Source organism: Amborella trichopoda, chromosome 5 (genome assembly GCF_054954075.1).
Source record: "Amborella trichopoda isolate Santa Cruz 75 chromosome 5, AtrichopodaSantaCruz75HAP2 v2.0, whole genome shotgun sequence".
In the NCBI taxonomy this organism is placed as follows: Eukaryota; Viridiplantae; Streptophyta; class Magnoliopsida; order Amborellales; family Amborellaceae; genus Amborella; species Amborella trichopoda.
In genome coordinates, this window is record NC_142340.1 from 18,415,340 (window position 1) to 18,703,697 (window position 288,358).

Here is a 288,358-nt window from a genome sequence, read left to right on the forward strand (position 1 = left end):
CTTGGATATAACTGGCTTACAACCTTTTAAAACAAAAGGTGCACCCGCACCATATGCGCTCCATTCCGTGAAAAGCTCATGGGTATCCAAGTGTAAAGAAGGGTTGAGAACCCATAGCGCATGTTCTCCAAACCGTGCTGCTCATCGTAGAAAGATACTGTGCTGGAACGCAATGTGTCGTAGACTTCAAGAAACGGTCTATGTTACTAAGTCGAGGAGTCTCCACAAGTGGCTTCCGAGAATCACCTAAATCTAGCTACTGTTCACCCAAAAACATCAAACTCGCTGGATTCCAGCCACTCTTCTGCTGCTTTCTTTTAGACGTAGATTTATAGATTCGGTTTGTTCCAAACATTTGTACAGAGTGAGAGTGAGAATGAGAGCGTCACTAAATTAGGGCTCATGAAAAAAGCAACCCTAATTTTGTCCTCTGATAAAGTTCAAAATCTCTAAGAAAGGGAGATCAATGATCAGAGAAGAAAAAGTAGCGCAGATTCTTTAAAATTCAGAGAATTGTCTCAATGAAAAGAAGAAAACTGGGGCGAAATGGAGATGATACAAGAGAGGCAAAGAGAGAAAGATAGTTCTAAAAAGAGAAAATTGGATTACAGATCCTCATGAATCCATATCTACTTGCATATGTATCTTCACTTGTAATGGGGGTATATTTTTGGGATTCCATGAGATAAGCGTATATCTCCAAATTATTGGAGAAATTTTCCTTGGAACCCAAAGTGAGGAGGCTTAGTGGCTAGGGACTTGATGGTAGACGTACCACCTATTCATGGCCCATGCATGCAGTCTCATATAGTGTGACTATGAACTTTATTATACAAATCGAAAGGTTGGGGGGTTATTTCTGTAAACCCAGATATACTCGCTTGAGGTGCAATCAGTTGAGACTTATGCTTGAGACAGAGTCATAACAATGCTCCATATCTGTTCTACCCAGTACTTGGTAGAATATAAATAAAAGACCTTGCAAGGCACCAAGTCTGGAAGATTGTTAGAGGGATGGGATTGAGGCCAAATGTATAATGCCACATGTCGATGGGAACTCTATCTAGGATAAGGAGATCCCAAGCCCAAGGTTCAAAGGGAAAAACAAGTCGCTCATGTGATGTTTGATGGATGTGGGTACCACAAAATATTATTTTACATAAATTTATAATGTTTCTGCCCCTTCCTTGGCTATGTGGTACAAGTTACTGAAATGAATCGAGTGGTTGAGCTTCGCTCTTAGTGACTCCATTTGCCTAGATGATATAAGGCCTATGCTTGGATATTGCACTGAAGGACATCTTCCATGAATTCACCTATATGAGTGTGAAAGCAGAGGCCCTTTCCTTAATTCGGCATTCCTTAGGACGCTCATGAAAACTAAGTAGGGTACAGGCCCTTAAATGCACAAGCTTTTTAGAAAATCACAACTTTTGAAAAGAAATATGTTGTATATGGGAAGGTTATCTATAACGAATATAGTTCAAGGTTGTTTCCAGTTTATCTATATTATAGGTTAAGACAATCTTTTAAGGAAATAGAACTCTTAGAGAGAGTTTTGGATAGAGAGGTACTTAAATGTTGAAAAAGTTCTCTCTTTTCTTTTCCCCTTTCTATTTGAAAAATATTGAGAAGTTATGTATGTCCTTCCTACCTTTGATCCTCTCTCTCTCTCTCTCTCTCTCTCTCTCTCTCTCTAGGGCAAGAAGCTATCTCAAATTTTTTAGAGGGACTATAAAAAATTTTAAGTTCTAGAAAAAGAATGCATCTTAAATTTTTAGAGAAAGAGAGAATCTACATCAATTTTTACAGAGATTATATGAAATATATTTGAGATAAACTATCTCAAATTTTCTAGAGAGATAAACTATCTCAAATTATAAGTTCTAGAGAGGGAAAGTATATTAAAATTTTAGAGAAAAAATATGTCAACACTTAAAGAGAGAAACTGCCAAACTTTTAGAAAGAAACTATCTCAAAATTTTTGGAGAGATTGTCTCAAAATTTTTAAAGAAAGAGATTTATAATTTCACTAAAGGAAATAATATTGGATAATGAAGGAGAGAGATGAGTTTGATTTAGGGTTTGGATGGGAAAAGATGAATAATTTAAAGATATAATATAGGAAGAGATGATCTTGGCGGTTGAGAGAGAGAGATGAATTTGACAAGTTGGAGGAGATAGATATTCAAACTTATTTTAGAATAGAAAGAGAAAAGATTACATTCTCATGCATATTCAAACCTATTCTAGAATGCATACTCACTCTCTCTTCCCTTAAAGGTGGGAGGCTTGCATGCTCTTTTTCTCTCTATACATCTCTCACGAATTTCTCTCTCTTCTATCTCCTCCCCAAACAATAAAAAATCACTTACCAAAAAACATAAGCTAGGTAAGAACATACCATGCAGTTGAGATAAGGAAATAGGTCAAGATAGGATAGATCTAAATCTTGATTGTTTTTCGAAATTGGAAGGTTCAAAATTTAAGTGATTCATATGTCATAAGAAAATGGGTCAAGACAAGAGAGATCTAAGTCTTAGTTGCTTATCCAAATTGGAAGGTTCAAAATTTAGGAAGTGAATTAAATTGTAATCTCATGTATATTCAGAACTATTATACAATGCGTACTCTCTCTCTCAAACCTATGCTAGAATATAAAAAAAATTACAATCTCATGCATACATTCTCTCTCCTCCCTTAAAGGTGGGATGCACACATACTCTCTCTTCCTTTAAAAGTAGAATGCTAATCTCTTCCCTTAAAGGTAAATTCTCTTAAAAGTGAAAATGTCTTTAACAATCTCCATAGTTCAAGGTAAATTCTCTTAAAAGTGAAAATGTCTTTTACAATCTCCATAATTCGACATGTGTCTACCCCTTAAGTTTAATAACATAATAACCTCACTATCTCCTCTCTACCCTCTCCGACCTCATAAACATTGAGATACCACTTACTTGTGGTAGAGAGATAACTAAGTATTGAACTCTCTCCCACCTCATAAATTCATAAATTCATAAATATTGAGATACCACAACATAAATTCATAAATATTGAGATACCACATACTTGTGGTAAAAAGATAACTAAGTATTGAATTCTCTCCCACCTCATAAATATTGAGATACCACGTACTTGCGGTAAAGAGATAACTAAGTATTGAACTAAACATCCTTTAAAGGTGGAATGCTTCTCACTTTTCCCTTATACGAGGTGAATTACCTTAAAATTGAAAATGTCTTTTACAATCTCTATAAAATTAAAGTCTCTTTTTATTTCACGATATGTGTCTACCCCTTAACGCTGGCTTAATAATGTAAATATAGAAGCACAGTAGAGAGAGATAAATAGAGAGATTTATAATTTTATGAAAGGAAATAATATAGGATAATGAAAGAGAAATGAGTTTGATTTGGGGTTTGGATGGGAAAAGTTTATAATTTAAAAAAATAATATAGAAAGAGATGATCCTGGCGGTTGAGAGAAAGGGATAGAGATGAATTTGGCAAGTAGGAGGAGAGGCATATTCAAACTTAATCTAAAATAAAAAAAGATAGAGATTCCAATCTCATGCGTATTCAACCTATTCTAGAATATGTACTCTCTCTCTTTTCTTAAAGACAAGATGCTTGCATGCTCTCTCCTCACATCTCTCGCGAATTTCTCTCTCTAGTTTCTATCTCCTCCCAAAACAATCAAAAATCACTTTCCAAAACAATACTTGAGATAAGAAAATGGGTCAAGATAGGATATATCTAAATCTTGGTTGCTCATCAAAATTGAAATTGGAAGGTTCAAAAATTAGGAGGTGATTCATATATCATAAGAAAGCCATCTAAAAAACATGGAAAAGAAAAAATCTTTCAATGGCCTAAATCTAACTCTCTTATCAAAATGTTTAGCTTTGGAAAGTTAATTTCTTCATGCTCACAAACATTTTCAATTTTTTATATTTCTTTTTTAAAATCGACACATCCCTCAAAAGGGAATAGAATTGAAGAAACCAAGAAATAACTGATCTTGCAAACATTTGGCCATTAAGAAAAGGCACTCAACCTATCATTTGTTGGCTTAAGAGTAATTTCAGAATTATCAGCCACCCCATACAAGCCAGAGCCCCCCTTTACATGGATCCAATTGCCTCACCCAATGATTGCCCCTCTCTCTCTCTCCATGCCTTGTAATTCTCATTTGTGGGGTGGCAACGGGTCGAGCCGGACCCAAAATATAATGTGGGACTGGGACCCGGACCCGGACCTAGACCCTAAAAATATCACCGGATCCATATCCGTACCCGGACCCAAATAATGTTCGAATCCAAGATTTGGATCCATACCCAGACCCAGTTCAGGTCTACCCCACAAGTCCTTGGTCGGATCTAGGTCCATTGCCACCCCTCAGTACATTTGCTTTCTAGATTTCAATTTTGCATCTCTCTTTCCATGTCTAGTAATTTACAAGGCATTTATTTCAAAGATGAGAACAAAAAAATTCAGAAAAAACAAAGAAAACAAATTCAGAGAGAGAGAGTCAAATAATTCAGAAAACACAAACCAAAAAAAAACTGAGAGAGAGAGCACAAAACGAACGTAGAGAAAACAATAAAATAATAAAAAAGAAAGCTTGCACCATTTCCATGTAATAGGAAGTACTTTTCTAAAGGGATATACAAGCCACCCAACCACTTTAAGCTCATGAGTAGCTACAAACCTGCAAAATGAAAGCTCACTACAAATCTGAGAAACACGGTAACCATGACTTTGAAGTCTCTGCTTGCAATACCAAACCTGCAGCGTAAGATGATACCTTTTTTGGGCAAATTTGCACTATTAAGATTATTGCATATCTAATTAAAAGACCACCAACCGCCTGGGTTCATTTTATAACATCTCGCCTGCTTCCGGCTGTATACACATGGGAAATGCACCCAACCTGTAAAAATATTGTATATACAGCTGCATAAAAATAATGAAGATCCTTAGGAGCAGAGATACCTGAACCTGCAAAAACTCAATGGAAAAGCGTAAGCACAAAAGATTTTCAAAATTCACAAAAAGCAGATAGGTAGTGATGCCTAGTGGAAGTTGAGTTCCCCGAGTACTTCTATGTAATCCCCATATAATTGGGAAGATGAAACATCAAAGGAAATGGAGAAAACTCATCCAAAGCCCTATTTTGTTTGGGGACGAGGCCAGATTCAACCAGTTCTTATGGTCATGGGAAAAACTCCAACGAAACCCTGATTCTTTAAGGAACAATGTCAAATTCCACGGACAAGCTCCAAATGCCATGGTAAATACGATTAGTCCAAGGTGAGGAGCTCAAATAATACATAGACATGTAAAATCCTAACAAATGAGACCATGCTTGATGTACCATGGCTCTTTATGGCCACGGCTAAAAGGGTTATGGCAAGTCCAAGATGGGAAATCAGATGATACACATGCATGAAACACATGACATACTGATCAATGGATTAATTATGATTAGTACAAGGTGATACATACACATGCATGACCATGAAAGGAGTATGATTAGCCCACAATGGGGAAATCAGATTGTACATCCATGCATGACCATAAAAACGCACGACATACATGATCAATGGATTATCTATGGTTAGTCCAAGGTGGTGAACTCAAATGACACACACATGCATGACCATAGAAACATGAATGAGCTGTGTATGGCCATAGAAATGGCCAAAGAAAAAAGGTTTAGTCTATGGCTAAAATGCTTAGTACAAGGTGGGCAGCTCAAAAGATACACACATGCATAACATTTGAAATATGAGACATCCCTGATCAAACGTAGAGAAAACAATAAAAGAACAAATAAGAAGGCTTGCACCATTTCCATTTAACAGAAATACCTTTCTAAAGAGATACAAGCCACTCAACCACTCTTATATGAAGTTCATGTGTAGCTACAAATCTGCAAAATGAAAGCTCTTATGCACCCTACAAATCTGAGAAACACAGTAACCATGACTTTGAAGTCTCTTCTTGCTACACCAAACCTGCAGTATAAGATGATACCTTTTTCAGGGAAATTTGCACTATTAAGATTATTGCATACGTAATCAAAAGACTGCCAACCGCCCGAGTTCATTTTACAACCTCTCTCCTGCTTCGGGCCATATACGCATGGGCAATGAATGCACCCAACCTGTAAAAAGATTGCATATACAGCTGCATAAAAATAATGTCGATCCTTAGCAGCAGGGATACCTAAACCTGCAAAAACTCAATGAAAAAGAGTAAGCACAAAAGATTTTCAAAATTCACAAAAACCAGATAGGTAGTGATGCCTAGTGAAAGTGCAGAGTTCCCCGAGTACTTCTATGTAAATGTCCCCATATAACTGGGAGGATGACACATCAAAGACAATGGAGAAAACTCATCCAAAGCCCTAAATTTTGACGAGGCCAGATTCAACCAGTTCTTATGGCCATGGGAAAAACTCTAACGAAACCTGATTCTTAAGGAACAAAACGGAATTCAACAGATAAGCTCCTATTGTCATGGTAAATATGGTTGGTCCAAGGTAAGGACCTCAAATAATACACAGATATGCATAATCCTAAAAGACGAGATCATGCTTGATGAACAACGGCTCTTTATGGCCACGGCTAAAAGGATTATGGCTACTCCAAGATGGGAAAATCAGATGATACACAAATACATGAAACACATGACATACTTGATCAATGGATTATTTATGGTTAGTCCAAGGTGATACATACACATGCATGACCATGAAAGGAGTATGATTAGCCCACGATGAGGAAATCAGATTGTACATACATGCATGACCATAAAAACGCATGACATACCTGATCAATGGATTATCTATGGTTAGTCCAACTCAAATGACACACATATGCATGGCCACACACATGCAAGGCCATAGAAACATCAATGTGCTGTGTATGGCTATAGCAAAAAGGTTTGGCCTATGGCTAAAATGCTTAGTACAAGGTGGGCAGCTCAAACGACACACACATGCATGACAATAGAAATACGAGACATCCTTGATCAACGAGCCACCTAACACATGCATAGACCATGGAATGCCTAAAAACGTGGTCAGTGATCCGTTCCTGTGTCGACAAAGTGAGGGCAAAAGATGAAAACGCATAGGAAGAAACAAAAGAATGGGTTTGATGAACAAAAAATCAGAAACCCAATGGAAAATATCACATTTGATATCACAGAACAGAGGGACCTGCAGACCACCTGCACAGTGGAAAATGGGCAGTAAGACCTAAACAAGATGCTTGCAAATGCAGCCAACCCATGATGCAAGGCATCGGATGGAGAGAAGAGCAAAAAAATAAGCAAACCTAAAAAAATTAAAAAGAAATCAAAAGAAAATTCAGTTCAAGAGTAGAGGGGAAAAACCTGATGTTTTGCCATTTCTACTGATCATCTCCATTTTGAAAAGGGTCTACGAATTGAGGGCAAAAGATGAAAAAGCATAGGAAGAAACAAAAGAATGGGTTTGATGAACAAAAAATCAGAAATCCAATGGAAAAAATCACATTTGATCTCACAGAAACAGACGGACCTACAGACCACGTGCACAGTGGAAAATAAGCAGTACGACCTGAACAAGATTCTTGCAAATACAACCAACCCATGACGCAAGGCATCGGATGAAAAGAAGTGCAAAAAAGAAGAAGCAAACCTAAAAATTAAAAAAGACAGCAAAACAAATTCAGTTCAAGAGTAGAGGGGAAAAACCAAGTTAGTGGTTGTTTTGCCATTTCTACTGATCATCTCCATTTTGAAAAGGGGCGACGACGTGAGGGAAAAAGATGCAAAAGCATAGGAAGAAACAAAAGAATGGTTTTGATGAACAAAAAATCAGAAACCAATGGAAAAAACCTCACAGAACAGAAAGACGGGCAGTAAGACCTAAACAAGATTCTTGCAAATGCAACCAACCCATGATGCAAGGCATTGGATGGAGAGAGCAAAGAAAGAAGCAAACCTAAAAATTTAAAAAGAAAGAAAAAGAAAATTTAGTTCAAGAGAAGAGGGGAAAAACCAATTTAGTGGTTGTTTTGCCATTTCTACTGATCATCAAGAGGGTTACCATTGTCAGTGCTCTTCCGCTCTCTCTCTAGGTTCCATTGCTCAATATTGGCTCTCCTCCCAGCACTTCCCTCTCTAATAGGGCTCATGTTCCTCCTCAGACCAGGGCTCTTGCTTCTTCCTCTTTGACAACCAGGGATTTGGCTCCTCGGCCTCCTTTCATGGTGGAAATCTCTGTCGTTCATATCTCCTTCCACGGCCCCGACCACCATGAGGGCGTTCGTCATGGATCCGGCCCCTATAGGGGCTGGGGCTCCAGCTTCCGCCCATGCCTTCACCTGTACCTCCCGAATAGCTGCCTCCTCAACCCTCTGTCCAATTATAAGAGCAAATGCACACACTCCTTTAGGAACCAAATTTCATTAGTTTGGGGTTAGCAAAGCAGCTTCCATTTGATTTGAGGTTATAATTTGCATTATTACAAAACTACCCAATAGTTTATGTTATTACCTGTAGGACCATTTTTTCATGGCATAATGAATTTTTTTTAAAAAAAATACAATTTTACCCGATTGTTGAACAACCGCATTCAATAGATTTTCAGTTGTCCAACAACCGAAATCAAATCAAACCAATTTTTGGTTGTTGAAGCGAAATTTTTTTCCTCCGTATTCTCTTTATATCGACTAATCGAATTTTTTTAAATTCAAATTTTAAACAACCAAATTCTCGCCATTTACTCATTTTTTTCCTTTAAACTATTTTTTATGTTTAACAACTGAAAATGTTGAACAATTGAAAATGTCATATTTTCGGTTGTTGAACAACCGAAAATAAGATTGTGAAAATAAATATGCAAATTCCAAGTTTTTGTCCTATTTTCGGTTGTTCAACAACAGAAACTAAAGATGCAAATTACAAGCTTCTGTCCTATTTTCAGTTGTTCAAGAACTAAAAAAAGGTAAAAAAGTTTTTTTTTTTTCATTATGAAGTGAAAAAAAACAATCATTCTAGTAATAACATAAACTATTTAGTATTTTGGTAATAACTGAAACTATAACGGATATATACATAATTTTTCTTTTTTTTTACATAATACTTAATTATAGTACTTTAAGTATCATAAAAACTATCCCATGTTAAACCCACCCATATTAAAAACTAACCTATGTTAAACCCACCCATGTTAAAAACTAACTCATGTTAAACCCACCCATGTTATACGATAAGTACCGTAAAAAGTATACGGCACTCCAAATTCTTTTTATGTTTATCTCTTCTTTCTCTCTCTAATTAATTTTAATATTTATCTCTTTTTTCTCTCTCATTCTTTTTTATCTCTTCTGTCTCTCTCTAAATCTATTCTCTCTCTAACTCTCTTTCTTTGTCAAAGGAGATTTGTATAATAACCTTTACATACCTTACGGTCCCCTATAAAAACTCCCTTCAACCGTATCTCTTATGAAAATTAGACAGAATCAGATTTGTATCACGAATTTGTATCATGTTGGAATCGCATTTGTTGAGTTGATAAAGTAAGAGTGATAGAGAGAAACAAGAGATATACAAAATGAGAGAGAGAAACAAGAGCTAAATATTAAAAAGAATTAAAAGGAGAAAGAAGAGATAAACATACAAAGAATTAGATAGATGATGAAAGAGATAAATATTAAAAACAATTAGAGAAAGAAAGAAGACATAAACATAAAAAGAATTAGAGAAATGAAAAAGATAAATATAAAGAAGAGAAAAGGGTTTACAACATTTCAAGGGCTGTATAACAAGTGTGGCTTTCTACTGTACTTCAAATATTGTATAACATGGGTTAGTTTTTAAGTACTGTAATTGTGCTTCATGGTAATATGTTGTTGAAGTAAGAGTGAAAGAGAAAAAGAAGAGATAAACAAAATTAGAGAGAGAAAGAAGAGATAAATATTAAAAAGAATTACAGGGAGAAAGGAGAGATAAACATACAAATAATTAAAGAGATGATAAAGGAGATAAATATTAAAAACACTTAGAGAAACAAAGAAGAGATAAACACAAAAAGAATTAGAGAAATGAAAGAGATAAATATAAAGAGGAGAAAAGGGTTTACAACATTTCAAGGGCCGTATAACATGTATGGGTTTCTACCGTACTTAAAGTACTGTATAACATGGGTTAGTTTTAAGTACCGTAATTGTGCTTCACAGTAATACGTCTGCTGTGAAGGTGTTATTTTAGTCACAAAAAAAACCCAAAATTCAATAAAAATGGAGTGGGCTAGCTTTATGAGAGTTGGGGCTTTTTTTTCTAAATAGATGAAAATTAAGGTATATTTGTGATAATTTCCAAAAAACACTATATATATATATATATATATATATATATATTTGTTTCATGCACACTATACCTAATTTCTACATATGCAGTCCACAAAGTATAAAGCATCTATATCACACCCCAAGAATTTACAATATTGATATTCTTGAGATGTAACAGTCAAAACATATATATACATCTCTTTTTAGGACAAATTTACAATGACGAATTTTTAAAAAGTAACAAAAGAAAGTTTAAGCACAACTACAATATCTTCCCAAAGTTGATCCTGACGAGCACTCAAATGAAACCGCAGTTATCCTGAAAAATGTTTACCATAGTTTGATGAGTTTGGCTACTCAGTAAGTGATCACCATAATCCTAAAAATAATCATGGTTGAAAGATATCAATATTTCCAAAAAGGAGATCTATTAACAGAAGTGCATTAACAGTTTCACTTCAAAAAATGCATAATTAAGTATAAGCCGAATAATTGAAATGCATATAACATTTTAACGGCAGTGCATAATTCAAAGGATTTCACAAAATACCCTACTGGCGTCCCAAGTAAGTCACTTATATACCCCATCAGCGTCCTGATGGGTCCACTTAGTCCCTATCGGCGTCTCAGATAGGTCCACTTAATCCCTGCAGGTCTACTTATACCTCACCGGCGTACCGGATGAGTCCACTTAATCCCTACCGGCGTCCCGGATAGGTCCACTTATACCTCACCGGCGAACCGGATGAGTCCACTTGTATACTTAAATTATTTCTAAATCTCTTTCAACATTCGAAGGCAGCAAATATCATGTACTCAACATATCACTGAAATCATTAATATGAATTTCACTGAAACCATTAATAATAGTCACTTTCAATAACATTTCAAAAATAACCAATCAAATATTTTGGGCTCAAATTCAGAAAGGTAGCAGTTTGTAAAGACATTCTAGCATAATTGCCAATTTAATATGTATAAAAAAAAAAACTCCTATGGAAATTCAAGAGTACGGAATTATCACAATTTATGGGATATCGATTTACAAATAAACATTTCACAACAATGCTATAATCAATTGCAAAAATATCAATTTTTAAGTAATAAGGCAGTCATTTACACATGAAATTTACAATGTCTAAATATTCAAAAACAGTAGAAAGAAATCTCACAATTTTAGTAAAAGCAGAACTATCACATTTATTTCTAATAATTTTATTTCTAAAATTTTATAACAATAGACAAGAAAAATAAATAAATAAATTTATTTCTAACAATTTTTTACAACATTTAAAATTTCTAATATCATAATTTTATTAAAAAGATTATTTTTCAAAATAATGAGGTCGCTTGCGCATAAAATTTATCGTGCCTAAAATTCATGATAATAAACAGAAATAATTATTTCATTTTATTTTTTAAAAAAAAGGATTATTTTTCAAGATAATGAAGTCACTTACACACAAAACTTATAAAATAAAGATCCTGGACGGAAATATCACTATTTATTAAAAATAGATTATTTTTCAGAAAGACGATGTCACTTACATATAAAATATTTGAGAGGGACCTTCCGATAAAAATTCGGTTAGAGAGAAAAGTTCACTGTGTTTTGACCGGAGAGAGAAAAATCTCAAAAGTTTTCTAAGGTAGGAGTCCTCACTACTCTGAATTTAATTTCTACTAACATATTATTTTATTCTTTTATTTCGTTACATGTGTGAGCGTTAGCTTACGTTTTAAACGCTTAAAGCCCACGTCCTTTAGTGGACGTGGCAAGAGCAAGAAGCAACAAAGCTTTTAAACGAAAAGCTTTTAAAAGTAGCGATGGTCCCAAAGGACCATCATGTTCAAACGAATCATCATGTATTAAAAGTTTCTTTTCTTCTTTTTGTTTTTTTTTTTTTTTTGAAAGTTTAAGATTGTTACAATCTATCTTAAAGATGGATGCAAGTAGGTGTTCCATCTAAAACCAATGGAAATTAACGGTTGAAATGTTTTCTTACTAGAATCATTACTTTTAGTTCTTAAAATTTATTTATCTTTTCATATTCATGATCTCAATGTTAGAGATTACACGTCTTTAAAAATCAAGTCTTAAAATCCATCTCCAAAAATAAGTTTATTATGAGGCCCGCATTTCTACATATGTGGGTTTATACATATATAGCAAAATGATATCATGTCACCATGTCATTGTATAATATAATGAAGTCAAACATCTATAAAACCCTGTTTGTGGTATTTGTATGACCCAAATTTTTGTACGCCACTCTCTTCATCTCAATAATCAATATCAAAAAACAAAAATTTAATTTGCGCCCTATATATGGCCAAAATGAGTCCCTCCAACAATGAATCTAGACTGTCCGTTTGGTGAATGTCAAGATTTGGTGAATTTCAAAATATAGGCCTTTATGAATTCAAAATCATTGTTTTTTTTTAACATTGTTAATCTAATGATAATAAAGTTTATCTAAAAAATTTTAAAAGAAAAAGGATCCTTCAAAGGCCTAGATCTAAGCATCTCACTAAAATGATCGGTCTATATATATTGGGTAAAAAAACACTTTCTAGGTTGTATTTTCAAATTTTTATTTTTTTATTGTTTATTATAATGAACATAGTATATATATTAACATTTGGGTCAAACAAATGGCCCTAATATGGTTTTTGAAAATTGTTTCATTATAATAGTTGCATGAAATCACTCCATATATATATATATATATATATATATATATATATATATATATATATATATATATATATATATTATAACCTACAAGAACAGTATTTTTTTCTTAATCAAGTAAAAACCCACAACATTTTCTGAATTATCCATCATTTCTTTGAATAAGCAAGAAACCCGAGATTATGGCTTACAGTCAAACGGAGAGGCACGTCTTTTTCTTCAAGTGGGTGAAAATTCATTTCTTTTGACAAGTGAAAATCCATATTTTATATGATACATAAACATCATGATCGTTTGGGTAAGTATGGTGCATATTGAGTCCATAATTACTTGTTTCATTTAGTTCAGTAAGAAACTACAATTTTTAAGGTAACAACAATTCTTGCGCGGGTTAGCCACAAAACCACACAGGTACTAAAGAAGTCGGTTTGATCTTGAAATAAATAAACCCATTTTTTATTAAAGAAAGTGTGAATAATTAATATGACCATAATAAGTAAGCTACAAAACAAACCTATAAGTACTACAATAGCTGGTTCAATCTTATGAGTTGGTTTCTACGAAGGAACCTAACAAATTAGACTGACTGACCTACTTATCTTCTTCAGATGCATGAAGTTACAATAGTCGCCTCGGTTGCAGGTGTTCTCCTTGTACTGCCTGCAGGAAGCATCATGAAAATTGGTGATAGGAGAGAAGTCCACAATAATGGGATGCCCTGTAAATAGAAAGCACAAAGGAAGCACTTGTTAAGACATGATTCACTATCAATAATCACAAGAAATGAAAGCATCGTATTACCAGAGATAGACCAACTTACATAGAAAAGTAGAAGAAGATGAGAGAAAAAACTTTACCTGGATAGAATCTATTGGACAAAGCCTACAGTGCATTTGCTGCATGTCCCCTCTGAACTGAACATAGATGTTACCCACCTGCCCATAAAGTTGACCTTTATCACCATAATAACCATTGATATAAAATTTTCAAGAGAATGCGAAGTTTCAAAAAATTAAGCTACCGTAAAGTTTAAAACAAAGGATTGCAAAAAAGAAATATGTGTTACCATATGGTCAGCTAAATTGTCGGAAATATTAAGGTTTTCAATCTCTCCATACTTGCTTAGTTCCTGAAAAAGATCCTCATAGAAGTCCTACAATTATAGTTAGTATCTTAGGATTTAGTAATCATGCCACATTATAGTGGATTAAACTCTCGAGACCCTTAATGCCCACCATATTCATATTGAGATACTTAGATAAGTAAATCCCTAACAAGGAAACAAAGAATAATTAAACATAAAAATGAGAGAAAAGTAAAAAGACAATAAAAGGAGAAGAAAGTTAAAAAATAAAAAGAAGTGAGCAGCAAAGAAGTGAAGGAAAATGAAAGGATTGCCTCATTGAAAATAAAGGTCAAAAAAAAAAGACGAACTAAGGCAGTTGAAACTAATAAGCATCCACAATTTAAAACCTTCTAAACCTCAACCAAACCATAGTTATCCATCGGACCTCGTGATTCCAGTTCCGAAACCCGTTTCCGTCAAGAAATCTTCACGGAAACTGTTTTTGGAACCAACGAAACTCGATTCCTTTATTTTGGAATCTCGATTTCGTGCATATGGGGAAACCGTTTTTTGCAACATAGGAAACTGGATTCCTTAATTTCGGAATCTCGATGCCTCATATATGTAAAAAGCAAGGAAACTCGATTCCTTAATTTCAGAATCTCGATTCAAAACTTCTTTAGTAAATATTTTTTGAAAACAAGGAAACACAATTCCTTAATTTCGAAATTTCTATCCAGCTGATCTAGAGAAACTTGAACCCTCTAATAGTGGGTAGACGCTCCCAAATAAATTGAATCTGGCTTCCAACAAGGTTTAAGTCTCGATTCCATGTCAATTGACACACAATTCTATATGTAATTAATCTCGTTTCGTTAGGGTTTTGAATCAAGCTTCTACACCGTATAGAACATCGGTTACTTGTTAATAATGTAATGTTTTATTTTCTAGTGGATATCATTAGGTGGCATGTGCACTAGAAGGAGGTATTGCTATTTATAAGGCAAGTATTTTAGAATGAATATATTGAAATTGTGTTGATTTTTTAGATATCTTTAATATGTTTTTTATATTTGCGTTGATGTAAACTACTATAGTTTCTTTACCTTGCTCATAGTTATGTGAGTTGTTTAAGTGAACTTGCACCACGTCTAGCCTTGCAACATTGCTTAGTACTAAATTACTGATTGCAAAGTGGTTATTATTAATGTTATTTTTTATTTTTTTTGCTTGATTTAAATGCCTATAAAATGATGTTTCTTATATTTGCGGTGATGTAAACTGCCTTGGTTTCTTAATCTTGCTCACATGTTATGTGAAAAAAGACAGCTTAAGTGATCTTACACCATGTGTAGCCTCGCAACATTGGTTAGTATTGACATACTGAATGTAAAGTGGTTATTAATAATGTTAATTTTATTTATTCACCTCTAATTTAAATGCTTATAAAATAATGAAGTCATTTAACATATAAAGCAACATACGTGGACTGATAATTGAAAGTCTAGAATTTATGTATTGCGTAATAAAAAAAATTTACAATACTTCAAAATAGATAGATAGATAGAGAGAGAGAGAGAGAGAGAGAGAGGAAGGGGTGGGGGAGGAGAGGGTGATGACTTTTTCCTTCTTCCACTCTTTCGAGTTGCTGCAATGAGCTTTTGTGTAACGGTAGAAGATGTTGAAGGAATGTAAACTGTAGCAAACGATGGAGACGCTCTTGCGGTTAAGATGATGGATGCACTCTTGGGGTGGTGCTTGGTGAAAGTTTGACTGAGTACACGCTCGATGGTACCTTCAATTGCCAATTCATCGGGGTGGCTTGGAGTACTAAATGGCTCTCTTGAAATACCCGATGGAGTGACTGATGCTAAAGGCAGTGCGGACACAACTTTATCATCTTCAACATCGAGGCATACATTTAACGATTTGAGAACCTCAATGTCATCCTCGAGGTGATCGTCTTCAGGATGAGAGTCCCAATTCTTAAATTTCCCCTTTGTAATCTGCCCACAATCTACTCAACAGTCTGTCATTATAATGAATATACACCAATGATTCGAAACGATCCGCATTTAGCTGATTTCATTTAACATTATGTATGTAGCTATAGGTGCTCCAACATCTCTTTGTACATGAAGAATTAACACTTTGTGACAAAACCTTCACCGCAATTGCATGTAATTATAGAGCAACACCACCACACGTGTCCCACCATGACATTGCCTCCATAGAACCCCTTTAACGATAGTTGGGGAGAGGGCGAAAACCCCTTTATTCCCTAGAAAATCACCAACTTGTTGTCGCACCATTCCTTGTTTCATATCATTTGAAATAAGTACATCAAGGGTTGTGTGGTAACATGCAGAAACTAATGGGTCCTGGTGGGGCTTCATCCTCCTTTCACCCCCAAGTGTTGGTGTAGCCAACCACTCTCGTGAAGAAGTTATTCCAAACAATGCAACAGAAGATTTGACTTATCCCAACGAGCCACGACTAAATTCTTCTCCATTTGAAATAACATAGGATTGTCATATAGGGCCACCATAATTTCCCCCAACATAGTATCCATACGCTCGGAGGCATCTCCCACGACAGCCTTGTCGCTATCAGCAAACTTTATCATCTTCCATATTGGCCTTGTAAAAGACAATATCAATTTATGCATCTTCTAGAAATCATTGTCCATGATAGTATCACAGACAATAGCATGTTGATTATCGGAGGTATCTCGTTTCAAACATTCCCAATCACTACCCAATACTAAAGACGTGAAAGCAACTCTCACTGTTATACATGATTTTTGACGTACTTACATCCTTGAAACAAATTAGGAGAGAGGCAATGGCGACCTGATCCTACTGATACTCAGTATACCACCAGACCAAGGGAGTATTGTACAATAAGCCTAACACTAGGCAACCTTGGGAAAAGTACTGTCATGCTAAAAGGAGACCTTACAACTACAACCCTATGCTAGGGCCTTCAAAACAATACCATACTATCGCCATTACATTTAAAACGTCGAAAAACCCCTAGGGACCAAATTTAGGCTCAATTGGACCTATCAGGAACATTTTGGGCCCAAATTACCCCAAACAGGTAGGTCATACACTATTGCGGTGTGGCCTCACCGAACCAGTCCCCATTCATAGAGGCTGCGTTCTCCACATCTCGAGATCGTGTTACAAAAATGCCTACAGATCATTCGATTGAAATCAGAACAAGCTCAAATTCTGACACAAGCTAGGTCTCAACGGTCCGATCTTTTTAACATATGGCATGCATCGTGATGTGACCCAAAGCCAAAGCTTTTTTAGAAAGAAGATGAGCTCGAAATCATGGAAATCAAGGTTTTTGAAGAAAAGACATCTCAGACTTCGTGAAGTATAACTTAAGATCTGTGCATTGGATCATTACAAAAACAGGTCCTATGAGACCATATCACGAAGGGCTACAAGCTGGTATAATTTTTACACTCAATCTATGGTCGAATAAATCACAGATTCCAATTGAAGAAAGTAAGATCGATCGGTCACCGGAATCCTTTTTTCTGGTGATCTCTTGAAATCGAAAAAGTACTTCAAGCAAGAACCAAAACGGACAAAAATTAGTGACGTCTCCTCATTAATTTGTAATCAAAATAAAGACTTGAGACACCACGGATCGCACTACACCAAAGGCCAAAGTTTATAATCTAGCCAGATTTCTACATCTCGGGAAAAAGTCCATCTCAAGGAGATCAAAAGACATCAAACTCTTCAAAATCATTAAAACATCAAGATTACAATGATGGATCGTCTGAATCATCGTCTCAATCGTCTACAAAAGCTTCCAAGATCTGGCACTGGTGAGAGGCCCCTCAAAGAGGGATGGTCTTGTCATTAGCACAAAAGGTTTAAGGGCTATTTTGGTCACTGTTCTTTAATTCGAGATTTTATTATAATTTTTTTTAATTGTAATTAGGCTTAGTTTTGAGCATTCACCCCTGTTTTGTAGATCCTCTATAAATACAAACTTAGGTCAATTGTAAAAAGGCCGGATCATTCATCAACGAAATAAAGGCATTAAGCTTGTTTTCACTTGCCATTTGCTTCTAACCCTTGATCCCACACCGAGAAGAGAGAAAACTTTTTAGAGAGAGAAACTACCCATGGCCCATCCTAATCACACGGCCCCGTTCTCTCTCTCTTCTTTTCTTCTTCTCTCTGTCTCTTCACTCTTGCTTGCCCCGCGCAGTGACCCGTGCCCGTGGCCAACTCACAGTCACGTCTCATTATCCCTTGCGTCTCGAGCGTAAACGCAGTAAACCTACAGTTGCCCGTAGCATCCCACTAACTAACATATGCTTGAATTCAATATCTTTCAAGGTCAACCTAAGAGTTCCAACCCTTGGACCATTGATCTATCTTCCTCTCCGTACAGTCGAGTTGAGTCGTGCGAGATGCATACGCTCTCTCCCTCAATCACTCAAGAGGAGTCATCCTGAGCCGATAGTCAAGTGGGTTTTAACCCTTCGGTCGTCCCTATTGCCCGAGCGCACAAAATCTGTGCGGATAGGGAGATTCTCGCCACCCTCTTTCCCTTATCCTTTCTTTTGGCCAGCCAGCCCTCATTCGAGTGAGTCATCATAGAGGAGTACAATTGAATCCATATTGCAGTTTTCAACACGAGAAAGTGAAGCGATGTGTCAAAATCCTAAGGAGAGTTCGTGTTCAAATCGCGTTAGCAGATAGCTGAAGGACTTCGTAGCTATTCTAAGAGGGCAAAACTGACCGGGCATGTCCCTGAACCCCAAACGACTAGGTAAGTGCCTAAACGCACCCACGTTGTAAAAACTCTCTTTTGTTGGTTCATATCCGGGCTTAGAAGAGCAAGCGTGCGCATACCCTTTGACGTGCAGCGCGCACGGACCCTCTGTGATTGTTTGAGAGTGCATCTTTTCAACCTGACTCGTAGGAAGACCGCACGAACAAGTTTGAGGATATGGTGCGCACGATGATGGAAAACATTGATCATATAGACGCCGCACATCAATCAGCTAATCATAAGGTCAATTCCCATCACTCTGGTGGTGCACCTCTAAGGCAGCCCCTTCCTTTTGCCTCACATGATAATTCTGTCCTACACCCCGTCTCACAGGCAGACATCGATGCTACGGTGACCCATAGCTTAAAGAACAGGCAAATTCCAGGGATACAGGGCGCAATGCCTTATCAAAGGCCATACCCTTCATATATTGACCAGGTGCCCCCAAGACCCACGTTTATCTCAACCATTATGCCTTCTGATGAAAAGAAGGAATACACTGAGTTTCTGAAGGCCAAACGAGATGTATTTTCCTGGAATTACGAAGAAATTTCGGGTCTCGATCCGCGCATAACAGTCTACAAATTAGGAATTGATTCATCCTTCAAACCCGTCAAGCAAAAGTCAAGGCGATTCAGAGCAAATTTAGAAATCCAGAGCAAAGTAGCAGTGAACAAGCTTAAAATGAAAGGTTTTATCTGAGAGATCAAATATCCAAAATGGCTGGCTAATGTTGTACCAGTCAAGAAGAAAAATGGACAAATCAGGATTTGTATTGACTTCGGCAATTTAAATTCGACTTGTCCCAAAGATGATTTCCCACTCCCCTTCACAGAGTTGCTGATTGACTCAACCCCCAATTGCCATGCATTCTCTTTAATTGACAACTATTCTGACTATATAACCAAATAAGTATGGCTCTAGAAGACGAAGATTCCACTGCTTTCCTAACTTCAAAAGGTGGGTCTTTGTTTACACGGTGATACCCTTCGATCTCAAAAATGCCGGAGCCACCTATCAAAGGGCTATGACCACTGTCTTTGAAGACATGCTCCACGAGGAAGTGGAATGCTACATGGATGACCTCGTGGTCAAGTTTGATAGAAGAACCGATCACATAAAAATCTGGGAGAAGTCTTTGAGAGACTTCACCTCCATCAGCTCAAAATGAACCCCTTAAAATGCGTCGTCGGCGTATGATCTGAAAATTTCTTGGGATTCATTGTCAGGTATAGAGATTTGAGAATCAAACCTATACAGATTAAAACCTTTTAAGAAATGCCACTGCCAAGAAACCTACGAGAGATCAGATCTACATACAGAGGTTCATCTCTAACCTGTCAGGATGATGTCAGCCCTTTTCCCATCTCTTAAAGAAGAACACGCTCTTCGAATGGGATGAGGCGTGACAAAAAGCCTTTGATGATATTAAAAGTTATCTGCTAAAACCCTCGGTTCTTTCTGTACCAATTCCGGGGAGGCCCCTCATTCTATATGTAGATGCGCTGGATGAGTCACTTGAAGCTCTGCTAGCCCAAAACAGTGACGAGGAGAAAGAAACGGCTTTATACTACTGGAGTCGGAGAATGCAAGGAGCTGGGGGGAATTACTCGCCAATAGAAAAGATGTGCTTAGCCCTCATCTTCACGGTATAGAAACTACGACACTACTTGCTTGCACACCCCGTTCAGCTCATTTCCTGAGCAGATCCTATAAAATTCCTCTTATCGCACCCTGCCCATCAAGCTGACTTGCAAAATGGTCACTACTTCTCATGGAGTTTGACATCACATAAGGCCAAGCCCTCGTAGACTTCCTAGCTGTGCAACCTCTACCATTTAGTACACCCTTGATCGATGATTTTCCAGATGAAGAGGTCTTCCACACCGAAGTCTCGTGCAGATGGAAGATGCATTTTGACAGAGCATTTCAATCCGAGAAAGATGGTGTGGGAGTGGTGTTCTCTACCTCCCGCGACGGCCTCATTCCTTTGTTTTTCTCTCTCCCAGGGATAGAGTCACATATTGAAGCCAAATATCAAGCACTCATCATAGGCTTGGAGATTACCACCCACATGGACTTAAAGTATCTAGACGTCTGCGAGGACTCAAAGTTGGTGATTATACAACTCAAAGGGGTATATGATGTACGGAAAAAAAATATCAAACCTTCCTTCAATGTTGCTAAATCATTAATGGCCGAATTCAAGTGGGTTACTCTTGAGCACGTGCCAGAAGGCTCAATGCACAAGCTAACGCACTCGCCAAATTAAGGGCAACTGTCGAAATGTCGCTAAAAGGGGCCCCATCAATATGGGTAGCAAAATGGAGATGCGTCAAGTTTGTTAAAAAACCCAAAGAAGAAGATGAGGAGAAATTATCCGAACAAATCCCTCCTCACCCACTTGAGGTAGACATGGATGATGAGGGCACAAGCCTCTTGTCGTTCACCAAAGTCCCCCATGATTGAAGAGGAAGAAGAAAATGAAGAAGAGTCAAGACTGCCAGAGCACACATGCACGGAAGAAGAGCCAGTAACTGCTTGGCGGGCCTCCATCAAAGATTATCAACAGCATAATCGTCCTCTTGAAGATCCTGTTGAGCGAAATAGGATCCGAAGGTTAGCCACACGATATGTGTGTCGTGATAGTACCTTTTTCCGAATTTCCTACAATGACATGCTGCTCAGGTGTATCGATCAGGAAGAAGCAAATCGCATGCTCAAAGAAGTCCATTCTGGAGTTTGCGGAATGCATCAGTCTAGTCCCAAGTTGTATAACAGGATCATCAAGATTGGCTACTATTAGCCTACTATGAATGTTGACTCTCTGATGTTTGCAAAAGGCTGTCAAGGATGTCAAATTCATTCAAGTTTCTTTCACCAAGCTCCTGAACCTCTTTACCCAACGATGGCGTCTTGGCCCTTTGCTTAGTGGGGCATGGACATTATAGGACCCATTGATCCACCTACTTCCTCGAGGCATGTATTCATACTCTCCGCCACAGATTACTTCTCCAAATGGGCTAAGATAGTCCCTCTCATAAAAGTCCCTGGGCTCGCAGTGGCCAACTTCCTGCGCCACCATATCATATACAAATTTGACGTCCTTGACCGGATCATTTCTGATAATGGCCCCCAATTTCGAAGTAATCAAATTGACAGACTAGTTGATCAGTTTGGGTTTACATGGAAATACTCGACCATGTACCATCCGAGAGCTAATGGTCTGGTCGAAGCTTTTATTAAAACCCTTTGCGATGCCCTAAGGAAATCCATCTCCAATACTAAAAGAGATCGGCATGAAAAGCTCTTTGAAATTCTATGGGCATACCGCATTACAGCCCGAGGCCCGACCCCCTACTCTCTGGTACATGGGGATGAAGATGTGTTGCCTCTAGAAATTCAATTGCCTTCCCTTTTGATAACCCTCCACTATAGAATGACAGATGAAGAACGGGCTGCCCTTCGCTATCAAGAACTACATACGCTTGACGAAAAAAGATTGCAAGCACAACAGTCTTGAGATTCACAAGAATCGTATGCAGTGAGCCTTCGAAAAATCGGTCAAAATAAGATCATTTGTGAAAAGAGAACTGGTCCTAGCAGTAAGAAGACTTATTGTCACTCATGGCCAAACTAAGGGGAAATTCGAGCCAAAATGGGAAGGCCCGTTTGTGATAAAAAGGGCCTTTCCCAATGGAGCCTACGTACTAGTCAATTCTGAAAGGGGAAGAAGCTATGCCCCTAATCAATGGTAGATATTTGAAAAATTATTATCCTTATGCTAGGGTCCAAGCTACATGACCGCTAAATTGTTAGCACATGTCCTGGCTGTATGACGCTAACCTACGTTGCACACGGTCTTGAAGGCATGACCTTAAAATTGCCTCCTCAAAGAAAAAAAAAAAAAAAAAAAAAGGAGAGTGATGGAAAGAAACAATCTCTTTCCATGGCAAAGAGAGAGGTTACAAGAGCCTATAGCCCTAAAAAGATGCAAAAGGAAGCAGAAGTATTCTTCCCAAAGCTGAGCTAAGCCTCAGAAAAAATCTTTTCAGATCTTGGGAAGGATGAGAAGTTATCGATTGTTACAGCCTTCGGCAAAATAGCTGCCGCTGGGGCCTAACGATTGATAAGTCTTCTTATTTCAGCCATACGATCTTCAAGGTCTCTCAAAGCTACAAGGTTGTCCAAGTACTACTGATGACACTCATTCAGCTCGGCCCACTTCTCACTATATTCAAGAAATAAAGCATCTATGACCGACATTAAGGTCATTAGTTTAGAGACACAAGGTGAGAGTTCCACTGAAATACTTCGCCATTTACACGAGCATAATTGGCTTCCAAGGCCTTTAGTTGCACAGATCTTTCCTCATCAGGAAATTGCACGACGTCTTCTTGCTCTTGTGACATGAATGAAAAAAAAATGGGGATAAAGAGTTAGCTCCAAGAAAAAAGCACGACAAAAAAGAAGAAAAGAAGACCAAGTCGAGGACCCTACCGTGAATAGGGGCCGAACTGGTGCTCTCCATTGGTGTTGATGAACAACACGAGGGTAACAGATTCTACTCGAGACTGCAGTGAAAAAGGATCATGGAGAAAAGATTAGGGTTTTTACTTCAGAAAAAAATCTCTGGTAAAAACGAAAACTACCCATGCGCGCCTTTTTTATAGCTAAATAGGGTTAGCATATTGCGCAAGCCAATGAAAAGACACGTGGCCCAGTCTTGAGGAAGTAACATAGGCATGTGAATGAAGCATCGCACGTTTTCTATTCCACGGAAGCACAAGCGGCATGCGAGCAAAACGTCGTACCACTTCACCACGTGGAAGCAAAGCCGACAAAAAAAGTGAAAAGCCACACCTCCTGACACAAGAAAAACACAAAAACTGTGCGGACCCATTCTCTAGCGCAAAACCACGCCATCCTACCAGCCGACGCACACACCCTTGTCTTCCCAACAATATGCGCACCTTCGACAAAAGACCGCTTATCTTTGGTACGCCCCTACCCAAAAGGCCCACACAAACCTCTGGGCTTAGCACACTCTCGTACACTACTACACCAAACAAACAAGCGAACTATGTTCCTTGTGCTATTTGCACACACGAGACCCATAGCGGTCATGTGTTCAAAAACAATATCAGCGTTCTTGCGAAACCATAAATGGCGCACACCTTAAGGGTTTGGATGAAACCCAAGAGGGCATCCAAACCAGACAGACAGCAGCCCTTCGGGGCAAAACAGGTCTCTCAGCCCATTTAAGAACTCAGCGTAGAAAAGAAAAAAAAGGTGAACAAACCACGGAAAGAGAAAAGACACAAGCCACAAAGAAGAAGGATTCAAGATAAAGAAAGATTTATTTCATGAACAAAAAGGATTACAAAAGTTATGGTTACAATATCGTGTAGCTATAAAGAGATAGATCCGTTCTGAAATGAATCTCCCATCTAGAGATACAACCCTCCAAATCCGCCGCCGCCTTCTAAAGTGGTAGTGTCTTCCAAGACAAAGGGTCATTCTTTTCTAAAAAAGGGAGCACCAAAAGAATGAAAATAACGTCTTGCTCCTTTTCACCCCCGAGTGAAGGCAAAGAACTAGGAGGTAGTTACGAAGGTAGCAAAGAGCGAAAATCCTCTTCTCGACATAACGACGATTCACCCAAGTGCTGAACATCCAAGCTGACCAGATCATTCATCTGGTCAACCATCACGAAGAAGATGATGGGTAAGCGAAGACCATCACAATCTGTCATCATGCTTGGATGGATGAGATTGGGTACGTTAGAGGATCCTCAGCATCTTATGCACAACCTCGGACCATGCTCTTGGAATCTCAAGCAAACAATAGGGATTTGAAGGCACAAGCCTGCTATCCAGCCCAAGTCCATCAACACTCGCGGAGTCGAACATCTTCACCCAGGACGGTGACAATCAGACGCACTCCAAGACCTGAGGCCCAAACGCCGGCATCATCAAAAGGCATGCCTCCTAGACAAACGACGCAAGAAAAGAGAGATCTCTTCTCCCCCTTTTTCCAAAGAAAAACAGAATAAGGAAGGTTCTAGAAGGGAAGGAGTTGCTTTCCCCCTCTCTCAGCCTAGCCTTTTTATAAAATTGCAGGCCCGTCATAAAAGCACTCTGCTTCCTCAGAAGCGTTTCGTCTGACCAAATGGATGCGTGTCACTATGGCAAAAGCCTTGACTGACTCCCAGTCAAAGTCTTCTGTCGTTTCGCCTCCCAGGCATCATTTTCAATGGATCACGTCAAATCTTTTTCTGCCTCAACCTCCGAAGCGTCACTTTTGACGGATTACGAGAAAGTCTTCTACCTTCCTAGCGATGATTTCCTAATAACACATGGGACCATCATCAAGATGACCCACCTTCCCAGGTAATATCTTGCCTCCTCGTGAATGCACTTCGGCTCATCAGTCCCATTTCGACAATCAATGGCTCATGGAAAAAAGTGCTCCACGCACCCAAGCATGATGCGACTATGTCACACTCCTTCCTACTTGACGGTAGCTCATCAACGATATTTATTACCCCATAGAGCCCTATCCAGGCATGACCCCTCCAAGAGGAGTCCCTCCAAAAAACGAAAAAAAAAAATAAAAGAGAAAAAAATAAAAAAAAAGAAATAGGCATGGTGAAAACCCACTTAGGCACTATGAGTAAAAATGGTAAGCGGACATGGCCATGAAGCCATGAGTAAAACTATCCTGAAAACAAGAAAACATGACATGGTGAAATCCCGCAAGGGTGCCATGAGTAAACGTGGAAATTAAAGCGGCGGGAGTGACCTTCAAGTCATGAGTAAAAATGCCTCAAAAGAAGAGAGTTGGTGAAAACCACCTTTTGTGGCACCACTCTTACCCAGTTTAGGTGAAAACCCAAAAAAAGCGCTTGGACTAAATGAACAGGTTGACAGGCCTCCCTAAACAAGGACAATTTCAGCCATCTACAAAGAAGAAAATAAAAAATTCCAGCCCCAGACCCAATCAAAAAATTCCGGCCCTAACACCAACTAAAAAATTCCGGCCCTAGCGCCAATCAAAAATCCCAGCACTAGAGTAAAAAATCAAAATCCCTGGCCCCAGCGCCAATCAAAATCAAAATTTCGGCCCCAACACCACTCAAACATTATGGCCCCAGTGTCAAAACAAGAAAAACAACTCCTTGCCCTAGGGTCAAAAATCAAAATCCAAGGCCTTAGAGCCAAAAATCAAAATCCCCAGCCCCATAGCCAAAAATCAAAATTCTTGACCTACAGCCAAAAATCCCCCACCAACTAGATTGGGGCAAAGCCCACCAAGGGAACCCACTAGCCGGTCCAATAAGGAGGCAACGTTGGCAAGGAATGGTAAGCCCTTCACAAGGCAGCCTATCAGAGCCCTGTCTTAGAAAAAAAAAGGATTCCAATGGCATTGGGAAGGAAGCCCTTAAGCAAGGCCCCCAATCGCTAGAGTCCACTTTGGTCGCCCCTCTTCAGAAGGAAGCTGAACATGATCTCCCCCTCAAGGATTGTGCAGACGCCGGTGATCTTGAAGAAAAAAGTATATTTTTTGAGAGGCAATAAACACGTCTTAGTAAGGATTCAAAAACAAAGATGAACTTCGATGACAAAATCTCATTCCGAATGTTGCACTTCTCGCTTCTATCAAAGCGCAACAGTCGTCGGGGCAAGTTGTTGTGCATCATTTTTGACGTACTTACATCCTTGGAGATAATAAGGAGAGAGCTAGTGACGACCTGATCCAATTGGTACTCAAGACACCACCAGACTAAAGAAACACTGTACAATAAACCTAACACTAGAAAACCTTGGGAAACGTACTATCATGCCAAAAGGATGCCTTATAACTACAACCCTAAGCCAGGGGCTTCAAAACATCCAGACCACCGCCATTGCATCCAGAACGCCAAAAAACCCCTAGAGACCAAAGTTAGGCTCAATCAGATCTACCAAAAACATTTTGGGCCCAAATTACCCCAAACAAGTAGGTCGTACACTATTACAGTGTGGCCTCACCAAACCAGTCCCCATTCATGGAGGCTGCATTCTCCACATCTCGAAATCGTGTTGCAAAAACACTTACAGATTGCTCGATTGAAATAGGAACAAGCTCAAATTCTGACACAAGCTAGGTCTCGACAACCTGGTCATTTTGACATATGGCACGCATTGTGATGTGACCCATAGCCAAAGATTTCTAAAAAGAATATGAACTCGAAATCATAGAAATCAGAGTTTTTGAAGAAAAGACATCTCGGACTTCGTGAAGCATAACTAGAGATCTGTGCATTGGATCATCACAAAAACAGGTCCAATGAGATCGTATCACGAAGGGCTACAAGCTGGTATAACTTTTACAATCAATATACGGTCGAATAAATCACAGATTTCAAGGTTGAAGAAAGCAAAATCGTCTGGTCGTCGAGATCCTTTTTCAGTGATCTCTTGAAATCGGAAGAGTACTTCAAGCAAGAACCAAAATGGACAAAAATTAGTGCAAAACAATCGCGGCAGTCTCCTCTTTAATTTGCAATCAAAATAAAGACTTGGAACACCATGGATTGCACTACACCAAAGGCTAAAGTTCATAATCTAGCCAGATTTCTACCTCTCGGGAAAAAGTCAGTCTCAAGGTGATCAAAAGACATCAAACTCTTAAGAATCAAGCAAACATCAAGATTACAATGATGGATCATCTGAATCACCGTCGCAATCATCTATAAAAGCTTCCGAGATCTAGCAACGAAGAGAAGCCCCTCAAAGAGGGATGGTCTTGTCATTACACAAAAGTTCTAAGGGGTATTTTGGTCATTGTTATTTAATTTGAGATTTTATTTTAATTTCTTTGAATTATAATTATGCTTAGTTTTGAGCATCCACCCCTGGTTTTTGGATCATCTTTTAATACAAAACCTAGTTCAAGTGTAAAAGGGCCGGATCGTTCATCAATGAAATAGAGGCATTAAACTTGTTTTCACTTGTCTTTTGCTTCTAACCATAGATCCCATACCGAGGAGAGAGAAAATGTTTTAGAGAGAGAAACTGCCCTGGCCCATCCTAATCTTGTGGCCACGTTCCCTCTCTCTTCTTTTCTTCTTTTCTTCTTTTCTCTCTCTATTCACTCTTGCTTGCCCAACGCAGTGACCCATTTCCGTGGCCAAAGCACGATCATGTCTCTTTATCCCTGCGTCTCAAGTGTAAATGCAATAGACCTGCAGTCCCGCGTAGCATCCCGTTATCTGAAATGCGCTCAAACTCAATACCTTTCAAGGTCAGCCCAAGAGTTCCAACCCTTGGATCATCGCTCTAACTTCATCTCTATACAGTCAAGTTGAGTCGTGAGAGACATATACGCTCTTTCCTTCAGTCACTTGGGAGGAGTCATCCAGAGCCAACCCTTTAGTCGTCCTGATCGTGCGAATAGTGTGATTCTTGCCACCCTCTTTCCCTTATCCTTTCTTTTGGCCAGCCTGCCCTCATTTGAGTGAGTCATCGTAGAGGAGTACAATCGAATCCACGTTGCAGTTTTCAACATGAGAAAGTGAAGGGACGTGTAAAATCCTTAGGAGAGTTCATGTTCAAACCACGCTGGCAGACAGTCGGAGGGCTTCGTAGTTATTCTAAGAGGGCAAAACCGCTCGGGCATGTCCCCAAACCCCAAACGATGAGGTAAATGCCTGAACGCACCTGCGTCGTAAGAACTCTCTTTGTTGGTTCCTATCCGCGCTTAGGAGAGCATGCGTGCGCACACCCTTTGATATGCAGCGCACGCAGACCCTTCACGATTGTTTGAGAGAGGATCTTTTGCCACCGTCCGCACGAGGAAAAATCAAGCCCCGATCACTCACTTCCATCAGTCTCCTCAACATGATATAGTGGTACCCAAAACTCGTCTTTTGGGCCTTAAAAAGTTCTAAGTTAGAATAGGTACGAAATTGTACATGCATCTTATATGATTACGAATGTCATTCACCACTGCTTTTACCTGCTTGCATTGCTTGCGAACAAAAGCAAAAGATAGATTGTTCTTTTTTTTGTCAACAATATTGTTCATTAAGAGACTGAAATTCGTCGCATTGTCAGTTATGACTTGAACCACATTATATGGTCCAATTGACTCTATGGTTTTCAAAAGAATCTCAGCAATCACTTGGTTAGTCTTTTCAACTGATGAACAATCAATACAATTAATGAACATAGCCTTCCTAATTGATACGGCCTTGACATTAATCAAAAACTCGTTCTTAATGTTACTCCAACCATCAAATACAATAGAAATATCATAACTTTCTCACTCACTCCTAACTCTACCCAATGCCTAATTGATCATACTCCTCTTTTGGTCAAGCAATGTTGATCGGATCCTTTCGTACTTAGGTGCCGCATAGCCTTTTGGGCCATTATTAATAGCATAAATCATTTCATGAAACCTTGATCCCTTCGCAAAATAGAAAGAAATGTCGTGGGCATAAAAGAAACGAGCCACCGTGATGTCCACATCATCTTTTGCCTAAACATTAAATAAATGTGGGATCTTGGCCTGAGTCTTAACCATTCTTTTTTTATCAGTATTTTCAGTTTGCACTAATGAAGGGACAACAATGTAACCACTGAACATCCAACATCATTTCTATTTTGGCCTTTTCTCACATATAATCTTTGGGATTCATCCTCCTCAATTTTAATGCCTCCCACTCTTTCCTAAATAAATTTGGGCAACTTGATATCCCCTTAGACCCCTTAACAAGTGATGCCCGCAATAGATGCTCCCGCACATGTACATATGACCCAGAAAAAAGGATTTCTCTACAATTGTAATTACATGTCCACTTTTTCATTATACTGCTACCACTGCCATAATTACCAACGACTGTCACATGCATCCACAATGGAGTGGAAGTAGGCCCTTCGATTTTTTCATCTTCCAACACCACAGTCGCATTATTTGACCTAAAAAAATCAGCAGATCCAACTTCCTCCTCCGTACCAACACCCAAATACAAAATTACCTCTTAAAACAAGTTTAGAAGTAGAATTAGTTTTAAATATGACACTTTCTAAAAATCAACAAAAAAAAAAGAAGTAATTTTCCTTCTTTTATCCTTGCACAACCCCAATCACAATCTAATCTCAGTCCAATCCATTTTAAAAAACTACCGGTAGAAATTCGAGAACGAACTGTTCAAAATATCACAAAAGAATAAAAAATACGATTAGAATCCATTTTAATCTCTAGAAATCATATAAAAATAATAATGAGTAAAACACTATTGAGTCTAAATTACCTAGTTTTTTCCCGTAATTAAGGAAACTCAATGCCCCAACACATAATTTGCTTATATTGCATTAACGAATAGGCGTATCTTGTCATTTTATGCATTTATTTGAAGTTGCTAAAAATAGCATGGACCTCACCTCTCTTCCGTGAGCCCCAATTTGAATCACCTCTCTCCCCCACTTCTCTCTATCTCTCTCTCTCTCATCTACCCTCTTCCCTCTTCTCATTTCCCAGTTCCCTGACCCCAATTTGGATCTCTCTCTCGTCCAGACCAAATTTGGATCTCCTCTCTCTCTCTCTCTCTCTCTCTCTCTATATATATATATATATATACACGGGGAGTTCAAATCATCCACAAAGATAAGAAAATGTAAAGAATTAAATCAATGAGTGTGAAATATCACCGTACAAGAAAGTAATCTATATTAACTGATGATATTATCATATAAAAAAATTGATGACATTACTTCGCAATTCAAGCCACGAGTAAAGTATGTCATTCACATGCAAAGCATAGGAAACAGTGTGAGATAGATAGAGAGAGAGAGGGTGAAAAGATCCAATGTCTATCGAGCCTAAAAAGCCCATGCACCATATAGAACTCTTCCAAAGCTCAAAAACTGCACAAATGAGGAGGCCAAGGGGTGTCACATAAGCCCCATAGTTCATGAATGATACTTCAAAGTACTCAAAATACCCAAGTCATAGGTCAAATGTCCAAGAGAGCTAAAGTCATACATAAGGCCATAAATACCTAAAAGTCAACCTAAGGCCCTAAAATAAGACATGAACCAAACACCCATGTTGTGCGCTACCCACCCAAAAAACAAGGCCCAAAAAAAAGACAGAGACAAGCACAACCCATTCAAAAAACGCCATTCAGCATTGAAAGCCTAAGATAAATGTGGGCAACATGGCAAAAAAGAAAGTAGCCAGTAGGTACGACCTACTGATCCTCGTCCATAAAACTATGAACAGCCTCGCTTGTTTCTCCTTGCCCACTAAGGAGCCGTTTGGGATAACGGGTATTGTATTCGCGTGATCAAAAGCGTGAAGCCATATAAACCTGGGCCTTGCTAGTAGCCCAAAATGAAGACGTGAGCTACTCTAGCTGCGAGGATATAGGCTTTAGCATGGATATAGGCTTCTTTTATGGCAGATTGCTCTAGCGTCTTCAACGAAAAACACTGGCCACCACTAAAGCTGCGCCCTCAGACCACTATCGAAGCCCTAAATATGCAACATTGGGGGTCCCAAATATTTCTACACTATAGACTGGGAGAGAGGAGTCCTCCTCATTTTGAGTTTCTTCTTGTAACAAATTTTTGAATGATATAGTGTCCAAATTGATTGGAATTAGGTGGGGTTGGCATGGAGAGCCTGACTGGCAGTGAGGATGTGATGGTTCAATCAACAAGGCCACATTCCATAGATTTTTCATATGTGCCTACAAAAAAAGAGGCAAAAAACAATAAGGCTTCTATGTAATAAATAGCTGAAAAATGACAAATACCATGTAATATATGCATATGCATGCGAATAACTCGGGGGCTACCTCAAGCAGGCTCTGAGATACTTGCAATTGCAATTAAATTGCACATAGAACAACGTACAATACACCGTGCATGAAACTCAATAGCATAGTGCATAGGCATGCATGAAACCCAATAACACTAACAAACCAACAATATATACAATACTAACAAACCCACAACACAAAAAACATTAACAAACCCACAACACAAAAAAAATTATCAACACATAAAATACTAACAACCTAACAAGACATGAAATACTAATAAACCAACATATCAAAGCTAGAATTATAAATCAATGTCTCACACAAGAAACAGTAATAAGCAGAGCACATTAAGAAAACAATCCTATTCCTCAAGAGAAAATTTAGGACGACATAGTTAAAAGGAGCTGCGAAAACCCTAGTATTGGTAAATAGAGGAGTGGAGCTCCTCAACTGAATCCTCTAGAACCTCGACACCACATACAACATTCTATACTTCTACCTCGTTCTTATCAAGCCTCACACTAATTGCATTTAGATGCCGATTGAGGCGCACATAATCCTTGCAACACGACTATTAAGGCACTCAAAATCTTCCTAGAGGCGCATGAGATCAGCCAAGTAAAACCTCAAGACATAGACCTCAATCTTCTGAATGAGGTCTTGAACCTTTTCACCCATGAAGGATGTCCATCATTTGCGGGAATTTCCATATTCTAGTATTACATAAAAGTCAGAAAACATCATAAGGCAGAGAATAACATGAAACCAAAAAACAAGAGATCTGTTGCCTATGGTTCTTCATCATAAGGGAATGACACTTGCAAACGAGCATTTTTCAAATTATTTCATTAGTACTTATTTCGAAAATATCTATTGTAATATCATGCTCTCTCTCGCTCTATCTACAAAGATTGTTAACCAATACCAAAAAGCAATAGACACATGAAATGAGAAAAAAAAAAAAAGAAGAAGCAAGAGACCCAAGAAATGTTAACCCAAACAAGCCATAATCATCCAATCTAAGAGATCCAAGGAAAAAAAACCTATACCACAAAGCCATTATGGATTTTTTTTTCTCTCACCAAGACCTTTCACTCTCAGCTCTCACACATTGCACATGATATTGTTTACCCCTATCACAGTTTTTTTTTAAAGAAACCATAGCACAGAGCCATTAAGGATTTTTCTCTCAATCTAAAAAACACAATACACATGATATTGTTTACCTATATCACAAATATTTATTTATTTTTTTTCAAGTAATCCATACCAGAGACCCATTAAGGATTTTCCTCACTCTAAAAAACAACATATGATATTGTTTACCCATATCACAAAGTATTTTTTTTAAAAAAAAAAAAAAACACCATACCACAGACCCACTAAGGATTTTTCTCTCCCTCTAAAAACACAAATATACATGAACATTTCACTCTAGCTCTCACAAAATAAATATTGTTTACATATATCACAAATTTGTTTTTTTTATTTAAAAAAAACAGACCACAGAGCCATTAAGGACTTTTTCAAAATTTAAATAACAAAATATACATGATATTGTTTCCCAATATCACAAAGTTTCTTTTTTAAAAAAAGAAAACCATACCACATAACCATTAAGGATTTTCCTCTCACTCTAAAAACACAATTGTACAGAAACATTTTACTCTCATTCTCGCAAAATACATGTGATATTGTTTACCCATATCACAAAGTATTTTTTTAAAAAATATCCATACCTCATAGCCATTAAGGATTTCTCGCACTCTAAGAACACAAATGTAAAGGAACATTTCACACTATTGGAGTATTGGACTATGACACTATATAAAAGGGTTGAGTAGAATAATAAAACTACACAACACAACTCATCATTAGACTTTTAATGAGTGAATCGCATAAAATTTTATCTGATCTCACAATCCCCTGAAAATCTTACACCCATCACATCAAACCCATTAAATCTCTCCGAATCCATCCCCCTCTCTCCCTCATTTTATCTCTCTCTTACCCAAAATTTATCTTTTTGCTATTTTCTCTCCTTAAAACCCCCAAATTCTCCAGGGAAACACAACGGGAAGAGAAACTCTTCTCTCTCTCTCTCTCTGAGACCCCCCGGTGCATACAACACTTCTCTTCGTTGTCTGCCGTCCTTGCTTTGGGTTTCGATCAGGTCTAAAGTGAGAAGAGTGGCTTTTCGAGCTGCAAAATCTTGGAGTAGTTGAGGGTTTTTGACCGCCAATGTGGCTCGCCCACCACCATGAATAGGAACTACTTAAATCCCTCTACAATATATCTTTCTCTTTCTCTCTCTCTCTTCTATCTCTCTTACTTTTCTAAAATATTTGTTAGCGAAATAGCTTCCTATATCATTTCTCCATCACCTCTCTCTCTTCTATCTCTCTTATTTCTCTAAAATATTTTTTAGCGAAATAGCTTCCTATATCATTTCTCCATCACTTCTCTCTTGGTATCTCTTTCACCCAGGGTTAAAAAATCGTCCAGTCGAGCCGGAATCGCCCTGTTCAACTCGAGAATCGCTGATACCGAGCCGGTTCCACGAATAAACCGAGAATCGCCCGTGTCTAGAGAGAACCGGGCGATTCCCAATAGTGAATCGTGAGTCCGACCGAGTCACCCGTAAGAACATGGGCTGCACAGTGTTCTTCACCAGATTTCAATTTTTTTTATCATTTTGTTATTGATTTTCAACTTTTTCAGCCTTATGAATGAATCTTGCAGGCTTTAATTCAAATTTCTCATCCATTTTAGTCAATAAAACGAATTAAAAAGCACTGTTTTTTATCAAACAAATTTGGATTGAAGAGTGAGTTTTAGGGTTTCTGCCATTTCACTGATTTCAAGCGAAAGAACGCATCATTTTTTGGAAAATTTCAGGGTGAGTGATCATAAGAGTCTTGGTCAGAAGTTTTTGTTTATAATTTGTGATTATTTTGGAGGAATACATATCAATTTTGAGTTTGAAGGCACAGGTGCACGAAGAACAGGTAAGAACTGTGTTTTTTTTTTTTTTTTCCGCCATGTAATCAAATTCAGTCAATATTTTGCAAATCATGTAATAAATTTATAGGGTTTTGATTCGTTGTAGTGTTGTTTATCATCACATGTATTCAATTTGATTATATTTATTCAATTTGAGTTGGATTTTTGAGAAGAAAAGACTGATGTCTATTAAAAAAAAATGGACTCAAATTTTTTTTTTTTTTTTTCCACCATTCTCTAAATTTCAGTAAATATTTTGCAAATAATGTGTTGAATTTATTGGGTTTTGATGCGTTATAGTGTTGTTTATCATCACATATATTCAATTCTATCTTATTTATTCAATTTGAGCTTGATTTTTTAGATTGAATGACTGATGTTTGAGAAGAACTGCGTTTTTTTTTTTTTTCCTCAATTCAATCAATTTTATTTAATATTTTGATAATAATGTGTTAATATTATAGGCCTCTGATTCTTTATAGTGTTGTTTATCAAAACATGTATTCAATTTGATGTAATTTATTCGATTTGAGGCGGATTTTTGAGTTGGAATGACTGATGTTAGGTTGGTCTGTGAATAACTGGGTTTTGATCAATTTTTTTGAGAAATCGTGATTTTTTCGAAAAGCTGTTTTTGATTATCATGAGGAATTAAAAAATATTTTTAATTTTTATTGTTAAATTTCTAGTTCAAAAAATTGCATGTTGATAGATTATTTATACAAAAAAATACATGCTATTATATTTTTAATGCAAAACTGTATGTTTTAATTTGTTGTTAATACAAAAAAATGCATTAACAAATACATGTTGTTAAACTGTATTATATTTTTAATGTAATTTTTCATTAAAAAAATATTTTTAATTTTAAAATTTTTAATGCAAAAAATACATGTTGTTAAACTGTATTATCATGAGGAATTAAAGTGAATATCATTGTAAAAAAATCGTGGCATGTTATTATATTTTTAATGTAAAACTGTATTTTTTAATTTGTTGTTAATGCAAAAAAATACATTAACAAATACATATTGTTAAACTGTATTATATTTTTAATGCAGTTTTGTATAAAAAATGTATTTTAAAATTTTTAAATTTTTAATGCAAAAATACATGTTGTTAAACTGTATTATCATGAGGAATTAAAGCAAATATCATTGTAAAAAAATCGTGGCATGTTATTATATTTTTAATGTAAAACTGTATTTTTTAATTTGTTGTTAATGCAAAAAAATACGTTAAAAAATACATGTTGTTAAACTGTATTATATTTTTAATGCAATTTTGCATTAAAACTGTAATTTTAATTTTTAAAATTTTTAATGCAAAAAATACATGTTGTTAAGATATATTATCATGAGGAATTAAAGTGAATATCATTATAAAAAAATCGTGGCATGTATGATAATTATATTATCTTGCAATTTTCAATTTTATTATTAAATTTTTAATACAAAAAATGTATGTTCTTGATAATTGAGTTGTAGCCATGTTTGGAGCTTGCATTTTTATTATATTATCTTGCATATTTGTAATTGAGATGTACGACTATTTGTGATCATTTCAATCGAGTTGGGATTGTGCCAACTATGTCATTGTAAATTTTATTTGTGGCATTATGAATGACTATATCATTGTAAATGTTTTTTGTGTCAAATATACGTATAGTGGCATTATGGATGGCTATATTAATGTAATTTTTTTCTTGATTCTATGTGTGACTTATACAGACTTTTTTTTATCTATCATGTTGCAAAAATATTTTTTTTTTCTCAGTAAGAACTAATTCATGTTTGTCAAAATGAAGATTTGTGACAAGTCCATGTGTACTGGCATTGTGAATTACTATACCATTGTAAATATATTTTTTATTGATACTATATTAATGTAAATTTATTGTTCTATATGTAGTAGCTGATATAGGCTATTTTTATCTATAATGTTGCATAAATAAATTATTTTTTTCAGTAGCAATTAAAATATTTTTGTCAATAGAAATATTTTGCATTAACAACAAATATAACTTCATGAACTACCCCTACATATTATCACGACACATGGTGATTATTTTTCATGTTGAACTGTCAGGTTAATTTTTAACCTTTTATATTTTAAAGTTGAACCATGGCAAGATCTGCAGAAGACCCTGCATGGCAACATGGGGTCAGACTTGATCCCAACAAAAAAGACAATTATTTGTAATTACTGCCAGAGAGTGATAAGTAGTGGGGTACATAGGTTCAAGCAACACTTGGCAGGGGTTAAGGGAGATGTGTCTACGTGCAATAGTATCTCTAATAATGTAAGAAAGCAGATAGTGGCATTTCTCAAGGATACCAAAGGTAAAAAAAATTGCAAAGCAGATGATGGATGAGGAGATAGCTAGTTTATATACACCATCAAGCAGAAATGATCCAGAAGAGAAATATAATAATGACTTGGAGATGGCCACAAGAATGAGTTTACATGAAACATACCAGAAAGAACGCGGGTTTAGAATGCCTGGTGGTTATGACATGGGCATGCATGGTGGGCCTAGCTCAGACATGCATGAGCTCGAGCATGTATGGCGAGTCCAACTCAAATATGTATAGAGAGGTTGGTGGAAATATGTATCAAGAGGAATCAGACATTGAAGAAATTGTTTCTAGCTTATCTAAGAGTACCAGTATTGCAGGTCATGGTCGTATAGACCCATTTCTTTCAAAACCTAAGTCATAACAGATGACCCTCAAAGGCATGGTGAAAGGTACGAGAAACATGTTGGGCAGATATATAGGAAAATGGTTCTACGATAAAGGGATCCCTTTTGATGCAGTCAATAGCCCATATTTTCCACCTATGGTTAACGCAATCTAGAGAGCCGAGCCCGGGGTAAAACCCCCGACGGCATATGAGCTCAGTGGGCCAATATTGGATGAAAAGGTGGAAGAAGTTAGAAAGTAGATTAAAAAATATAAACAGAGTTGTCTCATGAGTGATGGTTGGTTTAATAAAGTTAACAAAAAGGAGTTTGTAAACTTCTTGGCCTATTCCCCAAAGGTACAGCTTTTTTGTCCAGCAAAGACGTACAGGGACGAAGAATGATGCAAACTTCTACGTATGACTAAATGATCAGACAGTGGAGGAGGTGGGAGATAAGCATGTAGTCCAGTTTATTACGGACAATGCACGTGCATATGTTTCTGTGGGCAGCAAGTTGATGGATCAGAGGAAGCATCTAGTATGGACCCCGTGTGTTACACACATCATCGATCTGATGTTAGAGGAGATCGGTGAGATCAAAATTGTGAAGGAGACTTTACAGGAAGCGAGGTTGGTGTCAAGATTTATATATAACCATTCTAAAATTTTATTTTTGTTCAGAGAATAGTCTAAGAAAAAAGAGATAATCAGGCCTACCATAACCCGGTTTGCGACAAATTACTTGGCTGTGGACTCCATTCGGGATTCTGAATGTGCAATAAAGATATTTTTTACCAGTGAAGAGTGGTTATATGACTGTCTCTCGAAGTCTAGTACCGGGCTAAAAGTGGACGGCATAGTCTCAAATAGGAGGTTCTGATCTCGATGTTCTGGTATCATAGAGACCACTGCCCCTTTGGTCACGGTGTTAAGAATGGTGGATGCTGACAAGAAAGCTACCATGGGCATCCTTTATGAAGGTATCGAGACGGCCAAATCAGCTATTGCGGAGAAGTTTAGTTTTGCTAGTAAAGTCATCGATATTATAGAAAGAAGGTAGAGCACCAAATTTGGACGTCCAATTCATTAAGCAGGTAAATATATATTTATATCATTAGAATGTTTCATTGTAAATTATTTTTTTATGAAATTTTAAATGACATTTCTCTATCTATATATTTTCCAGGTTACTACTTCAACCCAAAAATTTTCTACTTAACACCTGAACATCCCCACAAGATTATGGAAGGGGTCAGATACATTATTGCCAAGTTGGAGAGAAGTCACCGAAACCAGGTAGCAGCAATACAAGAGGTATTATTTAATATTTCGGTAAGAACTTGATTGAGTTGTTATATTTGTGAGGGATAATGCATTAAAACGAAATATTTTGTTTTAGCTTGCTATGTATAGGGATGCTATAGGATCCTTTGCAACTAGACTTTCCAAGAATTCTCGAACTAAGATGGATCTAGGTTATCCCCTAACTAATATTTTGTTCATTTATAGATTTATTCTTATGAATTGTTCTTGCCCTTATACTACTTTTTGCATTTTAATCCAGCTGAATGGTGGGAGATATATGGTAGTGATGCACCTCACCTAAAGAGGAAAACAATCAAGGTGCTCTCCCAGACATGTTCTGATACTGTGAGCGAAACTTGAGTACGTTCCAATGGTTGCACACTACTAGAAGGAATCAACTCGCTTTGGAGAAGCTTCATAAACTAGTCTACGTTCATTACAATTTAAACCTCCGAGAGCGACAAATAAAAAGGAAGCTTGAAGACTATGGGTCGATAGACTTGGACATAATATTTGTCACATGCACAGCAGAACAATGGGTAGTAGAAGAAGATGAGCCAGTGTTGTACAAGAGAGCGTTCTTTAAAGCTATCGGTGGGGAAGATCTTAAAGAAGGTGATGAACAGCGTGAAAGAGGAAGCAGCCCGCCAACATATCCACAATTCGTCAGAGATGTCGGTGATATTACACCTAATGAGGGAGAGTGGGAAGAGGGTCTAAGGGAAAATGAAAGAGATGATGATTCTGAAGCCACCCAATCCCAGCCAAATTATTTACATATCGAGTTCCAACAACAAGAAGGTAGGGATGAGCATGATAGTGTAGGTGAGCATGAAGGATGGACAAGCTTCGGGGATTTTGGATTAGGACCACAACAAAACACTAACACTCAGGGATTTGGGTATAGTCAGGTGCCCACTAATTTGGATGATTCGTTTTTAGATTGAGTCAATGAATTGTCACGTGAATTCAATCAATGGCACCAGCGTGACCTAGATGAAAAACAACGTCGTCTGTCATTTTATTTTTAGATCGTATGTTAAATGCTTTATTGTAGTTCATGTATGATGATATACTTAATCCATGATAATTCTATGTTTATCCTTTTATGTGATGTACATTAAATAGTAAATAGTAGTTCATGCAGGGAAAGAACATATCAATATTCGCATATTCATGCAAGGAAATTAAAATTCTTAATGGAGTACCCTCATTTCATATTGAACTCCTAAAAAACAACATTTATAATGAATTTTAATAATTTTTTCAGATTTTTTTTAAGGTTTAATCTGACCGATTCAGACGATTTTCGATCCGGATCGCCGATTCGCCAATCCAGATGGGTGTTTGAGATGCCCGATCGGGGTCACCGATCCCCTTTTTAAACCACTGCTTTCACCCATGATTTGTATAAAACAACTCTCTCTGTGTAACGGCTATGTTTACAATGGCGTCATTACCAAAAGCATTAGGATTAAAAAGTAAAGAGGGGAAATAAAGAACTTGGTCCAAAGGCTTGGCATACCCAATTCAAAATTCAAATGAGTTTTTCTCTCTAAATTGTTTTGGTTCTCTCTAGACTGTTTTGTTTTAATCCAATTTTCTCTCTCTTAACAACAGAGTAATTCAAGGAATCTCTTGTTTTGATCCTACTTTATCTCTCTTAAACGTTAAAAATATAGTTTAATGAAATCCAAGGTAAAAAACTCACCTACTCTCTTGTTTTAAATTGGTTTTCTCTCTCTTATTTTGATTCAATTTCTCTCTCTAAAAATAGGTGGGCATTCACTGACATTTTTCTCTATAAAACACAACCCGCCATCCACAATGGCGATGGATAGATTATGGAAACGGACACCACCCGCCATCCACCATGGTGATGGATAGATTATGGAAAGGGGGTAAGGGAGATGATACCCATCCATGTGCTATATATTTTTTAGGTTATATAATATACTCATTTTTGCTATGTATGATACCCATCCATACCCTCTTTCTCTTGTGAAGCACTGAGTAAGACCTGCAATCACAATATCTGTGTCCATATGGGTAAACACTTAGGCCCCATTTGGACATCCCCTTCTTAAGCCGTAGAATTAAAATTGTTTTTATTTTTGCACGGCTTGGCACACTATTAATCAAGGCAGATGGACCGTGCTTATCCTTTCAAGGAAGACAATATGCTTTGTTTCGCTATAACGATAAAACAAAAGGGGATGATCATGCGTCTTTTCAATACATTTTGTTACTGTGACGTTTGGAACCGTCCATCTTAAATTTAATCACATCTAATAAATTTTACAATTGATTGACTTTAATATTTTTTACTATGATTAATCTTTTACTTTCTTCCCCTTCTCTCTTCTCTGTGGATGATCCATTTCTCTTCCCAAACTAGAGAGAGAGCGAATACTACTATGATGGTGGTTTTCTTCAAAACCATCCCAAACTAGAGAGAGTAGAGTGTGTGTTGGCTGCTGGTTAAAACAAAGGTAAAAGAGATTTGAAAGAGGATGGAATGGGTGCCGCGCTAGAGAGAGGCATGGAATGGGTGCCCACAGTAGGCAAAGACGCAAAGGAATCTGCGGCCCTGTGCACTGTGAATTTTTTTTTTTGTGGAAGGATGAGAAAGAAGGAGCTCTGAATTAAGAATCTAAGAAGATTCTATTTCGAAAATTTCAGAAAATAAACTGTCACTCTTTTTTGTGGAAGGAGGAGAAAGAAGAAGTTCTCGATTATCGTGAGAAGATTTAAGGATTTTTTAAAAAAATTTAAAATGGATATTTTTATAAAGAGTAACGATTTATGGGAACCTCTTCCAAACATGTATGGAGGATATTAAAGGATCACCATTAAATTTGGTATGGATCTCTAAAAAAATTATCACATGAGTATGAAACTTGACTTTTTTAGAGATCCGTACCAAATTTAATGGTAATCATTTGGAGTACTACACACATACGTGGGAGAGAGTCCTATAGGATCATTTCTCTAAAATTATATACAATTTGTAAACTAAAAATTAAAAATTTAATAATAAATAAATTTGTTACAAATGAAAAATTAAAAAATATAATATACTTACTGACATTGAAATATTCAAAGTTTGAACGAAATATTCAAGAGTTTCAAACCTTCATTCAACATTTTGTAATCCCAACTCATACCCATCCAAACTTCTTTTATACAACAAATAGTCAAAAAACAATATGTGCATCATTAAAATTAGAGCAATTATTTCATGCAATCGTTGTATAATAATATGATGCAACAACCTTAAAAAACCATCTTATGACCATTTGTTTGATCCAAGTTTTGAAATATATAAGTCATTTTATTCTAATGAACAATTGCCAAAAAAAAGAAAATTTGAAAACACAACGTAGAAAGTATTTTTTTAGCCCAATTAACATAGCCCGTTCATTTTGGTGAGATGCTTAGATCTAGCCTTAGAAGGATTTTTTTCATTTCCAGTTTTTTTGGATGGCTTTATTATCATTAGATGAACAATGTTAAAAAAGAAAAAAATGATTTTAAGTTTATAAAGGCTATGATCTTGAAATTCACAAAATGAATGGTCTAGATTTGTTTTTAGAAGGGACTCATTTTGACCATATCTAGGGTTCAAATTGAAATTTTTTTTTTTTTTTGGGTTTGATTATTGATATGAAGAGAGTGTGTGTGCAAATTTGGGGTCATACAAATACCACTAACATGATTTTCTAGAAGTGTCATTGCATTATACTATGATACAACCGTTGCATTAGATCATTGCTATTATCGTGTACAAAGTCCTATGACCAAAGTTTATCTTTTAATTGACACATATCTATATTATACATCTTTTCTACCGAAACACGCAAAATTTCGGGCGTAAAGTGAAAAATCATGGGGTCATGTAAACATGCTTTGCTTCTTTTGGGTCGAGGGCGAACCAAATTTAACAACAATGCCTTCAGCTTCAAATGGTCTGACACCCTAGTTATAAGATAAAACGACATTTGTTACCTGCAAAAGACAGTGCAAGCATACACGTTAAGTACTGCAAAAGACATTGCAGTCATACATGTTAAGTACTTCAAAACTATAAAAATTTGAATTTGAAGTACTTCAAAACTAAAAATATTTGAATTTGAAAGTTCATGAGTTGCAAGTACTCATTGAGAACAAAAATTAACTAAATAAATGAAATATAATAGTTTTAAGCTATAAAAAAAAGAAAAAGAAGTCAAAGTACATAATGTCCAATGCCTATGATGGTTCATGATTGTGCACTTCTAGACGCTCCGAAAAGATGCATTGCAGTATGAAAAAGGGGTATTCGATGTTTTAAAAAAGACAATATAATTTAAAACTCCAATTAAATACTTTATCAGAGGACAACACATTCGGGGCCAAATTCGCCCATGCATCACATATTATGAAAGCATGTGTTTTTATGTTATATATTGGTAACAGAATAGGTCTAAGCGTTTAATCTCCTGTTACAATTTATATTGACCAAATAATGCGATAAAAATCAAATAAGGCCAACTACTCTTGATTATAGCCTTAAGGCCTATATATACGTATCTAACAAAATAATACGTACAAACATATAAAAAGAGAGAACATCGGATGGGATATCAACCCATATACTGAATCTATAGCAGGGATGCTAATCCTACATCCATGTCCCTTTCAGAAAACGGGTTTCAAGCAGGTATATCAAAGCACGGAATCGATTTCTTTCTTGTTTCTCTCTCTTTTCTCTCTCTTCTCTCACTCTATCTCAGTACTTGATCAACCTATGAGATATGTCCTCTCAAAGAGTACCTATATCCTGGAAAAATATGCGAACGCCATTCCCAACGCCCCACCCTGATTTTATAACCTTTTCCAGATGATAACCTTTGATCTCTCTTTGATAGCCACCAAATATCATCTCCATCGTTGATCTCTTGATGATGCTTATCATCTTCCTCACCTACACACTGAATCTTCACTTTGTCCTTATCTTCTACGTGAATTCAAATTTGTGAATTGATCTTCTAGTTCAAACGAACGGATTTCATGGATTTGAATTTGTACTCAAGGCTTCACATGAATTAAAACCATGGGTAAATCTGATAACCCCAATCTCAATCACGCATAAAGTTTGGATTTGTTCTTATCCTCTACAGTCAACCATTAACCATATGCAAATTCAAATTCACATCCATGTGATGTGGCTAACCATCTCTCTTTTGAATTTTAAATATGCAATCTTGCGAATCAGTCAAGTTGGCTGATGAGAAAGACTAGGGCATATCTTCTTTTTATTAATCGTTGGTTTACTTTTCTGTTCATCATGTTGAATATACTTTCTTTTTCTTGCATACAACATTTTCTCACCTTTTAAGGGTGATCAAATCAAGGATGCAATGGTCCTAATTTCTTGAGAAATTACTCACATTAAGGGAGAAATTACAATATCAATAGTCGAATGTCGTTATGTCTGAAAAGCACGAGACATAGAGCTTTCAAGCTCTAACTGTCAAGCTGCCAATTAAGGTATATCCGAACTGACGATGGATACGGATATGGGTTAAGCAAGGTCCAAATATCATCTAAGCCACCCTTGGACCTTAAGGCACATAAGGCCTTAATATAATACATACATCTATATATATAGGAATTCATCTCAATATATTATGACGAGGTTTCCTTTAAGCTCCATCAGTCAAAACCCCATTATTTCAACATATGATGGATCTTTTTAAAAAGCCATATCACATCTCTCTCATAACTCCTCCAATATCCAATAGAGAGCCATTTTTGTGCTAGGGAATATATGCATTCTGGAGTTTCGTCTCAAATAAAAACGTCTTCATGATCTCCTAGCATTGATCATAAATTATGGCATATGTGCATAACCAACAGTGGATGCCAATATTAAGTCGTATATATTCCTCCACAAATCACATGGATAGGCGTATAAAGAGCCATAGGAGTATATGTATCCTAGAACATGTCTCAAAAGGAGATGGCTTCCCCATTTATATCAACCTTGACTATGTTTAGCTGATGGGTTTCTGGTATTATCAGTCGTGAGTTAAGTCCTTTTTGAGGACTAACCGACGAGTCAAGATTCCTTTAAGCATATCAAGCCTTTCATATAATGGATCTTGGTCAATTTGCATCACATGGGGTATTTCCTTAAGCCTTGTGTGAAGCTTGGTTATTATATCAGTATCAAAATGCTTCTGGTCCTTGTATGTGACTGACAGCACACCCAACAAAACTGTCACGTATGTTCGTGTGCATGGGAAATGTCCCTAGAGCACGTAACGACTGGTGGTTTGGGTGGCCTTACCATCATTACTCTTCCTTACGCATGCCTTGAAATTTCCTCGAACCTTCTTTATCAAAATGCGGATGGCCATTCGAATCATGATTTCCTCATATTCCTAAGAAACAACCCTTCGGATCCCTCATGAAAGGCCTATAAATCTGAGATAGAAAGGGGGTATGTCGCATCTCATATCTTTAACCATGGCATCCCCTAAGTTCCCTTGTCACTTGGAGACCCGTCTTAGCCCTCACCTCACTACCCCATTCTTGGGTAGTGAAGAGCGTTCCGTTAACATTCCTCCCCCAATTGATGCTCACGGGGAAAGCAACCGCAAAAGTCTGGCAAACTTAAAGTCCATGAGCATCTCCTCTGAGGACGAGGAAGATGTCCCCGAGGCAGCATTGGAGGTAGGCCTCATGAAGGACGTCAATTCCCAGGAGATTGCTCATCTTCGAGAGGTGGAGTCTCCGCTACGCCGGGAGGTGGAGCATTACCGGAGTATGTCAGACATCTAAGGAGAAGCTGAGCATGCGAAGGAGGCCCTGGGCTCAATGACAGGAAAGCTCTCCAGGGTCATGGAACTACTTCGCTTCAGGGAACTAGCCCTGACTTGAGCGAAATTAGTCGGCTCCTCTCTTTCCCCTTTTGTTCCCTTTTTTCTTTCTTTTTCTTTTTTTTTTTTTTTCTGAACAATTGTAAGGGCTCAATCTCTTAAACTTCCATCAATGAAGCTCTTATTTCTCATCATTGTGTTCACATTTTGCGTCTTCAATTTCCTATGGCATTTTTGCATCATTTTGCATTCATGGAACCCATACCATTAGTTCGTGTTCCAAATTTCAAACTCAATCTCGATATCCCTATCTTTTTGAGAAATATCAAGGGTAAATGAGTAAAATCCCTAAGTCATAACGTCCTTCATTATTTAAGCAGGGGCAGTTTGGTAAAACTATGAGAAACCATCATTATCCTACCATCTTTTTAGCACGAATCAAGGTATAAGACCCAAGCGTCACAGTTTCCCCAAACACTCTCTCTTTCATCTTCTCAAACCCTTTCACTCATTATCATCTTATAGGAAAACCTTCCTTCCTTCTGGTATCCCCTTTAAGTATTCCAACAAGACTCTTCACAAGGGCCCCTTCTTGTTCTTCATTTTCCCCCTTTTTCCTTTCTTCTTCCTGGTCGTAAACTGATTCCTGAGTATTTGCTCACGACAGAGAGATTGGTCCAGCGATTTTCTGGGGTTTATACCTCCTTTTTTGTCTCGGTTGATGCTTCTGGCTATTGCCCCAACTTCAACTTGGCACATGGGATTTTTGAGGATTTAATTTCCATGGGGAGGTTATGTCCAAATTTCTGGAAATCTATTACAAATTTCTTGAGATTTCGGTGAATCTTCTTGTTATTAAGGAAATTTGGGACTTCTTTTCATTAAGCCCTCATCGATTTTTCTCTTATAACATTAGTTGTGAGTTGAATACTTCAATTGAGTCATGACCTTTGGAAAGACATTGGTCGGGGTTTGGGATATTGAGTTAAGGGATCAAACCCTTTGGTCTAAACCCTCACAAGTTTTGACCGTTAGTAAAAAATCACAGTTTTATAGGACCTAAGGATCAAACCGTAGACTTAAGCCTTGTAGTCATGTGTCGTAGCTTGGAACCATGAACCTATAGGTATTGAGTCTAAGGATTGAACCTTTGACTTGAGCCACGAAGGCATTGGTTGTAAGTTGGGAACCATAGACCTGTAATCATTGAGTTCTAAGGATCAAACCTTTGACCTGAGCCACGAAGGCATTGGTCATAGGTTGGGAGCCATAGACTTGTAATCATCGAGTCTAATGATCGAACATTTGACCAAAGCCACAAAGGCATTGGTCGTAGGTTGGGAACCATAGACCTGTAAACATTGAGTCTAAAGGATCGAACCTAGGACCTAAGCCATGAAGGAATTGGTCATACGTTGGGAACCATAGACTTGTAATTATCGAGTCTAAGGATCGAACCTTTGACCTAAGACACAAAGGCATTGGTCGTAGGTTGGGAACCATAGACTTGTAAACATTGAGTTTAGGATCGAATCTTTAACCTAAGCCACAAAGGCATTGGTCGTAGGTTGGGAACCATAGACCTGTAAATATCAAGTCTAAGATCGAACCTTTGACCTGAACCACAAAGGCATTGGTCGTAGGTTGGGACCATAGACTTATAATCATCGTTTATAAGGATCGAACCTTTGACCTAAGCCACTAAGGTATTGGTCTTAGGTTGGGAACCATAGGCCTTTAAATATCAAGTTTAAGGATCGAACCTTTGACCTGAGCCACAAAGACATTGGTCGTGAGTTGGGAACCATAGGCTTGTAATCATCAAGTCTAAGGATATTAGCCTTTGAGCTGAGCCACAAAAGCATTGGTCGTAGGTTGGGAATCCCAAACTCATGGTTTTTATTTCTAAGAGCATCCTTTTAAAATTGGATTGCCTCCTTAGGTATCATGAGATCAGAAGGCCTTCCTTAACAGTGAGGAAAATTGGAGAGGCCAATGTTGGGGTGTCGAGTTTCCTCGTCATGACCCCGTAAGTGAAGACAATGGAAAATACCCAACGGAGCTTCAATGGTCTGTTTCTATCAACTTCTCGGTAGACTCCACAGAATGCGGAGAAATTACACATCGATCCCATCATAGTTCAGATCAAAAACCTCTACTTCTTCACTTTGCACATAAGAATGTATCTGGTTCAGAGTCCTTCCCTATTCTAGGCTACTTGATTTATGACTAGAAAGTGAAATGGCATGAAGAGGGATTTTGATGTGAATGCGAGACTAGTTTCATTCGGGGCTACTATAGCTGAACACGAGAAGTGTGTGCCCACTACAGAGAGACCCTCCTTGTGGTAGGGCTCATAGGCACCTGTAAATATTCTGCCTATCCTTATGATAGGTGTGGGAATGTAGTTTTAGCATATCTAAAAACTTGGTGTTCAGAGACCAACTATAACTTTTTCAATCGAGGGGAAGCAGGGATGTCCCTTTTGAATCTTCATTTCATTGGCGATCTCTCTATTTTAAGAGACCGCTATTAGGAGTTTTCTCCTGAGAACAAGATCATTTTTGGAGGTAAAAGCTACCGAAGTCTGCGAAGACTAGAGTGCTTGTAAGGGCTCTCTGAAAAGTTTGCGAAGTTGGTTGCGGTCATCAAGAACAAAAATAAGAACGTTTACTTCCAAGTCTAGATCAACCACTTTTTTGACATGTGGAAGGCCGCAAATGAACCAACCAACCCTAGTTAGAATGCAAATAACAAACCCTGGGCTTTACTGGCTGATGTGCCTCCAGGCCCCGTAAAGCTAAACAATATTCTTTACTTGGCAACCTATTTGGCCTTATTCCTTTGCCACTTTGTTCTTCCGGGGTCAAGGGGATATGTAATTAGGCCTGAGTGCCTTTATGCGGTGTGTAATATGGATGAAGGCTATAGATACGCCCTGGCTCAATCCATTTTGTGCAGCATTTATCACGAGTTACGAGTAGGGAGCAATCTTTAAAAGATGTTGGGGAACATGCGCACTCCTTTCACTAGCCATTATGTATATGGCTGGATAGGTGCTTACTTCCCATGCACCTACAAATCCCGAAGTGGGAGTAACGCCGATGTTTTTCCATATCTACTTCTTCTTATGGGCCGTCAGGCAGTATTTCATTCAGACCATGACGCAAGGAAGCTATTTCATGGCGAAAGACATTTTTTAAAGAAGTCATTCCTGATAGGGGGTCCGGAGCATCATTTTTATGCTGACGAACAACCATATCGGGCTGGCTTGGATCCTCCCACACAAAGAGGCATGATGTACCTACAGAGTGTTCGAGGAGGCCTTCTTCCTTTAAGGATCGGGGTTCACAGGTATATCGAGCTGTATAATCCCCATTGACTTTCCAGACAACATAGGATAGATTAAGGTTGTCATGTAGTTTATGAGTTCACCAGACGACACAATTGGCTCGGTCCTTGCATTAAGATCATGTGGGATTCTTGCATGCCTTTGGGTCTGGGACGTTAAGTCATCATCTCCCATTACAACAAAGAGGTGTATAAGACATACTCCTATTGCCTTTGGTAAGATAACTATCAAACGGGATTTTCATAAAACCCTTTTAATTGAAATTTCATCAAATGAGGGTGGATGGAGCATACTATACTTATTACAAGTTCAAGATCACCAATGTGGATATAGGGTGGGCCACCGGGACTCAGTTTCTTGATAAATGAAACAATGTCAGTATTGAACGTTCAATGGGTCCTTTGGTTGAAGAGGATGTTTCGGGGAAGACAAATGCATCTTTTATCATTATCTGGAGAAATTACTAGAGATTGATCCGCGAGTCTCAAAGGGACCTGCGGGCCCTTTTATTCGAGATCTCAACGAATTGGTTGAAGTTGAGGCAACCGACCCAGCTCCTACTCCCGTCGAAAAATCCAAAGGCAAGAGGGAAGCCATGAATCCTCCTGCTACAAGGGGAAGATTGGCGCGTGATCCTTCAAGCAAAAAGAAAAGGCAAGAGAGGAGGGCATCTCCTCCACAAGATGAATTTGCGTGTGAGCCCTTGACAAAGAGGAAGAGTCCTTCCCCTTCAGGAGATCAAACAACAAAAGACCCAACTCCCCAAAATTCGAAGAAGAAGGTTGCTCCTTATGTGGGAGAGGAGTCGACAGTAGATCATCCAGCTCAGAAGAAAAGGAAGAACCAGACATACATGGTACCCCCGACTGTAGCTATACTGGAGGGATCAATTGCACCGGGTGGTGATATGGCGATGGGCTGATCATCCACTGATTAAGGTGAGGAGAGGACTAAGGTTCCAACTTTCCCACCCATATAGGAGGCGCTGACTAAAGATTCGAACAAGAAAAAGATGGGATTAAAGGAGGGAACCCCCACCTAGGCATGAGTTTCCACGAGATCATCCCAGACATGCAGAGAGTCGCACCTTCAGGACAACTCTTCTGAACCATTGAAAGCCCAGTCTTCTAAAATTGAGCCGCCTTCTGTTAGGGCTTCCAAAGCGGCAGCCCCCACTCCCGACCTCTGACAGAAGAAAATGGGATCTCGGAAGAAACTTGGGTGTTGAATGAAGTAGATATACCTTCCCCTCCATCTCTTGTTCTTGCTGCCCTTGAGGTTGAATCATCAAGTGAGGAGTCCTTCGCCTCGGAAAAGCATGTGGAGGCAAAATCTGCCTCCGATCACGAGGAGGGAAAGATATATGCTTTAAGGGGTATCCCCATCCCCCCAAGGCGAGATGAGGCTTTGTCTTCTTCGGCCCCTCCTCTTGCTGGTTAAATGTCTCGATCTCGCCCTCCAGATCTGGATGATCGAGCGGCACACGTCTCGAGTTTTGGGGAGTCCTGGGACTTTGAGATCGCTCTCTTTAAAAACTAGTTTGAGAACAAGGGCAAGTATTATCAATCGATGAGAGAGGAATTTAAGGTGAATTCGGGACTTACTCGGGCTGGCTGGCGTGGGCGCCCTCTTAGATCACAAAGAAAGCCCCCCAGTAGTGAAACTGGTTCGGAATCGCCTTCCTTGACATGTATTCTCCAGTTTTTTGCAATCACACAAATATGGAAAATGTTATAAGATAGGTGGGTCAAATACCTCACCTTGCCTTCTTGATGAATACATACGGGGCAGGGCATACACATTCAAAGAAGAAGAAAATAATGAGAGAAGAAAGATGGGGGAGAGAAGAATTGGACTGAAGAGGGAGATCAACACAGTGACTAAGCTGGTAAATAATTGACCTGGCGTGGCAGTAAAACGGGATCGGTAACTCAGACCGGCTCAACAGAATTACTACTAGATGACAGCATCAATACTGAGTTAGCTAGACACGATGGTTAATCTATCATTGCAGTAAAGAGGGCACAGTAACTATGAGTGGCAAAACAACATTACGGCTAAACAACAGACGTTACCACGGAAGGCTAATCTCGACCCATCTTAACCAAACGAAGTAATAGTAGAAAATATAAAAATCATAAAGGGAGAATAAAAAGTAAAATAAGAGGAGAAAAGAATAGAAAGAATAGGGATGAGAGAAGGAAGGGAGAAGAGAGCGTGAGAGAGTATGGAAAGAAAGGGCAAAGACAAATATAGACGGCAATGGGAGAAGGAGGAAGAAACACAGTCGGTAATAGTCATCGTTGGTTGTGGCCTGAAGAGAGAAAAGAAAAGAGAGAGAGAGAGAGAGAGAGAGAGAGAGAGATAGAGCACATGCAGCAGTGTGACAGAAGGGAGAGAGAGGACACAGTCGGCATTATGCTTTGTCGGTTGTGTTGGAAGAAGAGGGGGAAGGAAGGACACAGTCGGCGCTAAGCATCGCCGGCTGGGTTAGAAGAAGAGCAGAGAAAGAAGGACACAGTCAACGCTAGGCATCGCCAGTTGTGTTAGGAGAAGAGGAGAAGAAGAAAGATACAGTCGATGCTAGTCATCACCGGCTGAGTAAGAAGAAGAGAAGAGAAAGGACACAGTCGGCGCTAGTCATCGCCGACTGAGTTAGAAGATGAAAGATACAGTCGACACTAGTCATCGGCGGTTGTGTTTGAGGAAAAAGGAGAGAGAAGGACACAAGCGTCGCTAGGCATCACTGGATGTGCTTAAGAAGAGAGGAGAGAGTAAGACACAGGGGACGTTAGGCATCGCCGATTGTGTTTAAGCAGAGAGGAGAGAGACAAAGAGATAAAGATGAGAAGAGAAAGAAGGGGAGATAGATATCAGAAGAAGAGAGAGAAAGAGAGATAAAGATGAGAAAAAGAGAGAAAAAGGGAGATAAAGATGAGAAAAGAGGAGAGGAGAGGGAAAGAGGAAGAAGAGAGAGAAAGAGGAAGAAGAGAGAGAAAGAGGGGAGGACATTGAACAGAGAAAATTACCTTATTGAAGGGTACCGGCCCTTTCTTTCTCTCTTCTCTCTCTCTTCAAGACACCCACGAGCTCAGAATTGAAACTTTATTGATGGTTGCGTGAAATGAGCCGAAGGTCCTTTACAATTTGGCTTTGCATGCTTATATAGAATTGGGCTAAAATATGGGTGTACATCCAACAATTACCTAGAATTGAAGATAATTACAATTTAATTGAATTAAAAAAATTCTAAAAATGGGTACAAAAAGACTGTTTTGCCGCTGCCTAACAAAGTGTTAAGTTTTAGAATAGTCCATGCTCCATGACTGATCTAGGGTCATCCTGATGCACCTTTGATCGAAAGATGATTATTTTCTTGTAGTGCTCGTCATGGCGATCGACTTGATACCAATTTCGAGCCATGAATCATGTTTTTAAGCCATGATCATAAAACTTGAAATTTGCTTGAATCTTGAAAACTTTGGATCAATTGTGTGCTCGTTTCTTGATGTTTTCTTCATTTTCTTCGATGAATCACATTGAGCATGCCATCACGATCACGTTGCAACAAACACAGCTCAATTTTGTGTCAAGATGAAGATTTTGTCATCTTGAGCTTTTGGCCGGAATCTTGAAATTCGACGGTCAAATTTTATAGTAGATTTGATGCCTTCGTGTGTGAAATCCAACCGTTCATCGTACGTGGGGTTCGGACCAGAGATAGCTTCGGACCTTACACACATAATGCCATTAGTTTCATGTCGATCGGGTATGCGAGAGTCGTGATTTGGCCACCGGAGTGAAGCGTGCTACTGCTAAATTTTCTGCAATCTTCCTCACAGATCAACAACTTCTCTCTAGTTTTTCTCCCTGCTCGGTTATCGTCACGGGGCGTACCACATATCAAAATGCTCGTCTTGACAAGATGAACACGTTCACAAAATTTGAGCACGATCTGACTTGGAACGAGTGAGATTTGGGCCTCGAAAGTCACTGTCCATGACTGTGAAAACAGTCACCTTTATTGGTGTTTTGGTGCAAAGTGGCCACACGGGAATAATATGCAGCCTACTTGTTTTTGGTATTTTACCCGTAACTTTGTCCTTGAGTACCCAATTAGGCCGAAACTTGACCCATAGAGGTTTCGACCGTACCAGATCCAATGGTGGTAGTCCCACAGCTGTTTGACGCACCAAAAATATAGTTTTAGTCATGGGGTCCATTTCAGGGTGTTAGAGACCTATTCTTCTGAAATTGTTTCTTTGTGTTCACTGCCTTAGACATCTCTAATCGCGATGAAACTTGGCAGGTGGCCTTCTGAAATGATGAAGAAGAACTTGACTAACTCCAGAGCAATTCTGAGACTGTCGAATTTTCCACAATTTTGTAGGCTTTATTACCATCCTTCCTCTTTATTCCACATCAGGGACCAAGGTGCTGAAAAATGTGTTCAAACAGCTTGCCCCGTCGAATGTTGTACTTCTAAAGAAGCGAGAAGGACAAGATTCAAAAAATTTCCTTCAGCTTTATTACTTTTTTCTTTCTAGTCATAGGACCACGTGAACGCCGAGGAGATTCACGCAATAGTGCAACTAAGATGCTCAGAAGTAGGGATGCATTGTTCGCGGGTCCGTCCGTGGAGACTGCAGGGGGAGAAGAGACTTTTTTGTGGGATCTTATCGAAGTCCTCACCCTCATGCGGACTGTTTGTAATTCTGAAGTTGAGGATTTTGTATGGACCTCGTCAGTCAGAATCAGGCCTGTCTGGCAATTGAGTGTCGTGTTAAAGGGCATTGTTCCCATTTGGTATGAGTTTCGTTGTCTTTGATAGACAACAAAAGAGCCTTTGGTCGGCACTCATCTGCATAGTGCACCAATTGTTCCTTGGTGGGTAGGGTACCTCAGTTTATCGATGTGACCAACTTTGAGTATAACCCCTACCCACTACTGTGCAGGTCGTTACATAGCAAATCCAAAGTCATGGCTGAGTTAGCCTTCTTGGGGTGTCTTTTGGCTTGTCAAAATGATTTCCTTATTTGTTTGTTTGCTGAAGAACCTTTGGTCAGTGTTGTTTGCTGCTACACCAGGTTTTCTTTTGACAATCAGAGTACCATTGTAGGTCCCATCTGCCGGGTCCAGTCGAGGGTAGTTTCGTTAGCCGGTCCCGAAAGTCTAGGCCTATTGGCGAGGCTGGCTGACATCTCTAGCAGGTTTGTCCTGGCTTTATTAGTTTCTTTCCTTCGTAGTGATCTTTAGCATTTTCAGAGGGTATTTGTGACCTCGTGGGAATAATGTTATTCCTCATGAGACTTTTCTTGCTTTCATGACGATTCTTCGGTCCTACGAGTCCTTTTTGTGAGTGGACTCATGCTGTTAGAATCTTTTCCCTGAAGCTCATATTTTGGGTCCTGGTATTGTGACACCAGAGATTTTGTTGGTTTTTTTTTAGTGTGGGCTGAACACACCTATTGAGGCGAGTGTTGCATCTGTTTATTGGTCCAAGTGTCCTTTACAGATTTTCACTTGGACCTAGGAGGCGGTGTCGTAAAGACTGATTTCACCAACTTCCTCTTCATTCGAGGCTCTTTTACCCATGACTTTTTGGTCATGTCCACCCTTATCGTTCCATTTTTACTCATGATGCCCTTTTGGGTTTTCACTGTGCCCATTTTTTTTATTCACGGAACTATTTTACTCATGGTTTCGTGACCACGTCTGTTCGTCATTTTTACTCATGGCATTCCCTTATCAAGGTATACACCATGCCCTTTATTTTTCATGAAGGCATGTTTAGGGTCATCCTTTCAGGACCAGTGCGAACCCTTTTAACATCATGCAGCCAGGACATATACTATGGTTTAAAGTCATATAGCTGGACAGTGATATAAATGGATAGTAGTCTGTGGAGGCCATAGAAGGAGTATGGTAATGGTTTAAGTCACTTGGGGAGATGGCACGAGGCTACCTAAGAAAGATGGATGATGTATAAAAGGAGGGTGAAAAGTGGTGACCCACTAGCTTACGACAAGTAAAGGTGACGGGATGGTTCGCCGTTTTGTGAGAGCGGGTGAAACTCACTGAGGAATGATGGAGGATGATGAAACGAATGGACTCACTATGGAGGTAGTAATGATGGTGCACGGACATGAACTGGTCGGTTAAGGAAGATGTGTGTGAGAATGCACATAAAAGGTGTGCGCGCGTATGTGGAGGCATCTTTTAAGGTCATGCCTCAAGGACCTGTGCAATGCAGTTTATCGTCATGCAGCCAGGACGCGCACTATGGTTTAGGGTCCTATAGCTTGGACTGTGGTTATGCAGTTTTAAAGTCATACAACTAGGACCATTCAGTTTAAGGTCGTTCAATTAGACCTCCGCTACAGTTTATGGTCGTATAGTTCGGACCGTGGTTATGTAATTTAAAGCCATACAACTAGGATCATGCAGTTTAAGGTCGTGCAACTGGCCCACCGCTACAGTTTATGGTCACATAGTTTGGACAATGCAGTTTAGGGTCGTGCAACTAGACCTAAGCCAAGGTGTTGGTGTCGCATAGAAGCCTTCTCGAACGTGCTTCTCTGCTAGCAGCAGTCCAGTGTTCGGGCAACTACTACGACTGTCAAGGTACTACTTGAGACATGAAGTCATGTCAGCAATACCTAGCTTCTTGGGCATGGGGAAGCAGGGATCTCTTACTTAGATCTTCATTTATTGGGGGCCTTCCACTGATCGGGGCCATGTATGATGAGTTCGTGCCCCAGAACTCGACCATCTTTGGTGGTGCTAGCTTGGGGGATGAAGAGCCGCCTGCCAATCTTCAAAGGATTTTCAAAGGTTACCAATTGCTCCATGCTAAATCTAGCAATGGTCGAGTAACCTTCACCGAATGGGTGAAATTCTTTTGTGCAAACTATCCTGAAGGCAGTCGGGATACTTCAAGAGGCGAAGGAAGTCCATCGTGAAGAGGACGCCTCCCGTGTACGAATCCAAGACCATTGATGATTGTGTCCTCTTAGCCTTATTTTTATGCAAATTTGTGATCCCTGGAGGGCCGGATGACATTCGTCCAGGCACTCTCTATGTAGCCTATGACATGGCACGAGGGCATGAGTATCCCCTTGCTCAACCTGTTTTATGTAATATTTACCATGGCTTAGGGGCCATCTCCCGTGGAAAGGCCTTCAAAGGCAAAGACGGAGGGAAGGGCATTGTAGGAGGAAAGGCATTTCCCAGGGATTTAATACTCCAGTCCCCATCCACTACGTGTATGGGTGGCCAGAGGCCTATTTCCCTAACACCTATGTTAGGAACCAAGGCTCGTGGGGTAAACTGTGGCTCTTCTTGATGAGGATTGCTGACCAAAAGGTTATCTTCCATACCTCAACGGAGGCTCGGAGTTTATTTGGGAATGACTCCTTAAACATGCGACGAGTCCCATTTCTGGTCGAGAGCTTCACCGATCATGCTTCTATTGATGAATCGGGGAAGGAGCTAGATGGCGCTCCAACAACCATTAGGGAGCTCATGTTCATCTTGAGCATCAGAGGAGGAATTCTTCCTTATTAAACTCCACACAGTGTCAGAATAGAAGGGTATGTCCCTCACCGATTCGCTCGTCAGCATGGGCTTGATCAGAGCTACCCCTTTTTCTTGTTTTTCGAAAAACATCGACGCAAGGTGAACACGGGGAAAACAGAAAAGCTTGGGACTCTCAGGGAGTGCTGGTTGCCAAAACACATACGGACAGTTTGGTCCACATGTCTAGAAATGATAGAGATCAGCAAGTATGTGTTACCTCACTTTGACAGGCGGGTCTAAATAACTGAGGCTTATGCAAACTGATGGAGGATTAACAGCAAAGGATATTGGGATGATGATCACCCCTAGAAAGGGGAGAATGGTAATTGGCACCAGGATATCAGGCAGAGAAGACTGGCGGATACCCATGCTCTTGGCGAAGTTTTTGTCTTGAAATATCCTTCTAACTGGCATGCTTTTGGGTTTCCACACAAGATAGCGGCTGACAACACCTCATCGAAATTTCTTGCGATGAAGGAGAGAATTAGGAGTATTTTTTATAATCTTCGTTCCGTCTTCAAGTGGAATGAGAGCCGAAGGGTCCCAGGTCATGAGGGGCGACGTATTCAGGACTTGAACGTGCTGATCGAGAGTGGTCCCCACACTAAACTGGTTGAGAGACCTTCTCAAGGAGGGGATTCTAAAGCGGCCACCCCTTCTTCAGCAAGGGGAAAGAAAAGAAAATGCTCCACCACTGGCAACACTTAGTGGGCGTACTCGGAGGCGCAGAGGTGCCAACCTTCTTGTGAACTCAGAACCAGGAGGTAGCTCTTCTTCCTCTGATCTTTTAGCAAGTCCTCCAGTATCACCTTCTGCGCTTTCCCCACCATCTTCTGTCTCTCCTGAATTGTTTTCTTCCTCTTCAAAGACTGAAGTCGACGACTCCGGCCCTTCTGAACCCATTATAATTGTTTATTATCGGGAAATGATTCCGGACCTTGGGGAGGTGCCTCTCAGTCCAAGGGTGGTTCCTAAGTCAGAGCCAGCTTCGATAGAGATTGACGAGGTTGAAGGCCCAGAAACAACAACTCTGGGAAGGGAATCTGATGCTGATGTGGCCTCGGTACTTCAGGGGTTTAATGACCCGACTGAGGCAAGGGTTATGATTCAATAAGAGGGGCATGTGGTTGATGATGTCTCTGAGTACCAATAGGTTGCTGCCCCCACGGGCACAAATCGTGAAGATGAAGGAGTTGAGCTTTTTGTGGCCGAGGTTCTGGCTATTGAGGGTGCAGGCCAGATAGAAGAAACCACGGCTGGGGCGGAATCGACTAGCAAAAGCCACAAAGAAGAGGTAGCTCTTGACCTTACTGATACTGACGTAATAGCTTATGAGGGTGAGGAGCAAGGGCAGCAAGTTTCTTCAGAGTCTGCTGGGACAGAAGTGGAGGTCCCCATAAGCTAGGGTCAAGGCGATGAGACTGGTGTTGAAGAATCGAGGCAGGTTGAGGTTGGGGCTACCTCTTGGTCTGAGGTGCAAGAAGCTCTAGATTTTGCCATTGTTTTAGAGGAGCCGTGGCTCAGATGGTTATCACTTCAACCAGCCCGACCCTCAAGGCCAAAGTCTCTTCAGTAGTAGTGATCCCAGCAGCATCATCTAAGCTCATCTTTAGCAGGGTTTCTATTATGATTGCAGGAATGCTTCGAGCAGGGCTTAAGGGAGCTGCCTTTCAACGAGTTGGACGAGGCTTTGGTCAAACTGAGGGAATTTGTTGCAACCACTGTGGTTGGGAGTGCATTAGAGGTCCTTTCCCATTTTGATGCGATCTTAAATGAGTTGGATAGCTGGCGGTTAGGAATGCTGTAACGTGAGGCGGAAATCAGCAGGATGGCCTCCTTGGAGGAGTCAATCTTGCGTCATCGCGAGAAAATAGATTCATGTGCTGAGAAGAAAACTACTATGACTGGCCGTCAGCTGGATCTCAAGAGCGAGGTGAGAGGTTGCTACAAGAGAATGGTCGAGATATGAGAAGAGATGCGAGCATTAAGGCAGAAATTTGTTGGCCTTGAGACAGAGATGACTCAGAGAAGGGCCATAGAGGCTTCTTTGGTAACAGATTTATCTGAACTCACTCGCACCATTGAATCCAAAACTGTGGTAATGGCGAAGGAGACTCAAGTGGTGGCCGAACTGAAGGATCATGCCTAGGACCCCGAGGCTTCTTCCGCAGCATATAGAACGGAGATCAATAAGATAATTGATCGATTTTTAATATGTATTTTCTTTCGCCAGCACTTTGTAAAAAGTTTGAACTCATTAATAAAAATGCTTCTTTTTCTCTTGTGGTTGTCTTTACTGCATGGTTTCATTCCCCTCTTACTTTACTGCACCTCATGTAATCTTTTTTTTTTTTTTGTGGCTTGAACGAACGCCCCTTGACATTTTCAGTGTCTCAAAGGGGTTAATACCCTAAGCCTTGTCTAGTCCTGTGGCGGGCTGTTGTAGATTTGATAACTTCGAAATGGAGAGCAACTGCTTCTTCTCCTCTTTACGTTTGATTGGCTAAGGATTCATAATTCATTTTCCTCATTATTTGATGAGCCTTCTCACTCTAAATGGTCAATTCATGCGGGGCTTTGGCCTCCATTAGCAGTGCATTCACTTCAAACCTGTCATAGCTTTCGGTCTTGGGCACGAACTCCTTGAGATGTTTTGAAGCAATGTGCATAACCTCCAATTGGCTTTGGAGACTGCGCACTTCGCTCCTTAACTCTGCTAGGGTATCCTGCTTTTGAGAGGAAGAAGACTGTCCTTTGTCAAACTGCTCACTTCCCGACAAACTAGGAAAGTATAAAACTTGTGCCTAGTCAATGATCTGAGGAGCATCCTCTATGATTATAGTAACTGGATTTTGAAAACTCTTTCATGGCAGTTGACTCACCACTTCTGCTTTCAAGATGTAATGGGGATATGCATGACTTTTTGATGGTCCGGCATATAGGTGATCTTTGGGGCTGGGAATTCTATCCCCATGACTTGCTCAATCTCAGGAATAAGCTCTGGTTCATTTCTGGTCAAGGTGGCCCAAGACTGGAGGTAGAGGGCGAGGACTCTTCCTCAGGTGAAGACGGAGTTTCTTCAGGGATGATTGTGGGGATACTAGAATGAATAAGGGTTAACGGGAGGATTCTGCCCTGCCTTTCTTCCTCTTTGAACATGCTTACTAATGTTCTCTCCACATCCTCAACATCTTCATGAGGGGAAGATCATGTCTTCATTGTAGACTTGTGATCGTTATCATTTAATCTATGAGGTGACACCAAATCTATGAAGTAATATTTAGCATCGGCGTAGTGAGTCTCAGCTATAGAAAATGGTCTTTTGTCAACATAAACTATATGCTGCCACCCATCTCGACTATACTTGAAGCACTGATGCAATGTCGATGGAACCACTCCCTGGTCATAGAGCCATGGCCGACCAAGGAGAATGATATAGGAAGTGTCGGTGTCAATTACATGAAACTGGGCGTAATCGTTCAGCCCACCGATCTTAAAACAAAGGCAAATTGTGCCGGCTGGCTTCTCTCCTGACTGGTTGAACTCTTGAACCATAATGTGGGTCGGAGTAAGATCTTTGTATCCTAACCCCAATCGAGTAAGAATCCTCCTTGGGATAAGGTTAACTGCAAACCCTCCATCCAACATGATTCGGTTGATGGGGCATCCATGCAATTCACCTGTCACAAAGAGGGGGCGATTTTTGCGCCAACTGCAAATCATCCTTTGAAAAGGTATTGGCATACATCCTTCTAAAATTGTCTAGTCCACTTCAATGGGTTCCACCTCGGTCTCAAACACTTTTGGGTTAGAGAGGGCATGAACCAAAGCCATTCGGTATTCCTTTGAGAGCATAAGGGCGTCGTAGATGCTGAGAAGGGCTGGTAGTTTCCTCAGATGTCCTATCACTTCATATTTCACCTTTCTTGGTCAAGGCTTTGTGCCCCTAATCCTGCCACTAGTTTGGGTGGCATATTGGGTTGAGGAACAGAATTGGGTGGAAGAGGTTTATTTTGGCCCACTAGCTAACTTGATTGCATGCCGGGCTTGATTTGGGTGATGGAGGTTTGAGATTTTGGAAGTGATTGGATCAGAGGTGTCCCAAGAAATTGGAGAATAGGTGGATTGTTTGAAGTATTCAAATTAGGAAGGAGCCCCGGAAGCTGTAGAATAGGCAGATTGGTATTTGCGCTAGGGTGAAGTGGCTAGCTAGGAAACTTCAAAGTGCCCGACTTCTACGGTGGAAGTTGCAGCGTCTTCCCTGACCTGAGATTCATTTGCACCGTGGTGGGCGATGATCCAAAGATTTACACCATATGACAAGCCTCTTGAGAGTAAAAGCTCTGCCCCCTTGATTCTCTCAGTCTCTAATAAAAGTTGAGCTCAGGGGGCCATTAGGGTTTCTTTTGCTTCGACTTTCTGTAATTCTTTGAAAAGGGTGTTGTGCCTTGGCTAGAGAGGTCAAGTCATCAGCAACTGCTAAGAAACCTGATGTATAAGCCAACGTCTTTTTCAACTGCCTCCATTGCGTCTGGTTATGTTTGATCCCTCGAGTTCTCTGTCAAGAGCCTCGAAATTGAGACATATCAAGGCTGTACCTACAAGATACGAAGAGCAGGGAGGATTAGAAGCAGAAGAAGAAGAAGGAGAAGGGTTAGAAAGTGGGGGACTTTTAAGGACATTCCCCTCACTGATCTAGGCAGCTTTTAACGTCAGCATTGGACGTGTGCAGGGGGTCTTTTATGTCTTTCCCTTGCTTAGACCGTTGGGGAGTGCTTTTAACGTCGTCACCCTCATTAAACGAGCTCCGAGTGGAAGATGACTCTGGGAGGTCCTCTCGATGAGACGGGGAAGGAAGAAGAATCGTGACAGGGATAAAGTCCAGTAAAGTTGGTAGTGGGGGAAGGGGCCTGAAAAGTTCACGCTTAGCCAGTGGTTGAACCATCTTGTTTCTCCGGCGAGCAGCCGTTGGTGCCCGTCTCCTACTAGTTCCACGTGATGGTGCTTGATTCACTTCGTTAGGCTTGTGAACAGCCCTAGCTTGACGAACTGCTTCTCGCCTTCAAGACTTGAGCCGACTTCGCCAATGGTGGACTATCCATGGTCGGGAAGTTGAGAGAGCAGAGTCTGGATCATTATTAAGAAGGTCTTTTGTTGGGAGGTCCTCTTGCACTGGGGAAGGAGCGTTGTAAACTGCTGACATTCCCACATTTTCTTCATGAATATATCATGGAAACTGGTGCATTCCCCAAGATAGTGGCCCCATATCTGGTGAAACGAGCACAACGGTCTTCAGTCCGTCGAGCAAGGTATCGGGGCTGCCTTGCTAGTTTTGGTGTGATTAAGCCTTCCTGAAGCATTATAACAAAGAAGACATGAAGGATACCGAGGCTTCATCTTCCTCTTGAACTGTTATTGCATGGGAGGCTTCTGTTGCCCCGAATGACTTCTTTAAGTCCTCGCTTTATCTGACTCTTCTGAATCAGGGCTTCGATGATATTTTTTAGTGTGAAGCAGTCATCTGTGGGATGGTTGATCATTCGATGGTAGGCACAATAATTTGCCTGAGTATCGAGCCCAGCTTGCTGGGGGAACTTGCCCTCTAGAAGCTCAATCATGTTTTGTTACAACAATAACCGAAACAATGCAGGGACCCATTCCTTCTCAAAGGGGTAGACCTTGTTCCTATGTCTAGCGAAATAATCAACCCGATTAAGATTTTTTGGTGGGGGTACTCGATTGTATGATTGTTGTTGCTTGCCCACCTGGGGCGTTGTCTTCAATGTGCTCACCCCTTTGGAGAGGTCCAAAGTTTGGGAGGAAGCCTTCTTTGGATCACTGACCGTGATATCGACACTGATAACTCCTTTTTGTTGGCTGCCTCGATTGTTTCTTGAGCTTGCATATGGTTGTCGTGACCCGTCGTGGTGGCGTGATAGACTTTCTATACAGACTGATTTAGAGATCAATTATGATATGTAGGTCGGGTTGGAGGCCTCAACATGTAGAGCGATCTCAAGTCACATGTTCTACACGCAAGTTTAAACTACTTCCTTCTCAGGCATAGGATTGGGATGGTGAGAGGCCAAATTCCACCATCTTTATATGAACTGGTCTGCAGGCTCATAGGGTTCTTAGGTCAAGGTCAGAAGTTCAATGGTTTGAACTTCTCTCTCGACCTTATAGAAGCGTTGGTGGAACAGTTTCCCCATTTCTTCCCAAGTATGGACCGAGTTCGGGGGAAGTCGAGCATACCATTGAAAAGCTGGGCCGTCAACGGTCTCAACGAACTAATGGAGAAGGAGTCTCCCATCAGCCGTTGTTTCTCGGCACACTGCTTGAAAGTAGGCTATGTGCTGGTTCGGAGACATGGTTCAGTTGAATAGAGGGAAACTCCCTTTCTTGTAATCCGGGGGAAACAAAACCTAGTCAATAAATGAAGGGTATGGCCTTTGATAAGGCATTGAACCTTGTATCCCCGAAATTTGTCTGTTCTTTAGACTATGGGACATCATAGCATCAATGTATGCTTGAGAGACAGGGTGAGGGACATAATTGTCCTGTGAGGCAGAAGGAAGGGGTTGCCTTGAAGGTGCATCAACAAAGTGATGAGAATTGACCTCATGGTTCGTTGACTGTCATGCGGCATCTATACAATCGATCTTGTCCATTATTGCGTGCACTATATCTTCGAACTTGTTCATGCATTCTTCATGCGAGTCGCCAGGCTCATTTACAACCATTACGTTGACTGTTTCTTCAGGGAGATCAACGTTGGTTGAAGTTGAGAGCTTGCGAACTTGATGGGTTGCGCGAGGAACATCGGTCAGCAGGGGCTCAGCATGCCCTGACTTGACACGTCTCTTGTATATTGATCGCATGAGGACCGGTTCTCGACGGTCTTGGGACCGTGGCTGCTGAGTGGCTGAGTCATCTTCATTGACACTAACCACAGTGCAGGACTCGCGGGCTTCTTCTTCAGCTTTCGTCATCTGAAGAGGGTAGAAGGGATTAATGCGCAAAGGTTCGTCAGAGCTGGTTCCCCGACAACCTTGGTCACTCCCTTAGTCATAATTCGTAGACCTTTATCACGCTTGGCTTTGAGGCTTTGATGGACCTCGAATCAAAACGATGATCGAGACAGCGGCTAGTCGGCTCTTCTTGAACAAGAGAGAGTTGTCTCCATCAGGTGCAGCAAAGGATGAGAGCCAGGGACTGGGGTCATCCTGAGCCGGGGAGGATGAAGGACTTGATCTTCCATTAGGTCAATTCCCCGAGCTCGCTTGTAGGCTTTATTGACCTGCTTCCTCTTTATTCCGCATCAGGGACCAAGGTACTGAAAAATGTGTTCAAACACCTGCAAGTATTCATGCAGCTAGTGAGGAAGTAGATCATAAGGAAGACGAGCTTTGGGAGGCGAAAGGAAAAGCTTGCATGTTTGGTGATAAGCTGACCCCAAAGATATTGAACATCCCGTTGACGAGGTCCTCGTTCGGGCCATTCCTTACTCAAGTGGAAGTGAGTGCAAGCATTATCGTAGCATTGTAGATTTTGCCGTGGGGTCTCTCTCACATCCACCTCCACCTTTGAATGTCGTGGATCGGTCAGAGCCTGTTGACACGAATAAGTCTCCCTTTCTTGATATTAACTTGGTAATAGAAAATTTTTATGTCCAATTGCTTTCTTTTGGTCTTTTATCTGTTTTTCTTATAGGGTTCATTTAGTCGCCGATCCCAATGGGAAAGTTATCCCACCAACGACTGTCCATGTTGAATCCCCCAAAGCAAGTGCAACTGATAATGTTTTGACAACTCTTGCCAACACAACAAGAGACCTTGTGGGTCTATGATGAAAGATCCCCCAACAGTCAGCAGTTTTAAGAGGCAGATGGGGATGAACACCATGAAGGAAGTGCTGCATCTTGGCAACAACTCTATAGCGGGTCTTCGCGATGTCAAGGCGAAGATTCTTCTCGTTCTTGAGTTTGCAAGAACTATCCGAGTACAGACCGAGAAACTCTACCAACTGGGCGAGGGAATTATTCAAGCTGCAGAGAAGGTTGCCTCAGCTCAAGACACCATGACTCACACATTCCCAAGCATAATTGTCGAGAAGGAGCGGGTTTTTGCTGAGCGTGAAGGAGCATTATTGGTGACTTCCCATGACTATGATGTAGTTGGAGACGAAGCAACCAAGGTTAGGGCTCATCATACGTGGTTAAAGGCACAAAAGTGCATGGTGTTGGATGAAATGTAAAAATTGGAGGCCCGCATTTCAGCAAAAAAGAGGCAGTATCATCGCTTATTTGCCTACACTTACCTTATGGATGAGAAGATTGCCTAGGAGTCTATGATCTCGACCAAATATCCCATCGTGTGGGGTCAATGCTTGATATCACCAAGGGATCTCAACAAGAATTATTCAAGGCAAGAGCTCAAATGCAAGCTGCTCAGAAACTGGTGGAGGAAGAGGGTCAGAAGATTGAAGAACTTCTTGAGCGTTTTAGAACTCCTTAACATCTCTTTTTCCTTCTATATACCTTGTTTTGTGAGCAATGTTTTTATAACTCTTCATATTTCAAGCCCAAGAGGCACCCTTTTTATTTGTAACAGACTTCATGGCATGGTTTGATGGTTATTTATTATACTTAAAGAATGCTTCATTTGTCTTTTAGCATCACACAAATGTAATCGCAATTCTATTTTCAGTTTGAGACGAAAAGCCTCTATAGTTTAAAGTCCTACCGAATGGACTCTATAGCAAGGTCTTCCTAAACTCCTACTTAAAATGGTATGGGTGGCTCAATGCTCAAGGTTATAAATCCTTGAGGGAATCCTGTAGTTTAAAGTCATGCAAGGTAGACTATTTTTGTTAAGGCCTTCCTAACCTCTTACTTAAAGGGGTATGGGTGACCCAATGCTCAAGATTATAAAACTTGATCCTGTAGTTTAGAGTCATACAAGGTAGACTATTTTTGTTAAGGCCTTCCTATCCTCCCAATTAAAGGAGTATGGGTGGCCCAATGCTCAAGGTTATAAAACCTCAAGGGATCTAGTAGTTTAGAGTCATGCAGGGTAGATAATTTTTGTTCAAGCCTTCCTAACCTCCTACTTAAAGGGGTATGGGTGGCCTAATGCTCAAGGTTATAAAACCTCACGGGGATCCTGTAGTTTAGAGTCATACAGAGTAGGCTATTTTTGTTAAGGCCTTCCTAAACTCATACTTAAAGGGGTATGGGTGGCTCAATGCTCAAGGTTATAAAACCTCACGGGGATCCTGTAGTTTAGAGTCCTACAAGGTAGACTATTTTTGTTAAGGCCTTCTTAAACTCTTACTTAATATGGGTGGCCCAATGCTTAAGGTTATAAAACCTCGATGGGATCCTGTAGTTTAGAGTCATGCAGGGCAAACTATTTGTTAAGACCTTCCTACTTAAAGGGGTATGGGTGGCCCAATGCTCAAGGTTATGAAACCTTGAGGGAATCCTGTAGTTTAGAGTCATGCATGGTAAACTATTGTTAAGGCCTTCCTAACCTCCTACTTAAAGGAGTATAGGTCACCCAATGCTGAAGGTTATAAAACCTCGAGGCGATCCTTAGTTTAGAGTCATGCAGGGTAGACTATTTGTTAAAGCCTTCCTAACCTCGTACTTAAAGGGGTATGGGTGGCCCAATGCTGAAGGATATAAAACCTTGAGGGGATCCCGTAGTTTAGAGTCATGCAGGGTAGACTATTTTTTTTAGGGCCTTCCTAACCTCCAACTTAAAGAGGTATGGATGACCCAATGCTCAAGGTTATAAAACCTTGAGGTGTTCCTGTAGTTTAGAGTCATACAGGGTACACTATTTGGCAATGTTTTAGGTCATACGTCGTGGACCTACATATCATGGACTGAGGGTAGAGTCTTTAGATTGTTATACCCATTAGTTTAAAGTCATGGGGCGAGGACTGCTATCGTGCCATATGCTTGATAGTTTAGAGTCTTGTAGCTTGGACTATGTGATAGGCAGTTTAGAGTTGTACATCGCGAACTTGCCCCCCTTTTCTTTTAAGGGTAATATTTCTTCAAGTATCTTCCATTGATTGGAAGCATAACATCATCTCATGTTTTCGTACAGAGAAGGTATGCTCTGGCGGAGTAAGCCTTTTTAACCACATAGGGCCCATCCCACTTGGGTTGGAACTTGGACTGAGGTGCCCTAATGGGGCATCGTACAATCAAGACCAGATCAACTGGTTTGAATGACTTTAGTCTTATATTTTTATCGAATGCCCTACTCATCCTAGCCTAATAGACTTCCAAATTTTGTTGTGTGACAAGTTGCTTTTCATCTAGGTCATTGAGCTCATCATGTCGAAACCTAACGCGTTTGTCGTTTGTCAAACCATAGTGAACTGCCACCCTTAATGAAGGTATCAAGACTTCCAAGGATAAAACAGCTTTAGCCCTATAGACTAGTGGGTATGGGGTTGTTGAGGATGAGTTCTTCCTCGTAGTTCGATAGGCCCAAAGAGCTTCCGACATTCTTTCGTGCCAATCCCACTAGCTTTTGATAACAGTCTTCTTTAAGACTTTGTAGAGGCTTTTATTGAATGCCTTCGCCTTTCCGTTAGCCCTCGGGTTGTACGTAGATGAGTACCTCCAATCAATATTGAACGGGCAGGTCAACTCTCGGATGTAGTCATTCTTGAATGGAGACCCATTATCGGATATCATCTTACCTGGTACCCCCAAATCGATGTACGATGGTGACGCACAAAGCCAGCTACGATCTTGCCTGTTACCTTCCATAAATGAATAGCTTCTGCCCATTTTGAGAAGTAGTCAGTGGCTACTAATATGTAAACATGGCCTGCAACGGAGGCCGGTGTAATGGGTCCCACTATGTCCTTCCCCCATTGAGAGAATGTCCAAGACATAAAGGTCAGCCGGAGAGGTTATGATGCTTGATGGATATAATCTACGTGTACCTGACACTCGTGGCATCTTTTTGCGCACTTTAATGTTTCCTTGGCCATAGTGGGCCAGAAGTATCCCATTCGATGCCGCTGGTGATAAAACTTTGGTCCAGATTGGTACATACCACATGCCCCGTTGTGTACCTCCTTTAGGGCTAGTTGTCCTTCCTCTTGGGGAAGACACCTTAATAGCAGCCCATCATAGGACCTTCGATAAAGCTGGTTGTTTAGTAGGGTGAACGTCGTTGCCCGCCACTTAAGGGCCAATCTGTCTTCTTTAACTTGCGAGAGCTGACCATGTATCAAATACTCTAAAAAGGGTAGTTGTCAATTTGGTCGGGTAGCTTCCACGATAGCCATAGCACTTGTGGTGGTGGATTCTTTTGTCAATTTTCTCGCCGCTCCTTGAGGGTATGGGGGAAATTATGCCCATAAAACATCCTCATCCATGGGATCGACCTTTTCCACCATGGAGATAGCCCTCCATTCTTGCATAAGAACATGAAATGGGATGTCGGGCTCAACGAACATGGCGGCCCCGCCATTGTTCCACAGGAACATGAAGAGGGATGCCGGGTTCGATGAACATGGCGACCCCGCCATTTTTGCATAGGAACATGAAGCGAGATGCCAGGCTCGACGAACATGGCACCCCCAAGCTTAGCCAATGTGTCAGCCTGGATGTTCAATCCCCGGGTATGTGAGTCAAGGTGACTTCATCCATTTTCTCAAAGAGGTATCTTGTCATACTGTAGTATGGTTTGATTTCATTTTTACGAACCTCGTATATCCCTTTTAATTGTCGAGCGATTAGCTAGGAATCGCCGAAAATATTGAGGTCTCTAAGGTTCAACTCTAGTGTCATATCTAGGCCAATAATCAACAATTGATACTTGGCTTCAATGTTCGAATATTTTTCATTCAAGGAGAAGGGATACGGCAAATACCCTTTGTTGGGTGTCACAAATATTACGCCTGTGCCAGCCCCATTTTCTTTGGAGGCTCCATCAAAGAACATTTGCCATTGGGCTGGTTCATTTGCCTACATGACTTCTTCATCAAGTAGATCTTCATTCAAAGGTGATCCATCGAACATAGGATGAGCAGCCAAGGAGTCGACTAGGGCTTGCCCCTTGATAGCCGTTTGGGGAACATAAGTGATATCAAACTCCATAAGAATTAGAGTCCACTTAGCCAAGCGTCCTGATAGAACGAGTCAAGTCATTAGATACTTGATCGAGTCGGCATGAGATATCAAGTGCACCGGATGCGCCAAAAGGTAATACCACAACTTCTGAGCAGCGAATACCAATGCGAGACACATATTTTCAATGGGGGAATAGTTACATTCGACTGGCATCATAGTACGGCTAAGGTAGTATAATGTCATTTCCTTCCCCTCATCGTTATGCTGGGCGAGAAGAGCACCCAAAGATCCTTCAAGAGCCGTCATATATAGAATGAGTGACTTATCTGGTATAGGAGCTGTCAAGACTAGTGGGTTCATAAGATAGTCTTTGATATCTTGGAAAGCCCTTTGACACAACTCATCCCACTCAAATGGGATATCCTTTTTCATGAGCCAAGAAAAAGGTTTACATCGCCCTGATAAATTAGAAATAAACCTTCGTATGTACGTCAGGTGACCTTGGAGATATTTTAACTCTCGTAAGTTCCTTGGCGACGACATCTCTTATATAGCTCGTATCTTGGTGGGATCTATCTTGATTCTACGATGCCGGACGATGAAGCCTAAAAATTTCCCAGACCTCATACCAAACGCACATTTTAAGGGGTTAATCTTCAGTTAATGCTTTCTTAGCCTCTTAAACACGGTCTCCAAATCAATGAGATGAGTAAACCAGTCTTTTGACTTGACCACCAAGTCCTCAACATAGCATTCCACAACATCATGTAGAATATCTTTGAATATGACAGTCCTAGTGTGTTGGTAGTTGGCGCCTGCATTCTTCAAACCAAATGGCAAGACTTTGACAATAAATTTTATTCATGGTCCTAAATGCTGTCAATTCTTCATCTTCTAGAGCCATTCTGATATGGTTATAACCAGAATATTCATCCATGAATGAGAATGCCTCACAGGCTACCATGGAATCAATCATGATTTTCGTTAGGGGCAGAAAACAATCATCTTTTGAGCAGGCAACATTAAGGTCACAGAAATTTGTGCAAACCCTTATATATTCATTCTTTTTCTTGACTGGTACCACATTAGCCAGCCATTTGGGATATATTAATTCCCTAATGAACCTACCATTTACCAACTTATTTACCTCGGTTTCAATTTGAGGGGCTATATTTGGATGGAACTTTCTTTGAGGTTGTTTCACGGGCTTGATACTAAGGTCAACATCAAGCTTGTGAGTAGCTACTGCGGGGTCCAAACCCAGTATCTCGTGGTAGTTCCATGCGAACACATCATCGTTGAGGTGAAAGAAGTTTATATACCGCTCGTTCTCTTCCAGGTCTAAAGATGAACTGAGGAAGGTAGGCTTGTGCTCGCCTTCTTCACCCAGATCGATCTCAACTGGTCCAATTGTCAGGGGGCAATTTCTATCCCTTCATCGTTATCAGAATCAGTGTTGTTATAATTGCTCACAGATGTCATAGCACACTAAACTGTCCATCTACCCTTATGCACGCTCTTTGAGGCGGATTCAAGGGTTACAGTGTACCTGAGTCCTTTAGTATAAGGCCTCCCACGAGACACCTTCTCAATGGCTTGAAAAGGGGACATCATTCCTTTTCCATCATTCAAGCCTTGATTGTTGGTCTTGGTCTTAATCCATGTCTCTCATAAAGGTTACGTCCTTCAAGGGGAGGGGTTTATCTTCTTTTAGGTGCCCCTTCTTGAACTTTGTTCTCAATGGAGGGCTGATCAGCGTAAACCGTATGTTGTTTACTCTCGTGGAAATATTTGAAGCACTGGTGAAGAGTGGAGAAGACAATCTCATTGCCATGCAACCATGGGCATCTTAACAGTGCGTTATACGATGCTTCGGTTTTTATGACTTGGAATGTGGTGTACACTTCCCCAATCCTTAGCCTCAACCTGACACTTTCGATGGCTTGTTGAGTAGCCTGATTGAAGCCTTGGATTATCATGTGCCCTTCTTGCAAGTTCTTAATATCCATCCCTACGGCCTTCAATGTCCTCAGAGGGAGTACGTTTACGATTGACCATCCATCTATCATTATCCGATTGACATAGGTTCGATATAGAACTCCAGCTACCATCAATGGGAAATTGTGAGGTTTCACCCCCAGTTGTAAGTTTGCATCTGAGAAAGTGACCGGCATATCATCAGCTAGAACTGCCGAGTCAATTTCCACTTGATCGACTTCCGCTTAGAACTCCTCCGAAGATGACAGGACTCGTATCAGAGCTGCTCGAAGCTCTTTCGATAGCATAAGAGCGTCATAGATGCTTAGTTGGTATTCTTCTCAAATGGGATGCTAAATTATAGTAACCAATCTTCTTATCTGTGGACGGCTTTGCATGTCCGGTAGCATTGGAGGTTTCGGCATGCATTTCAGTGGCAATCATAACCTTCTTTGGCGTGGTAGCTTTGGATGGTTTTATTTTAGAAACCCCCCTTCCCGATCTCAAGGCTAGTTGCACGACCAGAGGTTCTAGATCAGCTTCCACCATCCATGTCACCTTGTAGGTTACATCATTCATCTCCTTTGCTCATGAAAGTTGTTCATCATTAAAGGCCTTGGCATGGAATCTTTCAAGGTAGGGTGCGAAGGCAAAGTCGGTTGGACGTCTTCATTTATCTATCTTTCCTGTTTTCTTTTTATCTTATTCGCACCTTTGGAAGAGGATAGAACAGTCCCTTCTTCATGTACTTCTATTAATTGTGCTTGAGAAAGCGTTGTCTTCAATGCTTCTAACCGACTCTTCTCAGGGCTTCAACTTGCATCCGTTCTTTCTCCTTCCGACTAATATAGGTAGTCCAGTCACTGTATGCAGTTTCCTCTGTGTCAGTTGAGGAGTTGAGGCTCCTCAAATATTCTGAGCACAGCTCAAAGAGCTCCAGGTGAGGATATCCTTCAACCTTTCCTAGAATGGGGACTTGATGAACATGTCGTTCAGGAGCAGCATGATCCACGGATATAGTCCCTTTGTGAGAGAGAGAAAGTTGTTGTTGTTTGTTGAGCTCGTCACCCTTGTTGCAAAGTTGAGTATGTACAAAGCTTGCAACGTCATAGTATTATTGCAAGTTGAGCATTTTGCAATTATTATTGTTGCAAATTGAGTATGCTGCAATTTGAGCACGCCAAAGCCTTGTTGCAAAGCCTTGTTGCAAAGCCTTGTTGCAAAGCCAAGTTTTAAGCACGCCAAAGCCTTGTTGCAAAGTTGAGCATGTTGCAAAGTTTTTTTTATGTATGATTTCTAACAAGGAATATAAGCAAGTATTAAGGAGTTCATCATACGCAATGTAAAATGGGATTGGCTACAACTTTATCCATCGTTCGGTCTTTGACAGGTTTCAATTGAGTTGTTTCCCATTCTTTTTGTTATTGATTACATCAGTGTTCCAGTTCCTTTTATCTCTTGTAATGCCAAATTCAGAACCTAACTCTTGCATGAAACTTACAATTGTCTCTTCAAATGGGCGTAACACTCCTGCTTGGTCAAATGTTGTTTTTCGTTCTCTCTTTGAAAAATCTAAAACTAGATCCATAACTAGGAAGAAAATCAAGAATCTTGATTTCGAAACCTCTGAAGAAAGTGTTAAAAAAATCTCCCCTGGTTGCTAATAATGGTGGAAGTAGAGACCCTAACATATCTGTTGCTCAAAGCATAACCACTCAAACCTATTACTACTACTATGATCATTATCATCAGCCCAGTAACAATAATGTCTCTTCCTCCACATAAGATCCTTCTTCTCTATTCCCGGACACAAGTAAACATTTTGTTTCTATTGCTTCTTTTGACACTTTGTCTTAGATAATAGACTCAAAGGACACAGATCATATGACTGAAAATTTACAGTGTCTATCCAACCTCAAAAATAAAGAAAATATGAACCAAGTATCTATTGCTAATGGTTCTTTAATTATTGTCCATAGTGTTGGTAATACCAATTTGTTCTCCAAGTCACAAAACTCTGAAGTTCTTTTTATGCCATTATTTTACTCTAACTTGATGTCTATTAGTAAAATTACTCATAGCATGAATTGCAATATTATTTTTTCTCCCAATTATGTGACTTTCCAAGACCGGACCATGAGAAGGAAGATTGATGAAGGTAGATTATCTCATGAACTATATTTATTCAAACAGTAGAATAAGACTTTGGTTGCCAATCAAAATAATTTTGATATTAATAAATTGTGGCATTGGAGATTTGGCCACCCCTCTGATAAAGTTTTAAAATTTTGATGCCCTATCTATCTTTAAACTCTCATTCTTGTGAAATTTCTAAATTCTCAAAACAAACAAGACTTCATTTACTGTTTCGATGCATATTTCAGAGGAAACCCTTTATTTGATACATTCTGATATGTGGGGACCAGCCCCAATTGATTCTTATGATGGCTTTAAATATTTTGTTACTTCTATCGATGATTGGTCTCGTGCTACTTGGGTATATTTATTGAAATAAAAAACAAAAGTTTTCCATGTGTTCAAAAAAATTTCCAAACTGATTTCCACTCAATACAATGGCAAGATTAGAATTTTGCAGACTAATAATGGCATAAATTATGTGAACAAAACTTATTGAACATTTATTTATCTTGGTATTATACACCAAACATCGTGTGTTGGAACACCCCAGTAGAATGAAGTTGCTGAAAGCACAAATAGATACCTTTTGGAAGCTACAAGGTCTTTGATGCTTTATATGCATGTTCCAAAAATTTATTGGTCTGAATGCTGTTTTAACTGCTTGCTATCTGATTAACAGACTTCCAAGTAAAATTCTTAAAGATAAATCTCCCTTTGAAATTTTGAAAAATATAAAAATTGATTTGTCTCATTTGCGAGTATTTGGATGTGCGTCTTATGTTTATATAACTGGGCACAACCGGGATAAATTTGATAAACATTCTAATAAGTGTATCCTTCTTGGATACTCCTATATTCAAAAGGAATACAAATGTTAAGATCCTACAACTAGAAAAATGCATATTTCCATAGATGTTCAATTTGTTGAAACATAGTCATATTTCCATGACACATTGGATAGTGGTTTGAAAAATAAGATTCAAGAGGAGTATTCAAGAGGTCGTTTTCACTTGTCTAACATTAGTACCAATAATGTATTTAGCACACACGGAACAAGTCATGATGATCAAGTCGAAGCTGAAGATACATTTAAAACTCACCAAAGTGGTTTAGGAGAAGCAGACTCTATCGCGGCTGTGGCCCCACCTAATCTCCCCTTGCATAGGTCTTCTTGTATCTCTCAACCTTCCTCCAGACTTCAAGATTTTTATACTGACCATGCAATTTCTTATCCTGTTCAAAATCATATTTTCTATGAAAATATCTCTCTTGGCTATTTTACTTTTTTTAGTTTTATTTCTAATAATTTTTAGTTTTATTTCTAATAATTCTGAGCCAATCAATTTTCAAAATGTTATTTCTCAACTTGTGTGGAGGAAGGCTATAAAAGAGGAACTTCAAACACTTGACAAGAACCATACTTGGAACATTGTCAAGCTACCTAAAGGGAATGAAACAATTGGATATAGATGTTATAAAATCAAATATAATAGTGATGGGTCCATTGAGAGACATAAGGACAGGTTGGTGGCCAAAGGCTTTACCCAAACTTATGGAGGCGACAATAAAGAGACTTTTGTACTAGTTGCCACGATGAATATTATTCGTATTCTTTTGTCTATCGCAGTCAATTGTGGTGGTCTCTGCATCAGATGGATGTTAAAAATTCCTTCTTATATGATGACCTTAAAGAAGTCTATATGAATCTTCCTCCAGGCCATTCTAAAGAAAATGAGAAAAGTCTTGTATGCAAATTAAAAAAGACCTTGTATGGACTTAAACAATCACCTCGTGCATTGTGCCAAACTCAGCTCAGCATTCATGAATGTCGAGTTTATTAGAAGTTGAATTGATTCTTCGATGTTCATAAAAAAAGAGGACTTCAGGTACAACAATTGTACTTATTTGTGCTGATGATGCGATTGTTACAGGTGATGATAAATAAAGAATCATTCAACTTAAAAATTATCTTCATAAGAAATCTGACATCAAGGATATTGGTCAACTAAAATATTTTCTTGGCATTGAAGTAGCATATTAAAAAAATGGACTCTTCATTTCTCAAAAGACATATGTATTAGATCTGTTGAAAGAAACTGAGAAACTAAGAGTCAATCTCGTTGACACTTCTGTTAATATTAATTGTAAACTTACTTCAACAAATAAAAAACCTCTTGAAGATGTGGACTGCTTTCAAAGACTTGTGGGCAAATTGATTTATTTGACCGTGAAACGACCAGGTATAATGTATGCGATTAGTCTTGTGAACCAATTTATGACGCTTCTAGATCATGTCATATGGAGGTTGTTGACATGATTCTCAAACATCTTAAGTCATCACCCGACAGAGGTGTTTAGTTGAAACTGAATGGTCACACACTAATATTATTGGTTATTCTAATGCGGACTGGGTAGGAAGTCCAATTGACAGGAGGTTCGCTACTGGCTATTGTACATTGGTCAGAAGAAATTTAGTTACTTGGAAAACCAAAAAACAAAATGTTGTTACTCGATCAAGTGCAGAGGCCAAATATAGAGCTCTGGCTTTAACTATAAGTGAATTGATATGGCTAAAATACCTACTTCGAGATATGGGGCTCCCAACTGTCAATCTAATTGAGATGTTATGTGATAATCAAGCATATACATAGAACCTCAAATCCATTTTTTCATGTAAGAACTAATTTTAGTAAAAAGTTATTAGTACTCCTTATGTTTAAAGTGAAGATCAACTTACAAACATATTTACCAAAGCTATTACAAAAACAAAGTTTCATCAGATACTATCCAAGTTGGGCTACATTGATATCTACCCATCAACTTGAGGGAGAGTATTGACAGTTATAGAAATCAAATATTGGATTTTCTATCTAGTGTATTACAAGATATAATGTTTCATATATTGAGTTTCTTATTTTGTGGGATTACTATTAGAGTAAGATTTGCTTCCTAAAAGACAATAATTGTAACTCTATAAATCTCTGATAAACCAAAGTAATCCTTATAAATGAGATACTGGTTTACCCTCCATAGAAGTCGGCGCTATGGCCGAACCACGTATATGTGTTGTTGGTTCTCTCTCTCATCACTATTTCTTTTATTGCAATTTCTATTTCTTTTATGGCAATTACTACAGGATCAGAATCTTGTAGGAATGGGGACCCAGGTTAGAAATATGGTTATTGTTTGAAAACAAATTATCAAAATAAAGTGATGTGAAAGTATAGTGAATAAAATACAAATCAGTGTATTAATAGATACAAAAAAACACTTTGTTGGCATTAGCGAGATGTTGCTCCATGTAACGAAGTTCCGGCGAATATTCGGGAGAGAAGATAAGTGTAGATATGGATGCCAAAAAATGCACCGAGAGAATCAATGGATTTAACAAACCTTGTATGAAGGGGCCCATGGTTGTCCATGTCCTCTTCCCCAACCCCCTCGTGACCCCGAGGGTGAATTGGCAAAGTAGATGATATACAAAAAAGAAAGGGAAGAAGGAAAAAGTAAGCTATTACTAAAACAATTCAGCAAAAAAAAACTTAGGCCAAGTAAGTCAATATATTTCTTGGCAGATGTATCTGGACATTGTATTCAATGAGGCCCATCTAATAACGTCCACCTAAAAAACTCCATACAATGCCAATCATCAGAAGCTATAGGCTAGGGCTGAAGGCTCCAAACCTTCGGCGCATAGGGAGTCATTGCTAAAATAAAGAGGTATAGTTGAGAAAGGAGTACCTCAGAAGCTATAGGCTAGGGTTGAAGGCTCCAAACCTTAGGAGCATAGGGAGTCATTGCTAAAACAAAGTGGTATAGTTGAGAAAGGAGTACCTCAATACCCACAAGCATGCATGAGTGCAATATGAGGTTTCAATCTCAACAAAGTAATGGAGTGATAAAAGAAGCGTGAGAGTAAAGTATATGATGGTGTATTACATTTCTAAGATCTATTGATACCTCTACTGATGTTCATGATACAAAATATATCTTTTCTATGGTTGACAAGGGTATTGAGGAAGTCGGAGAGGAGCATTTTGTATGGGTGGTAATAGAGAAAGGGATACAATCAGATATGAGGTCAATAAATTTGTCACCTCTTTCTTAAATTTAGAAAATTTTATGTCATTCCAAGGGGAAAGTTGCAACAGGATATGAGTACAATCACCTTACCTCTATCAAGTGTGCCTTTCATCTTGGCACTTTGCCAATAGCCTCAAGGCCAATGTTGATGTAGTGTATTGTTTATGTTGTCCGAAAAATAGCCACCAGGCATGAGGTAAGGAAATTTACTACCTCTTTCATGTCTTAAAACACTTAATATATATGCATGTGGTCCAAACACGCGCTAGGGAAGAGGGTACACATCACTATTTTGTCCAAGTCTTTGTAAAGTGGGGTAATGCACTCACTTGAGGTATTCTCACGCTTGTCAAAGTATCCTCTTGGTTAATAGCTTCATCAGCTCTAGCAAACAGCTATGTACTAATTGAACTTTAAATTCTTCCACGCAGATAATGTAATTGAACCCTATTTCTTTTTGAGGAAGACGCAATTATTTAAAGTTCTAATAGTTTCATATTTGGCCCAACGTATTCTTGATTTTTATTGGTTACAAGTTACAGACTTATGATTTAAAAACTTAAAGAACGCAAATGCAAGCCAATGGCGTGAAGTAGTGCCCCTAAAAACTTAAATTACCGCCTAGGCGGTTTGTCGACCAGGCAGCCTAGGCGGCAAGGCGGCCGAATTTTGTGTGTTCATAGAGGCACCAACTACTAATGTACATAAACCTTGTTTGATGTGATGCAGCTATTCGAACAAAATTATCATGCCAAATCAACATCGAAATATAATGGTCCAGCTACCCATGTTAACCCCATAATTTGCCGAGACAAACCAAAAATATTGATGACCAGGTGAACCACAACCATTACAAATAGCTAATCTGTTAACAGCAACACAAGAACCAATGAAATTGCTTTATTGTAAAAGATAAGAAGTTTTAGTTGGTTATTCTGTAAACTATGACTAATGACCAAAAGTCAACAACAAAAAAAACAAGCATGAACATTTGACAAAAGATAATTTTTCCAGATTTTGCAGTGATCCTCATTCATCAATACAAGAAGTTTTAGTTGGTTATTCTATAAATTATGACTAATGACCAAAAGTCAACAACAAAAAACAACATGCATGAACATTTGACAAAAGATTATTTTTCTAGATTTTACAATGATCATCCTTGTCTTACTTTTGGGTTCCATTTCATTGCGTTCTACAACACCGGAAAATATATGACCCGGCATGAAATGCGACAAAACATGTTTTTTAGAGTTTTAAGAATAATGGAAGTGTTATAACCTTAAACCCATAAGCCATTGATGCTAAACCCCAAAAATCATGAATTCAACAATAAAACCGGAGATTAACAAGAAACATAAGTTTATAACTATTGAGTACTTTGTAGAACCTACCATTAACACAAATAAAACTAAAAACAAGCACAAATAAGGTAATACATACAAAACACTCCAAGTTATTGGATGTCACAAAAAGCATAAAGCAACTCAATATTGATAATCTGAAATGGTAAAACACTGACAGAATGAAAAAATTCCTAGAACATCCGCGATCACAAAAGAGATCGCCTGTATGTTGTGAAATAGAATAAGAACAAGAAACATATGTAGAGAAAGAAAGATGAAAAATAAGGATACGTTTGTTGCGCTAATAGGAAAGAGAAATTGCTCACTCCAAAACTCCATTGTTGATGGAATATGCGACGTTGAAGCAATAGGGAAGAGAGAGAGCGAAACCCTAGAGTTCTAGAACAGAAAGTGGAAAAGGGAAGAGATGGATTTCCTCATAGAGTGAAACGGGCCTTCAGAGAGAAAGAGAGAGAGAGAGAGAGAGAGAAAGCTAGGGTTTTGGGGAGAGGGAAATCCATTTGCTGGTCGCATTAGAGAAACCTTTTATGTTTTCTTTTTCGGTTTTATTTTTAAAGAATGAGGTTCTTATGAGGCCGGGCTTTATAAACACAAAATAAAGTCGTACCTCAATCCTCGTCCAAAAAGCACTTCCGACAAAGAAAATGTCCAAAAAGCACTTCTGACAAAGAAATAACTATGATGGTTTTAAAATTAATTTTTAATACTAAAAAGCAAATTTAAATTTAAAAAAATAGTATACATCTTATGGATCAAAGAACATTTAGTTTTAAGGTGAAATGAATAATCTAGATAATTTGTTACAACATACATTATTTTTAAAATTTAAAATCCTAATTTTTTTAACAATCATAATGTTCAAGTCGAGATGATAAATGTAAAGGTTTTCCAATGCTTGAATTATAATTTTGGATGAGTTATGAAGTGAGGCCTTATTTACTTTGATAGTGCTGCAGCCCTATCAAATCATTTTCCTTTTAGAAAAAAAAGCCCATGATATTCATCCCAAGTAGAGTACGCGATACATAACTGGTCCATCTAATGTCCGCTTTCCAAAAAGATGGCAAGAAATTTTATTGTGTTCATATGATACAATTTCAAGAGCAAGCTTGGTCGTGTATTGAAGCCACAAATATGTTGCGCAAAACCTTCATGAGGAGCACACTGAGCATATACCGTTGAACAACTCCTTTAGGCAAAACAGCAACTTAGAAAAAAAAATTGCATTCGTAATTTAAAAATCCATCTAAGAAATGCTGGATGATTATAATGATAATTATTAACTTTTCAATTATTGAACATTCAGATTTTTTCCTCAAAAAATTGAACGATTTTTTTACAATCTTGGAATTTTTTTTTTTAAGGCACATAAAGAGGGAGAGTATTTTTATTTATTTTTTCCTTTGAGGTTGGTCACTGGATTCTATGGATTTTATGCGGGTTCTAGAAAATATTTCTAGCTTGAGCTTTGCTTGAGGTAGTAGATAGAGAATAAACTCCTGCAGAAGTATGAAATCTTCTAGCTTTTAGTGAAGAAAAATCTTTAGTTTGCAGCTACATTTTGTAAATTTAGGAACCAGAATGTGATGGCAAACCAAAAAATCAACAATAAAGTGGTTTTGGTATGAAAAATAGGAGGCAAAATATCAAGGCAAAGACATGGATTGTCAAGAATTAAGTAAGTCAATCCATGAATATTTCATATTTAATTATAAAATAGTGAAAACATATCAATTATATAAAATGAAGCTACAATTTCCAATTATTATGATGATACAAGCAAGTCATTGTGTACTAATTTTTCTATGACATGGTGACATTCAATGTCTAACCCAATAAATTGATCACTTACATGTAGTTTTTATTATAATAAGATAAATTTTAAAATAAAATCAACATAACAATAAAACCAAAATCTTAACATCTTGATGCCATTAAACAACTATGCAATATGCTTGAGAATAAAAGATAAGATTGCAAGAAACAAAATGAAGAGTGTCAGAGATTACCTCGATCGGGCTTATTACACCCCACACCAAGTCACCACGATCCAATGGCACGGGATAAACGGTCAATCTCAAATCGGGAAAGCAAATTTCGGCCAAGCCATACCAATGGAACATAAACTCATTTGATCACAAACTCAAACCCTAGGTGAATTTTCTTAGCAACCTAGTTTGAGAGAGATGAATTCTCTTTTTGCTAAACTCTAAAACCCTTAGCCATAAATCCATATTTGAGAGATAGGAGAGAGAAGATCTCTATAACCTAAACCCTTAGGTTCTTTCATAATATAGGAGAGAGAGATCAAACATGAGAGAGAGAAATTTTCTTAAAAGAGAGAAATAGAAAGATAAGGTGTAGAGATTTTAGGTAGAGACAATTCATTTTTGATAGGCTTGAACAAGATTAGGGTTTCTTAGGGTTTTCCCTTGGCTTACTTCCTCTTGTGATATTGAATATAGACTGTCGATCAAGGGTGACTTGTAGGGTGAGAGATCTGAGCCATCCATTCCATAAATGGGCCATCAACATTATGGAATGTGAATAGACCATTATCCCCATTTCCTTAACCATTTTCCTATCAATAGAAATTAGATAAATTAAATCTAATTAAAATATTATGCATTCCTTAATATTTCACAAAATATTCCAAAGATATATCAAGTCAATATACACTTTCAATATTTTGTCAATATATAGTCAAAATATTCCATATCTTATTTGACCACAGGCCATAACATAATATTACCAAAACATGAAATAACTTGAACTTCAAGAAAGAATCCAATGGGTGGGGCATGCTACCCATGTGTGGCGCATGTGGGCCCCACCCACTTGACACATGGTGGGCCCATGTGCACTATGAGCTCCTCCATGATATTTTATATAATTTCAAATTATCAAAAAAAATTCTAAAAGATTATTTGAATTTTATAATTTTGTAAAATCAATATCTTCATTTTTATTAGTCCAAAAAAAATTATAAATAAAATATCAAATGACTCATAAAAATTCAAATAACAATTCTCAAATAATTTCTATCATAAAACAAACATAATTAAATTAACTTGATGGGAAATGGATCCATATGGTTAAGGAATTTAATCTGCAATCATGGGGCACTTCACCTTCAACTGTGGACTACATACTACACTTGCCTTATCGAACCGACACAGTGTTTTTCATGACCTACAGTCCAAGTAGGGGCTCATTAGCGGGTCACCAAAGTCTAGCGGATGAATCAAGGGGTCGCAATCCCAGTCTGTGGATTACATGTCCTCCTCTAGAGACAAGTCAAGGTCACTAAGACCTTATGCGACTACAGTTTTATGGCGCATAGGGGTATCTCTCGCACATACATACGCTTCACCCTAAAAAGTGGATTTTTAGCTTTTCCGAACGATCTATTGATATGCATGTTGTATGATGTTAAATGGATGAGGTTTTGGCCCCTGTCTCTGTCGGCCACTATTACACACAAGGGTCACACAGTCCCTCGGCTCACTCATCTCGGTATGTTCTTCGACCTCATCAAGGGCTAACCCATAAACCATCATCGGTTTGTTCTTTATGCTCAAGTAACATGGGTTTTTTCCAATCGACTGGCCTAGATTGTTAAGCATAGATTAGTATCAGCAAATCATCGTTTGCTTAGTATGGTCCACGAGGGACTACACTCCCACTAAGTTCATTTTCTACTATATCATTTCATTTTACAAGCACTCATAAGGCCTTTAAAGGCCACATAAACCCAACATCTCCTACTTGACCTTTAAATGTCTTACATTCTCTCTTTCTCACTTTCTTTTATTCACATCTCTCTCTCCTAATTACAATCTCTCTCAAGCATTTTTTTTTATTCTCTCAATGTATTAATCATGACTTTCGCTATCAATCCTTTTACAAAAGGATTTATAGAGCAACACATTTTTTTCTTTGTTGCTCTGATCTCAATTAAAAAATTGGTTGTAGCTCATCTTTCACATCGCATCGCGAATCAGGGACCTGTTGTCGCAAAAGACTATCACGTACCGTCATCGCATGGGATCGTATGTTCATAGGCTTAAAAGTATTCTTCAAATAAGCTACTCCCTTTTGTAGCCATACAACCAGCACCAAACATTTTCTATGGGTGCACAACATTATAGTATGTTGTTTCATTTGGCATGTCAAATACTAGCAAGTACTCCCACTAAAATATTTAGTTTATCTGAATCTCAATCTTTCTCAATCTCACATCATTCCTCAAGTGATAAAAACATGGTTTTATATGCTTGGAGTTCTTATAGAATCGTGGCTCCTTTGACACGCATATCGTCACCGTGCTGTCACAGAAAATTCTTACTGCCTCATAACGCACGAGGTGAAAGTCAAGTCGATTAAAAAATTTCTTAATTCATACGGCTTCCTCGATTACCAAACAGCACGCCACGTACTCTGCCTTCATGGTGGACAATTTCGTCACATCCTTTTTCTTTGATTTTCAAGAAATTGCACCCCCTCCAAGCATGAACACATATCCAGATGTAGACTTCACATCATCTGGATCTGTGAGATAGCTTGCACTTATATATCTGAATATCCAAGCAGCTAAAAAAATGTGGGACTGTAGCAGCTCCCACTCAATTATTGCATATACAATATATACATTATCAACATTCTTATACATATATCATGAGGTACCATATCAAGTCTCATGCAATATGTAATTCAATACCCATTGGTTTTACAATATGCAAAAACCTTAATGAACCACAAAGGTTCAACCACACTAGACATCTTGGTAGTAAATTCATACAAACCAAGTTATCTAATTAACACAATATGTGTTAGGAGAGCCCAGCATGATGGCATTCCTACAACATTCTCTGTGGTTCAAAATCTTAGGTAATCGAGGATGCTAAATAACTAGAAACATGGATCAAGGCATATAGGTATTTAAAAAAAAAACAGTGCATAATAGTTTTTCTCCCACTTTTATAAATACCTTCAAGACATAATGTTTTTCTTTTTAATAAAAAAATTAACTTTATATATATATATATATATATATATATATATATATATATATATATATGCATTCACAAGCAATAGTTACATAATAATATGACAGTTTAAAATGATTTTCATAAAGACTTAATGGAGCTTGCAAGATTATATAGTTTTCTCAAAACCATATTCATAAACTTAGGCTTTGCTCAAATCATCCCATTTAATTGTAAAATATATGCTTAGCCTTCATAAAACATTTTACAGCATTCACATTTAATTATAAAATACATGCTTTATCCAAAATAAAGCACGACTAAATAATGTCGATTAAAGGCTTGACAAATACTTCATTTTTGGAAATTATGGAGAATTTATCAAGAGATCATCATCACATGCAACACATCATATTATAAATATTATTAAGATGATGGTCACTAAGACCAAGTTCCATCAGAACACTCCCTTTGTGCTTACATATGTGAATGAGTCACACCCATCTCTCGTGTTTCATCCTTAGGGCTCAAAGCCCTTGATCAAATCATATCTCCATGTGTATCATTATCTTAAGTAGTTCATACTCAAGCACAAGGAGGCACAAAAACACAAGATATTCAAAACTGACACTTTGAAATTTGTTAGCACTTATCACTTAATGTCCATACACTTCATAAATATTCATAAAATAATTAGTCAAAATATAACCAAAACACATTAAACAAAGTTATTGAATCATCTTTCCCTATGTGACCTTTCCCTATATGATATTACCATATAATGTGGGATAGATTCCATACCTCAAAACCATGTAGTGTGGTACCTGGGTTTTTTTTATTCATCCATTTTACTTGTTTGATAAGCTTTTGTGATCTTCGAAGCGTACGCAACTGATGGACAATATATAGGTCATTGGTTTCACATGTCACGAAGTGTCAATCTCTTCGGCACTTAGATTCTCCTATCTTACACTGTGAAGAAAATATCTTCTTCATCCCATCATTTCAAATATCAGAATTTCAATTCTCCCATTAATCTTTAGCGTTTCTATGCTACCACCAAGTCTCTCTATATATCCCTTCATTTTGAAGAAACCAAGATGTTTTTATAGGTATTGTGTTTCTTTTTCTTTTTATTATTCCCAGATCGAATACTCTTTACATAGAGTGTCATATATTGTCAATTATGTATTACCACTCTCTGAAGTTTAATTATAATAAACCATACTCATAGCACACTATAAAACTTTTTTAAACGAGCCTTAGAAAAAAGGTCTTCATATTTAGGAATCCAAATATGTCTTAATATGCCACATCTTTTTAATTTACTTAAGCGGCTCATGATAAAAATATGATATCTCTCAACTCATAAAGAGTTAATCTTTGAATCCTTTTGAATATTGAAATAGACCCAAAAAAAAAAAAAATAGTGCTCAGTTCCATCCTTAAATCATACCATTTAGTGAATATTCATTTTAGTGACATTTATGTCCCAATGCAATTTTTTCAGTTGAAAATCAGGTTGAGCACCTCTTAATAAAAAGTTTGTTTCTCTCAATCCTCAAGTAATTTCTTTTTGAAATCTTTTGTGTTGAAAATTAGACTCAAAACAAAATCATAACATCATAGTTTGAATCCCAAATAATACTTTTCTTAAGAGAAATAAATAAATAACATTCACATCATAAAATAAATCATACTGCAGAATTCCAAAATGAACACGATCTAGTAAAATTGTCTTTTCTCTCTACCATCATGGAGTTTCTCTTTCAAACCAATTTTGTTTGAAATTAGATACATAATAGTAACACATATATTTTCACAAGCCTTATATTACTTTGCTAAATAGGCTTGATAAATATAGCTATTCATGTCTTCAATGAAGAACATACCAAATTACAGAAAATTCAGGATGACCTCTCTTTAATCCAAAATTTGTATTCCTCTCTTCCCATAGATATTTCTCTTTCAAATAAATTTTATTACAAATTAGACTCAGAATGGATGTCGAAAAACTTAGTGTGAACCACAAAACATTATGTTAAGAACAGAAATAAAATGTTAGCTTCCAAGTCATGAAAATAATTTTCGTTGCAGAAAACAACATTTACGCATTCTTCAATAAATTGATCATGTCTTTCAAACCACAAGGACTTTCTTTATGAAACTTTTTTTGTTTGAAAGTAGAATTTTATGAGTCACAGTCCAATTTTAGCTAGAAATAAAATCATATGGTAAGTGAGAAAAATCACGAAACTCAATGAACAGTTCCTAAATTTTGCATGGTTAGAACTGACACCATTCATTGTTGAGTCCATAACTCTCAATTCCTATAGGATCTCCCATTGAAATTTTGCAGGTAAATCATACTCTTAAAGACAAAAAATATCATTGAAGTATATAATAGAAAAATACCTCATTATATTCTCCATATCACTTGTCATGCCCCAAGAATTTACAATACTGATATTCCTGAGATGTGACAGTCAAAACATATATACATCTCTTTTTAAGACAAATTTACAATGGCGAATTCTGACAAAGTAACAAAAGAAAGTTCAAGCATAACTACAATATCTTCTAGAGTTGATCCTAACGAGTACTCAAAATGAAACCGCAGTTATCCTGAAAACAAATGTTTACCATAATTTGATGAGTTTAGCTACTCAGTAAGTGATCATCATGATCCTAAAAATCATCATGATTGCAAGATATCAATATTTAAAAAAAAGAGATCTATTAACATAAATGGATTAACAGTTTCACTATAAAAAATGCATAATTAAGTATAATTCGAATGATTGAAATGCGTATAACATTTTAGCTACAGTGCATAATTCAAAGGATTTCACAAATTACCCTACTGGCGTCTCAAGTAGGTCACTTATATATCCCATCAGGGTCCTAATGGGTCCACTTAATCCCTGCAGGTCTACTTATACCTCACCGGCGTACCGGATGAGTCCACTTAATCCCTACCGACATATCGGATAGGTCCACTTATACCTCACCGGCCAACCGGATGAGTCCACTTGCATACTTAAAGTATTTCTAAATCTCTTTAAACATTCGAAAGCAGCAATATCATGTACTCAACATATCACTGAAATTATTAATGTGAATTTCATTGAAACCATTAATAACAGTCACTTTCAATAACATTTCAAAAATAACCAGTCAAATATTTTTGGCTCAAATTTAGAAAGGTAGCGGTTCGTAAAGACATTCTAGCATAATTGCCAATCTAATATGTATAGAAAAACTCTTATAGAAATTCAAGAATATAAAATTATCACAATTTATGGGATGTCAATTCGCAAATAAACATTTCACAAACAATGCTATAATCAATTGCAAAATATCAGTTTTCAAATAATAAGGCAGTCATTTGCATATGAAATTTATAATGTCTAAATATTCAAAAACAGTAGAAAGTAATCTCACAATTTTACTAAAAGCAGAAATAAATAAATTTATTTCTAAGAATTTACCGCATTTAAAATTTCTAACATCGATAACATATCACAATTTTATTAAAAAGATTATTTTATCAAAATAATGAGGTCGCTTGCGCATAAAATTTATTGCGCCTCAAATTCATGATAATAAGCATAAGTAATTATTTCATTTCATTTTTAAAAAGAATCGATTATTTTTCAAGATAATGAAGTCATTTACCTATAATATTTGAGTGTTTGAGTGGGACTTTCGATAAAATTTGGCTAGAGAGAGAAAGAGCTCACTGCGTTTCGACTAGAGAGAGAAAGATTTCAGTGTGTTGGGAGAGCTTATACAAAAGTTTTCTAGGGTGGGAGTCATCACCTCTCCTATTTAAATTCTTAAGACACATTATTATATTATTTTATTAAGCTCCACCTCATACATGACGTGTGACGATAATATTATAAATGAAACATTTAAGGCCCACGTCAACTAAAGGACATGGTATATGAAAGGAAAATGTCAACAAAAGTGTTGATGGTCCCTGAGGACCATAATACTTATATGGACCATCACACTATAAATAATTATTATTTTTATTTATTTATTTATTTTTTGAAAGTTTAGGATTGTTAAATCACTACTGCAAAACAACCTAGAATACAAATTATGCAGAGTGTCTTTTCGGTGTTGAAATATTTTAATAATTCTTAATTGTGGGAGTATTTCTTGATCACAAAAGTCATTAGCTTTCTGATATCTCATTCCCAAGCTTGATCTAAAGTCAATAAAGAGAAAAGGTAACTAATGACATCAAGTATCAATAGTTCTGATACCAATGAAAGAAGACCTATGTGATCTTTTACAGGGCAATACATTTTTATTTTTTTTCTTCACCCCTTTCTTTTAGCAAAAGATCACCTACATATAGTCTTTATTATAATAAGATAAATTTCAAAATAAAATCAACATAACAATAAAACCAAGATCTTAACATCTTGATGCCATTGAAACAACTATGCCTATGCTTGAGAATAAAAAATAAGATTGCAAGAAACAAAATGAAGAGTGATAGAGATTACCTCAACCGAGCTTATTACACCCTACACCAAGTCGCCACCATCCAATGGTGCGGGATCAACAGTCTAGCTTCGATCTCGAACCGGGAAAGTAAATTTCGATTAAGCCACACCAATGGAACATGAACCCCTTGGATCACAAACTCAAATCCTATGTGAATTCTATTAGAAACCTAGTTTGAGAGAAATAGATTCTCTTTTTGTTAAACCCTAAAACCCTTAGCCATAAATCCATATTTGAGAGATAGGAGAGAGAAAAACTCCATAACCTAAACTCTTAGGTTCTATCACAATATAGGAGAGAGAGATCAAACATGAGAGAGAGAAACTTTCTTAAGAGAGAGAGATAGAAAGATAAAGTGTAGAGATTTTGGATAGAGACAATCTATTTTTTTATAGGCTTGAACAAGATTAGGGTTTCTTAGGGTTTTCCTTGACTTGCCTCTTCTTGTGAGAATGAACATAGACTGTCGATCAACGATATTCCATAGATGAGTCATCAACATTGTGGAAGGTGCATAGGCCATTATCCCCATTTTTTTAATCATTTTTCCATCAATAAAAATTAGATAAATTAAATCTAATTAAAATATTATGCATTCCATAATCTTTCACAAACTATTACAAAGATATATTAAGTCAATATACACTTTCAATATTTTATCAATATATGGTCAAAATAATCCATATCTTATTTAACCACATGTCATAACATAATATTACCAAAACATGAAATAACTTAAACTCCAAGAAAGAATCCAATGGGTGGGGCTTGCCACCCATGTGTAGCACATGTGGGCCCCACCCACTTGACAAATGGTGGGCCCATGTGTACTATGGGCCCCTCAATGATATTTTATATAATTTTAAATTATCAAAAAAATTCTAAAATATTATTTGAATTTTATAATTTTGTAAAATCAATATCTTCATTTTTATAAGTCCAAAAAAAAAATTATAAATAAAATGTCAAATAACTCATAAAAATTCAAATAATAATTCTTAAATAATTTCTATCATAAAACAAACGTAATTAAATTAACTTGATGGGAGATGGATCCATATGGTTAAGAAATTTAATCTGCAATCATGGGGCACTCCACCTTCAACTGTGAACTATAGACCATACTCGCCTTATCGAACCGACACAGTGTTTCCCATGACCCAAAGTCCAAGCAATGGCTCATTAGTGGTCACCAAAGTCTGGTGAATGAGTCAAGGGGTCGCAATCCCAGTTTGTGGATTACATGTCCTTCCCTAGAGACAAGTTAAGGTCACCAAGACCTTATGCGACCACAACTCTATGGCACATAGGGGTATCTCTCGCACATGCATACGTTTTACCTTAAAAGGTGAATTTCTGGCTTTCCCGAATAATCTATTAATATGCATGACGTGTGATGGTACATGGATGAGGTTTGGGCCCCTGTATCTGTAGGCCACCATCATACACAAGGGTCACACAGTCCCTCTACTCACTCATCCGAGTATGTTCTCCAACCTCTTCAAGGGCTAATCCATAAACCCTCATCGGTTTGTTCTTCATGCCCAGGTAACATGAGTTTTTCCCAACCGACTGATGTAGATCGTTAAGCACATATCGTTATCAGCAAATCATCGTTTGCTTAGTATGGTCCACGAGGAACCACACTCCCACTGAGCTCATGTTTTATTATATCATTTCATTTTACAAGCACTCATAAGGCCTTTAAAGGTCACATAAACCTAACATAAATTGCCTTTAGTTTTTCATTAAATATAACACGGAGGGCTTTTTTCATCTGTCATGGCACACAACATACAATGATTTTATAGGGAACATATAACGAAGTAACAACAACAAAACTAAATAAAATAATTGCATTAACAAATAACAAGAGTGAGAATACAAGGTTTCAAATTATTGGGGAAAAATAATATTTAAATTGCGATTAACAAAACTCGTAAAATGTAAAATACCAATTCATCCATAATGTGGTATTGTATACACTAGTCACAAAATAAAAATTCAAAAAATAAAACCTATAAAACTAATGTATATAAAGTGAAAATAAAATAAGGCCTATACAATATGCTTAAACAAATCCAAATATTTGAACCTCACTGTAATATTATCTGTTTAGAGAAAAAAAAAACAATAGGTTACTCTTCCTATAAGTCTACAACATATTAAAAGGTAAGATTTTATTAAAAGGTACATTCTCCTTCAATATATTGTTACATTTTCTTTGTAATACGATTTTCTTGGATGAAGAATATGTGGTTTTGGAAAAATATTGATGATTTTTTTAATAAAACTTCTTGTCATATCAAGTTGCTTGATTTAATGCCATAAGATATTTCAAAAAAAAGATTGTCAAAGTGAGATTCTCGATTTAATCCCCTTGATTGTGAATTTATATCAAAACATAAATTCAAGTATATCAAATTCATGAAGAGAAAGAAAAGTCTAGGAAAGTTTGAAAGATGAAGATTTAAAACATAGCTGAAGGTTATTAGAAACAAGCTTTCTGAAAAAACATAACATGGGCATTCATATAGGTTCCATCAAAAAATATGATTTTTTGAAGATCTATAGAAAATAAAATTACATTTAAGTGAATACTTGCCAACTACGCTCCTGCCTAAGGGGCGACTCCAGGAATCACCATTTCAAATTTGATGGTTTGTCACATACATCATATGCACATCCTCTTGCCTCTAATTGAGAATTCGATGAAGAAGTTCTAATTTTTTTAAAAAACCATGCTCTTTTTACTCAGTAAGAACAATCTCTACTTTATGAGCGGTTTTAAGAACTCAAAATTACTATAAAATTATCTATCTAACGATGATTATGTAGTTTATATAGTCTTGAGATAAATAAATCTTTGTAATGCTTCAATCAAACACTTTTTCCTTAAAATGGTTAGGTTTTCGAAATGGTTAGGCATTCAGTGAGGAATACATGCACCTACCTGTTTTCTAAATGGTTAGGATTTCGAAACTGCCAGGGGATTGGAGAGCATGATGTGCGACAAAGTTATGGGTAGGGGTGCTACCACCGGCCCTTTCCTATTATTTTCCATCTCCTTGACAAAACCCCATTCTACATGCCTGTTTATCAAGATTTTTTTTTAGAAAGTTTTTCGCATAAACAAGAGGATGCATGCACCAATTGTGGGTTGAAAAAGTACCACTAAGTATTTATTTATTCCCTTACTCTTTTTTTCTTTTTTATTTTTTTATTTTTTAGTTATCTTCTGAAAATGATAACAGATAGTAGAGTGCTTTACCTGGATTTTTATAAACTCTTCCTTATTATCAATGTGTTTTTAGATAATAATTTTCAAAAAACAATATGGATGGTCCACATCAGGATGCTAAAGTTCAGCTTGATGAGTACCTTATAGGATGCTAAAATTCAACTTATAAGAATACCTTCAAAGCCAATCCAAATATCTTGATCCTAAAGAATGAGGACATCCAAGTTATTCAATCAAGCTGAGGACATCCAAGTTATTCAATCAAGCTTACACTTCACATCAATGTCCTTTCATAATTAGATAACAACAATTCAAGTCGGGAAAAAGTTTATATAGGGTTGTAACCTTAAATGTCGAATTGAAGTACACCTAAAAAATCCATCATAAAAAGTTCGTTTGATGTTAGCAAACCCTTTAATTGATCATCTCAACATTGAGATGTATGGATATAATATATATATATATATATATATGGTGCGCAGACTAGTGTAGATAAGCTAAATGCGTCAACGGCCCAGATTGAATCGGGGCTGATCTAATGATCACGGATGCCTGGTAGTGTCCAGTAGTGTTTGAATTTTAATTTTTTATACAAATCCAAATCACTTGAAATTTTAAACGTGTGTTCTTCAAAAATAGGTGAATCTATGAAAAATATTAAAAAAATATATTTTACATGGAAAAATTGACCAAAATACCCCGACAAAGTTTCAGGGGTATTATGGTCAATTGTTTTCATTTAAAATATTTTTTTAATATTTTTTCTAGATTTTCCTATTTTTTAAAAATATATGCCTAAAATTTCAAATGATTTGGATTTGTTAAAAAAAAATTAAAATTCAAACACTGTCATACATCTGTGATCATCAAATCGGCCCAGATTCAATCTGCGTCGTTGGCGTATTTAAATTATCTACATTAGGCTGCGCACTTTATCTTTTTCCTACATATATATATATATATATATATATATATATATATATATATATATATATATATATAAATTACTTTTTTTTTTTTTTAGTCTTAAAAATAGTGTATCTTGCAACACATTATTTGGACAGTTCATTTCACGATTTTCAAGTGTTTACAAATCTACTTGATTGGAACCATTTTTAGAGTTTAAGATTTTATAAATATATATGAAAATAGATTTTCAATTTATCTTAAGAATTCCTTTTTAGATAAATTATATTTACCATAAAATTTGGAGGTACGCTTTAATTTGATTGTTTACGGTTGCAACCTTATACAAACCACACCCTTCAAGTAGATTATTTAATTCCATTCCTACCTTGTTCTGTAGCATCTACTTTTTGACCTTGCATAATTAGAAAATCCAAGTTCAAGCAATTATTCATCGGATGATGCCTTGAGAATCGAATACTGTGGGATGAGCATAAATTGGATGAACATCAGCAGAGGCCCCTAAGAGCGGTCGAATTCAAAAGAAGAAGAAGAGAAGAAGAAGAAGGAGGAAGGAGAGAAGAAGAAGAGAGAAGAGAGAGAGGGAGAGAAGAAAAAGTCTATAGAAGTAGAGATTGAGAGTAATGGAGAAGTACCCCAAGGGATACCTTGAGGGTCTAGTACTGTGGGATAGACCCAAAATAAAGATGATCCCAGCAGAGCCTAGTCGGAGTTGTCTAGAAAAGGGACAAAGAGATTCATAGAGGTGGGGAGAGATTAGGAGAGAGAGATATATATTCGAGAAAGAGAGCGATTTCAAGGGAGAAGAAGAGATTTAGAGAGAAAGAGACATTCGAGAGAAGAGAGAGACACTCAAGAGAAAGGAAAATATTTCAAGAGAGAAAGAGAGTAAGATAAAGGGAGAAGGAGTTTAAGAGAGAGTTTAAAATTGAGAGAGAATGGTTTCAAGAGAGAAAGAGAGTTTGAAATTTTAAACTTGAGAGAGAAGATTTAAGAGAGATAGTTTCATTCAAGACATGAAGAGAGTTTGAGAGAGAAGTTTTAAGAGAGAGATTCATTCAAGAGAGGAAGATTTTAAGAGAGAAGAATGTTTAAGAGAGAGGGAGAGATTCATTCATGAGGGAAAGAATTTAAGAGAGAAGGTTTAATAGAGATTGATTTGAGAGAGAGAGAGAGATTTTCAAGAGATTGAAAGAGAGATTTTAAAGAGATTAAGACAAAGATGAGGAGCATAGAGTCAAGGTTGAGGCTTAAGAGAGAATGAGAGTTTAGGTTTAAGAGAAAGAGTTTACGATGGTGAGAGAAAAAGTTTAAGATAGAAAGGGAGATAAGGGAGCTTAAGAGAGAGAGAGAGTTTAAAATTAAAGGAGAAGAGAGTTTAACGAGATAAAGAGTTTAGAGGGGGGGCCTTTAGAGAGAGAGAGAGAGATTAAGAGAGAGGAGAAGGGGTGAGAACGAGGAGAGAGAGAGAGAGAGAGAAAGGCCCAGGCTGGCAATCTAGGCTGCCCCATAGCACTTCCAAAACATCTATGATTCACCATCAAAGTTAATCTAAAATAAATGGAATTCATATGTTAATTGGTTCAACAAATATATTTATGGCTTTTTTTTAATAACATGCTTTAAACAAGGGAATTAATAAATATATCAATAGTTTTTCAAAATAGATACCATAGAACTTCAAATGTCAGCCCATGACCATGACATTATAAACACAACTCCAAATCCTAGCCGCATCACCATAACCTCATAATTGAAATCCCAGTCTTCACAAAAGATGTACCTATTCAAATCTCCATAAATATTGTCAAATCTTGAAGCAATTAAAGAAATTGTAGGACTTGAAATGATAGGGTTTGATTTGGGATTTTTTAGTAAAATTTATGGAAATAGGGTCGAAATTTTTTGAATGCTCACTCCAGAGGTTAGAAAGAGAGAAGAAGAGATTACTAGCTTTGAGTCCATTTTTTTTTGGGGACAAAACTCCCTCAAATATCAGTTTTTTGACTGAAAAAATGCACCTTTTTTTTTTAAAGCTAGCTTTCACAACATTAAGGGGCCGTTTGGATACCCAGAAATATATTGTTTGTGAAATATATTACTGGCGTAATACATTACCTATAAATGGATTGTTACTGTTTGGGTAGTATTTAGATGCAACTTGAGAAATACATTGTTATTGTTTGGCTATGTTTGGAAGAAATATAGGAAATGCATTAGCAACATTTAACAAAGTACGTGCCTATAAACTATCATTTCTTTTTTTTTTGTTACAAAATTACACTAAAATGCAGAATTATCATTTCTTTTTTTTTGTCACAAAATTATACTAAAATGCAGAATTATCATTTCTTTCTAGTTTGTCACAAAATTCCACTAAAATATGGAATTAAAATAATCATCACACCATTCCAAAAAGATTTCTAATAATAACTTCATCACCATTCAAAAAAGATTTTATAATAATAACTTATACCATTTTAGAGTCATCATGACACTATTTCCTACTTATTTTACATGCCTTTAGCACTTACATGGAATCACATGTCTTCTAACATAACATTAGTTTCAACATGATAAGTCATTGGAACAATATGATAGGAATAACATGATTTTATTATGATAAACCTTATTTTTATTTATTTTTTATAAAAGTATTTCAAATGTTTCTTTATATAATTTCAAATAAACAATAAATTTATGATACTAAATTCAAAATCTCTATGGTACGAGTTAAAAAATGGGAAGAAGTTAGATTAGTAAACTAGAAAGTTTGGTAATTGCACTATAAAATTTTGAGGGATTGGAGGAGACAAAAGAGTGTTATTTCAATTGAGATGCTGTGTGAAATTTTTATTATGATTGTGTTGTATAATTTATCATTGATTACTGATTTTTATTTTTATTATTTTGGTTTTTATATGATCACTTATTATTTTTGTTTTTATATGATTACTGATGTCTTCATACATGGGATGAGCTTAAAAAGGGAGGGATCTAGTTATTATGAAGAGAGGGCTTATCAGAGATGAGTTTTTTAATCAGCAATTTACCAAAATTACTTGTCCCTCTCGTAATAGATTTTTCATCCATCATGTAATGGATTTACTGATTTTCAAAGAAATCTGGCGTAATCTATTTCTATTTCTTTACAATTAAGTGTATCTATGGTCAGGAATAGATTTTCAGGTACCCAAACAGCCCCTAAATGTGATGTTAGCATTGTAATTGGACCTTATCTCAATTAGATCAGAAAAAAGAGTAAAAAAATGTCTCTAATGGTAAAAAAAAAAAAAGGTTGCCGGCCATGCTGAAAAACTACATGAGGGTTTCAAATTTTTGAAACGGTAAAAATCACACACTTAGCATTATGGAGTTCTAAAGTCATAGATTTTTAAGGATTTGAAATCTCTTTTTTTATTTTTTTATATCATTGCATACCAATTATAATTTTTTTTCAACACTCAAACAAAAATTTTTTTGACGGATTTTAGAGGTGTATTATTTTAAGGGCAAGCTTTCTATGCTTGCTTTGCAACATAAAACTTATAAACTTTTCTTTATCCAACAGTCCATTTTGAATAGAGGGCTAAGATTGTTCCAATCGCAATGTCACGTCTATACACTATTTAAATTGTTTTGATACCAAAATTTAAACGTTCAATCCTCTATTAAACTCACACCAACAAAAAATATAAAAACAATATTTCTAATAAAATAAAATGAGTAAAATACCTTCGAAAGTTTTGAGGGGTATTTTGGTTATTATATTTTATTAAAAAATATTTTTTAATAGGTGCGTCCCAATGATAGGATGATAAATACCAAATATTATATTTATATAATTTATATAAAAAAAATCTAAAAATAAAATATTTTGAAACATCAGATCTAAGATCAAATGATAGGAGGCAATCTTGGTCAAAATTGGACAGCTAAGATAATAGGGAAAGCACAAATCTTCAACATTATGTAAGGGAAGCACAAATCTTCAACATTATGTAATTTTTTACTTTTATGAAAAAAATAAAACAGAGACATTAAATAGAAGCATTCGGCGATAAGGATATTAACGTTAGTTCCTCCAAAGACAACCTCGCTTCAGTGTTTCCTTTCGCCGGGTATGAGCAAAAGAAGCCTAAAAGAGCCCCTAGTATTTGTTTCTTCGAACCAGCAAAGGAACCCCAAATTCAAAACCCTATTCTTTCGAGCCGACCACTCCGGCGTTTCTTCCCTTCTATTCCTCTCGATTTTCTCTCTCAAATTCAGTTTCTCTCTCTACTATTTTTCTCTGCCCTCCCTCTTCGGCGTCTTTCTGCATAATTCTTCTTTCATGCAGCTACTTTGATTTACAGGTCGGGTAAGTGTTTGTCTTCCATTTTTGCATCGCTGCTGCATTCCCACCTTATCCAGCCCCATGAATGTTCATCTTGTTGTTTTCTTTGTACACAAATTTTATGGCTTTGGTTTTTCATAATTCTGGTATTGGGTCTGTGTTAGATATTGGATTGGATGGGGCATTTTCTTCTCTTTTAAGTATATACTGATTTTTTTTGGCGAGATTTTGCTATGCTGTTTGGGTTTGATATCTCTGTACAGTATTTGAAATGGGTTTGATTTCTAATAGTTTCTGCTACATGGGTTTGTAGCACCTGATGACAAAATGAATTCATTCTCGGTTATCCGAAAGAAAACCCCTTTTCAAAAGCATAGGGAGGAGGAGGAGGCCAAGAAAAAGGTAGCAGAGCTAATTGTTTGCTTATATTCATATAACTGATGAGTTGGAGGCGTTTACAGATATGTGAAGCTGCTATTTTGCTTGGGTTCTTTTGCTTTTGGGTTTTTCATCTATGTCTTGTTGATCCCTTACGGGTTTTAGAGAGCGGAAGATGAGACTGCTCGCCTTTATGAGGAATTCGTCGAGTCATTCCAAGGGGACAGTGCAGCAAAAGCTTTTGTGAGAGGAGGGACTATCAATCCTAATGAGCGCCTGAAGAACGACGAAGGTTGGTATCTTGTGGCTTGTCCTTCTTACTTCTCGCTTTCTGAATGGATATATGCATGTGATGTTACTTTTTACAAGGGCACATTAATAAGAATATGGACTTTGTATGCATTCAACAATGGCAGGTGGGAATTCCAAAGATGGGGTATCTGGTTCAAAGAAGGGGAGTAGGTAAATGAATGCATCTGATCTTCTTTAAGATGGGATCTTGGTGCCACTGTGCTCCATGTAGCAGCAAACGGTTTATGATTTACTTAGGCTAATGTTCACTTTATGTCTCAGTGATACATATTTATTCAGAAAGAAGAAACTCATCGATATTTGAGTAGGTTATGTTTCTTATATTTGCTATGGAGTTCAAACTCATGCAATGAACTATCTGACTGTAATTGATAAATTGTGTAAGTCATGTACTTGGTGAATTTTCCCTTGAGAGCTAACATACATCAAGGAATTGATCAGTGATAAAACATTGAATAGAACATATGCCTATTTCTTCTCATATTAGATGAATAGTCACTCGTTACTAGCTCTGGTGCATTTTTAGGATCATCTACCTTAATTTCCGCCTTTTTAGTATGAGAACTTATATCGGGTCACTGAATCTTAAATTATGTCTTTACACTGGAAGATATATGTTCCTTATTCCATGCTATGTTTATTACAGTCTATGAGTTACACGGTGACTGTCAATACTAATTTTTGTTTTATCTATGCATTTTTTTGTTTTGCTAGTATATCTTTTGTTTGGTAAATGCTGCTGCTATATTGTTCATAACATGAAATGTACCATTGATGTTGAACTTTCTTGACTCGTTGATTGAGGGATGTAATACTTAGAGGATTGCCTGCCTATTTGAGGATTTTACAATAAGAAAATAATCATTACAAAGCTTTTCAGTTAATGCATACACTTATTATGTCTTAAGAAATCAAATAAGCTTCGTCTACGCTTTTTTCTTACATTTGTGCTAGGATTTCTTTTAATGACTATTAGTACATTCCTTTCTATTTGTTGACCTTTATATGTGTTAGTAATTTTGGGAGCTTTCATTCCCCAGTTCCTGTGTCGTCCTTGCCAATAGGGTGTCAGTGCGTTGTATGTGTCTTGGCCCGTGTTGGTGTTCATTAAGGTGGCCCATAAAATGAGCGTGGTCTGATATGTCCATACAACTATTTATATTGAACACACACACACGGCTATGTATGTACATATTTCTACACACACACACACATACATATATATGTTTGTATATTTAGGTAAGTATATTTGTATGCATGCATGTATGTATGTATGTATGTATGTATGTATATATTTATAGGAAAACAGATTATGTAAGCCACTGGGCTTCCCTTGCAGTGTAAGACACTATTAAAAGTAGGGAATCATTTGACCCCAAATTTTTTCATACATGTAGATCTCATGTAGGTGATCAAATAAAAAAAAAGGGGATTTGCACAAAAGGGGGAGACTGCAATTTTTGGTTAGAGCAAAGTCCATCTGGATCTAGGCCTTCTAGAACTCAAAATTGATTTTTTCTATTTATTTATTTTTAGAAGGGAAAGTTTTGTGTTTCAGGATTGATGAAAAGATGTGACAAAATTTTACGCTGGCTGTCTAACTAACACAACCCTCCTCTCTTATCATGGGTATGACCCTTGAAAGAGCAAAATGGAGGAACATGATTCATGTAGCCAATCCCAGATAGTTGGGATAAGGCTGGGACGATGACGATCACGAAAGTTTTATGGTCATTATCAAAATGGTACTTGTCTATAAGTATTAGTGAAATAATTTTGATGAATATGGCATATGTAGCATGGATAATGTGATGGTAAACACTTTTGCCATTCTATTGAGTGCTTGGGAGCTCAAATCCCTCCAAGGGCATGCAATATTTTTATGGGAAACATGCTTTGACATGTCTACTTAATAGACACTCTTGACAGGTTTGTTAATCTCCATGTCGGAGCATTGGTTCATTCTACATGTATGCACCCAGTCTATGTTGTGTTGTGTTGATACATGAAATAGAAAGAAAGATGGAATAAGACTATTCATGGATTATATGGTGAATCCTACTAAGCACAATTTGATCCTACCATACATTTGGATTCTACCTTATTGGCTGGGTTGTGAGTCATGCTATTGTTGTTGTGTGTTATATTTTCTTTATGTTATTGCTTTGTCTACTCCCAAAATATCTCGAAGTGACTAATATGGGGAAGTTGTTAATCTATTTGTGACAAATCTCCTTTCATGAATTTTGGGGTAACTTCGACGATTCTAGTTCTCTTGCAATAAAAAAATCTACAGGGATGATTGTTTTCTAACTAAAGATCTTCACTCATGAATTATGTGTACTCTTTATCTTGAGTACTATGAGAGAAGAATAGTTTCTTCTCACTATTTTCCAGTTCAGTTTCCATCTGTTTCAGAATTGAGATGCCACTAAAAAGAAATTCCTCGTCATTTAACATGGTCACACAAAATTAAGGTTTAACTTTGAGGTTGGAGAAGTTGTTTGATGACAGATCCCATTATTTCTTATACTGATTCTATATCTAGTTTCAAGCTTTGGTTGGCAACAACGTTGAAAATGTCAAACCTTGTGAAACATGCTAGAAGATGCATTCTTGTGCTTTTGTGTTGAGGTTCTCCATATTGTCATTAAAGTATGGAATACTCCTTGTCCTTCCGGGATAGAAATCTTCATGGTTTGACATACTACATGACACATCATACTTGTAGGTATCTTGGACTTGACAATTGACAACCTACCATGGATTGCTTGCTTGTATCCCCTCAATGGTTAGATGCCTCAATGAGCCAAAATGTGTCAGAGTTTGGGTTCTCTCCAGAACATCATCCTCTCTTTTCTTATTTCATTGTTGTATCTGCACATGCCCCTGATCCTAGGTCTTCACATTTTGTTGAATGGTTCCATCAACGTATAAGCTTACCACATAAACACACAAAAATTGGTACAGCTCGTACATTCTTGTGACAGTTCTTAGAACTTCAAAGAATCCTACACAACATCCAAGGTTCCAGACCTATCCTTCTCATCCACAACGATCATACTTATCCTATCCTTCCCCTTCAACTTATTTTTAATCCATTTGCACATGGAATGGCATCTGGCAAGTGATTGCTTCAACCTTTCCCCAAGGGGAACTTCTGATGCAACTCCTTGACCTAGGATTCAAACGCTAAACCCTCCTTATTATAAGTATACCTTTCTTCACTACTAGCATCTTTTTTTTTTTTTTAATGCTAACTTGCAGCCTTGTAGGAATGGAACTCAAGACGTCACATTGTAACACACTCCCACCATCAGTGGGCAATCGAACTTGCTTGAAAGGCCCGTTTTTTGGTGCCATACACCGTCTTCACCCCAATTGTGGCTTTCTTTGCTCTTTTCTTTTGGTCAATTCTCAGTGATCGTTCTTACTTGTGTGCTCCTTTTCCAGTTAGAGATTTAAAATGCAGGCCTCATGCTTTCACTAGTGGTACTCCCTGTGCCACATCTTCTGTTGCTCTTTCCGAGTTTTAGTAGTCCAATGCTTCTATATTTATCATCTTCAGACACCACTAGTTGTGACACCTTTTGTTGTCTGATGTTGAAGGATTGACTTGTGGCTGTATTACCCTTCAAGGATCATTCTTTGATAAATTCAAAACCCATGTCTGTGACTGGGCGTACATAACTTCTTCACCCTTTGTTGATCTTGTAAAGTGCGATACCGATCGACAAGAAGTCATTTAACAGCAAATAAGTTAATTTTTGTTTTTTTGAAAATTCTAAAGTAGTCAAGTGAATTAGGGATGCTTAATTCCTTGTTTCTAACATGCCTGATCAGTTGGATCACGCATATGTACATACACAATGATAAAACAGACATACATACAAATATATGTGCATACGGACAAGCATACATACATGCTTACCGAGAGACAATCGAATATGAGTAAGGAAGGGTGTCTCGAGTAACGCCTAGAACAGAAAATAACTGTTTTCAATGAACCCAAGGAGCCCCAAAGATGGGGCTTCTTCAGCTTGTTCTTTGGCTAGGTTGGTGTATTTGACTGTTGGACCCAACGGCATGTGCTTTTGAATGGATATTCAATGTATCCATATTTCTCAAGTAGGTCGCATTGATTATGATTGCCTATTTGTCTGCACCCATGGCCATGTTTACAGTTGGTATGCGGGCAATCCACAACCTCTGATGACCACAGTGCACATTGGCCTTTTCAGTTTGCTTGAGGCTCCATGTGCTTTGATTAAAAAAAATACCTTTGGCAGTTTACATTGAATGATCTTCATCCCTCTATTATTTCTCTAAGGCCCTGTTTGGCAACTTGCAGATACGTTTCCTGAAAATGCTGAAATCCTGTTAAATGTATCTCTAGGAAATGTTCAAATCCTAGAAGATGAAAGAATGCTGTTTGGATAGCATCTGCATGATGCATATTAACTGTTTAATTGGTCTAGAAGATACATTTCTCAGAATATCATTCTATTATTCACAAGTGTCATAGGTTTTTACATGCTTTTCTCTACAAATTTGGGCAGGTAATTTTTTTTGCCAACTTTTTAATTAAATCATTGTAATGTAAGTTGATTTTTATATGTTGTTCATACCAACTTTTTAATTAAATCATTCTAATGTAAGTCTATTTTTATATGTTGTTCATACATACTTTGATATACCTAATATGAGTATGTTCTCTAATTTAGGCATTTATTCTATGAACCTGCATTTCATGCTTGGGTAGGCACATAACCTTGTTTGAGAGTCCATGTACCCATATTCACCCCAAAAAAATTTGCCAAGACAAGGAAAAATTGTAAAATAAATGGTAAGAGCAATATCATCAATCATTCTTTGTCCTGCAATGATCATCATTTTTCAATACAAAAACCATAAACATCACTGTAGCACTAGAAGCCATATTATAAGTTTGCTTGATTCATTTACCATTAAAAGCATGGCATGAGGTATAACCATGAATTCAACAAATAAAACTACAGCTTTATCCGAAAATAAGTTTATAACTTATGTGCACATACAACATGCATTCCATAGACCATTTTATCAATGATAATATTGGAATTTAGTTGTGTTGCTAAAAAGAAGTCCTGAAAGAACCCAAATAATATTTTCGGGTGAAGAAGAAAACAAATTTTTGTTATTGCAGAATAAAACCCAAATTTTTGGGAAAGAATAAAGCCCTTTTTTTTTTTTCAGGTGAAAAAGTTCAAACTTAGTTCAAAACTCAAATCCAAAAAAAGAAAAAGAAATCTCTGATAATATTTTGAGTGAAGAAGAAAAGCCATATCTTTTTAATTGTAGAATGAAATCCATAAATTAGTCTGGATTTCGTGTAATTTGGTGTAAAATCGACCCTAAAATGCAAACTGAAATTGGGGCTAAATGATTGCAAAACCCCTAGAAAAACCTTCAAAATGTGAAGCCCATCAAAACCATATTTCCATTCAGCTGTTATCAAAAGAAAAGAGGGAACTCTAACTAGGTTTCGAGATGGTATCTCAAATTCCCTTTTCCCCCTTCTTGCATCAAAGAAAAGATTTCCATTTCAATCTCAAATTAGATTTACTGCCGAATATGCTATCTCAAACTCCCTTTCCCCTTTCTTGTATTCATCTGTCTAAGTCAAAGTTGCTGGAACTCACTAGGGTTTTGAGATGGTAATAGGAGTTGTCGGGAGAAATGGAAGAGAAAGAGAAATAGTTACAAGAGAGTTTGTAAGACAAGAGCAGTGCTTCAACAAGCGGACCGCCAGTGCTTGGGCGGCCGCGTAGGCGGATATTCCTGGGCGCCTGCCTGAACCTGCTTAGGCGGCCGCTCAGGGCTTGCGCCCCACCCAGGGGTAGAAATGCGGCTCCTTGAGGGTATTTTTGGGTCATTATTTTAACACTAAAGGGATAAAATTGTGGGTTTTAGGTTCATTTGAAACCTAAAACCCATTAGAGGCTATTTTAGAGAGAACCCAAACAAAAAAAATTTCTACTGAGCTGCCTAGGTTCTAGGCTCCTGCCTAGGCGTTGGTCGGCCTGGATCCCCTCGATCGTCTAGGTGCCGCCTAGCGCTTTTTGAGACACTGGACAAGAGAGTGACGAGAAGGGCTTTCTTCTGTTGTTCTGCTAGCAATGTTTTAAAAGACGGTTTGCCTAGCGCCTAGGCGTCCAAGACACCTCTAGCTGCACACCTAGACCTGGGCACCCCATTTTGAGCGGCTGTACCTGGGCGGGCACCTAGGGACGTGGGCCTTTTATCGATTGTTAAAAATGCCCGAAGCGGCAAACGGGGTACTTTTGACCCCCAAAAATGTTTAAATAGGTTATGGGGGGTATTTTTAACCCCTGAAGTTAAAAGAATACTTCCATAAACCGTCAATCTCTTAGCGATACCTTTTGTTGTTTGGTTTTATACTTTTGCAAGTTTGATGAAGATAGTTGGAGCCCATGTTATCATGGAATATGGAGAGTTAGAGATTATTACGAATACATAGCCTATTAGACTTCTAATTTTTTTTTTAAATTTTGTATGGTTGTTTGAATTTTGAAATTTTGAACAAATTTATTCTCAACATGCAATATGTCATATGTTTGTTTATAAAAAAGCATGTTACAATATTTTCAAATGCCAAAAATTACATTTTTCTTTTTTTTTTTTGAGAATGTGCAATGAATTAAAAAATTGACACAATGTATATATGTGTGTTTGGACAACACATATATATCTAAAGAATTTGTACTCCAGGGTGCCTAACTATCTGGGCGCCTGCCTGGGCGTTAGGTGCCAGACCGGCCGCCTAACATTTTGTGGAACCTTGTTGGCTAGAGAGAGTGGTTGTGCTGAAGTATAGTTGTGGCGAGAGAAGGTAAGGAAATAGAGTATTTATTTTGGACCCCAAACTAGTATAAGTTGGTATAAGTATTTTGGGCAGGTTTGACAAGGAAATGTGAGTCTCATTTTTGGGCCGACTTACATTTCTGCCCCTTATAGAGGAAAATGCATTTATCAAATTGTCACAATGCATATATGCATTGTTTCAAAAAGCGGACCGCCCAGTGCTTGGGCAGCCGCGTAGGAGGATTTCCTTGGGTGCCCGCTTAGGCGAATTTCCTTGGGCGCCCGCTTGAACCCGCCTAGGTGGCCGCCCAGGGCCTGCGCCTCACCCAGGGCTGCTCCCCACCTAGGGGCGGAACTGCGGCTCCTTGAAGGTATTTTTTGTCATTTTTTTAATACTAAAGAGGGAAAATTGCGGGTTTCAGGTTCATTTGAAACCTAAAACCCATTAAAGGCTATTTTGAGATAGAAAACACAAAAAAAAAAACAAATTTCTACTGGGTCGCCCAGGTACTGGGTGCTTGCCTGAGCGTCTGCCTAGGCGCTGGGCAGCTTGGATTCCCCCCGACCGCCTAGGAGCCGCCTTGCGCTTTTTGAAACATTGCTATATGTGTATTTGGACAAGACATAGATGTATATATCTAAAGAACTTGTACTACATGGTGCCTAAGGTTCTGGGCGCTCGCCTAGGCTCTAGGTACCAGGCCGATCATCTAGTATTTTTTGAAACCTTGTCAGCTAGAGAGATTGAGTGGCTGTGTTGAGGTGTAGTTGTGGCGAGAGAAGATAAGAAAATAGAGTATTTATTTCGGACCCCAAACTAGTATAGGTTTGGTATAAGTATTTTGGGCAAGTTTGACAAGGAAATGCGAGTCTCGTTTTTGGTCCAACTTCCATTTCTGCCCCTTTTAAAGGAAAATGCATTTGTCAGTTTTGGGCGGAAATATGAACACGCAATTCCATTTCTTGCTTCCTTTTTGGGGTGCCAAATGGTGGAGATGGGTCATATTCCTGAAAATGCATTTCTAGGAGATGCTTTTTGAGGTTCCCAAACGGGCCCTCAGAGAGGAACGTAGAGTAGTACTGTATAGCCCTTAAAAAATTGAAAAAAATAAAAAAATATAAAGGTTCATCAACACTTCAAAAAAAAAGAAAATAAAAGAAAAGGTAAAGCTTAAAACATGGAAAAAATGATTTACAGTTGGGGACATTTAAAAGAAATCATTAAAAAAGAGGAAATTAGGGCATATGGTAGGCAAAACTCACCAACATTTGCCAAAAACATCCAAATTACATATAAATATTTTATACATTGATTCCATATATATATATATATATTTTACAAATTTTTCTATTTTTCTTATATGCCCCGAACGGGAGCTGTATAGGGTTACTCAGCGAAACGCAGCTCGCTTAGGGTGCGAGTCTGGGTGGACTGGGCTGAATATGAGAACATTGATTTAAATATTAGATTCACTACATTGACCATACATTAATTTTATTCCAAAACCATTTTCTTTTAAATAGTTACAGTTTTAGAAGCTTTCATATCTATATGAAAACTTTCACTTAAGCCCTATAAAGTAATGGGAAAATTTCCCCATACACCCTAATTTTGTATTTGATTTCTCTATGGACCCAGAAATTTGAAACATTTATAGTGGCATTAACTTTGTTAGTTTCTTATCTTCTAACCCCCTGAACCGTTTTTACATGCGTAAAAGTAATTTTGAGCAACTTATTTGCCCCAAACATATCCTATAAGGATGCCCACGTCCATCTCTCTGTCATGCCCAAGACCCTCTCTCTCTCTCTATCGCCCTTAGAGCTCTATGCCATACCCCTCTGTCTCTCTCTCACCCAATTTGAGCTTTGCACCATACCCCCCTCTCTTTCTCTCTACCCATTATCTCTTGGTATTTCTCGTTTGAGTTTCTTAAATGGATGGACATAGCTCTTTTGAACCCTCTCTCTAGATACACAAATGTGGTGCCTTTGAACAGTGACAACCTTAGTGCTTTCTTTCCACCATTATTTAGTGTTTGGCACAAAATTGCATTCAAGCCTCTCAGCTGCGTCCGTGCTCCTTTCTCACACTGCGTCCATGAAAATAATTACCATTATTTAGTGTTTTGCACAAAACCACATTCAGGCCTTCTGATATAGATTTTTCGGTATCAAATTCAGCAATTTAGGCCATGTTTCATCAATTTATTCATTATTCAAGGATGATGAGAGTCTCTCTCTCTTAAAGTAATTTATCACTCTGATTGCAGTGTGAGAAAGGAGCATGGATGCAGGTGTTGTGCCGTATCAGCGCTTTCAAACTTTGACATGAACTCAGCTGAATCACTGAAAGTGATGAGCTGGTCAAAACGTATTTTACTAAGATAGAGCGTCACTTTCTCTCTCTAGAATTGACTGGTTGAGGCCTTGAAATAGGGCAGAGCTCAAATTGGGTATGGCACAGAGTTCAGATTGGGGGGGGGGGGGAGAGAGAGAGATGGGTTGGGGTAGAGAGAGAGGGTTTGGTGTAGAGAGAAAGGGGTATGGCACAGAGCTCAGATTGGGATGGGGAGAGAGAGAGAGGGTTTGGGGTAGAGAGAGAGGAGATAGAGGCAGAGCTCAGAATGGGGGAGAGAGAGAGAGTGCATGTATGAGGCTGGTTTGGGGTAGAGAGATGGACGTCGGCATCCTTATATGATTTGTTCAGGGCAAAAAAGTTGCTCAAAATGACTTTCGTGTGGGTAAAAACTGTTTAGGGGGTTAGAAGATAGAAAAATGGCAAAGTTAAATGTTGTTAGAACTGTTTCAAAGTTCAGGGACCAAAGGGAAATCCCACACCAAATTAGGGTGTACCATAAAATTTTCTCTGAAGTAATTTGGTAATTTTAGCAACGATTTAGTTACTGGCCCCCCTCCCCTCCTGTTGATATTCAGATAATGATAGTTATTACTAAGTCTGGAAGCCTATAATGGGCTATACCGCCTTTTTACTTCAAATGTCAATATGGCTTCCATGTAATGGGGTTGTATATTTAATAAGGCCTTTTGAAGTTGAGATAGGGGCATATCCCCTAACATAAGGGATTCCCAGAAAGACAGGAATGCATGCCTTGGAGATTGGGAACAGATTCTCCAAGTGCTTGGAAATGCGTTCCTTTGGCCATTTCACTCCTGAACTGTAGAATGAGGATCATTGAGCAGGATCATCACCTTTGACAGAAGCTACTGATTATTAAGGGTCACCTGAGTCCCTCACATTCTAGAAACATACTGTCACAGGAAATGGACTGATTGAAAGGTCCTCTCTACCCTGTTCTGGCTGCTCCCAAAGTTTGAGCATTTGGTTTATTTACGATTTCTGTGAACCTTCTTCATTGAGCAGGATTGTCACCTTTGACAGAAGCTACTGATTATTAAGGGTCACCTGAGTCCCTCACATTCGAGAAACATACTGTCACGGGAAATGGACTGCTTGAAAGGTCCTCTCGACCCTGTTCTGGCTGCTCTCCAAGTTTGAGCATTTGGTTGGCTTGCCTGCCTAGTTATGATTTCTGTGAACCTTCTTCAACACTGGGGTATGTATGTACCTAAATATCTAATATGTGCATTGTGTGTAGAGTAGTTGAGGAAATTGTGTGCCCTCTCCTCACTCAATACTCACTTTCTTCTAGTTTGTAGTTTTCTACTTGTGCCAGGTCAAAATCCTTCAACACAATGGAATGATAGGATATATATATATATATATATATATATATATATATATATATATATATATATATATATATATATATATATATATAGAGCAATGATCTAATGCAACGGTCGTATCATAGTATAATGCAACGACACTTCTAAAAAACTATGTTTGTGGTATTTGTATGACCCAAAATTTTGCACACACTCTCTTCATCTCAATAATCAATCCCCCAAAAAAAAAAGTTCAATTTGAACCCTAGATATGGTCAAAATGAGTACCCTCCAAAAACGAATTTAGACCACTAATTTGGTGAATTTCAAGATCTTGGCCTTTATAAACTCAAAATCATTTTTTTATTTTTGAACATTGTTTATCTAATGATAATAAAACCATCCAAAAAAATTGGAAATGAAAAACTCCTTCTAAGACCTACTCTGAGCATCTCACCTAAATGAGCGGCCTATGTTAATTGAGCTAAAAAAATACTTTCTAGGTTGTGTTTTCAATTTTTTTTTTTTTTTTTTTTTGTGATTGTTCATTAGAATGAAAATAGTGTATATTTCAAATTTTGGATGAAACAAATAGCTATAACATGGTTTTTGAAGGTTGTTACATCATATTACTATGCAACCGTTGCATGAAATCATTGCCACATATATATATATATATATATATATATATATATATATATATATATATATATATATATATATATATATATATATATATATATATATATATATATATATATATATATATAGGAAGAGACTACGCAATACCTATGGGCAAAAATGAACAGTATTTTCGCCCATAGGCTTGGCGCCATCCGATTTCTTTGGATGGCGTGGATTAAAAGAGCACCACGGACATAGCATGTCCGTTGTAGTACCGCAACGGACATAGCATGTCCGTGGTGGTATGTTTTTACACAAAAAAGCACGGGCAACTACCACAGCTCTCGTAGAGCCGTTGTGGTTTTTAAGGTGAAACCGCCTTCGTAGTGGAGCGCGACACTTCAATTTCGCTTATAGGCATTTTTAAGACTTTTCCATATATATATATATAGATATGAAATGATCTCATGTCAGTGTGTTATTGTAGATATAACGAAATCACACTTATAGAAAACCATGTTTGTGGCATTTTTATGACTCTAAATTTTGTACACACGCTCTCATCCCAATAATCAATCCAGAAAAAATAAAATTCAATTTGAACCCTAGATATAGTCAAAATGTGGCCCATCCAACTAGGAATCTAGACCATCCATTTGGTGACTTTCTAGATCTAGATCTTTATGAATTCAAAATCCATTGTTTCCTTTTTAATATTGTTAATCTAATGATAATAAAGCCATCAAAAAAATTTGGAAAGCAAAAAGATCCTTCGAAGGTCTAGATTGAATCATCTCACTAAAATGGATGGCGTATATTTATTGGGCTATTCTAAGTTGTGTTTTTGAATATTGCTTTTTGTGATTGTTCATTAGAGTAGAAAGATTGTATATTTAAAAATAGGGGCATGGTTTTCAAACATTGTTTCATCATATTACCAATGTTCAAAAAAGCATTGGGGACCTGGTCGCCTTGGCGGTCGGGCATCCGCCTAGGGTAGGGACTATTCACATAAGATTAAGATATAAGTTATAATGTACTTATTATTTATTAATTAATATCCGTAAGATTTGGTTTTGGATATCAAATATTCACAAAATATCAATTTCATCCAAAATTTATGACTATCCACAAGATATAAGTCCAAGTAAGTAAATGTTCCATCTATAAATATGTTAAAATATCAAAAAAGTAAAACACAACTAATAGGATATCAAAATATCACACATTGTACAAAATAAAAACCAATTATTCATAAAAGAATTCAATATAGGATCAATTTCATCGTCCAAACGAGTTAATAATCAATTAATCACAAAAGAAATTGATCTTTCAACTACAAACATTTAAATATATCTTTAAAGGAAAAAAAAGCTAAAAAAAGAATCAAATGATTCAAAACATAATACGTTATAGCAAAAAAATCAAATTATTCAAATATCATAATGGCATTATGCTCTAAAAATATCAAAATAAAAATGATGTCGGCCCAAGTCTCGTCTATTCGATGCCAAAAGTCCTCATTATTGACTACTAGAAGCTCTGAAAACTACCACGAAGCATTGCTTTTAATTTCAGAAGAAATCGAAAAAATAAAAAATTTATCGATTTTCCGATAAATTACAAAATAGGCTTTTGGGGTGTTTTTATCTCTCTAGATGGCATGGGATTTGGTTTTGGGAGTTTAGAATGTTCCTCGAACCCTTTTCCCTCCTTTTTTTTTGGAGGGGGGGAGGTTACTATTTTGACCATAGCCGAGGGCATTTTTCTACCTTCGGCAACCTGCATCGAGGCAGTACCTAGGTGGTCGCCTTGACTATATCACCTAGGCGGTGCCTAGACGCAAGCCGCCTAGTTGCCCTGCCTATTCATTTAGAAAATACCCATAAACACCTAAACTCTAATTTGAAAGTCATTTAGAAAAATACCCATAAGCACCTAAACTCTAATTTGAATGCTGAAAGTACTTAAAAACATCCTGCAATGACCCCATTAGCTTAATTAACTCTAAATTCACTAAATTCATGATCATTCTTTCAATGTGATATGCCCAAATTAGCACAACCATATTTACCAGAATCTCTCCACCGACCTCGCGTTTCCGGTTACGAAACCCGATTTCGCGTTTCTGTTAAGAAATCTCCATGGAAACCATTTTTCGGAACCATGGAAACTCGATTCCATAATTTTGGAATCTTTATTCAACACATCTTTAGACACTATTTTTCGGAATCATGGAAACTTGATTCCTTAATTTCGGACTCTCGATTCAACACATCTTTGGAAACCATTTATTTGAACCAAGGAAACTCGATTCCTTAATTTCGGAATCTCGATCACATCTTTAGAAACTTGAACCCATTAATTGTTGGTTAGATGTTCTCAAATATATCGAATCTGGATTCCAGTGCGGATTAAATCATGATTCCACGTCAAATGGAGTAGAAATTTTCCTTCGAATGTTTTTAGTGGTAGCAGAGTTTCATTATTTTACTTGTCCTTTACTTTAAATTTAAAATATAACTGGTAAATACAACACATATAATTAAAAGTAAAACCATGATGTAGACATAATCCTATTTTATCTTTATAATAATGAAGTCAAAATCACAATTTAGAAATACTTGTCTTTTGTATATAATGACTATAAATTCAATAGTCAACACAATCACTTTAAAATTAGGGAAACCTTCTAATAAGAGACATCCAATATAAGTTCTAAAGTTGATGAGGCTCAAGAGGTGCTTGTGGCTTCCTTCTCCATAAAAATAAAATCTCGATTCCTGGTAGGGGTCATCAAATGCATTCCATAGTCCATATTATTGCAAATCTCGATGCCAAACTGGTATAGATCTCTGATCCTTATACTTCAGAAACTTGATTCCGAATATGTTGGAATCATGATTTGAAACCACAACATACTCTGTTCCACATATGTCAGAAACTCGATTCCATACATGTCGGAAACTTGATTCCGCATATTAATGAATCTTGATTCTTGGTGTGTCGATTCTAGGGGTTTGGGAATCTCGATTCTGAGGAGGACGGAATCTTTATTCCATATGTGGATGAAACTTGGATCTATTTTGGTCGAAACACGATTCTCAATAACTAGGAATCTTGTTCCTAGCAATTGCTTTTGTATGGATAACGATTCCGAAGACGGGAATCTTCTAGCCGACCACGGTTCCAATTCTAAAACGATTCGGATTCCCTGGTGTTTCCAACAACTATGAACACAACCCATAAAAATAACAGTTATAGATATTAAGAAATTATTAAAAATGAGCTATGAATCACTGCAACTGGACGTCATTGTGAAAAGTTATGCCCTCTGTAGATCACTATAATGTTTGCCCTACACTTTTGAGAGCTTAAGAAGTTTTTTTTTTTGGCCTAGGTTTGCACACTCTCTTGGATCAGGTGAGCAAGATCATGAAAAGAAATTTAGAAAAGAGATTAGAACTAGCTTTTCTCGAGGAGAGAGAATGTAATGATACAGACCATCCATTTCAGGTATTCTAAAATAGTGTTAGATCTTAGGGAGATTTTTTTTAAGGGAATCTTGAGGGGATTTGTTTTGACCCAAAATTCTGTAGATTGCATCATCGTAACCAAATTGGGAAAAAAACAAATACAAGAAAAACTTGAGTTCTCTATGACCTAGACTTGACCGTTCAAAAAATGGATGTTCTATGCTCATTGTTTGGGTGGGTTTTTTAGTTGCTCATTGACCATTATTGGGGTGGGTTTTTTAGGCCCTTCTAGGGATTGTGTTATGTGTTATTATCATATTATCGTCATTATTATTATAAAAAAATCCTATTTTATTTTTGGTAATTAAAAATTGTCTCATATGTTTCATATATTATACTTAGGTCCCTCTTTTTAAGAGTATATAGTGTATTTAATGTTATCTCTTTCGCTATACATTAGATTGAACTCAAATTTGGTACGTCCATGTCCATACTCCTTACCATCACGCACCAATAAAGTATATTACAAAATAATAGAAAATAAATAAATAACCAAAATAGCCCTACACCATATTTTGGTATTTATTTTGAATTTATTTATTTAATATTTGTTATAATTATGTGATGGTAAGAAGTATGGACATACCAAATTTGAGCTTAATCGGATGTATAGAGAGATAAAACTAAAGTGTATTATATGCTTTCAAAAAGTGGGACTTGAGCGTAAAATATTAAGTATATGGGACTATTTCTGAATTCCGAAAATAAAATTGGATGTTTATATTAAGTTTCCTTATTATTATTTATTTGTTTTATTGTAATTTCTTTGAATGTTAACTTGGGACCTTATTAGGAATATAACTCTAGACGGCATAATGTGGCATCCTGCCATCATTACCCTAGAGGACATTCCTTATTATTGTTATTTGGCTTGACCACTAGGATGAATAGGGTTTGTCTCCAAATTTGGGGTGCTAAGGATCCCCCACATTACGGTCTTGAGCTCTTTTGTTTTTTCCTTTTTTTTTTTTTGGTGGTGGGGAGGGGAGGGGCAAATTGTTTTCGTATTCCCAAACATACAAAAAAAAGAACTGAAAAAAAGAAAAAAATTATGACCTGGTTGGGTCAAGCCTAACCTTCACCTAAACTTGACCTAAATGGGTCTTGTCTGGACCTGGAGGCATTGACCTGGCTAAGTCTATTGGATTGCTGGGTTGACCCGAACCTGATTATCACCCTCAGAGGCATTAGAAGGACAAATTGGATCGGTACCGTACTTTGTGAATCCTTGGGTTGCAAGTTAACTTTCTTAGGCCCCATGGTTGTGTCTTTTAGTACCTTGAATTGTGTACCAAGGTCGCCATTCTGCGGTTCCTTGAATGAAACACAAATCTGGAAGATGGGAATCATGTTTCCTAGTTTCATGGAACGCGTTCCAGATTATTATCTGAATCTCGATTCTTTGAAGGTTGAAATCGAGATTCCATATTACAGAATTTGCGATTCACAGTTTCACAATAATGCGATTCAACATGTGTGAGACGTTGATTCGACTTTTTTAGGAATTGCGAATCCATGTTTGAAAGCGAGTTTCACATCATCAAAAGGCACAGTTCTTAGATGCACCAAACAATGTTTCGATCAACATCGAATCAAGTTCTAATGGCTCAAAATCAATATTCGAACGCAAATGTTGAATGAAATACATTTTCAAATTGTATGTTGAGAAAGGAGCTCCATGAACCGACCCTATGTTGCCGGAGGAGTTCCAGGAACCCTTTTGTTTTATGTCACAATTTGGTACAAGGGTAAATACCCATGATTTACATTTCAAGACTGTGACGTTATGAGAGGCAAAAATCGTTAATAAACGTTCGAGATGAATCCATGTACAATTATCTTTGTACCAAGTTACCCAACATATTTATCAATCTAAAATCATGAAGTAGGTGGCAGTCCCACCTCATTGTAAGACATTTGGGTGGAAGCAATCCCACTTCAAGGTAAGATATTCATGTAGGATGCTTGCAATAATCAAATGCTTATTATTGATTGTTTACTGTATCAAGTGAAGAATTATGTGGGGCATGTTTGGTGGGTGATCAGTAAAATGCCTATTTTGATCATCTACGGTACTAAGAAAGTGCTTATCATTTGTTGTCTCACTGTATATTTGGTGTGCCATGCTCTTAAACATCTAAAAAAGACAAAGGGAAATGATCGTATGTTTATCTCAAGAAAATTATTTAGAAAGCATTTTAAAGGGATTTAAGATGGGAAATTGTAAGCTCATAGATACACCCCGTGTGTAAAGGCTTGAAAGTTTAAAGAAAATGTGTCTATTAAATGATAGTGAAAAAGCTGAATTGGAAATAATTCCATATGCTAAAATAATCTTCTAGGCAGTGGTATTTTGCTTTTCATAATATAATCACTGAAATTGTTATGCAGATACATAACCGCACATGCATAAAAAGCCTCATGACAAGGATATGTTCATAAAGGTTAACCCACTAAGTGGAACAAACTTTATGATATATCAGTGTATGCGTCCCTCATGGTCAATTGGGAGATTTTGGTATGTGTGTGTGGCCATAGTGCCTGTCATGTGCCACATATGTTTTTTCTTTATAAAAAAAAAATACTGTGTATTAATTAGTTTCATCTTTAAAAGGTTTTTTAGAGAGAGAAAATCCTTTTTCCAACAGATAGTGGATAATTTCCCATCTCTTCTCCTTGGTATTGAGGGCCACTTCTCAGAGATTCCAAGAAAGAAAGTCGAACGTTGGAGAACGACTTCCTTCCATCCCTTTATAAGTTAGGGTTTCATGGCCATAGAGAGATAGAGATACAGAGAAACAAAAATTATTCTCAATCGTTTTGGAAAAGCCTTAGCTCTCTGCGATTTACAGTCCAAAACGATGCTCCTTGTCGATTCCTGCTATTTTTGGCAGGTTCATCTCCTCCCTTTTAAAGTTCAATGCTGGTAAATGTTGAACTTTAGAGGAGAGTAGATGAACCTGCCAAAAATTCTAGTGATTGAAAGGGAGCATTGTTGGACTGTAAATCACAGAGAACCAGGGCTTTTTCAGAACAATTAAGAATAGCTTTTGATTCTCTTTCTTTCTTTGTGGCCATGAAACTTTAACTTAGTGAGGGATGGAAGGAGAGCGTTCTCCAATGTTTGGCATTCTTTCTTGGAATCTTTGAGAAGTGGCCCTCAATATCTTGGAGATAGGGAGTGATCCACTATCTGTTGGAAAAATGATTTTCTCTCTTTAAAAAACCTTTTAAAGATAAACACTAATTAATACATAGTATTTTTAGGTAAAACATTAATTAGATTAAAAAAAAATATGTGGCACACTTGATGCCCTATAGCCACACACAAGTACCAATATCTCTCACCTGGCCATGAGGGCCAACTACATTAATATATCATAATGTCTGTGCCACTTAGTGGGTTTAACCGTTGTGAACATATCCTTGTCATGAGGCTTTTCACGTTAGTGCGGTTACACAAAAAATCATCCAAAGTCATGTCATGGGGTTTTTTGCATTAATGCGACTTTTCCCCTCATGACCAAAGACATTAAAGAAAAATATCCCTTTTGGGAATTCTTAACTTAGATGTTCCTAAGTCCCATCAAAGTTACATGCTTTGAAAATATTTCTGCACGTAATCCCGTTGTCAAATGGTCTGCAATCATATTTGATGATAGCAAATAACTCATCAGATATAATGATAATCAATTTTAATGGGCACATTTTCGTTGACAATTTCAAGCCTTTACAAACATGTGTATCTATGGGCTTACAATTTTCCATCTTAAATCTCTTTAAAATGCGTTTTAAATATTTTTCTTTGAGATAAACATAGGAGTCTCAAACTTTAATCTCTTGTTATCTTAATGCCTATTACATATGAGGTTTTTCCCATATCTTTCATCTCAAAGTGGGAACTTAGCTATGATATGGTATGGCTAATCATGCCATTATCATTACCAACTAGCAAAATATCATCTACATATAATGATAAGATAACAAAATTGCTTCCACTATTCCAAACATATACACTATTCCAAACATATACACAATGGTCCAATCTATTAGCTACATAACCGATTTCAGTAATTGCGTTATAAAAGGCGAAGTACCACTACCTCGAAGACTGTTTTAGACCATATAAAGATTTTTTAAGTTTGTATACTTTGTCTTCTTGGCCTTTAATTACATATCCTTCTGGTTGTTTCATTTATAAGAAAGTTGTTTTAACATCCATTTGCAATAATTCTATATCACAATATGGAAGTAATGCAAGGATGATCGTAATAGATGAAAATTTGGCTACTGGGGAATAAGTGTCTACATAATCTATACCCTTCTTTTGGTAAATCTTTTAACTACTAATCTAGCTTTATATTTATCTATGGATCCATTTGCATTAAGATTTTTCTTTAGGATCTATTTGTAGCAAATGACTTTTCTATCTTTAGGGAGGTCAACCAACTCCCAAACTTGATTCTTTTTAATAGAATCAAGTTCAACATCCATGGCTTGAGTCCACTCAGCTGAGTCATGCAAGCTAATAGCTTCACTGTGGCTTTGAGGTTCATCTATTGTATCCTCATTCATAGGAGAATAATTGTCTTCATTGATAAACCCATGAATTTTTTCTAAAATGGTATTTAGTTCTTTTAGGTCTATCTGGCATAAAGGGAACAAATGAACCATTCTCGTAATGGATATGTATACACAAGGGAAAATATCTCCGTACCCCCTATATTTAGGTTTCATATCTCCATAGACCAAAAGTTTCAAAACATATTTTGGGGCGTAAAATACCTATGTTTTATATCTTCTAACCCCTTAGATTAACTTTACCCACTTTAATCCTACGTTTTTAACCTAAATAAATTTTAGAAAGACAACCCTTTTTAAACCTCATCCACTCTCTCTTCACGTGATATTCCCCTAATTTCTCCCTTTTTCTCTCTTCTCCCGTGACCTCCCTTCTCTCTCTTTGAAACCCTCGAAAAGTAGGGGAATATCACAGGGTGGAGAGAGAAATTATGGGAATATTATGTGAAGAGAGTGGCTGGGGTTTAGAAAAAGCTGCCTTTCTAAAATTTGTTCGGGTTAAGATAATATGATTAAAGTGGGTAAAGTTAGTATAGAGGGTTACAAGATATAAAACCTATGATTTCTATGCCCCAAGATATGTTTTGAAACCTTGGGTTTATGGAGATATGAAACCTAATAATAGGTGGTATGAAGATATTTTCCTTATACTTAATTAATAGAAAGTCAGATGCATAAGAAACATTTAAAAAATATAAAGCTGAGGTAGAAAACCAGCTAGGGATACATATTAAAATTCTTAGAATTGATAGAGAAGGTGAATACTGTTTTGACCTATTTACCGAATTTTGTAAGGAGCATGGGGTATAATTCACTAAATCACAATGCCATATACATCATCACAAAATGGTGTATGGACATGGTTATGTCTATGATGAGCCATTTGTATTTATCACCTCGCTTAGCACTGCAATGTACATTATTAATTGTCTTTCAACTAAATCCATAGACTTGACCCCCCATCAATTATGGACCGGTAAGAAACCTAACCTTACTATCTTGAAGGTTTGGGGTTCTTGGGCACATGTGCTTGTACCACCACAAAATAGAGATCAACTATAAAGTAAAACTATCAAATGCTCATTTATAGGTCATTCAAGAAATTCCAAGGGCTATAGATTCTAAAACCATGATACTAGATCCTTAATAGAGAGCCTTGATGCTCATTTTCTATAAAATATAGATAATGAACGTGCTTTAAGTAAGCCTATTGACTTACACGGAATTGATAAAGATAAGGGTCTTGAAGACCCTATTTCTTACTCTCCCTCTACAATAGGTGAGAATGATGCTATTCAACCTAGTATACCAGATAGACCTTTTTCCTTTAGGAAAAAACTTCTTAGTTAATTTACTAGAAATACAGGGCTCGCAAGTTTTGAACAGAATTTCTCCTAAGTTGTGGTGCAAACTTTTTTTAAACATTTTGCTCATTTTATCTTTATTTATATGTCCTAATCTTAAGTACCATAAATATGAATCATCCACACACACATAAGCATCAAATGAAGCATCAATATAACCAAAATAAGATGAATTTTCATTAACATTCATTCGATACAAATTGTCTACGTTAGTACCATACACCAATGCTCTAGGAACATAAATCAAATTGCGCCTCATATGGGGTGCATACAAAGTATCAGAAAGTAGGAGATTCGTTCTTCCAGGTATACACAACTTAAAAGTACCGACACCAAGTACATTGCAATAGGTCCATATAAATCTGTTGTTTACTAGCTGCAATCTCCATCAACTTTGTGAATCCGTCTTTGGTCCTCGAGATATGTCGAGTAGAGGTTGAGTCAACCCATTCCTCAAGTCATGGTCAATGAATCTAGGACTATATAGATCAAGTCCTTTCTATTAGTTTGATTATTATTTTTTCAAGCATTGTTGTTGGTTCCAATTTTTATTTTTCAGCTTAGGACAATTAAACTTAATGTGCCCAGTTTCCTTATAATAAAAACATGTCATATCAACTTTTATTCTTTTGATTTTAAAAATTTTTCCCTTTTCCCTTATACCTATTAGTGTTATTGTTTTGATTATTGTAAGGTTTATTGGGAATTTGAGAAGATGAACTTTGAGCAAAGTGGAGCTCAATTGACTTCTTTCTTATTCTTCTCTCAGCTTCAATATTGAGGTGCATGGGAAGATGCAACATAGTTATCCCTTGTGCAGAGTGGTTTAATGCAATTACAACAGGCTCCCAAGATAGAGGGAGGCTGTTAAGGACAATGGACAATTACTTGTGGTCAGGGACTGGATTCCCGGCAGCAGCAAGGTCTTTTGTGAGCACTGTCATTTTGTTGACATGCTCGGTAATTGAGTCTGATTCCTTCATTTTGCAAGAGTTATATTTTTTAATAATAATTGCACATGGGTCTCATAAGTGATCCCATACTTTTCAAGTAGGGCACCCATCATACTTCGAGCTGTGGTGTGGTTCGCAAAAACCCTAATTAAGTCATCCTCCATAAAACTCGACATAATGGTCCTAGCTACTTTATCATCTTCTGACCATTTGTAAATCGTCTTCTAGCTTGACCAATGGGCATCTAGGCTAAGTCATGGCAGAACTATCAAAACATGAAAACTCAAAGGAACTAATTTTCCTATGCGGAAAAGAAAAACTGGATACATTCTCTTCCAAGATAGGGTGGAAAATGCAACATCTTAGTCTTTCAAGCTTACCAAGCTATGGTATCATCTATGATATCTTCTTGGTTTTACTCTTATATTGGAGGGGACAGGTGCACGATTCCTGAATTGTGGAAATCTCGATTCCAAATCGATGGGGACAATGATTCCAGTAATGTATGAATCATGATTCCTGTTTTGTCGAATTGCGATTCTGGAAGTCATTGAACTGTGTGGGGTCATGTGAAATTCCTGAAAGGTCGGAGACTCGATTCCATCATGATGGGATACTGATTCCTACGAATAAAAATCACAGTTCCTATTTTATTGGATCATGATTTTGATTATTGAGAATCACGCCACCGATGGTTTTCATTGTATGGACGACGATTCCAAGATTGGGAATCATTTGGCAAATGTGATTCTGCGATTCCGATTCTTGAAACGAATCAGAATCATAGGCGTTTCCAACAACTATAGTGTGTGTTATGCCTCTGGCAGAGGCAAGATCACCATTGAAAGGTGTTGAAATTGTAATGGGAGGTCAAAAGAAAAAAAGGGTTGTGATGGGGAATTTGTGATTCCTTGTGATAGTGGAGGGAGATTGCCTCAATGTGATTTGATGGGGATTAAGGAGAAGTTCCTTGATGGTGCCCTCATACTTGCAAGAGGTTCCTGAGCAGGGCCATGGCCACAAGGTCACTTTTTACCCCATCCTCTATGGGCAAATGAGGAGGCTGATAGATTGGCTAAGAAAGTAGTTGGCTTTTTATTCATCGTTCTAGTTGTTTAGAATGTCTCACTAAGTGGTCTTCATCATCTTGATGAGGATTTTTCTCTTTTCCTTTTCAGTTCCTCCTTTATACTCCCTTTCTTTTTAACATTTTCAGCCCTAAGGGGGAAAAGACAAACAAGGGATCTGTCACAGATTGTACATCCACGATTCGGGGTTACCACTTTAGAGTTGCTTGAAATCCACTGATTTGACAATTTTGTATACTTAGCTGAAGTGAACTTAAGGATTTGTCGAGGGGTTATCTTAAAATCTGCCATTTGTTTTCTTGGTGGTTAAATATGATAGTGCAGACGATAAGATTAAAGAAGGTAGCTTTTTGCCATTAATGTTGTTCAAGTTCCATAGCAAGAAAGGGGGATCAACGTAACCTTGAATTTTCAAGACAAGACTAACAAAACATGTGAAACTTAAATAATTACTTCATTTCTTCAGAAGAACATTTTGTCATTGCCTCATGAATATCACAGCCATGCAGATTACAAATTGAATGATCATGGACTGGAATGTCAGCTAGGGAAGAGTTGCCAGAAGCTAAGGTTGGCACCACATCACCAATAGGGGCTTGTGTGTATGAGTTGAACATTTTTGTGCAAAGCTTCTCATGTCCAATTTAAAAGTGTTGATACTTTCTAATTGTGATTAAGAGATCAATAAATTACCATAATTTAGTAAAAAAAACCCAACCCAAACCACTTAGTTTACTTCTAGGTGTCCTGGAGATGGGTGTAAAAAATTACTGATGACTAGAGCAAAAGCCCCAAAGTAACAATGGGTTTGGTGGATCACTTTTGTCATGTGGGAAGCTGGTCTCATGGGTGTGAGTTCCAAAAGGAAAGCCTTTTCGTATTCACCCCTATCACCTTTTATGATTTTCTGAAGCAAGGTTTAGAAAGAACTGATATCTCTAAATCTGACTCATGTCCTGTTATGGATATGTCACTGGGTATATTGGATTTGTGGGGCATGATTTGCTTGATAGTTGAATAATTTGTGGTAGCAGCCATGGCCCATTATTGACAATTGCCTGATATATTTCATCTCGAGGGCAAGAGTTTAGACCCTGGTCTCATATCTTTAGATTAATCCTTGAGGAGATCTGTTTCCAGTATACTTTCATACTAATTGGGGTTTGCACACATGTTTTTCTGAAATAGGAATTTAAAAAACTTAAAGAGGGAAAACTTATTAAATTAAGAAAAAAATAGAAGAAAATTTAAATACTATGGTAAGTATTGATTTTGTTTTCAACAATGACAGGCCCATGCTTTTACACCACGGTGCAAAATTAATGGATTTGGAGATTTAGTGAACAGATTGGTATAGTAGAGAGATTTGAAAACTAAAATACGTATAACCTTTCTAATAAAATAGCTGACTTAAAAAATATCTAGAGATATTATGTTAGTCGAAAATATTAAGATCTTATTATAACAATTAACTTAAAACTGGGAGTTATAAACTATGGATCTTCAAGAAATTGAAGTATGCAAAGCAAAAGAAAATGGTTGAAAAGATTATGATCTTCTTATTAAGGTTACCCTTGATATGAAGGAATTTCTGAACAGCCGTATCCCATAGTATGTAGATAGCATAGGGTTAGATACCATTGCACCTTGGTAGCGCTGAGAATTTTCGGATCGGATCCAGATCCGAAAAGTATACATGGAATCCGGATCCAGATCCAGAATACTTGAATCATAAATGTTAGGATTTGGATCTGAAGCCATATATAAGATCCGGATATGAATCTGGATCCCGATTAGTTCCAATTTTGTATATTACAAAGTTAAAATGTAATTATAAAAATTAAAATAATTATATATTATTATAAATAAATAAATAATATAAAGTATAACATATATATGGATATATAGGTATAATAGCATATATTATTTTAAAAAACCAGGTCGGATCCGTATCAGAGCACTTATACTCAGATCCAACCCGAATTACTATTCGGATCTAAATTTTGGATCCGGATCCAAATTTTGGATCCATACACGGATCTGGTTAGGATCTGAATTTCAGGTTTCAGATCCGTATCGGGTAAATTCTCAGCCCTACGCCTTGTTACAGGAAAGGGGATGGTGTCTAAATATCTAGGTTCCCACTAGGCGAATGTTGTTGGCACTGTTGAGCCGCTTATCTGCCCTTGCATATTTGAATGACTTGTTTTGCTTCAGACCTCTAGAGTTGACACTATCATTGTACTAGTAGGGGCTACCATTGGTTGGCACATTACCTAAATCTTTCACCAGTCAGGCAAGGTAGTGTTGCCCATTATGATCTCATTGTAGATCAATTATCTGATCGATGGCTTAATCTCCTTTCTGCAACGAGTTGAATAGAGTTAGATGCCTAGGTTTTGAGTAACATGATTATCATGGTTTAACAACTATTACAACGGTATCTGCTATTGCCACTTCTGGCAAATATCCCCTTAGAAAGGGATTGAAGTTGAAAATAATGGTCCTTATGCCCATTATAATGGCAAGGACTGTTCGTTGCTATCATGAATCATGGTATATACTTTTATCACTGAATAGGGCGGATGGCTGGGCTCAAAGTCCGTCATCTTGAAGCTGAGGTGCGAGTGGGTCATGACCATGTCCATTTCCTTTAGGTTGCCACCGAGTGGTCTGTGGCTGACTCTTCTGCAAGGTTCATTCCTACTGTACCTCCTCTGTCACCATTGCCCACTAACTGCTGCATGCTAGTCTCAGTCCGTTGGGCTTGAGATGCTCTCTCTTGCCATCTTGACTATGCTGTAATCTTGAAGTGTTTGTGCTATGTTGTTTCTTGTCTTCTTATGCATTTTTTATTTAATTAGTTAAATAGAATAAACTCATTTGCTATATTTTCTCTTGGAGGCCTATTATCTCATCAAGGAGTAAAATTCATGATTAGGTTCAAAATTAGGTTCTATCATTTTTATTTTTTTTAAAGAATGTACTAATATTATGGTCACAGCCAATTACAATGTCAACTTCTTTTCCTTCTTCAAATTGCAACTAGGATATTGGGAATGAGACATGCAGAGAAGTAGGAATTTAGAAAATGAGATGTGGCCTTTTGGCTGTGACTCATTTTCTCTGTTTATTCTCATCATGCCGGTGTTTAGAGCCAATCTGACCAGTTTTGCATTCTAAATTGGTTCCGGCGTTTATCACTTTTGTTTTGTCCAACTATTCAGGAGAGAATTGGTCACAAATCAGAACAACTCAAACGGGTTGAATGTGATGGCCTGGTTAAGCTGAATAGTTTGATTGAACCATCTTCTTGATCCTTGGTGCAGTTGCACGATTGCTCCTCAGTCTCGTATGGTCACTATTCCACCTAATGGAACTTCAGTGTCAACATCAAAGAGAATTCCAGAGCATTCCCTTATATATGAGAGTTTGTGCCATTCATTGGAATGGACAATTACAATGCTGGTCTACATTTTGATGTTGCTGTCATAAACATTGGAGCTACCCCTAGGCTTCACATATTGAACAATGATGAACTAGAGAACCTGAATTTGAACCTCCAGTTTACCTGAATAAGTTCCTGAGAAATTGGGCTCACACTCCCTAGATAGTTTTGTATAGCAACACTAGATAAATTTGAACTTCCAATTGCATCATGTTTGTGCATGTATGAAAAGTGTTGGAAAGCATTAGTTTTCCTTTTCTTTGTGATGATGTATCTCATGATCCAAATTATTCAGAAATGGAACATTTTCCAATATTTTTATCAGATGCACCTAAATAATGGAGTTTGAATTCTTAACTCTTTTTTTTTTTTGTCTCTTGATATCTGCAGATATGTTCCCTCCTTTGTGCCACCTGGTTTGGCAGCGGCCATCAATAAAGCGAAAGAGTCAGAGAAGGTCAGCATGTCCAACATCATTTGTATTAAGCTTTGCTGATTTTCTAATGTGTGATTTGTGAAATTGTTTCTCCAGCATGATGTTGGCTACCATTACATAGCATCACATACGGCCTCTTCATTTTTACATGTAGTGCATTTTTTTTGCTGAGAATTGGTGGCATTGTAATTACTTTTACAAACACCCATGAGATGTGGGTATAGACAACCCATTGACTGGGTGCTCTTTTGACTGTACAATCAAAAAATTAAGCATCAAAAAGTTAAAAGAACAAGAGACATGAAAGAAAATTAAAGAAGGAATTCAGTAGATGGGAGAAGTGATGTAATGTGTTGTTATTTGATATTTTACGAACTTCCCTCTGCTAAATCTCAAAAATGTTCTATAATCTTGAATATTTTCTTAAATACCGCTCTGGCGGTTTTGCCATCCCTCTGATGTGGTTTGAGCAATGTTGGTGTGGCAAATGTGAATGCTCTTAGGAATTTTCCGTGGGTGATATGACCTTTTGCAGCTTTATTCAGTCGAAGTCCCCAATAATTAATTTGCTCTTGCTTTTATCATCCTTATTATGTGAATGATATGAAAGATTTCTAATATCTTCTAAGGGAGTGTAAACTCATGATGTCATGTATGGCACCTTTGAACCTTGATATTTATTTGGGAACACTTGGAGGATATTGCTAGTTTGTGTGCTTCATGTTTTGTTCGACGTTATATCTTTTAGTCTTTACAGGAAAAGTGGATACACATTTATGGCTGGTATTGTCAATTTTCTTATAATACAATCAATGGAAATAATTGCATGAGTTAGCTGAGCCCACCATTTGCTAAACACTAAGCAATTGCCATCATTTAATGCAGTTTATTCTATCTTTGTGCCATAATTAGGTATTTCTCTCGCACTTGTATTGTTATCTTGCTTGACCACAATTATTAGGATTTCTAGTTTTTGTGGCAGTGTAAATCTGGCTTTTTTATTTTGGCTTCATTAATTGTTCTTTCTAACTGCCGACCCCAAATAATTGGGACAAGGCCCGGATGATGATGATGAATTGTTCTTTCTATCTGCTGCTTGAACTATCCAGATTGGGGTGTTCTGGCCTTGTTGTGATGATAAGTCACTTTGGGGACCTTTTTGTTTGGATGTTTGTAGTATATCTAACTATAAAAGTTTTTGCTCTGTAGAAAGAGGACGAGAAACCTAAAGAGAAAGAGAAAGGCAAGTCGAGGAACATAGATCATTTCATGGAGGAATTGAAGCTTGAGCAAGAGCTTAGGGAGAAGCGTAATCAGGAGCGTGAACAGTGGCGTGACGGGAGGCATAATGAATCTTCTGCTGTAAGTACCTATGACCATCAATTCTTAACTTCATCACTATGTTTATGGCACTATGTTTCAAATGAGTTTTCCTGTCTGAATTCAATATATTCGGAATAAAAAGGAGAAATATTGTGAACAAATTCACCAAAGATATTGTTTATTTGATGAGTGTCATATAATATTAGACTAGCATTTTAAGGGATTGTTTTTGAGTTTCAATGGTGAACTCCACCTCTTCTTGAACTAATTGTCAATGTCTGCTTTAACTTCCTTAAGATGCAAAGGAATGAAATACTTCATTAACCATCATGACCTCTAGTATATCCACAGTACTTTAAGAAAGTTGCTGCATGGCTCTCACACTCAATATCATTTAACGAGTCACCTTGAACCTGAAAGGGTGCTTGGAGGACATCTCGTCGTAGGTTTCTCTATTATGAAATTTCTTTGAAGGGAATGATCCTACGAGACCTGATTCAGTGCTAAAATTTTTAGGAGCTTTATCTGCAGTATTCAGTAGCCTTCCATGGATCTTGGAGATGATCATCTTGACTATCTGTAGTAGGTCAAATACAGTGTAGGTTGGAGTTTTACATGTTAATGTTGGAGTTAGTGTCATGTGGTTATCTCCCAAGCTTAACATACTGTCAATTCTACATTTTAGCACTTGTCAATTGCATATTTTGTGTTTTTATGATGGCTGGATAATTAGAAGGCCTATATTGGTTTTACTCAGTGGTTTAAAAAATGGATCGATGACCGGGATTGGGCATCCCAAAAACCGATCCGGATCGGCGAATCAGCCATCCGGATCTAGAATCGAGCCGAATCGCTCGGATTAAGCCTTAAAAAAATCCAAAAAAATTATTAAAATTCATTATAAATGTTGTCTTGTAGGAATCCAATAAGATATGGGGCTACTACATTATTAACTTTCATTGTTTTCATCAATTTATGAATATTGAGATGTTCTTTCCCTATATGAACTTATGTTGATTATTAAATTTACATCACACAAAAGAAATCATAGAATTATCATGGATTAAGTATAGAATCATATATGGACTACAATAAAGAGTTGACTAAATCGATGAAAAATTGGCCACTAAAATCTCGAATTGGCGGAAAACCCTAATCCGCTAAAAAAACCCAAATTATTACAACCTAACTAACTATAATACTATATACCAACAAAATTTTATAATTATTTTATTATATAAATAATAACAAATCCAAAATATTTTATAATATCATCTAATTTAAAATGTATTATTGACAACTGTAAGAAAAATAGTACACTACATGATTTATAATACAAAACTTAATAAATAAAATAAAAGATTTGGTTATCAATGTAGAAATTATTAGAATACGTACCAATTTTCTTTAATTTTTTAGGTTTCTAGAATAAATTAGTAGAAGAGATTGTTAGTAGAAGAGAGAGATTTCAAATGGCCTCATTGTATGAATCCTATCTTTAAATTAATATTACTAAATTTATTTTAAAGACCATCATGTTATAAAAATAAAAAATATAATTAGACCATTTATTCCTAGGTTGTATTAAGAAATACCTTTTATTTTTTTGACAAGAAATACTTATTGTGTTATCTTTTATTTTTTTTTACAAGAAAACTATGATACTTGTTGATTATCATTTTTTTTTTTTTTTGACAAAAGAAGAAGATGTACTACATTTTTTTTTGCTTGTTGTATTACTTTTTATTTGTTTTTAAAAGAAAAATAAAAAAATGATGCTGCCAAAGTACATTTTATTTTTTTATGCCTTTTGTTTTATTTTTTTGCAAGAAATACTTATTATATTACCTTGTATTTTTTTACAAGAAAAATAAAGAAATGTTGTATTATCTTTTTTATCTTTATCTTGAAAAGCCTTTTATTTTTTATTTTTTCTATTTTTTTACAGCAGTATTTTCTGCCTTTGTTTATTTTTTTGACAACAAAAAAATGACGACGGGCGCTAAGGGGTTCGAACCCAAGACGTCCCATCGAAAAATCGGAGTTCTCAACCAACACGCCACGTCGTCTAATGTGATTTTATTAGCTTCTATAATAATATATATTCAATCGTTTTGCTTTAATGATTTTTTGTGGGAATTATCCCACATCGAAGGATGAGCGTCGCTTTGTTCTCTATAAAGTCCCGTGCAATAGATATTACATTACACGTGTAGAAAAGCGAGGGGGCAGACATGTGAGGTGAGTTGCCACGTGTGGAGGTTTTTTAGGTGCCACGTGTTGCTCCCGTGAGGCGGCCACGTGTAAACCCAAAAATTACTGCGATTTACTATTGGGAATCTCCTGGTTCTCTCTGTACACCGGCGATTCCCGATTTTTTAGTGGAACCGGCTCGATAGCAGACGATTCCCCAGTCGAACCGGGTGAGTCCGGCTCGGCTCTGCGAGTTTTCAAACCCTGGTTTTACTGATTTGATGTTTGGGAACTACTCCTCAGCAAGTTTCTCCTTGATTTGTTCACTATAATTTGATTTTGTGTAACCCCAATATATGCAAGCTCCTTAACGATAAATTAGTTAGAATGGTTGTCCATCCTGTTTATGGCATTGCCTGGGTTTTGAAATTTTAATGTCATATATTTTCAACGTAGTTTTTCTGTTCTCAGCAGCCAACTAGTCGTTTTGATGAGCTGCCTGATGATCTGGATCCCAGTGGAAAGCTTCCTGGGTCATTTGATGATGGGGATCCTCAAACTACGAATTTGTATGTCGGAAATCTTTCACCACAGGTAGCAATTGCTCGTTGTCATGGTCTTCCTTATATATTAGTTATTTTATTTATATGGGTCCTGTATCCCTATATTAAAATTGTTGCCACAATTCTTTTCTCATACCTAATTGATATATTGACTGAGCTTTATTAGGTGGATGAGAATTTTCTTCTTCGGACATTTGGTAGATTTGGGCCTATTGCCAGTGTGAAGATAATGTGGCCTCGAACAGAGGAAGAGCGGAGGCGGCAAAGAAATTGTGGATTTGTTGCTTTCATGAATAGAGCAGATGGTCAGGCTGCAAAGGATGAGATGCAAGGTATGCCTTCTGGAATTTTCTCTTGATCAATATGTAAAACCCATGCACTTAGGTGCTGGCAGGTTATGTATCCAAAATAAAGAGTTGGCTGGTATTGTGATATTACCTGTCAATTGAAATGCAGTTTATACCCAATGTTCAAGAAAGCGCAGGTGCCCCACCTAGGTGCTTGCCCAGGAACAGGGTACCCTTAAGACTTAACTCATTAAGGTATCACATAATTAAGGTATATAACGTCATTAAGATGCTAGTTTTAAAACAGTAAGACTTAGTTTTACAGTAAGTCTTAAATGACTATATAAGATGTAAAAATAATAGAATATCAAAGCATGACACATTGAACAAAAAGGAATCAACTATTTATAAAAGAATACGAAATATGCGCAATTTCATCGTCCGAGTGAGGAAAAATTGAATTAATCACAAAAAAATTCATTCTTTCAACTACAACCATGTAAATATATCGTAGAAGAAAAAAAAGGGTAAAAGAAAAAACAAATGATTCACAACATAATACGTTATAGCAAATTCAAATCAAAACCCTTATTCAAATATGATAGTACTTTAAAAATATCAAAATCAAATCAATGTCGATGCAAACCTCATCTATTGGGTCACCAAAAGTCCTCAAAATCGACTACTAGAAGCCCCAAAAACACCCACAAACTATCTCCTTTGTTTTGGGAAGAAATAAAAAAAATCGATAATTTATTGATCTTTCGATAAATCATTCTCTCTAAAGGGAACGGTTTTGGTTTTTGGGTTTGGATTATCCCCCAAAACCCTTTTTCCCCTTTTTTCTAGAGGAAAAGTAACAGGACCCTTGCCAAGTTTTTTTCTGCCTTTTTCCAAATTGTCTCGAGGTGGCGCCTTGCCCCTCTGGGTGGGATCCCAGATGCTGGCCGCCTAATAGCTTCGTCTAACTAGCGCCTAGGCGTTTTTGAAATTTTTCCGCCTAGGACGGCTGGGCGGCTGAATTTTCGAACATTGTTTATACCATGCAATTTTTATCTTGCCGGCATTGCCTCTGGAATCTTCTGTTTTTCATATGTTGTGTGGCTTTGATTGCTTGATGAATTAACAAGACTAATGTTGAACACTTATTGGGATCAAAGAAACTTCTGCAAAATTCTTAAAAATAAAAGAAGGGATTTATCCCATATATACGTCTGACTTGTGTATACGACATGCAAAAATATCCCTATACAACTGTCATGACAAAATCGTCCCTGAATCGATAGACTAATTTCATGAACTAAAACGACATCATACATCTAAGCACCCCCCTCAAACTGGTGCATTTAGTAATGTTGTGTGACAGTTTGCTCACAAGCTAATCATATAGCCTTGTAGTAGGTGTGTTGGTAATAAATCAACAAGTTGGTCCTCATAAGGAATGTAGAGGAGGGTGAGAAGATCACGAGGCACCCACCCTCTAACAGAATAACAGTCGGCCTCAATATGCTTGGTTATGGTTACCGGGAGCACTTTTGCTTTGGAATCTCGATCCCGCACTCCGAGTGACCGGATCTTGATTCCAGACGCTTCCTTGCGTATTTGGATCTTGTATTTGTAGTTATGGAAACTCGATCCCTATTATTTGGGAACGAGTTCCCTAGTGGGATCTAGATCCGCATGCCCAAGATCATGGATCCAATATCATTCGGAACTATGATTCCAACATACCAAGAACCGAGTATCCTATACTATGGGAGCGAGCTACACCTACGAAGTTATTTCCTTCATACATAGTATTTGGTTTTCCTCAAATTTTCTACGACGCACACATTTTCCATTGAACCTAATATGGTCGTGCATGAGCACAATATATGTGCTCAATCGTCGATTACAAACTTAGTCGAAATGGAAGTCTAGTCCATCCTGGGTAAATATTGCCCAGCATCGAGTGCCAATTTAGAGAAGTGTATTGTATAATTAAGGTTTAGTGATGCACTGTACCACAATAATGTTGTTTACTGAATTTGGTGTGAAATCATGCTCCAATGCATCACAATAAGGTTTTTCACTGAATTTTGTATGAAATCCTGCTCCAATGCACCCCAGTACTGTTGTTTGCTGAATTCGGTATGAAATTATGCACCAATGACAAAAAAAATTCAAAGGCTATCTCAATGCCATCATTTTTTATGTCATTGATACCTTGGAACCGTGGATTTGGAAAGAGTTAAACATGCTCTCTAATGGAACTCACTCTCAGTTTACAATATATGAAAATAGTGAATTTCGGAACCCCGTTCCTAAGAATGGCACAATACGATCCCTTTTAGTAGGGAACTCGCTCCCATCCAGATAGCAATGTGCTCCCTAGAAGTCATGTGACTTGCTTCCATCCCCAGGCCATGTTCGAAGCTCGCTCTGCCGCCTAGGGAACTCTGACCTAGACTCGCTCCGCGCTCCTTTTCCCGTTCCTGTTCCTGTTCCCAGAACTTCTCACGTTCCCATTCCCGGTAACTATGTGCTTGGCTCCATCATGGAATACATGATTAGTGGCAATCCTTGTAGCACTGACATTATCACCATGGAGTGACATTGGAGATGAAGTACAAACACCTATAGCAGAAAGAAATAAGTTAATTGCAAGTGTCCTATAAAAAATATAGATGTAGCATGATATTTAGTTTCGAGACCTGATTTTGGAACCACATTGTGTTCTTTGCATCACTAAATACAATATCCTATAATTGATTTTTGACCATCTAAACAACCTTCCCATCTGAGTCAGCATATGGACAAGCTGAATGTCCGAGGTGACTGAGAAAAAGATAACAATCAAGTGTAGACTGAATATACTGAATGATGCAGTGAACAGCAATCATATGAGCTTATTGAGGACCTTGAACAAACATGCTAACAGATTGAACTGCATATCTGATTTCTTGTCTGGTAATCGGGATGAACAACCTTCTAACTGCCACTGTATATTTGGACTGTATGGTGGGTTCCCATCAGATGGAGATAATGGAACATCAAGTTCTGTTGGGTTATTAAAATCTTCAAATTAGTGAGGTGGGCTCAGGAGAAAAGATCACAGGCATACTTATGGAGTAACCATGATGCGTCAAGCAGATCGAGAATTCTCTAACTGAAGAAAATATGATAAAGGCCCTTGTCTTTCATCTGAAATTATTGCTGTAAAATATATCTCATCTGAGAAATATTTTGTATGATCAACTGTGAGAACTATGCCATCTACATCGACTAGTTAACTGCAACCTTTCTTCTCTCTTGAATGATGCACGTACAAGGATCTGTAGAGCATTGAGTGAACCCCTCTAACGAAAACTAGTCTAAAACATTCAAACCAAGCGCAAGGACCTTTATTGGGGCCGTAAATGGCTACCTCATAAAAAGAATCTCACCACATGCTTGCACAAATCCTATTATTTGATAGCTGCAATTAGATGACCAACACTCGGAATAGGTTCTGCCCACAAACCATTAGGGTCAATGGATTGTAGAAGTGATGTACATGTGGTCTTTATAATGTGGTTCTTATGTTTTGCAACCCCATTTGGCAAACCCATTTTGTTCTGGGGTGTGTGGACATGTGCTTGTTGAATGATAATATTATCACTGAAATGTCTTTTCTGAGATAGGTGTTCACCATACGGCTGATTCTTGAGAATTTTGATGTCTCTTTCAAGATGGTTTTGAATCATTTTGTAGAAGGTGGCAAACACATCACAGACAATGGACTTGTTTTTCAGGGAATACACCGATGTATGATGAGAGGTATCATCCTCAAAAATTACATAATACTAGGAACCGATTTTGGATAAAACTGGAGGACTCACACATCAGAATGAACAACATCAAATATGTTCTTCTATTTTCAAAAACAGGAAAGGGCAATGTTGACAGTTTGACCAATTTACACGTATAATAGTCTAAGTCATTATTGAAATTCTTAAAAAAAACTTCATGAAGAAGAAGGAATAGTTTTAGACTTAAAACTACTTCTTGAGCCTATTAGAACCACCAGAGATGCCAAGTACAAAGAGACGAATGTGAAACAACTGTAACCATGAACTGTGATTAGCAGGCTCCAAAAAAAATATCTAGGCATAAGATTTGATGTGCTTTATGACCTCTCCCAATCAGCTTCCTTGTTGAGATAACCAATGTTAGGCAATATCATGAATAAACCAAACTAAGTAATTTTTGATCTACTAACTGGCGAACAGATGAGTATTAACTGATCCTACTTTGCTGGGACTGAGTTTAGAACCATTGAAAGTGTAGGGGAACTGTTACCTCCAAAATAAACTGGCGAGGATATTAATTTGACATTCCCAGTCATGGGTCGAGTTGCGTCAGAGTCGAGGAACCAGACAGACTTAGAAGATCTGGATGATGTATTTAGGTTCCTTGACAAGGAACGTCCTCGAAGCAATGTTACTAGATTCACTTCGAAGACCTTGTTTTGGCGGGAAAAGGGAACCACTTGGGCTATTTGGCAGTTTTGAGGGAAGGTTTTTGGGTTTATTCTTTTAAGACTAAAGGAGTATGTACATTTAGGAACTTTAAAGTTTCAACAAAGATTTTATAAGATTATGAATATTAAGAATGCAATCGTTTTAAGCTTTGTATATAATTAGCATATATGTTTTAAAATTGGAAATATTAGGGGTATTTTAAAAAAAAATTACGAATATATTCAGTTAGCAGGTGATTGATTTGCTCTGCTTGGTTTAGGGTCTAAAGAAGAGAATAGAGTGGTTTCGGCCAAAGCTAACTGAATCTGATATTATTGCACTCAAAGTGCTTGGAGAACCTGCTGAAGTGTGCCTCGTTTTATAGCGCCTTAGGGCAAAAAGTATGTGGAGGAACTTGCAACTGGGAATGGTGTATGAAGAACAATTTATTTGTGGTGATTCTCAATATTCATTCCATTTGATTTACTGATATGGGTTTCAGATGATTCCATGTTCCACAATTAAAAGAGATTGACAAGGATGTAAGAATGAACTGAACTGTTGCCTAGAACCTTGGAAAAAACAGAGTTGTACTTGTGGATCTGAGGAAGTTTGAATGATCCATGGAATCCTAATTATTCGTGAAGCCACTCTCCTTCAAACACCCTGAAATTTATGGTGCCATTGCTACAACTGCTGCATTATTTGCCACAGTTCTCCAGTGCCAATACAGTTCCAGTATAATGCAGATGCAGTACTGCTGCAATAGATAGATTGCTGATACAGAATTGATCTTCTTAATGTTGTCATGGATCCAAGGTTTAGAGTCCAGAACTAAGAACTTTTTGATCCAGATTTGCTGATACTAGACAGATCTAAGTTTTTAATTCAATCCTAACTCTGATACCATTTTAGAACTAGTAAACTTGTGTAGATTTCTCAGCGATGAAAATAAGGGGTTGATCTGATATATACATACAACTGACTGAGATATACAAAGTCAAAAGGTTCTATGCTCCTGCAGGAGACTCCATTTACTCCCTTGGGGTAAACCCAATAAAGGGGTGCTGTTAAAATTTTGGGATGCAACCTCTTCAACCTAGTGGCAAACCTCATCCTCCCCCTCCCCCCCCTCCCACCCCCCACCCCCCACCCCCCCAAAAAAACAAAAACGAGGAGAGCAACAAAAAACAAGAAAAAAAAAAAGGAAAAAAATCGCATTCATTATGTGCCTAGAAAAAAGAAAGTCCCAAGATTGAATAAAGACTGTAATTTTTTGCAAGGTGGGATCTAAGCCTTATACCAGAGGGTATTGACAGTGGATCACCTCCGAAAGAGAGGCATGCTCTTACTCAACCGTTGCGCTATCTGTTACTGTGAAGAGGAGACTAACACACCTCTTTCTCCATTGTCTAGTGGCTGAGAACCTCTGGGGAGTGTATTACACCTTTTCAGGTGGGTTTGGATCACTCCACTGACTGTCGCAGCCCTGTTCAACCTATCCCATTTCCTGCCCTGGCCAAAACCAGGGGCAATGCTTTGGAAGGCTTCTGTATCTGCCACTTTGTGGGTCATTGGAATGAGCGCAATCATAGAATTTTCAGAGGAGAGAGAACCTCTATATAGGGCCTCATGGAGCGCATCAAAGCCATAGTCCTTTTTTTGGGTCAAAAACCACAAACCCTTTCAATCCTACTCCTCTTCGGACTTCCTGCTGAATTGGCAAACATTGAGCCATGTCACTGTTACTTGGGTTTATCGAGCCTAACTTTGGAGACCTTCAAGACATGGATGGGTCAAACTAAATTTTGATGGCTGCTCTCTAGGTAACCCAGGGAGCTGGGGTTTGGGGGAATCTACAAAGACAATTTTGGCAATACCGTCTTATCCTACTCAAAATCTATTGGAATTGCTGATAGCATCACTGTCGAAGCCCTTGCACTGGTTGAGTGTTTGAGAGCGTCCAGGTCTGTGTGGGATGACCACTTCACCACTGAAGGAGGCTCCAAGTCTATCATTTCTTGGGTCTGAGGATTTGTCGCCCACCCATGGAGGCTGGCTTACATTTTTGATGAAATATTGGACGTCGCTAGGCTCATTCACATTTACTGGACACATTTGGCGAGAGGCCAACTCTATCGCTAATACCCTCGTGAATGAGGGTGTGCAACGTCTTTGTCTAGGAGAGAAACCCACTAACATTTTTTGCAGATTAGTGGCCTCCTTAATTCCTTCGTTTCATAGTGGACATATAGCATTTTTTGTAATTAACTCACCACCTTGGTGATTTTTGTATACTGCACCTTTTTTGGGGGCTATTTTTTCTACTGTCTTTCTTCCCTTAATACAAGTCAAATTTTTGCCCAAAAAAAGAAGAAAAAGTCTGAAGAACTTGAAATCCGTTCTTCTTTTTGACAATAATCAATTTGTGGCTTCTATTTGGATCCCTATCTTTCAAAATTAAAAAATCCTCTTACGTGGCTCTTTCACCTATAAGAGTAAGCATACAATATGTTCCTACATAATCCAGTATACGTGCTCATATATAAATACTCTATAAAAAGCAGTTCTGTCAAACTATCCTTGAATCAATAGACTGGTATTGCATCTATCCCTTCTTATCTTCTATCCCTTCTTCTCTTCTCTTCTCTTCTCTAACAGCTGACCAGGGATTGCATCTCGCTGCTGCTAGCAGCTAAAACTCTCTCGGTAGACCTTTTCTCTCCTCTGCATGCTCTCTAGTTCCCCCTTCTTCTTGCTTTGAGTACTCTATGTACTCTCTCTCCTCCTCTCCTTTCTTCTATTCTCTCCTCTCATCTCTTCTATTCGTTCTTCGCCTCTCTTCTCTAACAATTGACCAGAGATGCAATCTCGCAACTGAGGCTACCTCTCCCCCTCTTATCTCTCCCAGTTCTCTCCTCTCGTCTCTTCTTCTCTCCCTCTTATCTCTCCCAGTTCTCTCCTCTCTTCTCTTATTCTCTTCATACTTCTGCCACCTCTTGATAGCTGACTTGAGACTTCATCTCACATTTGGAGGCTCCTCCTTTGATGGTCGGAATAGAGGTGTGATGGTTTTTTAGGGAAAAACCAAGATAGATACGAAACAGAGGTAACCAACAATTTTGGGGAAAATAGAATTCGGATAATGGGGAAAAATTACAGCCCCTATCAGTTTCAAAGGCTTTTTGGGTGTGGAAGGTCTGCTGGATAGCCCCTCACTATTAGCCGGAGCTCCCATTTTGTTCCACAATACCTCTGTTTTTTGTCTATCTTGTCTCCACATCCCTACAACCTCACCAACACCACCCCTTTTTTTCCTCTACGAGCTACTCCCTCTCCTAGCAAAGGAAGCACGTCAGAACGTCAGTCGCTTAGCTTTTGAAGGAAATTTAAAGCTCGGCGGTTGGAAGCAAAACCTGGATAGAGAACTTTTTGGGTGTTTGTTGAACTCCGATCACTTCTATTGTTGTAAATCTTTTTATTCTTTTTTGACTTTTTACCTCTCCCTCTTTCTCCTCCTTCTCTTACTACTTCTGTTTGTCTGAGCGCCCTCTTTAGGTTATAGTCAAATGTATTCTTACCACTTAATTACAATGTTAACCTTTCTCAAAAAAAAAAAAGACTGGTATTGTACCTATGGAGTATTTTTAGGGCCCCAAATTTGGGGGTTGTAACGTCCTCAACACAGCGACCGACCTCAAAAAGGACAAGTACACTCTCTATACATACCTAAAAAAGGTCCTAAAATTGAACATAGGGCATCAAATTTTGGATGGTCAGATCTTAGTGTTTGGAACTCAAAATCCATTTATTTTTAAAATACTCTATCCAATGATTCTGAAGCGAGTATCAAAAGTTGAGGTTGAGGAAATCCTTCTTTACCCTTGAAAATACCATCTGGTGATTCTAAAGTACATCTAAATTTCAGAGCTAGAAGATCCTCCTAATTAGGTATTTTGCCCAAGGGATCTATAGCTTGCTTCTTAGGGAGGACGCTATATGTGCTGTACAAAAAATGTTCATAAACCAGTTTGGACTTTCTCATCCCTTTTTAAATAAATTTTTCATCTCAGTATCATTACAGGATTAAAATTTGTGCTCCTACAGGAGCACATTATATACTGGGCCCTTGGGCAAGAAGTTTGCTAGGATTTTTTTTTTTTTTTTTTTTGAGCCTTGAATTTGGGGCTGTAACCTATTCAACCTAGGAACCAACCTAAAAAAAGGTTGAATGCGGACCCCAAATTGTAAAAATTGGAACACAAGCCATCTTCAGATCGTCAGATCTAGGTGTTTAGGAATTCTAAATCCTTTTTTCGTCCTGAAATTGTTCATCTGGTGGTTCTAAGATGATTCCAAAATTTCAGATAAGAAAAATCCTCCCAAGTGGGTGCTCTTCCTAAGGAATAGCTGTGCAATTTGCTCCTGTGGGAGCAAGCCATATGCGGATTATATTCTAGTATTATGTGATTAATGTTACGATGTGCTTGTGTTTCATATTTTGTCTTGGTACTTCCTTTTTGCCTTGAAATAAAATATCGAAACTGTATTGGGCCTTTTCACTTCTTAATTATAGTTTTTTGATGATGTTATTATCATTATCATGTGTGTACGCGCCTGAGATTGTGCACTCGTATGACCTTTTTAATGGCATGGGGCCCCATGCCATGTCAGCTGCTCATATCCATATCCCTGTCAGATCAGCATGGCAAAGAAGAACCTTCTTGAACATTGCCATACATGGTTCCTTGTTTCCATTTTTTTTCCTTTTGGTGTAATGTCTTAGTGACTTCAATATATGGTTGATCATGCTCTTTTTGCTGATGTGTTTCCTCTAGGAGTAAAAATTATTCCGGAATTTCCACCATCACTTATTGTTAGTTTGGCTTTCTGGTTGGATGGTTTTCTGTGGAGATGCTGCCCAATGTCTATGTTTCAGGGCATGTTCATAGTGAGAAGGAATGGTTTCTGCAAAGGCATTTCTGTAGGGAGGATGCAAGTTGTGGAGTGCATTAAAATGTGTATTATGGCTTGATTTCTTCTCAGGACTAAGGATGAAAAATCCAGTGTCACGTTGGAGAGTGATTGAGGCATTCATTGTTGCTTAGTAGTGGTGTCGAGGGACCCTCTGTATGGTGTTGTGATCATTAATTTCGATGGTAGTTCCTTAGGATTTGTGACTTGTAGTATTGTTTTGGATTATCTCCGATCCAGTGCATGGTGTTTGCAAAACCATTTTTCGCCATGCTAGAAGTTCCACAATTGCTGCGTTAATTGCCATTAAAAAGAGAAAAAGCTCTCTGAGGAACTAAGTCTTCTAATCCCAGAGATGATTAAGGACACGAGCCCACAAAGTAATTGTGTTCCTAAACTGATCACAATTTATCCAAAAAAAAAAAAGAAAAAGAAAAGAAGAAGAGCAAAAAACACTGTACCTCTCATTTTCTTTTTTCTAGTACTCAAATGAATTTCTGCTATTTCGAAGAACTTTTTGATCATGTCGTTTGCTGATTGCAGGGGTGGTTGTTTATGAATACGAACTGAAGATAGGATGGGGCAAGTCTGTCTCACTTCCAGCACAAGCCCTCCCTGCTCCTCCACCAGGTCAAATGGCCATCAGAAATAAGGATGTATGTGAATTTGGAAGCTGTCATTGTCTTTATTTTGTGCTACTTTTGGGTGTGTAGAAGTGGGAGATACCACACTAGCAGATAAAACAGCTATTAACAGATAAAACAGTGTCACTTTTCTTTGGGCGATTTCTTATGATTTGTGTGCAGAGTGACTTGCTTATTTGTTGATGCCTGCATTATGATGATATCGTTAGCTATATATTGCAGGGTGCAACTGTCATATTGTCCGGTCCTGAAGGTCCTCCTGTGACTTCTATGACAAGTCAATCCTCTGAATTGGTGAGTATATTTAATTGAAATTGAACCAAATTATTATTTCTGGTAGTTTACATGGAATGGTTTGCAATGCATCAAGCGTCTGCGCATGGTGATTTAGAAAAAGAAGATGGGGGAAGGCGAGTTGGTTTGGGGAACATCATGGATGTCGAGAAGATTGAATTTGGTTGAATGTTACCCATATATTGATACTAGTTACCAAAAACTGTTACATATCTAATTTTATGTTCATTTATCTGACCTTTGGATAGTCTTTTGTCCTTTGTTGTGTGTTTCATGGTGAACTTGGTAGAAACAAATCCTTCCATTATGTGCGGGGCATAGTTGTACGTTAGCATGTGATGTTGTTCCTTCTTTGCTCACTGTTTTCTTGCCTAAAGTTGGTAAACTAAGATTCTTCGTTTTGTTTACTAGCAAACCCATGCATTTCTGATGATGCTTTCTATGGATTTATTGGCTTATTCTTCTGATTGTGTATTCATGTATATGAATTCCTTATTAACTGGAGTTTGATGTTTTAATTAAACTATATTGTGATGTTTTAGGTGCTTACCCCAAATATTCCTGATATAACGGTCGTTCCACCTGATGACGATCACTTGCGCCATGTAATTGATACCATGGCTATGCATGTGCTTGATGATGGATGTGCATTTGAACAAGCTATCATGGAGAGGGGTCGTGGTAATCCTTTGTTTAATTTCTTATTCGAACTTGGATCTAAGGAGCATACATACTATGTCTGGAGATTGTACTCCTTTGCACAGGTACGTGTAATCATTCCTCCTCACATTTTGGTAGACAAGTCATATGATCCTTGTCGTGCTTGGTTATGATTGGGAAGTATTTTTTGTCATTATTCGAAGATTATTTTCTTTCCAAATACTATGCACATTCGTCAGTTTGGCATCTGAGGCGTGCCAATGTGCATCTGACACAAAAGGATCTGGCTACGTTTCTAGTCTGATGGGTATTTTGTTTTATGGAAATTCAGGGGGATACTCTTCAGAGGTGGCGTACAGAGCCTTTCATCATGATAACCGGTAGTGGGAGGTTAGTGAAACTGACTTCTATTTGTTCTCCACCTTTTATGGCTTTCTGCAAACTAAAGTTAATTGATGATGTCAGTGTTTGTTTCCTTCATAACAATGAACTTTATATGATTTTTGGCTTCCATTATTATTATTATTTCCACCATAATTCTTTCTATGTTTTTATAGATGGATACCTCCACCTTTGCCTATTAGCAAGAGTCCAGAGCTTGAGAAAGAATCGGGCACGACATTTGCGGCGGCGGGAAGAAGCAGAGTAAGTGGCCTCATTTATTAAAACATTCTCCTTAGAAGGACCTTTCATGAAGTTTTTGAGTTTTCTGGACTCCTGTTTTACATTTTTATTATGACTAGATTGTTACCACAATTGGATCACCAAATACAGTTTACATTGTTGAGTAGTTCCAATTTGATATACAAGTTCTCGTTGGGTTGTGCTAGAGGGTGGAATTAGAAAGGACTTTGACCGATCCGCAGAGAGATCAGTTTGAGGATATGCTTCGGGCTTTGACCTTGGAGAGAAGTCAGATAAAAGAGGCAATGGGGTTTGCTTTAGATAATGCCGATGCTGCTGGAGAGGTACTCTGTAGTTTGACAATTTTCATTTCTTATGTAGCACGAAGATAGGATTAATATGCTTGATTTTCCTCAGTTATCTGCTTGGCTATTGGCCTTAACATGTTTGTTTCATGCTTTTATAGGTGGTTGAGGTTCTCACGGAGTCATTGACTCTTAAAGAAACACTTATACCAACCAAAGTAGCCAGGCTTATGCTCGTCTCTGATATCCTCCACAACAGCAGTGCTCCAGTAAAAAATGCCTCCGCATATCGTACCAAGTTCGAAGCAACCCTGCCTGATATCATGGAGAGCTTCAATGACCTGTACCGTAGCATCACTGGAAGGATCACCGCCGAAGCCCTCAAGGTGTGCGCCATAGCTCGGGGTTTTTTTTTTTTTTACTTTATTTGGGTTAGTAAGCTGGATTCTTGTACTACTTTTCAGACTAATTTTTGTCAATTCTGTTGATTACAAGATGTTGTTGCTTGTGATTTTGGAATTTGATGCAGGAACGAGTATTGAAGGTCCTCCAAGTCTGGTCAGACTGGTTTCTCTTTTCCGATGCATATGTGAATGGGTTGCGAGCTACTTTTATTAGATCGAGTAATTCAGGGGTTATTCCCTTTCACTCGATATGTGGGGATTTACCAGAGATGGAGAACAAAACCACTTCTACAGATTCAGGTGAAGGAGCCAAAGTAAACCAAGATGCCGCCTTGGCAATGGGGAAGGGAGCTGCTGTGAAAGAGCTACTAAATCTCCCTCTTACCGAGCTCGAGAGGAGGTGCCGACACAATGGTTTGTCTCTTTGTGGTGGAAGAGAGATGATGGTTGCAAGGTTGCTTAGTCTAGAGGAGGCAGAAAAGCAAAAAAGCCATGATCGTGATGATGACTTGAGATATGGGCAGAGGTATTCGAGGGAAGAGAGTACTTGGAATGTGTGTGATGCAGGGCAAAAAGAAACCAACAGTGGGGCCGAGCCATGGTCACATTATGGGGAAGAGGTTTTCAGGTCACAAAGCAAAGCGCCATCATCATCAATGACTCCAACACTACCCATTCCTCAGCCTGAGCTGAAAGCTTTTGCAATAAAGAAAGGGAAATCAGACCCTGTTTTGCCTATATCGAAATGGGCTCGAGAAGATGATGCAAGTGATGATGATGAGGATAAGAAAGGCCTTGGTTTAGGCTACTCTTCCTCTGGAAGTGAGGATGGTGGTGATGGTCCTCGTAAGGCTGGAGATCCTGAAGTCTCTGGTGATGCCAGCCTTCCATCATATGCTGACAGTTTGATGAGTGAAGAATACAGGTTATATTTTATTCCTGTAATTTTAATTTCGAGTATTGATTCTGTTTGTATTTTTCAGTAATTGAATGGTCCTTTTCACTCACTGTATTGTTCCTATCATGATCTAGTGTTTGTTTATAGAGTGGCTGCTTTCTGGCAAACATATAGTTGATATAAGAGTTGGTGTTTTGCAGACAAAAGCTAAGGAGTTTAGAAGTTGCTGTGATGGAATACCGTGAGTCTCTTGAAGAACGAGGTATTAGAAATCCAGAGGAAATTGAGAGGAAAGTGGCAGCTCATAGGAGACGTCTACAGTCTGAGTTTGGCCTATTGGATTCTTTTGGAGACGCCTCAGGAAACAGCAAACATTTCTCTCGGTCATCAGGTCAGTCAAAGACCCTTGTTTTATTTGCAATTGGTTGCTGGCTTTACCCATTCTGGCTACGTGAATTATATGCATTTGGATTGTTTCATGAGGTGTTTGTGGGGGGGGGAGGGAGGGGGGGAGGCAGGGAGCAGCAGGAATCCCATGCGGGTGGATGCATTCATGTATAATTTCTTCTAGTTTTTTATCTTGTGGATATATACATCCATGTATTGGTTTCAATCTTTCATCATGCTTGGTTTCCCCTGATTGTATTGTCCAAAATTAAATCTAATAAATTGTCCATTTGTCCTACAGTTTTCCTTGACTTCTCTGCATTTTGTAGTATACTGTTTATCCTGACTGAATTCTCCTAGAACCTCGCTCTTTAGCCGCTATAAATTTCCTGCTTACATTACTGTGGGCATTTCACAGCTTTGCATTAACTAACAAGATCTTGATATAATGTAGAGAGGAGTTCATTGGAAAGAAGAGAGAGAAGGGATGATAGGAAGCGCCATCGAAGCCAAAGCAGAAGCCCTCCACAACGCAAGTCATCAAGTAGGGAGAGAGAGAGGGAAAATGAGGCTGACAGAGACAGGGATCGGGAGCGTCATCGTGAAAGAGAACGAGGTTCCCATGATGAGCGAGAGAGGAATGAGAGTCGCGAGAGAGAGGATTTTGATCGGGATAAGGGCAGGGACCGAGAGAGAGAAAAAGATCGTGAAAGAAAGAGAAGGCCTAAATGATCTTCTGGTGTATTGGAAGTGAGCAGTAAACTTACCTGCCTTAAGTACCATTTGCTTTGTAGGTTGGAGCATTCAAGGAAGTCGTTGCTGTGGGCTTTGCCATGTAACATGAATCACTCGGGAATTTCTTGGTAGTGGAAATTTCAGCAGTTACGGGATCTGTGGTGGGTGATTCAAAGATGGCAATATTTCTTGATGGGTTTTGTGTTAAATGTTCTACAATGGCCAAAATGCTGTAGCTTTTGGTGTTGCTCTCCGCTGATAAAATCACGAATTTTGTCATCGTTTGGATTCTGCTGAAACTGCGGTTGGAAAGTGGAATGCGCCTTGACTGTTATGTATATTTGTTATTTATCAGTTATCAAAAATTTTCATACAAAACTGTTGATGAAGTTGCTGGTCAAAATGCCTGGACTTATTTTTTGCCTACAAAGGATCTCAAATTTGTTCCTAATTATCGGTAATGAATATGAGATTTCTTCTTTATATATTGCTTTGAGATAAAAGCTTTTGTTTCGTTTCCTTTTCCTATGGCTAATTCTTTCTTTTCTGCGTATGATCTCCTTTTCTTGTTTGGTCTTTTTCATGGTTTTTGCACATATCCATTTATATTGTTTTCTGCCTTTCTTTTGTCTCGTAATTTTCATTGGTAAGTTTATCCCTTCCAGTTCTTATTTATTATTCATTATTATTGGGCAGCCTGACTCCCAATCCTTTGGAAGTATATGCTATGTTCCCGTAGGAGCATACTGTACACTTGTTCCCTAGGAAAGATTTTTATTGATCCGAAATTTTGGGAATCATTTAAACACTCCTAGATGATGATTATACTTAAAAAGAATAAAAGTTGAAATGGCTTTCTAACACTTGGCACCTTTGACGGTTTCTATTCAATCTTTAGGCATTAGTTACTTCATGCATATAGAGAATGTAATTTGGAATTTCCTTTTATTGAGTACAGCATATGGACTGAAGAGATTACATCTCCGAAATTTGGGTCCTGAAAATACTCCTAGATTGGATTCTTCCCAGGGAGTAGGTAGATGTTATGTTCCCTCAGGAGCGTGAAATCCCTTGGCAATCTTCTTTTGGATCGATTAACACAACTATCAAAATGAGAAAAAAGTATGAGCAGCACTTGGCCCTTTCTCAGTTCTAATGGGCTTTGTGGGTGCTGCTCTTCAATCCCATATTAAAATCTCACTAGGACTGTATATATAAACGTTTTAACATTTGGAAATTTTGTTTTTTGCAAACATGCAAAGAATGTGCAACAGTATTTCTACAAAACTTGTCCATCCTCCAAATCGTTTCTTAGTTGAATGGGTCGGGCAAAGAGACATGAAAATTTTCGCATAAAAAGAATCTCGTAACTATGTTTCTCGCGTAAGAGAGCATGGCATTGATTGTGGTCGTGTGTGTCCTTGCACGTGTGCACTCGCTCAAGGGAATTATCCAAGATTAATTGATAAGCATATTGCCATAATGGAGGGGCAGTGATCTAATGCAACAGTTGTATCATAGTATAATGCAACCACACTTCTAGAAAACTATGTTTGTGGAATTTGTATGATCCAAAAATTTACACACATACTCTCTTCATCTCAATAATGAATCTCAAAAAAAAAGAAAAATCAATTTGAACTCTAGATATGGTCAAAATGAGTCCCCCTCTAGTAACGAATTTAGATCATTCATTTGGTGAAATTCAAGATCTTAGCCTTTACAAACTCAAAATCATTTTTTTCGTTTTTAATATTGTTCATCTAATGATAATAAAGTCATCTAAAAAATTTGAAAAAGAAAAAATCCTTCCAAGGCATAGATCTAAGCATCTTATCAAAATTGACAGCCTATGTTAATTGGGCTAAAAAAATTCTAGATTGTGTTGTTAAATTTTTATTTTTGTGGTTGTCATTAGAATGAAAAGAGTGTATATTCTAAAATTTCGATCAAACAAATAGCCTTAAGATGGTTTTTGAAAGTTGTTGCATTATACTATGATACAACCGTTGCATGAAATTACTACCCCGGAGTCAAAAGATCATCCAAGATACCTGTGGGAGTATATTTGATATTTTTAGATGTACATATGCATCTTAACCCCAGAACTAGAGCTTTCAATGGTTGGTGGTTGGGAAGCATTATTTCCCTAGTATCAGAAGGATACTCCTTCAAACTGAAGATATCTTGATAAAAAAAGGAACTTTGAATTTGAAGAGGATTCTAAACATTTTGGAATATAGAGAAGATGATGAGCAATATACAACACTTTGATCCTTACGAGAAGAGAGAAATTACACCCAAGTTCTAGATAGATACGATAGAACCACACTGATGCTTGAACAGACACCATAGGAGGCAAGGAGGAATGAACTTCTCTATAAGTTTATGGACACAAATATGTCCATATTTTCTTTTTTTCTTCTCACTGTACTCTTAAAAAGTCGAACATTCGAGTACACAGAAGTATTTCAATTGCGATGTTAGGTTGGATGTAAAGGAACAAGGTTAAGTACAAGTACACTCGAACTGTAAGTATCAGTATAGTAAAGAAGCCCTTTGCCAGAGTATGATTCGTTTTTTTTGATGTATTGCTATTTCTTCATATTTTGGAGTCATGATTTAGTACATTTAGGATGGCACGTAAGTAAGAGAAATCCAGACAAAAAAGGAGATATGAAAGCAAGAGTAAATAAGGATATCGACTATTGATGAGATATGGAGTTTGTTGCTCGCACCACTCTGCTAGCTCAATTGATCCACCTCCGCACACAATTGATCACACTTTCTGCAGACCTTTAGCTCAATATGTGTCGTAACCCGCCATGCCTTGCGGTGAGACTAGCCAATCGAAGCCTCACTATTGGACTTCGAGGTCGGCTGCTAATGGAGTGCAATCCTCAGCTCCATGACATGTGCACAAAGCTCTAAGATATATGACATGTCCACAAAGTTCTAAGATACAAGTGCATAAATACTCAGGATACCCTAGCATGACCATCACAATTATAGTCAACTCCATTCCAATCTGGTGGGGGAAGATATCGTAGTAAAGTGCTAGTAGGTATTGTGTTGACTTATATGAAGCTGATGTAGCAATAAAGTGCTTTAGGTGATGTGCTGACTTATATGAAATAATGTCCGAGTATTGGAACGTCTGAACATATGGTAGCGTGGCTTGAAGATGGCCGTTTTCGTGAAGCAGCCACTTCGAAGATAAGGCTCTACAAGCCTACCACAGACCAAGAAGACACGAGGTGCCAAGAAGATGCTCGTGGCTCATCCACTCTAGGCGCCACTGCAAGGAGTCAGGTCACCTATTGCATGACAGTAAGTAAGAAAGCTACCTCATCAAGGAAAGGAAGTCGAGAAAAAAGTGAAGACACTTACTTCCTTGTCCTCGAGTAGGTTGAGGAAGTAGCTCCATGCCTCCATGGCCATCCGCTTTTTTGGAATCCAACATCCTCTCATGGAACGCTAAATGTATGGAATCTCTTGCATCTGGTGGCAACCGTAGGTTGAGGTATCCTCATTGCAATCTGTTGGCTTGAGTTATTTTCTACATCTGATGCAGATCAGTTTGGAGATCCTGGCCACCTTTCGCTAGACTAAGGAGAGGGTTTCTTAAGCATGGTCAGCCTCGCCCTTGTAATATCCGGACATATGTTGATTGTGCTCAAATTCACGCGGAGCTTCTTCACCAATTCCCTTAGGTTTTAAGATCAAGGTCTTTGTCACTCTCAGCCTTTGAGGCAGCCTCATGAACCCCTTGCTCAAAATCTTCAGAGGAAGAAGTGACTTGGTCGACAACCCGAAAATTGGAAGCTGCCCTCTACGCCCATAGCAGCCGGGGAATGTCTATGATATGGTCCATGCTCCACATAATAGCAGCACTAAGTACAAGATTTAGAGAGATAGAGAGCTGATGAGGAAATTTTGGGTTTAGGAAACTCATGATGAGGTGTCGGTTGAGTTCTCACGGATAACGGATATTTATAGCTTCAATATGAAAGCCAATGAGGCGATCTCTTGAAGAATGTTGGATAATAATGACGTTTTTTTTGAGAAATGGCAACTTGATAGGTGTCTGTTCCACTATTAATCCAAGGCTCCTAGAATGAAGAAATTCTTGAGAGGATTGAGACATGCATGCATAGCCAAAATGAAAGAAATAAAAGAATGTCGATAATCCACCCAAATCACTAGATGTCACACGCCTTTTGGGATTCTCCCACGCGTGTAACGCCCGAGGCACTTTTGTTGGGTGTATTTTTAGTCACCATGAGAGACTAAGTACATTTTAACAAAAGCGTAATAAATTATAGGCATAATTATAAGACAAGTGTTTGACAAAAGTCAAATAAAAGTATGCAAGCTCAATGGGCACAACTCTTGAAGATATTTGCAAAGATATACCCCTAATGTGACATGAAGAATATGATATGCCAAAGACTCATTATACGAAGGCCTCAATATGCCTTTAGAGCCCTGTTCATCTGTCAAGCCATATATGTCCCGACTTATGACCAATGATAATGAGAGAAGTCAACCTTAATACGCAACAAATACTAGAATACATATATCCTAATACTCATATATATGCCTCTCCACATGATATTGGAAGAATTGGATGTGGTATGACATACTTTCCAATTTGATGTCGGTCATGTATATTCATCTTGACTAACAATTGATGATAGCAGATATCAAACCATCTCTATGTGAGATATATTCTAGGATGCATATACTCCTAAACCAATATATGCTTCTCCACATGATACGAGACGAATATGACTCAGAAATATACACTTCCTAATCTATCATCGGTTACACATGTGCATCATGACTAATGATCGATCATAAGAGACCATTAAGCCATATCAATTCGAGACAAACTCTAGGACACATATACTCCCATGACCCATGTACGCCTCTCCAAATGATGTCATAGGAGTTTTGATGTGGTACAATGCTTTTAAGTCCATCGTCGGCTAAGGATAAAGTGTTTGACAGGCAGAGCATAAAGAAAACCTCACCATATGATATCACGATGATGTGTGTCTTTGCAAATATTCCATGAGGCCTCATATGCCTCTAAATCCAAGAATTATACAATTTGGGCATCATTTGGAGTTGGCTTAACAAAACATCTGCATTCATTGACTGTTAAGATATGACTTGGCTGATGCCCCCAAATGTTTGGGATTAATATGAAACTTTCAGGGGTTCATACTTGAGGTATTATATTTCTTACCCCGAAGTTTCACATCATTCGGAGATGGTTTAACCCTTATCTAAATCCATCGGTCGTGAAGAACCTTATACGCTGTTTGTCAATGGCCATCATGACCCCTGGTCACCAAAATTGAGATTTATCCCTATCCAAGAAGACTTTTCTCATGAGACTAGGGCCATTAGATTCCTGACTCAATCTCTATTACCTTTAAAAGGTGTGGCATTATATTGATCCTTGTGGAAAAAGCGGTTGAGCCTGCAATCCCCTGATCATGTTGATGTAATTTCCTGTAGAGAAGGATCGATTTTGGTGAATCATATCTATCTCATCACTGATCCATTTGAAACAAGACTTAGATCATTGTGTTTGTCTCTAAGTCCTTTATCATCTCTCCAAATTTCATGACCAATGGATTCATCAACATGAAGCGGTGAAAGAAATACAAAGATATGGCAGAACTGTGATAAGCAATGGCTTGACCGACAATAGATAAGAAACAACATAACCGTTAATTTTCTAACGCGGTGAGTAGGCAAGAGTACCATATAGTTGAAAGCATCAAGGCTGCATTCTCAAGACGCTGAATCACCCAATCAAAGAATGATAACTCCTTAAGAATTCTTCGAGGGAAGTTGGCTTCATGAGGTCGGGCGGTCTCATTGACATACAATAGTCCACAAGCAGACACAACAATTGTGGATCGAGTTTGACGGATACTGGAATATGCTTGTACACCTAGATATGTGAAAAATGGAAGTTAGATGAATGTACAAATTATAGGACATAAAGACGAAAACATACAGTACGTTCAGGAACTATATGACATGGGCGACACTCTGGGTCGCCCAGGCCTGACATGGGTGACACACTTTGCGTCGCCCGGACTTGCCAAGCCAGAGTGACACAAAGTATGTTGCCCAACCCTGTGCATAAAAAAATTAAGAAAATTTTGTGGAAATTTAGTATCAGCAAGGTGAAACAAGAAAGCAAAACAAACAAGTCCACAAAAGCATAGATGCTCCCTTCGATGTAATGGTCACCACAAGTCACCCGATTGTAGAGACCATAGTAGATACCTGCCAATACTCCAGGAACAATAATGTACCTTGATCTCTACCAAAAAGCATGAGCTAGAGGAATGAGGGTGCCTCTAACAGTTTCTGACCACTAAAGAAGACTAAAGAAGATAATTGGCCCAAGAAAGTCAAAAAGAAAAATTTGGATTTGTTCTGCTGCTCGAGATCTCTCTCGATTAACCAAAAGAGCCTCCATATCAACCCAATCTCCTTGTGGAGAATAAGCTGTTCTTAGCAACTGCTTCCTTAAGAAAAGGTGATCATCAGTAGCTGTTGAAGAATGATATGGGTCCCAGACAGACTCAAACCCGAAATCCTTGCGACCTCCTCAAGAGTTGGAGTAGTCTCTCCTGTCAGAAGAAATAATGTATTTGTTTGAAAATTGAACCTCTCTGCAAGAGTCTCTATGAGAGGAAAGTTGACATGGGAAGATGCAATGGTCAGAATCCCCACCATGGAAAAAAGGATAAGAAGGCTATAAGTTCGGGCCACTATCTTGCTGAGAGATACCAACTCCTGAACCAATGATTGATAAGAGAATAACCTTGGGTCCTTAGGGGCATCCCCTGCCCTCAATCCCTGAGATATATGAAAGAAAAGACCATCAGGAAAGTACCTCACCCTAGAAAAGAGGGGAGTTTCTTCTTCCCTCATGTCTTTAAAATGGTCAACTTTCTTATCCTTGTATTTCGAAGGAACATTTTTTATCTTAGGAGCCATGAGAAGTGATGAAAACCAAAAAGGAAGGAAGAAGAAAGAAGATGAAATAAACATTGGGAGAAAGAAGAAAGAAAATGAAATAAACCTTGGGAGAAAGAAGAAAGTGAAATGTTTCAAAGAAAAGATGTGATATGAAGATTTTCGGCAAAATCTTTTTTTCTAGACGTGAAAAAATATACTCTAGAAGGAAAAATGACTCTCAGATCGACTAGAAGCGAGAAAAGTCAGCAAACAGGAGTTGTGAATGGGCTTCCAATTGCCAAGTGTGACACAAAGTGTGTTGCCCGACTTCCAATTTCAATACACTTTGGTCGCCCATATTATTTTGTCAAAAAACCCTTGTTTCAGCACCCACCGGCCTTTAGAGGATTGGAACAACCACAAATATGTATTTTCTTTCAAGAAGGCTGATTTTAAATTAATTTTCATAAACCTCAAGTCCTGAACGGTCTAGAGTAGAATTAAGTTTTTTTCAAAAAATGCTTCTCAGTAGCTCGAGCCATAAACTGCCAACCATTTTACAAATAACGATCATTCTAAAAGACAATTCAAAATATCTAGCCTTGAATGACATAAAAGGTCTACTATATCCAAATCAAAACGTCTAGCTCCATGTGACGTAAAGGGTCGGGTGTATTCAATTCAAAACATCTAACCCTGACATGACATTAAACTGTCTATCCCTATTCGACGTAAAATGGTCAGCTACTTTCAAATACGTTTGCCACCACATGACGTTAAACTGTCGGATTCATTACATCCATCGGTACATGATAGTAAATTTTTTAGAGGGCTCCATGATTGCAGGAGCTAAACAACTTACTAAATTTTTTTTTCAAAATATCTTCATCTTTCCAAAAAATTTCCTTCTGTGTCAAAATATCTTCATCTTTTCAAAAATCTTAATTTCTTTGTTGAAATCGTAGTCCTGTTTCGAAAAGTGTCACTGTTTTCAAAATTTCTAAAATACCTCTTAAAACAAGGGGGTTGGGCACCCTTAAATGATGCCACCGCATTGCTGCGTTATCTATTCTCTTCATAATCGACCAAATAAACCTTTAAGGCAAAACTTTTTTAAACCCTAAAAGGCCTTGAAGGAAAATCAAAGAGAATGCAAAGTTCATAAATTTCAAATGCAAATCGAGGACTCTTAAAGTTGAGTGGCATGGCCAAAAAATCTTACTTGAAGTTCGGACTAGCGCAAATCACTAAAACAACTCACGTTGTAACCCTAGGAGGAAAATGCCTTCGATGAGCGAGTAGGTAACCACAATATCTTGGATACAAAAGTTGGCGTGCCATCCGACCACGTGACATTAGGATGAAGTCAAAAATGTCAGCAATGTCTATTTTGATACCACTCACCCGTTCCTCGAAGAACATAGAGTACCAAAGAGGGGCAACTGTAGATACCCATGTTTTGAATTTGATAAATTTCATTATTTTCCTACTATTAGAAACATTTAGAAATCCCTTAGGACTACACTATTGCAGAACACTTTTGGACCACAAAGCACCATTGTTCATGACATATCCTTATTTCATGATCCCTAATCCAAATTTGAAAATAATCCAAAAATAGGATAAAGATCGTGTTTAATTTCGAAAAAAAAATATAATTATCCAAAAACGCATGAGAGATAGTGTGAGTTGAAACCTTGAAATTATGGCATACTTTGATCGGAGCAACACAAAGTGTGCCGCCCAAACCATTTTGTGTATGTTCACTAAATCTGGGCAGTATTAGGTCATGTGACACAGTTTGTGTTGACTATTCATGTTTGATCAGAGCAACACACTTTGTGTCTCTCGGACTTTGATTACCATAATTTCAATTTTTGAACTCTAACCAATTGGATAAGCTTCTCTAACCTTTTCTTAACCACTTAGAAGTCTATAAATGGATTTGAGTCTAACCTCTTCAGGTTTGGTCAATCAAGTCTTGCTTAGAGCCTATGAGTGCTGATAAACCCTTAGTCTTCTAGAATCATCAATCCCCATTAGAGAGATCCAAACCTAAGCTTATTAGATCAAGAGATCTACAATCTCACTTCAACCAAAACTATGATTTGGTAAATTCTGAAGAGGAAAATGAGAACAAACAATATAAACTGAAGCTGCGGTCTCGATACGAGTGAAGTTGCAGAACTTTGGATGTCCTGGACCAACTAGCCCAGTCAGGTAAGTCCCTCTTTCCCATTTCTTTCAGTTAGTTGAATTTTTTATTAGGTCTTGGTTTAGTTCATTATTACAAGTATTTTACTGCAGAAATCATGCTGGCTCTACCAGTGATTTAAGGGGGGGTCTATTCATTTGAATAAATCAACCCCTAGATCATAATTTGATTGATCCCATGATTGCTTTATCATCTTTTTAAATAACTGAGTTTGTGGTATTAGAACGGGGGAATTTTTTTTTAGAATCTCTCAAATTTGCACTTTAAACAGAGTCCCAAAAATAATGCATCTTGCAACATATTATTCGAACTTTCCTTTTCCAAGACATTCATGTGTCATAGATCTATTTGATTTGAACCATTTTTGGAGTTTAAAACTTCATAATTAGATATGAAATGGATTCTCAGGCCATTCCAAGAATTTTTTACACCAAAATTATATCTTATGACAAAATTTGGAGGTGCACCTTACATTGATTGTTTAACGTTGCAACCTTATGCAAACACACTTTTATGATAAAATGTAAAAACTGATATCTAAGCCTCTCCATTTTCTTTGAACATAGCAAATTCATGTGATGACTCTAAAATCTATTTTCACGACTGATTATGAAATTTGTAGGCAAAAAAATGTACATATCTTGTGGATCCATGTATTCTTAAAGATAGATAGTCTAGATAATATATTCAACAGATTATATACAATTAAACCATTTACCTTTGATACAAGGAGGTGGCAATTGCTTACAACCATCTGAGCGAAATTTGATAGCTTGGGTGTTATCACAAAGTTTAAATATTTTTTTTTTTGAAGTTTGAGTTTGGTCAATGAAATAAATGTAGCCATTTAATTTCACATCCAATGGTCAAGATTAATTGTGACCACTTTATATGAAAAATAAATGGTCTCATTGTATACTTTTTCTATATTCAAATATACACTATTTTTAAGGCTTAAAATCTTAAATTTTCACAAATATAATAGTCAAGGTCGAGATGATCAAATTGAAGTCAGTGATTTTTTAGATGCACATTTACTATTTTTTTTTACGATGCAATTCTATTAGCCTAGGCTTTATGAAAACAGAGTAAAGCCTCACCTCGAATCCTCATCCAGAAAGTATTTTGGGCATAAAAAATCTCCTGATGGCGCTAAGATCAATTTCTAACATCGACTATGAAATTTAAAGCTAAAAATGGTACATATCTTATAAATCTATGAACACTTATTTTTACGAAAAAATTGAGACTCCAGATAATATGTTCCAATATATAATATTTTAAAGTAATTTTTTTCTCAACTATATTGGTCAAGGCCAAGATGATGAATTTTAAAAGTTTTTCATTGATAAAACGACAATTCAGGCCCGACTTTGGGTCATGTGTGGTTCCCCATTGTTGTTTTGGGATGCAAAGAGATGTGGGGAAGGTGGTAGCTACCAAAGAAAAGTACAAAAGGAGAGATGCTTAAGATGGTATGCGATATTATGGCTTGTTTGGTTGCTAGCCATGTCTTTTCTGGTCCTAAAAGAAGCTCTGATGGTTTTAGATTGAAAATGAAGTGGAGTAATTACTCTAGCAGTGGTTATTTTAGAGAACATTCAAGGTTGAGCTTTAGCAATGGGTGTTCCTCATGGGCGGTTTCAGAACTAGGTCCTTTGATGGTCCTAATGGAGTTATTCAAAAAGATGTTGTTAAGCATTCGGGATCTCATCAGGTGGTTGGAGAGAGGTCATTTGCTTGTGTGGTTGGGGGTTCCCATCCTCCTCCTTAGGTGGCTGTTCAAGAGGATGTTAGAGTTATTGAGGTATCAGCTTTATGTTTGGAGCCATGGAAGGAGATGCTTAAAAAGGCCTTTATATGCTCCTCTTCTCCACCTCTAAACAACCTTAGCTCTTTTCATGGATGGGTTTCTATGACATGGAAGTGTCTTATTTCATGCAAAAGTATTCCGAATGGGCAAGTGCTTATTGTGTTCGATATTAAAGATGATGTCAAAAAGATTTTTAAAAGCAACGCTTTTGGAGGTCTCATGGGGCGCTTCTCACCCTCTAATAGTGGATGCCTCTCTTGAATCATTGTTTCATTTTGGGTTAGGGTGGATGGCATCCCTATTCATGCTTAGATGAAAGAGTTTTCTCTTTGGTGGCTAATGCTTGTGAAAACCTAGTGGAATTTGATTGGGTTAGCTCAGTTGGTCCTGTTTTGGGCGTTCTTCGGTTCAAGGTTAAGGTTCCACCTGATAAGCATGTTCCGTCTACGTTGGTTTTAAAAGTGGGAGGTGATTTCTTTAAGTTATTGTTTTCAATCGAATAGGATGTGTCCTCGCGGCATCATGTTCCTTTCCCTTTGTCTTTGAGGCATCACAAGGCCTTGGATTGCACCTAACCTGTTCTTAACCTTGTGGATGAGCAATGACAAGTGGTTTCCTAGAATAAGCATAAAAAACTCTATCACGAGAACAATGGCTCTTTTCCTACAAAAACAAAGTTTGGACGAATGGAGAAGGAGAGACCCAAGCGTTTCCATTGGCAGTTCTAATGGAGTGGGAATAACACCTCTTCAAATTCAAATCATTTTCATGTCTCTTAAGGCGTTTTGATCAACCCTTTATCCGGCACTGATGGGCCGATGGACGTGCCCGTTCTTAGAGACATGGCTAAGGGAAAGGCGTCCATGATGACGGAGTCCTCCTCAAGCCCAACTTCTTCACTGCCGCTTGCAGATGAGAGCTATCGGTCCGGTGAAGTAATAGTGTGTCTACTTCCACCACTGTTAGATTTGATGACCCTTTGCTTATTGGATCTTAGAGTATCTTAATAGTCCGATTCGATCTCGAGAGCCAATGTCATGCTACTTATAAGGCGACGATAAGTGGGGGCAAACTCGACTGTCATATCTATTTTTTGAAAGGTACAATATCTTTTGACATTCCTCTTCCTTTTCCTACAACTTCTTCGTTTAACGAAGACATTATAAAGTTTGGACAGAGCCTCCTTTGAGTTTTCCTTTCCAGTTTCACTTTCACTCTCTCTTCATCATTACCGGTTCTCTTTTGCAATAAAAGCTCACAGGGTGACCATCATGGAGGCTAAGAACCAAGATATCTTGTTGCACGACCCGGACTCCATCTCAGTCCTACCCCTCGTTGCTGTTAACAAGAATTTCTCCCAATAGAAGCTTGAGGTAAATTGGGGGCACCTCTCTATTAAAGCGCCTTCCTAGACTTCTACATCGGAGCACCTCCCTCGTGCCTTAATACTGGCATCTTGCCTTGTCACTCTACCCATTTTGGTTACTGAATCCTCAGTCCAAGGAACCTTAAAAAAGGATGGAGGTGCAAGATAAGATAGTTGAAATGTTAAATGCCATGAAGGTCGACTATACGGGTCCATTGTTGTGGTGGAGAAGGCCATTGGTATTGGAGAGTTAAATAGGAAACCTATACCTGAAAGGAGGAGAGCTCGACAAAATGAGGCCCCGAGACTTGTTGTGGACCTACCATTTGATATACTTGCTACTGGTTTGAGGGAGAAAACCAAAGGGTGGAAAAGATTTCCATCTCAAATGAAAGTCTACTCGTAGAACATCAGGGGACTTGGGGAGCCAATGAAGAAAATGGATTTGAGATGGTTAGTGTGTGCCCACAAGCCGCACATTTTTCTTCTCCAAGAGATGAAGTTTAGACATGCAGAGTTTTCAGGGCACAGGAGCCATGGCTTTTTGTTTTGCACCTTGAAATGGAGCATCAAGTGGTTTACTTACTAGATCTTTTGGTTCTTGTGAGGACCATTTTGATTGTTTCTTTCTGACTCCTTTATATTTCTTTTTCTGGTTTGGGCCCTCGTAACTATTGTGTGATAAATGTTTATGGCCCTAATGTGGTTGGGGACAAAGATGGTTTTTTTTTTACCTTTCTATGGACCTTTCAGCTATTAATGGTTTGTGTTGTATAACATATGATTTTAATCAGACTAGGGCTCCATGTGAATCCAAGTATGCTCTTTGGTTTAACTCTTCCAAAGTTTATCTCCTAAAATGGTTTGCTTCATCTGCATATTGCGGGTGCTACGTTTACTTATAATAATTCAACCACAAACCCTTTGATGTCCAAGCTAAACAGTTTTTTGGTTTCTTGTGATTGTGAAACTGTATTTCCAAAAGTTTATGTTAGAGTGTTGCCACAATGGACCTCTGACCATATCCCTATTTTGCTTGACACTGTGGGGGCTCAGTTTGGCCCACCACCATTTCGTTTTGAACTCTTTTGGATGAGTGATTGTTTCTTTGTGAAATGAAGTTCAATCTGTTTATACTAACTCTATCATCAATGGGAGGTCTGGTCTTAGAATTGTTCGAAAACTTAAGATTATGAAACACTTGATTAAGCAATAGGCAAAGACTAATTTTGGAAATATGAATAACAAAATTGGGGATGTTTCAATTCAATGGGAAGGCCTAAATCAGTTAGAGAAAGTTCAAAGGGGTTTGGATGTTGTCAATCGACTCTTAGGGAAAGTCTAAAGCTTAGATTGCATGATCTTTTGAAGTAAGAGGATATTTATTGGTTTCAACAATCAAGATCAAAATCGATTAAAGAAGTTGACAATAATTTTAAATATTTTCATGTTATTGCTAATTCCTGTAGGCGATCAAATAACATTTCCTCTATCCAAATCCAAGGAGTTGCTCAAGATGATTCCTTGGGTATGAAAAATGTGATTTGTCTCTTTTTTCCAAGGTGCTTTTACGTCGGAGCCTTGAGTTCTTTGCTCCATTGATCACTTGCCTATTGAGAGACTCTCAATTGAAAGTGCCTTGGATCTTGAGAAATTTTTTTCTCTAGAGGAAATTGAGGAGGTGGTCTTTAGTGTCCCGAGAGATAAGGCATTAAGCTCGGATGGATTCTCGATGGGATTTTTCAAGAATTTGGAGCATTCTTAAAGAAGAGTTCCTTTTGTTTTTTTAGGAATATTTTAATGATGGAGTGGTACCCAAAGCCTTAAACTCCACTTTTCTAGCCCTTATTCCCAAAAAACAAATCATGGAATCTCGTCAAGACATTAGACCCATCAACTTTCTCTCTTCTTCTTACAAAATTCTTGCTAAGGTCCTTGCTAATAGACTCAAGAATGTCACATGGGAGGTGATCCATGGGCCTCAACTGCTTTTGTTAAAGGTAGGAAAATTATGGATGGTATCATGGTTGCACAAGAGGTGATCCTCGATACGTAGCCAAGGGAGAAAGGGGGTACGGATTAAGATTGATTTTGAGAAGGCTTATGATAGAGTGTAGTGGGACTACTTGGACCAGGTTATGGACGTCATGGGATTCTCTTCTAAGATAAAGGGATATCTTTTTCTGCCCATTTCTCTGTTATGAGAAATGGTAAGGCTTGTGGCCACTTTAAAGCTTCGAGAGGCCTACATCAAGGGGATCCTGTCGCATTTTCCTTACATGCTATTGTTTGAATCTTTTAATCTTTTTTTTGCTGAGATTGTGGAGAGTAAATTGATATTAAGCCTTCATGTGACTACTGTTGGCCTGTACATTACCCATCTACAATACGCGATGATATACCCTCTTGTTCGCGGAAAGGGATTTTTCACATATCCAATCTCTTTGGCTCTTCCTTGAGTTCTATGAAGTGCATTTGTTGTCTGGAGAGGCATTAACTCTGTGAGATTGTTGTTTCTTAGCTACAATAGGACTTTGGTGGGTAACAATTTAGATACACAGTTCTGGTCTTCCAAGTGGATAGGAAATTGACCCTTAAGGACTCAGTTCCCTAAACTCTTCTTTAAATGCTCTCCTAAAACTGCTAAAGCTAGTTATCTAGATGAGTTTCAAGAAGACAAGGGTATTTGTAATTTGACCTTGAGTGTTAGGAGGGTGAACCTTGTGGTGGAACAACAATATTCTCAACTTTGAGCCAGCTTTACGATTTGTGCTTTGCACCATCTAGAGGAGACATGGTGATCTGGGAATTGGAACCCTGTAGTAATTTTCGATGAAGTCTCACTACAAATGTTGGTGGACAAATTTATTCTTACCAATTCTTTCTCCTCTATGGTGTGGAAATGCAAGGCCCCTCTACGAGTGAGAGCTTTTCTATAGCTTCTTAGTTGTGGCCGTATTTTAACTATTGATCAACTTTGTATCAGGGGTGTCCCCATTATTAATGTTTGCATCTTTTGTAAACAGGATGCGGAGTGTGCTTCTCATATATTTCTTACTTCCCTCTTGCTCGGCAAGTTTGGGACCGGCTCCTCTCTAAGTGCAATTGGCATTGGATGATATCGTACCACATTGATGGTATATTTCAACATGGCTAGTCGCCTCCTTTCTTCTCTTTGGGGTTGCTCTTATGGCGTTTATGTGTCGCAACAGTTCTTTTGACTATTTGAAAGGAGATGAATGCTAGATGCTTTGATGGGTAAGCAAGAGGTGTAGAATACATCATAGCCTCCATCTTAAAACTTTTGTTGGATGGGGCCAGGTACAATTACCCTTTAAGCATTTTCATAAGGAGTTTTTTACTCGCATAGCTAGTGACCTATTGGCTTTGAAAAAGAGGAAATTTTTGAAAGACTGTTATTGGTTCCCTCGACCAAGCGGGTGGGTTAAGCTCAATTTTGATGGCAGTGCAACGGAGGATGGACATGTAGCCACTTATGGGAGTCTCCTTAAGGATAGTTTGGGGTGTACTATCTAGACTTACCATGGTAGTTTACACCCATGCTCCGCTAATAAAGCGGAACTTTAGGCTATTTATCATGGGCTCAACAAACTTGAGGACATTTTCCTTAGCGTGGTCATTGAATGAGACTCCCTCAATGTTATTAAGTGGTATCTCCACCCTTCTTCTACTCCTTGGTAGTGGGTCCACACTCGCGACTGTATTGATCTATGTCTCCGTGGAAGGGAGGTTCATTTTGTCCATATCCATTAGGATCGGAATGGACATGTTGATGCTCTTGCCAGGGGTCTTGCGGCGTGACTTTTGGGTGGCTTTCCCCACCCTTTGCTCCTCTCTCTCTCTCTCTCTCTAATTTCTTTTTTTTTTGTTTTCTTTGTTTTCTTTTTGTTGCACCTTTTTAATCATCAATGAAAACTCTCGGTTAATTGTTCAAAAAAAAAAAAAACTAGAACAACAATTTTCAATGAGTTTTAAGGCGCTGCTTTGTTTATTGGGAGGGCTTTCTATGTGACTCCACCCACATTAATGGTATATATGTGACCCCTATTTTCAACCACCAGATCTGAGTAGAAGGCTGAGATGGCTTGAGTTACAATGTCACAAGTTAGCACTTAACTGTCAAATTTTGATCAGACAACTAATAATGTTTTATTTTTTATTTTTATTTTATAAATAAATTTGAATCAAATTTTGGCGCATGCATAGATATGACAAGGCACATTTGAAAAAAAATATAGAAAAATATTTATGTACTAAAAAATTACCAAATACCCTTGAAAATAGTAGGGGTATTTTGATCATTTATTTTTATATAAAAAATATATTTTTATTTTTTCCAAGTTGGTCCCAAGTTTATGATGGTATGCCTAAATTTCATCCAAAAGTATTTTGTAGAAAATAAAAATAAAAATAAAGACATGATATTGTGGTATGAGCATCGAATGGCTGCAAATCGCCATTAATTGGCAATTTTTTAAAAAATTCAGTGTTTTTATGGAAATATTTTAAAACAGCGATTTTTTGAAAAGGTCGGCAAAAAATCACGTAATTTTCATAAACCAGTTTTAAACGGGTTTTTTTCATCATACGATTTAAATCAGGGACAAAAATCATATCCTTTTTTACCTATATTTTTTTTGAAAAATAAGTTTTTCCTGTTTTGTCTATTGTAGCCATTGCTACTTCCATGCTTTAAAAAAAAAATTACTTTTAAAAAAAAAAAAGATTGAAATAGAAACTTTTATCCCTACTGTGTTCTTCAAAGCCAGAGTTGCAGATTGATGGTATGAATTTTTTTAAAAAACTTAATCAAATAGATGCAAATTTCAGTTGTCTTTCTGGAAAATCATTGTGTAAATGAAATAATGTTTATAGCAAATCATTTTGTAAAGTAAACCATTGTGTAAAAAAATCATATACAAGCAGATTGCTGTGATTATTTGTGATAATTGCTTTTATGAAATTACTGTTAATGGCATGAATTAAAGCTCAAACCATATTTTTTTACTGATGAATGAGAAGCAAAGAGTGTGACTATAGGACCAAGTAATCAATATTTTGTTTTTGATTGTGTAAATTGTAAACTTACAAGAGTAAGCAATTGTACATATAGGATTAGTTCCCCAAATTTAATCCATCAACTCTGTTTCCTCGAGAAAATGAAAAGCCCTCTTCACATTATACCAAATCAGCATCCCATCTTCCTTTTCTCTCTCTAGAAATCAGTTAGGGCCTCTTTCATTAGAGTTCTTCCTTCTCTCTCTCTAAAAGTAAGTTAGGGCCCCTTCCATTAAGGTTTGTGAAAACCATTTTTTTCTTCCTTCTTCTCTTTATAAACCCTAATGGCTATGAGCCGAGCCCTATTTTTTTCTCTTCCTTCTTCTTTCTTCTTTCTTCTCTCTTCTTCTCTTCTTCCTTCCTCGTTCTTCCTTCTTCTCTCTCTACACATAATACATGTAAAACCCAAATTTTTACAAATTTCTTTTCAACAAAAGAAATTTATAAAACTTTAACCATAGGTATGAACTGACTATAGTCACCATACCATAGTTAAATAATTGTAACGAGAAAATAAAAATCGGGTATTTATTTTTTGGTACCTGCTAAGTAACAGTTATGTTTAAGTATTTAATGAATAAATTTATAATATATTTGTCACCATACCATATTTAAAGTATTTTAATGAATAAATTTATATAGTATATTTGTTTTTGTATGTAATAAGTAGGTGTGATGTTTTTTAAAGTATTTAATGGGTAGATTTATATGGTACTTTTTTTTGGTATATACTAATTAATTATATATTTAATATTGGATATTTGGATGAGAGTCACGAGACATCTAAATTAATTAACTTAATTATATTAGTCTAGTAAAGTTTTTATAGATAAATTAGTAATTGATGGCTTTGACATAATTTTTTTAGAATTTCAAAAATTCTAATATTATAAATTTATCTGATTTTTTTAGCCTAATCCGATATATTAACAATATCTTTATATGAAGTATTGTTGTTTATTCGTATTTGTTATCCGATTTTTTAAAATAAAAGTGATTTATTTTTAATATTATAATAAGCCAATTTATTGATAGTCCCGGACTTGCTAACTATGGTCACATTTAACTTATAAATTGTTGGGATCACAATGAAACATTTCCCTTATTTATTTATAGCGCTAGCGCTGCATGGCAATAAAAAACCGTACTCCTTTCTTTTCCATGAATAAAAGAGAGCAGGGTCGCGTCAACAGTTAACTGAGGCAGTCTCTCTCAGGCGGGATCGTCCAAACTAAAAACCACAGAAATTTAAAACTTCTATCGTACTCTGCATTCCCATCGCACGCCCTCTGTCTCCCCCATCACAATCTACTCTCTCTCTCTCTCTCTGATTGTTCATGTGTATTTCTCTAGCAGGGGAGGTTCAGAAGGTCAGAGAAGAGAGAGAGGAATTGAAGAAATAGTTTGTACGGAGCTTGTTTGCAACTGCTGCAATGAGCAGCACCACTTCCCTCCTCCCATTCTGGAGGAAACGCGACGACGATGGGAAATTGAAGGGGAAGGTGGTTTTTCGACCCCACAATTACTGCATTCCTCTCCTCTGTTTCTGCATCGCGGTTTCGGGCATTCTCCTCTCTGCTTATGCTCTCCTCAGACCCAAGCCTGTCTACATATTCAGGTGCGGTCGAGCCCAGGACACTCTCAGGACCTTCTTAGCCTCCTCCCACTATCAAAATTCTCACTCTAATTCTCATTCTGATCCATTGGTGGATCGACCCAAGCTCTTGGGCATGGTGGGTATTCAGACTGGCTTCTCCTCCAAAGATCGACGTCAAGCTCTTAGAGAGACATGGTTTCCTTCTAACCCTGATGGCCTAATCAGGTACCTGCAATTCATCTGAAGCCTCTCCTCTCTCTCTCTTCCTAAATGCTTTGGCTTTGGTCTTTCTGGGTAGTTTGCTTTTGATGAGCTTCTCTGACTATAATTTCTAGATCTTCAAAATTTATTTTGTTCTTCACATTTGAATTTCAATGGAAATCTATAATTTCCTAATTGTGGTTTGGGAGTTTCTTCTGCCCATACGAGAGAGAGAGAGACCACTCTGAAACAAATTACTAAAATTATTGGAATCCACCATTTGCAGCCTGGAACATTCGACTGGTCTGGCATTCAGATTTGTCATCGGACACACAAAAGATGTGAAGAAAATGGCAGAACTTGAGGAAGAGATTGAGAAATACAATGATTTCATGGTGATAGATGTTGAAGAGGACTACTTAAAACTCCCCTATAAGACGTGAGATTCGAGGATTAGGAAGACCTCATTCTTATATTGGCATAGCTTGGCTTTGGTTAATGTAGCGTTTTTCCTTTTTTCTAGATTGGCATTCTTCAAAGCTGCTTTCGATCTTTTTGAGGCAGAGTTTTATGTCAAAGCCGATGATGACATATATCTCCGACCAGGTGATCTGAAACTCCTCAACTTGTCCTTTAAAAATGACATCATCATGTGATGTTTTTTCTGATTAGTTTAACCATATAAAGAAACATTTCCTTCAGTTATTGATACACAAAAGTTTATTTTTTGATTTATCAGATCGACTTGCAACCCTTCTAGCTAAGGAACGTCCTGACACTCGAACTTACATTGGATGCATGAAAAAGGGCCCTGTAATCACAGATCCGAAGATGAAATGGTATAGGAGAAACCTCGTGGGTATGAGTTTGGCATTTTTTTATTATTTTGTCATTTGATTGTGGTTTCAAGTGGAGCACAAAAGAAAGAGTTGGATCCATGCATTCAAGATACATAGAAAGATTGAGTGATATAAGATTGTATTATCATCAATAAAGAATCTGATTGGAGTGTGCATACTTACAATAACTTAAGATTTCGCCATTAAGTGTGCTTCTTATTTTCATTGCTTAAATAAATATTTTGCAGGTTTGAGAAGTCAGGCCACTTACTTGGGAATGAGTATTTCTATCACGCTTATGGGCCTATATATGCCCTGTCCGCAGAAGTGGTGGCATCTCTGGCAATTGCTAGGAATGACAGGTAAGCTGATCATTTTGTTGACACTGATTAATTTCTTAAAAATGGTTAGCCTTATAGTATTAATATATATTGTCACCAGTTCTTACAATAAAAGTGTTCAGCCTTATAGTGGGTAGTTTCTGTTTAATCGTGATCTCATATTCTTATCTCTCTTGACATCTATTGTTTGTTTTTTGCTTTTTCAAAGAAATGAAATTTTGATCCCACACACGATAATCCTCTTTCTGTGGAAGGCCATTATTTAGGTATGCATTCTCCTTTTATATTTATTGGTTTTGTATTTAGACACGTGAGGGTTTTCTGATCGCTGTAACTGAATGCCTTTGTATTGAACTCATCTATATGGTGCCAAGAGAATGAAATGTCCCTTGTTTATCAACATAGCTGCTTAGAGGAAAGAGTGGTATCGTCTTGTTATCTTTTACATTATCTATAATGGATTATCAACATTGCTGCTTAGAGGAAAGAGTGGTATCGGCTTGTTATCTTTTACATTATCTATAATGGAGCAGTGACATTAATGTGATTCTTCACTTAAACAGATGCAGGGAAAGACTCAGGGTTGTCAAGTATCTAAAAGGCTTGCCAATAATTGGATTGGCTTGTAACACAGTATTAATTTCCTCCTCTTAGATGGACATTGTTGGCTTCTAGTGCGCAATCAGAAGCCAGCTGCTTGGACCTTGGTCTTTTAGTGGCCACATTGTAATCAGCGGCCTGCCTTCCTTGATAATTTGATCTTATCGTTGTTGTAGTCCATTCTGATTTAGTGGATAACAGAATTAGGATTGCACACAAAGGCCCAAAAGGCTGAATGATTTTTTGTCTTTTGTTTTTGAAGAATGATTTCTTTATAGAAGCAAAAGAGAGAAACCCAATGTCCTCGCCTAGCAGTCAAAATTCTGAATATCCAGAGCCTCCCAAGTTTGCCAAGTGATTCACTGTAATATATTGCTTCCATTGTTTTGTCTTACGAATGTAGAAATGAGTGAAATGAAAGAGCTAAATTACTCTTTTTATGCCATTCATGAGATGACCATTCATTGTCTTTTCATTGGTCTCTGTGTGTTGTACCTCTATGAATTAAAGTATACTGATGAACATCAAATGGGGTGGTCTCATTCTATCAATCTAGAATATGTAAAGGGTTAGGATTGATCATTCTTAACTATTTGGCGGATTTCTGAATAACTCATTAATATTGTTTTACTGATAAACGAATCAGAACAAGGCTTTGCTTGGGTGCCTTCATCCACTAATCAACTTTCACCCTATAAATCTCCACAGTCCTGTCGTCCAAACTGACGTCTCACTTGTTCATACGAGTACTCTGTGTTGCGTAAGTGCACACATGTTGCATTGACTCAATCGCTTCCTGCATTTGGAGTTTTTAGTGTTAATTCGCCATCGCAATCCCCAAAAACAACGGTAAGTTCCTTTCATATCGGTCATCGGCTTAAAATCAAATCTCCACTGGAATTTGGAGAAGTTGGTGTAGTACAAGCTTGACGAAGAAATTCGACTTACTACTCATGTTTCTAATGCAAGTCAGTCAAGTCTAAAACAGCTGAGATGAGTTTGAACTTGTTATTCGGAGACATCAAATATTCTGACTCTGTGTTCTTGGTAAAGAAATCTTTGTATTTTGTGACTTTATGGAAATCATTGAAAAAACATGTTTTTATATAACTGAGATGAGGAGATAAAACTGTTGAACTCTTTTGTCAGTGCAGTGCTGTTTGAGATTTCTCATAAAAAGTCTCGAGTGACAAACATCAGGATATAAAAAATCTGTTAGTCTATATTGTATTAACACATAAACTAAAGATAGCTGCTATTCCATACACTCCACGACACCAAGGTAAATTACAATTTGTGCACTGATACTTGTTCCATGATATTAAGCTCTTTCATTCACTTCCACAAGAAATTAAAGATCTGACATCCACTTGTTATTTTTTCTTGAAATCGCATAAGTGGTATATTTTACTATCATGGAAGCATGTTTCTTATTTTTTTCAGAGTTGTATTTTATCCCTATGGTTGCACTGTCTTCAGTCTTCGATATCTTGGAACCAAAACACCTGTTCTTTATTTCAATGTTACTTATTTTATATGCATTTCCTTTCGTACTTGCAATCTGAAGAAATTTCTTGGTTTGCAGCTTGAGAATGTTCAGCAATGAGGATGTAACTGTTGGATCATGGATGTTAGCCATGAATGTTAATCATGAAGATAACCGAGCCATTTGTGATCCTCGATGCACGCCAACTTCAATTGCAGTGTGGGACCTGCCCAAGTGTTCAGGTAAAACCATCAGATTGATGTCCCTGTCAACTACAGATTATTACTTGGAATAGGATTAATATGAATGAAATATCATGATATGCTGTGAAAAATGGAAGAGATTGTGAGAGGTATGAATTTTTTATTGGATTACTAGGGCTTTTGATACTTATTATCCATGTGTTTTTCTTTTTGCTGGATGGTCATTGATAAGAATGAAGCATGTCAAGAAGGAACGTGATACTTTTTTTCTGTAAAATAAAAATTTTATGTAGTTAGTGAAAGAAAAGTCATAATTCACCCAACACCCCCAACAAAAAAAAAAGGCATAAGAATTCTTATAATTTCTGTCTATTCTTTTGTGATGTTTTCACTACACTTTTCAAGTAGGAACATTTTCTTTTTTCATAACGGATGACAATATATTAATATTTGTAAAATGTAGATATAGAAAGCTCACGAGAAGTGAGGTTCAAGGCTTCCCACAAGATAGGTGCTGAAGTACAAGTATACTACAAAAAGGAGCGAAATAATAAAAAGGCCAACCATGGGCATGTAATACAAAAACGCAGCTCCTCATTAATATGTACATCAATGGATTAGGGTGTAGGCAACCCACAAGTCGGGCACTCTACTGTTTTAAAGAGAGAGAATGGATGCAGGATGCTGGAGGATAGAGAGATTTGGGCAGGTAAGGATAGGAAGAAGGGCGAGTAGGAGAGGGAGATAGGAGATGGATGCAGGGAAGGGTTGCGGGGCAAATGAAAGGGACAGAGGGAGAGAGAGAAATATGTGATTTACTCTTGGAAATTGGCAATAGTAAGATGAAGGAAGTAAGGACTAGGTTTCTATCGAATTTTTCAAGGTAAGGAGAGAGGGAGGGGGGGGGGGGGTGTGGTGGGGGCCGTGGGAAGGTAGCACAACTTGGGTAAAGAGAATACAATTACAAAGAGATGGAGAGGGGTGCAAGAAGAGTAGAAGGGTGAGAATGAGAGGTAGAGAGAGAATAACAGATTGAGAGTAGAGATCAAGAGAATAAGAGGGCTTTAGAGTGGAGGGGGATATGAGAGCAGAATGACAAGCATTAGTAGTAGTAGACAAGGAATCATTCGAGCTTACGTCAACTGTTGGCAGCCCGAGCTGCATCTTCTTTTACACATCTGCAGCTTGATTTGTGTGTCTACAAATGTGGCACAAGGGCACCTCAGAGCCTTGCAAATGCAATGCATCCAGACAAAGATTGGGAGTAGGCGCCAGGGGCAACCCTCACTCATGGATTCCCAGAGCAAAAATGTTATTGTCTCCCTTTATTTTGATCTCCATGGTTCTAAAAGTGCTGGTGGACCCTATTTTGAGGCTTTCTAGGATTGCCTTAGACTCTCTTAAGCTTGAGTCTACAACTCCAACAAATTGAGAGAAAAATAGCAAGGTTATATATGCATTTGGAGCGTTGGAAGGAACCATTGGCACTAATATGGGTGGAGGCCATATATATATATACATATATCATTATCAACAGTTCTGATTCAGACTCTGACAGTGAAGATAACCCAAAAGAAGAAAATTGCCAATGTGATTTTTACAAATATAAACCGGTTAAGCATCAATACCCTCACAAAAGAAGAAGATCTGAATTTCAAAAGGCTAAAGAATTGAGTTATAATGCCGTCGCAATCGTCACCATTCACTGGACTGTAATCTTTGGGTTCGTCACTTGGGGTAGAAGTGGACATTTGTTCTTCATTATTTTCTATGGCATTCCAGAGCTTTATTTTAAGCTCTTCTATGGACATTTTGGGGTTTTGTTGCTGTAAAATTGCAACATATTATGAGATATCCATCTTTTGAGGTGGTGTTGAAGGTATAAATTTCATTTTGATTTTGTCTGGATTTAAGGAGTCATTTTTGTAACTATCCCACCATTTGATATGGATTTGTCGTTGTAGTTTGAGGATATAATCATATATGTCCATATCACCTGCTGAGACCTGGTACTTCCATTTTAAAATCCATGGGACGTGATATAAGGTCATAAAATATATGTGGTAGCCTCTTTTTAGACTTTTCCTATTGTATTCAGAGAATTTTCTTTGTGAAATTTGCAGTTCTTTTGAAAGTATTTGGTTTGTGGATCCCCATATGGAGAACCAATTTTTAATCCGATTTGGAAAATCATTTGGTTCTGTTATTTTGAACAGAATATACCAGTTATGGGAATTTTTTATATTCTGGTATGAAAAGACTTCATCCCAAGCCTTTATGTATTCATAGTAATGGAGGATCTAATTTTAAATCCTTTCGTATTCATGATTCTTGACTTTAAAGGATCCAGTCCCCATTCTTTGTAGGTAATAACCTTTTTAATTTGGAATTTTGAATATGCTATTTCATTATTGTTATTTCTAGAATGGTGAAGTATAAAAACTGATACTGATTCTATCAGGAAACATTCGTACTATTCTTTGCATATGTATTTATTATTAGGATGAATATGCTGCCTGAGGTATAAAGCAGCTATTTCAGTGGGAGTTTTTGACTGATGCTCATTTTCAATGATCAGCAAGGGAATATATGCTGTCTCTAAATATATAGATTTTGCACTAGAAGTTTGAGTGCTTATTGGATTTTGGAGGGGAGATATATCGATATCTTGTATTTGCCTCCTTATTAAAGAATTTGGTGTTGCTGGGGATGCCAAGGATGATCTTGGACTAGGGACTATTTCCATCTTCTGTTTTTGGTGTTGTTATTGGCTCATTCTGCCCTCCCTGCAAACATTCTCGGGTCAAGAAGTCAGGCAAATAATTGGTATTACCATTAATATGCTCAATAGTAAATTCAAGGCGGAGAGAATACCTTGTCATCTTGCAAAGATTTGTTTAGACACGAGATTTTTTACATCTTTTTGGAGGATGTCCTTGGCTGCTTTACAATCCATTCTCAAAGGAATGATTGATTAAGAAGATCACTTTGAAATTTTGTAATAGCATGAACAATTGCAGGTATTTCCTTTTTTACTGTTGAATAATTTTGTTGATCTGGGTTCCAAGTTTTAGAGGTAAATCAGACCAATTGCTCTTGATTATTCACCTTTTGTTTCAATACAGCAACAAGTCCTTGTTCTGAGGCATCTGTTTCTACTATTTTAAATGCTGTGGGACTTGACAGGGCTAGGCATGGTAATTCTTTAGCCTTTATTTTAATCTTTCTTACTGCCTTGGTATGTTCTTCAGTCCATTCTGGAAGATTCTTTTTTAACCTTTGGAATAGAGGCTTTGTGTCTATTGCCAAATCTTTGTAAAAATTTGAAATATAATTTAAACAACCAAGGAATCTTTGTAATTCAAGTTTTCCTATAATTATATCTGGAAATTTGGATGCAAATTCAATTGCTCTATCAGTGGGAATAATTCTTCCTTGGAAAGCATTATGTTTTAAAAATCTAATTTTTGTCTGGCATAAATTTATTTTTCTTTCAGAAACTACTAAGCCAGCATTTTTTATTGTACTTAAATGTTTCCAATGTTGATCAATTGATTCAGAGAAAACAAGTACATCATCAATATAAACAATCATGAATTTGGTAAAAGGATTAAAGATTTCATTCATGATATTTTGGAATTCGGATGGTGCATTCTTTAATCCGAATGGCAGAACATTCCAATCAAATTGTCCAAATGGGAGATTAAAAGCAGTTTTGTATTTATCTTTTTCGGCAATCTGGATTTGCCAATAACATGATTTAAGATCAAATTTTGAAAATATACAAGCATTGACTAGTCTATCCAATAGGTCTCTTTTTTTTGGGATTGGATATCTGATCCATCTTAAAACTTTGTTAAGTGGTTTGTAATTTACAACCAATCTTCGAGTCCCGCTTTCTATTTTGGAGGCTTTTTCCACATAAAAAGCCGAAGAACTCCATGGTGATGAGCTTTTCATGATATGCTTTTCATCCAATAACTCTTTTATCTCTCTTTTGCAGATTTTGAGTAACCTATTGTTCATTTGAATAGGTCTTGCTTTAGTGGGAATTTTTCTTTTTTCGAAATCTGGTTCATATGGAAGTTCTACTACATGTTGCTTTCTATCCCAAAAAGCATTGGGGATATCGGCGCATATATTTCTTTCCATATCTATTTTTAGAGATTTTATCTTATTTTGAATTTCAGGAAGAGAACTTTTCTTCTATATTTTTGTAGTTGATTTCTTCTTTTAAATGATACAAAAATTTTTCTTTCGAAGAATTCTTATTTTAATATTATTGATTTCATGGACTCTGGGATTTTCAATAAAGGTAAATTTGACCTTATGCGCTTCAATACTAGCTTCTATCCCTGTATCATCAATCGTAATTGAAGCAAGCTCCATTATTACATACTGCAGTATCTGTCAGTTTATAATTTATAAGCATTTTGCTGCCATTTGCAGTATTAAGGATTTGGGTAGTCTTGCTGAAGTATTTAGGTTGTACTAATCCTTCATTAATGCAATTTAGGTCTGCTCCTGAATCTATCAGGGTGGTAGTTTGGAAGCTGTATTCTTTTTGAACTACGATTTTGATATTGGTAAACCATTTTTGGGTTATAATTTTGTCTATTAGGTTTACATATTTACAATTTTGGACCTTTTCTATTATATTCATACCAGCTTTGGAGGTTTCAGGTTTAGGAAGGATATCTTCGACCTCAGGTGGTATAGGAATATTATACTCAGTGATCAGATTATCAAATTCGCCTTCTATATTTTCTTCTTCAATTGCTTCGTTGATAGGATTCTTGGTTAATTCGAAGATTTGTTCCCTTGATTTTAGATTTATCAACTCATTTCTGACTTCATTAATTTCCTTTTTTAGCTCAGATATTGATGGATCCTTTTTGGTATATGTTTTGTTTTGTACCCTTTTCAAAATATCTTGGAAAATATAATCTTCTTTTGTTGGGACAAGAGAAGATTTGGGTTTTCTTGATGGGGTTTTTGACATATTGATGTATTGGAATAAGGCTTCTTTTTTAGCCTCTGGGTCCGTTATTTTGTCAATGAGGTCTATTATCAGATCTTCTTCTTTTGTGAGGGTATTGATGCTTAACCCGTTCATGTCCATTATTGCCTTGTAAAAATCACATTGGCAATTTTCTTTCTTTGGGTTATTTTCACTATCAGAGTCTGAATCACAACTGCTGATATCCTCATCATTAATTTCCCCAATCAACATTTCCTCTTCCTCTTCTAATTCAGAGGAATTAGAGGTTTCATCTTCTATTTGAAGTATTTCAAATAATTGTTATTTGTTATTATTATCTATTTCCAAAGAGTTAATTTTTCTTTGAACCCTACATTAGTTTTTGTAATGGCCTACTTTGCCACAATTATAACAGACAGGGATTTTCCTTTTTCCCCTATGCTTAAAAGCTGGTTTATCTTGTAAGAATTTTTTGGAAAATTTTTCTTTTGCCTTTGAATAATGTTTAAATTTTCTTTTTCTAAATTTTTCATGTTTTCTATTAGGAAATGGCTTTATAGGGGGTAGAGTATTAAATCCAAATTGTTCATAGAAATCCCCTTGTTCCTTTCTCCCCGTTATTCTCTGTTTTTCTAATGGTCTTCGAAGTTTCAAGTCCTTACATAGAGCCAGACCTTCTGCACAGATTTCAGTTGATAATTCACCTAGTGTATACAAAGAATAAGGAATAAGTCCACCATGCTTATTTTTATGCCTTGCTTTTACCTTTCCTGCAAAAAAGTGGGGTAGACCAGCTATGAATTTTTCTTTCCAATGTTCTGACTTACTATCTTCTCTTGATAGTAGTCTTGAGAAAAATACATCTTTGTACCATTTATAATGGGAGAGTGTTGGACACCTTAGATTTGATAATAAATCTTCTGATCTTGCTGCCAACAAAGCAGTACTTCCTACAAAATGGAGGGTGATGATATATATCAATGTATTGCCTGCATCTCGTTCTTGTACTATATTATCTTGGCCATCTTCTCTTTTAACTATCCATTGTTTTGAGGGATTTAATATTTGGTTCTTTGATTCTTCATCCATATGAAAATTCCACCAACCTCTTAACCACTCGGTAAATCCACATATTATGGCTTTGGCTATCGCATGATCTTGGTTTCCACTTGCCTTGCATGCAGTAGCATACATGGTCATATGTTTCATGAGATCTAAGATATGGTTTTCAGCCATGCCATCGATTTTCCAATTCACTATGGATTTTCCTGAGTAGGAAACTGGATAGAGATTAGGGCTTCTTCTATCTGCAGATCTACTGGGGTAGGTCTGGGATAGTACATTAGGGTTTGGGACACAGGTCTTTACTTTTTTCCCATAGTGAATTCTATTTGTATCTAAACTTTCAGTTTTGAAAGCTTTTTCCATTTCTTCAATTTCTTTTTTAGGTGCCTTTTGCAAAACCAGAAAATCTCCTTTCTGAGTTTTGGAGGACTGGGCCTTTTCATTAATATTTAGCTTTTTCAATCTTTTGACCAGTTCATCTATTAACTCACTAGTTTTCTCTTTTTTCTTTATCCCTTGCAGGTTGAATTTTTCTGCTTCAATAGTTGGAGGAGGCTTGAATAGGACGGCTTCCTTTTGCCTAACCGACCTTTTGAGTTCAGGAGTTGGTTTCAACATGTTTACTGCATTTTCTACTCTTGTAGTTTTCTTTCCTATTGTTTGGAGGAAAATATTTGTATAATTATTCTGTTCAATAATATGAGGTATTCCATCAGGCTTAGTCATACTTTGGTCGCTTTCTTTAGGTCCTAATTTTTCTTCTTTAACCTATAAACTAGTTTCGGGGGGATGCATAGACTCAATTGTTTCTCATTTGGTGGTTTGAAAAGTTTGAAAAGATTTTTCGACATCAAATTTTGGAATTTTTATTCCATAATCTTTTGCTATATATTTTAACCATTTAAAAAACTTGACAGTTGCCTTATGTTTTATCATGAAACGATTAAATTTCAGATGAAAGGCATCTCTCAGTGGTTCTTTAAATTCTTTGAAGAACCATTCTCTTATTAATCTATTTTCTTCCGAGTAGAAGTCTTTTCTGATCCATTCTTTGTCAATTTTAAATTCTTCTTTTTGAATAACATTTACATCAAAGTCCAGGTCAGAGGGTGTTGGTTATTGTTTTTCTATTTCAGAAGAACCTGGAGTATCTACTTTATAGGTTGGTTGTTGAACCTGATTTGGAGTTCTATTAAGTCTTTCGATAATAGTTTTCTTGTGTGTGGATAACCTTTTATATTCTGACTGAGGGATCGAAGAGGTAGAGCTTCTAGGCGGATCCCTAATGCTAGGTTCAACAATTCTTAAGGTAGTTCTCCTGGAGGATGGAAAACTGATTTCTATCTCTCCATCAGAATATTCTATTATTTGTTCAGGGTCTTTATTCTCAGGGTTCCTGATTTGGGATTCAGTTTGTAAGGACCATCTTTCTGGTAATTTTACCTAAGACCATGCCACTGACTTTGGTATGACTAGATTTGACTTTTTCATGTTTGTCTGGAAAAATATGGTTTGTTCTTTTGAATCCATTTGCCTAGCATTTGGACATAGAGTATTCATTACCTTATAACATATGCGGTAAACAAATGCTAGATTTTGAGAACCTGGGTCCATATCAAAACCTTGACTTTTAAGGTTTAGGGTCAGGACTTTTAGTAAATTAGGATCTGTTAAGGTCATCGAGAAATTTGGAAAACAGTTGAAATAAATGGGGCCGTTACAGAGACTGGATTCTACTATTCCTAACAAGGAATCAGTGAATCTCTTATGCCTGCTGTCTCTTAGACAGAGTAGAACAAAATTATTTAATCCTGTTCTTGTCAATAGTTTGACAGCTATTTGTATTAGACCAATGTGTAAGTATTTGTATTATTTCCTTTTATGATCTTCAATCATTCTAGGGGAAAGTAATTGGAATTTGTCCTGAGTTTCCGTGACAAATACTTTGTTCAATAGTTTTAATAGAAAAACTACTTTTAAAATCAAACGTTCCTTTACTATAGACATTTGAAACAGGTACCTTAGGTATATTCCAGTTTTGGATCTGTTTCTCTATATTGTCTATTATGACTTCCTCTCTGTTATTAACACGTAATGTATTACTAGTAGTAGCGGACCTATTAGATAGAGTTTTTAAGTTCCGCTATATGGTATTAGAGCCAAGTTATTATTACAGTGGTCTAACTGTATCACCAGTAGCAAACTGAACTATTAAATAAAAATTCTGAGAAAAATTTACAGTAGTAAGCTCAAAGTCGCCGTGAAGCAAGATGGCAAGGGAGGGCAGAAGGAGCCAACAACATCAAAAACAGACGATGGAAATAGTTCTTAGTCCAGGATCATCTCTGACATCTCCATCAACACCAAATTCTTTAATAAGGAGGCAAGTACAAGATATCGATCATTGAAAATGAGCATCAGTAAAAAACTCCGACTGAAATAGCTGCTTTATACCTCAGGCAGCATATGCATCCTAATAATGGAGACAGATGCAGAGAATGGTACGAATGTATCCCGATAGAATCAAGATTAGTTTTTATAGTTCACCATTCTAGAAATAACGATAATGAAATAGCATATTCAAAATTCCAAATTAAAAAGGTTATTATTCAAAGAATGGGGATTGGATTCTTTAAAGCTAAGGATCATGAATACGAAAGGATTTAAAGTTAGATCCTACCATTACTATGAATACATTACCATGCCTAGCCCTGTCATGTCCTACAACATTTAAAATAGTAGAAACAGATGCCTCTGAAGAAGGACTTGGTGCTGTATGGAAACAAGAGCAATTGGTCCGATTTACCTCTAAAACCTGGAACCCAGCTCAACAAAATTATTCAACAGTAAAAAAGGAAATATTTGCAATTGTTCATGTTATTACAAAATTTCAAAGTGATCTGCTTAATCAATCATTCCTTTTGAGAATGAATTGTAAGGCAGCCAAGGACATCCTCCAGAAAGATGTAAAAAATCTTGAGTCTAAGCAAATCTTTGTAAGATGGCAAGGTATTCTCTTCGCCTTTGAATTTACTATTGAGCATATTAATCGTAATACCAATTATTTGCCTGACTTCTTGACCCGAGAATTTTTGCAGGGAGGGCAGAAGAAGCCAACAACAACACCAAAAACAGACGATGGAAATAGTCCCTAGTCCAGGATCATCCCTGGCATCCCCATCAACACCAAATTCTTTAATAAGGAGGCAAATACAAGATATCGATATATCTCCCCTCCAAACTCCAATAAGCACTCAAACTCCTAGTACAAAATCTATATATTTAGAGAAACATATATTCCCTTGCTGATCATTGAAAATGAGCATCAGTCAAAAACTCTGACTGAAATTGCTTCTTTATACCTCAGGCAGCATATGCATCCTAATAATAAATACAGATGCAAAGAATGGTACGAATGTTTCCTGATAGAATCAGGATCAGTTTTTATAGTTCACCAATCTAGAAATAACGATAATAAAATTGCATATTCAAAATTCCAAATTAAAATGGTTATTAGCTACAAAGAATAGGGACTGGATCCTTTAAAGCCAAGGATCATGAATACGAAAGGGTTTAAAATTAGATCCTACCATTATTATGAATACATAAAGGCTTGGGATGAAGTCTTTTCATACCAGAATACAAAAAATTCCCATAGCTGGTATATTCATGTCAAAATAACTGAACCAAATGATTTTCCAAATTGGTTTAAAAATTGGTTCTTCATATGGGGATCCACAAACCAAATACTTCCAAAAGAACTACAAATTTCAGAGAGAAAATTATCTGGATACAATAGAAAAAGTCTAAAAAGAGACTACCACATATATTTTATGACCTTATATCAGGTCCATGGATTTTAAAATGGGAGTACCAGGTCTCTGCAGATGATATGGACAGATATGATTATATCCCCGAACTACAAAGACAAATCCATCTCAAATGGTGGGATAGTTACAAAAATGACTCCTTAAATCCAGGCAAAATCAAAATGAAATTTATACCTTCAACACCACCTCAATAGTTGGATATCGTAGAATATATTTTTACATCAATAAAACCCCAAAATGTCCATAGAAGAGCTTAAAATAAAGCTCTGGAATGCCATAGAAAATAATGAAAAACAAATGCCCACTTCTATCCAAAGTAACGAACCCGAAGATTACAGTCCAATGAATGGTAATGATTGCGACGGCATTGAATTTTCTTCAAACTAAAAGAAAATTTAGGGGGACCAAAACGACTCCAATCTATCTAGGACACGTGTCCCAACCATCGACAAAAGTCATATCAGCCAGCCATCGACAAAAGTCACTATCAGCCAGCCACCGACAAAAGTCACTATCAGCCACCAGCCGACAACATCACCGTAGCCATCAGCCGACAACATCTTACTGTAGTGTCGGTGCGGATTTCAAAGGATTCAAATCCGTTTATTCTGAAGCTTATAAAAGGGGAACGCTTCGCTCATTTCGAGCATCTTGAGTTTTCCTTGGGTCTGTGCACTTTGCAAGCTCCCTTTCTGCTCTCTGCTCTTTTCTCTCTGCACGCTCTCTCTCTCTGCTCTCTACAAGCTCTCTCTTTCTGCTCTTTGCTCTCTGCAAGCTCGCTCTCTGCTCTCTACAAGCACTCTTTGCTCTCTGCTCTCTCTTTGCAGCTCTCTACAGTCCTCTCTCTCTGAAGCTTCTCTTTCTGTTTTCTTCTTTCATTCCTTTCTCTGTATATCTGGTGGCGTATCAAGCCATTTGGATTTTCTTATTTTGTTTCTTTACTATGAAAGTGTGAGATTGTTATGTGTGACTGTTTTTGGGAAGAAGTTCCTGACTACATCCCGGAGCAGCTAAAGCTATTCGCCAGCTTCTGTATTTGTCAAATGTAAGTGTGCTTTAAGTATTAAAGTTTCCTATTATGTATGTTTGTTTTAAATCGATGTTATTGATTTATGTATGTATGTCTTATGTTTTGTTTTAAGTTCCGCGATATGGCATGGTCTCAGGTAAAATTATCTGAAAGATGGTCCTTGCAAACTGAATCCCAAATCTGGAACCCTGAGAACAAAGACCTTGAACAGTGGGAATTTTTCTTTCGTGGAAATCTTGTTCATATGGACGTTCTACTATATGTTGTTTTCTATCCCAAAAAGCATTGGGGATATCAGCGCATATATTTCTTTCCATATCTATTTTTCGTGATTTTATCTTGTTTTGAATTTCAGGAAGAGATAGTGTTTCTTCTATATTTTTGTATTTTATTTCTTCTTTTAAATGATACAGAAATTTTTCTTTAGAAGAAATCTTATTTTTAATATTATTGATTTCATGGACTTTGGGCTTTTCAATAAAGGTAAATTTGACCTTATGCCCTTCAATACTAGCTTCTATCCGTGTATCATCAATCTTAATTGGATAGAGCATGTTTAAAAAAGGAGTCCCTAGAATAACAGGTTGACTTAAACCTTTTACCATTATGAAGGGAAAATTGAAGCAAGCACTATTATTGCATACTTTCTGTTCAATAATATGTGGTATTCCATCAAGCTTAGCCATACTTTGGTCGCTTTCTTTAGGTCCTAATTTTAGAGGTGAGGCTCTAATTTCAATTTTCTCCCCAAAATTTTCTCCTTTAAGCTGTAAACTAGTTTCGGGGGATGAATAGACTCAATTGTTTCTCCTTTGGTGGTTTGAAGGGTTTGAAAAGATTTTTCGACCATATTTACATCAAATTTTGGAATTTTTATTCCATAATCTTTTGCTATATATTTTAACCATTTAAAAAACTTGACAGTTGCCTTATGTTTTATCATGAAACGTTTAAATTTCAGATGAAAGCCATCTCTCTGTTCTTTAAATTCTTTGAAGAACCGTTCTCTTATTAATCTATTTTCTTCAGAGTAGAAGTCTTTTCTGATCCATTCTTTGTCAATTTTAAATTCTTCTTTTTGAATAACATTTACGTCAAAGTCCAGGTCAGAGGGTGTTGGTTATTGTTTTTCTATTTCAGAAGAACCTGGAGTATCTACTCTATAGACTGATTGTTGAACCTGATTTGGAGTTCTATTAAGTCTTTCGATAATAGTTTTCTTGTGTGTAGATAACCTTTCATATTCTGAGTGAGGGATCGAAGAGGTAGACCTTCTAGGCGGATCCCTAATGCTAGGTTCAGCAATTCTTAAGGTAGTTCTCCTGGAGGATGGAAAACTAATTTCTCTCTCCATCAAAATATTCTATTATTTGTTCAGGGTCTTTGTTCTCTGGGTTCCTGATTTGGGATTCAGTTTGTAAGGACCATCTTTCTGGTAAATATATCTGAGGGCATGCCACTGACTTTGGTGTGACTAGATTTTAGTTTTCTATGTTTGTCTGAAAAAATATGGTTTGTCCTTTTGAATCTATTTGCTTAGCATTTAGACATAAAGTATTCATTACCTTATAACATATGCGGTAAACAAATGCTAGATTTTGGGAACCTGGGTCCATATCAAAACCTTGAGTTTTAAGGTTTAGGGTTAGGACTTTTAGTAAATTAGGATCTGTTAAGGCCACCGAGAAATTTGGAAAACAATTGAAATAAATGGGGCCGTTACAGAGACTGGATTCTACTATTCCTAACAAGGAATCAGTGAATCTCTTATGCCTGCTGTCTCTTGGACAGAGTAGAACAGAATTATTTAATTCTGTTCTTGTCAAAGGTTTGACAGCTATTTGTACTAGACCAATGTGTAAGTATTTGTATTATTTCCTTTTATGATCTTCAATCATTCTAAGGGAAAGTAATTGGAACTTGTTCTGAGTTTCCACGACAAAAATACTTTGTTCAATAGTTTTGATAGAAAAACTACTTTTAAAATCAAACATTCCTTTACTATAGACATCTGAAATAGATACCTTACGTATATTCCAGTTTTGGATCTGTTTGTCTATATTGTCTATTATGACTTCCTCTCTGTTATTAAAACGTAATGTATTACTAGTAGTAGGTGATCTACTAGATAGAGTTCTGATAAAATTTGCTATTGTAATTCGTGTCAACTGGAAACAGTTCTTGCACTTTTCTGGCTCTTCCTGGCCTTAGTGATCTTTAGGTCACGGCGACTTTGAGCTTACTACTGTAAATTTTTCTCAGTATTTTTATTTAATAGTTCAGTTTTCTACTGGTGATACTGTTAGACCACTGTAATAGTAACTTGGCTCTGATACCTTATAGCGGAACTTAAAACAAAACATAAGACATACATACATAAATCAATAACATCGATCTAAAACAAACATGCATAAATAGAAAACTTTAGTACTTCAAGCACACTTACATTTGACAAATACAGAAGCTAGTGAATAGCTTTAACTGCTCCGAGATGTTGCTAGGAACTTCCCAAAAACAGTCACACATAACAATCTCACACTTTTATAGTAGAGAAACTAAATAAAAAAATCCGAATGGCTTGATACACCACTAAATATACAGAGAAAGGATTGAAAGAAGAAAACAGAAAGAGAATCTTCAGGGATAGAGGACTGTAGAGAGTTACAGAGAGAGAACAGAGAGCAAAGAGTGCTTGTAGAGAGCAGAGAGAGTGCTTGCTGAGAGCAGAGAGCAGAGAGCAGAGAGAGAGCTTGTAGAGAGCAGAGAGCAGAGAGAGTGCTTGCAGAGAGCTGACAGCAAAGAGCAGAGAGAGAGCTTGCAGAGAGCAGGGAACTTAGGAAAACTCAGGATGCTCGAAATGAGCGGAGCGTTCCCCTTTTATAGGCTTTAGAATAAACAGATTTGAAACCTTTGAAATCTGCACCAACACTATAGTAAGATGCTGTCGGCTGGTGGCTACAGTAAGATGCTGTCGGCTGGTGGCTACAGTAAGGTGCTGTCGGCTGGTGGCTATAGTAAGATGCTTTTGGCTGGTGGCTACAGTGATGCTGTTGGCTGGTGGCTGATAGTGACTTTTGTCGGTGGTTGGCTGATAGTGACTTTTGTCGGGGGCTGGCTGATAGTGACTTTTGTCGGTGGTTGGGACACGTGTCCTAGATAGAGTGGAGTCGTTCTGGTCCTGCTAAATTTTCTTTTAGTTTGAAGAAAATTTAATGCCGTCGCAATCGTCACCATTCATTGGACTATAATCTTCGGGTTCGTCACTTTGGGTAGAAGTGGACATTTGTTCTTCATTATTCTCTATGGCATTCCAGAGCTTTATTTTAAGCTCTTCTATGGACATTTTGGGATTTTCTTGCTGTAAAATTGCAATATATTATGAGATATCCATCTTTTGAGATATTCTGAGATATACTACTAGTATGTAGTACTAGTACATACTACACTACTACATATGTACTAGTACATGCATACTACTACTAGTATGTAGTACTAGTACATACTACTGCATATGTACATCTACTAGTAGTACATACTACTATTAGTAGTACTATGTACATAGTACTACTACTAGTAGTACTATGTACATAGTACTACTACTAGTAGTACTATGTAGTAGTGCAAGTAGTACATTTGTAGTACTACTACATAGTACTACTAGTCGTACTATGTAGTACATATGTACTACTAGTAGTACTATGTACTACATACATATGTACTACTAGTAGTACTTCTAAGACTACATATGTAGTATTACTAGTAGTAGATATGTAGTACTATTAGTAGTACTACTTGTACTAGTAGTACATAAACTCGATCTAAAAACCTTCTGCCTTCTTTTGATGTGAGAGCAGTTTTTGGCTTGTAACCGTCCTCGTTTCCTCAGATGCCAGAGCAGCATTGAGGGTCAACTGTTCTCTTTTCCTCAGTTGCAAGAGCAGTTTTTGGCTTGTAACCGTCCTCTTTTCCTCGGATGCAAGAGCAGCGCTGGGGGGTCAACTGTTCTCTTTTCCTCAGATGCAAGAGCAATTTTTGCCCTGTAACCGTCTTCTTTTCCTCAGATGCAAGAGCAGCACAGGGGTCAACTATTCTCTTTTCCTTATATTCAAGAGCAATGCTTGATAATATATATATGTAATCTCCCTGATAATGGGTTTTGAAATTAACTTGTAACCTCTTCTAATGCAATAAAAAGAGTTAAACTTTGTTGAACTGTCTTGCTTCTTTTCCTTTTCCTTTTCTTTTCTTTTATTTTTAACTCTTTTTCTATTGCACATTGAACCTTTTGAGAGTATATTAGGGATAATACTTCTTTAGATATCGCTCATTGATGAGGGGCATTGCTTCTTCTCCATAAGGATGTGCCAATATGTAAGCCCCATTTGGCGAGACTTTGTTGTCTATGAAGGGGCTTTCCCACTTAGGTTCAAACTTCCCTTTGCGCCGTCCATGCATAATGATCGGCATTTTGACGGCTAGAACCAGGTCCCCATGAGTGAATGAGCGGACCTTGACGGACTTGTCATAGGTGCTCTTCATTCTACCCTGATTGAGTTCGAGGTTCTATTGAACTTTCAACCTCTTTTCGTCAAGTGCATCCAGCCCTTGATAATGAAGCTTGACTCTTTGGTCTTCATTCAGTCCTTGATGTATGGCGACACGCAACGAGGGGAGTTGAATCTCAAGGGGCAAGACTGCTTCCCCCCCATAGACTAAGGAAAAAGGAGTGGAATCGGTGGCATTCCGTGTGGTGGTGCGATAGGCCCATAGTGCTTCAAGAAGCTTCTCATGACAATTCTTCTTCAACTTTGATACTGACTTCCTTAAAACATTGCATAGGGTCTTATTGAAAGCCTCAGCTAATCCGTTGGCTTGAGGGTGGTACATAGTTTACTATTTCCATTCGAAACCAAATTGGTTAACTAAGCGATCAATGCGATGACTTCTGAATTGAGGGCCGTTGTCTGATATAATCCGGTCAAGCACCCCGAATCAATATATAATCATATCTGTCAATATCATCTGCTGAGAGAGGACTATTACAGTGGTCTAACTGTAATAGTGACTTGGCTACATGGTATCTGTCCATATCATCTTTTAAGCATAGGGGAAAAAGGAAAATCCCTGTCTGTTATAATTGTGGCAAAGTAGGCCATTACAAAAACAAATGTAGGGTTCAAAGAAAAATTAACTCTTTGAAAATAGATAATAATATCAAAAAACAATTATTTGAAATACTTCAAATAGAGTTTGTGGCCACCAGCCGACAACATCTTACTGTAGTGTCGGTGCGGATTTCAAAGGTTTCAAATCCGTTTATTCTGAAGCCAATAAAAGGGGAACGCCCCGCTCATTTCGAGCATCTTGAGTTTTCCTTAGTTCTCTGCTCTCTGCAAGCTCTCTCTCTACTCTCTGCTCTCTGCAAGCTCTCTCTCTCTCTGCTCTCTGCTCTCTACAAGAGCTCTCTCTGCTCTCTGCTCTCTGCAAGCACTCTCTTTGCTCTCTACAAGCACTCTCTGCTCTCTCTTTGCAACTCTCTACAGTTCTCTCTCCCTGAAGATTCTCTTTCTGTTTTCTTCTTTCAGTCCTTTCTCTATATATCCGGTGGCGTATCAAGCCATTCGGATTTTCTTATTTAGTTTCTTTACTATAAAAGTGTGAGATTGTTGTGTGACTGTTTTTGGGAAGAAGTTCTACATCCTGGAGCAGTTAAAACTATTCAGCAGCTTCTGTATTTGTCAAATGTAAGTGTGCTTTAAGTATTAAAGTTTTCTATTTATGTATGTTTGTTTTAGATCGATGCTATTGATCTATGTATGTATGTCTTATGTTTTGTTTTAAGTTCCGCTATATGGTATCAGAGCCAAGTTACTATTACATTGGTCTAACTGTATCACCAGTAGAAAACTGAACTATTAAATAAAAATACGGAGAAAAATTTGCAGTAGAAAGCTCAAAGTCGTCGTGACCCAAAGATCACTAAGGCCAGGAAGAGCCGAAAAAGTGTAGGCACTGTTTTTGGTTGACTCGAATTACAATGGAAAATTTTATCAGAACTTTATCTAATAGGTCAACAGCTACTTGTAATACATTACGTGTTAATAGCAGAGAGGAAGTCATAATAGATAACATAGAGAAATAGATCCAAAACGTGAATATACCTAAGGTACCTGTTTCAGATGTCTATAGTAAAGGAACGTTTGATTTTAAAAGTAGTTTTTATATCAAAACTATTGACCAAAGTATTTATGTCATGGAAACTCAGGACAAATTCCAATTACTTTCCCCTAGAATGATTGAAGATCATAAAATGAAAGAATCCAAATACTTACACATTGGTCTAGTACAAATAGCTGTCAAACCTTTGCCAAGAATAAAATTAAATAATTCTGTTCTATTCTGTGTAAGAGACAGCAGGCATAAGAGATTCACTGATTCCTTGTTAGAAATAGTAGAATCCAGTCTCTGTAACGGCCCCATTTATTTCAACTGTTATCCAAATTTTTTGGTGGCCTTAACAGGTCCTAATTTACTAAAAGTCCTGACCCTAAACCTTAAAACTCAAGGTTTTGATATGGACCAAGGTTCCCAAATGCTAGCATTTATTTACCGCATATGTTATAAGGTTATGAATACTTTATGCCCAAATGCTAGGCAAATGGATTCAAAAGGACAAACCATAATTTTCCATAATGGACTGAAGAGCATACCAGCGCTGTAAGAAAGATAAAAATAAAGGCTAAGGAATTACCTTGCCTAGCCTTGTCAAGTCGTACAACATTTAAAATAGTAGAAACAGATGCCTCAGAACAAGGACTTGGTGCTGTTTTGGTGAATAATCAAGAGCAATTGGTCCGATTTACCTCTAAAACTTGGAACCCAGCTCAACAAAATTATTCAACAGTAAAAAAGGAAATACTTGCAATTGTTCATGCTATTATAAAATTTCAAAGTGATCTGCTTAATCAATTATTCCTTTTAAGAACGGATTGTAAGGCAGCCAAGGACATCCTCTAGAAAGATGTAAAAAATCTCGTGTCTAAGCGAATATTTGCAAGATGGCAAGGAAGGGCATAAGCAGCCAACAACAACACCAAAAACAGACGATGGAAATAGTCCCTAGTCCAGGATCATCCTTGACGTCCCCATCAACATCAAATTCTTTAATAAGGAGGCAAATACAAGATATCGATATATCTCCCCTCCAAACTCCAATAATCACTCAATCTCCTAGTGCAAAATCTATATATTTAGAGACCGTATATATTCCCTTGCTGATCATTGAAAATGAGCATCTGTCGAAAACTCCGACTGAAATAGCTGCTTTATACCTCAGGCAACATATGATAATGGAGAGAGATGCAGCGTATGGTACGAATGGATCTTGATAGAATCAGGATCAGGATCAGTTTTTATAGTTCACCATTCTAGAAATAACAGTAATGAAATAGCATATTCAAAAATCCAAATTAAAAAGGTTATTACCTACAAAAAATGGGGACTGGATCCTTTAAAGCCAAGGATCATAAATACGAAAGGATTTAAAATTAGATTTTACCATTACTATGAATACATAAAGGCTTGGGATGAAATCTTTCCATACCAGAATACAAAAAATTCCCATAGCTGGTATATTCAGTTCAAAATAACTGAACCAAATGATTTTTCAAATTGGTTTAAAAATTAGTCCTCCATATGGAGATCCACAAACCAAATACTTCTAAAAGAACTACAAATTTCACAGAGAAAATTCTCTAAATATAATATTAAAAGTCTAAAAAGAGACTACCACATCTATTTTATGGCCTTATATCAGGTCCCATGGATTTTAAAATAGGAGTACCAGATCTCAGCAGATGATATGGACATATATGATTATATCCCCGAACTACAAAGACAAATCCATATCAAATGGTGGGATAGTTACAAAAATGACTCCTTAAATTCCGACAAAATCTTGTTTTGTTGGGACAAGAGAAGATTTGGGTTTTCTTGATTTTTTGACATATTGATGTATTGGACTAAGGCTTCTTTTTAGCCTCTGGGTCAGTTATTTTGTCAATGTGGTCTATTATTAGATCTTCTTCTTTTGTGAGGGTATTGATTCTTAAACCCATTCTTGTTTCTTATTGCCTTGTAAAAATCACATTGGTAATTTTCTTCTTTTGTGTTATCTTCACTATTAGAGTCTTAATGAGAACTGTTGATAATGATATCCTCATAATTAAGTTTCCCAATCAAGATTTCCTCTTTTGATTCAGAGGAATCAGAGGTTTCATGTTCTATTTGAAGGATTTCAAATATTTGTTTTTTGATATTATTATCTTTTTCCAAAGAGTTAATTTTTCTTTGAACCCTACATTTGTTTTTGTAATGGCCTACTTTGCCACAATTATAACAGACATAGATTTTCCTTTTTCCCCTATGCTTAAAAGATGATTTATCTTGTAAGAATTTTTTTTAAAATTTTTCTTTCCAAAATATCATGAATGAAATCTTCAATCCTTATACCAAATTTATGATTGTTTATATTGATGTTGTACTTGTTTTCTCTGAATCAATTGATCAACATTGGAAACATTTAAGTACATTTATCAAAACAATAAAAAATGCTGGCTTATTAGTTTCTGCAAGAAAAATAAAGTTATGCCAGACAAAAATTAGAGTTTTAGGGCATAATATTTTTCAGGGAAAAATTATTCCATTTGATAGAGCAATTGAATTTGCATCCAAATTTTCAGATATAATTATATGAAAAACTAAATTACAAAGATTCCTTGGTTGTTTAAATTATATTTCGGATTTTTACAAAGATTTGACAATAGATGCAAAACCTCTATTCCAAAGGTTAAAGAAGAATCCTCCAGAATGGACTGAAGAACATACCAAGGCAGTAAGAAAGATTAAAATAAAGGCTAGGGAATTACCATACGTAGCCCTGTCAAGTCTTACAACATTTAAAATAGTAGAAACATATGCCTCAGAACAAGGACTTGGTACTGTATTGAAACAAAAGGTGAATAATCAAAGAGCAATTGGTTCTAAAACTTGGAACCCAGCTCAACAAAATTATTCAATAGTAAAAAAAGAAATACTTGCAATTGTTCTTTCTATTACAAAATTTCAAAGTGATCTGCTTAATCAATCATTCCTTTTGAGAACGGATTGTAAGGCAGCCAAGGACATCCTCCAGAAAGATGTAAAAAATCTCGTGTTTTAGCAAATCTTTGCAAGATGGCTAGGGAGGGCAGAAGGAGCTAACAACAACATAAAAAACAGACGATAAAAAGAGTGCTTAGTCCAGTATCATCCTGACATCCCCATCAACACCAAATTCTTTAATAAGGAGGCAAATACAAGATATTGATATATCTCCCCTCCAAACTCCAATAATCACTGAAACTCCTAGTGCAACATCTATATATTTAGAGACAATATATATTCCCTTGCTGATCATTGAAAGTGAGCATCAGTCAAAAACTCCGACTGAAATAGCTGCTTTATACCTCAGGCAGCATATGCATCTTAATGATGGAGACAGATGCAGAGAATGGTATGAATGTATCGTGATAGAATCATGATCAGTTTTTATAGTTCACCATTCTAGAAATAACAATAATGAAATAGCATATTCAAAATACAAAATTAAAAAGGTTATTACCTGCAAAGAATGGGGACTTGATCCTTTAAAGCCATGGATCATGAATATTAAATGATTTAAAATTAGAGCCTACCATTACTATGAATACATAAAGGCTTGGGATGAAGTCTTTTCATACTAGAATACAAAAAATTCCCATAGCTGGTATATTCAGTTCAAAATAACTGAGCCAAATGATTTTCCAAATTGGTTTAAAAATTGGTTCTCCATATGGGGATCCACAAACCAAATACTTCCGAAAGAACTATAAATTTCACAGAGAAAATTCTCTGAATACAATAGGAAAAGTCTAAAAAGAGACTACCACATATATTTTATGACCTTATATCAGGTCTCACGGATTTTAAAATGGGAGTACCAGGTCTCAGTAGATGATATGGACATATATGATTATATCCCCGAACTACAAAGACAAATCCATATCAAATGGTGGGATAGTTATAAAAATGACTCCTCAAATCCAGACAAAATCAAAATGAAATTTATACCTTCAACACCACCTCAAAAGGTGGATATCTCAAAATATGAAGGATTAGTACCAACTAAATACTTCAGCAAGACTACCCAAATCCTTAATACTGCAGATGGCAGCAAAATGCTTATAAATTATAAATTTACAGATACTGCAGTATGCTATAATGGTGCTTGCTTCAATTTTCCCTTCATAATGGTAAAACGTTTAAGTCAACCTTTTATTCTAGGGACTCCTTTTTTAAATTTGCTCTATCCAATTAAGATTGATGATACATGGATAGAAGCTAGTATTGAAGGGCATAACGTCAAATTTACCTTTATTGAATAGCCCAGAGTCCATGAAATCAATAATATTAAAAATAAGATTTCTTCTAAAGAAAAATTTCTGTTATCATTTGAAAGAAGAAATAAAATGCAAAGATATAGAAGAAAAGTTATCTCTTTCTGAAATTCAAAATAAAATAAAATCTCTAAAAATAGATATGGAAAGAAATATATGCGCCGATATCCCCAATGCTTTTTGGGATAGAAAAGGAGTCCTTAGAATAACAGGTTGACTTAAACCTTTTACCATTATGAAGGGAAATTGAAGCAAGCACCATTATTGCATACTACCGTATCTGTCAGTTTATAATTTATAAGCATTTTGCTGCCATCTGCAGTATTAAGGATTTGGGTAGTCTTGCTGAAGTATTTAGTTGGTACTAATCCTTCATTAATGCAATTTCGGTTTGCTCCTGAATTTAAGCCAGCATTTTTTATTGCTTTGATAAATGTACTTAAATGTTTCCAATGTTGATCAATTGATTCAGAGAAAACAAGTACATCATCAATATAAACAATCATGAATTTGGTATAAGGATTAAAGATTTCATTCATGATATTTTGGAATTCGGATGTTGCATTCTTTAAGCCAAATGGTAGAACATTCCATTCAAATTATCCAAATGGGAGATTAAAAGCAGTTTTGTATTTATCTTTTTCGGCAATCTGGATTTGCTAATAGCATGATTTAAGATCAAATTTTGAAAATATACAAGCATTGACTAGTCTATCCAAGAGGTCTCTTTTGTTTGGGATTGGATATCTGATCCATCTTAAAACTTTTTTAAGTGGTTTGTAATTTATAACCAATTTTCGAGTCCCTCTTTCTATTTTGGAGGCTTTTTCCATATAAAAAGCCGAACAACTCCACGGTGATGAGCTTTTCATGATATGCTTTTTATCTAATAACTCTTTTATCTCTTTTTACGCAGATTTTGAGTAACCTATTGTTCATTTGAATAGGTCTTGCTTTAGTGGGAATTTTTCTTTCTTGGAAATCTGGTTCATATGGAAGTTCTACTATATGTTGCTTTCTATCCCAAAAAGCATTGGGGATATCGGCGCAGATATTTCCTTCCATAACTATTTTTAGAGATTTTATCTTATTTTGAATTTCAGGAAGAGATAACTTTTCTTCTATATTTTTGTAGTTTATTTCTTCTTTCAAATGATACAGAAATTTTTCTTTAGAAGAACTCTTATTTTTAATATTATTGATTTCATGGACTATGCGATTTTCAATAAAGGTAAATTTGACCTTATGCCTTTCAATACTAGCTTCTATCCCTGTATCATCAATCTTAATTGGATAGAGCATATTTAAAAAAGGAGTCCCTAGAATAGCAGGTTGACTTAAACCTTTTACTATTATGAAGGGAAAATTGAAGCAAGCACCATTATTGCATACTGCAGTATCTGTCAGTTTGTAATTTATAAGCATTTTCCTACCAACTGCAGTATTAAGGATTTAGGTAGTCTTGCTGAAGTATTTAGTTGGTACTAATCTTTCATTAATGCAATTTAGGTCTGCTCCTGAATCTATTAGGGCGGTAGTTTGGAAGCCATATTCTTTTTGAACTACGATTTTGATATTGGTAAACCATTTTTGGGTTTTAATTTTGTCTACTAGGTTTACTTATTTACAATTTTGGACCCTTTCTATTATATTCATACCAGCTTTGGAGGTTTCAGGTTTAGGAAGGGTATCTTCGACCTCAGGTGGTATAGGAATATTATACTCAGTGATCAGATTATCAAATTCGCCTTTTATATTTTCTTCTTCAATTGCTTCGTTGATAGGATTCTTGGTTAATTCGAAGATTTGTACCCTTGATTTTAGATTTATCAACTCATTTCTTACTTCATTAATTTCCTTTTTTAGCTCAGATATTGATGGATCCTTTTCGGTATATGTTTTATTTTGTACCCTTTTCGAAATATCTTGGAAACTATAATCTTCTTTTATTGGGACAAGAGAAGATTTGGGCTTGCTTGATGGGGTTTTTGACATATTGATGTATTGAACTAAGGCTTCTTTTTTAGCCTCTGGGTCCGTTATTTTGTCAATGAGGCCTATTATCAGATCTTCTTCTTTTGTGAAGGTATTGATACTTAACCGGTTCATGTCCATTATTGCCTTGTAAAAATTACATTGGCAATTTTCTTCTTTTGGGTTATCTTCACTATCAGAGTCTGAATCACAACTGCTGATAATGGTATCCTCATCATTAATTTTCCCAATCAACACTTCCTCTTCTGGTTTAGAGGAATCAGAGGTTTCATCTTCTATTTGAAGTATTTCAAATAATTGTTTTTTGATATTATTATCTATTTCCAAAGAGTTAATTTTTCTTTGAACCCTACATTTGTTTTTGTAATGGCCTACTTTGCCACAATTATAACAGACAGGGTTTTCCTTTTTCCCTTATGCTTAAAAGATGGTTTATCATGTAAGAATTTTTTGGAAAATTTTTCTTTTGCCTTTGAATTTTTCCAGCTCAAAAGATGGATATTTGCAGAGAGAGAGCATGCAGAGAGCAGAGAACTTAGGAAAACTCAGGATGCTCGAAATGAGCGGAGCGTTCCCCTTTTATAGGGTTAAGAATAAATGGATTTGAAACCTTTGAAATCCGCACCGACACTACAGTAAGATGCTGTCAGCTGGTGGCTACAGTAAGATATTGTTGGCTGGTGGCTACAGTAAGGTCATAAAATATGTGTGATAGTTTGGAAGCTGTATTCTTTTTGAACTACGATTTTGATATCGGTAAACCATTTTTGGGTGGTTAAGAGTTATTGCCTAGCATTTTAAGAGTTATTGCCTAGCATTTGGACATAAAGTATTCATTACCTTATACCATAAAGTAAGATATATTTTGAAATTCGGATGGTGCATTCTTTAATCCAAATTTGGGTGGTTAAGAGGTTGGTAGGATTTTCATATGGATAAAGAATCAAAGAATAGACCTAAACAAGTTAAAATTATTCAACAGGAGCAGACCTAAATTGCATTAATGATAAAATTCTATACTACTAAGCCAGCATTTTTTATTGCTTTGATAAATGTACTTAAATGTTTCCAATGTTGATCAATTGATTCAGATAAAACAAGTACATTAGCAAAATAAACAATCATGAATTTGGTATAAGGATTAACGATTTCATTCATGATATTTTGGAATTCGGATGGTGCATTCTTTAATCCGAACGGCATAACATTCCATTCAAATTGTCCAAATGGGACATTAAAAGCAGTTTTGTATTATCTTTTTCGGCAGTCTGGATTGCCAATAACCTGATTTAATATCAAATTTTAAAAATATACAAGCATTGACTAGTCTATCCAAGAGGTCTCTTTTGTTTGGGATTGGATATCTGATCCATCTTAAAACTTTGTTAAGTGGTTTGTAATTTATAACCAATCTTGGAGTCCCTCTTTCTATTTCGGAGGATATATATATATATATATATATCTAGGAAGATGCTAGGGTGAGCCCACTAGCTCACAGAATGGTATAAGCCCAATGGGCTAGATTGAATCTGGGCCAATATGACAGTCAAGAGTGTTTGAATTTTTATTTTTTTCTACAATCCAAATTACTTGAAATTTTAGGTGAATGTTCTTCTCATCAAGCCGTACCTAATAAAAATACAAAAAAAATAATCTGCAAAATTAAAAATGACCAAAATACCCCCCAAAATTTACCGTGGTATTTTGGGCGATTTTTTTTTATGTAAAATAGTTTTTTAATATTTTTCGAATATTCACTTATTTTTTATCAACACATGTCTAAAATTTCAAGTGTTTGGATTTGTGGAAAAACAATTAAAATTCAAACACTATCGGGCATCCGTGATTGTTAGATCGGCCCAAATTCAATCTGGGCCATTGGGCTCATTTTTTCTTGTGAGCCCATTCGCTCACAGAAGCCTTTTCCATATATATATATATATATATATATATATATATATATATATGTATATATGTATGTATGTCTGTATATTCGTAGGATTAGGATATCAGAAGTGAAAGAAGCTTTGAAGAGGATGTAGATAGAAAAGGCTTTAGGACTAGATGGTATTCCGATAGAAGTTTGGAAGTGCATGTGGTACATGGCATTGACTTGTTGACGAAGTTGTTCAACAAGGTATTAAGAACAAATAAATTACTGAACGAATGGAGGAAAAGCACTATGCTACTTGCTTACAAAAACAAATGGGATATATAGATCTGTGCGAACTATTGAGGGATCAAACTTATGAGCCACATTATGAAGCTGTGGGAGAGAGTGATTGAGCAACGACTAAGGCATGACTAAGTGAGATATATGCACTAGGGAGTTCTAACTGTTATACGAACAACTAGTGGAGAGACGGGTTTTCAGTGATAATAGGTCTACATCAGGGGTCAGTATTGAGTCCATACTTCTTTGTCTTAGTTTTGGACAAGCTACCTAGGTACCTATAACATGAGGTACCGTGGTGCATGTTGTTCCCAGATGATATAGTTTTGATTATAAAGACTTGAAACGATATCAACACAGAATTAGAACTTTGGAGGGATGCTCTAGAGTCTAAAAGTTTTAAAATTAATTGGACTAAGATGGAGTATATGGAATGCAAGTTTAGTAATAATAGGAGTAGAGGCAAGGAAGTAGTTAAGACTGACGACCAAGAAATACCAAATGGAGCATACTTTCGATATCTTGGGTTGATAATCCAGGAAAATGGAGAGATTGAGGAAGATGTCGCACATCGAAATAGAATTGGTTGGGCGAAATGGAGATGTGCAATCAGAATTTTACGTGATCGCCGCATACCAGTGAAGCTGAAGGGTAAGTTTTATAGGTTAGCTGTGAGACCATCTTTACTTTATGGGGGCGGAATGTTTGCAGCCAAGAAACAACATACCCATAGAATGGGTGTAGTTGAGATGGATGAGTGAAAAGACAAAAAGGAAAGAATGCGAAATGAATGCATTTGGGAGAATTTAGGTGTGGCACCAATAGAAAATAAGATGAGAGAAAGTACACTTAGGTGGGCTGGCCATGTGTGGCGCAGACCCAATACAATACCTGTTTAAAGGTACGAGTTAGTTCAAGTAGAATGGAAGGATAAAATAGGGCATGGGATAGGCCCAAAAGGACATAGTTGGAAGAAGTGAGAAAAGATATGGAATTTATAGCTTCACTGAGGGTATGACCCTTAATAGAACAAAGTAGCGGATCAGGATTCATGTAGCCGACAGTAATTAGTTGGGAACAGGCTTTGATGATAATAATGATAGCAAGGTTATATACCAAGGTTGTCTCCAACAATTCCGCCCATACCCTCCAGTGCCTGGTTACCGAAGGAACAACCATATGTATTGAGCTTAATTTTCCTTGGGTTTGGGCGAGTCCATATAGGGGCCAAGATAGGGCGTAGGGGGCTGAAAAATAGTAGGCTCTTTGATGAAGAAAATAAAAGAATGTTTTGATTTCTTTTGGATAGTATTTTCGATTTTTTTTCTTTTGTTTTGCGGAGGTAAAGTCAGTGGTTTTCATTTAAATTTTGAGCATGGGAAAAATTAGGAGGGAAACTTTTGAATTTGAATTTGAAATCTTGCTTGGGAAGTGGTATTGTGCATAGCTTGGGAAAGTGGATTTTGCATGACTCGGGAAGGGTAGAGTCCATTTAATGTTCCTAGGAAAATTAATAGAACTTTAATTTTGAAGCCAAGCCAAATCTATTAAAAGGGGATACCTTACCCTACTTGGAATGAATGGTTTTTGCTGTTGATCTCAGAAAATCAGGAACTTAGTTCCCATTTGGAGTGTCTTTGGACCCTCATACAAGCCATTGAAGATAGCTTTGTTAGCTTCAACCCATTGTCTTTGAATCACAGTTAAGTTCCATAGATTTCTACTTGATTTTGAATTATTTCTCTCTCTTTCTCTATCTGTCTCTCTCTCCTGCATCAAGTGGTATTAGAGTAGGAATCCTCTCATTTGGAGCTTGAAGTATGGCGAATAGAGGAGGACATGGAGGCTGAGGAGGAGGATGTGTTTTGCCAAGCAGAATATGAAGATTTATTCAGGAGGTTCTATGATATGAAGCAATTGGTGGGTCAACTTGCCCATTTTGATCGAGAGTCGGTCACTCGCAAAAGTGAGGAATTGAGTGAAGAAAGTACAAATCTTTTCCGCAATCAAAAGGAGAACCCTTCATTGGAGGACACGTTGGTTCGTGCCCTAGCTGGGTCAGATCAAGGAGTAAGAGTGGATGTCCCTAAAATTTCGGGAAAAATTCAGCTCAATGAGTTCTTGGACCGGTTAGACAGTGTGGAGGCTTTCTTCGAGTGGAAAGATTTTCCAAAAGTAAGAAAAGTCAAATTTGTGGCTACCTGACTCAAGGGGCATACCCAAATGTGGTGGTAATAGGTGCAAGCTAGTCGAGTGCGAAAGGGGCAAGAAAAGATAGTGACTTTGAGGAAAATGAAGTAGCGTCTCGAGGAGAAATTCACACCCTCTGATTATGTGCAAGAATTATACCGATGATTCCATCATTTGCTGAAAAAGGAGGGTGTCGAGGAGTTTATGGATGAATTCTTCTTCTCAGTGTTTCAAAAAGCACTAGGCGGCACCTAGGCGGTCGAGGGGAGGGGTCCAGGCTGCTCAGTGCCTAGGCGGGCGCCCAGAACCTGGGCGGCCCAAATGAGGAATCTAAGGGCACAGCTTCATCTGCCAATAGACCTCTCCCAATCAGAGAATACGGTGTAATTATAAATGTGGCAAGGTTGGCCGGTCATGAGTGCTGAAATCGCAAGCTGGAACATATCTCCTAGATGGGGATGATGCAAATGAAGGGACTTTGTCACATGGCCAGTATTCAATGAGGAGTAGGTAGGAATGAGCAAGATTTTCCTGAAATTTAGCCTGATGAGGGGGATTTTCTTGTCATTAGACAACTACTCACTACCCCAAAGGTGATAGAAGAACCGTGGCTCCAAACCAACATCTTCCGGACTTGTTGTACAGTCCTTGGGAAGGTGTGCACCATTATCATTGATAATGGAAGCTGTGGTAATATGTTGTCTCAAGAGATTGTCGACAAGTTGAAGTTTACATGCGAGAAACACCCACAACCCTACAAAATAGCATGGTTTCGGAAAGGTTATGAGGCTCCAGTTACTTCTCGTAGCTTAATTAATTTTTCCGTTGGTAAAACTTTCAATGATTTAGTTTGGTGTGATGTCATTTCCACGGATGCATGCCATATGCTTTTGGGTCATCCTTGGTGATATGACGAAGCAATACATACTCTTTTTGAGAGGATGGGTTGAAACTTGTTTTGAAACAGTTAAGAGGATAGCAAGCCTGAACCGAAGAGTGGGAAAGGAGATGTGCTTACTTTTAACCAATTTGTTGAAGAAAGCAAAGAATAAGGGGTACTGTATGCTTTGGTAGCCAAAGAAGGGTCTTGCTTAAGTGAAATGCAAAGGTTAAGCCCTTAGTAGAAAGGTTTAAGGATGTGATGCTTGATGAACTATCTAATGAGTGGCCACCAATGGAATAATTCAACATTGTATTGATTTGGTTCTGGTTGCCACTCTCCTTAACTTATCACATTATTGAATGCCTCCCAATGAACGCAAGGAATTACATAGGCAAATAATGGAGTTGGAGAAAGGGATGATACTGGAGAGCTAGGCAAATAATGGAGTTGGAGAAAGGGATGATACTAGAGAGCTAGGCAAATAATGGAGTTGGAGAAAGGGATGATACTAGAGAGCATAAGCCCAGGTGCACTCCTTGCCTTGTTAACTCCAAAGAAAGATGACTCGTGGATAGTAGAGTAATTAATAAAATCACAATCAAATATTGTTTTCCAATCCCTTGATTTGATGACATGCTTGATATGTTATCGAGACCAAGGGTATTTTTCAAAATTGACTTGAAAAGTGGCTATCACTAGATTCGAAAAAGGCCCGGAGATGAGTGGAAGACTGCGTTTAAGATGCGCGAAGGCTTATATGAGTGGCTGGTCAAGCCGTTTGGGCTCTCTACTCTGAGCACTTTCATGAAAGTAATGAACCAAGTGCTCTGCCCATTCGTTGGCAAGTTTGTAGGGGTATATTTTGATGATATCCACATTTATAGTGCAAGCACTGATGAATATCTGTTGCATTTACAGTAAGAGTTGGATATCCTTTGAAAAGAAAGTTATTTGTAAATCCCCCAAAAAAAAAAAAATTTCATTTTTGATTGGTAACTTAGTATTTTTGGGTTTTGTGGTGTCATACAAAGGGGTCAAGATGGATCCTACCAATGTACAGGCCATTGTAGACTGGCCGACACCTAAAATAGTGACTGAGGTGAGAAGTTTTCATGGTTTAGCAACATTTTATGGGAGATCTATCAGAAACTTCAGCAGCATAATAATAGCGCCCATAACTGATCACATGAAGAAAGAGGTGTTTGAGTGGACTTCAGCTGTTGAAAACAGCTTCAAATTCATGAAAGAAAGGATGACAAGAGCTTTTGTCCTAGCACTTCCAGACTTTGAAAATGCCTTCCAAGTGGAGTGATGCCTCGAAGGTGGAAATTGGAGGTGTCCTAAGCCAAGAGCGCAGAACTGTGGCCTTTTTTAGCGAGAAACTGAGTGGGGAAAAGTTTAGTTATTCTACCTATGATGTGGAATTCTAGGAGGTGGTTCAAGCCTTGAGTCATTGGAGGCACAACCTCATTATCTTATTTTCAACAATGAAGCTTTGAAGTTTCCAAGTGCAAGTGGGTCTCTTACTTACAATAGTTCACTTTCATAATCCGCCACATATCAGGCAGCCAAAACAAAGTGACAAATGGCCTCAGTCGGACGTATCACCTTCCTAGTACTTTTGCGACCTCGGTTGTGGGTTTTGAGTCCCCCCCTTAGACTTATTCTACTGACTCTTACTTCTCTAAGATCATTGAGCAACTTGCACAAGAAGATAAGGAAACATGTGCTGTTTTTTGTTTTGCAGGATGACCTTTCTCTTCAAAGGAGTCGGCTCTGCATTCCCGAGGTTACTTCGCATCCAAATCATAGGTGAGATGCATGGTGACAATCTTGGTGGTCACTTTGGTGGGATAAGGCCACAACCCTTGTGGAAGAAAAGTGCTTTTGGCCTAAACTAAAGGAGAGATGTTAGCCAGTTCGTTGAGTGTTGTCGAGTGTGCCAGTTGGCGAAGGGTCAGTTTCAAAACACTGGTCTTTATACTCTGTTACTTATCCTCGACGGACCATGGACAGATGTGAGTATGGACTTTGTGATAGGACTTCCTTGCACCTTGAGAGGGTGTGACTCTATCTTTGTGGTGCTAGATAAGTTCTCTAAAATGTCCCTCTTACTCCCTTGCCAAAGTACTTTAGATGCGACTCAAGCGGCTGATCTCTTCTTTAAGGAGGTGGTTCGCTTTCATGGTGTGCCAAAGACCATCACTTCAGACCGCGTCACAAGATTTGTGAGCCATTTTTGGAAAACCTAGTGGAAAAAGTTAGGCACTAAACTGCAGTATAGCAGTGCTTATCACCCACAAACTGATGGCCAAACCGAGGTCGTCAACGGAGCCTTTGAGATTTGTTGAGAAGTGTTGTCAGGGGCATGCCTTCTCAATGAGATCGTGTTTTACCTCAGGCAGAATTTGCCTGCAACAGTTCCCTTAATCGGTCCACATGGAAAGCTCCATTTGAGGTGGTGTATGGTCATCCAGCAAGCAAGGTGCTTGACCTAGTCCCTTTGCCCGAAGGGTTGCGAGCTTGTGATGATGTGGAAGCTTTGGCTGAGCACATTCAAGACCTCCATTAATAAGTTTGGGAAAGACTAAAAAGTGCTATGACAAGTACAAAGCTAATGCCGACTTGCAACGACTTGAAAAGACCTTTGAAGTAGGAGACTTGGTAATGGTGTATCTTAGATGTGAGAGCTTTTTTTTTTTTTTTAAATTTGTTTACTTTGTATTGAAAGAAATCAAAGCTACAGAATAAAGGCAGCCTACAGGCGAGTATACTATACAACAAGGGATAATCAAGTGACCCTATACAGAAAGAAAGCTAAACATGGACAAGTATCTAAAATGGGAAAACGTTTGCTCAAAGAGGTGCTACATAGCTTCCCTGCTTTGAGTTTAAGTTTATAATTGAATGGCCAAGGAGTCAGCCTCGAGATTGGTTTCTCTCCAAATGTGGTGCCACAATATAGGAATCGAGATACGAAGTTGTCAAATCTCGTCGAAAATGTCATAGAGTCTCCACAGCCACAAAGAACTGCCCGGGGCCCATACCAACACATTTTTGGAGTCGCCTTCAACTATTAGAGGTTGGCCCCAAGATGGATCAAAATTCATGAGGCCTTTCCAAAGTGCTTGGGCTTCTGTGACTGTGGAATCCGAAAGGCCAATACAAAGGGAGAAGGAGCATAGGATGACTCCTTCAGAGTTACGGAATAAACTCCCAATGCCTGCTAGCCCTAGGTTTCTCAAAGAGCTGCCATCTAAGTTGAAGTTGACCTGACCAGGTTCTGGGGGTCTCCATAAAGAAGCACGAGGAACTCTGAATGATGAAAGATTCATCAGGGTGGCCCAGTTGAGCTGGAAGTCTGAGAGAGATAGGTGGCTAAAAAGTTTGTTGTGAGTTGCCCAAAAAATAACCAGGGATTTGGCCTTCTCGATTAGAGCTGGTGGGTGCAACCATTGACTACGGAGGATTTTGCTATTCCTCTCATGCCAGATGACCGAGAGGGTTGCTGCCACAAATGCTCTCCATAAAGTGATGCCCGCCTCAGACCAGGGAGGGGAGAAATGTGTTCGAAATAAATGGGGGACAGATGGGGGGTCAACCATTGTCAATGGGATTGTTGAAGGAGATCAGCCCAAAGGCGTGAGCGCTTTCCAAGAGGCACTTATCATAAGCCTAGATATAAGAAGATTGCCCTTGTCGAGTACTTCAAAAGATGGGGCAGAATGGCTACAAGGTCGAGCTTCTTGAAGGATATGAAATTTCTCCTATTTTCAACATTTCCGACCTCTATGAGTATCATGGGGAGGTTGTTTAAAAAGCTGGTGCTAGTTGGGAAGCCCATCTGCCTCAGCAAAAGGAGGACAAGGTAGAAAGGATCTTGGACAACCGCATTATATCCACCCGCCGAGGGAATTATAGTAAGCATTTAGTGCAATGGAAGGGCCAGCTGATGCAAAGAGGTCTTGGATTTTTAAAGAACAATTGATGAAGATTGATCCAAAAGCCCTTGAGGAGTTCATTGCCGGTTCAAACTAGAGGATGAGTTCTCTTTAACCTGGGAAGATTGATGAAGAAAATAAAAGAAAGTTTTGATTTATGTTGGACTACATTTTTTTTTTTTGCTTTGCAGGGTTATTTTGGGGATTTTTCTCTATAATAGACTTTTTTGGAATTTACAGAAAAGTCAAGGGGATTCTTTTAAATTTTGGGTGTGGAAAAATTAGGAGGGACATGATATAATTTGAATTTGAAATCTTTTCTTGGAAAGTGGTATTGTCCATGGCATGAGAAAGTGTATTTTGCATGACTTGGGAAGCGGTAGAGTCCATTTAATGTTCCTTGGAAAGTTAAGAGAGCTATGACTTTGAAGCCAAGCCAAATCTATTAAAAGGGGAGACCTTACCCTGCTGGAAATGATGTTTTGTTGTTGTAAAACTCAGAAAATTAGGAACTGAGTTCCCATTTGGAGTGTCTTTGGACCCTCATACTAGCCATTGAAACTAGACTTTATTAGCTTCAACTCATTATGTTTGAATCATAGTTACTTTCCTTTGATTTCTTCCTGATTTTGAGCTATTTCTCTTTCTTTGAATCATATTTAAGTTACTTTGATTTGTACCTGATTTTGAGCCATTTCTTTTTCTTTCTCTCTCTTTCTCTCTCCTGCATCATTCTTCCAGCTGTTGAGAAAGGTAGTAAGAAGGAAGTCTAGAACTAGCCTATACCTTTTGGCTCAGATTATAGTTTTGGCTCTATGAGGTCTCAAAGGGACTATAGGATAGAATTTGTGCCTTGGGAGGTGCGTGTATTCCTCTCTTTCCATGGGGACAACAATGTCGCCATCATCGAGACCCTCCAAAGGAAGATACATCGCTTAGGGTATGGTGGGTATAGCAACTCATGAAAGAGTTGGCTGATTGACTGAGGGACAAGCCATTGCCATTTGAACTCTTGAGTTTGGACCATATACTCGTGGGCAACGTGCAGTGCAGGAAGAATGCGCGTTATTTTGGTGTTACAATATGTATGTACACAATGTGTACTTGTTGTTTACCATGTACACATTGGTGGCTGGCAAATTGGCAATGTCCCAGGTCAGTACAATCATTGCCCATTATTTAAGTAATAGAATTGTATTTATTCAAAACTAGTGAAGCTTTCCCTCATCTTGGTATGTGACAGTGCATTCCTCGTCTCCTTTATCTCTTCTAACAAATTTTGGCTCACTCTAGCTTGTCTAACATTGTATTGAAACCCATAATGTAAGAACTAAAAGGATACTTATGTTGCTGGGTAGAAATGGCAGTTCCAAAGACAAACCAATTGCAGTAGCAATTGAAGTGATTGGCTAAAAGGTACACCATAGGACAGTATTACTCTCATCACTTTGCTAATTAAATATGCAATAGGATCACCCTATTGATGGCCGAGTAATGACAAAATGTGTTTATCATTACCCATTTTAACAGGACATGAGAAAACAGATGACCACCATTGTTTATGATTAATTACTTCACTAATGGAAATACTCAATTTGTGTATCACGGAGAGCTCTCAGCAATTTCTTCTCTTGTCTAGTTGTCTTGTGCTGGAAACCTTGTTCCATTCTGTAATATTCCACTGGGAAAGGTGTCAAAATACCCATCAGAGATGAACTATTTAACATTTTGCCCAACTGCAAATATTCCAACTCAAGATCATATTTTTGTTTATAGATATTTTGATATTACATCAAAAGATATAGGTAGTGTTAAATTGTTCATATCTTGTGGGTAATTTGATAAATTTCTTTAGTTTATGAAGTTGGTAATTTGATAAATTTCTTTATTCTATTACTTTAGTTTATGAAGTTGAATACATTCCTCTCTGACATGTCCACTGTATTTTAGATTGATGTTGTTTTTGTTGAGTTCAAAATACAAGAAAAAGGTATATTTGCCTTTGGTGTTTTTGTGGAAGGTATTTGCATGTGCAAGCAAAGATGTATGTTTTTGCTTGAAGGTGTTTTGGGAAATTTTCAGGTTTATGTAATCCAGCAAATAGAATGAGGGAGCTTCACAAGATTAGTATGTGCTCAAAAAGTCCAACGTTGCTGCCTGAGAAGGACAGGAAGTGAGTCATATTGTGGATGACTCAGTTGCTCCATGTAAGAGGGGAAGAGCTAACTCATATCTGAGTTCAGCAGGTGTAGTGTAAAAATTATTATTTTTTCATTTGAAAGAGAACAATCTTTCTGTGATGTACCACATTGTAAAAGGCTTATTATATCTGTTCTTTCTACTTCAGTCAATATTGTTTGTTCTTTTTCAATAATTTTTTCCATTCCATGTTTTAGACCTGTAACTTTCGGCAGCATTATCTGTGTAAACATACTTACATTTTGTTAGGCTAGATATGGGATTCTGTTATATTGCTGGTTTAAAATGTATTGATTTGTCGCGCTCTTTAATATGTTTGATGTGCAACATTCTCATCGTTCTTAGCAATGTTATTAGATTTGCTGTGCTTCAGCCAAATTGGTCAAGCTCTTCAACTTCAGCACCAACTAAAGGGAAGCGGATCCACCCCACTATTTTGAATATATCAACAATACTCTCAAATTATTCCATCCCACGCCTTGTACTTCCAAAATTTTGGGAAATATCCTCTATATATTGAAAATATTTTAAGTGAATTTGGATTATTATTTTTTTATTTTTCTAAAATAAACCGGAAGATATTTTCCTTGACTTGACTTTAAGGGTTGAAGTGCTTAGCATTTCAGGCACAATCGAGAGCTCCTTGAAATGAATATGTGAACACCCAATTTGAAATTGTTGAATTTCCTTAATTCGAAAACCTTAAATTCTCAGCAACCTGTAACCATGAACTATAAACCATACTAGCATAGTACACACTGACCAGCAGTATTAAATATTCCTTAGAACAAGTGTTGAATTTGTCCAAATCCAGTCAAATCAACGCAAATCTATTTAGAGATATCCTGATTGATACAGAGCTATCTAAAGAGCAATGATCTAATGCAATGGTTGTATCATAGTATAATGCAATGACACTTCTAGAAAATCATGTTTGTAGTATTTGTAGGATTCGAAATTTTGCACACACTCTTTTCATATCAATAATCAACCTCCTCCCCCTCCCCCAAAAAAAAAAAAAAAAAAAAAAAAAAAAAGAAAAAGAAAAGATATGATCAAAATGAGTTTTTTCCAAAAATGAATTTAGGGCATTCATTTTTGTAAATTTCAAGATCTTAGTCTTTATAAAGTAATTTTTTTTTTCTTTTTTAACATTGTTCATCTAATGATAATAAAGCCATCCAAAAAAATTGGAATACAAAAATCATTTTTTAAGTCCTAGATCTAAACAGCTCACCAAAATGAACGACTTATATTAATTGGGCTAAAAAAATACTTTCTAGGATGTATTTTCAAAATTTTTTTTTTTTGTAATTATTCATTAGAATAAAAAAAAGTGTATATTTCAAAATTTGGATCAAACAAATGGGCATAAGATAGTTTTTTAAAGTTGTTGCATCATATTACAATATAATGGTTCCATGAAATCATTGCTCCTATCTAAAATACTAGACAAAGCCTTAAAACCTTAGATTGGAACCGTCGAACCAGCTTAAAATCAAATCAGACCACCAAAAAAGGAATCAACAGTAGGTCCAACACCACCCAAAAAAAATCTGGGCAAGATCTGAGCCAGCAGCATGATATGTGTCGTTTTTGGTCTTGGAATGTTTTGGGGTGTTTGGTCGCATCCAGATAAACAATTTTCTCTTTTGGCCTGACTTCCGGTTCGGCTTCTAGAAGACTGTTTTGGGAAATTTTCTAGAGTCCTAAACCCTATAGAAGATCGAATCCATGACTAGTCAAAGTTAAAGCCTAAAGATAGACCTAGAACTCATAATCCCCATTTAAATGGGAACCAATTAGAGCTTATATAATTCGCCCTCCAGCCTCCCATAACAAAGAATAACAACGATTCCTTAGAAATTAGAGAGAAAATCCCTTGGGCTAGAGAAACCCTAGAGCCTAGAAGCCCTCGAACTCAGGTAACCCTAACTTTAGGACATTCAAACCCTAGAAACTCTAATTATCTATAACCATCAACCCCTAATTTCACAATCCTAGTTCAATTTCACAATCCTAGTTCAAAAAAGGATGAAGAAAAGCAAAACCTAAGAAGAACGCTTCAACTTATTCAAGCGACGTTCTAGGGTTGAGGATTAAGAAGTCTTTCTTTCCTTTAATCTTTAATTTATTTTCCCTTTTTTTTTTCTTTCCGTTTCTTTGTTTCTTTATGGATTTTGTGTGATCTCAACTTGGCTTCGCTGACAGTGTGTGAGGAGATCTATTTATGTATACCTATCTTCTCATATGTAATTCAACAAACCCCATTATTCTCTGTCAATAATTTTAATTGTTTAGTTTGAAGCATAAACTATGGTCTAAGAAGGGTGAGGCCTTTAAACTTTTTCTTAACCCGTCCCAAGTTGGGTAAAGGATGTAGATTGTGTTAGGAAGGCAGACAAGGTAAAGCTTTGTCAAAACTTTACACGAGTCTTGAATGTAAGTTTGAGAAAAGGCTCATATGAATTTGAAGCATAAACTAGAGAGGATTTCATCAGAGATCTTTCCGGATTTGGTTATGAATTGTTTGGAACCTACCATAGGGCATGTTGAGCTTGATTTTGTGCCAAAAACCCATCAGGATATGACCTTGAAAGTTTGTTCCAAGGCTTGTTTTTAGGGTTGGAAATGGTTTGGGTTGGGTCCTGGTTGATCTAGTTCGAGACTCAACTAGACTATGTTCCCCTCATGGATTTGGATCCTAGGTCGGGTCCAAGTGACTTGGACCTAAATATGGTCGGGTCCAAGTCATTAGGTTCCAGACCCGGATCTAGAAATAAAAAAATAAAAAATATATTTTATATGCATGTCTAACATTTTTTTTAAATATTTTATATCGGGTGGGGTCTGGTTGGTCGGACCTGACCCAAACTAGACTTGCCCAATAGCGTCCAAGGTAGATCCTGACCCAGACCTGGACTTGACCCGGGTCAAGTCCAAGTCATTTGGACCTGGACTGATTGCCACCCCTGTATTTTTTTGACCAATAGAGGACACTAAAATGCTTTTTATGCTTCCCCTACAACATAAAACTTATATACTACCCCTTATCCAACCGTCCATTCTGAATGGAGGGCTAAGATTGCCTCAATCACAATTTTACGTCTTTACACCATTTTCTTTTTTTTTATAAACTATTTTGAAACCAAACTTTGGATGTCCATTCCTCTATTAAACTCGTTCTATCAAAAAATATATAAAAAAAATATTTTTAATAAAATAAAATGACCAAAATACCCTTGAGAGCTTCAAAGGGTATTTTGGTCATTATATTTTATAGAAAAATTATTTTTAATATTTTTTATAAGTGCACCCCAATGAGAAGATGGCATGTACCAAATTCATACAATTTGTATAAAAAAATAAAAATAAAATACTTTAAGACGTCGGATCTAAGATCAAACGGTGAGTGGCTCTCTTGATCAAAATTAAACGGCTGGATGATAGGGGAGGATAGAACTTCTATGCTGTAGGAAAAGCATAAAAACATTTCCCCGCTAAAATGTAGGGAAAGCATAAAAACATTTCCCCGCTAAAATACTGTCTAGGGCAAAACAGAGGAACCAGAGTGTCTAAGCCCTCAGTGATGCAATGGGCATTCTAGCAACGCCAAGAACGTTGATGCATTATAGCACGCCTGAAACTTCCCCAATTTAGGTTCTGGCCCCACTAACTATTTCCAGTGGATGTTTCACACCTGATTTTCTTTTTATTTCTATTTTATGGTTTAGTTCAGTAAAAAAAAATTATATTTACTTGAATTAGAATTTTCTTATTTGCTTGTTTGTTGCACATGCTTGTCACACCTCCTGACCGACCTACACGTATGCTCGTTTCCACTCGTTTTTGCACATTAGTGACTTAAATATTAATTTTCAAATTTTTTGAACACCCCAGAAGTCGACACTAAGACTGAGAGGAGAACCTGGCTATTTGAAGCAGGTGGGTTGGGGATTATGCAATTCTTTGCCCCAAAGCACCCCATATATAGTACGATCCCATAGCAATACCCATGAGGGTGGTTTGGGACTTACTGGATAGCCATTGTAACTTAGCCACATTTCAACTTTCTAGTTAGGAACCCCTCTTGAGCCTTATCGTACCCTTAGAATTTTAAAATATTTTCAAGTGGCAATTTGGTTTGGTCTATCTTAAGTTTGTTTTGAACCTTTAGTTTAAGCATAGTTTAGACATCATGTTCCAAGACTGAAGTAGGGTGAGGTCCGATTCAAGTGCCAACATTATGACTCCATCCCAGCCTAGGCCCAAGATATTGAGTCACCAACGTGAGAGGCATAGGTGCTCCTCGAACCCATAGTACTCGTGTGACTGAGTGTAGTCTCTAGCCATGTGGAACCATATAGTCCACTCCAAGTCAGTATTTCTCATGGTCGCCAAATGGTAACTATGGACCACTTAATCTGCGGGACCCGTGACACCTTGAATAACCAAAGAACTAAACCAGGGATCATCCTCCCATACATATGTATTAGCATCAAGTCCGATTGGCATGGCCAAGTTAAGCCAAATGTCAAAATCCTTGAAACCCTTAGCACCTGAGTCGGGTTAACCCTATTGGTCAGTTACCCTCCCATCAATCCCACCATTCTAACCCTAATAACCACTCGGTTAGCGGTCAAGAAAATCAAAGCTCACAAAAGCAATCCACCTACCTATCTTAATACCAATAAGAATCAGGGTCTCGACTTGAGTCAACTCCAAAAAATTCCTTAAGTGTAGGTGTTCTTGCAAGACCTAACAAAACCGAGATACACTATTCAACCCAGACAACATAAGCAAGGTGTGTCATACGTACAAACCCTTGGTTTCTTTGAGCTAGCCAATCTAAACCAAGAACCACCTACTAAGAGTAGAGGCCCAAGCCACATGTGTGGTGTTAGTCATCAGCATCCTAGTCCAAGCTTCCCTCGAGGGATTACGTGGTCTAGTAGTGTTCATGGCACCCTCTTACAGTCTGACACTGTAGAGAGGAATGGTTCTACCTGTAGTCCATCACCTCTTAGGAGTGGACCACCTAAGCAAGGGTTCGGCCCTAGTTGTCAACCTTTATGTTAGGGAAACCTAGACCCTGCTAACCAAGGTCAACCTTAAAGGCCTAGTGACCACAATATCCCAGGGGATCCTTTCCAATCGTCAATATGTGAACACCCAATTTTGTAAGCCTTCTTGTGAAACATTGTGAGTCTAGGTGAGTCCAACCTGGCTCGACCAAATAATCTAGGTGGATCCATAGGTCAACAACTACTCTACCTAACCCAGTTCCTTCCCTAAATTCAATCGTCGGGGCAACCAAATCAGCCAGTCTATCAGTTAGTATAAGTGGGTCATGTACCCCAAACTTAGGTAACCAGCCAGCTGAACAAGTTATCCTACTTCTAACTGCTCAGTTACTTGACTTGGAAGCAAATATGAAGTACCTTGAAGACTCTCTAGAGAGAATGAGCCATTTGTTAAGCTCACCTAGTCCAAACCCCTCTCATGAATGTAGATGGACACAGCAGAACCCAGATTTATGGGGGCAGAAAAATATGCCAAAATTAATGTGTATGTGTATGAGTAGGAAACTAGTAATTTCTTTTAGAGGGTTTTCTCTCTGTAGGTTTTCGTTCTCTCTCTCAGAGGCTTTTTTTCTTTCTAAAGTGTTTTTTCTCTGTGTTTTTATTATCTTTCTCAAAGGCCTCTTTTATTTCTAGAGGCTTTCTCACTCAAAAAGAAATTGTTCACTCTTTCTCTCTCTAACAAGCTTCTCTCTCTTCCTCTTTTCTCTCCAATAAAAATGGTAGCTTCTCTTTCTTCTTCTTCTCTCTTGGGGAGTTATAACTTTCTCTCTAAGAGAAGGTATTTCTTCTTCTTCTCTCTAAGAGAAGGCTCTCTATATCTGAAAGAGGTACACCCAAAGAAGTGGCCCAAGGTGGGGAGAGACAACCAATCAAGAGAGCCCTAAGCCCCTCAGATAAGAGGATATCGCTTACCAAAACCATCACGTGAGATCTTATTTACATGGAATGTTGACTTGGTCAACACGTCATCCTTTTGCTCTTCATGAGAAGCCCTACAAATGGGGAGTACCATTGGTGCCCTACCTCATGGCATGGGACACTTAACAATCTCCCTTTTTAGTTTTGGGAGGGACACCCATACAAACCATAGTTTTGCACAACTCTTGCTTGTCTTTGGCCAAGGTCTTAGACATCATAACTACCATATTCATGCCGATATGGATTTTCCTCAATTGCAATAGTTTCTCACCATTATGTAGCTTGGACTATCATGAAACAACTCACTCTACAAAATAAAGTAGATATTTCGAGATTGACTTCTTAAAGTCTAGTTTTCCAGTCATGTCTTCATTTATGTACCATTGTAATAGAGGTTTACCTTCTCAAAAGCACAAACACACTTTGGATGTTCCTCTGAGATATTTGAATATCGAATGGACTGTTGCTCATTGTACCTTGTCAAAATTAGCGATGAATTTGCTCACTACACCGACTACCATGGAATACATCAAACTTCCTACGACCGACCCATAGGGTACTTTTGTTATGTATTCCTTCTTCCTCTTGGTTAATTCTAGTGCTTTCTAGCCTTTAGGCAACTTTACCAAATAACAGGTGTGATTCTTATATAAGGATTCATTCTCTTCTTGGTAAGCTTTAACCCACCTCCCTTTGTACTTGTCGGCCTTGATTTTTTGGTAGCTTTCTGATCCACCCTTTTCAGAGTATAAGACATACTCTGATGATAGGTATTTAGTAGATGGTTTATGTCCCCTAAAGAACATTCTCAGTTTAATTGTAGGTGATACTTCTTGAACAGGATAATACCTTTGTTCTATATCATCCAAAATTAGCACGTCAAACTCTTGGGATCCATTCTCTTGTTTCACTTCCCTCCATCTTCATTTACTATGGTATGAGGAATTATGACTAGTTTTGAACCATTGAAGATTCGTGGCTTTTTTAACTACTTCATGTTTTCAATGGTAAGGACTTCCTGAAAGACCACATCCCTATTCTTGATTACCTTCTTGTACCCAGGAGCCCATAGCCTAAAGACGAGCTCTTCATTTGAATACTTTAAAAGATGCATAGGAGTGCTTTCTCATTTAACTTGGATCTTTGTTCCTTGGGCTTGTGTACCAATGCCTTACACCCGAATACCCTCAAGTGTAAATAAGAGATATATTTTTCGAACCAAACTCTCTTTGGGATTTCACCATTTAGAGGAAACAATGAGGATCGATTTATAAAGTAGCATACTGTTAGGATTGCTTCACCCCAATACAGCTTTAGTAACTTGGCGGTGAATAATATGCTCCTAAAATCCTGATGTGTGATGAAGGTGAATAACATGCTCCTAAAATCCTGAAGTGCACCCACACCTTTCTTGAAGCATCATTGATGAAGATGACGAAGTGTGATGCGCTATCAAGAGACTTGACATCGATGAGGTCACACACATCTGAAGATACTAGATCCAGGATTTGTTTGCCTAACAAACAGTAGTCACTTGGGGTTAGAGATACATTATTGACACTGGGAACAAGGAGACTTCTTTGTTAAGATTTTCATTCATTTGTCACTCCCATAACCGAGACGCTTATGCCACAGGTCTAATGAGGGTCCTTTTATAGTGGCATTAATCTCACCACTTTTATGTATGGTGAATAACACTTCTTGCCCTTTTCTATGACAACAGATCCCTTTAACATCTTCCAATGTCCCTTACCGAACATTGAGTGGTACCCTTTATCATTTAAACACCCTCTTAAGATGAGATTTAGACGGACATCTAGTGCACTTCTAACATCCTTTAACACAAGCTTCATCCCAATATCAGTCTTGATGCATACATCTCCCTTAGCTATAATCTTTGAGGAATAACAATAATATAGCCAAAATCTTCCATTCTGTAAGAAGAAAAATAGTATCTATGTGGAGTAACATGAAACAATGCTCCGCTATCCACAATCTAATCAGAGTTATATAAACCTAATGTAACATCGATGTACCCATCACTATAGTTTCCAACCACACAGATATATGTAGTCACTGCAGTGGTTTCTCTGACATCATTCTTAGTATTGTCCTCATTCTCCTCTTTCTTGACATTCTGACAATTTTTCTTGATGTGTTATTTCTTGCCACAATAAAAACATGTGATCCCCTTTCTCGTTTTCGATCTAGCTTTAAAACTAGATCAGTTTGATTGGTTTTGGTCCGCACTCATGGACCTTCCTTGATTTGTGGTAAGGGCTTGAGAGTTAGATGTGTCAGAGGATTTTCTTTTCGTCTCTTCATTCTGGAAGCTGCTAGTGACCTGACTCACGGTCACTATCCCATTTGGTGTTGACTTACTCACATAGACTACTAAGGTCTCTCAACTGTACGGTAGTGAACCGAGCAAAAATAGAGTTTGTAGCTCATCTTCCATAAACAATTTCATTGTTGCAAGTTCATCTTTGCAAGTTGGTTAACAATGCTTTGCACCTCATTCAGGTGCTCTACAAAGGATCTCTCATCCCCGAACTTCATGTTCACAAATTTTCAGATCAAGAATGCCTTATTTTCGACGGTCTTCCTCTCGTACAAGTCATGTAGCTTATCCCAAAATGACTTGGCGGATGCCTTCATTGACAAATAGTAGAACACATTTTCTTTCAACCATTGTCGGATAGTTATGCGGGCCTTTCAATCCAGTCTTTTCTGCTCATTGTCTATACAAGTACCTACAATATAGTAGATCTTCCATCTTTGGCTTTCAAATGATGCAGTTATTGTCATTGAGCAATACCATCATATTCCCAGTACTGCAATCCATATTTTATCCACGCACACTATCTTTCGCACCCTTTTTTCTAATTCACTGTAGGTCAGGCAGATTCACCGTCTGTCAAACTCCCACTGTCGGTCAAGTATTCGTTGTCGATCAAGTATCCATCATCGGTCAAGTAACCCTCATTGGTAAAGTATTCCTTGTCGGTCAAGTATCCATTATCGATCAAGTATCAATTGTCGGTCAAGTTTCCATCATCAGTAAAGTATTCGTCGTTGGTATTTTTACAAAATTTTGGCAAAGCTTTCACATGAGAGATTGAATCCGAAAAAATAAATCCAAAAGCCCAATTATTCAGAATTCAAAGTTGGGGCAGAGCCCAGGAGTAGTGATTATGATCAAAGAACATGATTACTAGAGAGCCATTGAACGTTGTCCTAGTGAGCATATGCTCAGGAATCAGGTTAAGGCAGAAAATGCTCTGATACCACTTGTTGGGTTCATCAAGTCCAGTCCTCTCGCACGAATACAAATGTGGGCCGTGGAACCCAAATTTATGGGATAGAAAAATATGTCAAAATCAACACATGTATGCATGAGTAAAAAAACATGCAAAAAAGTAAATAACTTACTAGCACTAAGATTTACATGGTTTATCGTTTTAGGTTACATCCACAGAAGAAAGAGATAGATCCACTATTAAATTAATGGTTACAATGTTTTTTCAAAAACTAAATTTTCTTAGGCTCTCTGATTTCTTCTAGAGGGTTTTCTCTCTCTAGGTTTTCCATTTCCTTTTTTGAGGTTCTTCTCTTTCTCGGAGGCTTGTTTTCTAGCTTGCTCGCTCTCAAAGAAAATGTTCTCTCTTTCTCTCTTTACAAGGCTTCTCTCTCTTCTTCTTCTCTATCTAAAAACAATGGTAGTTTCTCAGTCTTTTTCTTCTCTATCAGAGAAAGATAACTCTATCTTCTTCTTCTATATAAGAAAAAGCTTCTCTTATTCTCTCTAAGAGAATGCTTTTTATATCTCTGATACACCAAGAGAGGTATGCGCAAAGAAGTGGCCCAAGGTAGGAAGAGACAACCAACCAAGAGAGTACCCAAGCCCCTCACGTGATTGGTTTTATATGGGCCAATTGGATGAATATCCCATAATTTTCTAAAAGGTGGCTCATCTCTATCTCTTTTCAACTAAGAGATAAGGTGATATCTCTACCCAAAACCATCACGTGAGATCCTATATGCATGGGATGATGATTTGGTCAACAAGTCATCCTTTGTATACCACTGGTGTCCCCCCTCATGGGATGGGACACCTAACACCATTCCTTGCCTTTGTTGAGCGTTTTTGGTATGCTACTTATTGGGTTATTAAATATACTTTCTTTTATCTTGCAAAGATTGATATTCTCCTTGACAACATTACCGTGAGTATAAATATTTCTTTAGCAAAAGTAGTATGCCCTTCTCCTTTAACTCTATGCTCGAGATGGCTATGTGCTATGAGATGGATGATGATAAAGCCAATTCCATTGAAAATCAGCCACTAGTTGTATCTCAAGAAGAGCCCAATCACGATGAAGCTTCATCCATTGGTGAAGTTAATGAAGTGATAATTAATGAGTTGAAGGCTGGTCCAAGCCTGAATCTCCTTATGAAAATGCTTAAGGATACAAGCAGAGCTATTGTACATGTGACAAATGCAAGCTGGCAGGCTAAAGAATTCACTCCAATAAAAAATCAATGAGTGATGTTCATAAGGTACTACTCACAAATAAATTTGTTGATTTACCTTTAGCTTGGATTCTTCCTCTTCCTATGGGAGACAAATTTAAAGTGGTGCAAATGACATAAAAGTTAATGCCTACACCACTTAGAAATGCCTTATCGCACATTATCCAAGATTTGACTTGAACTTGATAATGTGACAAGTGAATGTAACACTCAAGCAAGATAGCAACCTGGCTTTGCTTCACTCTAATCGTTAAACGAATACACAAATGGGTGATAGCTTCACTTGTCTCTTTGAAACTACCAGCGGTCTGAAGCTGGTCACTAATTAATGAGGGAAAATAACAGAAGAAAAGTTTGTGAAGCTCATTGCCCTTTTGCTTAAAATACAAGGCATTGAGGATCCTTCCCCTTTCATCCATCCTTGAAAAACCATCTTAGAGAAGCCTTTTATGTTGGGTTTGGTGATAACCAAATCACTATACCATTTTTTTTTCTAAAAAATTAAGAGTATTATTGTAAAAACAAAAGGACTGTCTTGGGAAGCAAGAAAGTGATCTCTATATAAGGGAGTTAAAGAATGCATAATACATATCCTTTGAGGGTCACCCCTTTGGGGGTTATGAAAATGGATATTCAATATGGAGATGGATCTCCAAGAGAGAGACATGATTTTCGAGAAAGATGCGGTATTCTTATGAGTTTTGGGTTTGTTAAAGTTTCACTTCTAGAGAGATGGAGTGGTATTGCTGTGGGAGAGAAGATATTGATCGGCGGTGTTGCTCGGTAGGGAGAGCGAGTTTAGAAAAAAAAATTGATGATGGTATTTTTACCGATGTTTAGAGTGGTAAATCTCTTGTAACTCAAAATTATAATCTTCATTGTGATAATGGATTCTAGTTGCCGAGACGGTGGATGTAGCCCTATGGGGTGAATAACATAATTCATGTGTTGTGGTGTGTGATTTTTCTGTTTGCTTTATTTCTTGCACGCGATTTATAGTTGTATTATTCATCTACTTCACATTTAGCCAATCAAGTCCACGATCTTGGGTGAGATCTCGGTATTTGGGATTCCTAGTTTCACAAGCTCGTGATTCCTGTGAACCCTACAATTGGTATAAGAGAATAAGGTGTGTACGGAGCTAAGTTTTGCATTAAGAAAAAGATGAATGATGGAGTTTGATGGATACATGGTTTGAGGTCGAGAATTATAGAGGCAAAGTGAGAAGAAATAAATCTATTTAGTGAAGGTTGCCAAGGCAATTATGGTGATTTTGCCATCAAGATGGAGATTGTTGGGTTTGGCAATAGTAAAATCACCGTACCATATTTTTTTCTTCTAAAAGATTAAGGGTATTATTGTAAAAAAAGAATGACTTTCGGGAAGCAAGAAAGTGATCTCCATATAAGGGGGATTAAAGAAGGCATAATACCCATTCTTTGAGGGTCACCACTTTGGAGGTTATGGGAATGGATCTCCAAGAGAGAGACATGGTCTCCGAGAGAGAGGCGGTATTCTCATGAGTTTTGAGTTTGCTAAAGTTTCACTTCTAGAAAGAGTCTCTCGGTTACTCTCAAGGTTATCTTTCTGATAGCTATATTGCAGGGAAAAAAAGATATTGATCGGCGGTGTTCTTCGGTCGGGACAGCGAATTTAGAAAGGAAGATCAATGATGGTTTTTTACAGGTATTTAGATAGGTATATCTCTTGTAACTCAAAACTGTAATTTTCATTGTAATAGTGGATTTCTAGTTGCCGAGGCTGTGAATGTAGGCCTATGGGATGAACCATGTAAATCATGTGTTTTCTTGTACTCGATTTGTAGTTGTATTCATCTACTTCGTAGATAGTCAATCATGTACACGATCTTGAAGGGGATCCCGATATTTGAGATTCTCGGTTCTGTACGCTAGGGGTTTCCAAAAACCCTACATTTTAGCTAATCTTGGAAAACAAAAGCCTTAAAATACGTAGTAACAAGAATTTCCTCTAAATGAAAATAAGTTCATTTGTCGCTCAAGATTCATGCCCCTGCATATTTGCTTTTTGACAATGGAAGCTGGTAGTTTCACCATGCATCCTTGACGGTTCTTACATATTGCTATTGAAATTTGAATGTTGCCATTTGTTCTGATAAGCAAAATTTCAAGTGCACTAGATTGTTTGAGTTGTATTCTTTAATCTTTATACCACTATATAGTTTGTGTCATTCAAGAGCCCTAGATAGTTTTTTGCATCATTGTTTAATCTTTATACCAATATAAATTGTTTACTTATTCTTCGATATCCAAACACCGTTTGTGCAGGAGTAAAAAAATATTGTTAAGAAATGAAGCTCACAACATTGCATTTAATGATCAAGTGCTCTAACCAACATGCCATAACCTAATAATTATGGCCCCCATATTACATATAACGTTAACCTTGCTTTAAAAAGGGAAAGCTTTGAGACCCAAAATTGATCACACGACCTCTTTCTTGCAAAGAGGCATGTTGGCAAAAGGCGGGCAACCGTAAAGCCACTTGACACCATTACTAAAAATTGATGCTTACTTTACATCTACAATTTTTAACTTGATTTTCTTTTTTTTTTTAAAAAAAGAGTCGGATTTGGGCGTGTCGTTTGGACGGTAACTCATCCAAATAAATCGTCTCAGCCAAGGCCCGAGTATCTCGAAGTACATTTCGGAACATTGAATTGATATAATACTGGATCCATCGAGGAAGCAAGCTTTGGATTAGGTTCAAAAATTCAAATTTGGATTAGGTAATGGATGGATGAGCTCTAAATCTAAGATGTCCAATGAAGGGCCATATCTAGATTTGAGATGTCCAATGAAGGGTCCTATCTAGATTTGAGTTTGAACAATGCAATAGATAGCTTCACGATTCTCCTTTGCCTTATGCTGGAATTTGGGCGCACTCCAGCCTCTTTCTTTCCTTTGCATGATCCACTCAGGGGGGTCTCTCAACCAAAACTATTCATCCAAGTGACTTTGTCAACCAACACATCCGAAGAAGAGGAAGAAGACCTTATAGATGAATCAGTATTAGAAAAAACGCCCGGTTTGATCAGATTGGGCCAGTTAGATTGGAACTGTTAGGGTTTTGAGTCCGGTTAGGGTCGGTTTTGGGATAATTGAGATGGACTATTTGAGCAGTAGAGGTTTTTTTTATTTTTTTTTTTGATCCATAGAAGCAAGATATGTATATTTAGCCCATTATATGTATAGTTATGGCTCAAACATAACCCCGCAAACAAAACTAGATTGGGGCTTCTATACTTCCTGCTGGTGGCATGATTCCCCATAATTTGCATGAATATTTTCTTTTTTAACAAAGTTTATTTATTTATTATTATTATTATTATTATTATTATTATTATTATTATTATTATTATTATTATTATTATTATTATTATTATTATTATTATTATTATTATTATTATTATTATTATTATTATTATTATTATTATTATTATTATTATTATTATTATTATTATTATTATTATTATTATTATTATTATTATTATTATTATTATTATTATTATTATTATTATTATTATTATTATTATTATTATTATTATTATTATTATTATTATTATTATTATTATTATTATTATTATTATTATTATTATTATTATTATTATTATTATTATTATTATTATTATTATTATTATTATTATTATTATTATTATTATTATTATTATTATTATTATTATTATTATTATTATTATTATTATTATTATTATTATTATTATTATTATTATTATTATTATTATTATTATTATTATTATTATTATTATTATTATTATTATTATTATTATTATTATTATTATTATTATTATTATTATTATTATTATTATTATTATTATTATTATTATTATTATTATTATTATTATTATTATTATTATTATTATTATTATTATTATTATTATTATTATTATTATTATTTTTACTCAGTTGTTTTACTTCTACACTGAAAGAAAGATAAGGTAAACCTAGAGCATTTATTTTTATTTTACCTTTTCTTGCTTTTCCGAACCAACAATTTAACAAGAGTTATTTATGTACGGATTTTAAATAACTTAGAAAAATACTATACTTGAAAATTACAATTAAAGTCGTCAATGCGATTCGTTTTTTTTTTTTTTTTTTTTATTTTACAAAATTACACACTCGTTCTCAATTTTGAGATTTGTTTTTAACCAAAATGGCATTCACGATAGTGATAACTATCGTGATAATTATTGTGATAATTACGGTTAACAAGTTGCTGTGATGGTAACTATTATGATAATTACTGTGATAATTATGGTTAACAAGTTGCTGTGATGATAACTATTGTGATAGTTACGGTTAACAAGTTACCGTTGCTAAAAGGGCATCATGCCCACCCGGTTCGGCCTAGAGCCTTGGTCTCTGCAATTATCTGTTTATCTCTTTTAAATTTCAAGATTGGACTTCAGTTCTTGGAGTTTCACAGGAAGCTGAAACCCTCTTTGAGACCTGAGCCCACTCTTAACCCAAGTTTTTGTACCTCTCACCCCAACCTTCAACTGACACCATTAGCCGAGCAGAACTCCAAGGGCTTTCCTGAAGAAAGCCTCGAACAAAAGCAATGCATTAGCTAAGGGTAAGAGGATAACTGCTAGGGTTAGAGAACTTGCCTTAATCCCTCTCCTTTGCCTGAGCATTACCCATGTCATCACCTGAGCATTACCTATAGCAGGGTTTTTTTGTTCTTAAAATCAAATGGTAGTGTTATAAAGTGGTATAAAGGAGAGCAGAAGTCGTCTTGGAAGATGAGATCTCTGTTGCTAACCTCTTTAGACCTTTTAACTTCTCTTTAGTGCATGTTTATCAGGAAGTCAATGTGTTGGCTGATTTTTTTTTTTTTTTGCCAAAAGGATACTTTTTTATGTGAGACACTCGGTTTAAGTTTTGATATGATTTTGTAATTTCTATTAAAAAAAACTCATACAGTAATGGTGAGGGCTTATTGGCCTTCCCGAGAGACGTAAGTCTTCCCTTGCTATCCAGATTCCAGTGCATCAAGGACTTTCAAGCATCGTTCCGATTCTGCTAGAGCTGAGCTTTCTGGAGGTTTAGGAAAAAGGAAATTTGCAACCTAAAAGCAAAGAAAGGATAATTCATAGACCATATTACCAGAAAGGATAATTCATTAATACATGGGGCTTTCAAATGCCAAATTTGTGGCTAGGGTGCCTTATAACACATGGGGTTTTCAAATACCAAATTTGTGACTAGGGTGCCTTTGGAAAGACATAACTGGACCTTGCTCTTGTTCTTTCTCAACTCTTAGCACTCTCATGGAGAGATAAATTACCAATCTCTCCCTCCCCCTCCTTTCCCCACCCAATGTTTTTAAACAAGTCTTGCAATCCGTCACTTTCACTCACCTTGAGAGTGCACCCGCTCCCTTTGAAGAAACCCTCTTCACCGGTCTTCGTCTTCATCTTCTCTTGATAATTACGGTTAAAGAACTATGAAGAAACCTTTTTTTTCGGTTGTCATTCTCTTCCCTGATAATTACGGTAAAAAAAAAAACCTATTTTGATGTTAAGTACTATGATACATCATGTATTTACAGTAATATGATTACCGTAAATACTATTTTGATTAAAAAAAAAAATCAAATTCTGATAATTTTTCAAAACAATAAAAGGAGAAATTTATCGCAAAGTTCATGTGATATGAACCATTTAACATCTCAAACACTCCCTGTAATTAATTTCAAAAAGCTCATTAAATGACGCATGATCAAGTTAGAACAGTTGATATTTTAGATATGCTCACCTCAATAAGTGAAATGTTAAATAGTCGTTACGTTAACTGTGCTTTGGTTAATTCTCGAATTTTATGCAAATCAAATAATGTCGTATTATTTCTTTTTAACTACATCAAACACGCACGTGTCCCCTGTCAAGCAACCCAAAGCCTAAAAGAAGCATATATAATGAAAAAAATGCGTCATGATCTATGCCAAATTGTTTGAATACCTGTGCCACGCGATATGTGGTTTGCATTCTCTTCTCATTAAGCGGATGCGTGTTTGTGGAGAATGGCCTGGTGAGGTCTCTTACTCTATTCTTTACGGGCCCAAATTCCCACTGCGTTGCTACTTTTCACTTATCCCAAAAAGAAAACCTGTATGTTTGTGCCTGGAAAGTGGAAATATAAGTCATGTACCAAAATCAAAGAGATATGCTTGTAAGTCATGTATGCACAATTATTGGAAGAAATAATTGTGAAAGGGTGCGGTTTGAAACCTTAAACAAAGTAAAGTGTACCTCCAAATTTTTATCATAACATAAATTTTCAGGTAAAAAATTTGTAGGCTAGCCACATAATCTATTTTCATATCTAATTATTAAAATTTTAAACTCCAAGAATACTTAAGTAGATTTATAGCACATGGAAATTTTAAACTCCAAGAATGCTTCAAAACAGGTAGATCTATAACACATGAAAATCTTGAAAATGGATGGTCCATCTAATGTGTTGCAAGATGCATTATTTATGGGACTTAGATATCTTTTTTCCTTTTTTTTCTTTCTTGTTTCTTCATATTCATACATTTCGATGTCGAGTTCATATTCATACATTTGAGGTGCACCTTAATTCTACATCTTCAGGTTGCAACCTTATGTAAACTTAATATGGGTGGCTATGTATCGTAGAGATTTAGAGGTGATCATACTAGTTTCAGAAAACAATTATGAAATGGGGAAGTATATGGTGAGACAATTTACCTTTCGTATAAGGTGATCAAAATTAATCTTGACTATGTGAAATTGAGTAGTTACACTTATTTCCTTGACCAAGCTCAAAATTCAAAAGAGTTTTTCCCGAACTTTGTAACAAACCCAAGGTATCAATTTCACATTGGAGTTTTTCTCGAACTTTATAACAAACCCAAGCTATCATCATATGGTTGTAAGTAATTGTGACCTCCCTATGCAAGATATAAATAGTCTCATTGTATACAATCCCCTATGAAATATCTAACCTAACTTGAAGGATCTTATGATCTTCTTCAAGCAGCATCTTGCACCAAACATCGAACTTTTTCCTATTTTACATTTCTTTTATAGATGAATTTGAAAACAAATCACAATTCAAATCAACTAAAAGTACAAATCTCTCTCTCCAACCAATGGAACATGTGGAGTAAATTCATGGTATTTTGGAGCATGTTTAATGAAGTAAAACATTAGAACAAGGTGCATGCAAAAGATTCTCAAATTGACTATCCACCTCTTCATATAAAAGAAGAACATAATTCCGCCACAATTGATTATAATTAGGACACTAAACTGACCCATGAAAAGAATCACAAAAAAACCAGAAAGAAAACCAGAGTACTATTACCAATTAAATAGTAAACACACATGGAGCATAATCTCCAAGTACATTCACCAAGCAATCCTCTTAGATGGAAGCAAAGGAGGTTCGTAAGGGAGGATTTCATGTATCCTAATGTCTGTCTTGAACGTTCAAAACTTTCTCCTTTTGAGGGCAAACACAAGGAGCTTTTTAGAATCCACTATAACCATGACCTCACCAACAAAATAGGCATCCACTTCAAGAATTACTTGCAGATCGAAGACATATTCTTATCCCAAATCCTTTTATCGTAATCACTTAGAACCCATATATTCACCAAATGAATATCATCACCTAGAACGTGATTGACTAAACACGGACAACCTTCACTCTCTGCAAGTCGAGAGTTTCCCTGCTCAGTGGTCCATCGGCAAACTCATCGCTATCAGGCTGCAAGGCCAAGGTATAGCGTCTTTTCTCTTCAATAACCATCCAATGAAAGGCTCTATTCACGAATATGCCGCGTCTATAGCCTATCTGATGATGAGCACGAAGGTGTACATCTCTACCCCTTCTCCATGCCCAGTTTCGTGACCCCAGTTTTGGAGATGAAAAGGCAGCAGGGCACATCACTTTGTCAGAGTAAGGCTCGAAAGAATCATTGACCATCGCTGAGTAACAAAATTTATATGTAGAACTTGGAAGCTCCACCATTTCTCCTGTAGCCGGGCTGCAAACAAATGACCTGGTAATTTCAAGCTAGTTTCTAAAATACTGAAGAACCACTGATCGACAAATCACGACGTCGGAAGTCAGAGCCTTTCAATACTACTTTGCCGGGTTGAACCTCACTTATGGTAAATATTTTAAGTTTCATGTCACGGCTTGATAAAGAGCCTTCCCCAAAAAAGGAAGAATTTGAGGTATGTTTAATGGCATAGCCTTTAATGAAATCAGTGCCGAAACTGAGGTTGCACTATGCCTTGCATATGGACCTGAATCGGAGAATCGACTTCACCTGCAACTCCATTAATATCTTCTGAATGAGATTTTCAGGCAAATAAGGTACTTCCATATCGATCTAAACATCAACGTAGAGAGAGGACGAGGGGGGCACTGAACATTGAAGAGATATCTTCTTTGAGCTTGGGGAAATCACAACATTGACATGAAAAAAAAAAGAGAGGCGAAGGGGTTGGAGATATAGAGTAGTGGTGGCTAGGGTTTCAACAGATAAGAAAATGAGCAAGGCTAAGGGAAAGGAGAGGAGGGAGGGAGGGAGAGAAAGAGACGGAGGGGTCAATTAGGGTTTCAAGAGAGAGAGGGCAAATAGGGTTTCAAAGTAGAGAAAGGGGACGGTGTCCTTCCTTTAGAACAATTATTTCATGCAAGCTGGATCACAATATGCAGCCCAGACAATTGTAACTAAGGTTCAAATGTTTTTTTATATAATTATTATTTCTATTTTTCAAAATTTAGTTGCTTTTTATATTCATGATTTCCATAAAGATTATATATTCTCCAAAAATTAGAATCAAATTATTTTTTAAAAATATATTAATTTCCAAGCCCACATTTTTACGATATGCGGGCTGGCCGCATTAACGACGTCCTTTCTTTATTTCGAAATTGGTTTGTTTGACAAAGATAATTAAAGGGTCCCTAGAGAGAGAGAGAGAGAGAGAGAGAGGAGAATATAAGAAGGCCTAACGTTTAGGTATTGGTTTCTATAGAAGCTTGACATCTAAATCCTTCATATTTTATTGGTTCTTAAGATTTTAATAAATATTTCTTTATATATGTCGGTCCTCATTCCAGTTTTTTGGCCTTTTAAGAACATTGAATATTATGAGAGATATTCAGAGAGTGGTAGCACCCATGATAATACAATACGATAGTATGATTATGGTAATAAATATCATTAATAAATATAAAACTGGCATAGTTGTTAATTGTGATAATAATATAACTACCACTAATGAAAAATAATATGATAAGTATAATTATTTGAAAAATTAATAATGATATTCATAATTCATATAATTCTAAGAATACTTATTGAAAGTTAATAAAGCACACCAGATTTTTATTACAAATTTTAAATAATTAATAAATTTCGTTGTCTTGGCTAGAAATTTGCTCCATTTACTTTTCTAAAAAGCTTTCAAGATTTTGTAATATTGAGTGCAAATATCTATGATTTAAATTGTGCTTATGACTAATTTTTAGTTTCCTTTATAGAAATTTAAAAAAAATTAAAAATTATGTCTATTGATGTATTGTTTTCTAGATGAGCTTGATATCTAAACCCTTTTTATTAAGATTTGTATGAAGATCTCTTTACATATTTGGATTTCTTTCCAATTTTTTTTGGGGTTTTATGAAAATCAAATATTATAGAAGATGTTCAGAGATTGCAATGTCTTAAGATTAAACATAATTTTGAGATTAAGTGCTTTATCGGATCATTAGAATGGAAGGACTACTTAAGAAAATATCCATGAGAATTCTAATTAAAGATTTTCTTTATTTTTTTAGAAAGCTTCCAAATAGTTTTAATTATGGTAGCCAAAGTATGGACGGTGTCTATAGATTGGTCCTTTATTTAGGAAAAATTTATTATATATGCATTTTCTAGGGTTCCTTTCTAATATTTATCCATTTTATGAAGTAGGTTATTTAAAGATGCACTTCAGCAGCTTAGATTGCTCATTTTGATAAGCTCTAATTGCTTTTAATAAAAGAGGTAAAAAAGATAAACTGCATCATTGGAGGTCACATGAAAAGGAATCTCACGAAGGCCTCCTTAAAGAGAGGGGGCTGAGCTTTGAAGCTAAGCAGGATTGACCTTGCTGAATGGAATCAGTATGATAGGAATTGACTGAATCTACGTAGACTCACCCAAGTGACTTGCCTCAATTAAGGGGTGTGACAGGAATTAATTGAGTCTACTCAGACTCGCCCAAGTGACATGCCTCAATTAAGGGGGAGTATCTTGGCCGAGGCGAGTCCTGGCACCTTGGTGGAGCACATGCAGAAGCTTGACTCCAAGCGTAGTAACGCAGTATGAGAGGGTAGACCAATGCTTGACCGTCAAAGAATCAATGGCAATACTTGTGGACCGGCATGGTAACCCACGCACCTAAGTGCTTAGTGGCGGTGCAGATGACTAGCATGTGTCCAAACCTTCTAAGCACTTAATTGCTGTACAAATGAGTGAATTCATATAACCAACCTTAAACAGCTAGAAAAAAAAGCATATGCGAATAAGCAGAATAACTCCTGGGACAGGGAGCTTAATGGCAAAATAATGTACATGGGGGTACCTGAAGTGCTTAAGTATTCAACTGTGGAAATGTAGTGTGAGCTCACAGCTGACGCGTCTAAGTGTTCAATAGTAGAAAATAGTTTCCAAGGCCTGATGACCTAAATGCCTCAGCACAGAGATACAATGAATCATATATATCAATGGACAAAATTTCCCTTTAGTTCATTATTAGTACCTAAAATGATCCTAGGGCCAGTGCAACTATCAATGAACAATATGGCTCCACAGCAAGATGCATACACTAGCTTCCCTATTGAATGAATACTCTATACATAGATATGATCAAAATCACAATATGATAAGGGTTCATATTATCTCATCCCTTATAATATCTCTCAAATGCCCAATGGTAGCCTAGGTTGCATATCTCTAAATCCTAGGACAACTCTTGCTAATAGTTGTCCACAAATCATCATTGGTAATCGCCTCCTTCTCGTGTTCTATGTTTGTATCACCTATAATTCATATCTGTTTAATGAAATTTTTGAGTTAAAAATAAACCAAAAAAAGAAAAAAGAAAAAAGACATGCAAGAGCTAGAGTAAGAGGCAGACTAGTCATGATTGTCCAAATCATGGCATTCGGTGATAACCAAACTACAAGCCGACCGATGATAATCAAACCTCATACCGACATCGATTGGCAGGAAATAAGCGCTTTCAAGTTTCGTTTTTTACTTTTCTCTGATATAATGGCAGGCAACGTTACAAGATGCACTATTTTCAAAACTTGAAATCCAATTTTTCTTATGTCCATGCATCTTGAGGTCAAGATGAACAATTTAAGAGTTTTTAGGCATCTGAATAACCTCTTCTAGTGAATAACCTCTTCTAGTGAAATATTTGAAGTGCGCTTAATTTGATTGTTGTTTAGAGCCTCGCACTAAGATAAAACTTTTTCCTTCTATTAAAGCTGTATCGAAAAACATATTCTCTCCCTCTACAAATATACAACAGAGGAAGACCCATCCCTTTGCCACATCTTCTATCAGACTGCATGTCTTTTCCCCTTGCTAACTTTTCAGAGCCAAAAGCATCACTACTTGGCTTGTTTGTGCCTCAATGGAGCTGGCTTCTCTCTTGAGCTAGTGAAAGGGGGCTGTAGGGAGAGTGTGTGTAGTGGGAAAAAAGTTTGAGAGTTGTAGGGGTTTTAAGTTTGGATGATGTTTCTTTAAAGCCTGAGCTTTATGAAAATAAAAAAAAACCTCATCTCAAATCTTTGTTTGGAAGCACTTTCGACAATATAAATATCTACGATGGCTCTAAAATCAATTCTCAATACCGCTAATAAGTTTTGAAAGTAACGAATTATACAGACCTTACGGATATGTGAATACTTATTTTTGGGGTGAAATAAACGGTCTAGAAATTTGTTACAATATACACTACACTATTTTTAGAGTTTCAAATCCTAATATTTCTTCACTACCATAATGGTCAAGTCAAGATGGTTTTTTTAATGCTTGAATTATAATTTTGTATGAGTTATGATGTAAGGTTTACTTATTTTGATAGGGCTGCAGCCCTATCAAACCATTTTGCTTTAAGTTTTGCTATCGATCTGACCCTTACCCCTTTTTTTTTTTTTTGAAGTCGAGGGATTTTCGAGAGGCGAAAGGTTATTAAGGGTCACTTTGAATTTGAAACATTGGACTACCCTAAAGTTAGATTGTTCAATTCCAAAAACATCAAACCACTCCATAACAATTATCTTCCTCTATTTTTGGGCGGTCAATGTTTCAAACATCTTATCAACCTTTTTTTATTTTTTTTATTAAAAATTAATCCAATTGTTGCAACACTTGACCGCCTTTTATTATTTATTTTGATAAAGTGACCCAATGTTTAAGACATCGGACTGACCCTTTGATCATTTTTATGTGTTAATTAGGGCTTTTAAGCTCTAATTTGATCTTCCTGCTTAACACACAAAATAAAACAAAACAAATACAAAAAAACAACGAGATGATAAAAAACAAGGTAACAAAGGATGATGTCATATTATGATGATTCGGATCCATAAAGTATATATGGGATTTGGATCCAAAATATTCAGATCCTGGTCCATATTTGAAAAGATACATGGGATCAAATGCTGATCCGATCAAATCCAAAAAATTTATTTTATATATTATTGTACATCCATAAAATAATATAGAATAATATATAACAAAAAATACTATATAATATAGCCTTCTAGACGAGGATTTGAGGTGAAGCTTTATTTTGTTTTCTTAAGCCTAGGCTTGGTAGAAATTTCAACCTATAATATTTATGTGTATATGTATAAATAATATATAATATTTGAATAGTTGCATCAGATCTAGACCAGTTCTAAATCAACCTGTACCTGAATCCGATCTGAATTACTATTTAAATCCAAATTTTGGATCCGAACTGAGGATCCAACCGCTCAAATTGAATCCATACTTGGATCCATATAGGATCCCATATTCGGGGTTTAGATTCAAACTGGGTAAATTCTTAACTCTAATTGCAACTATTGAACAACATTTTAAACAAAATTAAATAAATAAAAAATTAGCGGGTTTTCTCATGTTTTTGACATCAAACAACTCAACTTTAAGACAATTTGATGTTTCAAACGTCCTACTAACCCCTAATTGACATTTGGGCTCTTGGACAACCCTACAGACAAAAATAAAATAAAATAGACAAAACAACTAAACAAATAGGATGTCCGCATAAATTTTTAGAAAATTTGGACCATCAAGTAATACAGAAAAGATTTCGGCCGTTTAGATCTATACTTTGCATCATTACATAAAGGAGAAGTGTTTTGTGAGCCCGCGGACTCACTAACCCGCTGACACAGAAACGTTCATATTTAAGGTGAACCTCCACAACTAAACATTACTATCTTATAGATAAGAAGAAAATTTAAAAATAAATGTTTTAGAATTTTACTATCTTATTTTATTTTTGCTAGGACATCATACCGTAAGATCATGGTTCTCTATACATTTGGATCCAAGATTTATATTAAAAATAGTTAGAGAGAGTTCGCAAGAGAAGAGTATGAGTTGGAGGACACATAAAACCTGGGTCGTTACCTAAATACGCAATCTAAAAATTGGACGGCCTCTATTCAATCTTGAGATATTTTTTTTAAGTGTGTAATGGATGCAAATTTGGAATTTTTTATTGAGGTTAATCTATGGGTTGAAGAGGTTATATCCCCAAAATTTGGGTTCATCAAATTTATCCTAGGTTTTTCCCATGGGAATAAATGACTAGTATACATCCAAAGGACTATAATATCTTTTGATAAGGGTGCGACAAAGGGGGTTTAAGACGAGAAAAGCCACGTGGCAATCATACAGGAGAGGCTTTTCTAAGGAGGACTGAGTTTTTTTTAAATCAAAAGAACTTTTACTCCCGTGGGAGTATACTATTCATTTACGCAATAAGTGGATGCATGCCTGTGCTTGGAATAAATATAAGTCCTGTGCCAATATCAAAGAGATAGAGATGCTTGTGACTCAATTATGCATAATTATTGGAAGAAGTAATTGTAAAAGGTGCGGTTTGCATAAGGTTGCAACCTTTAAACAAAGCAAGGCGCACTTCCAAAATTTTATCATAAGATGACATTTTATAAAATTTTAAACATGTAGATCTATAAACACATAAAATTCTTGAAAATAGGTTGTCCAGTTAATATGTTGCAAGATGCACTTTTTTTTGAGACTCGAAATCTTTTTTTTTTTTTTTTCATATTAATACATCTCGATATTAGACGGTTTCTGACATCAAAACAATCTTTTCCGATGAATTTTTTAGATGCACCTTAATTCTACATTTTATGGTTGCAACCTTATGTAAACTTTTCCCACTGAAAGGATGCCTAACATGGAGTGTCTTTCAGATATCCAATAATATGGTGTATGTGTATCTTAGAGGATGGAGATGATCATACTTGTTTCATAAAACAACTATAAAATTCTAACCTGAAGGAATTTTTTTTAATAGAATTTCTTAAACTTTATTTAAGGAAACTAGAAGGAAATTACATTATTAGAGACCATTGCGTCTGTTAAAAGGATGCCTCCCTTGGCAAGATAATCAGCCGGTTTCCGGATGGAAATGCATAAAAGAAAACAAAAAGGGCCTCGCTAAGTCCAAGATATGCAACAACACAAACTTGAGCTCCCAAAGCGCCTTATGCTCCCCTTTGCATCATTTAATTACATTTAGGAAATCACCTTTTGTCTAAATTTCTTGCAACAAAAATAATCACCTTTTGTCTAAATTTCTTGCAACAAAATTTTCAAACCATGAAGTATAGCCAGGAATTCAGGATGGTTAGTTGTTTTCTCCCTAAGTGGACCAGTGTAAATAAAAATTCCCAATACCTTACCACTCCACCTAATCCAACGATTTTTCGGTTTTCTTGCAAACTACCATCAAAGTTAAGTTTATAAACACCTCTCATAGGTGGATCAACCCTTGGGTCTGCATTTGATAAAGCCCATCAACCCTTGGGCCTGCACTTGATAAAGCCCATTTGGAATACCAATAAGTACAACCAAATATCGTGCAGGATCTACTCCAGAATCCTCTTAAAGGGCAAGCTTATCCCATCAAAAACTCTTATGTTTCTTTCTTTTCATACTTCCTACAAGATTACACCTCGCGCAATCTGCCGATCACCAAACTAGTTTACGGCAAAGAGGATAGCGATAAGTTTGAAATAATACTTATCACATCCGAAGGTAAAACAAAACTACCAAGCTAGCCAAAAAACCAACGCCAAATTTTAAAAGTAAAAAGAACCGGTTTCACCATCACCCTTATATAATAGATAAACATTCAACAAGATCTTCCCTCTTTTGATGAGATTATCAATAATTAAAACCTTATTTTGTACCACCAACCTTAAAAAAGCTTGCACTTTGAGCAGTAAAGGTTATCTTCTTCACGCAGCATTTTGTTCAAACCTTTTCCAAGGATTAAATGTAATATTTACACTTCTTTTATGTATGAATTTAAAATAAAACAAAATCACAGTTTGAGCAAACTAAAATTGCAGATCTCGTTCTCCAACAGATGGAACATGTAGAGTAAATTCATGGTGTTTTGAGGCATGTTCAAAGCAGTAAAATATAGCATGGTGCATGCAGGAAATTCTCAAATTGACTATCCACCACTAACTTCTTCATATGAAAGAAGATAGAATTCCACCATAATTGATTATAATTATGACACTAAACTGACCCATGAATTGAATCACAAGAAAACCAGAGTTCTATTACCAACTAAATAATAAAAACACATAAAGCATAATCTCCGGGTAAATTCACTAAACAATCCTCTTACATGGGAGCAAAGTAGGCAGGGAGGATTTCATCTATCTCAATGTATGTCTGGAACAACAGAAACCTTCTACTTTTGAAGGAGAACACAAGGAGCTCTTTAAATTTCACCATAACCATGATCTCACCAAGAAAATACACATTCACTTCCACAGGCGCGTACTCAACCACTCCAGGAATTACTTGCAGATCAATCACATATCTCTTATCCCAAATCCTTTTATCATAGTCACTTAAAACCCATACATTTACCACATAAATATCTTCACGGGGAATGCAAGGCGACCTTCACTCTCTGCAAGTCGAGAGTGCCCTTGCCTAAATGGTCCATCAGTAATCTCGATGAACTCATCGCCATCAGGCTGCAAGGCCAAGATATATTACCGTTTATCTTTATCCTCAATACCTATCCAATGAATGGCTCCATTCATGAATGAATATGTCGGATGTATCGGCTATCCAATGACCAGCATGAAGGTATGTACCTTTACACCTTCTTCTTGCCCAGTGCCATGAGTCGAATACCTCGCACTCCAGTTTTGAAAATGAAAGGACAAATAGAGTGAGGTGCACTCCAGTTTGGAAAAAGAAAGGACAAATAGAGAAAGGCGCATCACTTTATAATAAAGAATCAGTGACCATTGTCGTATAACAATTGAATTCACATGAATAATTTGGGAGCTCCGAATTCACATGAGTAATTTGGGAGTTCAGCCATTTCTCCTATAGCCGGGTTGCACCCTGTAGTCAGGGTGCAAACCAATGACCGGCGATTTTCCAAACTTGCTTCTGAAATACAAAAGACCGGCAGAAGAACCCCTGATCGACTTAATACAAGGAAAAGCAAAACTTTTTCTTTCTGTAAGAAAACCCCTGATCGACCATCACCGCTATCTCATCTCTTTTCTTTCTCTAGAATCTTCCCTTACATTGTATAAGAGGCGGTGCATGAAGCTAAATACCAAGGGGTGGTAAAACCGCCAAATTAGTCGGCTTAAAAGGTCGTCCATCTAATGGCCCTATATATAAGGAGGAGCTGGTGCATACAAATACAAGGGCTTATAAAGAAAAAAGAGAGCCAAAAAAAAAAAAAAGAGTCAAATGTGAGTGTGGTCTTCCAGACCACACTATATCACTGTAACCTGTCATATATTTTACTTCAAATGCAATAGTAAAATTTTTTTTTGAGTGAATACTGCCTCCTCTTCACCCCTATTTTCTTTTGTTGTTATTTTTCGATCAAAGTATTATACCAATGCTTTCGCAAATTTCCAACATTTGGTATTAAAGCCAGATTCGTGTTTCTTAAAAGACCACTTTACCTATGGCCTTAACCTCGGGTATAAATTATGTCCAAAATCTAATAGCCGTCTTAGATGGAGAAGATTACAACTCATGGAGTCTCCAAATAAAGACTCACTTTATCTCACAATATCTATGGGATATTTTTGAAGAATGTTATGCAGTACCAGAAGATGTACAACACTTGATTTGTGGTCGTAGGCAAAGCAAACTTAATACAAAGAAAAATAAAAAGAGAGATGCAAAAGCCCTTCTATTCATCCAGCAAGCTGTAAGTAAATCTATCATTCTTAAAATAAAAATTGCTTCAAAATCAAAGGAAAGAAAGAGAAACTTGGTCGTTTCTCTTGTATGTCATGCTAAAATTTTGACATAGCGCATAATCAACCAAATGTTCTCAAAGAGCCTGACATGCTCAAAATATTATCCAACGTGCAAATTAACTCGAGTGCACACCAGAGGGGCGTGGCATATCTAATATATATTGCTCATCATGATCGGGTCCAATCTCTGTCATTATTTGAATTTGACTCGCATGCATATGCTTCATTTCAAATGACGGGTTGGGCACTAGTTCGATGGGTTGCCTAGGAAGTCATGGCCGGAGAATTCAATCAATATTAATTATAGATAATGAAATACCAACATAATATTTATTACCTGATCCTAGTTGATGGACCACATGATGGACTTGTATCATCCACGCTTCGTTGATGATCCATATGTGTTGGTTCAGAAGATAAGTTTGAAACACATACATGCATATTAGAAGTTGCTACTAGAATACATGTCACATCTCCATCTTCGTTTAAATCTAATAAATTGTCGTTTTCTTGATACATAACTGTCAAATTATTCGCAGTGCGCAATAGTCGCCATATGCTCCTTCAACCATTCCTAAGATTGACCTCCCCTATACAATGTGGCTTTTATATTACCACCCTTGTAATAAATTTTGTCATCATTTATCTTTGGCTCAAAAATACCACCATAACGACACACCAATCTAACTCCATTAGTGACCATTCTTATCACTCAAATGAAGGGATTATAGAGTCAATGTAAGGTAGCTCAATTAAGGAACCTCTAACACCAACATAAGAGTGCAACTATAATAAATTGCATTGTATAACTAAATCAATAAAAATCAAATTACCTGTATGAACACAAAACAATAATTTGTATATCAAAATTAAAAATTCAAGTACATGTTTAAGTGAAAAAATATCACAAAAACCACTGATTTTCCACTATGTTTCAAAAATAAATAAAAACCCTAATATGTCAAAAAATGAAATTTAATATGTGAAAAGCACGATTTTTTTCTGACATTTTCAAAAAGTTGCCGTTTAAAACTGTTTCCATAAAAACACCGATCTTTTGAAAAAATCGCCAATTTGCTAACTATGATCTGGATTGAGCGTAACAAAAAAACAAAGAGGAGACCTAGGGCGAGCCGGGCCCTCTTCTTCCACCCTATTACAAATGGGCGTATATGATAGTTCCGCATGTCTAAATTGTATGATCTGGACTTGACGTGTAGTATATGCTGTAAATGTTTCAAAACTACTTTTATTCACTTTGCTGCCTCAAGAAAAATGAGCTTAGGCTCAAATCCCACTCTACTTACTGTTTAGACACTTGGAAATACATTTTCAAAAATATTTTTATGCGTTTTTGGGATGGAAAAATATTTCTTTCAAAAATTATTTTCTTCATTTTATGACAAAAATAATGAAATTTGTATCCTTGTCTTTACCCTAAGAAATGATTTCCAGCTAGATTTTCTCGTTACAGAGATGCTCACCTTATAAAATACAATTAATTCCATAAAAAGCAAGCATGAATTAGTGGGAGAACATCTCAAATTTTAAATTTTTGAGAGAAAATGTATATTACAATTTAGAGAGAAACTGTATCTAATTTTAGAGAGAGAAACTACTTAAAAAAATTTTAAAAAGAGAAACTGTCTCAAAATTTTTATAGAGCGAGTATTTCAAATTTTAAGTTTTAGAGAAGGAAAATATCTTAAAACATTAGAGAGAGAAATTATATCAAATTTTAGAAAGAGAAGTACCTAAAAAATTTTAGAGAGATAAACTATATCAAATTCTAAGTTCTAGAGAGAGAAAGTACTTGAAAATTTTCAGAAAGAGAAACTATCCCACAATTTAAATTTTTAGAACGAGAAGCTATCTCAAATTTTAAGTTTTACAGATAGAGAACTATCTCAAATTTTTTAAAAGAGAAACTATATCAAATTTTAAGTTTTAGAGAGAGAAAGTACCAGAAAATTTTTACGGAGAGAAACTATCTCTAATTTTTTAGAGAGATAAACTATCTCAAATTTTAAATTTTAGAGAGAAAAATTATCTCAAAATTTCTAGAGAGAAAAACTATCTCAAATTTTAAATTTTAGAGAATGAAAACACCTTAAAATATTTAGAGAGAGAAACTATCTCAAAAATTTTAAGAGATAAACTATATCAAATTTCAAAATCTTAGAGAGAGAAACTATCTCAAATTTCCAATTTTAGAGAGAGAAACTATGTCAAAATTTTTAAAAAGAGAAGCTGTAAAAAAAAATTTAGAGAGAGAAATATGTCAAAAATTTAAAAAGAAAAATTATTTCAAATTTTAAGTTTTAGAGAGAAAAAATATCTTAAAATTTTAAATAAAGACACTGTCTCAAATTTTAAGTTTTAGAGAGAGCAAGTACCTGAAAATTTTTATAGAGTGAAAATGTTTCAAAAATTTTAGAGAAAGTATCTCAAAATTTTTAGTGGAAGTAACTATCACAAATTTTAAGTTTTAGATAGTATTTTAAAATTATAGACAGAGAAACTGCCTCAAAACTTTTAGAGAGAAACTATCTCAAAAAATTTAGAGAGAAAAAGTATCTCATATTTAAGTTTTAGGAGAGAGAAGTATCTTAGAATTTTAGAGTGGTAAACTACATCAAATTTTAGTGAGAGTAAGTACCAAATTTTTTTAGAGAGAGAAACTATCACAAATTTATAGTTTTAGAGAGAGAAAATATCTTAAAATTTTTTAGAGAAACAACTTCAAATATTTTTGATAGAAATTATCTTAAAAACTTTTAGAGAGAGAAACTGTCTTAAATTTAACACCAAAAATGACACTATAATGAATAATACAATTAAAAGCATTTAACAAAAAAAAAAAAACCATAAAACTGTTAATGCATCCATGTACACCATCCAAACAATAGAAATCTATTTTATTGGAAATATTTTTCTCAAGAAATACATTTCAAAGGAATTACCAGATATTCTTCCATTGGTTCTTTGGATTCGGATTTGAAGGAGTCACTTTTCCTAGAAAAGAGCTAGGCTAATTGTGTTTGGTTCGCTTAGAATTGGCATTTATATTGGAACTGACATTCCGTGGGATTCTTGAATGCCCAGTTTAAGCTTAAATTTTGGATATCTCAATTCCACTAAAATTGGTGGAATTGCATTTCGTAGAAACAACCCATTCTGCTGTTGAAGAACAAAAACATATTAAAATTTTAGAGAGAAAAATTATATCAAATTTTAGAGAGAGAAAATATATTAAAATTTTAAGGAGGGAACCTATGTCAATTTTTTGAGAGAGAAAGTAAATGAAATTTTTTAAAGAGAGAAAATGCATAAAGTTTTTTAGAGACAGAAAACATCTTAAATTTAAAATTTTAGAGAGAGTATCTTAAAATTTTAGAAAGAAAAAATATATTAAATTTTAGAGAGAGAAACTACTTAAAATTTTTTAGAGAGAAATATCTCAAAACTTTTAGATAGGTAAACTATCTAGAATATTAAGTTTTAGGCTAAAGTATACTAAAATTTTAGATATTAGAAACAATATCAAATTTTGGATAAAGAAACTATCTGAAAATTTTTAGAGATAGAAACTATCTCAAAAATTTAAATTTTAGAAAAAGAAAATATATTAAACCTCTAGAGAGAGAAACTATATCAAATTTTAGATACCTGAAATTTTTAGAGAGAGAACTATTTCAAAAATTTTAGAAGAGAAACTATCTCCAAAATTTAAGTTTTAAAGAGAGAAAGTATATTAAAATTTTAGACAAAAAAACTACTTGAAAATTTTAGAAAGAGAAACTAACGCAAAATTAAAATTTTAGAGAGAGTAACCATATCAAATTTTAGAGCGAGAAAATACCTAAAATTTTTTAGAGAGAAATTATATCAAAACTTTTGAAAAGAAACTATCTCAAAGTTTTAGTTTTAGAGAGAGTAAGTACCTTAAAATTTTAGAGTGAGAAACTATATCATATTTTAGAAAAAAAAGCTACCCAAAATTGTTTAGAGAGAGAAACTATCTCAAAAATTTTAGATAGAGACTATTTCAAATTTTAAGTTTTTGAAAGAGTGTATTAAAATTTTTGAGAAAAACTTCTATCAAATTTTAGAGAGAGAAACTGTTTCAAAAATTTTATAAAGAGAGGATTTACATTTCCAATAAAAAGATATTCTAGGCAATCCAAATAATGAATTTGTATTTTCATGGTTTCTACGGATACAATCCAAACAACATGCACTATAATCTTAGGAAATGCCAATTTCAATAAATGCCAATTTCAGGATACACTTTTCCACAGGATTGAAAAATCGAGGGAATCAAATGGGCCCTAATAAACAAAAAAAAAGAATTGAATAAAGACAAAAGATAACAATCTTAAAAAAAAATCAAAATTGATTTGAGTCTTTTATACATGCCTAAGTCAAAAATTTATTCTGAATTCATGGTGAGTTGAAGATGATTTATGAATGGATGAAGTTTCTACGAGGCTTAGGCTTCACGAATACAAAATAAAGTCTCATCCCAAATCATCTTCCGGAAATATAGGTCCCAATCAATTTCCAACACCAACAACAAATTTTGAAACTTTTAAAAATGATGTAGATCATGTGGATCTATGAACACTTATTTTTAGGGCAATAGATAATTTGTTGCAATATATATTATTTTGAGAGCTTGAAATCCTTTTTGTTTTTCACAACCATAATATTTAAGCCAAGATGCTCAATGTAAATGTTTTTTAATGCTTGAATTACAATTTTCGATGAGTTATGAGATGAGGCTTTACTTATTTTGATGGAGCGAATTTGGGGTTCAAAAATCCTCGCAACTAGTTGTTTGACTTGTGTGTCCAAATGAACATCCAAAACCCACCTGTCTACCAAATATTCCCCCCTTATATGAAAAGCCCTTAATTCCATAGGAATAAGGATCACTATCTCCACCCAAATGTATGATATCACTGTATCCACCCAAGAAAATTAGGGTCAACATTTGGGACTATAGTTGGTTATAGCTGTAACCATGAGTAGTTATAAAGAAGGATAACTTATCTTGAAACTACATGAGGAACAAATCCTATCAGTATCCTAAATTGGACAGCGTTTCCGTTAAGCATAAAATAGTTATTGCATAACTAGAGAAACTTTAAATATAATTAATCAACAAAAGAAAAATATTAGGACAAAATCGATCAATAAATTTCTAAATCCATCTAGACATAAAATATGTTTGGGCAGAACAAATCAATAAATTTTTAAGGGTGTGGTTTACATTGAGTTGCAATTTTATTGCAGAAATAAGATTATGATATTTAACATCCTCCATTTTACTTGGATGGAGTAAATTTAATACATCTTTTAAGACAATGTCAGAAAGGGATACGGATTTTAAGACAGTGTGAAGTCTATACTATTCAAATAAAAATGAACATTGTTATTTATTGCAGAATGCAGGGTGCATAAGGTATCAAGCTTAAATAATCAAAGTAAGCTGCACCTCTAAATAGTACTAAAAGATACAATTTTGGTGCTACAAATCCTTATGACGACCTAAAAATCTGATTTTTTGTCCGAATTATGAAATTTAATTCTCAAAAAAGGTGTATAGACTGAATAGATCTACAAGCACTAAAAATTTAGAAAATATGAATAATGTATTTACGAGATACATTACTTTTCGCACTTAATATTTTTCTTTCATATGTGTAAATCGCGATTTCAAAATGAGCAATTGTAGGATGTTTCAATATTGAAGAAACCCGGTTGCTTCAGGCTGATTTTCTAGGTGCACTTTATTTCGACAATATAAAAGGTGACACATTACATATACCTTGGCTTTTATTACACCATTACTTCTACAAGTCAGTTTGCAACTTTATATAATCTTTTTAAAAATTATGAACGTATTTTGTCATAAATCAATATGTTAGGACAGAATAGATGAATAAATTTGTTTATCTATCGAGTCGGCTCTTGTTTGGCACTCACATTTGATTGCCTCAACAAGAAAACTCTCATTTCCTTAAAGCTAACATTTGACAAAGTAATAATGTGAAATAAATATTATTATAATTTACTTTAAGGATAATTATCTCATGCGGGCTAGACCGTATGACTACATATGCGGTCTAAAAAGTGTAAAACATCCATATTAAAGATGGATGCAAATAGGTGTTCCATCTAAAAACAATAAAAACTAACGGTCCAAATGTTTTCTTACTAGAATTATTATTTCTACTTTTAAAATTTTACTTATTTTCAAAAATAGATTTATTAATAGACCCGTATTTCTACATCTACACGGGTTTGGCCGCATAGAAACTAGGTCCTTAATACACCCAAACAGTTTTAGATTGCATTCAACTAAGGTTTCGAGCCACTTCAACTGGAAGAGAAGTAACATGGCCTATTGGCACATGCGGTAAGGGTGGCGAGGCGCCAAATTGTGGCCAGAAGTTACTTATATTAACAAAAAAAAAAAAAAAAGAAACTAGACTCGGAGAGGGAGAAGATATTTTTGTATTAGGTTTTCCTATTAGGAACGTTTCAATAGTCAAGGGAGCTTAAAGTTAAATGATGAAAAATACCACAAAAGTCTAACCAAGTATATATGCCAAAAGATTTTTTTGTCCTTAGGGAGCATATTGTTTGTTTACTCTCTGTAAACCCAACCTAGGAGTATTTTTTGTGTCCCAAATTTTGGGAATGTAACCTTCTCAATTCATAGGCTAAATCGATAAAAGAATGTCCCAATCGCCTTCTCCATGGGTTGAATAAAATAATGCCTCAAGATTGAATAGAAATCATCCAATTTTTGAAGCATGGAGTGGAATCTACATGTTAGAAATCTTTTTTTCCTAAAAATTAATTATATAGTGATTTTTAGGTGGTTCCCTAAATTTTGGATAAAAAAAAAAAAAATTGTTCCCAAGCAAGTCTTCTGCTTGAGGGAGTAAGTATACAGTATATGATCCCCCAGGAGCATAGTATATCTATTACAAACTCCTTTCGTCAAGTTTATCCTGTTTGAAGATGAATTGCAAACCTAAAACTGAATTTGCTTCAGAGTGGGCAGGCCAGCAGTTGCTTGACCGCATTCATCTTATGGGCGGCGCCCTCGTAATCGGAAGAGTGTAATCTACATAACAGGCTCTTAGATGAGAGGTACTGATGTCAACAACCCTTTAAGGAAGGAGAAACACTGAAAATAGTAGGAAAACTGCAATACAATAAAATTGGTAGGACAGGTATCTAGTTGTCTACCATATACATTCAAATAGCAACGGTATATGCATATTAGAAAAGATACATAACAAGGGTATATGCATGTTAGAAAAGATACATAACAAGGGGACTAGTGAATCATTTCCCAAATCTACCTATACCTCCACCAAAACAGGCCACGCCACTCTTCCACAACACAAGGCCAACAACATAAAAAGAATACCACAAAAATTTTGAAAGGTAGAGCATTCATGACACTCTAACCAAGCCAATAAACATTGAAAACAATGGGGCTATGGCCTTGTAATACAAACCACACGCACTAGAGGGATCAAAAGGAATAAGTGCACGCATCGGAACCTGGTCACTGAGTCAACGAACTAGAATACTCGACCCCAAAGGAATCTGATGAAAGGTCTTTGTGTAATTCCTTTTTGAAACTCTGGGAGTCGAGCATTGGGTTTCTTGGAGGCTCAGGAGGAGCGAACTTTTGTCCCTCATCTGCCAGTCTCTTTAGAAGATTCATAATAGTAGGAACAAGCTTAGTTGATAATGACAAAATTCCAGGAAGCTGCACAGAACCACTATGCGATCAGCTGATACAAATGGAAGCTATCTATAAATAATAATTACATAATTAAACTACTCACAGCCCCATTGCGAAATTCCCCAGATATGTCAAGCTGAACCCAAAGAGCTTTGCTCAGTAGATAAGCAACAAAAATCACACCAAGATATAGGGGATTCCTATTCACATAAATATGAGAGGCTTTCAGTTATTGATGGTAAAAAAACTCTAATATGAAAACTTACATAGAGGGCATAATAGTGCATGAGGATTACCTTAAGAGTGTCATAAATTCATTGAAGCCAAGGATGATCAGAGCCACAATTGCCCATGAAGGCGGCATCCAGCTGTTATTACGCCTGGAGGCCTCCTGAAGAGAATCAAACATAACAGATTTTCTAGTAACCAGCTGTTATTAGATAGGTTATGCCATAGAAGGCTGAATGACGAAAAAATATCCACTCATGACACTTCTCTGGTGTAATGTATAACTCCAAGGAGAAAAAACAAGTCCTCTCTCTCTCTCTCTCTCTCTCTCCCTGCCCCCCCCCCCCCCCCCAAAACACAACTATTTACATTGAGGAAGCATGATTAAAGATTTCAATTAGAAACTGTAAAAAAAGGGACAGAGAGAAAGGACATGCCTGTGCAGCAATGGCCTGTGAGACCGTGTACTCTGTTTCTGCTTTGAACTGCCTCCACAAGGACTTACATTGCACTGGGGTAATCAATGTATTGTTTGGACGAACCTGGTTATCAGCCAAATGTCAAGCATGGTCATGAATGATACCTCTAAGAAAACATTAATAAATAGGAGAATGCTACCTCTTGCCAAGAACTGGACGCCAGTGGATCCAATGAGGATGTGATGCTCTTTTTAGAAACATTATTGTTAGGAGCATCCAGTAAAGCAGACAGAAGAGTACTCTCAACATCATCAGGTTTCTCATCTACACGAATTGCAGCCATAACAGAAAGCAGCTTCATAGACTGCAACAAATAAGATGAATTCCTTCAAATCCTAAAGCCAGCAAACATGATGATATATAGACAATGTCAGCAAATACTTTTCCAGAAATTCAAAGTGATTAATTACAATATACCTCAGAGCGAGCATTCTTTGTGATTGCTCTGATATCTTCCTTCCCAGTCCAAACTCTAGGCATGGAGTCAGCATCATGGCTGAATATTGTAGAAAACCTGCAAACAGTTCAAGGTCAGTGCCTTAATAAATGAGGAAAGCATGAGGGTAACAAGAATAATAAATAATCACTACCTATCCTTCATATGAATTAAGACCTTCCCAGCTTCTTCTCTTGCCTTTTTCTCAACCACAGTTCTAGCAAAGCCTGCAATATTTGCAAGCATCTGATCATGAGTTATTTCATCAACTTCAAAACTTGCAAGAGTGGAAGAAAGCCCTGAAGTGGCTTGCTCAGTCTCCCGTTTAAGTAGTTTTCTTATTGAGGGCCAAGTATCATCACTAGCAGCACTGAGAAGAGATTCGACAGGTGCAGCAAGGGCTTCATCGAGTTGTTTCTGAAAATATACAAACATAACCAAGAAGATTATTTCTTGTTAAAGTTCCTAACAGATACATGAGGATACAAAACATATATGAAAAACAATACTAGCTCATGGACTGAAAAGGCATGCCAACTACCTACCTCATAATGAGCAATAAGTTGAGACAATTTGGCAGCACGGAGAGATGTCACATGAGCATCAATATCACGTCGAACTTTCTCACGAACTTTAGAAGCATTCCAATTTGCATGTTCTATAACCACATCTGGAAACATAACAATAATTTGTCTGCTTAATAAAGCCTCCGACAGTTGAGTTCAGGCATAAATGAATAATCAAACAGTTATCATCAAATGGAGGAACCAGTGAGCTAATATTAATTTCAAATAAAACACAAGCATGTCATTTCTTAAAGATACTTTATTTGGTAGGGCAGTTTCCTTTTCAATTTTTCATGCTATAAGTTAAATAGTGATAAAGAAGAGCTGAAAGCTATATCAATTATCTGTCTTGACAACATCCTAAGTTGCCCTTGTTTTATCAAACCAGGGTTACACATTAAGATAACTCTAATAGATTTCGCTTTATTTTTAACGTATTCACCATTGTATAGTATTAAGGTAAAGACTAAAATGTACAGATCGCCAAAAAATGGGTATCCCACAACAACGGGAGCACTATGGAAAGACCACCGAGAGGGTGGTGTAGACAAAAAATGATAGAAAACAAAAGGCAGTCTAGTGGCTGGCAAGCCAAATACCCAAAAAACCGCAATAGGCAGAGAGCGACTAGTCTCCTGTCATTGCTGCTCCTTCTTTAGCATGTGCATCCACGACTTGGTTCGCCTCCTACCAAATATGAGTTCATGAAACCGGAATAGACTGCCAAATGTCGAAGCTCTCGTCAAAGACATGGGCTAGTCTCCACGGAGGTGTTTCCATCCCCATAATGTTTTTAGAGTCATCTTCCACTATAAGATGGGGGCTCCAAAGAAGTTGAAAAGTTTGAGCCCTTCAAGGAGGACAAGAGCTTCAGCCATGGAGGAGGCGGCTTGACCGATGGGTTTGGCGAAAGAGGAAATGGAGGTGCCTAAATAATCTCTGAAAATGCCTCCGACTCATACGGGACCAGGGTTGCCCAGTGAGCAGCCATCGAAATTGAGCTTGGTCTTGCCTTGATCTGAGGGTATCCAAAGGGATGATCGAGGGATGTTGAGGGCGCCTCAGGGAGAGGAGAATCTGCAAATTGAGGAGGTAGGGATATGCTTGAAGAGCTTGTGATTAGAGGCCCAAATGATGACCCTGGATCTGATGCTGTCGCTGAGGGAGTGGACAGGGGAGAAGCGACCTTGGAAGATATAATTATTATGCTCGCTCCATATATGGCCCACAGGGTGGCTACTATGGAGGCCTTCTACAAGAGGATGCCCGAAGAGGCCCATGGGAGGAACTTGACCATCTCGAACAGTTGGGGCACTGACCTCAGGGTAACCCAATACCAGTTGAAGAGGAGAAGGGTATCCTTCCAAAGCGTGTGGGCTACACAGAGTGAACGAAAAGTTGAGGATTGGACTCATCTTCCACGCACATGATGCAGCGGTTTGGGATAGTCATGCCCCTTTGGTGAAGCTGATCAACAATCAATGCTCTTTCAGAGAGTGCAATCCAGTAGAAATATCGGAGTTTGGGGGGAATAAAGGGCTGCTAGGCCTTGGCTACAATGGAGTGGGAGGGGTGAACAGGGCGGATGAGGCACCTGAGAAGGAGCTATCTGAGGTGAGGGACCAAATGGTTTTGTCTAATCCATGGGGGGAGAGGTAGCCAGAATGTATATGGGCTTGGGCTTGAAGGAAACCAAGGTTCTCTCCGTCAAGGAGATTTCTACAGAAATTGGGGTTCCAAGAACGCGAGACTCCTATAGGTTGGAAGGAGATGGAAACTGAGATGTTGGGATCACTAGCAAGGCGAAAAAGGGATGGGGAAAGGTCTCTCAGGGGAAAATGGCCAATCCAGAGGTCAGACCAGAAGCTAATGTTGTTACCCATTCCAGCATGGAAGCGGATATTAATTTTTAAAGGAAAGAGCTAATGTAGGAAGGACCTCCAAGCACTAGAGCAGGAATTGTAGGGAGGAGAGAGTAGGCAGGGGGGCCTAAGGAACCAGTATTTGCGCCGAAGTATGATCTGCCACAAGTGGCCTTCTTGGGTTGCTAAGCACCACCACCATTTACTCAAAAGGGCCAAATTGTTGAGTTTGAGAGAGAGAATACCCAGGCACTCCTGAGACATGAGCTTGCAAACTGGGGTCCATGAAATTAGGTGTTATTTCTTGGTTGCACTATCACCTGACCACAAGAAGTTGCGCACGAGTCTTTCGAGCCGAGATGCAACAGCAGCGGGCATGTGGAAGAGGGACATCTGGAATATAGGAACGTTTGATTAGAGTAAATCATACGCACATATCGCTATAGTGCAATGGTGACTCTCTTTATGCACATTTACACATACCCTTTGTTGGGTTGGTTCCCGGTATGTGGCTGTAATCTATACACGCCGTGCAGAAGTTTGTTGAAGGTCTAGCCCTTATGTCATTGGCCTATATCTGCATACAAAAGACCACAAAGCTCTCTTAGCCTATAAACAATTTGTGGGCATCTCTTCGATGTCCACAAGGGATGACCCTTTGAAAATCTTCTTCTGTAATGCCATATGCATGGGGAAAGGGTTTTGGACCTGACCAGGGTCAAAGACCGCATAGCCATAGGTCAATCAACCAACACATACACTCCCACTGAAGTGTGCAATCCACTACAGGTATTTATTTACATGCTCTCACGGGCTTTAAAGGCCACAAAGCCTAACAACAGTGTAATCTGAGATGGGTCTTGCCTGATATCTTAACTCCCGTATATCGTCTTTGATATATAAATAGACTAGGAGCTAGACTAGGAAATCTCTTTTTGTGGTGCATCATCCCTAAAGAATCAAAATCCAACCTCTCCAACGAGGATGCACTTGCCTCATTTGGTAATGGTTGCAATGCACGAGCCTTCAAACCAGTCAGAGGTTGACGAGGATATGGTAGACCATTGTTCCAAAAGGCGGTCTGCTTAGTGCCTTGGCGGTCCAAGGGGCTTGGGCGCCTGGCCTAGGCCTAGGCGGTAAAAATAGGCGGTCTGCCTCTAAGCGGTCACCCAGGGCTTGTGCCTCGCCCAAGGGTGAAAATGCCCCTCATTGAGGGGCATTTTTGGGTTGTTTTATAAAACTAAGATTGTAAATAGTGGGGTTCAGGATCATTTCAAACCTAAGCCCCATTAGAGCCCATTTTAAAGAGATAGAAACATCAAAAAACTAGATTTTTGTGATTTCTATAGCATCAAATGATATTGACTTTGGAATGCATGGAGTTCGGATTATCGTAAGTATTACGGATATGGTCTAACACTCTAAATGCCTAATGGTTTGAAGTTTAAACTCCAAAGTTTGATTGTTGAATTTGAAATACATGAAATTATGGACTAAAATTTGTCTCAATATGTATTTTTACATTTTTTACACAAAATATGACCTTAAAACAACTATTTATTCTACTGGGCCACCCAGGTTCTGGGTGCGCCTAGGCGCTGGGTGGCCTGGACCCCCGGGCTGCCTAGGTGCCGCCCAGCATTTTTCGGAACACTGTGGTGGACTCATATTTACATGCTCTCCCCCTTTAATAGAATCCTTTATACTTTTAAACAGACCTCGTGAAAGAAAGGAGGTAAGTAAACATCAGAAAAGCAGTATGATTAGATTAGACTCATCATAAGTAACACAGTGACAAGTAAACACTCTCCTTATTAAGGGACTATAGCATCTATCAGCCGTGTGGTATGGATTGTAACCAATAAATACTCCTCAACATGCTTTAGGCCAAATAAATTTTGTTACGGAGTTAAGAATATGCATGCACCCCAAAACATGTACAACCAAACACATGTAGAAGAAAGTAATCAACAATGATTCCATAGGGTCTATACTTATGGGTGGTACCTAAGAATACTTATCTAAGGAGATGATTAATAAGGTAGATTTGTTGGGTTAGGAAAGCCTCTCCCCCCACGAAGGAAGGAATATGAGAGTCAAGCATCACAAATAATGCAGTCTCCACAATGTGTCCATTTTTTCGTTTAGCAAACCCCATTTTTTGAGGGTCAATGTACATGAAATCTGAGGCTAGATTCCATTATATTATTTGTTGTATATTCTTACCCATGATCTGATCTCAAAAAATTAAAGTGCTTCCTGAAATAATTTCTAACCTTTGGTAAAATAGTTTCAAGCAATCCCAAACTTTAGATTTATGTCTAATAAGACAAAGGAAAAAGTTTATATAAAGCGACAGCTTTATATTATAAAAGCAAGGTGCATCTCTCTCTACCTTTTTCATTTTACACAATGTGGAAAATAAACAATACCATGATATTCAATGGGGCTCATTGGATAATTAACCTAGAATTGCATTTAGTTTGAAAACAAAAGGAAATTAGAGTTTGGAAACCTACAGGATAACGCATTAAATCATATCCTTTGATTGATGAATCATAGGATAGATGACTTGGATGAAGCATCTCTCACCCCATAAATTGTTTTAATCAATGGCCCACATTGCTCCATCTTAATCCTAGGCCCATGCCAAACCCTAACTCCTCATCATCATCATCATTAGAACTTTTTCCCAACTATTTAGGGTTGGCTACACGAATCCTAGTCTACTCAAGATTCATGAAATGTTTTGGTAAAGTTTCAGGTTGGTGGCCTACCACACACTACCCACCTCCTTTACCCGGGCTTGGGATGGGTTAAGGGAAAGCTTAATGTCCTGACCCTTCTTAGATCACATGCCGAACCCTACTCTCATCTACAAATTATTTGGGGTTCATTTTCTCTCTCTCTCATGGTAATTGTTATGCTGCCCAAATTTCTCTTGAAAAACTAGATCATTCACACCCCTCTCCCCATTTGTTCTTCTTAAGTTGTGTATAGCCCATAGCCACAGTTGGGTATTTCATGCTCCCTGGTGCATAGAACAACATGGTCCTCAAGCCACAAGCCAATCACGCCACCTTCACTCTTCTTCTAGGCTCGAAAGTCCCATAGTATAGCTGCAATCAGCAGCTTTAAGCCCAAACTTCAGTCATCTTACTTGCCCTTATGGAGCTCCATTTCATGCCCATGATGAGCCGTAGATTGGTGGAGTGATATCTTGATGAGACTGTTAAGTTCTAGCAACATTGGAAATCATTTTGGAGCACATTACCCCACTCATTTACAGCAGCCTTATTCATCTTAAATCAGTCCCCATTCCTATCACCATTCTTAGAGTTTGGTTGCTTCTTTGGCTTCCCAAAGGCTGCAGCTTGGTGGGCCTCGGAACCCGGCGCTATCGATGACAGAAATCCAGCAATGAGAAGTACTAGTCCCTTAAGGTAATCTTGGGCAACTTACACTTGTGATTTAAGGCTTCCCGTGGTCCATTATGTTGTTTGTGACTTCATTGCCATGTGACTTCATTTGTACAGGAAATTATGATTGCATCCTAAGTGTTTGTATTGGTGCTTGTGTAAGAATTGTGCACTTATCTTTGTTAAACTACTGCAGAATTTTGACCAAGTCTAAATTGTCATCATTGAAGTAATCTAAAATGTGTTTTGAATGGACGAGTGTTGGGTCAAGTTAGGGGTGTTTCTTGGGCCTTTGTTTTAGCCACGTTTGTTGTGGTTGTCTCATCGCAGTGTTATATTGCTGTAATTTGTATTAAATGTGCTTTATTCATAAGCTCAAGTGAGCTAGTTATTCAAAAAAAATTAAATTGTACACCATAGCCACTCTATAGCTTAGAGCTTTCATTTACATGACAAGTCATGGTGTCCACATCAGCTAATGGGGACTGGAAAGTGGTACAAATCTTTCATAACAGTAACAAGCAAAATGATTTATTTTACCACAAATTTGGCATGTTCAAATGGAATTTGTTTTTGGTGGAGTGCAATGTTGTGGAGATTCTGTTCCTCTTTCTTACCTAAAACATCCGCTTCCATGCCAAAAATGTGTGTCTTATTGTCCATTCCATAAGGAAGGTGCTCTAGGAGCTCTAAGTGTGAAGGCATATGCAATCAATTATGGGTTCCTTTTTCCTTTTATTTTTTTAGTTTTTATTTTTTATTTTTACTTTGGGGTGTTGATAAACTTTTTCTGATAATTAAGCAAGATTGGGTGTAAATCTTCAAAGGAATAGTAAGGAGTTATGCAATATAAGTGACAACCATTTGTATTCCTCTCCAAGGTGACAAAATGAATAATCTTGTCGTCATTAGGTATAGTCTTCTGTATAGCAGCTAGATCATCAAAAATAGCCTTACAAAATTGAATGTACTAATAATGGAAGAAGACCTAGATTTACATTTATGTATGTTCATATGAAGTTACATTTCTTTGGCCTTTGATTTTTCAACAAATAAATCTTCCAAAGCAACCCAGATGTCAAGAGCAGTTGGGAGATTAAAGACATCTATAAGTATACCAAGGCATGAGGAGCAAATAGTCATCTAAGCACAAGCTGAACTTGGCAATCAATGTTTCATATTCTATATTAAGTTGAGGTGCTTCTTAGGTTTTTGTTAGTCGTTAATTTTAAGAGATATTGTGATGATCCTAAATTTTTGGAACTGAAAAACAACAATAATAATAATAATAATAATAATGATAATAATAATAATAATAATAATAATAATAATAATAATAATAATGATAATAATAATAATAACCATAATAATAATAATACAAAATACCTATATAAAAGAATAATTTTGAATGATAGTCCATTGTGTTGATAATACACCATGGGACCATTATTTTACAAAGCTTTTCATTTCCACGATTTTTTTAAGAATACTTAATTAAGATAACAAGGTATAAGGTAGCATTATAAGATAAAAATGGGAGGTGATGTGGCATTATAAGACAGTAATATGAGGTGATGTGTCATGAGGTGGAGTAAGAAGTTAACAAAAAAGGAGGACACATAATTTGACATTTATCAAGTGGAGGAGTGTCCTCCCTCATTTTTAAATATCCTTCTCCCCGCATGAACTAATCATTATGCTCATCAAGTTTTTTCATCTCTCTCTTCCATACGTAAGTCCTCTTTCTCTCTCTTATAATATTCTCTCTCATAAGATCTCATGTAATATTCCTCTCTCAAAATGATTTCATTATGATAAGAATCATTCCTCTCTCATATAATATTCTCTCTCATAAGATCTCATGAATTATTTTCTCTCTCTCATAATATCCTCATGAAGACAATATTATTCTCATAATGTTAGTATTATTATCTCATAACAATTATTTTTCTCTCTTATAATATCCTCATGAAGATAATATTATTCTCATAATATTACTATTATTATCTCATAACAATTATTTTCTCTCTCATAATATCCTCATAAAGATAATATTATTTTCATAATGTTTTCATAAAAATAGTATCATTCTCATAATGATGTCTCATGATGGCTCTATCATAACCAGTGATTTTTCTCTCTTATAATATTCTCATAAAAATAATTAAAGAATATTTTTCTCTCTCTCGTAAAGACCTCATAATAGGTTAGGTTCTGTCTCTCTCTCATAAGATTATAATATTTCTTTCTCCTGTAATATGAATATTTTTCTGCTCCCTCTCCCCATACAAAAACTCATTTGGTCTCTCTTGCCATACCTTTAGTTGAACGCCATTAATCTCAATCTTACTCTGGCAACAATAGCAAGATACCCATCTTGTGACATATAAAAGTAAGTGATCTCATTTTCCTGTAAAATAGTTATATAAAAATTGATATTTTTGTATTTAATTGTATTATTTACGTCTATCAGTATGAATTTTAGATACTGTAAGTGTTATGTGCAAGTGGTCTTATTTTCCTATAAAATAGTTATTTAAAAAATTATATTTTTGCATTTAATTAAATTGTAATATTTCCGTCTGTGAATTTTAGATACTATAAGTTTTACGTGTTCTTGTAACATGATTATTTGAAAAATTTGCATTTCTCTATATAAAAAATTTGTGATATTTCCATCTATTGTTAAGGATTTTAGATAGTTGAAAATTCAGTATTTAACTCTGGATTTCCATAAGAGTTGTTCTATTGTCAATAGACTGCTTATCATGTTAAATTTCAAGAATGTCTCCCTTAACTGCTACATTTCTGAAACTATAGCTGAAAATATTTGACTGATTATTTATGGAAATGTCAGTGGAAGTGATTGATATAAATTGCTTCATGTGAATTCATGTTAATGATTTTCAAGATATTTTGAATATACGATATTATTGTTTCGTGATATTTAGTGATAATGAGTTTCAGAGATACTTTAAGTATGCAAGTGGACCTCTCCGAGACGTCGATAGAGATTAAGTGGACCTATCCGAGACTCCGGTAGGGATTAAGTGGACCTATCTGGGACGTAGGTAGGGATTAAGTGGACATATCCAAGATACCGGTAGGAATTAAGTAAACCTATCTGATACGCCGGTAGGGATTAAGTGGACTCATCCGGTATGCCGGTGAGGTATGAGTGGCCCTATCTAGTACGTCGGTAGAGATTAAATGGACCCATACAAGACGCTGGTGAAGTATATAGGTGACCTATTGGAATGCCAGTAGGGTATTTTGTGAAATCTTTTGAATTATGTTAAACTGTGCATTTCTATTAAAGAATTTATATATGCACTTCCTCATATTGTTTCAATATGCATTCAAATCTTTTTGATTATGTTAACTTGTATATTTCTGTTAAAGATTTTGAAACATTTTACATGTATGCTCTTCCTCATATTATCTCAATATGCATTCTTTCAGAAAATATCTACATTTGCCAACCATGATTATTTTTTAAGGATTATGATGATCACTTACTGAGTAGTCAAACTCATCAAACTATTGTAAATTCTTTTAAGAGTAATTGCAACCTTATTGTTCGTACGTACAGCAGGAGTAGCTTGGAAGAAATTTGTAGTCATGGAAACAATTCGCCTTTGAAACTTTTGTTCTATCAAAGTTGTATATACAAGTTTTGATGCAATGTATAGCACAAATTCCAAATTTGTTCTATATATTAAAAATAGACCGTCATTCATCAGGAATGTTAGTGTTATAAAACTTGGGCTATAACAGATATAGTGAAGGAAAAGGCCTAGATCAATCAGAATTCCAGCCATACTTAGGTGGCACATAACTTGAAGAAACATGTTTTCGCATAGAATATAGTTTGAGTGCTCCAATTTAATGGTTAGAAGAATGACATCTGATTATGCCATGAAAGATAAAGGAACGAGTGCAAATTGAATACTAGGGTTTTATGCAAGTAGGTAATAATACATTGGTTTAAATATACGGAAAAGAAGAGATAAAGAGATCTTCAAATGGGTAGAGAGATTTCAACGGATCAAATAGACAGAAGAACTTTCTAGGGTGAGACCCAAAAAAAATCTTAAAATTAAGAAATCTCCCCACCTTTTGTACTTAACTATCACACATCAAGTCTGAATCAACACAGCTGAATCTCATACATCTAGAGATACCTCTTCAGAATGAAACAATTTGAGGCTTTATCTTCTTGATAATTGGGCTCTAAGTTTTATGTCAATGGATATAGCAAGAGAAGAATTTCAATCTTCTTAGTAGTGTTGATGACAGAAATTGGAGGGCTTGACTTTTTCTATTTGGGGTTTTGTTTCATTGCTTTGATACATCTCATGGTTTTAGTGAAGAATGGGTTCAATTTGAGGATACATAAAGGAATATAGACAATTTACTATAATACCCTTGAGCAAATAATACAATGCCAAACAACAATATATATATATATATATATATATATATATATATATATATTCTAAGAAGATGTAGATATAGGTACTACAGCTTCACTAGAAAAAAAATCAAATCTAGACAGTATTCTGAGTAACCAATGCAAAGATTGTGGCTGAGCTAATATTTCCAAATAATTTTACACAAATAGGGGAAGATTGCATGGAACAGGATGCACACATGTCAACATTCAAGAGAAAGATAAGATTCCTCGTAACTATGCACTCCCATTATTGAGGCAATAGACAACATGAGATCTCATTGGTCATTGACTGCGATGAAGTACCCAGGGTTTTACTCTTGTTCACTTAAGTGGACTTCTAGAATCCTGACATAGTAAATAGCTTTTGTAGGGCCAATAATGCATCCAGGTCCAACAAAACAAATATCAAATAATAGAAATTTGCTTATCTGCTGATACAATTTGTTAAACATGAGAGGATTTTTTTTCTACAACGGTTTGATATGAGTATTGGCAACAGGAAAGGCCTAACACATCGAAATTAATTTGACGACCAACAGTAGGAATTGATTTGGAGACCACTGATATAGAATTGTTTATGCCTAGTAATGTCATTTATGAATATCTAGATGATATTGTTTGTATGATTGCACCATCCAAGCATAGGAAAAAATTCACACAATTGCATGACAATCGGACAAGGAAAAATAATAAAAATTAATCCAGCCAAGAACACAATATAAAAATTCAAACATAAGATCATTGGACAGAAGTCGAAAGAAATTACAAATAACTTCAAATTAAAAACAATAATACACAATTTCCAAAAACATACCAGTACATCCTGCATCAAACTCTGACATAGAAGATTGTATGCATTTACGAACTGCCAGAGCAAATCCAATCCCCTCATCCAGAGAACGATCAAACTTGTACTTAAAATTATCAAATGTACTTGACCGAATATGCCCCAGCATGGCTTGATAAGCAGGATGCACGAGCTAAGTAATTCGGAAACAAGAGTGATAAGAACGTAGAGCTATCAGATATTGTTTTCATATAACGATAATGCAGCCATAAAAAAGAACAACACTATAATGACGCCCCACCCTAAAAACCATGTACAAGGCTCTACAAATACTTTTTAAGCAAAAATCACATACATCAAGGAATGCAAGAACTACGATAAGACGATTTGGAATTTATAGTAGATATAAAATGCAAACAGTGTCTCAAAAAGCGCTAGGCGGGTCCTAGGCGACCTGAGGGGTCCAGGCCGCCCAGCGTAGACGGGTGCCCAGAACTTGGGCAGCCCAGTCAAATCCATAAAGGATGCCCATTTCAATAAAAAAGGATATATAGTATAAAAAATAAAAATTAGGTATTTAGGGCACTTACTTTGAGTTTAATTGCTCAATCTTCAAACTTCCACCTCAAAGATGCTTTTAAGGACTCCAAATCTTCTAAAATACCCCCCAATAGATTTATAAAACATCAAAAATAAAATCTAATATCAATGGGTGATGTTTTGATCAATTTTTGTCAACTTTGAGAAACCCTTCGATCCTAATGAAATCACTAAAAACGAGTTTTTTGGAGGCTTTCTCTCTCTAAAATGGGCTCCAATAAGTTTTAGGTTTCAAATGAACTTAAAAACATCCTTTGAACCCTTTATATTTTAAAAAAAAAAAGAATACAAAAAAAAAAAGTACCACCTCTGGGCAGGGCGCCTGCCTCGGCGCGTTCCGTACCATCTAAGCAAGGCCCAGGTCCTGGGCGGGGAGCCTGCCTCGAAGGGTTCCGTACCATCTAGGCAGGGCCCTGGCCTGAGCGGGGCGCCTGCCTCGGCAGGTTCCGTACCATCCAGGCATGGCGTCGGCCCTGGGCAGCTGCCTTGGTCTGGGCGCTGAGTGCCCGCCTAGGCGGGTTCCGTATTGGCCTCCTAGGCTTGGGCAATGCGCCCAGGCCTTCTGGACCGCCTAGGCGCTTGGCGGTCCGCTTTTTGAATCACTGAATGCAAATTAACAGGAGTTCTAAATTTTCCCTGCAAGAAGCCGAAGACATAGACCAAATTAAAATTGTCATTGATCAGCAGTTCAATTGAAACTTTATTGTAAAGCATGCATAGCAGAACACTTTTATACATTACGAGGACCCTTTCAAAAAAGGTAGGTGCCAATGTCAGACCAATGTCAGACACTACCAATCTTTGAACTGTAATCAGATTTAGAGGCAACAGAAGAATATCCCCAGGCCAATGTCAGATATGGTCTTTAGAGTATGAACTTGGACCCCTAACTTAATATTTTAACTTAAAAAAGAGCAATTGAAAAAGCTTTGAAAGAAAGAAGAGAATATGTTTAGAGAACAATTTTTTTTTTTTTTTTGCAAAATTCAAAAAAATCCATATCTGAGTACGTAGCCAAAATCAATGGCATATGTGATCGACTTGCTATGGCTCAGCATCCCATTATACTGACAAAGTGTACTTTGCTTTGAAGGGTCTTGTTGATCAATATGAGGCTTTTCGTACTAGTGGTACCTCTAGACCACCACATCCCTCTCTTGCAGAATTACATCCTCTACTTCAATGACAGCACAGCAATCAAGTGTGAATTCTTTTGATGTGTTGTTTACAAACAAGAATTATTCACCTCTTGGAAATGATCTTCGTGGAGCTAGAGGCAGAGGAAAAAATGATAGAGGATGTGGTGGTCATGGTAGAGGAGGATTTATGGAAACATTTTTGGGCGAGGAATCCTCCCTCCACCTAAATGGGAATAGTGGTATAACGTGTTATAAAAGTAGAAGATGTAACCACTCGGTTGTTAAATGTTAAAATAGATATGATGGAAACCCAGGACCATATGGAAGCAACCAGCACGTTGCTCTAAATACATCTCTGGATAAGGCTGATAGTAATGAAACTGGAGTTTATAGTGTTTGATAACAACTAGTTGCATTGAATACATCCATGGAGAATCTTGCCATCAACTGTTATAATAGATGTTAATCAGCATGCCAATGCATGGCATGATAGATTAGGTCATTGTACTTTGGAGTCTTGAAATAAGCAGTGTAAACAAGCACTTGTTTCCTCCAATATTGGTCATCCAAACTGAGAAAACATGTCAAGTTGCCATTTACTTCTAATGATATGATAGCTTCTTCTCCATTTGAGTTATTTCATTATGATGTATGGGTCCAGCACAATTGGATCTCCTTCCAATTCCCTCTATTATGTGACATTTGCTGATGAGTTCTCTAGATTTACATGGATTTTCTTTCTTAATAAAAATCTCATATGTTTGAGATGTTTAGACATTTCAAGTTGTTTATTGAAAAGCTCTTCCGTAAGAAAATTCTGTACTTTTGAGGCGACGAAGGGGACAATATTCATCTCAAAATGTTTAAAAGTTACCTGAGGGACAATGGGGTAAGGCAATAAATTCTTAATCCTTATACTCCACAGCAAAATGGAGTGGTAGAAAGGAAACATAGACATATAAATAAAATTGAATTATCTCTTATATTTTCTAGTGGAGATCCAGTGCACCGAAGCTTTCCAAACATCAATCTTCTTAATAAATAAACTTCCAATGATGTATTGGATGAAAAATCTCCATACCAAACACTACTTGAAAGAGCTCATGACTTTTTTATCATGAGGAGTTTTGGATATTGGTGTTATGCTGATATTGAAAGTAACCTTATGAGTAAACTTGATCATGAAGGCAAATACATGTACATTCGTGGATACCTATATGATCATAAAGGCTATAGATATTATTATTCCCAAACAAAAAGAACTTTTATTTTCTAGACATGTAACATTCTATGAGTTGAAAATGTTTTTTCCCTAAAAGAATGATATTGCAAATGAAAGTCTGCATTGAAAGGAAAGAGACAAATGCAAGAATGACAGCAAGCCATTCTTCATAAGTCGACATTAGATGAAGAAATGTATTAGCGATGATGTAGAGAAAGCTAGAGATGATGAATGTTGGAGTTGTGGCCTTTCAAGGCCTTGAACTCCAACATGTTATAGCTTTTGATCACAATGGGAGTGAGCGAGAGTGGTGTGACTCTCGGATCTTGGCACACTAGGACCAAGAGTCACAACCCCGAGTGTCATGAAGCTTGTGTTTGAGTGAGAGGCGTCGAGAGGGTTAAGGGTTACCTCTAGTCAAGGTCGGTTTGTTTTATGCGTCGTGAGTATTTTGCGTTGATAGCCCTTTAGGAGAAGGTTCAGCTCTAAGACAACATAAGCCTAAATCTAGGACCTTGAACCTTCTCATAGCATATCTATAAACAATCGCAAAAGGGAAACCGCCCTTCCATAGCTGATCCACATGGAAGACAAATGCACATGTGCCGAGAGTGGCAACCCCCATTCATTAGAGTGTATATCCTCGGGGGTGCACTTGTAATCCGCTACACCCTGAGAGTCCCATGCCATGTACTGGATTAACTTTGATAAGCCAAGTATGAGCCTCTACCTGACATTGTCGTGCCTCATGGGTTTACTCAACATGGAGATGATGCATAGGTGATGCCAACCCCATGGTGGACTATGTTGCCTTTTATTCAATTGTGTGACGTGCTTTATTTGATTTACGTGAATTTTGGTCACTTTGTTAAATTGAGAAAAAAATTTCTTAGCACATGTTAAATGTGTAGGATTGGTTGGTTGTGCACATGTAGATCTTCTAAAAGGGCATACGGTTTGAAATTATAATTGAAACCCTCAGCCCATATAAAATTGTGCATATAACCTCCTATCCTATGTGACAACATATGGTACACATGTACATCAAATTGACATGAAATTGAAGGGAATTATTAAATTCAAATTGCATCTAGAATGTGTGCTTAATTACTTACAGGGGCACGCCCCTACCTATGTTTCTTAATTTTTTATTAAAGTGGAGGAAAATTGAATTTGATGTGAAATTGAATTTAAAATTAATGAACAGAAATTCGAAGTGAATTTAGGGTTTATTAGGAGGATAATAGTGTTAAATCTCATCCACTCATCAAGATGTCATGATGAGTAATGAGTCGCTAGATCAAACCCTCTCTCATACCATGGATGACTGATTAACTCATTTAGAAGAATCTCTACACTTGCTTATAGTTGATCACGTGGCATCCTTTCTCTTTCTAATATGGCACGCCCCACCCATACGGCTTCTCTCTCTTCCATGTTAGTGTTGTTTAACAAGAGAAAGTGGGGAGTGGAGTAAGACCTAAGTGAGAAAAACTGAATTTGAAGCTCCATTAAAGCTTCATCTCAAGCTCAAGCTTAGAGGTGATACCTATCTTCTTGGTGATTCAATTTGAAGGAATGTTTCATTACAGCCCTGTATCTTTGAAGTTTCTTGGGGTTGTAAATCTACATTTAAAACATGGCATCTTAAACTCTTACCTCCTTGATTCATAAGTATTTGAGGTGAGATTGATCATGAAGTTTGAGCCCTTGATTCCTAGCTATTTGAGTTCAATTTTGGAGATATTTTGATTGAGAATTCTAGAGATTTAATTGAATGATTTTGTTTAGATTTTCGATCCAAATTAGTCAATGAAATCTTCCCTTTAATGACTTAAATGTTGGGATTTTGTGGCTATTTAAAGGCCTTATGAGAGCATGTAAACTCTTTTTATGTAGTGATGTTAACTCCAGTGGGAGTAGGGTCCGGTGGGACCCATGGGAGCATGTTTTGATATGTAATTCAATCGAGCTTGACAGGCTAGCCTCGAGATGATGTCTAAAACCATATAGCCCTGGGTAGAAGGGACAATCGTGGAAGGTTTGTAGGATTAACCCTCGATGAGGTTAAAGAAAAGGCCATGGTAGTTTATTAGCCAAGGGCCTTTGTGACTCCAGTGTGCGATTGGCAGGTCTGAGAAGACAAAAGCCAAATCCTCATCAATTCCATTCGACAACATACACACATAATAGCCGTGTTTGGGAAGCAACCTGTAGGGGTGTGATATGTGTACGTGCCAAAGAGAGGACCTCTTGCACCATTGCAATGTTCAATATCTTGTAATCCACCGATTAGAGCCAGGTTCTCTTCATTTATTGGCCAACTTTGATGGACCACTTATGAGCCCCTGCAATAGACAATGGGTCATGGGTTCCGATGGGGTGGTTTGCGAAGATGACTGCAGTTCACGGTTGGTAGAACAGATGGACCTCCTCAGTTAATTCACATGATTCTTGACCCAATGGATGCAATTCCCACTTAATTATATTTAAATATATTTTTTATTCAATTACAGATCATTAAAAATATTTTCAAAATGCTTTGTATATTTTAGTTTCTTAAAATGAATTTTTACTTAGCGAAAAAATTGATTTTTACGGTTTTATAAATGCAAAGCTACTCTTAAAATACTAAATGGTCTTCCAAAAATTTTTAAGGGGCTCTAAATTTCTTTGGGGGGCATGGGGGCCCATTTGGAGTAGGCCCCACCATGTGGAAGGTCCAATTTGGTCGGGCGTGGGGCCCTCATGGGACCTATTGGAGTTATGGCCTTTCAAGGCCTTAAATTCTAAGATTCCCATGCTCAGTGGGAGTAAGTGAGAGCTGATGATTCTGGGTGCTTAGTGCACTACGGCCTAGAATCATATATCTCAACAACATGAGGCAATGAGATATATCTGTGAGAGAGAGAGCACACTTTTAGAGGTCGGAGGATCACCTCTAAATCAGGGATATACTTAAATTATATGCCTCATGCATTATGTGTTGGCCAGGGCTTAGAGAAACAAGAAGAGATTAGAATCCAAGTGCCTAGAGTTTAATGGCGCTGCATAAGATGGTAGTGACACATGGAACATTAGTCCATACCCTGACACGAGACCACCCTATGGCATGTGCACCCACAGTCACATGGGAAGCCACTCCTCTAATGTGAGATCCAACTAGGAAGAGCTTGTATACATAATTGCTTAGGGTTATAATGGTAATTTTGTATACTTCTGTAATTTATTCTTGCATTTATTGTTCTTGTTCCCTATACAAATACGTAATTTATTGATTTATTCGTACCTTTATCTAATCTCAATTAATTAGAGCTAGAAACAACATAAATATATATTTCTTCGAGTGTAACCCCTCACTCATAAAGGAATTAGGGTTCAGATGACTCTTCTTTTGGCTTCCACTCAATTCATCTTTATTGGTGGTACCATAATTTGTTGTTCTCTTTCAACTATTCAAGGTGATATTTTCACACTTTGAAGCATTAAAAACAAAATGAGTATGAAAAACTTACTAGCAATGCTCTACTTTCTAATTGTTGTCGCTTTGCAGTCCTCACATTTTCATCGAAATAAATAGCTTCCACATCATACCTGACAATGGACAAAATTTTGAGGAATTTAGACATTTTGCATAGTGATCTGTATATTCAGCCATTGCCAAAAAATCTTCAGTTTAAATTATTGAAAACAATTCACACAGCATTGATGAATTCACCATAAGAGTGAAATAATACAGTAGTCAAACAATGAGAGTTCAAGAAAATAAAAGGGAAAATTATAAATACAACCCCCCCCCCCCCCCAATTTCTACTTCCCACATATCTTACCCCCCATTATTTTTTGTATTATACCCTAAACCCCAACACCATTTTTTCTTATATCTACCCCCCCCAGTCAAATAGTCAATGAGTTTTAGAACCAAAATACCCTTTATTCTCTCTCTTCTCCTTTTGAAAAGATTGGTCATGTGCTACCAATTTGTCTAAAAATGCAGTTTCTCTCTCTACCTATCTCCCATTCTCTCTCTTTACCCGCCCACTCTCTCACATTCTCTCTTTCTGTCTATCCATTCTCACTTTCTGTCTATCCATTACCTCTTTCTCTCTATACCCACCGTCACTCCCATTCTTTCAACACCAAATAATATAAGGCTTGAAAATGCGGTTCAGCACAATTGGTGTTGGACCGAAATTTTTTTTGCAATCTGACACAAAAACATGCCGGACCGCAAAAAAGTTTGCTCCGGCATAAAGTGCGCCGGACCGCATTTTTTAGCCATAAAACTTCTAGAAAGTTGCCGGTCCGGCACATTGTGCCAGATCGAAATTTTTTTCGCGGTCTAGCAAAAACAAATTCGGGTTCCAAAAGTTTTATGGCTAAAAAATGCAATCCGGCACAAAATGTGCTAGACCGCAAAAAAAACTTTAGCGTGCCAGATCAATAACATTCAAGAAGTTCTATGACTAAAAGATGTGGTCCGGCACAAAATGTGCTAGACCGCGAAATAAATTTCGGTCCAGCACAAAATGTGCTAGACTGCAAACTAGAGAAAGAGAATACGGATGAGAGAGAGAGTTGTTTTGGCTGGGTACGTAGAGAGAGAATACCGATGAGAGAGAGTTTGTGTTCGCTTTTGGGTATGTATAGAGAGAGAGTGAGTTTGTTTTAGCTTGTGGGTAAGTATAGAGAGAGAGAGAGTTTGAGAGATAGAATATACATTAACAAGTTAAAAAGGGCAAAGAGAAAAAAAAAAATAGAGGACATTTTGGTCAAAAAATGGTTTGACGATTTGACTGGGGGGTTATATACAAGAATAAAGAGTGTTGGGATTTAGGGTACAACACAAAAAGCATTGGGGGGTAAGATGTGTAGAAAGTTGAAATTGGGGGGGTATCCATAATTTTCCTTAAATAAAAATCATTAAGGGCAAAGAGAGCACAATAGAGGTAAATAAGTCAAATTAAAAAAGTATGGCAAGCACTATTACTCATACAAGATATCAGTTGAACATAAAAAAAAAAACACAAAAAGCAATGTAAAATTTTGAATACCACGTAAAATGAAGGAAACACCATATATGCAACTAAATCAACAACAGCAAATAAAAACTGAAACCAAGTGACTACTCAGTCACTGTCAAGATCAAGCTAACTTGTCAATTTGAAAAAACCCAATGAGTGTCTCATGTCTTTGAGTGACGGAGAAAAGAAGAAAAAAAAGCTGACGTGCTTTTAGTGGGGATCATGGCACATGTTGGAAATAAAAGGAATAAGCTTTTATTGTATTTGATGGACATAACTGTCATTTATCTTTTGTTTAGCCATTATTTGTCTTATATCTCTAAATAAGGGAACTATTATCCGTAAGTAGTAATTAGGGTAACAAGGTGTTGACAACAAAGAAAATGCCAAACAAATAGAGGAAAACTATTGTGGTACCTAAATACAAGAACAAAAGAGATACAGAATTGTGGGAACTGTCAAAGAATCAAGCTTATGAGCGACACTATGAGGCTCTGGGAAAGAGCAATTGAGCAACAACTAAGGGATGAAACGAGTGTATTTAAAAATCAATTTGGTTTTATGCCAAGAAGCTCAACAACCGAGGCTATTTTTCTACGTAAGTAACAGATTGAGAAGTATAGGGTGAAGGGAAAAGACCTCCACATGGTTTTTATTGATCTAGAGAAAGCTTATGATAGAGCACCTCGAGATTTGATTTGGCGGATGTTGGAAAAAAAAGAGGTCTCTAGACACTACATCGACTTGGTGAGAGATACGTACGACGGAGCGCTGACTAGTGTACGAACAACTAGTGGAGAGATATGTGAGTTTTCAGTGACAATAGGCCTATATCAAGGGTCAGCATTGAGCTCGTACCTCTTTGTTTTAGTTATGGACGACCTAACTAGGCACCTATAGGATGAGGTACTTTGGTGCATGTTGTTTGAAGATGACATAGTTTTGATCAATGATACCCGAAATGACATCAACACAAAGTTAGAACTTTGGAGGAATGCTCTAAAATCAAAAGGTTTTAAAATTAACCAGACTGAGACAGTATATGGAATGCAAGTTTAGTAATAATGGGAGTAGAGAGGAGGAAGCAGTTAACATTGACGGCCAAAAAATACAAAAAAAAATACTGCACTTTCGATATCTTAAGTCGATAATCCAAGAAAATGGAGAGATTGAGGAAAATGTTGAACACATAATTAGAGCTGGGTGGATGAAGTGGAGATGTACAACTTGAACTTTATGTGATCACCGCATACCAATGAAGCTGAAGGGCAAGTTCTATAGGACAACTGTGAGAGCTGCTTTGCTCTGTGGGGTGGAATGTTGGGCAGACAAAAACAAGATGCCCATAGAAAGAGTGTAGCGGAGATGAGAATGTTGAGATGGATGAATGGCAAGACAAGAAGGGATAGAATTCGCAATAAATCCATTCGGAAAAATTTAGGTGTGGCACCAATAGGCGATAAGATGAGAGATAGTAGACTTAGGTGGGCAGGCTATGTGTGGCACCGATCCAGTACAACAACTGTTAGGACGTGCGAGCTAGTACAAGTGGAAAGATTGAAAAGGACAAGGGATAGGCCTAAAAGGACGTGGTTGGAAGTATTCTAAAAAGTTATGGGGACTTATAGCCTCAATGAGGGAATGGTCTTTACTAGAGCAAAATGGTAGACCAGGATTTGTGTAGCCAACCCCATTTAATTGGGAAAAGGCTATGATGAGGATGATGACTTAATGTTATAAGAGGGGTAGCGATCACAAGTGACCTCTACGCCACTCTCTTTCCCTCTCTATGCCTCTATCTCTCACACATCTCTGTCTCTCCCTTTTATTATTTCATCATCTTTATTTTCTTTCCTCTCTTTCTCTCTCTACATCCTACCAAACTGTTTGCTTCTCTACTTTAATTTCAACTTGGTATCAGAGCTAAAAGATGAAATAAAGGGGTTGATCTTCAAAAAGGTACACAGGACTGTGTTTAGGGCTGACATCATCCTTTGGATTAGATGATGTCAACATGCCCTAAAAAAATGCCAACTTTTTTTTCCAGCAGTAACTGTGCCAATGGAGGTTAGTTTTTTTATGATTCTGGATGTCAATTAGATATTTATTCGAAACCCTAGTTGTTGGATGGATTAGGTTTTGTATACCCCAATCAAAGAGAATATCGCGAGTGTTGTTTTTTGATGTTTTTTGGGAAAATGGGGAGTGTGATAAGATCTGAGGGTGTAACTTGATTTGTAAAACTTTTATTTTGAAGAGATCAAAAGGTGTAACTTGATCTCAATCGGTGATTAAGATATGAGGTTGTAACCAGATATTAACTAAAGCAGAGAATGTCTTTATAAGCATCAAATATGAAGTTATCCATACCCCAAATCACCACAATCAGGTTTGAGGAAACCAACTATTTAAAATGGGCCATTTCAGGTAGACTATTTTTGGATGAAAAGAGAAAACAGGATACAATGATGGCTGTGTGAAGAAACCTGACCTGGAGGATACTAAATATGCAAACTGGGAGGCTGAAGATATGGCTACTACGCATCGGATAATATTTTCTATGCAGCCTAATATGAGTCGATCCTTTATGAATTACAATACCTCTAAGGAATTATGGGAAGCAGTCTCTAAGTCCCATTCCTAAAAAAAAAATATTGCAAGGGTTTCTAAATTGGAGCAGCAAATCAGTGATTTTAAACAGGATCACTGGGAGACTATTAATGCTCATTTACGTAGTCTTTGGGATGAACTAAGCAAACATCAGCCTATACAATGTTCGAACAGAGAGAGGCTGGAACAAAGGAAGATTTTTTATCTTTTGAGGGGAGTTAATGAAGAGTATTAAACAATTAGGGCAAATGTTATTCATGGCGAGATTTTGCCATCACTTGATACATTTTTTTCCCTTGTTCAGCGTGAAGAAACTCGACGCAAGATAATGGCAATGTTTATGGGTGAAACTGAAAGATCCGCCCTATTCACATATGATGTGAATAGCGGGAGTTTGAGGTAGTGGAGGACGTTTTGGGAGCCATAGTGGAGTCAGAGGTAGTGGATGTGGATGTGGAAACCCCACATCTGATGAGAAGGACAAATTAAAGTGCACCCACTATGAGAAGACTTGACACACAAGAGAAACATGTTGGGATCTGGTTGGATGCCCATGGGAAAATGTTTCAAGGGAAAATTCAACAACAATCAATAAAAGTACTGCCCTAGTTACTAAAGGGCAGAAAGATACCATCTCATTTGAACCTCAAGAAGAGTTGGTGACTATTCCTAAAAGAGTTCTCATAGATATCAAGCAGCGGGCTTCCATTCAAGACCCTTCATCCTCCTCTAAATCTCACAATTCACAATTGGGTATATGTATGTCAGCACATCATATCTCTATATAAAGCTCTAAAACCCCATGGATTATTGATTTTGGAGCAACTGAACATATGATTGGTGTGGCTGATTCTTTTTTCTTCTTATATCCCTTGTTCTAGTCATGAATTAGTTAAAATAGCAGATGGTTCTCTTATTCCAATCAAGGGAAAGGGAACCATACATGATACTCCTAGTAACTTGTCATCCACCTTGAATGCTCTCAATCTTTCTAGTAACCTCCTGTGAGTTAGTAATCCCATAAAACCTAAACTGCAGTATAACTTTTTCCCTTCTCACTATGTATTCTAGGACTTGATGACAAGGAAGACATTTGGGCATGGTCGTGAAAATGAAGGGTTCTACTTTTTGGAGTCTTGATTGTGCTTTGACTGCAGCTGTCACATCTTCAATTGCTAATAAAGAAAAGTGTATTTGTGGCACAAGCGACTTAGTCATTCATCGTCTTTTACTTAGCATTTTTTAGTTCCTGAATTGTTTAAGTCTCTAGGTCAAGTTCAATTGTAATGTGACTTTGTAGAATTTAATTTCCTATCAATATCAACAAAAAGAGTGATCTTTCTTTCTCTCATATGCCCTCTGATGTGTGAGGTCCTTCACCAGTTGTATCTGTATTTGGATTACGTTTCTTTGCTACCTTTGTGAATAATAATTCTAGATTTACAATTGGCTACCTAATGAAACCCAAAGATAAAGTTGTTAATCTATTCCAAGTCTTTCACAAAATGGTTACAACCCATGTAGGAAAAATCAAACTAGAACAGTTAACCGGACATAGGGCCGAAAGCGGTCACTCGATACTAACATGTAAACTAGCTGGTTCAACAGGTCTAACCAAGAAAGTCTTAGGTAGTCAAAAAAGTATCTGAAAAGTATATTTAAAGCATGAGTAAACAAAGCACATCCAAATGAAGTTGACAATTAATGAAAACTATGAATTTTAAAGAATCAATTTGTGCCCAAGGTTATTTTTGAAAGTTTTCAGAAAAGATGGGAAAATGTAAAAATAAGTAGTAATGGCCAAAACAATTCCCAATCTTTATCAAAATGATAAAATACATTCAAATGCATTACAAACAAAATCCTTTATTTATTGGGATTTTATATAAAGTTTTTTGAATTTTTTTTAAATACCCGGTCGGTTCACCAAAAGCGGCTGAAACCAGAACCGACCACTGTCCGGTTCTGATCTAACCGAGCGGTTCAAATTTGAGCCGCCTGATTTTTCCTACACTGGTTAAAACTCAAAATGATGCACAAATTAAAGTCTTGCGGTTTGACAATGGGATTGAGGTCAAAGATTATCTTCTTGATCAAGGGATTGAGGTTCAAACAACTTGTCCATATACACCTCCGCAGAATGGTATAGATGAGAGAGAAAACAAACACTTATTGGAAGTCAGCCGAGCTCTTTTACTAGGAATGGACGTTCCAAAAATTTTCTAGTTTGAAGCAGTTTTCACTACTGCCTTTTTTTATAAACTGTATTGCCCTCTTGCGTTTTCTCGAGAAAAAATCTCCTGCTGAAATTGTTCATCCCAACTCACCCGTGTTCCATGTACCTCCCAAGGTGTTTGGTTGTGAATGTTTTGTCCACATCCCTGGTCCAAAGAGGGACAAGCTTGTAACTAAATCTGCCAGATGTATTTTTCTGAAGTATCCATCTCATCAAAAGGGGTGGGGTACAAGTGTTATGATCTTATTACCAAGGTCCACTATGTCTCCATGGATGTCACTTTCTTTGAATTTGTTCCCTACTTCTCCTCTATAAGTCCTGAGTGCTCTCTTCACAGGGAGAAAAGATATAGTTTAGTGAAGACAGCACATCAATTGTTCCCCTTCATATTCCTACACCACTTTTCTCTGAAGAGAGTGGTTTATCTGAAAGGAATGGTGCACATTCAAAGGAGTTGAAGACGTATTCCAGGAGGAAGAAAATGGTGCGACCCGAAGCTATAAGCGACCATGCCTCTAATGCTAGGCCGGAGTCAAAAATTATTCTGGACTCAAGTAACTCTTCCACCTTCTCACGATATCCTAATTTGGACTTACCTATTGCTATTTTCAAGGGTACACATTTTCGCACTCATCATCCAATAGGAAAACTTCATATCCTACAATCCTGTGTCTCCCTCTTATCATATCTTAATACCTACTCTGTTTTCACTTTCACAATCTCAATGGAAAGCTGCTATAAGTGACAGGATGTGAGCACTTGAGCAAAATAATACATGGGAAATCACTAACCTTCCTGAAAAGAAGAAGGTCGTAGGATGTCGATGGATATTCACTGTAAAATACAAAGCTGATGGTATCATTGAAAGGCACAAAGCAAGATTGGTTGCAAAAGGTTTCACCTAGACTCTTGGTATAGACCACCAAGATACTTTCGCGACTATGGCCAAGTTGAACACTGTGGTGATTATTCTTTACTAGCTACGAATAAATCGTGGCCACTCAATCAGCTAGATGCTAAGAATGCATTCTTACATGGAGACATCCAAGAAGAAATCTACATGGCCATGCCTCCCGATTTGCAAGAAAGGTTTGCAAGAAAAAGAAGGCAACATATGGAATCAACAATCTCCTAGAGCATGGTTTAAAAATTTAATGAGAGTTCTGAATTTTGGGTTCAAAATGAGTCAAGTTGATCATACACTCTCAATGAAGAAGGATACTGCTGGAATTATTGCCCTTATCATGTATGTTGATGAGAATGTTGTGACAGGGGATAATGTGAAGGGCATTGAGGATCTTAAATCTTATTTAAGCAAGGTGTTTGATATCATAGATTTAGGACCCGTTTAGTATTTTTTGGAATGCAGTGGCGATATCAAAGATAGGGATAGTCATCTCCCAGAGAAAATATATGTTGGATTTGTCACAAACAACAGGGAGGTTGAGATAATACATGTAGATGCTCCTATAGAAATCAATCAAAAACTTCATGGAGAAAGGGGAGAGTTACTCAAAGATCCTAATCAGTATCAACAAATAGTGGGCAAGCTTATATATCTCACAATCACTCGACCAAACATTTCTTATGCTGGTTAGCATGGTCAACCAATTTATACATGTATCACGTATACCTCCTTGATGTTGTGTACAAAATATTAAGATATCTCAAGTCTACACTAGGAAAAGGGATATTTTTTCTCAAAACAAGGACATCCTGATGTTGCAGTTTATACTGATGTTGATTGGGCTAGTTGCCAAACTGATAGAATATCCACAACTGGCTATTGTACTTTTGATTTGGGAAACCTGATTACTTGAAAAAGCAAGAAGGAAAATGTGGTGGCAAGATCTGAAGCAAAATATAAAGCAGTGGCTCATGGTACATGCAAAGTCATGTTGATCAAAAGTCTTTTTTTGATTTGGGTGTTAGAGTTAAACTTCCCATGATTCTATATTGTGACAATGAAGCAGCCATTCATATCACAGAAAATCAAATTTTTCATGGAAGGGAATAACACATATAAGTAGATTATCACTTTATCAGAGAGAAAGTTGTTGCCACGATTACTCAGACTCATGTGAAGTCTAAAAATCAATTTGCAGATATCTTTACCAAAACCGTTGGACAAGACAGATTACATGATATCACAAACAAGCTGAGCATGATTAATATTTGTGCACCAACTTGAGGGGAAGTGTTAAAAATAAAGGAATAAACTTTTATTTTTTTTGATGGACAGAACTGTCATTTATCTTTGGTTTAGTCGTTATCTGTAAGCGCTTGTAAGACGACCTTCAAAGATAACATCATCCAAGATGAGCTAACAGACAAATTTACCACGTGAGCTATGCCAGTGAGTTCTAATATTCATAGACAACCACTAGACAGTCCCCCATATGTGTTGGGGTCTTCTTCTTGAGATCCATAGTCTCTAAAGTTCCAGTTTTCAACTTATAGTAGTATCAACATGATGGGGCCAAGTATAATAAAAACTTACGCATCCAATATTATTTGTCAAACGCCCATGGGGTGGACTTCCTTTTATAAGCAAGCCACATGGAAAGAAGAGTCTTCCACTTAGTGAGCAAAGACAATGGGACAAATCATATGGTCAGGGATAGTGGGAGTGAGCCACCATATGAGATCATGTCCCATAGAAGTCCACACGAGAGAAGTCCTAATATGAGGTGTGAGATTGAGGATGATGCCCTTGTGTGCATTTCTATAGATGATGATGAGCTAGCTCATTGAAGCCATTAAATCCATCTGTTGTAGACATGGATGGCTGCAAGGCAAGACATGATAGATTCCATGAAGCGGAACCAAGCTTAAGAACTCGTAGATCTGCACCATAACAGGACAATGACAAGGGAAAATGTGTCCTCAACATAAAGAGAAAGGCGGATGGAACCATGGATAAGTTTAAAGCCCATTCGGTGTTGAAAATTTCTTCCAAAGTTGAGGAAGTGGACAATGCGGAGAGGTGCTCCCCATTGGTGAGGATTGTCACAATATACAACCTCTGTAAGTAGAACCGCAGTGTATTTTGCTTTACATTCCATAACACCAAGCAATAATATACAGAAACAATAGTGATTACCATGTTCATTTGCATCATTTGCAGACCACATCTAGAAACTTAAGATTTTCCTGGAAAACAGGTAGCAGGGTTCAAGGAAAATACAAAAGTACACAATAACAGAAATTGGTTACAACTATGCTGGTCAGACAACAATTTTACCCCGAATAAAAGGCATCAGATTAATGCACAATTTACTAAAAAAATATTCACTTGCATTATTTTCTGTCATACTCAGGAGCTGAATGAAAGAAGCACGAGATTTTTCAGTTCGAGAGAAAAGAGCTTACCCAGAGAAACATGCATCAAGAATAGAGCTAAGCTTCTTTCCGAAACCTGGCACGAGACCAGAGTTCGCTGCTTCCTCCAACTGATGCCACTCCTGCAATTGGAATCGTTTAAATAAGTTAGTGTCTCTTTTTCGTGAAGGTTGGTTTTTCTTTGTAAAAAACTTCAAAGGTTGAGGTTGAACCCTAACCTCGCTCATGCCGGATGTTTTACCAATAGGCTAGTGCTTAACTGACAAAAAACAAAATCAGTCACAGCTGAAAGGCATCACCTACCTCACTAGCAGACAAATGGGCTAGCTTTTCGTTGGCAATCTCTTCACAGCGAACGGCAGCAACCATCACCTAATCAATGAAAACATAGAAAAGGGTACATTAATAACCGGAACCATCCTTTTGTCATTTTAAATAAAAGGCAAGATAGAAATGCCCACCTTGTGTGCAGGAAGATCTAAGTCCTTGTTCTCCCGTATTATTTTCCAAATTTGTTGTGCACTGAAAGAAAATCCTGAGGCTGGAACAACTGCTCGTCTATCACCAGCCAATCCACCAGGAGCAATAGAATGATAAAATCTCTGCCTCAGATGCATGACCTTCCAATACAGAGATATATTGAACAATTGAGAATACAAAGTACACAAACTAGTCACAAAAGCAGAGAAACCTGCCTATTCATTCATCCTACGTTGCTTCTACAGATCTAATGTAACATTAAACTTCAATTGACTCAAAATCAAATCTATGCTTGATGTATTTTTCAAGCTCAATCGTAATGTACCTGTTGTCAAGAGCATCCAAGAGGCCAACCATCCTAGCATTACTCTTTAACAAGCACAATTAACTTAATGCACAAATGGTATCAAATGCAATTGCCTGTTGAACACCCCCAACAAAGGAAATATGTTACCTGTTCTTTAAATTGCTCTTCCTTCTCTTCATAACTGGAAAGAGCCACAACTTCCACCTGGATATTTTAATTGAGGAAATTTAGTCAAACTATGGCCTAAAATCATGCATAAGAAACAACAAAATGTGTATCAGCTTCACCAAAAAGCGTTATATCTTACATTAAAAAATTCACTAAGGGGAGTTTCTTTGTGAGCCTGTGGCTTCGGAACAGAGTCCCATATCTGCAGGATATTGAGATTTGGTAAATGAATGGTGACAATAATATGATCTAAACTGAGGCCCTACGGACGACGATACCTTCTGGATATCTTCTCGCAGAACTGGTTCCAAATTTTCCAATGGTGTCTACAAACAAAACCAGAAATCTGATTTCATAGTATGCACAAAATAAGAGAAAAGCAATTTCCTATAAAAATACAGATGTATCCAAAGTATTCAATTAGGTATGTACATATTGTACACGTACTAGGTCATTGTCCAATGTTTAGCCATTGGTGTTCGCATATTCTTTATGTTTACCTCTCCTTTTCAAGTGCTAAAGCAGGTCTACTCTTCAATAAATCAAATGAACAGTATAAGGGTTACAAGAACCATAGCATCAAAGGCAGAGATACACAAGCACAAATTTCCTATCCTTGATATTGGGGCACGCAAAGCAACATTCTTCTAAATATCTAGGGGTTCTGCAGCTTACAAATCAGATGTGTGCACTGAGCTGCAGAACTTTTCTTTTTTTAGTGGTTTGTTCATGAATACAACTACTATTCCCCAGTTCTATAAGAGTGATACCTTTTGATCCAGCATTTAACACTTATGTCCCCCCACTGTACGACCATTTTATGTGAGCAGTCTTAATCCTATCAGACCTTATGTTTAAGATATTTTGAAAAGCTTAGATGCAATAAGAGGTTTTATTGCACATGCCAGACTTCACTTGTGCCTCCTGAAATCTGGCCTGCCATGAGCCCATGGGCCCTCTACTGTATCTTTTGACATCTGAAAGAAATAGATGGTTCAAGAGAGGTAGAATACTTTTCACCTCACTTGAAATGAGCCCAATGAGTCAATATAAATAAAACAGAAATAGAAATAAGCATTTTCAGCACAAACTCTTGTGAATACTCTGGTTTCGCAATCATTATGACTTAAGAGTGAGGTTGTTCTAGTTTTGTTATTATGACGACTTTGTGACAGTTCAGTAATTTCTCTCTGTGTAATACTTTGCTCCATGTAATACTTTGAAAAGAGGTTTTAGGCCTTATTTGCAAAATGAAACATGTTTACCACAAGTTTAACACAAGCTAAAGGTACCAAAATCAAAGAAATAGATAAATATCACACCTTAGTCTTATCTCGGATAACAAATAACAATGTTGTTCTGCGAGGACTAAACAACCGCATCATGACCTGTAATGACAAAACCACTAAATAAGTATGATAACAACTTATGGCTATTGTTTATTTGGACAAAACATATGAATGCACGGATACCTGAAACACTGTCTTAAGGAGAGGCTTGTTGGCAGCTTGCTCACGGCCAATATCATGACACCACCTTAATGATCAAGGATAAAAATTGAAGAATCAAATGAAAATAACTCAAGCTATCATGTAAAATGTATCTTCCATAGCTAATATGAGGAGAAACTTAATACATCCACTAGCATTGCAGACTATGAAGCAAAATGTTGGACTATTTACAACTTGAACTCACATATTTATGAGCACTATATCAGAAACAGCCAAAGCAAAAAGTGCACTCTGCTTCTCAAAAGTTGTATCATCCTGAAAATATAAAGAGAACCAATTTTATGTGAATGCACATCATAGAATTCCAAACATTTCAAGAATTACAAGAATCAAACTCAAAAGTCATCACACAATAAAAAAAATCCCATAAATTGGATCAAACATAATGGAATTCAAAAGACATATATAGGTGTTTGTGAACAAAAGAAAGACATTACATGATGCACCAAAGGAAGAGGTTCTAAAATAATGAGATATTTTTGATTCTATGAATGGTTTGCACACACATAAATCCATTTCAGAGGGACTTCATAAATATTTTCACAGCAATCCAGGCTTTTTAGGGGCTTTTCCTACCGCCCTAACATCTGCTTGGCTCCATCCTATTTAAATTCTAACTGATAGAAGAGGAAGGAAATTGCCATTTATTATCAATAAGAAACCTTCATAACATCTAATTCAAGGTTTCCACTTCATAGCCCAAAGATATGCAAAACTAAAGTGAAGCATACGCACCATTTTTCCCCAGTGCCATTAAGTAAAAACAGTTTCAACCAAATACTTCATCACATACTACAATATTATTAGAGATATTGTACACAAAAAATAATATAATTCTAACACAAACATTTATGTGGTACATAACACAAACAATTGCAATTTGGGTATTCATGTATATCAAACTTGCACTATGAACGGATGTGGGCTTGACTGAAAGTTGGACAGGGTGAACTAGCACGATACATGTGGTTTTTAATTTTTCTCTTTTTTATTAGGAGAACACTTACAGAGAGATCCAAATACCACAAAACAAACTAAAATAAACAATGATGAATCACAAAATGGATTCTCACTTGCTACCATTTAACAAAATTCTTTAATTACAAGAATAAAAACCGCATAAAACTCTCTTGGAACAAGAAGCACAAACTGAATAACATAAAAATAAAGTACAAAAAGATACCTCAACTGGACTTGATACACCCTACTCTAGTCTCCTCCTTCGATGCAGCACGGGATCAAGATCTTTCCCAAATCTTATAAGTATGGAAGCCTAGGCTATGAACCCTTATATCACAGAGAGCAAAGTGGAACAAAACTAGGCTCAGGCTATGGCATGGAGCTTACCTACTCAAAGCTCAAGAACTGGGGCATGCCCCCTTTTTTTTTTCTTACCAAATATCTCTAATTCTTAGAGAGGTTTAGAGATCGGAGAGAGAGGGAGGGAGAGAAAGAGAGAGAGAGAGAGAGAGAGAGAGAGAGAGAGCTAGGGAAAGGTATAGAGATTTGGGATCCCCATAGAGACTATTTATAGATTCAGACTCAGGTTAGAGTTTTCTAGGGTTAGCCATCCTTTTTGAGAATAGATCCAGACCATTGATCATAGGAGACATGTGGGGGGAGAGATCTTAACCTTACAATCCTTAAATCAGCCATCATGATTAAAAAGAAGGTGCTAGAACCTTATCCTTCAGCTTCCTTAATCTAATCCCATCAAATATAAATAATATGAAAAATACATTTCTCTTTTTATTAGTTTTCATATCTCTCTTACACATACTTTTTTGAAAAGTCAATTAGCCTTATTACAAAACCTTCCTATTTTGTTTTCAATCAAAATCTCTGCAAAACACTTTCCAAAAATTTCAATCAAAGGGCCATGGCTTCTTTCCCAAGGCCCTAAAATAGGAAATGCAGGCGTGCATAGAGCCCCAAGTGGGCCCCATGCACCTCACCCACATGCAATAGTTAAATGGGGCCCATGGATTGCAATAGACCCCCAATTGTATAGATATTTATAAAATTAAGAAAATGATTTTTAGAAATCATTTATTATTTTAAATTTCTTTTTGAATATTAAAATACTAAAAATTCATAGACAATTTATAAATCTATTTTGAGAAAATAAAATATCCAAAGATGTCTAAAAATTCATTCTATCAATCTAAAAATTATCTAAGAATAAATTAATTAACTCTAAATTAATCTGATGGTATTTGGATCCAACTATGTTAAGGAATATTAAAATTACTGAAGCACTTCATCTTCTATTATGGACTATAATCTACACCCACTTTCTCAAAGTGACCTAGCAATTCCCATGACCCACAGACCATCCAGGAATTCATGATTGGGCTACCAAAGTAAGCCAATAGGTGCGGGACATAATTCTAGTCTATGGATTACAAGTTCGCCCCTAGGGCCAAGTCCAAGGTCGCCAAATCCAAGGTCACACAGACCTGTGTACACACAACTCTGTGGTGCATATGGGAATTATCTCTCACACATGTACACATATCACCTTCAATGGTATTTGCTTCCCGATGCGGCTATCATGTGTACATGCCATGTGATGTTTTTAAGATGAGGCTTTGTCCCTCGTCCCTACAGGCCCACCAATCATACACAAGGGTCACACATCCCCTTGACTCACTACCCTGGGTAACTCTGAAGTCTCGGCAGCAATATTGCTGACCTTGGTCCCTCTGGACCACACTCCCACTGGAGTTTATTATTCTACTATAATATTCTGATTGCATGCTCTCGTAAGCCCTTTAAATGGCCACAAAATCCCAACATTGAATTACAAGGGTGAGTATTTCAGAGGTGCATTTGAAAGCCTAAACAAATTCATAATTAGTACCAACCAAGGCATAAACAATTTTTTTTGGGGCTACTATGTTATATTTTAACAAGGGACTTCTTCCGATACAAAAAGGAACAGTATTCAGCAACAAATCCTCTTATTACATGGAATTTGAGAGCTACACCTAAGTCAAACTTCAACACTGTACTCTTGTCTAGGAAACATAGAAAATAGAGTTTAAATATTCACGTCACATGCAAAAGAATAATTGCTAAATGCTTTATTTCAAAATGCAAAAATGAAAAATAAAATAAATTATTTATGTGTTAATGGCTCATTATATTGTCAAAATGATCTATTTCCATGAATTCTTTTATTACAAGACTATATTTTTTAACACAAGAATGTACATGGACCATATCCAATGAGACTAATTACTTTTCATACTGAAAAGTAACAACACCTTGAGACATCAAATGTGAAATCAAACAGCTGGTATATCATTCTACTGCTCAAAGTCCAAAGAAAATATTCCTGTACTTTGAGCGTAGTCAGAGATACACCAGAACAACTTGGTGTCTTCTTTCTTTTCCATATGAAACACAACAACTTGGTGTTTTCTTCCTTTTCCATATGGAAAGTAACTGGCCTCATTGAATACCTTCCCCGCTTGTTATCATCAGCATCTTGACATATATATATATATATATATATATAGGAAAATGCTAAGATTAGCCCACTAACTCATATGAACATATGAGCCTAATGGCCCAGATTGAATCTGGGAGGATCTGATGGTCACGTCCTCATTTTATGTTTGAATTTTAATTTTTTTCTACAAATCCAAATAACTTGAAATTTTAGGTGTTTATTCTTCTCATCAAGATGCACCTAATAAAAATATTTTCAAAATAATTTGCAATAAACAAATTGACCAAAATACCTCCGAATTGTTTGAGGGGTATTTTGGTCAATTTATTTCTTGCAAATTATTTTTTTTGATATTTTTAGTAGATTCTAGGCCAATCTAACGGTTAGGATTGTATTTTGATAATATAAATTTAATATTTTTATATAAATCCAAATAACATGAAATTTGGAGCATCAACTCTTCTCAACAAGGCGCACCTAATAAAAATATTAAAAAAATAATTCGTATAATATAAATTGACCAGAATACCCCTGAAACTTTTTAGGGGTATTTTGGTCAATTTATTTTATGAGAATTATGTTTATTAGATTCCACTATTTTTGAAGAATAGACACTCCAAATTTAAGATTTCAAGTGATTTGGATGTGTAGAAAAAAAATTAAAATTCAATTACGAAATACAACCGCGATCATTGGATCGGCCCAGATTCAATCTGAGCCACTGCCCTTACATTGTTCCATCATCCCATGGACTGACAAAAGCATTTTCAATATATATATATATATATATATATATATATATATATATATATATATATATATATATATATATATATATATATATATATATATATATATTGCGCCATAATGTCATTCGCAATGGATTGTTTTTTCTTAAATTATCAATTTATCTAAATTTTTAAGCTTTTGTATTTTTAACTTCTTTCAATATCTCTCTAGTTTTTAGGGTTATTCACTTTATTTATTTCTTTATTTTCTCTAACTATTCATTTAGGCAGCTCAATTGAGGTGAATGTTTAGATAGGAATGTCCACCAGTTCAAAGGCCACTCCAACCTCAATAAAGTTGAAACTTTTTTAACTAACTTCCTCTGTCTCAAAAGCATTATCATCTTGTCGTACAGGATCTCAAAAAATAGTTTTGGAGTATATACATAATAAAGCCATCCCCTTGTTAACAAATGTAAGTTTTCACTCCCAAGCTCCTCCATCCAGTCCTCAGACTTGCATTATCTAAACATGTAGGAGGTCAATTGAGAATGACTACTTCCCTCTTGGAAACATCTTAAAGTTCATTTAAGTGTCTTGATGGGAAAACAAAAGAAATGTGATGGGTTAGTCTTATGCAGGAGGCAGCATTAGCCAGAAGTATTTAAAATCAAATTCATTTCTTTTAACAAAGAAATGAGTCATCGATTTCATTTTTTAAAATGTTTACTACTTCTACAAGGTAGATATTTTAAATAATTCCAAACTGAAAGGGTGTGTGTTTATTAAATGCAGACCTACAAGATAACTATTATAATGATGCTGAATATCAAAGTACAAGAAAATTAAGTAGTTTGCCATGACATAACAATGGCATATTAACATGACACCCAGATTCTGAATGTAAACAATAAATACATTCAAACTAGTAACACAAAGGTAAGCAAAATCACCTCTCCTCTCTCACGTCCATCGGTGCCCTCCAAATCCATTACTATTGTACAAGGGTCAACATCCACACACTTCGCTAACCAAATGCCTTTAGTTGTTTGACTCCTGAAAGTAAAGAGAGGCATCCTGGTCATTGCCTTTCATTAGAAACTTTTATGCTAAATTATTCGTACATACGGAATAGGAAAATATTCTAATAAGAAATGGAAATCACAAACAAGAAACACTTACCGCCCCTTAAAGGCATTCATTTCCCTAAAATTGGTATGGAAAAGATTGTTCAAAAGAGTGCTTTTCCCTGCTCCAAAATATACCAATTCAACACTTACAAGCAGACCATTGAGTTCAAAGGGAAAAAAACCATTATAATGGCAAAAAAAAACTTTAAATTCTCAACATAATTCCACATAACAAACAGCAGAAATCATCTTATGCAAGGGAACAGAAGAAAAAGTACTAATTAAATTACATCAATGGTATCCAGCTCTACACAAAACAACCAAACATAATTTGTCCATTTCAAATCTCAACAACAAAACCACTGGATCACATTTCTAGCACTTGACTGGTGCAAAACCGGCACCAGGGAAAGAGAGATCCAAGACCGATTTCAGAATAGTAACTCAACAATCATGCTAGTCAATCAATCAAGGATGAAATCTCTTGATCACCATGAAGGACAGGAACTAAGGGACTTTCAGGACTATTTCTTCCCACTAAACCTAGTAGAGCCATTCCAACTCACAAGTTGGACAATCTCTCTCTCTCTCTCTCTCTCTCTCTCTCTCTCTCTCTCTCTCCACACCAACTTGGAGGATAAAAATTCTATATCTTTTTCATTCATCAACAACTACTACTACTATTTTATATAAAAAAAACAACTACCACTACTATTACAACCAAGGTTTGAAATAACAGATTGGTGACCCCGATCGGCCACCCCAAAAACCGTGTCAGATTGACGAATAGGCGAACCAGAGCAAAAAACCTGGCAAATCGACAGGTTTTGGCCCAAAACAATTTTCAAAAAATACTGAAAATCGTTATAAATAATATTATTTAAGTTTTTAAGAAAAAATAGGGGTAATGCATTATTAGTTTTCATTAACTTACAAAAATAAGGAAATATTGAGATGGTATTTCCTGTTTGAATGTCTGTTGATCACATTCCAGTTGTGTTTCCGCCCATTATTTCATGGAGTTTTTCTCTTTCTCTCTCTAGAGATGACGAGGAAAGAAATATTGGCTTTGAGCATAGTTATCGGGAGCGGGAGTGGGAACGGCTCCAGATCCGGGAGCAAGAGTGTAGGATCGAGGGCTGCCTAAAGCTCTGGAGCTCGGGGAGCGAGTTCCGGTGAGGGTAAAAGTTGCGGATCGAGATCCCGTATGAACAAGGAGCGCGTTCCCAACACATTGGGATCAAGGTCCTTGTTTAACGGAAACGCGTTCGATGTAAAATGGGATCGTGTTCCTATGCTCATTAGGATCGCGCTCCCATAGACAACAGGAACGAGATCCCATTTAAATTTGAGTCGCGCCCCTATCTAAGAAAAATGTGTTCCTGTTTGGAATAGCTCGAGCTCCATTCGAGGTTGGATCGCGTTCCGCTTAAGTTGGAGCCAATCTCCACTTGTCCTCTCTCTCTCTCCCTCTCTCTATCTCTCTCTCTCTTGACCAGATATTCACCACCTCTTCAACCTCCGCACCCTTATTACAATGGACTCATCTGCCAAAACGTGCCCCTTTCTCTCTAACTTCATGAAAACAATCATCTAACTTCACAATGAGTAGATTCTCTCTCACTTCACAGTGAGTAGATTCACAGTGAGTAGATTCTCTCACTTCACAGTGAGTAGATTCTCTCTCACTTCATGAAAACAATCATCTAACTTCATGAAAACAATCAACCTTCCTTGCTAGCTGTTGGGGACCTCCATGGTGATCTCCAAAAGGCCAAACAAGCTCTGAAAATGGCTAAAATCTCCGATGAAAAATTATTCAATGGATTGTAGACAACTCCATGGTTGTGAAGCTTGGTGATATCCTTGATAGAGGAGGAGAAGAGTTCAAGCTCCTTTATATTTTAGAAAAACACAAGAATTCAAAATTGGGGTGACTGATTTTCTATAGGAATTCAAATGAAAAACCTTTGTAAAGGATTGGAAAAGCAAATTAACAATTTGAATGGATCACCCAAAAATTACCCATCTAAAATTAGGGCTAGAATAGCTGCTTTGAGTCCTGGAGGCCCAATTTCTACGTGTTTTTTAGCTGATAACCGTACTATTTTAATAGTGGGTGGCTCTGTTTTTTTTCATGTTGGCATCCTCCCTAAGGATAGAGTTCCGAGAATGTAGGGATCGTGATCCTAAAATTCTGAGAGCATGGATCTAATTTGTTCTGGAACGCATTCCGTAGGACAGTGAGAGCGAGATCCGTACGATAGCGGGAGCGAGCCCTGTTGTGAATGGAATCGAGAATCCTAAAAATATGAGTGAGCTCCCAAAAAGTTGGGAACGGGTTCCGTACGAGATCCCGGCCACGGTGCGCCGAAGCTGGGTCACCCTAGTTGGTCGCTCTCGGTAACTATAGTTTTGAGGTGGGTCGAAGCTCCTTGCTGTTATGATCTCAATTTTCAAGTATTTGATGTTGTTTGTTATGTGGTAGAGAAAATTTGACATTTTGAGGTGGGTATATGCCATTTGAATTTTAAAATAATAATATGGTAGCAAAAAATAGCCTTTGGTCTTTGTTTCCCCCTTGATTTTGAGCAAAATTTGTTTTATTTATTTCTTAATTGTTTTATTTGTTCTTTGAACTTGGGAGAATTTGATCACTGACGAGCTATTGTCCCTAAATTATGCATGCTATTGAAATAAAGACTAAAGCTGATCCAAATTTGGTTGATTGAATGGGAATGCATTATGGCGATGTGTTGCCATAAAAATAGAATTATATTGTGCCACTATATCATAATTGTTTTGTTTGAAACGTGTAAATACTTCTTTTAAGTTTCATAGTTATCTAATACCTTCTCAAAGCATGCATCTAAGTATTTTTAAAACCTTAATGCTATAGTTCTCGATCTTGAAAAAACATCTGTTATGCTATTTTAAAACTGTGCATGGCTATTTTCACACTATTGTTCAACAATCGAACACCACCCAGCGCCAGTTATATATATTGTATAAAAAATAAAAATTAGGTATTTAGAGCACGTCATAAATCAAATTTTACTACACATTAGTATTTAACGCACACTCCATAAGCATAACCATAAGTTGGAAACTCCATATCCAATTAAAACTTAAAATTTACCAACCAACCAAATTACCAAACCAATGGAAGAACAAATCCATTATCCACAATACACCAGTATAAAACATCAAAAAATAAATCTCATATCAATGGGTGATGTTTTGATCATTTTTGTTAACTTTGATAAACCTTTCGATCCAAAAGAATTCACCGAAAACTAGTTTTTTTGGGTCTTTCTCTCTCTAAAATGGGCTCCAATAAGTTTTAGGTTTCACATGAACCTAAAACCCCAATTTTTGGCCCTTTAGTACAAAAAAAATGGATCAAATATGCCCCCACCGAAACCCATTTCCGCCTCTAGGCGGGCACAAGCCCTGGGCCGCCCAATGCTGGGCAGGTTCCGTACTGCCTAAACGGCCGCCCAGGGTCGGCCACACAGTTTGGCCGCCTGAGCCTAGGCGCCTTCTGGACCGCCTAGGCGGTCTAGGCACTGGGCAGTCCGCTTTTTAAATCATTGGTGCAAAGAAAGCTAGATTCAATCAAATATGGCATGTTTTGATGGTTCGTGAAATCTTTTTGGCCTCTTTTATCTATTTTCTGCATCAAACTCCCTTGAACACCATCAAGGAAGGAAGGGAACTAATGGGACTTTCAGCCCTGTCATGCCACCACAGTAGTGGAGGCTTTCTAATCCAAAAGTTGGACAATCTCTTTCTTTTTCTCTCTATACGAAGTCGGACGATAAGATTTCTACTATTTTGCATTAATCAACTGAAACTACTACTAATGCCCCTTACATGCGAACCCACACGAGATCCCTAAACAATGACCAAAATACCAATAATGTAATTGAAAAACAACTAAACTTCCCCTATACCCTATTTCCCATACAATTAATTAGCTTGCATTCAAAAAAACACACTCAACTTCCCAAGAGCCTTCAAACTTTAACTCTAGGACTCACAATTTACCAGCCATGGAAACTCCACAACACCCACTAATTCTTTAAACACAAATAACTCACTACGACTTCACCTTACCCACTCTCTATTCTAGATTTCTTGCTTAAACCCAAAATTACCCACAGATGACAAATTACAAAAGATATCCCTAACAATCAAAATAATTCCAGAATTGTCCAAGGTAACAAAGTAGAAAAATGACAATTTAGTCCACTCCTAGATGCAGTTTGCATCATCAAATTGTACCCTAAGTAGAATATTCCCTTTTGCTAACTTCTACGAGTTATTAAAAGGTTGGACACATATAAACTGGTGGGCATGGCATGAGAGAAAATAGATTCCATGGGTATTTCCATGGTTACTCATCTTCTGGAGATCAGATCATTCAAATAATGTTCTCGAACTATTTCATTTTATATGCAATAGCCCATGTATTGCAGAGATACTAGAAGCCACGTTCTATTACAGGGTGGAGCTCGACAGTTCATTGGTGATTATTATGGGAACTTCTATTCATTGTCTTTTTCTTCCACTCCCCACTCAAGCTCCCTATCCAAATCCCGTCACAGAGTAAGCTTCTAAACCCATGGCGAATGTGAAAATCTCATGGAACTTTTACAAATTAGAACAGTGCACAATTTCAAAAGCACTATGGAAGAACTAAATGCAAATCACTAGAAATTAAGATGACCTTTCCTGCATGGCATCGTGTATGACAATACTCCAATACCTTCAGCACAGTAGACTTCTCAAAGAAAAGAGAACATTTGGTATAAAAACCATATCATAAAGTTTCAAGCCAAAAATGATCCAGCTTGTATGAACAAGTTAAGAAAATGTGAGAGAGTGCATAACATGGATATGGAAAAGATATTGTACCCGTAACCAAAAATCACTTTCTTGAGATTCTGCAATTTAGGGCCACCCAAAAATCACCAAACTGCTATTTTTTCAATAGTTTTTTTTTTTAATACCAAAATTGAGTGTACATGATCAATGTATAGATTAGCAAAGAGAATAATATTTCAAATAAAACTCAAGAAACCTTGCAGAAAAGGTCAAGTTCATATGATAGCTTCGGGCATACAAAAAATGTATCTGATTGACAATGATGTAATGAATTATTGCAGGGTATACTTTCCCAGAACAGATGTCAATTTTGACATATGATTACAATAAGACGAGTTCACTTTGTGGTTGTGGATGTAAGTAAAGATACAGAACTTCATGACAAGAATGACCCTATCTATATTGATGCATTATTGTCCAGTACAAAGAGAAATTGAAAGGACAATGCGTGCTATTTCACATATGGCTACCGAAATAATTACTCCAAGTCCCGTAAGAGCATCCAAGTCTCATAAGAGTGGTTTTCTTTTAGAATATATACATTCCAAAAGCATACTAAGATATTGATACGTAAGAGCATGGAAAATGAAACAAAAACCATAAAGAAGTGGTGAAACAGCTTCTATGGATAATGTTGTTGGGCTATCCCTAAGGACACAGGCAGAAAATGAATGCACCAAGAAAGCATACCACTACTTTGAGGACCCATTATGGACACAACAGCATAAGAAAGACCACTTTCACCCAGTTTCACAGTCTTCATAAACTTATCAAGACCAGAAACATTAAAGTCTCCATCTCCATCAATGAGCTGTGTGGAGCAGCATTCCTCACCCATTTCTGGAAGATTAAAAATGAACACATCAGTCAAGGAGTAATTGAAGATTACATTTGTTACAATGCAGTATCCAGGGACATCACTTATTCTTCTGTAAGAATATTAACTAACATTGACATATTCCTCAAGCATGAACAACACCAACTCAATGAAGCTCTACATTTCTAATTGCAAAATGCGCTAGCCTAAATCAGACAAAAATTGGGCAGGCAGTTATGCCATAGATCCAATTTAAAAGGTGATACTCCATACAAACCATCCATTCATTATGATAAAAGAAGCAAAAACCACTATATAAGTAACAAGAACCACAATATAAATAACAGGTGGGCAATAATATCTTATCTCTTAAGAATAAGGAACCAAAATATGAACAGAGGTTATACACTATTGAAATTTCAAGACCTAAATGCACTTAAGATGACATGCTAGAAAGGTACAGATAGAATGGTAGCTGAGATGGAATGGTTCAAAAGGAGTTTGCATGAGATATTGGGAAAAAGAAGATAGAGACTTGAAAATGATCAGGAAAAAAGAAAAAAGAAAAAAAAAAAGAAGAAGAAGAAGATGGATTTGAAATTATTCTTCAATAATAAGAATCCAAGGCATGCAAAAAGAGCCATTTGGGGAAATGAATGAAGAGTAACGTTTCCAAACAGTACATATTGTTTAGATGGGATAAGAAATTTTAATTCAGGACCTGTTGAATCGCAGCAATTCCATGGCCCCACAAGTAAAATGGCCATTCCTAAGGACTAAAGCCCTCCAATAAATTGCAAGGATTAGAATCCACCATGAACTATAGAAAATAACTGTTCAGCCCTAGATAGGTCACAGGTAAAAGGAGAGGACTCAAAACAGGAAGATACATGAGGATGAATAACTTTCTGAGACATGGAGTGAAATCATGGTGATAGAGCTGTCATTGTGAATGCTCATGCTGATATACCTGCACAAATAATGCTGTCCAGCAAATCACATCTCTCTTGACGGAAATATAAAATCAGTCAATATTTGGAGTTTGAACTGCAGCATTTCACCTAAATCTTTTAGATGAGTCGCCCAGAAGACAGTAATTTCAACCTCTGAAAATAATTGGAAGGAAACTGATGAAAGATCTACCATTTGATTTTTTTTGGACGAGAAGATTCTAGCATTTGATAGGTAATAGAGTGTTCTAAACCATTTGATATCTATCTGATATTAGATTGTGAGCTTCTTTCATGGAATTAATATGTCTAAAATATCATAAAAGCCAGAACCAAGTTATAATGCCCCTTGAAGGAAATGCCATCCCAGGAAAAAAAAATCTTTCCCTCTCCTAACTTCCATGTCATCTGATATGCTTTCAGAAGCCAAATAATCAATACAATATTTCTTGAACCAATTGGATCCATATTAAATACTAGCCTTCGTCTAAATATACACATATACTCATGGTGTCCATCACAAGTCATTCATCGGTACTTATTTTGCCAACTTCCATCCATGGGTGCAAATTCTTCATGTCTAAGCATGCATATTGGACCATAATCTCCTCATCTCCCAAAGTCAGGATGTATGTCTTTGGGTATGTTCCCGAGTCAAGAGATAGTAGTAGATGAAATAGCAGTTCAGAAATGTTGGCAACGATTCTAAGAGAATGCATGTCCCAGGTCAGAACTGCAGAAGGCCATGAATAAAGATCTGGAGCACCACATTCTTTAGAATGACTTATCATCTCTGTCCATTAATACAAAAGCATTAGGCAGTAAGCAACCCTTCCGAAGTCTTGGTTCCAGTATTAAAGGAACAATATCTATGCTCCCATGAAGAAAATTATCCAGTCATATCTCCTAGCCTAAGATAGCCACTCTTCTTAAGCTATCTACAAACATTAACAGAATCATCCTCTATGACCACCAGATTTTCTTTTAGCACTTTCCTCAGTGATCATATATCTCAATATGCTGAGTGAGACATGACTTATTTGCTGAGCTCCTAAAGACCCCTGCAAATTCCAAAAGCAAATAGCAAACCTCATACATCATTTACTGGAAAAGGCTATACCCCAGCACTTGCTCATTGTTTGAGGAGGGCATAAATGCAATTGGACCCATTGTAGGGAGGGGACCAAACAGTGTGGGGAGAGGTAACCGCACCACATCTTTGTCCAATATCCCTTTCAAGGAGAGACCCTTTCTAGAATTCTTTCCAGCTCAGAATTACACATTTTGGTTAGTAACTGTGACGAGAGATATGGGAAGAGAGTGACAAGGGATCCTGTTTCCCATAGAAACCTAAGAGAGGCTGGAGAACTCCTTGACCTTTGCAGTGACTTGAAAGAGACCTTCATTCCAATTACTAGAGTTGATCAATTGATATAAACTGGGGACACAAGCAGAGTTCTCTATGTAGTTCTCTCTGTTTGTCATGTGGCAGGGCCCCTTAGCACCAGAGTGATCATGTATCCCCATCCTACTTTGTTTATATATTCCAGAACCATCAAATTTGAGGCACTATGCCTAGAACTTGTACACGAAGTGCTCTCGGATCATCTTTGGGATCTAGTTCCCAAACACCTTATTTTTTTCTTTTCCTGGTGATCGTTAATTTCATTGATATGTATGAGATGTATGAAGACATGAACCAGCATTCTAAGATTTGTTTTGCTTCAGGCGAATCAACTGAAATCCTTGGCTTTAGCTCCTTAACTTAAGTAAATAGAATCATACCTCTGCATTATGAAAAGAATGCCAGTGCGTGTGTATACTCTTTCTGATTTTTTTGTCTTTTAAAATACACCCCAAAATTTCCTTTGAATCAGCTGAAGAGCTGAAGAGTTTCCACACCCTCTTTAAATACGCAACGTGAATACTTGATCTATAACCACATTCTCTTTGATTATCTTTTCAAAATAGAAAAGCGACAAATGCACATAGTGCTTTTTTTTAATATATATATGTGCTTGAGTCGTTTAGGTCATTACATGTCATCATTTGCATGATAAGTAGTTTAGTCAATTTCTGCAATCATTCCTGTATAGAAGTTAACGCTTCGTTACATTAATCAGAACATGATTTGTCTCAACTCAACAAAAGAGGAGGTGCCAATTCTCGTAACAGGATCCAATTTCAATATCCTTGAAATGATAGCCGAAACCTTGAGAAAAACACACTTGTTGAGTAGTTATGAATGACTTAATGAAATTTAGGTAGTGTTCAAAAAAACAGACCGCCCAACGCTTAGGCAGACACCTAGGCGGTCTAGAAGGCTTCGACGCATCGCCCAGGCCTAGGCAATCAAACTGGGCTGCTATCCTTGCGCAGCCGCCTAGGCGGTGCGGAACCCGCTTAGGGGCGAAAATATTTTTTTATTCTATTGCCTGTTTTTTTAAATATAAATGATTTTACGGATGGGTTTTAGGTTCATTTGAAACCTAAACCCACAAGAACCCATTTTAGATAGAAAAAACTTCAAAGAAACTAAATTTTGTGATTTTTATTGGATTGAAGTGTTTCTCAAAGTTACGAAAAATGGATCCAAACATCATCTAGTTAGATTTTAGTTTTGGAGTTTTATAATCTTATTACAGGGTGTTTTTTATTATTTTAGCACCTGAAAACATCTCAGAGATAGGAGTTTGGAGTTCGAGCAATCAAAGTAAGTGCAAAACTTTATTTTTTAGATTGCTTGCTTTATTTTGAGATGTCTTCTTCACGATTTAGTCGAAGTGGAGATCCGGGTTGGAAATATGGATATAATCCGAATCCAAATAACAAGAATTGCATTAGATGCAGTGAAAAATATACAAAACGAGGCATAAACCGGTTTAAGAAATATCTTGCCGGTATTAAGGGGGATGTTGCCCCTTGTAAAAATGTTCCTGAAGCTATTAGAGGCGAGATTAAGCAATATATGAGTTTTGTAAAACAAAAATAGGAACAAAATCTTTGCCATTTGAATAGATCTATTTTTGCTTCTTCTAGAAGAAGTGATCCAGGTTGAAAGTATGGTTAAAGCCCAAAACCAAACGATAAAAATTGTATAAGGTGTAATTTTTGTGAAAAAGATACCAATGGGAGTATTAACCAATTCAAGAAACACCTTGCTGGTATTAAATGGAATGTTGCTTATTGTAAAAAGGTTCCTGAAGCTATTCAAGATGATATTAGACAATTTTTTAATTTAAAAGAACAAGAAAATGATGAAAAATGAGCCTCGCTCTATGGAAATATCTTCTCCAAGTTCTTCTAGAAGTGGTGATCTTGGTTGGAAGTATGGTTATAACTCGAATCCAAATGACAAAAATCGTATTAAATGTAATTATTGTGGAAAGGATACTAATGGGGCATTTACCGGTTTAAAAAATACCTTGCCGGTATTAAGGGAGATGTTGCCCCATGTAAAACGTTCCTGAGGTTACCAGGGAGGAGATTATACAATATTTAAGTTCAGGGAACTATAAAAAGATAGAAAAGGGTAGAGCAGCCAAGACTCCTAAGGCCTCATTTGTACATACTAGTAAGAGGGAGGTCGAAGAAGAGGAGAAGGAAGATACAGATTCAGAAGAAACAAATGAGGACGAGCGTTATAATGAAGAGGGAGATGACTTTGATGATGATGGTCTCAAATCTGATGTATATGATGAGGCTTACCCTATTCCTTCTGATGATGAGGATGACGATGATGATGACTGAAAACTCTTGGTGTTGAGTGTTGAGTGTTGAGTGTTGAGTGTTGAGTGTTGAGTGTTGAATGTTAACTGTTGAGTGTTGACTATTGTGTTCTAGATTGTATATTTTCTGAATTTCTGTATATTTTCTTTTTCTTATTTTTAGTTTCTACATTCTAGTTTTTAGTCTACTATCTAACTTTTGTGTGTACAGTCTACAGTGTATCACAATATCAGTGTATGATTGTATGGTTTTACTGTCTAGCATTGTATGAAAATATAGATTATGGTCTTATGGATTATCAAAATTCTCTTCTTGACTTCTATCTTCTTTTTTTTCGACTGGGATTATGGTATTATGGATTATCAAAATTCTTATGGATTATGGTTTTATGGATTATCAAAATTCTTATGGATTATCATAATCAAATTATCTTTTCTTTTCTTTTTTGCAACTGGGACGTCCAGGTTCTGGGCACCTGCCTAGGTGCTGGGTGGCCTGAGCCCCCATGGCCGCCTAGCGCTTTTTGAAACTATGAATTTAGGCTTGCAATGCACATTGATATTTTTTCTACATCTTTCTTGAAATATTGAAACCATGCTAAAAAAGTCTAGATAAATAATGGATCAGTTTATATGAGGCTACAACAGAGAGAGTGTAACAACAAATGTAGCAAAGAAGATTGCAATCAACCACGGCCAAGATGACAACACATCACAATGGGTTAAGCAAATTAGATCATATGAGGAAATGGCACATTAAGAGTTCATAGAATTGAATTTATGTATGAATACTACGAATGCTTTTACACATTGGTTAGAATGAACGAACCACTAAATGGATTCACAGCAAGCTTCAGGACTCTTCCCAGATTCTAGAGGGTCATGATATCAAGAAGCAATAGCCCCTACTAGATATGCTAACTCTTAATCCAGGTCACTAAGAATAGCAAGTCGATGTCTTTATAAAGCTATAACTTAAGTAGCTCCATGCGTTCTAAAAAATTTGCAGTTACAGGACACACATTTTCAGTTAGACAAATCAATAAAATGCATGTACATAATTACGCAAATAATATCCAGATTACTCCAACAGAAAGCAAACACCTTATAAAACCAATTTGGCAATCAGATACATTTGGCTGTTTCATTTTTTCTTGTTTGAGGCTGCCATGCATTTCACACAAGCAACCTGAACCATAAATCTTAAACCCATCATCTTGGCAAAGCCATCAACAACATCTACTGTATAACAAGATCATAAACTACAAGAGAGAAGATCAATAAAATTATATCTAGGATCAGATCACATCATAAAATAGTTCATAATTAATGCTAACAAACAATTGTTCATCCCGTCCTCGAGATCAGAAGGTATGGAGAACCATTAATGAAAGCACTTTCATGCAGCCAAAATACCCATAATTTTGTCCCACAAATCAACAATTGAACCTCAGTTTCAAATCAGTCGAATCAACAGCAACCAAATTCTGCAAACTAACCAACATCCGGCAATAACAAGGGCAAGGGAGCTATTGGGCAAGAAACAGATACAAATATCTAAGCCTCCAAACCCAGAGAAAGAGAGAGAGAGAGAGAGAGAGAGAGAGAGAGGCCACAGCTCATTGTCAAAAGAATAAGCAATCATGAAGAACAAGATCGCGAATTTAAAGGAAGAAATGCATAAGGACATTGTTCTAGTGAAAGTGAAGTTCACAAAGAGAGAACAAAGATAAGGGGTTACCTATACCACTGCTTTTCACCCCCGCAAAACTGAAAATTGGGGGAAGAGAGAGCGAGAGGATGGGCAGTTGCAGAGAGGAGGAGATGGATGGAGAAAGTGGAAGGGGGAGAATGGAATGTGGAGACGTCACTTTTTAAAAAACTAACCGCCAGTAAGCAGGCAATGCGTAAATTACACACTCTCTCTCTCTCTAAACCCAACTCAAAACTCTCTCTAAAAACTCAGCTCAGCACTCCCTAAACTCACTCGACCCTCTCTCTAGACTCAACTCAATACTCTCTCTCGACCCAACGCAACACTCTCTCTCTAAATCGACGAACATTGTAGTGAGAGAAAAGGTCCACGTTTAGAGAGAGGGATAAAGTTGAGTTTAAGTTTTAGAGAGAGAGTGTGTGGTGCTTTCAGGCACAGGCGACCGTCCAAGGCCCCACAATGCACCGCCCACGACTGCTTTTCTGGTTGTTTTAGATTTGTTGCCCGGCTTTCTCTCTCTCCGTTCTTTTATGATTTTAGAATTGGCTTTAAGGACCAAATTTATCTTATTCTTTTATCGTATGACACATGAGCCCTTCAGGACTTTATCGCTTTTTCGGCCGGTGGGGCAGATATCAAAATATATGAATATGAAAAAGAAAAAAGATTTCGAATCCACAAAATAGTATATCTTCCAACACAATATACGTACCTTCTATTTTTAAGATTTTCATGTGTTTATAGATTTACTTGATTTAAACCATTTTTAAAGTTTAAAATTTTATAATTAGAAATAAAAATAGATTCTCAAATGATCCTAACAATTTTTTACATCAATATTATAAAAATTTAAGAGGTACACCTTAATTGGATTGTTTCAGGTTGAACATTATGCAAAGCATACCCTTATTTTAAACCCAGATGGATGGGGGTGAATCCTTTACCTACATATTCTTATCAGATCGCTAGACCAGCAATCTCAATTAAGCTGAAATAGTGATGTAAAATTTAAAAACAAATAAAAAATATATGATGGGGATTTAAAGGAACTGAAAAAAACAATAGAAAATCTAAATAAAGATAAATATAAAGAAAGTTGTTTCATGAGGGCTGGATTGCATGACTACAATCCAAAAAGTGTAAAGCATCCATCTTAAAGATGGATGCAAGTAGGCGTTCCATCTAAAAACAATAGAAACTAATGGTTCAAATGTTTTCTTACTATAGTTATTATTTCTAGTATTTAAAATTTACTTATTTTTTCATATTCATTATCTCCATGTTAGAGATTACATGTCGTTAAAAATTAAGTTCAAAAATCCATATCAAAAATAGATTTATTAATAGGTCCACATTTCTACATGTGCGGCCTTGGCCGCATAGAAACCGGATCCTAAATATAAATGGAGGAATTTTAGGAGGAGTAAGATGCCGCATACTACCTCAGAACTGGTTCGGTCCTGACTAATTCCTATCCAGATTAGAAATCGCCAAGTTTTAAGAAACTAATAAAACCAAAGTTAAAGTCGCAAAGGAAATCCTTACGATGGATTGGAAAATTTTAATTTTTCTCTCATTATAAAATTTCGAGCTCTAGTAAAGTTTGGATACGCATGTGATTACTTGAAAATGTGCCTGATTATATAATTTCAAGCTCTCGATAGTGAAATTTGGATTTGTGATACTTTAAATAGATGATCTAGACGATACATTAAATATATTAGATATATTGGAAGACCCTATTTTTAGAGCTTGAAGTCAATTTTTTTTCAAATCTATCATTGCGGTCAAGATAATGAATTAAAGATTTTCCTGTGTAGAATGTATTCCATGGTAGGGATTTTTGGCTGGGCTTTATTTTTCATCATAAAGATTAGGTCTTAAAAAAAAAAACCTTTCTTTTCTTTATGTGAGAGCACCTTTTCCTCTGTCTTCCTTATTTAATGAAATGGACCAATTAAAATTTTTAAAACAAAAAAAGATATACTAGGGCCCATTTTCTTCATAGTTGAATAGGTCAGTCTTCCTTAAGATGGCTAAAGATTTTCTAAAGTTATTGTATAATATAAGACGTTTAACCCAAGATGGTCAACTGAATCTTTGGGCATTTTTAGTAGGATTTTTTTGCTATCAAAATTTATGTCAGATAGCTGTAAGTAATTGTGACATCTTTATATTAAAAGTAAATAGTCTCATTGTATACAATCTCTAAATAGATATCTACCTAATTTATAAAGATAATCAACAGACACCTTCATATTTTTAAGCGACTAAAACTATTTCTTTATCTTTTGTTACATTTTATGTTTTACTACAGATTTGCACCATATCGCTTTTACACTAAACTTAACTTACAAGTTACCCATTAAATTACCAAACAAGATACTTATATTTTACTTTCTATACAAAAAATTATGTTTATGGCTATTCTTTAAGAAAAAATTTGAAACAAATACGGTATCATAATCTTGGGGAAATAGACCGTATAGTAACATTTTCCTAGATTAAAAAAGAAAAAGAGAACAAGCAATGTTGATCAGTACAGGAGATGTATTGATTGACAGTGTAAGCAAGGGTGACAAAAGGGTTGGTCTTCGTGATAAGTCTAAAACACCCTCATCATAACTGGTGTCAAGAGGCAGGATCATTTTCTCCACTCACTCTCACTCAAAGCACTCCACTGGTGCTTTTCTTCTGAAACCCAACAACACCTTCAATCTGGATACCAACCTCTTGAAAGAAAAGACAAAAAAATTAAAGGATTTTTATGCACCGAGCAGATAAATTACCAAATTTATCCTTTGGGACATAATTTTGGTAATTTTACCGCAAGGTTTTGCTCCTCATTTTTTTTTATATTTGCCTCCGATGTTTCAAACATCTAACTCCATATTTGGTTTTTTTTTCTTTTTAAGTTTTCAATATTTGTGGGGAGATATGTTATTCAATATATTAAACTCTCCCATTTGTAGGGTTGTCCAATAACTGAACCATCGAACCGCCCAACATTTTTCATCAATGTTTGTTTATGGGCTCGTCTGATGTTACTAATATTGGACCACTATTTTTATCGTTTTTTTTTTTTTTTCACTAGTTGGAGCTTTCAAATATTGTCAAGCTTTAAAAGAACTTTTTTTCTTAAGTATCTCGGTCAGATGATCGAAAGTTGGGACCTTAAGATACAATATGATATTTGTAATATCAAACCACCATAGAAAGAAGGATATGCCAAAAACGTAGGGAGGTATGATGTTGCAATTAGTAGACTACCACGTAAATAGGGTGTTTCAATATTTTAAACATTGGAATGCCCCACAAATTTTAAAAGATAACAAAAAAGTGAAATAAAATAAGTGGTTTATTATTTGAAACATTCAATCGGGAAAACTTGGAAGGACTAATAAAAATCATGGCAGTAGGACCTTGCAATAAAATTATTGAACTTATGGACAAAAGGGTAAATTTTTTAATTTTTAACCCATCCCATACGTAAATCCCAAAAAATTCACTTATTTAAGTGCCTATAAATTTTAATGCCCTAAGATTGGACAAAGTTCTTCCACTTCTCAAACATTCAAATCTAAGAACTCAAAATACAGCTTAAAAAAAAAAAAAGGCAAAAAAAAAAGGAACAACCATAGTGTGATTTTTAGATGGACACAAGAAACTTTCGTGTCAAAATTCTTTCTCTTGTGGTTCTTTTACAGAGGAATCAAAATATAGAATATGCTATAGTGGGAACAAAGTACACAGTCTCATTTGTATAAGAAATGATAAAGAAATAAATGGCATTTCTCAATTAAAAAAAAAAATTAGTGGGGTACATTTGAATTGAAGAGAAAGGGTCAGAAGCAAGGGTTTAATTAGCTTTTGTAACACCGAAAGCTGGCTTCCTTACACTTCCAATAAATCTTTATCTTTATTTATGCATTAAAATTGCTTTTCTTGGGGGATGACCTTTCTAGTTTATTATTTATTGCAATTGATGGGGGGGCACTTTTATGTCGCTGCACTTGATATTTCTGGAAGCAAATGGACGAACCAGATGCGATTACCTCATTTAATTAAATTATGCCAAAAGATTTCCAACTTCGTAGGAATATACTATTCATTTCCTTCCTAGAGCAAAACACATGCTAAAGGTACTTTTTAGATCTCAAATTTTACGATGTAATCTGTACAACCCATAGAATAATCTCAGCTAAAAATGTTTAGAAATAAACTCTCTATGTACTAGTAAAAATTAATGCCTGGAGATTGAATTGAAACCGTCTTATTTTAAAAAGGTTATATCTAACTGTCACAAAACTCAAAATTCAAAGTTTTATTTTAAAAATAATCTAATAATTTTTATATGATTTACAACTGTTTAGACTT

At 37.0% G+C, this 288,358-nt stretch overlaps 3 protein-coding genes, 2 long non-coding RNA genes and 1 pseudogene across 20 annotated transcripts; 2 read left to right on the forward strand and 4 right to left on the reverse strand.

The window, feature by feature from the left end:
• Positions 1-4,590: 4,590 nt before the first annotated feature.
• Positions 4,591-21,378, reverse strand: LOC18448211 (uncharacterized; annotated as a pseudogene). The gene is made up of 8 exons (XR_016055214.1): positions 21,316-21,378; positions 15,902-16,112; positions 14,276-14,310; positions 14,107-14,193; positions 13,898-13,975; positions 13,632-13,758; positions 8,101-8,410; positions 4,591-6,236 (listed from the first exon to the last, which is right to left on the reverse strand). The product of XR_016055214.1 is annotated as an uncharacterized LOC18448211 (transcript).
• A 21,065-nt stretch (positions 21,379-42,443) lies between these two features.
• LOC148782001 (uncharacterized) lies at positions 42,444-78,747 on the reverse strand. The gene is made up of 2 exons (XR_016056071.1): positions 78,499-78,747; positions 42,444-42,733 (listed from the first exon to the last, which is right to left on the reverse strand). It is a non-coding gene; the product is annotated as an uncharacterized LOC148782001 (long non-coding RNA).
• A 17,224-nt stretch (positions 78,748-95,971) lies between these two features.
• LOC18448215 (protein RRC1) lies at positions 95,972-142,738 on the forward strand. Of its 7 annotated transcripts, none has more exons than XM_088867607.1 (18): positions 95,972-96,233; positions 96,501-96,611; positions 96,753-96,879; positions 97,004-97,049; positions 123,438-123,504; positions 124,693-124,845; positions 127,471-127,593; positions 127,729-127,894; positions 137,848-137,960; positions 138,171-138,242; positions 138,785-139,006; positions 139,234-139,292; positions 139,460-139,547; positions 139,733-139,870; positions 139,993-140,217; positions 140,361-141,160; positions 141,334-141,524; positions 141,975-142,738. In XM_088867607.1, exons 2-18 carry the CDS (start codon positions 96,537-96,539, stop codon positions 142,250-142,252), a joined length of 2,943 nt encoding a protein of 980 aa, XP_088723733.1. In that variant the 5' UTR covers positions 95,972-96,233; positions 96,501-96,536; the 3' UTR covers positions 142,253-142,738. The 7 variants fall into 7 exon arrangements, with proteins under 7 accessions (XP_088723733.1, XP_088723734.1, XP_011628528.2 ...); XM_088867608.1 differs by having other exon boundaries at positions 127,474-127,593; XM_011630226.3 differs by having other exon boundaries at positions 96,523-96,611.
• An 18,245-nt stretch (positions 142,739-160,983) lies between these two features.
• LOC18448218 (putative beta-1,3-galactosyltransferase 12) lies at positions 160,984-200,063 on the forward strand. Of its 8 annotated transcripts, none has more exons than XR_016056072.1 (7): positions 160,984-161,543; positions 161,806-161,958; positions 162,043-162,125; positions 162,259-162,378; positions 162,607-163,425; positions 164,885-165,027; positions 199,634-200,063. XR_016056072.1 is itself a non-coding variant. In XM_011630227.3 (7 exons), the coding sequence occupies exons 1-7, from the start codon at positions 161,155-161,157 to the stop codon at positions 199,726-199,728; spliced, it is 1,077 nt and encodes a 358-aa protein (XP_011628529.1). In that variant the 5' UTR covers positions 160,984-161,154; the 3' UTR covers positions 199,729-200,063. The 8 variants fall into 8 exon arrangements, 3 of the variants coding, with proteins under 3 accessions (XP_011628529.1, XP_088723739.1, XP_020531658.1); XR_016056073.1 differs by having other exon boundaries at positions 162,607-162,720; XR_016056076.1 differs by having other exon boundaries at positions 162,259-162,358.
• Positions 200,064-215,421: 15,358 nt separating this feature from the next.
• On the reverse strand, positions 215,422-219,051 carry LOC148782002 (uncharacterized). The gene is made up of 2 exons (XR_016056077.1): positions 217,680-219,051; positions 215,422-216,469 (listed from the first exon to the last, which is right to left on the reverse strand). It is a non-coding gene; the product is annotated as an uncharacterized LOC148782002 (long non-coding RNA).
• A 16,081-nt stretch (positions 219,052-235,132) lies between these two features.
• Positions 235,133-284,288, reverse strand: LOC18448220 (protein ROOT HAIR DEFECTIVE 3). 2 transcript variants are annotated; one of them, XR_016056078.1, is made up of 23 exons: positions 284,009-284,288; positions 277,463-277,612; positions 271,935-272,001; positions 271,706-271,808; positions 266,752-266,822; positions 266,529-266,592; positions 266,379-266,444; positions 265,335-265,382; positions 265,196-265,258; positions 265,036-265,092; positions 264,563-264,721; positions 264,405-264,473; positions 264,132-264,223; positions 254,405-254,483; positions 247,956-249,164; positions 237,384-237,508; positions 236,993-237,255; positions 236,820-236,916; positions 236,542-236,706; positions 236,361-236,465; positions 235,992-236,086; positions 235,799-235,895; positions 235,133-235,719 (listed from the first exon to the last, which is right to left on the reverse strand). XR_016056078.1 is itself a non-coding variant. In XM_006858293.4 (23 exons), the coding sequence occupies exons 2-23, from the start codon at positions 277,608-277,610 to the stop codon at positions 235,513-235,515; spliced, it is 2,406 nt and encodes an 801-aa protein (XP_006858355.2). In that variant the 5' UTR covers positions 277,611-277,612; positions 284,009-284,288; the 3' UTR covers positions 235,133-235,512. The 2 variants fall into 2 exon arrangements, 1 of the variants encoding a protein (XP_006858355.2); XM_006858293.4 differs by having other exon boundaries at positions 247,956-248,121.
• Between the last annotated feature and the right edge of the window lie 4,070 nt (positions 284,289-288,358).

Coding starts and splice junctions, on each gene's coding strand:
- LOC18448215 (XM_088867607.1), top strand. CDS start 96,537: ATGAATTCATTCTCGGTTATCCGAAAGAAAACCCCTTTTCAAAAGCAT. Junction 127,895..137,847: donor TGCAAAGGATGAGATGCAAG/GTATGCCTTCTG, acceptor TGCTGATTGCAG/GGGTGGTTGTTTATGAATAC. Junction 139,293..139,459: donor ATGATAACCGGTAGTGGGAG/GTTAGTGAAACT, acceptor ATGTTTTTATAG/ATGGATACCTCCACCTTTGC.
- LOC18448218 (XM_088867613.1), top strand. CDS start 161,155: ATGAGCAGCACCACTTCCCTCCTCCCATTCTGGAGGAAACGCGACGAC. Junction 162,721..164,884: donor GCAATTGCTAGGAATGACAG/GTAAGCTGATCA, acceptor CTTGGTTTGCAG/CTTGAGAATGTTCAGCAATG. Junction 165,028..179,780: donor GGACCTGCCCAAGTGTTCAG/GTAAAACCATCA, acceptor TCGTTTCCTCAG/ATGCCAGAGCAGCATTGAGG.
- LOC18448220 (XM_006858293.4), bottom strand. CDS start 277,610: ATGGGTGAGGAATGCTGCTCCACACAGCTCATTGATGGAGATGGAGAC. Junction 266,823..271,705: donor ATGGACGTGAGAGAGGAGAG/GTGATTTTGCTT, acceptor TTATATTTTCAG/GATGATACAACTTTTGAGAA. Junction 235,896..235,991: donor GAATTTATGACACTCTTAAG/GTAATCCTCATG, acceptor TTATGTGAATAG/GAATCCCCTATATCTTGGTG.